General features: G+C 49.2%; 4 protein-coding genes across 29 annotated transcripts in view; all 4 read left to right on the forward strand.

Annotated features, from left to right (window-relative positions):
• Positions 1–2,847, forward strand: part of LOC111846116 (calcium-independent phospholipase A2-gamma-like) — a 17,632-nt gene extending 14,785 nt beyond the window's left edge. For all 4 annotated transcript variants that reach the window (XM_072709934.1, XM_072709933.1, XM_072709935.1 and 1 more), the window contains 2 exons: positions 727–922; positions 2,325–2,847. In XM_072709934.1, the coding sequence (XP_072566035.1) occupies positions 727–922; positions 2,325–2,599 (471 nt within the window). In that variant the 3' untranslated portion in view covers positions 2,600–2,847. The remainder of the gene's footprint in view (positions 1–726; positions 923–2,324) is intronic.
• Positions 2,848–11,759: 8,912 nt separating this feature from the next.
• LOC111846162 (neuronal cell adhesion molecule-like) lies at positions 11,760–77,550 on the forward strand. Of its 20 annotated transcripts, XM_072709914.1 has the most exons (36): positions 11,794–11,893; positions 14,399–14,485; positions 33,463–33,544; positions 34,746–34,869; positions 35,574–35,649; positions 50,600–50,797; positions 52,077–52,094; positions 52,478–52,583; positions 52,789–52,982; positions 53,405–53,527; positions 54,351–54,521; positions 54,824–54,880; positions 56,221–56,332; positions 56,431–56,615; positions 56,735–56,866; positions 56,956–57,099; positions 57,404–57,515; positions 57,730–57,896; positions 58,556–58,703; positions 58,948–59,072; positions 61,528–61,557; positions 62,233–62,334; positions 62,862–63,059; positions 63,147–63,217; positions 63,378–63,603; positions 63,757–63,872; positions 63,979–64,183; positions 64,770–64,892; positions 65,139–65,315; positions 66,920–66,955; positions 69,065–69,103; positions 70,594–70,716; positions 71,356–71,511; positions 72,839–72,970; positions 73,049–73,127; positions 75,495–77,550. In XM_072709914.1, the coding sequence occupies exons 6-36, from the start codon at positions 50,695–50,697 to the stop codon at positions 75,727–75,729; spliced, it is 3,945 nt and encodes a 1,314-aa protein (XP_072566015.1). In that variant the 5' UTR covers positions 11,794–11,893; positions 14,399–14,485; positions 33,463–33,544; positions 34,746–34,869; positions 35,574–35,649; positions 50,600–50,694; the 3' UTR covers positions 75,730–77,550. The 20 variants fall into 20 exon arrangements, with proteins under 20 accessions (XP_072566013.1, XP_072566015.1, XP_072566016.1 ...); XM_072709915.1 differs by lacking the exon at positions 34,746–34,869; XM_072709911.1 differs by lacking the exon at positions 14,399–14,485.
• A 3,051-nt stretch (positions 77,551–80,601) lies between these two features.
• LOC111846173 (contactin-1a-like) lies at positions 80,602–132,099 on the forward strand. 3 transcript variants are annotated; one of them, XM_023816121.2, is made up of 25 exons: positions 80,602–80,743; positions 94,877–95,047; positions 107,093–107,207; positions 107,673–107,711; positions 110,556–110,682; positions 112,351–112,532; positions 113,493–113,588; positions 113,666–113,872; positions 114,299–114,398; positions 114,590–114,771; positions 115,307–115,431; positions 115,685–115,802; positions 116,086–116,236; positions 116,672–116,799; positions 118,183–118,352; positions 119,065–119,188; positions 120,542–120,709; positions 120,801–120,950; positions 123,050–123,120; positions 123,904–124,138; positions 124,930–125,033; positions 125,348–125,537; positions 126,327–126,439; positions 128,326–128,485; positions 129,384–132,099. In XM_023816121.2, exons 3-25 carry the CDS (start codon positions 107,096–107,098, stop codon positions 129,458–129,460), a joined length of 3,129 nt encoding a protein of 1,042 aa, XP_023671889.2. In that variant the 5' UTR covers positions 80,602–80,743; positions 94,877–95,047; positions 107,093–107,095; the 3' UTR covers positions 129,461–132,099. The 3 variants fall into 3 exon arrangements, with proteins under 3 accessions (XP_023671889.2, XP_023671888.2, XP_023671891.2); XM_023816120.2 differs by lacking the exon at positions 94,877–95,047; XM_023816123.2 differs by lacking the exons at positions 80,602–80,743; positions 94,877–95,047 and adding an exon at positions 100,234–100,417.
• A 2,356-nt stretch (positions 132,100–134,455) lies between these two features.
• Positions 134,456–216,159, forward strand: LOC111858650 (PDZ domain-containing RING finger protein 4-like). 2 transcript variants are annotated; one of them, XM_072709931.1, is made up of 10 exons: positions 134,456–134,892; positions 135,388–135,456; positions 150,639–150,713; positions 202,305–202,543; positions 203,894–203,996; positions 209,202–209,300; positions 211,142–211,204; positions 211,744–211,845; positions 212,060–212,173; positions 213,557–216,159. In XM_072709931.1, exons 1-10 carry the CDS (start codon positions 134,731–134,733, stop codon positions 214,955–214,957), a joined length of 2,427 nt encoding a protein of 808 aa, XP_072566032.1. In that variant the 5' UTR covers positions 134,456–134,730; the 3' UTR covers positions 214,958–216,159. The 2 variants fall into 2 exon arrangements, with proteins under 2 accessions (XP_072566032.1, XP_072566033.1); XM_072709932.1 differs by lacking the exons at positions 134,456–134,892; positions 135,388–135,456; positions 150,639–150,713 and adding an exon at positions 182,058–182,433.
• Positions 216,160–248,868: the final 32,709 nt, after the last annotated feature.

Here is a 248,868-nt window from a genome sequence, read left to right on the forward strand (position 1 = left end):
TCCCGTGTCCCAGATTTGGGCACCTGCTGCTCTCTGATTTGTTAAAGCACCTTTGTGTGGAGCATCCAGACCGTGAGTCATTCGATTGTCATCTTCATCATCGTCATCATCATCAGGGCTTTTTCTGGGCCCTCATGACCGTCGATGACTAAACCCATAGTTACAGATGAGTAATCAGACCGGCTTTGTGGGGGTGGTCATCATTGTGAGTGAGAACGTGTGGGGCTTGGGCAGATACAAATGGAGGATGAGCCCCCCCCCCCCAGCGCTGTATGCTTGGCCCCACCCCTCCCTGCCCCGCCCCGCCCCCAGTGCGCCCTCCTAATGAGGCGCGTGCCACTGCCTTTGATCCCGCCCACAGCCGCTGGCCTGGCCTCCCCCCCCCGCATCTGTCTTCATTCCCTTTGGTGTTGATCTTGGTGCCGGCTCACCTCTTGCTAATTGGTAGCTTCAAAGGCGCTACCCCCCCCCCCCCAATTTTGGTGTTTCCTCACATGAAACGCCGAAAGTCCCTTCCTTGTGTGGCCCCCGCCTAGAAGAGCTGTGCCGAGTTCTTCCTGCGAGTGTGTCTGTTTATCCGCCTTCTGACATCAGAGCCACTGACAAACGCCGCTGCTTGCTATGCACTTACTGCAGACTGTACATTTAGAGCACGAGTTACTGTACAGCGCTCCAGGTCGATCCCGTGGCCCCCACCACTCACCCAGCTCCCCCGTCTCCGGGCAGGACGGCGGCCTGCTGATCAACAACCCGACAGCGCTGGCGATCCACGAGTGCAAGTGTCTGTGGCCCAACACGCCGGTGCAGTGCGTGGTCTCGCTGGGGACCGGCCGCTTCGAGAGCGCCAGCCGCAACAGCGCCACCTACACCAGCCTGAAGACCAAGCTCACCAACGTCATCAGCAGTGCCACGGACACGGAGGGTGGGTGACCGCCGGGACAAGTCAGCTGAGCATGTGCCCCACCTCCCCAGGACTGACTATCGTCCTGTGTCGGGGTGTTTAATCCCAGTCAAAAGTTTGTACACACCTACCTATAGAAAGGTTTATTTGTATTTATTTGTCTATTCTCTACAATTTAGAATTATTATAAAGACATCAAAATTCCATGTTATTTTATGTACTGACCAAAAAAAATTAACTTGTAATTTGTTTGGGGGGGAGCAGGTCTGTGGGTTGGGACTCAGAAGATTGCTGGTTTAAAATCCCTGGGTCGGCAGAGTGATCCCACCATTGGGCCCTTGAGCAAGGCCCTTAACCCCATTACAGTTTGGCACAAGCTAACATCCCGAACGCCAGGACATGTGTTTTTCTGGAAAGTTTAGGGCAGATCTACAGACTATTCCATTCGGTACCCATGGCAGAGAGTGATTATTCCATAGCTGAGCTCAGCCCAGCCTGCTGCTTTCCTTGGTCGCCTGTCCCCGTGCCGACATTCCTGTTGCTTCTGTATACGTTGCAGGTTTTTTGTTATGACTTTTGGCCAAAGTCCGCTTTATTTGGGGAGATTAATCATGTTCCAACTCGAATACGGCAGGTCTGTAGGTCCACTCCACATGTATAAACACGCAAGTACCTTGTTACCTGTTGTGATTAATGGCTATTCGCAGGTTAATGTGTCAGATTGCTTCCATACCTGAGACTTAGCCACAGCATACCTGTTAACCTCGGCCACCATTATGCAAACGCCAGCCAACATGCTTTGGGTACACTCGGTGTGGGGTTACCAGGGCGTCTGCAGGCCCTCCTGCGCCCGCCAACATGCTTTGGGTACATTCGGTGCTGGGTTACCAGGGCGTCTGCAGGCGCTCCTGCGCCCGCCAACATGCTTTGGGTACACTCGGTGCGGGGTTACCAGGGCGTCTGCAGGCCCTCCTGCGCCCGCCAGCATGCTTTGGGTACATTCGGTGCTGGGTTACCAGGGCGTCTGCAGGCGCTCCTGCACCCGCCAACATGCTTTGGGTACATTCGGTGCGGGGTTACCAGGGCGTCTGCAGGCCCTCCTGCGCCCGCCAACATGCTTTGGGTACATTCGGTGCTGGGTTACCAGGGCGTCTGCAGGCCCTCCTGCGTATTTGCCTGCCTGATGTTGGGGGGGCCGAGGTTTGAAGGTCACCCTGGTCCTGCAGTTTCCGCATGTGTAAGTATATTCAAAGCAACATCAAAACACTTGTCTCACGTTCATCAGGATAAACACCCGTGAGCAGGCAGTCTGATAGGAGTCTGGTAAACATTGGTGGGCCATGTGGGGCAGCCAGGCCTGCATTGTCAGGCTCTCCTTAATCGCATCCTTGACCCTTGTCGCTTGTCTGCCCTCCCCCCTCAGAGGTACACACCATGCTGGATGCCCTCCTGCCTCCCGACACTTACTTCCGCTTCAACCCATTCATGACTGAGGACGTGCCGCTAGACGAGAGCCGCCAGGAGAAGCTGGACTGGCTGCAGAACGAGGGCCTGCGCTACCTGGAACGCAACGAGGACAAGCTGAGGAAGGCGGCCAGCATCCTGACGCAGGAGAAGAGCGCCATCCAGAGGCTGGCCGAGTGGGTGAAGCTGAAGGGGGACATGTATGATGGGCTGCCCTTCTTCTCTAAGCTGTAGGCAGGCAGCGGGGACCCGCCGGGGCCGGAGGGTGGTCCTTGGGGGGCCGGGTGGGTCCCTATGTGGCTTTGGCCCCCAGCTTGGATGATGGGCTCTAGTTCGCTGCATTCGGGGCCATGCTTCCAGAAGTTTGAAGGCTCTGGATACTTTGAGGACCACTTGAATGGCACTTAGTATAGAACCCACGGCACTTTGTCGTTTTTTACGGTCTGATATTTCCATATAAACTACTTGCTATTTATTTGAAATCGGTCTTTGATTATTCATCTGAAACACCTCCTCAGCTGCTCTTCTTCCTCATCCTTCTGTTCACCACTGGCACCCTACCCCTGCCGTGTCACCACTGGCACCCTACCCCTGCCGTGTCACCACTGGCACTGGCACCCTACCCCTGCCATTTCACTACTGGCACTGGCACCCTACCCTTGGCATTTCACCACTGGCACCCTACCCCTGCCGTGTCACCACTGGCACTGGCACCCTACCCCTGCCGTGTCACCACTGGCACTGGCACCCTACCCCTGCCGTTTCACCACTGGCACTGGCACCCTACCCCTGCCATTTCACCACTGGCACCCTACCCCTGCCGTGTCACCACTGGCACCCTACCCCTGCCGTGTCACCACTGGCACTGGCACCCTACCCCTGCCGTGTCACCACTGGCACTGGCACCCTACCCCTGCCGTGTCACCACTGGCACTGGCACCCTACCCCTGCCGTGTCACCACTGGCACTGGCACCCTACCCCCTGCCGTTTCACCACTGGCACTGGCACCCTACCCCTGCCGTGTCACCACTGGCACTCGCACCCTACCCCCTGCCATTTCACCACTGGTACCCTACCCCTGCCATTTGACCAGGTCATGGAGCTGAAGGAACAAGGAAGCGTAGGAAGCACTGAATTCAGTTCCATTGGCACAGGACTGGGGACTGTCATCATTTTGGGATTAAAGCTATTCACCACATATGCAGTTAGTTTATCTTCAAAACATGACACTAAAAAAATCACGGAGTAGATGGAGGAATCTTGGTATGATCGAATAGATGAAGGCTCTTGTTTTTGTTAAATCTGGGTGGGTGGGTGGGTGGGGGGGGGTTACTTGGGCTCCTTCCAGTCACAGCCTTTAATTTGGGACTGAAGCCACCAAGCATTTCATGCTGTATGAATGCACCTTAATTTCATACCATGTGTGAAGGCTGCTGTACAGCTGCTTCTGTCCTATTGTTTGGTTTTGAATGGGCTAGAAAATCACTTCATTACATCAGATGTTCAGAGCAGTGATGGTATCTCCATTAACCTCACTCAGGATTTGGTGCTTGGAGTCTACCTAAGCCTGCCCACTGTCACAGAAATGTTCAGTGCTGGTTACCCATGTAAGTGTGCAGTGTGTTCATTAAAAATGGACTAACAACCCTGGGCCCCTGTGTTCAGTGTTCTCCTGTGTTCAAGTGTTCTCCTGTGTTCAGTGTTCAGAGCGGTCTTTGCTGTCTTGGTCCAGACGCCTGGGGAGCCTGGATCGTGATCCTGGGGAATGTTCAAACGATCCGTTTCAGAAGTATGTGGCCACTTCATTCTGCACATCTAAGCGTACCACATCCCATAATTTTCGGCCATGTGGTGCGAACCCATTGGCCAAATTACAGCACCTCAGAACAGTTCTGTAATCTGGGAAATATGAATGGGATAGGCGCTTCCTTCTGGACAAGGCCGCAGCGCGACTCCTCTCACAGACCCTGCGCGTGAAGGTGAGGGATGTCGGCAAAGTTCTCCAGAAGACTCTAGCAGTGAAAGGGGGCAGAGAGCCACCCAATGAGCAGAGCAAAAGCTTCGGTCTCCATGGTAACAGCAGGATCATGAAGAAGTCTTAAAACATCAAGTCTGCCAAATGCCATAAATGTAAATGTTGCGGGTTCTAGTTCCTAGTGTATCTTGCATCTTTACGAGTGTCCTGTCGCTGTCCTCTAACTTTATTTCTCGTGCTTTTTGATGTTGAGACGGGAAGCAGGCCAGGAAAAAATGGGAACATGCAAATTCCATGAAAAATGGAGTGCTGAAGAACAGGGCACGAATGCGGCGAGTGCAGCCTCTGGGAAGTGCATTAAAAATCAGTTTAAAAAAAATGGGGAAACCGCACTAAAGTCGAGTCCTGCTTGCCACTGGGTGCTGGATTAGAAAAATGTTGGATTCTTTCACCTTTTTTGTAACAAAAAAAAAATTAAAAATGAAATCCTGCTTTGGGCTCAGTTCTTTAAAAAGTTTTAACTGATTTGTGTGAAATTTCCACCTCCAGAAAGGTCTGTTTATTCTGAATATCTTTCTCAAATATCTCGCTAGAAAAAAAGCCCTGTTTCCATTTTTTTATTTTAAGCTGGAGGTGGTACAGCCTGCAGATCTCTTCGCATCAGCATTCCTATTGGGTCTCTCTTATACAGTATTTATAAATGTTTAAATAAACTTTTTGAAGTCTCCATGTGACTCCTTTCCCATTCAGATGACTGTACTTCCTCGGTTTTATAATGCATGAAACCGGTAATTCTGTGAAAAACTTGCTTGGGCTTTCATCAAGGAAGTGTGGCTTTGTGGAACCACTGCACAGGGCCAAACAGCCGATCTCTCTCTCTCTCTCTCTCTCTCTGTCTCACACACACACACGTACAGACACGTACACATTAACACCGAAAAGGGTATTGTTTCTTTTGTGGTCTTAAGGTATTCAAAAGCTTTGAATGTGATTCAAAAACATGGTGGTATTATTCAGGGGCCCTTAGACAAGGCTGTGTGTCTTTCGTGCTGGAAAGTGTGATCACCCTGTCGGTAAGTGTGATGGGGGTGTCGAGCCGCTGTGGGGGCACTCACTGTGAGCCTGCCTGGCTGCTTGAGCGCTGGCTCAGGGCAGGCCGAATGAGCCGCGGTGTTCGGTGATAAGGCCATATAACGTAACCCCCGCCTGGGCCAGCTGCTCTCGCTAGTGTTTCTAATCAGGATCCATTTCGTTAGCCTCACGACTGATAAAAAATTTATATTATTTATAAAGAAGGAGCATGTCCATGATTCTAATGGAGAAAAAACACACCTGAATGCTTTGGCAACTGCACGATGTAATTTACTGTACTGTTCAAGGGAAGGGGCCTTTACGACCGTTCTTGGCTAATGAGATAGAGTATAAAAATCCAGTGTTCTGAGTACAGTGTCCTTATGAGCTATGAATTCACCAGTGCCGTATGACTGGCTCAATAACTGGCATTTGCACCTGTGATCAGAAGGTCTCCAGTTCAAATCCTGTGCTTGACAATGTAGCCACATCTCTGCAGCCCTTGAGCAAGACCCGGAACCCCTTGAGAAATGTGGAGGGGTGCTGGATGGATGGACAGCTGACCCTGCACTCAGACCCCAAGCTTCACTCTCACCTCTATATGTGTGTCTGCATTAAAAAAGGAGAGGGTGATGGGATATGTGACAAGCACAGTCCAATGTAGCCCCTTATGTGTGCAGCACCCAGCAGATCCTGATAGAAGCTGGCTTTGCTGAAGCAGACGCCAGTCTGGTCCCTGTTGGACACATGAAAAATGAAGACGTGAGCCTCGTGTGGGCCTGGGTCCCTCTAATGTGCCCTCCGGCGAGAGTCGACCTCGCTTTGGTCGTCAACTGCGAGCCACTGGCGCCGAGGAAACCGGCCCTTAATTGTCCATTTGCACTGCTGTCTACTTTACATTATGTGTTTAAACAGACGGCTGTTTACTCTGCAAGCTCAGGTTAAGTATCTCACTCTCCGAGGGAACATCTCAGTCCATAAATGACCTTCTAGCCGGGAAGCTCCTTCCTGGATGGGCCTTTGTTCCATAGGTGCCTCAGAGGGACGCCCTCCTGGTGGTGAGCCAGATCCACTTAACCTGATTACTCAGCGGATCCCCTGAGACGGGCTCTGCACTTATCACTGGCTGCTGTGCTTTGTTGGCTGTGGGTTCAAGCCCCACGTTTTGGTCGCCCTCCTCTGCCCTTCAGGCTGCTCGCACATAAACAGCTCGCCTCACCTCCAGGATTCTTTATCTGATCTTCTTCCCCTTCATTACATACGTATTGGTTTTCAGGAAGAGTGCAGCATAAAAATTGCCAAAGCATCCCTATGATTCCTGCTCCCTGAACGCTCTGCATTCATTTAGCACTGATTGCCGAGTAACTAAGAAGAAAGTAGCTGGTAGCAAATCGTCTTTGATTACATGAAGTGTTGCTTTGTTTCCTTGGCTCTGCTGTGCGCCGCTCTGCCGGGTGCGCGTGTGCCACTGTGCCATGTGCCGGGTGCGCGTGTGCTGCTCTGCATTGTGCCAGGTGCGCATGCGCCGCTCTTCAGCGTGCTGGGTGCGCGTGTGCTGCATTTCAGCGTGCTGGGTGCGAGTGTGCTGCTCTTCACTGTGCTGTGTGGGAGTGTGCTGCTCTGCAGTGTGCCGGGTGCGCGTGTGCTGCTCTGCAGTGTGCCAGGTGCGCATGCGCCGCTCTTCAGCGTGCTGGGTGCGCGTGTGCTGCATTTCAGCGTGCTGGGTGCGAGTGTGCTGCTCTTCACTGTGCTGTGTGGGAGTGTGCTGCTCTGCAGTGTGCCGGGTGCGCGTGTGCTGCTCTGCAGTGTGCCAGGTGCGCATGCGCCGCTCTTCAGCGTGCTGGGTGCGCGTGTGCTGCATTTCAGCGTGCTGGGTGCGAGTGTGCTGCTCTTCACTGTGCTGTGTGGGAGTGTGCTGCTCTTCACTGTGCTGTGTGGGAGTGTGCTGCTCTGCAGTGTGCTGGGTGTGCATGTGCTTGGCGCGCGTGTGCTGCATTTCAGTGTGCTGGGTGCGAGTGTGCCGCTCTGCAGTGTGCCGGGTGTGTGTCTACTGCTCTGCTGTGTGCCGCTCTGCAGTGTGCCGGGTGTGCGTGTGCCGCTCTGCAGTGTGCCGGGTGTGTGTCTACTGCTCTGCTGTGTGCCGCTCTGCAGTGTGCCGGGTGCGAGTGTGCCGCTCTGCAGTGTGCCGGGTGTGTGTCTACTGCTCTGCTGTGTGCCGCTCTGCAGTGTGCCGGGTGTGCGTGTGCCGCTCTGCAGTGTGCCGGGTGTGTGTCTACTGCTCTGCTGTGTGCCGCTCTGCAGTGTGCCGGGTGTGCGTGTGCCGCTCTGCAGTGTGCTGGGTGTGTGTCTACTGCTCTGCTGTGTGCCGCTCTGCCATGTGCCAGGTCCAAGTGCACTCAGGGTATGATTGTGAACAGGCATGAATGCGCTGTTGGGAAGTTCGGGAAATTTCCCAGTGGGCCCCCCTCCACCAAAACATCAAATTGGGGCCTGCAGTCAGCAAATTCCCGGGCTGCTTCTTGCTGCCAGTACGTCCCTGATGGTCAATGTATGTGGCCTGTAAAGAACTGCCATGTGGAAAAGGGTCTCCCTCTGCTTCACAACCCAGATGCTGCTGGATAAGCAGTGATGAAGGATGGATGGATGGATGGATGGATGTTGTCTCTGTTTACTTTCTCCATCCATCCATCCATTGTAGAGTGTGCTGTTTTAAGACTTAAACTGGAGTTTATTCTCCTTTATATTTTATGGCTAAGTCAGCAAATTATGACACCGTGCTAAATTTTAGGACCCATTTTTGTTTTGAATGTTTCCTGGTTTTTTTTGCCAATGTATCACTGGTTCAGGGGAAGCAGCTACTCCTGATTAAAACTGAACCAGTGTGTGATGAGTTTATGCTGCCTGCTGTCACTGATTGTGTTTGTACAGGCTTTCCGGCCAATCAGAATCAGCCTCTTCATTTCATCTCTTTATTAAGGAACCAACAGATTGGTTTGTACCGTGGTCACCGTTCTCTGCCTTTGTGTTCAGTTCTGGCACGAAGGGACTTTATAAGAATAATCACTACTCTTTCAGTGGGGTTCTTCATGTCTGTCGCACTGTGTGCATCCAGACGCTGATGTATGATTTGCTAACAAAGGTGTTCAGAATGCCGTGTGTGTAGGACCAGTATGTCCATCTTCTGAACACTTTACACACTGAACATATTGATATCGCTGCTTCATCATCTATAACAGGGTCAGAGGTTCCTGCAGCGCGTTTCAAAACTTTTTTTGTTCATTATTAATTAAGACACGTTTATTTAGTGAGTTATGGTTCTGCGTTTGGGTCTGATCTGAGGCTTGGCTTCACAGCCCCCCCCCCCCCCCCTCACCTCTGCCTCTCAGCCAGTGAGCGCACAACCTATGGGGTGAGTAAAGGGTGAGCAAAGTTACCCTGAAAAAGGGGAAATGTATCAGTCCATTATTAAACTGTGAGAAGCAAAGCATATAAGTGAAATCTGAGACAGATCATGAATACGTGTGTGACTGCAGGAGTACCGGGGGCGGCGGGAGTTTCTGAATCTCTTTATTTCTGCGACCTTTGAATGCGGTTTTCTGGGGAATCATGCAGTTACCGATGCTGCCGTTATATTAATCTGATAGTCACACAAAGCCCTTGTACAAAGATTTGGTTATTTTTCTAAATTACGCCATTGCGTGATGAGACAAGCAGGAGGATTATTGCCTCTAAATGTAGTCTGAAGAAAAAAATGTTCTAATAACAAAAATGCTGAGATTAGTTTCTGGTTTCTTTTTTATGTCTAGGGAGTGTTTTTTGTTTCATTACATTTCTTCTCATTACATGAGGAGTACCTTCATGTATATGTCCTCCAAGTACGAGTCCTCCAAGTACGAGTCCTCCAAGTACGAGTCCTCCACGTACGAGTCCTCCACGTACGAGTCCTCCAAGTACGAGTCCTTCACGTACGAGTCCTTCACGTACGAGTCCTCCAAGTACGAGTCCTTCACGTACGAGTCCTTCACGTACGAGTCCTCTCAGTACGAGTCCTCCACGTACGAGTCCTTCACGTACGAGTCCTCCATGTACGATTCCTCCACGTTTGAGTCTTACAATGAGAGCCGTTTCAGTGGCTTAATTCAAACAGTAAAATAAACATCTGGCAAGGCTTAGGACACCATACTGTGCAGAGATGACTCGATTTATCACGTATTCCTGTCACTCCAGGCAAAATGATGCCTGTCGCATCACACAGACCCAAGATTTATCTGACCAAACATTTATCATAACCCACTGTCAGCTTGCACTGCTGTTTGACGATAAACAGGTAGGACTGTCCTCCTGTTCAAAGCACTAATTTCATGCTGATACTCATGGCTGCGATGAACCTGCACATGAAATGGGATGCTTTTCCGAAATGCCTGGCAAATCCCCTTTGCAACGGCACAGCACATAGAAAAATATACAGCACCACACAATGAAATGAGCCAGTCCCAAAATGATCATTCCTTTCAGGAGACTCCTTATAGAAAATTCACAGATTTGCCCCCCAGCCCCCAAACCCCACCCCACCTCCCATGATACCCGGGTAGACTGCTGCTACTTTAATACTGAATAGTATTTATCTAGCCTCAGGAGGTTCCGGTCAGAAGCCACCCAGTGATGGAGACCAGATGAGACTGGTAACTAGACATTCTGGGATTGACGCTCCAGCTGTACCCCGCCCCCCCCACCCCCTAGCTGGGAGACATGCATTTTCTGGGCTTCTTAAGCCTTGTGAAGCTTTTCTTGCTGCAGTTGTCTAGTTTCTTTTGGAGCAGTGATGATAGAATGTGGGTTATAATCCACCTTTACTGAACAACTCTGAACATTAGCATGTATGAAGACCCCTACGAGGAATTATTTAAATACACATCTTATGTCTATATCCGCTCAGTGGCCTCTTTGTTGGGTACACCTAGCTAGTCTCCACAACCACTTTTTAAGGGTAGACAATACACATTCCACTGTGTTTTCCACTGCCACCCAGAATCGAGCAGTACTCAACCTGTACTGCGAACTGGGTGTTTTTCACTGTGATGTGTGCAAGCCGGACCCGTATGCATGCCTAAACCAGGCTGGTTATGTAAGCATCATCTGATTGGTAAAAATGCATGGAGATAGCTGTGATCTGCATCGATATGCATGGATTATCTGAAGAAAAAAAGCCATATTCTATATATTATTCATTATTAGTAGTATCGTACATTACAGTGAATTTATGCATTCCTAAAAACTCAGAACTTTATTTCCAACTTCCTACTGAAAAAAGTATTATAGAACAGCTGAACAGAATTGACTCTCTTTTCGCGGTACGGCTTGGGTACGAGTCGGGTCCTGTCATGCCAGTGGAAAGGCGCCATTAGAGAAGCCTTCCTGTAGACCACTGGTGTCCTATTCCTGTTAACCTTAAAGAGTCTGTTTAACGAGTTTCATTAACAAGATGTTTCCAGGCACAGAAATGGAATTGACTTGATGTTTTTTTTTGTTCATCATACCATTAATAAACTCCAGGCATTGTAGTGTGTGAAAATGCCAGAAAGAGGGCTGTTTCTGGCATGCCTGCACTTCCACTTACCGGACCAAACATCACATTGTGTTCATAAACCCTTGTATGGGATGTTTTAGCTGTACAAACATCTAGATGAAGAGCATATTGAGCCCTTGCCCTGATCTATTAGCTGTATTTTTACACTTGCAGCCACGAGCTGCTTGGAGGAGCAGGCTGTGTGCATCAGCAAGCAACTGTACCTACCTAACTGGGCACTAAGTGTATCTCTTTGTGTAATTGGTTGTGTGGGATGCCCTTAATTAGCGTTTAAAAAAAATTGGAATCTCCAGTTTCCACAGACCGTCTCTGCAGGACGGCTGGCTGACCACACAGCCTCACTGGGGGAGCCTCAGTCAGCCTCACTGGGGGAGCCTCGTCCCGCAGAGTCGGCGCTGAAATTAATCTCTCCGCGCAAATGACGGGTATATCAATACACGGGCCTACTAATGTGGGAAATGTTGTAAGCTCGAGACACAAGCTGGCCATCTGTCTGGTATTTTAAAAAAAAACCCGTTTCCACCAGAACGACTTTTAAAAAAATGTTAATCTGTTAATAACCCAATTATAGCTCTACATAGACGCGTTATACTTGTAAGTCACTCTTTTAAATAGCTCTGTAATCAGTGTCGTAAGAACACTGTATATTCACGTATATACACACTAATAGTGTGTATGTATGTGTGTATGTATGTGTGAGAGAGAAGGCGGGCGAGTGAGCGCGCACAGTTCCCCCCCCTCCTTTCGGCGCGCCAGCGGTGACGCGCGCACGCACGCACGCGGAGCCGGTCGGGGGCGGCGCGAGGCTGCGGGATCGCGAGGCGCAGTTATAGTGACAGTCACACTGCACCTGCTGCGCCGTTCACAGAATCGTCGCCGCCGTCCTGCTGAGGGGTAAGTCCTGCGCCTCTTTTTTCGGTAACACCCCCAAAACTGTTTTTACCCTCCGCCTCTGGGATGCTGTGGCTGTGCTCGGCGTCCCGCTTTCCCGTGTAAATGACATTTTTGCGCAGTGGGCTGTGGAGGCAGTGGCCGGCGGTGCTGTAGCGTCCCGAGCAGGTGTAAACACGCCGTGTGTGTAAGGATGCCCGCTGATGTATTTATTCTCGCCGTTTATTGCTATTTTACTCAAGCATCACTGATACGTGTGAAAACAGCGCTTTACACTAAATGCCTGGTTTAATATAAAGCAGAGGGGGGACGTGTATAGCTGGTATCGGTAATAAAACGCGGTTTGGAGAAGCCGCAAAGTGAGAAAACTGAGGGTTTAATTCTATAATTGACGACTGAAGAGCATCTGATTAACAGGCATTCTATTTTTATGCAATGGGGGAGCACAGCGAGCGCCCCTTTAGATGTGCCACTCTGCAGAAATCCGCTTCATTTGGTAAAATTATCATTTTATTCTATTTTTAAAATATTTTTACTCTTTTGCGGATCCCCCTGTTCGGGTCGCCTGCATGCCTCTCTAACAGTGTGCGGCATGAACCATCGGCAGTCGCAAAGCTAATCGCACTCGACCGCAGGCTGTATTTACTATTCAGCATCGTTCCCCTTTTTTTCCGGAATAATTCTTATTTGCACCGTTGATGGCACTGTTGATGTAGATTTGTATATAATGTATACAGATCGTAGCTGAAATATAAGTAAGATGTAAATCAAGTTCAAAGCTCAATTGATGTATAATGGATAGCTGGACGGTCTCCAAACGATTACAGCATGGAATGAAATATTCAGAGGAAAAACATGACTGCCCCGTGCCCCCCGCCCCCAGACCCCTAACATAACTCATTAGCAGCGTCCCCCCCCCCCCCTCCAGGCGCAGTCATGACCCCTGGTACACTTTGGCGCTGGGTCACGGGGCCACATTGCGGTTGGCTGGTTGTTTTTCAGTGCACTATCACCTGGACGCCGGACGGCTCCTGGTACCCGCTGTTATCCAGCCGTTAAAGTAGAAGTGCTGTGACAGGAGCAACATCATGCTCTCTCTCCCTGCAGAAAGATGATATGGTTTGGGGTCATTTCCCATTTTGGCTGACAACCTTTGCTGGGCTCTTGACGTGCTGCATGTCGACACACTGGGCAGCACGCTAAGAGACTCCTGGCCACGGGGCCACCCGTGATCCCACTTGACTGTGAGCGACATGCGTAACGGATGAGGGGGGTGAGGCATGCAAACAGTTGCCGGTGACCCCGTTTTTCTCTTGGTAACTGACTTTGACCATAAGAAATACAAGGATGTGTTAGAAAAGCCATAATGCCAGACATTCAGTGGTACAGTGTGATGTTTTTTAGATAATAGAGTCACTGAAAGCAGCTCATGGGAATCAACTGGCTTGTGGGAGGGGAAGAGCTCTGGAAGTTTGAATTGAATGCCACTTATTTGGAGTGTGGGAGGAAAGAATCTTTACTATTCCAGTTAAGAAGGGGGCCACTGCTTTTATTTGTCTGTGTTTCCTACTATCTCCCAGCTCTGTCGCAGGGTCTGCTCTGGTGACGGTTTTGTTGCTGTCATGTCTTTGAGAATTTATGTAATGTGTCAGAGATGAAAAACTGCATTCTGAGGGCAAAGGAAGCAGGCCTGTCATTTGCTATAGGTCACATGTCCATGCTGATGATGATAATAGACTGGATAGAATGGGTAGGTGGGGCTGGACTAGTTATTTAACCATCAAGCTACATATTGTATTCAATCTAAATAAATCAAACAGCCGAAAGTCCATAAAAGAGCAGCTATGACTGATGGAAACATCTTAGTTACTGTGTAACAGTTCTGAGAGGGAACGTCAGGTCAGAGGTTTGTTGAAAGTTTGCTTTAAGCCTGTGTTGATGAGCATTGCACATGCTGGAGTTTGGTAAATATGAGAGTATCATTCTCACTGTTATTAAGCGCGCTTAGGTTTCAGTAAATGGGTGAGTGTCACAGATGGCGGAGTTACGTAAAACTTGCAGATTCATGTCCATGGGAATAAGATAATATATCTGGATCTGAAACTTTGGTTTCCAGCTATATAAGTACTTTTATGGTGTTACATTTTGGAAGGATGAAGAAATGAAGTTCCTTATGGGATTTACTGTACTTTTAAGTTGTTGCATACTTTTTGGGGTTATGTGCTGAAGTTTAATTTCAAGCTTAGTATCACTGGTTTTAAGGGGAATCCTTAAATGCCCTGTAATTATCATTATATGAAATTGACTGACAATAGAGAGGGGAACTGCTGACTTGAATGAGAATTGCTAAGAGGAACACAGCTCATATTTGGGCAGATGTGGCACAGTGTTCAGACTGTGGAAATGAAATCAGACTGGTCATGCACAAATCCCCTTTTAGAACTGTGCCTGAGGTCCTGTCTCTCGTCTGCTTGACCTTGATGTCTTATAAAGTTGGGCTGCTTTCAGGTCACGTGTTTCCCCTGTGAGAAGACCATCCTACCAGGTGCTGGATACAGAAGATACTGTTGGCTTTGGTGCACACGCTGGCCCACGGTATGGATTCTGGTAGTTAAGTTCTTGATTTCAGTTTGACTCTGTGCCCAAATATAGAAATATAAAATATAATCTGTTCAATGCAATTTTTGTCCCTGTATATCTTTGAATAGACACTGATTTTCCAGCAGGATCGCAAGCTTTCATTGTTCAGAAGGCTTCCGAGTTTATCAGTAACTGCCAGTTCTGTGGCATCTCTGGAGGTTATAACGCACAGGAAGCCCTTCAGCGATGCTGAATGTGTTAAAGAGTCTTTTATCAAAGTAGCGGAACACTTGTTGCCTGATAAAAAAAAAAAACTATTTAAGAAAATTAGGGACATACCATCTTTATTCCAAAGTTTGGAAATACTGAAAGTGATTTACTATTTGTTTACACATAAAAAATGCCTAGAATAAATATCTGTTTCCAGTAAAATTCTGACCACTGGACCACCATGTTCAGTGGTTTTCTGTTTTATTTTTTTAAGTCTGAAAGCGGCTCTTCGTAATTGGTTTGCCAACCCCTGACCTAAGGGTTAGAGACACTCTTTGTTTTCAGAACAGCTTCAGTCCTGAACTGTCTCGAATGATACTGGACCATTCTTCAAGAATAAAAATGAAGGATGAAGGAGCTTTCCATTCTGCACACCAGAACATCTCATAAGGGTTCAGTGATGTTTAGTTCTAGTGATTGTGGAGGTCAGGGAAGGTATTTGACTTCCTCTTGGTGTTTATGAACCCACCCCTGAGTTTGTTTAGCGGTGTGGGGGGGTATTAATATTGCCGCATGTGGTAACTTCGTGATGGAGCAGCCTGCACCACAGGGAACACTTGGTCCTGTAAAATGGCCCCATAGTCCATGTCCATTATGCCACCATGCGCAGTGATCTGTGGATCTAATGACTCCCACGAGACAGCGGCTTGTACCAACAGACAATAAGGGCCGAAGGCATCCTTTGGCTCTCTGTAAACGTAAACTCATCTGAACGTAGGAGAAAGGCTGAAAGATGACCCATCGGGCTATAGTCGTTTTTTCCATTGCTTAGGGATCCTGTGCATTGGCTGTGGATGCGAGTGGTTTCTGAATAGCAGCCCTGCCGTAAATCCCAGGTCTGTGAAGTTGCGGATGGTTTCTGTTCACATTGAGTCACAGGGCTGCTAATTCAGTTCTCCGGTCAATTCAGAGGCCAAACTTTTGTGGTGTTGACTTACGAACTCTGTTCTTCTTCGCTGATGAGATTCATCCCTGTTTGCAATATCCTGTCATTTTTTTATTGTTTTTAAGACTCTTCCCCTTGACACACTGAATAATTTAGCAGTTTTCATTCCTGATCCGGCTATCAATTATCTGGCCTCATGTTATTTTGAAAGCTCACACATCCAAATACTGACTGCTAAAACTGTTATATAGCTAACTAATGCTGCTTAATGGCTCACAGCCTGATATGGCTTGCTTTTGCGGCTGTGTTTGTAAGTCTGATTTGTTGTTTCCATTATATTGTCCACCCATTGTTTATGTACCCTGTCTTGGTTACTTCCAGAGCTGTCAAAGGAAAAAGACATCAGGATGAAGCAAACTGAAATGCATCCCTCAGGGTCTGCATTCTTAGTTAATTTCCAGAAAGTTTGCTTTTGCCTCATTAGCACACATGGTAACGGACACATATGATGACATCATGTACCTCAGTGGAGTGTTGAAAGGGGAGTGGGCAAAAGCAGAGCCGTTCTGCCTCCCCCCCTGCTGAGCTGTTGTTCTTCCTTCTTCTTGTGAAGTGGTGGGGGGTTTGTGGAGTGTGGAGGGGGCGGGGACCGTCGTTGGCAGGGGGCAGTGCGTGGCTCGTTCCCATGGCATTGCCCTCCGCACAACCTCTGGAGTGACAGATGTGCAGGGTGCCACACAGGTTGGGCTGGGGAGTCCTGTGGGGGACATCACCCAGTTGGAGTCCTTCCAGGAGCAAGACAGCAACAATGAGGAAGGGCGACTGGACGCCTCCCTTCAGGAGGATCTCTGGGATGCTTTCCGGCATCACGCTTAAGTGGAAAATGGGTACAGTTACCTGTGTCTGATTTCAGATCAGATCCAGACCTGTTCTGACTGGAGATTAGAAATACCCGGAAACAGCCAATCAGACATTAGTGGTCTACTTTTACTGGTACTTTACAAGGCACAGTTCAGTGCGCCATTCCTACGGGGCTACAGTGTTGTGCTGCTGCAATTTATTTGGTTTATTTTTACATCTGCAAGCAACATTCTTTTAGTAAACAGTGCCGGACGTCAGATTTCGTTAGAGCTTTTGGCTTCCCAGTACAGTGCCGGACGTCAGGTTTCGTTAGTGCTTTTGGCTCCCCAGTACAGTGTCGGACGTCAGGTTTCGTTAGAGCTTTTGGCTCCCCAGTACAGTGCCAGACGTCAGGTTTCATTAGAGCTTTTGGCTCCCCAGTACAGTGCCGGACATCAGGTTTCATTAGAGCTTTTGGCTCCCCAGTACAGTGCCGGACGTCAGGTTTTGTTAGAGCTTTTGGCTCCCCAGTACAGTGCTGGATGTCAGGTTTCGTTAGAGCTTTTGGCTTCCTAGTACTGTGCCAGACGTCAGGTTTCATTAGACCTTTTGGCTCCCCAGTACAGTGCCGGGCCACATCGATTCTCTGTGGACAGCGGAGCCATAGAAGTGCTTGTCTGTGGTATCGGTTGATAATTATGTATGGGGGTGTTTCTCTGTAGTTTTTTAATTTAGAGAATCTCTGTTATGCCTCTCTGGGCTCATTAGCAGCGAGATCACCCAGAGCATTTTGTTTACAGAGGAACACTGTCAAGGACAAAGTTGTAGGAAGGCAGGGGTCAGAGGTAATGCAGAGGTGATGTCACTCCTCTGAGCATGAACGCTATAGACAGATTTTTACCTGATTTCAAAGGCCTGACATATGAGGTTGCCAAGGTGAACTTGGACCGCTCCCTTTATGTGAATCACTCTGTTGGCTGCAATGCTGCTTCATTTATTGAGGTCAGTCTAATGCCGGGGTTCTTAACCTGGGGTTAGACTTTTTAAAATTTTCATATTGCTATTCTGAGAAGGGGTCCATAGACTGTACGAGACAGCCCAAGGGATTCATGACACAAAAACAGTTACAAACTCCTGCAAACTCCTCCATTGCTCCATATTTGCACACTGGAATGATAAGCTCTTGTCTTCTGAAGATGTGCTTGAGCTTAATTTTGCTATTCATTTACGTCAGACATCACAGGAAATGGTGATATTTATTTTTCTTTGTGAGCTAAAAATAAAAATCAGTGGAGTAAGTCCCATTACTGAAGCAGTTATTTTCAGCTTATTATTCATATATGCTGTGTAAAAATCCGTATGCTCTTTGTTTTTTGCTGTGTGCTGTTCAGGAAATGGGCACAAGGTTGCCGAGGATATGAGGAATTCAGCTCCTGGAAAATATCTCTGATACCTATTGTTTTAAATGATTGACATGATTGGTTCATTTTAATGACTCTGAACATGTGAGCTCTAGATCTTCAGCTGACTGGCTGCAGTAGAAGAAAGATTTGTGCTTCATTGATTTCATGCTTCTAATGGGCTTTTGACCTCAATTTCCTCTAATCATTTTTAAGCCAAAGATTAGGCTGGTGTACATTATGCCTTTTAATGTCATGCTGTATGAGAACAGTGTAGCTGACAAATATGTGTTATATGATCTCTGAAGGCAACAAATAGCATCGTAGCCCCTCCCCTTTATTGTAACCCCTCCCCTTTCATATGGCCACTCCCATCTTTTGTAGCCCCTCCCCTTTCTTGTAGCCACTCCCCTTTCTTGCAGCCCACCCCCACCCCCTTCCCTTAGGGCCCCCTCTTTCTTTCAGCTTTTTTCTCTTAGCACTGGTGGTGTGGTGGCTACATCTCAGACCAAGTCCAGCTGTTGTTACCCTGAACCAAATACCTAGCCTGTTCTGACTTTATATACTGTACATATAAAGGGCGCAGTATATCATTTTGAGTCAGTGCTTTGTCCTGTAACTGAGGCTCTCTTTGTGAGGCATTTCCCCCCCCCTGGGCATTAAAGTGAACCCGCGCTAATGGGCACATCTGCAGGGTTGGCCCAGTTCAGGCCTCCCTGACCCCCTCCTGTACGCGGTGCCCCCCTTTGAAACAGAGTCATTTCAGCGAAGGCTCGTTTCTGAAAGGGGGCGAGGAAACCCGTGGCACATCTGAGTGTAACCGTCCCAGCTCCGTGTGGCGGTGGGTGAGTCGTGCCGTGCCAGGGAGTGGACTTAAGCGTCTTCTGACACAAAGGCGCGGGCAGAGGAGCGTGTTACAGGCAGGCCTTTGCGGCCAGCGGGCGGCTGCGGGCACCGTCTGATACACATTACAATGGAAGACCTCCCTGCCCTCGCAACAGCCGAATGAAAGCAGCAGCTCAGTCATCACCATAAAACTGCGACGGCTGTAATTCACCGGCCTGCGCGGCCCAGCTCCCCCGCCACATTCCTCTGGACAGAATCTGACGTGCAGGATGGCGATTAACGGAAACAGAAGGCGATTCCGCTCCGTCTGGCGGGTGTGTGATTCAGCGATCGCCTAGAGAATGACTCCTCTGTGATACCGGGATAGCAGAGCAGACTCGGAAAGAGGATTACACACGCATCGCTTTGCTCCCTTGTTCGGATCGTCACTTTGCAGACCTCCCTGTGGGCAGAAACAGCGAGGTATTCCAGACAAGATTTTGCTGAGGACATGGAAAAAAAAATAAAAATTCGGGACAGCTTCAGATCTGAGCTGAGGCAGGCGGCAAAACGGCACACGTGCGTTGTATAATGCACATTTTTTATTTAATTTCCCGTTTTGCTGTTTTAATAGAGAACCTCCCCACCAAGCCTCCCCACCATGTCTCCCCACCATACCTCCCCACCATATCTCCCCACCAAGCCTCCCTGGGTGAGACTGTGTGTCCTTCCTGCAGGATATGCAGAGACAGAGGGCGACTTCTTAGCAGACATATTTCTCTGTTTGAAATGATGGGCCTTTATTATGACTATTCATTTTCTAGAACCTTTCTTGAGTAGCTTATCTGGCTGTGAATGAGTGGGGCTAAATAGATTCTCCATGGTCCCCAGAAATAAAAAAGCCAATTAAATCTCAGCTGACTGAGGCCAAGCCAGCAGGATCTCCCCCTCAGCCTCCCAGTGCCCCCTTTCTGAGGCCATGCGATAAACACATACCTTTAATCTCCCAGCGCGGTGCCGAAAGATAAGCAGCGAATTATGACCCTTCTGCACTGACTTCTGTGCCATGTGTGAGAACCGTCTTTGGAATTAAAAGCAGGTTCTGGTGGTTTGTGAGCCTTGTGGTACTGTGAGCTTAAAAGACTACCTTAGAATTATATATTTGACAGTTCCGATAAGTTCTGGGACTGATTTGGTGCATCATTGTGGAAGCTGGGACTGCCCTAAGGGCCGCAGCGCCTGCCCTCTGACTGCCCTAAGGGCCGCAGCGCCTGCCCTCTGACTGCCCTAAGGGCCGCAGCGCCTACCCTCAAAATTGCCGTAAGGGACGCAGGGTCTGCCCTCTGACTGCCGTAAGGGCCGCAGCGCCTGCCCTCTGACTGACGTAAGGGCCGCAGCACCTGCCCTCTGACTGCCCTAAGGGGCGCAGCGCCTGCCCTCTGACTGCCCTAAGGGCCGCAGCGCCTGCCCTCTGACTGCCGTAAGGGCCGCAGTGCCTGCCCTCTGACTGCCCTAAGGGGCGCAGCGCCTGCCCTCTGACTGCCCTAAGGGGCGCAGCGCCTGCCCTCTGACTGCCGTAAGGGCCGCAGCGTCTGCCCTCTGACTGCCCTAAGGGCCGCAGTATGTGCCCATCAGACATCTACCTTTCTGTGTCTTTGCCCATTGCCACTTGGCTCAGCTCTCACTGCACGGTCTCTCCTAATGCAGTGTAAGTGACAGTCTAAACCATGACTGATACGGCTTCCTTAGCTCTGTTTAATGGGCAGTGCAGCGCTAGGTTTCACTGGGGGGGGATGGGTGAAATCCACGGGTGGAGGGGTTTATGTTTCATCTGAGAGAGGCCTGCTTTCAGCTGATGTGCATGGTATGGCTCGTCCTTTGATGAGGAGACAATGTATCTATGGGAAGTCAATCTCCCCCCCCCCCCCCACAAAAGTCCGCTTGCTGCATCCGGATCAGTACTTAGAAGGGAGTAGATTCTGTCATATCAGCATCAGAAAGCTGTGTAGGACGCAGGACATTGTGTTATTATTATTACAGATATCCGATACAGGTCATATTAATGTACAGAATAGAATGAGCAGTGGATAATTTTACATTTTTAAGGTCAAAATGAGTGATATTTGAGAAAAAGTGGTAATCTGGACACAAACGTTATTTTCCGAATAGACTGTAGCTATTCTAGGTGATGTTACCAGTGAACTTCACAATCTATTCAATACATTTAGTTTTGAGCTGGCATCTCTTTTCTTATGAATCCTTTTGTGTGTGATCCTTTGTCCCTAAAGTATGTCCCTTATTTTTACTCTAGGGCCTTGTTTGGTCGTCTGAGAGTAACTGAATTGCAAATTACTGCACACGGTGCACGCTGATATAGCGACTCAGTGGTGCAAGGGCAGCTAGGAATGCAGAATATATCGGTCAACATATCAGTTGACGTTTGTTAAAAATAAAGACAAGGCCATCGGCCGATGTGTCAGTGTTGCTCAATATTGCCTGCTGATGTTTAGACTTTAGTCAGTATTCAAAGTTAGTTCTAGCAGAGCTAAAGACATACCTACTAAAATAATGGAGATGGTTGCGTAGGACGATCAGCCGTTTACCGTAGTTGCGGAAGAGGGATTTCGCCAGTTCATCCAGCACTTAGAGCCTCGCTACAGTCTCCCAAGTCAGCGGTGCTTCACTGATGATCACTACCAGCATTAAATGGTGTGGTCGCTCCACACATCTATTGGATTTAAGGAGTAACATGAATTACATCAGTTTCACTACAGATTTGCGGAGCTCAGAGGTTAGCCGGTTACTGGTACTGGTAATATTACACAAAAAGGTTTTGGTGATTGGTACTTGGTCAAAATCTCCACATTTGTATACCACTAACAGCAGTTCCTCTCCAGCCTGTATAAATATTTTAATCAGCTGTTAATCCAAGGAGCTTTTCCTTTAGAATTTGGGCAAAACCTTACTGTCTCCCTAAAGCTGAATACATTGATAAAATGAAGCAGAACCTCTGGATAAAAGTGTCTAACCAGCAGTTGAATGAAATATACCAAAATACACAATAAGCAGCAAAAAAAATAATTTTTGTCAGCTTGGTCATGTCTGACATGAGTTTCACATCTGTTTTAGAGGGAGTCAGATTTAAAGAAGCTTTCTGTTGGTGTCTTAATCTCCCTTGAAGCGTATCGTTGCAGGCAGTGATGTTCCAATATCGAGGATTAGAACTGGGGTCAATGCGGGCATTTTTTAACTGATCGGTATCAGCTACCACAGCCTGATCCAAAGCCTGATTTAATTCCCACCTCCTCCCAGTTTACGTCAGCTGTGCAGATTGTAGGTCCCGTCACACGCTGCAGTAAGTCTGAGGCATGTGGCTTAAAACACAAACTATCGAGGTACAGTATCAGCCGTGTGGAAACTTTTTAAACTCAAAGTAGCCCAAGAGCTTCCTGCAATGTCTGCAGAGCCGTTCCTCCGTGAGGAGGTAGCAACAGAGTGCCGTTTAATGCAATGAATCCAAAGGGACATTTGCAGAAACATCCTAAGGAGGAAAACTGCAAGGCTTACTCAGATGGAGAATGCAGCCACAGACTGTATGTGTATGTACTGTATATTTAAATGTTTAAATTGGGACTCAGAATCGGCAGATATAAATATTGTTTGGACTGGATCGGATTGGAGTACCAAAAAAGTGGGTCATCATTGAGTGCAAGGATGAGAAAGCTGCAGGTTTCATGCTTATGGGCAGCAAAGCCAGGTCTGTTGTCTGGGTTCCAGACTTCAGCATACCCATAATTCCCCTTTGTGTTCTCTTATCCTTCTTGTCCTTGTAGTGTCATTGCAAATCGTTTTTTCATCAATAACGTGGCAATTAAACATTTCTGTCTCGTTCTGGTGCTGAGCACCTTTCCGTTCAGGGATTAGCACATTTTGAAAAGAATTGGGAAACCTGGCATCCGCTGCCAAACCGTACGATAATCTCACGGGCAAACTGAGCAAAGAACGGGCATGCTCTGTGGATCCGCGTTGTTCGTCTGTGTCACCAAACAGGACACGGTGTTTCGCCACACAGATCCTCGCTGTATTTCCACGGACAGTGAGCAGGAAGTAAAAAGCTTAACCAGATTGCATTTCTGTGGAAGCTGAACAAGCCATCAGATTTTATTAATTCCAGGATTTCATTCTTTGATCACACACCATCCCCCCATGATTACTGGGGAAGCGATCTGGTGTGGGCAGTCACTGTGCAGAGTTCGAGATTTCCATGGAAAGTGGGCTTGGCACAGGCACCCGGCACATGTCCAGTGCAGACGCTGAGCTGATGAGTACTGAGGAGGGATTAGGGCCGTTCATCGGGGCTGCTTTGCTATGAGGCGGCACACGGACCTTCTCTGAGGGCCGCGGAGTGACCTTAAAAAGCTTGGGCGCAGGCCTCCCCCTCGACCATGACTGACGGACCGCGGCTGTTCCCGTCAAGCATGGCAGGGTTTTCGAGTGTGACTCTCTCCATCACCCAGGCCTCCGTGTGCCAACATTGCCTCTACTCGGCACCAATGGGATTCGCTCAGACCCGATGGCTTTATAACTCACTGCATTGTCATGCTAACCGGGGGGCCAGGGACACTCAAAGCGGGCCTTTTAAAACCCGTGCCCATATAAATGGATTTCTGGTCTAGTGGAAGCCATTCCCCTACTGTATCAACCCAGATACAGGTGCCAGATTCGTATTTGTATTATTATGTCCTGTTTTTATTGTTGTCCCAAACGGTGTCAGGTAGAGGGACACTGGAAATCCCATTTAGGGCATTAATGAGTTTTTTTGACTTTGGATCATTTATGGAGTAAACGCCTTCAGAGATGCTGCATGTGAACCTAGTCAGAGTGACAGCAAGATGGGCGGCGGCCAGACTGAGGCGGTGCGTTTGTCGGCCGTGGCTGTTTTCATCCACGCTTTCATATGGAGTGAGAGGCCACTCAGTGATGGATGGAGCATAGAGCCCCCCGCTATGAACGGGGGCCTTGTGTGCGGCTCCCCCAGCTGAGCTGCCTGTGTGATCCCATGGCCATCCGTCCACCGCCTGCTTGCACCCTCCTCTACCCCTTCCTTTTGTGCCGTTTATGATCCCGACCAGGCTTCGCCCAGCATGGCCCTATGGCGGACAGGATCTCGGGCACGTCGCGGCTCTCTCATCCACCCAAGGCCACCCGCCCTCGGGGTCGAGGTTAGGGGTATCCCTGACGCAATGCATTCTTTCCATGCTATAAAACAAACGCTTTATAGTCTGACACAATGGCCACCAAGTCATCATTAAAAAACGGGCCCTGTTCTGGGTGGGTGTAGGTAAGGGGCCTGTAAATGCTCAGGCCGTATTGAGTCTATGGCCTGAGCCACTTATTTACTCAGTCATTGTTGGCCGTTGTGCCGTTGGCCCCGTTTCCTTTGATCCTCGGTACCCCGTGGAGAGTACAGTGGGTTCTGATTGTTAGGCTACTCTGTCTTTGGGAAACTTCTTATGAACCAACTGCTTGCTTGAGGAACTCGGGTTCAATCAAGCTTCCCAGCAGAAAGGTTTTTACAGCCTTCTCAGAATTGTGTTGAAGGAGGCAGTGGTTCTGGATGACAGCTCAGGCCGTCTTCATTAAGAAGGCCTGCAGGAAATAGCGTCACGGTGATCACATCCGTCTTATGTGGTACTTGCAGCCTAAATCATGTCAGTTTTCACAGGTAAAGGGGTCAGTTAGAGACAAATCAGATGGAATATGTCTGGGGAAGGACCTGAAGGTTATAAAGGTCAGCCAATGCTGGAGACCCACGATATATCGGTTTACATCGGCATCGTCTGACATTTGATAAAAATCAAGACATCGGCATCGGTCTGATGTATCAATCTTGGTCAAGTTTGCCGGCCATTATTTAGGCTTTAGTCAGCGTTTAGAGTTAGACTACAGTCATATCTACTAATAACGGAGACGGTTACATAGGACAATCATTTTCTGTTCTGATTCTGTTGTTACTAAGCTGTATGTTAGCAGAATTAATAAGAAAAGCTGTGAAGGATGTTGCGGGGTGACGTGGGGTAAACAGGAACAGAAGCTTCTGCGGCACTGCAGCTCCGGACCCTGCTCTCCACAGCGGAGACCTTTCATCCATAGTAGGACCTGCGTTTCTTTTGTTAAAAGGCTTCTTCTCTCATGGCCTGTCCGTCAAAAGGATTTGCTTTTGGTGTTGATCCCCTTAACCAAGAGAAGCCTTCATCTCTTGGCTTAGTTCTCCAAGACTGGACACCAGGCTGTTCCTGAGACCCGTTCGTCAGCCAGCTCACCACCCAAGAAGAGTGTGTGATGTGCAGCAGCCTGCCAGGTGGTGCTGTCCTGCCGGCAGCCCCACACATGGGACACATCTCCGACAGCTGTGTTTGGCCGTCTGAATCCCATAGTCTGTCGACCAATCAGAAGTCCTGGAATTGGCAGATTCCAGCTCACTTCCATGAGAAATAACTAATGAAAAGATGTGATTCTTACAAGAATGTTGTACATTGTGAAGGAACTGGATGATCATTTTTCCCAAAACCTAATAAGGATGGTGATTTTTTTTCCCCATTTAATTTTTCTTAGTTGATTTGTTAATCTTGCTGTTTAAAACACAAGGATGTCCAAAAATCATTTGGTACTGAGGCAGGCAATGGGAAAGCAGCATTGATTTTTTATTTTTTTTTCATAAAATGAATGCCAGGGAAAATAAACCAAACAAACAAGAAGATGACAGTGATCCAGTTCACTGTTGATGGAAAATAACTGCTGTCTCAGTGCTTGTCCTATTTATTGGATTTTTTATTATGTAGGCTAATTTATATCTGCTGGTCACGTCCTATGCCCTGTGATGGGCTGGCCCGTCCGCGACCCAGTAGGATAAGCGGGTTGGACAATGGATGGATGGATGGTCACGTCCTATTCATTTACGTCCTATGCAGTGGGTCAGCCGTACTGAGCCCTGGACACCGTGTCGTGTGGGTCCTCTGTGGACCGTCAGATATGTCGATATGTCCATAACACGCTTCACGTCAATCCCCCCGGCTGAAGTTTGTTAATGGACTTGTGGTGCTCTTGGCGTGAAGCTGATGGTTGTTTGCTCAATATCTGTGCACTTTTAATGAGTACAGACATGATAAAATCCACGTCTGTGTCACGGTGATGCCAGAGGCTGTGTCCCATCTACATGGCACAGTACAAATGCCAAAACACAGCCGACTTGCGGGGCACGCATCTGATTCAGGAACCGGAGTAAGACTGGCACAAGTTCGTACTGCTCTGGATCGGACTTCATTGAGAGCTGATATACGTGGACCCAGCCGCTCTTTTTGTAGTCAGCCTGAATGGTCCTTGTTAGAATTTTACCACACGTGGCGTGACGTCAGCTATAAAAATGTTACTGATGTCTGAGGGAATCAGTCACAAGGGAATCTCTCAGAAATATCGATTACCACCTGAGGCTGTAATCCCAGCATGCAGAGCAACAGAAATGTTACATTGTCCCAGTAGACCAGTGCATGAGTAGGACCTTTTGGGAGGTGTGATGACAGAGCACTGTTGTATTCTGGGTAATTTACCACCCTGCCTGGCACCCAGGCCATGGCACAGACAAGGTCGCACCTACATGGGTTTGGCATCTGAGCCGCCCATGGCCCCCCCGAGCCATTTTGTCTGCCCTTTTTGTAACCAGTTGCCCTGAAGAGACCCCATTGTGCCAGTCTTGGGTCTGAAAGACGCCATTTGTCTGGCGAGAATCATGTCCCTCTGTGATGTCGTTGCTCTCTCTCTGGCCATGTCCCTCTGTGATGTCGTCATGGGTCTCTCTCTGGCCATGTCCCTCTGTGATGTCGTTGCTCTCTCTCTGGCCATGTCCCTCTGTGATGTCGTCATGGGTCTCTCTCTGGCCATGTCCCTCTGTGATGTCGTGGCTTTCTCTCTGGCCATGTCCCTCTGTGATGTCATGGCTCTCTCTCTGGCCATGTCCCTCTGTGATGTCGTGGCTCTCTCTCTGGCCATGTCCCTCTGTGATGCCGTGGCTCTCTCTCTGGCCATGTCCCTCTGTGATGTCATGGCTCTCTCTCTGGCCATGTCCCTCTGTGATGTCGTTGCTCTCTCTCTGGCCATGTCCCTCTATGATGTCGTGGCTCTCTCTCTGGCCATGTCCCTCTGTGATGTCGTTGCTCTCTCTCTGGCCATGTCCCTCTGTGATGTCGTTGCTCTCTCTCTGGCCATGTCCCTCTGTGATGTCGTGGCTCTCTCTCTGGCCATGTCCCTCTGTGATGTCGTTGCTCTCTCTCTGGCCATGTCCCTCTGTGATGTCGTGGCTCTCTCTCTGGCCATGTCCCTCTGTGATGTCGTGGCTCTCTCTCTGGCCATGTCCCTCTGTGATGTCGTGGCTCTCTCTCTGGCCATGTCCCTCTGTGATGTCGTTGCTCTCTCTCTGGCCATGTCCCTCTGTGATGTCGTTGCTCTCTCTCTGGCCATGTCCCTCTGTGATGTCGTGGCTCTCTCTCTGGCCATGTCCCTCTGTGATGTCGTTGCTCTCTCTCTGGCCATGTCCCTCTGTGATGTCGTGGCTCTCTCTCTGGCCATGTCCCTCTGTGATGTCGTGGCTCTCTCTCTGGCCATGTCCCTCTGTGATGTCGTGGCTTTCTTTCTGGCCATGTCCCTCTGTGATGTCATGGCTCTCTCTCTGGCCATGTCCCTCTGTGATGTCGTGGCTCTCTCTCTGGCCATGTCCCTCTGTGATGTCGTTGCTCTCTCTCTGGCCATGTCCCTCTGTGATGTCATGGCTCTCTCTCTGGCCATGTCCCTCTGTGATGTCATGGCTCTCTCTCTGGCCCGTCACCTGCAGCGTGGAGGCTTGGTTCACCGGCTGGTCCTCACGCTAACACTGCTGCATCATTTCTCATCCTGTTTCCTTGGAGCCTCATGGCTAACCCCCCTCCCCAGCTGGCAGGGTCACAGGCTGTCATAGGCATATCTCACGCCTCCCCTGCCCGAAGCTCCATGCAGTGAGGACCCCTGCAGGCTTTCAGCTTCTGCTGCCACTAGGGGAGCCATTTTACCAGTTGCTGAAAGTGGCCAGCGGGTCTTCACCTGTCCTGCTGTCCTTAATGAAAATAAATGCCCACAGATCTTAGTACTTCTGTAAAGGAATCAGCTTCATAATCCCCAAGTATTTGGTGTTTCTGGGTGAAAGCAATGCTGCAGAATTTGGGAGTGTATACAGTGTTATGTGTGTATACAGTTTGTGTGTGTGTGTGTGTGTGTGTGAGTGAGAGAGAGTGTGTTTGCATGGCAGCATTTCAGTTTGACAGGTGGACACCCCCAGAAACCCCCCACCCCCCATGTGGTTAATGTCATTATCACCCTGACTGTTCCTCTGTCACCCACCCAGCAGCATTGCTAAACCTCAGCCAGCCCCCGGCCCGCCCCCGCCGTGCCCCGGCCCGGCCCACCAGCCCTCAGGTGAGACAGGGCTCCACACTGACTTTGTGTGACGGTGAGCTGATCTCCGCGGTAGCACGAGTGTCAGCGTGTGCCGGAGCTGCGCCGTGTGCGCCTGGGCGTGAACGATCGCCTTAAGCATGAGAGAGGAGGGAGGCTGGCGCTCAGCTGAGCATGCTTTGCGGCGGGGGGGGTGCATCTGCCAACATGGCGGCCGATGGAGGATCTTCAGCAGGATCCCAGAGCGACACGCAGGGCTTTTAGGTCGCAGATTATAGACGTGGTTTCGGTAAAAGCCCTTTTGTTCATGGACTTATTCTAGGCCAGATCCATTTTGTTTGTAGGCTTTTTTTGGCTAAAGCCCTTTTTATTGTCTGCTCTCTTTAGTTCAGACTCCTTTTGATTAGAGGGTTAGGGTTTGAGCCTGTGTGGGGGATGAGATTCAGTCTCCAGGAACCCACTGGATGTGTGAAGTCATCTGCACTGCGGGATCAAAAGGTTTTTGACATCAGTGTCCGAGTTCCCATAATGATGGGGAGGCCTGGCAGTGTGTGCTGTGTATCAGTGTGTTATAGAGGTCCCGGGTATCAGTGCGTCATAGAGGTACCGCTTATCAGTGCGTCATAGAGGTCCCGGGTATCAGTGCGTCATAGAGGTCCCGGGTATCAGTGCATCATAGAGGTACCGGGTACCAGTGCATTATAGAGGTACCAGCTACCAGTGTGTTATAGAGGTCCCGGGTATTAGTGTGTCATAGAGGTCCCGGGTATCAGTGTGTCATAGAGGTACCGGGTACCAGTGCATTATAGAGGTACCGGGTATCAGTGCGTTATAGAGGTCCCAGGTATCAGTGCGTCATAGAGGTACCGGGTACCAGTGCATTATAGAGGTACCGGGTATCAGTGCGTTATAGAGGTCCCAGGTATCAGTGCGTCATAGAGGTACCGGGTACCAGTGCATTATAGAGGTACCGGGTATCAGTGCATAATAAAGGTACCGGGTACCGGTGCATTATAGAGGTACCAGGTATCAGTGCGTTATAAAGGTACCAGGTACCAGTGCATTATAGAGGTACCAGGTATCAGTGCGTCATAGAGGTACCGGGTACCAGTGCATTATAGAGGTACCGGGTATCAGTGCGTTATAAAGGTACCGGGTACCGGTGCATTATAGAGGTACCAGGTATCAGTGCGTTATAAAGGTACCGGGTACCAGTGCATTATAGAGGTACCAGGTATCAGTGCGTCATAGAGGTACCGGGTACCAGTGCATTATAGAGGTACCCGGTATCAGTGCATTATAAAGGTACCAGGTACCAGTGCATTATAGAGGTACATGTTCTCCATGTTTGCGGTTTTGCATATGCTTATTCTATGTGTACATGGCTTTTCATGTTTGCATACACCTAGGTTTTGAACATGCCCATTCTGCGCTTAAGCAGTTTTGTACATCTGCTTTTTGTTTGTATGCGGTTTTCTGTGTATGCAGTTTCCTGGTCGTGTTATTGGGGAAAGCGTCCCGATGCAGATCACAGAGTCCGACAAATAGGCTTTTAAGAGACCTGCACAGACTGCCCCCGTTCAAACAGATGGCCGTTCTTAGTGAAGCCATTCAGTCTGGACACTTTTCCTGACTCCTCCTGAGAGCTGAACCAGTGACCTCTTGGCCACAAGTCCAGGCCTTTCAGTGGCGCCCCCCACTGACGCTCCCCTGGCGTCTTCCTTTATTCCAGGGTAATGATGCGTGCAGTAAAGTGCCAGGTTCTGTTCTCTGTTTGTCTAACTTTCCCTTTTCCGAGTTTTTCTCAGGAAAGTGAGTGTTGTTTCTGTTTTGGGAAAAGTGTCATCACAGTATTATTTCTGGCTGTTCTAGAAACAAAAGTCATAGATCTGCATGTTTTACTATAATGCCGTAAAGGTACTGCACAGAGAATTTTTTAATGGCATAGATCCATATCTATCACTGTAATGTCACAGACATTATTTAACTTAATGACATATTTAATGACACTGATCCAGATGTATCTTCATAATGCCAATGAAACACACCAGTCACTCACATTACCAAGTTTGCTGGCCAGGGGCAAGCTTTCAGGTACACAATAGCCGTCTCAGTTCGTTAGCATCCACGCGGCTTGGTCCGATCGCGGCGCGCTCTTCGGCCGCGGCGTGGAATGTGCCGGCCTCTCTCACGGCATTTCAATGGCTGCCCCTGCTTCTGTGAAGGCCCCTTGGAGCACATCCAGGCCTGAATGATGAATCGTGTCTAGTTTACTTTATTCTTAAAGGGACACAAAGCTGCTGTGGACGCTGCCTGGCTTTAACTGCTGTAAGACATGTTGTCAGTAAATCTTTCTGATTAAAAGGTGCCATGTCCCTTTGTGGTGGATCTCTGTAGGTCTGCCAGGGCAAGTTAACACCCCGAATGTGGAAATAAAACCTCTCAGAGCCATGGAAACCAGCCGAACCCATGTGAAGCAGGCTGTTTGGGGGGGGGGGGGGGGGGGATGGGCACACACTTGAAACATAACCCCACCCCCCAGGGAAAAAATACTGTTTCAGATTATTGACTGGAATAAATAAATACTGATGGAGCAGTATTTCCATTGATTTTCATGTTCTTCTTTTGAATGTGTTTTGAATGTGCTGAATAATGCTGAATATCCTGCAAAACAAGTGCAAGATACAGCATAGAGTCAAGGCAGTGCGTTTCTGTGTACGCTGGGAATTTATGTGTGACACGCAAGAGCAAGTGAGGAACGCCCTCAGACTCCCGTACGTGTCGGGTTTGAGCCGGGAGGCTTCATGGTCACACTGTGTGAAATGTTCCAGAAGGAAACGTTCCTGCAAGAGCCAGTGCTGCTTCTGGGGGAGGCTCAGAGGCCCTCAAGGCCTGAAGCGTCATCCCTGCGTGTGACCATTTGCTGCATGAAACGATTCATTTTTGTCCTTTGGTTTGTGAGTGAAATCTGCGTCAGTCTTGGAATGAGCCATCGGACACCAAACAGTAGTAAATGCATGAATGAATGCATGAATGAATGCATGAATGAATGCATGAATGAATGCCTTAATTGTCATTGCATGAGGTGCAATGGAATAGGGGAACTACTCTTGTTGGTAGAGCAGGGCTGCCAGCGTGGGGGGGGTTATCTCACTCTCCAGATGACACTGATTACAAGCATCCGCAGTACCCCAATCATGATTAGAGACAAAGACGCCCGTTAACATTCACTAACGAAGCGTTTTGTAACTTCCCCCTCACGCCGCTCACCCTTTCCTCTGACCTCAGCCCCAATAAACCTTAAGGAAGCCGACTTCCCATTCAGCAGCACAGCCAATGGCGTCGCATCCCCATTGATCCCGTGTGTGGGGAGCCGCCAGGAGGCCTCTGCTGGCTCGTCCTGTTCCTTTCCCAAGCTCTTAAAGCACCATTCCCACAGAATAGGGACGCTGATTCCAGGCTGAACGCCATTGAAATACCGGCCTCTCCATTGTAGTCCCCCATAATGAGCAGTGAGGGGGTGCTCCGTTGGTTGTGAGGAAAGCCCAGCGTGAGTTTGAAGGCCCGGCCGAACGTCAGGAAGCTTCTGGAAGCTCCTCCAACCTACCCATCGCTGTAGAGGTGCAGCGTGCGGAAATAACGTAGTTTGTCAGGCACACTGCGTTGAAAATGAGCGCGCACATTTGGTCATACTCTACATCGCAGAGAACAATAGCCTGTATCTGTTTATCATTTAGCTTACTCCGGAGGAATGGCCAATGGGAGGCAATTAAAGTCATTTGAGGTGATCGGGACACTCCAGAGTACTAGCCTGTCCTTTGGAGACTGTTTGAGGGATGGAGGGCGGACAGTAAGTGGAGCCCAGCCCCTTTGGACTGCAATGAAAGGTGATACCGTGATGACACCGTAAACAGACCGTCACGTCATTCACGAAGAGGACCGGTGATGTGATCGTCGTCTCGGCCTGCCAAGGGGACTTCCTCCCCGAAACAACCCATCCCCCCACTGCTTTATGGTCAGTTAGTAACAGGCGTGGAATCTTCCACAGGAATATCATCTGGAACACTGCCTGCAGGGTGGTGCTTTTCGACCTCGAGACATTGTCTTCCCCGTGGGACAATGGCAGCAGAGGATTTGTTACTTGGCTGCTCTTTTGTGGGGAGCCAGTATAAGGGATGGAATTGGGGGGCTTTGAAAGGCTCAGAGGCCGCTATTGTCACCGGCCACGGTCGCGGCTAACGGACCTCGGGGGGGTCGGGGGGGCTTCAGATGTGCCGGCGATGCCCCTGAGGAGTGTGGAGCAGGAACTCTCCGCACGGGAGATTCTGTGGGGTCGGGTTGCACTGAGCACCTGCTCGATGCAGGGGAATGTTTCCTGATGCTGGATGGGGACGGACAGATGGGTAGGTGTGGGGGCCCTGCTTGCACATGCTTATGGAGGGCTTCTTCATTTCCCATTGCTGGGGGTTTCTTATTTCTAAAATGCAGATGTTGTTATGTCTTGGTGCCCCCCAGTCAGTTTTCTCCCGGTGCCCCCCAATCAGTTTTCTCCCAGTGCCCTCCAGTCAGTTTTCTCCCAGTGCCCCCCAGTCAGTTTCCTCCCAGTGCCCTCCAGTCAGTTTTCTCCCAATGCCCTACTGGTCAGTTTTCTCCCAGTGCCCCCCGGTCAGTTTCCTCCCAGTGCCCTGCTGGTCAGTTTTCTCCCAGTGCCCCCAGTCAGTTTTCTCCCAGTGCCCCCCAGTCAGTTTTCTCCCAGTGCCCTGCTGGTTGGTTTTCTCCTCATGCTCCCCAGTTGATGTTTCCTGTGCCAAAGCTTGGTTCAGCAGAATGTTTTGCCGAGCCGCTGTGTGTGTCGAGTGCGTCGCCTTTATTTCCCATTCTCCTCCATAACTGTGTACTTAAGGCATTATCTCTTTTTATTTAGCAATTCAAACAAAATTAGCTAGATAATGTTTGTAGAAATCTAAGTGTAAATGTTTGTAATTTTTTTTTACCTTTTTTTACGTCCTTGTGGGACTGGCCAGTGTGAGCGACTCCAGAAAATGTTTAACCCCTATTGTATGGTGACAAAGGGTTGCTTTCATCCTGCTGTGAGGGTACGATTGGCTGTTAGCTGCCTGGGAGTGCTCGTGTGAGTGCTCGTGTGAGTGCGCGTGTGAGTGTGTGGCTCTAAGTCTTTGCACACTCCGACACACACAGAGACGCTGTGTGTTCACTTGCCTTCGCCGTCACGCCACGCCGTGCTGATCCGACAGCCTGACCCGTGCGCCTTCACTCTTTCTGCTGGACAGATGCTCTGGAGCCCTTGGTGTCACTGGTCTGAAGAGCACTTTTTGATCATTTGTCAGCATCGAGGCTGTTTTGAGGTCACAGGTAAGCCGCCCCCTCTCCTGGTGCTTGTGGCCCTGAGCAGCATCTCGCTCATTTAACACACGCTTTCTGTGTTCGCAAAAGATTGCACTCGTCCTTGTTTCTGTCATTCGTAAAATGATTGAGGTAGAGCGGTCTTCCTCCCTGTGATTATTCCTGGTCTTCCTCCCTGTGATTATTCCTGGTCTTCCTCCCTGTGATTATTCCTGGTCTTCCTCCCTGTGATTACTCCTGGTCTGGCCTGCTCTCATCTCATACCTGTCATGCCTTTAGGCTCATCTGACTCTAGGGGGCGTAAAGAAGGCGAGACAAACCGTGTGATTCGTCACATTCATCGTGAAAGTGCATCTCAGCTTTCCCCAAGTGAGGTTTTGTTATTAAACGGCCATATTCTGCTTTTCGCAACGCTGCAATGCAGTGTAAACGCGCAGTGGAGACAGCCAGCCAGCGCGTGGTGTTATCTTTCTGCCGATGCTTTCCGTGCAGCAGTCTGCCGTGTAGTAAATGTATCCGTCACACACGGCTGCTGACAGCATGCAGTGTCACGCTATCTGATGCAGCATTTTCCGCAACCTGACTTCCCTTTGAGATGCCCCCCCTATGAGATACTGCGGGTGTCTACTGGGATTAACTCTAAGTTGTACCCGATCCCGAATTCCCATCCTAATTGTTCAGTGTCAGCCACGACACTTTATCGCCGTAGCAACGGGGAAGGGGCAGAGGGGAGCTCTGCGAGGTGGGGCGGCGCCTCACAGCTGTGTGCTGTCTGGTGCCGGTGTCCGTTACTGATGGCTTCATGTAGTGTGAAGAAGCGGCTTTAATGGAGACCTTGCCCAGAACACTACAGTCCTGTAGCAGAAGCTGCTGCCTGGAAATGCCTGTTCTTCATTTTTGTCACTGACACCTCATATTATCTGCTTTCTCTTTCAAAAGATCCATCATGTTTCAAATGATTTATTGTGTTTTCATTGTTTCCTATTTCCTAGTCTAAGCAATAATCATTCAGTGGTATCTCAGCTCTGTTGCATCAAGACAAATCGATTTTGGAGAACACTATATCTTTTTCCAAAAATGTTTGAATGAATCCACTCTTATATGTTTATATTCTGCTGACTTTAGATTTAATTATAATAATAATAATCGATACTTTATTGATCCCCATGGGGAAATTGTGTTTATGCCTCCCCCAACTCGCTCTTTGTAGAGTAAGCTGTCCACGAAGGGCAGCCACCTGTTGGGGCACCCAGGGAGCTGAGGGTTAAAGGCTTTGCTGAAGGAGCCCCAGACGTGCCGAAGCTGGGTTCGAACTGGCAACCTTCTGATTATAGGTACCCAGGCTTAATCAACTGAGATTTAAGGTATAGAGGGAATCATATACGGGGTGGCACGGTAGTGTGTTCTCTCACACCTCTCACACCACTGGGACCAGGGATTGAGTCTCCACCATGGCTCCATGAGTGTGGAGTTTGCATGTTCTCCCTCGGTTGTTGTCTGGATTCCTCCAAAAACATGCTGAGGTTAATTGGAGTCACCAAATTGCCCGTAGGTGTGAGTGTGCTCTGTGATGGGTTGGTGCCCCACCCTGGGTTGTTTCCTCCCTTGCACCTGTAGCCTCTGGGATGGGCTCTGGACCCCCCACAACCCTGAATAGGAAAGCAATTACAGAAAATGGATGGATGGATATCATGTACCATCCCATGGAGAGTAAGGAGGTGTGTGTCACATTTATCTTTTTGACAAATTGCTGTGAGCATGAATGTAGGTAGATAACCGACAGATAGTGTTTTGGGTCAGTTGTGAGATACCTCATGGACCTTAAAGCCTCTGTACGTCTGCATCATGACTGCCGTGAATGTGTGACCATGTCCTTCAGGATTTCTGCCTGCTCACGGTACCATGCAGCCAAACAGGATTAAAACAAAAACCTTTTTCGATCCATTCCTAGTGCCTCTGTGAAAGTCTATCGCATGGCACAAACAGCAGTTAATATGGGGATATCCAATGTTTTTAATAATACCTTCCTACATTTCAGGTTTGGAGGTGAATTCAGGAGGTGCGTTTCTGCTGAACGCTTCTGAAGGACAGGAGAACGTAGAGGAACTGCTCAGGTAACACTGCGCTGACTACAGTGTTCTGTGTCTCTCAGCCATATTACCTCATAATCTGGAGGCTGCCTGTCCTTGAATAGTAGTGTGCGTGGTTGTGGACGGGGAAGATTTTTTCCATTTCATTTGCTGACAGTATTTCCAAAGGGATTATAAATGGAGCCTGCTGTTCTAAGCATTTCCCTACAGTCTGCTAGATATCGCTCGAGTTAACTGTGTAGGCAAACAGAAAAGTGCACCACAGGCAAACGGGTTTGTTCTCAGAAGAGGAGTCGTTTTCCTTCGGATGCGTCGCTCCGCCTCTGATCCCTGGTGTCGATCGGCTGCCACCGCCCTTCTCGTTATGAGGCTGGGCTGTGTGACTGACAGGTGGCTTTGCCCTTCGTGTCGGTCCCCCCAGCGAACGCCGCGTGGCTCTGCCAGTGGCACAGAGCACACATGGCCCGGTCAGAGCGAGAATTGCAGGAAATCTTTTTCTGGCTGCTTGTAGTCTTAATAAATTCAGCGCTGACAGTCGGTAAATTAAAAACGCGTCGCCTTTGGGGAAAAGCCTTGTGTCTGATACTCGAACCAGGAGGTGAGGTGCCCCAGAGCACTGGGCTTCCTGGAGCGCTTCTCAGCTCATGTGGTGGCTTTTCTATTTGAATGAGCCCAAAGGCGTTCTGGAAAGCCCCGTCCCTCTGGTGTCTCTGTGGGGGGCTGAGGGACGAGGACAGTCAGTAAGACTCTATCTTTATGTGTTCCCTGTAAAACGTGTATTTCTGTCGTCCATTTTTAGCCTCTGAAATGAGCTTCCGCTATTTTCCAGATCAGCTGGTAGCAGACAACTTGAGTTAGAAGCTACAGTATCAGTGCAGCTCATGCATCTCAACGCGTTGAGAGAAGGGGAAGTTCAGGGCTTAGACATCGTTAGTGTGAAACATCCTCAGGCGGACATTCTGTCCTGAGAGCTATGAATGCTAAGCTGTCCGTTTCCTCCTTTGGATCCCACACTTTCTGCTGTGTCCTGTAATATTTGTGGTGCGTTTTTCCTTGCTGGGTTGTGTTGCTTTACTTTGTGAGGGCGAAGCAGGAGGAGTGGCAGGCCTGTGGAAGATTATCGGCTTATGAAGCCTGCTGTTTGCGCCATCCTGATTCATGGTAACTGATCACTCCAAAGGTGTCATGAATACAGAGCTAACTTCAGTGGAATCCTTCATGCCACATATAAATAAAACCAAGCCCTTGTGCTGTTCTTCATTACAACCAGGCACATCATATTTTGGCACAAAACTGGCACAAGTGATCTCTAAGGAAATGAAGGAGCTGGATTGCCTCTGAATGACTTGTAAATGCGAATAATAGTTCGATTGAACGGGCTCCTACACATCACAAAGCGTGTTTTCAAGCGTGGAGCATGATAAGATGTGCTGCATGATTTCCCATGACCCCAGGAAGAGTCCATATGGCATCACTTTCATGTTTCTTGTCAACCTAATGAATCTGTCAATGATGAGAACATGCAAAACACGACTGAGAAATCAGACATATCTAAATACAGAAGAGCGATACTGCTACTTACCCTGAAAAGGCTCTTAGAGAAAACAGGACATGCATTATATTCTTAGAACCACTCACTGACATTTCGGGTTTTCACTTTTAACATTTTTGGAGAGTTGAGTAAGTACGATTTTGTGGAATCCTGGGGAGCACTGACCAAATGAGGGTTTGAGTTTTGAAGGCAGTTTATTTGTTAAACATACCTAAGTGGGCATTCAATGCAAAATTTTCAGTTTACTTGTCTTGATTTTCGATCGAATTGAAAACAAGCAAGCCGACATGCAAATCCTCTGCAGCAGTCTGATTTGTCTGGAACAGCTGATATTTGACTCAGACGTTCCTTGACAGAGGCAAGGCGCCTGTGTGACTCCCTTCAAGGCTCTTATTTTGAAATGAATGAAACTCCACAGTTTTGTAGCATTAGGCCAGAGCAGGGGGGGGGCACCTTCACCTAGGGACATGTTTGAGACATATGAGGAGAGGGTGAAGTAGCTCCTTGGGATCCCGGACGTAGTATCCCATGAAGGGTTTGCTGGGTAGGGTTCGCATCCCTGCCAGTAACCCCCCCAGTGGCCATCGCTCCCTCTCCGGTCCGAACATGCCGACAGGCTGGGTCTGCATGGCGCCAGAGGCTTTTTCTGGGTCATGGAGTCTGGCTCCTCCACGGTGGAGCTGGGCCTGGCTGGTGAGCAGATGGCTGAGGCCTAAGAAGCAGGCCAGCTCGTATCAGCCGTTAACCACCCGCAGGACGGGGGGAGCGGCCTCGCTTCCAGCCTGAGGGCCTCCGCCCCCCTGTCTCCAGGATTCCTCCTGCTCAGGATTCCGCACCACTGAGAAACTGCCCTTAAACACGACTGAATCTGCTTGTTTTTCACTTTCCTACAAAGATTCCCCTTCACTCATGTGACCGCAGTGACTAACGATTACATTTGTGCAAACGTAATATGCAGTCAAGTAGGTAAGAATGGAGATGCAGCTCAAAACATGTTTTCATGCTACATGTATGCTTTCTGACCTTCACGGCCATGTGGTGCAGGCCGGAACCAACCCGCTACTATGGAGCAGCAGGGGGGCCCTGTCCTCTGTCTGTAAAGTGATGATCATCCCCACCTGGAGGTGGCTTGGTAAAATCCCGTGTCTCCATACCACAGTCTCTCAGTCTTGAGCCACTGAACCCTCCGTTTCTAGCTGTGGCTCAGTGGTCCTTGTTGGTAGAAGTATTTGCCAGTCCTGGTGTTTGGAAGCCTTCCAGCTTTGGTTTTTGTCATTTTCCTACATAATAACCCCTTGCAATACCTCAGTCCTAAATCCAGCAAGACCTTGAGCATGAGCTCTAATGAAGGATTGGTTTTGGACTTGTGCACCAACTCCAAAATTCAAATAGAAGTTAGTTTTGCGTGTGACTTTGAATACTTGTTTTGCCTCTTGCTCCTTCAGCCTAATTTTGCATGTCAAACCCGAGCTGTTGCTGGTTCCGGATGAGAACATAGGTGAGAACACAGGTGAGGACATGCCAGAGGATGCCCGTCTGCTAAGCAAATTCAGTTCCAGACCATTCAGGCATTTTCTTCAAGACTCTAGATCCTTTATGTGCCTTTTATACATCAGTACACAGGAATTCATACTTGCAGCAATCAGTCAGTAATATGTAACATGTACAGTAAGAGGATCAGACAGGACAAAACAAGAAAAAGGCACCTGCAAAGCATCAAAATGAATGAATGAAACATTAATATCTCACTTTTCAAGACACTCAAAGCACCTAACAGAACCAATGGGGAGCCACTTCAACCCCCACCACTGTGTAGCCCCCACCTGGATGATGCGACAGCAGCCATTCTGCACCAGTACACTCGCCACACAGTAGCTAAGGTGGTGAAGGGGCAGGAGAGAATTCACCAGTTAGAAATAAGGGATGATTAGGAGGCCAGATTTCATAGGGTCAAAGTGGGCAATTTTAGCCAGGACATCGGGGTACCACTGCTACTCTTTTGAAAGATGCCCAGGGATCTTTTATGACCTCAGAGAGTCAGGACCTCGTTTATGCGTCTCATCCGAAGGACGGCACCATTTTTACAGGTCAGTGTCCCTGCACTGGGATCCACACTGACCACAGGATGGGCTTCCCTGTCGGCCACAGTGTCCCCATCACTGCACTGGGATTCACACTGACCACAGGATGGGCTTCCCTGTCGGCCACAGTGTCCCCATCACTGCACTGGCATTCACTCTGACCACAGGATGGGTTTCCCTGTCGGCCACAGTGTCCCCATCACTGCACTGGGATTCACTCTGACCACAGGATGGGCTTCCCTGTCGGCCACAGTGTCCCCATCACTGCACTGGGATTCACTCTGACCACAGGATGGGTTTCCCTGTCGGCCACAGTGTCCCCATCACTGCACTGGGATTCACTCTGACCACAGGATGGGTTTCCCTGTGGGCCACAGTGTCCCCATCACTGCACTGGGATTCACTCTGACCACAGGATGGGTTTCCCTGTCGGCCACAGTGTCCCCATCACTGCACTGGGATTCACTCTGACCACAGGATGGGTTTCCCTGTCGGCCACAGTGTCCACATCACTGCACTGGGATTCACTCTGACCAAAGGATGGGTTTCCCTGTCGGCCACAGTGTCCCCATCACTGCACTGGGATTCACACTGACCACAGGATGGGTTTCCCTGTTGGCCACAGTGTCCCCATCACTGCACTGGGATCCACACTGATCACAGGATGGGCTTCCCTGTCGGCCACAGTGTCCCCATCACTGCACTGGGATTCACACTGACCACAGGATGGGCTTCCCTGTTGGCCACAGTGTCCAGGAGAAAGTATAAATATATGAAATAAGTATAAGATTAATAAATAAAGCAAAGTACAGGACCGGAAGCACCAGCACCTGTGCTCGAGTCCCGACCTTGACTCCGGCTCATGGGCTGCCTGTCCATGTCCTGTTTTTCTTGAAGGATTTTACGGCTCGAGTCCCCACCTTGAACATAAAACCCCTGCTGGTCTTCGTCAGTCGACTTTCCCTGAATGTGTCTGGTTTCACGTCATCAGCGCTGACCGAAATCTGTTCAGCTAGTGGACCCCCCCTCCCCCCCTCCCCGAGCAGCCCTGATCTCTCCTCACGTCGGCCACATTGTCTGGGAGCTGAAATGGGCTTGCTGGTGCTTTTGAGAGGCACTGAGGGGGAAGCGATTTGTATTCACCTGCCGTGGGTGAATAGGAGTGTCAGGAGAAGCTAATTGCATTCATCTTGTAGTCCCACACATATTGTTTTAAACATTGTGTTCTTAGTGCAAATGTTCCTTTTGGACCAGTTTATGTTGTTTTGCATCATTTCACATCTACTTCAGATGCCCTGTTTGTTTAGCCACTGTTATTTTTATCTGTCTCCGCTTTGGTGTGATAATCTAATCCCACACTTTTTGTTTTGTAACCTTGTAAGTTCACACAGAAAATCTTTACAGGACTTTGTCAATGGCTGACAAAAGGCCGCATTTCTGCTTCACCTTCTGCAGCAGGTGTGACCCCCCCCCCCCCCAAACACCCCAGGTTTGCTCCGCCTCCTTTGTGTCGCTGACATGAAGAAGCTGAAACAGGGATGGCCCCCATCTGCCCCACCCCGGTCTTTTATTTGGTCTTCTTTTTCTCTGATCTTTCACAGTATGACTTTCCTTACTTTTGATGTCCTTTTTTGCCCTCACTGTTTTATTACCGCAGGTTTGACCCCCTTGCATTTCTCTGCGGGTTTTAGTCTAACTGTTAACCTTGCATGTGACAAAGGAAGGCGGACGCACTGTCGCTCCTCTCCCCCGCCCCACCCCGCCGCGCCCCGCCCTCTCGCCGTTGTTTGTTTACCTGCCGGCCGCCTGAGTGGGTCTGTTTTTCCGCCCAGTTTCTGTCCTGCTCCGCTGCCAGCAGCCGCCTGCCGTCCTTTGAAAAGCTGGGAATAAGAGTGACGCTCTGCAGCAGCGTGGGGTTTGCTGTCACGCGCGGCGCTGCGCCCTTTTAAATATGTCCCCAGTTATGCCTCAGTGTCCAGTTGGGCGATAAGATACAGGCATTTGTCCTGGGCTTTAGAGGGTTTTTTTTTCCATTTGTGACTATCTGGATGCCTCTCGTGGTACAGGAAGGGTACCTAACACTTCCCAGTACAACTGAAGACAGGCCCATCTGCATTTCATGCTGGGTGAAATGTGAAAGCGGGGGGGCGATGTTTTGCTTGTAGGGGCCGGGAGGGGGCTGTTCATTAGCCTGCATGCTGTTACTGAGCTCTACTTCTGCTGGGAATCTCTGTGCCATGAGCTGTTCATTAGCCTGCATGCTGTTACTGGAGCATCATCCTATCACTGCTAACATCTTTAACAAACAGTTTAGTCAGGTTGTGAGCAAAGAATGAGATCATTACTGTTCTCTTCATTGTGAAATTGTGCCATAATGCAACGTCTATTATGTTGCATAACTGTGTTTATCTATAGACTTCAGGAAGATTATTACCTGTTTTGTGTTTGTTTTTAACTGAGACTGCTGTCTTTTTAACTGAGACTGCTGTCTTTAACTGAGACTGCTGGATTCTCATTTCCCTGCAGATATAAGACCGTAAAATAAACTTCTCCTTTGAGGTGGAAATGGGACCGCTGCGCCCCCAAATCCTGCGACTTTTTTTCTGCTGATCTCACAGGCTTTGTGGATGTTTAAGGGAGCAAAAATGCACCTCCGCTCCCTGTCCCTGGCAGGTGACAGATGGACTGGATGGCGTTAAGTGAAATGGATTTTGTGATTTGCGTCTCCGTGAATAATGAGTGATCTTGGCGTGAGTTCTCTTTTTTTTTTTAAATCCCTGTATAAACAGACCTGTTCTCTGGCCAGTGCTTCTGTGTCGCTGCTCATGCAACTTACTATATTACTGTAGAAAGTAATAGTGCAAATTTAGTGGAAATTTCCATAGAGAGCAGGCCTTCCTTTGTGACGGTATTTTGTTATTCTGCATAAGTGTGTCTTTTTCTGCCTTTGTGTTTGGGGATACATTACATTTATTTACTTAGCAGATGAATGAATCTGAAGTGACGTACGTTTGAGAAAGCAGGTTTGGCCAGTAGAACAATTGTGGTTAAGGGCCTTGCTCAGGGGCCAAATGGTGACATCACTCTGCCAACCCTGAGATTTGGACCGGTGCCCTTAGAATCATGGGCAGAGTCATGACCCACTGAAGCATACACTGCCTGCCGGGCCTGGGTCGCTGTGCCGGGTGCCTTTCTGTCTGCTTGTGAGTTTGTGTTCAGGTGATTGACGGCCGTGGAAGCAGGGCCCCTGAGTGTGGTGTTTAGCACGTGCCGGGGGGGCTCTCCTAAGCAGTCCTCCCCCCCGTCACCCGCCCCAGACCCGACACGCCGTGCTCAACCCATACCACCGCGTACGCCCGGCTGAATGTGCGTAAGAGCCCAACTGCAGGAAACTACGAGGCGGGAATCAAAGGGACCCATTGTTCCCGGACACAGCAGATGTAGGACAACTGCACCAACGGCCTTATTGACACCACAGGCAGTCGCCTACTTCGGTCTTGATCATGCTGGGGGGGGGGGTGGCCATGCCCCTTGTCGCTCAGCTCATCCATGATCTCTGTTTAATCATATCTGGATTTTCCTACTTAATTTTCCCCCCCCCACACACACACACAAACAATGTCCAGCGTCTTAGGTGGTTTCTACAGTAATTTAACAGGATAGGTGGTCTGATTAAGCAGTAGTGCCCCCCCATGTTCTGTCTCTGCAGTGCAAACATCAGTGTGCAAGCTGGATGTCTGCAGGCAGCTTGGCCTTAAAGTCCACAATGCAAATGAATTCATCTTGATTATTCCCGTCCGCTTGGAGTCACGGTCCTCGGGCTCACAGGGTGTCTTCCGTTCGAATACTAAAGAGTCTTGCTGTGAAGTCGGCCTGTGGATTTGCATTCTGTTGGTGGGAATCTGGGGGAGAAAAAAAAGGTGTTTTGTTTGCCTGTGAATGCGGGGGGAGGGGGTTTGGGGGCCGGGAACGTGTTCGTGTTCCTGTTTTCCCGGAGAGGGGCGGACCAGCGTTCTGTGGGAAACAAGGCGACCATGTTGAGTGTCTATTAGGGACATGCCAACAGGCAGGGCGGGGGTGACTTACGATTGGAGGGAACGTGTCCTTCTGTTCGTAATGAATACGTCAGTAACTGCAACGCCAGTAATGTAATGAAATACCGGCACTGATGCCACTTGGACATTAAGGATGAATGACATGGTGTCGCTGCTTGTGTTGTAAACAAGCTGAAGAGTCAAAGACCCCATTGAGTGGCAGGTGCTGGACCAAAGCACGTACCCTGCTGGTGGACCAGAGCAGGGACCGGGCCGCCTTGACAGGACTCATCTGAAAACGGAACAGAGAGTCTTTACATGTTTCTTATTATCCCATCAATTCGACTCAGTCCCGCTGCTGGCAGTGCACCACTGAAAGGAAAAAAACGCAGTAAGCGGGTAACAGATATCTCCAAAGAACGAGCCTGATTTACAGGAACGAGGTGCATAGCTGTGCAATTTTGGGAAAGTGCTCTAATTACCCCATTGTAAAAACAGGCCCTTTAGACTGGCAGCTCCATCGCAGCATGTCCAGAGTCGGCCAGGGTGGGTGGGAGGGGGGGTCTTCGGGCCAGCCCTGGCACCTTCCTCTCCCCCAAACATCGAGGGCTGGATCCATTCCCAGCTCAACTCCTTTCGTGAAGGATGTCATGTAGGTGTATGATCTGAGATGCTTCGATCCATCAGCCACCGGTCATTATCTGCCGATATTCATTCATTGATTGGATCTCTCAAAGAGGCCAATCAGGAGCGTTTGCTAAAATTACTGATCTGACAGTTACACATGGCATCCAGTAAGCAATCTGTGTGAAGCAGAAATCACACGTGCTGCAAAACAACATTTATGGTGTTTGAATGATCCTTTCTCTTGTTAGGCTTGTGGTATGATCTAGTTAAGGTTGCTGTATGATCTGTTCTCTCGTTAAGCACGTCGCATGATTCTTTCGTTAAGGTTGCTGTATGATCTGTTCTCTCGTTAAGCACGTCACATGATTCTTTCGTTAAGGTTGCTGAATGATCTGTTCTCTCGTTAAGCACGTCGCATGATTCTTTCGTTAAGGTTGCTGAATGATCTGTTCTCTCGTTAAGCACGTCGCATGATTCTTTCGTTAAGGTTGTTGTATGATATGGTCTCTCGTTAAGCACGTCGCATGATTCTTTCGTTAAGGTTGTTGTATGATATGGTCTCTCGTTAAGCACGTCGCATGATTCTTTCGTTAAGGTTGTTGTATGATATGGTCTCTCGTTAAGCATGTCGCATGATTCTTTCGTTAAGGTTGTTGTATGATATGGTCTCTCGTTAAGCATGTCGCATGATTCTTTCATTAATGTTGTTAAGTGATGTTTTCTCTCCTTAGGTACGTTGTGTGTTTCTTTCTCCCGTTATCGTTGTTGTATGTTCCTTTTGTTAAATATAGGGTATGAAAGCTTCTTTAAGACTGTGGTATCATCATTTCACAAAGACAAGATTAAGGGATGTTTTTTGACGTTATGTACTATATGTAATACCATAACTTGTTTTCACTGGAGGCCAGACTCGTGTCTAATAGTGTTGTTTACCTGTACTGCTCAGTACTGTTACGGTAAATTATGTTTTATAATTATTTGATGGGTCTGAGTTGATGGGCCCCCCCAATTCTAAGCTGCGTTTAGTGTTGTTCTTTTATCGCTAAGATGCGTTTAGTGTTGTGCTTTTATCGTTAAGCTGCATTTAGCGTTGTGTTTTTATCGCTAAACTGCATTTAGTGTTTTGCTTTTATCGTTAAGCTGCATTTAGCGTTGTGCTTTTATCGTTATGCTGCATTTAACGTTGTACTTTTATCACTAATGGCGGAAGAAGCACATGAGCCAGGATATTGACATCAGCAGAGTCCAAGGGCCGCCGTCTGCCGCGTTTGCCATCCCAAAAGCCTCCCTGCCCAGCCAACCCGGCCATCAGCTGCTTGCATGAGTGCACCTGCGTCGAAATGTTCAGTGAGTGCCTGGTGCATGTATAGAAAGCCAATTATCCGGAAGGAGACAATGGGCGATTGTCTGGTCTGCGCTTGTGGAAGTCGGACAGCTCAGTGCATTTACACGGAGCATACTGGCTATGAAATTTTAGTAGCCAACATTCCCACTCATGTGGGCTTGGGGCCCAGCCCATCTTACCGTTATGATGCTGCTGTTGATGTGTCCATGAGCAGTGGTCCTCATCTCACTTCCTAATTTAATGCTAATTCTTTGTCGCTTTTGTGTCACCAAATAAAATAAAAAAAAAAACAGCAATTATTCGTTTCTGAAAATTCATGGCTATGTTTTCCCGACTAGTCTGTCATTGTTCCCTTTTTTTAGAGTGGGAGGAGGCCATGGGCGGGGTAATGTGGTGAATTATTTTTCCATACGCAGTGAAGGATTGTGTTCGACCAGTCGCTCAGAGTGTTTACAGCTCAGTAGTCAAGGTCACTGTGCCGAGGGGACTGCAGTTTTCATATTAATCCTGGCAACGGGGAACAGATGTCACTGTGACGGTTGGCTGCTGAATAGCAGTGAGGTTAATTCTGCAGAGGCATATCGTATCCATCCTGGGTGAAATTACTCTTCATGCCGTCATATGGCGACGGCAATGCGATTTCCAAAGAAGTATTTGATCTGCTTTTATTGGTCTGTAAGGAGAACTAATGGTGCTCACAAAGGTCCAGAGATAAAACTTATGGACAAGAGGCCTCATTCATTTCCCAGAGCCCTGAGACGGAACCAGAACCATACAGACTCTATTGATTAAAAAATACGCAAGAATAATAAATCATCTGGGTGAGATGAGTGTAGGACAGCTACACGCGTTTTAATTAAACTGTTACCAAACCGTATTGCACTAATAAATCAAACTGACTGAACAGCATAACAAAAGACGGGCACATCTTTGGACACCTTGTAGGTCTGTATCATTTATATCAACCTGATAAATCTAGCACTTAAGTTTTTGAAAAGATACCACTCTGGGCTGGACACCATATTAACCAATAAAGCAGCCGAATTCACGTCTTATATTAAACAATGTAGGTTTATGTCACAACAATGCATCAATGATCAAGGCCGTGCTGAGATCCTCCAGAATGGTGACGGAAAACTGAGAGGATCCCATGGCCCTGCCTTAATGTGAACGGGCTGTCTGTGAGGTTTTCAAAGGTATTTCCTCATACCGTAAAATCTGAGAAGCGTGAGTCAGCAACTCTCCAGTGTGTGCCGTGGTTTTTATGCAAAATAATTAGGCCACCGTCACCACAGAGTCTGCCACAGAAAACTGAGCTTATGCAAATGACTCTCTCTGCAGGATCATTACTTAAAATATCTGACGAAAGCACACGATAGAAGGAAGAGTGGCGTAATCTAGTTGTCTTGGATAGTACCCTGCAGTCTTACTGTTATTAAAAAAAAGGGAGACCTTTGTCAGAAAGGCCAGAGTGGGATGACTGCTAAACGTGCTTCACAGGACATCGGTCCTCCTTCCTTTCTCAGAGCCGTAATTCTGCCTGAGAAACGGCCAACACCTCGTGCTTCTCGAATTATTCTGAAAGCAGCTTTCCATTGGTGCTGGATTATATTTCCGTACTTTTTTACAGATCATGTTATTCACTGTGACAAGAAAAAGTTCAAATAATAACCCCGTATTTAAATCTGAGGATTAACAGAAAGTGAAGGTGGATGATATTTTTTCCTGATTCTCAGTTTTCCTTCTCTTACTGTGTGGCTATTCCAGGAATCCTCTCACTCCACCCGAAAGATGGTGGATCACACATATTGTTCCCTTACTGTAATGGAGGTGGACCTAACAGATTGTGGTGACTTCGGTAACAGGCATTTGGTCCTGGTGGTCGACAGCGTCGGGCTCATGTTGTGCCAAGGATTAATGTCATTGGCATTTGCACCTATTGGTTGACAGTGTCTTCGTCCAGATTGCACTGAGGTGAGGCTTGCTGCCTTTGGCATTTGTTACAGGCAGGTTAAAAATATCCCACTCGGCTGGTCAAATTCTGGCATGTCTGGCAAGAACCTAGATTGGCAGTGTGGGCTATTGCTGAACTGGTGATATGCTCCATGGCAGAGCTCAGACCCCAGAGCTGCAAGCTGTACAGGGGGGAGGGTTCCATGGCCTGGGGGAGTCCTTATCGGTCCGGCAGTGTTTGGTAGCCCTGCCTTCACTACGCCTCCAGTGGTCCTGCAGTGTTTGGTAGCTCTACCTTCACTGCACCTTCAGTGGTCTTGCAGTGTTTGGTAGCTCTACCTTCACTGCACCTTCAGTGGTCCTGCAGTGTTTGGTAGCTCTGCCTTCACTGCACCTTCAGTGGTCCTGCAGTGTTTGGTAGCTCTGCCTTCACTGCACCTTCAGTGGTCCTGCAGTGTTTCGGAGCTCTGCCTTCGCTGCACCTTCAGTGGTCCTGCAGTGTTTGGTAGCTCTGCCTTTGCTGCACCTTCAGTGGTCCTGCAGTGTTTGGTAGCTCTACCTTCACTGCACCTTCAGTGGTCCTGCAGTGTTTGGTAGCTCTGCCTTTGCTGCACCTTCAGTGGTCCTGCAGTGTTTGGTAGCTCTACCTTCGCTGCACCTTCAGTGGTCCTGCAGTGTTTGGTAGCTCTGCCTTTGCTGCACCTTCAGTGGTCCTGCAGTGTTTGGTAGCTCTACCTTCGCTGCACCTTCAGTGGTCCTGCAGTGTTTGGTAGCTCTGCCTTTGCTGCACCTTCAGTGGTCCTGCAGTGTTTGGTAGCTCTACCTTCGCTGCACCTTCAGTGGTCCTGCAGTGTTTGGTAGCTCTGCCTTCACTGTGCCTTCAGTGGTCCTGCTGTGTGACAATCAGGTTCATTGTTTCTCTCTGTGGTAGTGGTGCCTCTTTCTCCTATGTTGTCTTTGGTTTACTGTGTGTATGGTTGCTTCAGGCCGATGGCAGGCTGCGGGAATGGGGCTTCTCTTGAGAGCACACCACACACGGCCCCCATTTCCAGGACTTTACATTCCCAGCAGCAAAAATACAAGGACACACGGGGATGGCACCGCTTACTGAGGCTAGCAGACAGGGGCTGCTCCCATTGGCTATCAGACAGGGCTGCCTCCATTGGCTAGCAGACAGGGCTTCCCTCATTGGCTAGCAGGCAGGGCTGCCCCTATTGCCTGTCAGGAGCAGGGGGGCTCGGTGCACTAGCTGGGCTTCATTAACCTCTGTGGGCCGTGCAAAGACTGACACTGGAAGGATACAGTTATTTTTGCAGCAGCTGCTAGCACTAGTGCTGTCAATGAGAGGCATTTATTGTCTGTAAGGACCCTGTGGTTCCTGTCATTGCCGGCATGACCTTATTTCCCCATTAATATGCAGTAGTGTGCAAAAGTCGTAGGCAGTCAGAGAAAAAGATACTTAGTCGATCACCGTGTTGCTGTGAAATTATGACATCTGTTAAAGTGTGTTTGCTAATTCCTCTCCTAAGGTCACCCCAGAATTTGCAGCAATTATCTGGTACACCAGTGTATTTTTTGACTCGACCACTAGCACACCTCGTAGGGCGACTCAATACCTTGCTGAGTTTTTAAAATTAGTTAAGTTATTAACTAGTTAAGTGAGCTGGTGGTGAAATGTAACAGATGCATGGAATGGCTGGGGTTCCCCTGAGAAGAGGTTTAGGAACCTAAAGGTGTCGTCTAGCCGTCCAACTAGGTATCAGTAACCTTTTGGTTGGTTTTAATAGTGTTACTTTTAATTTCCATGTGTTGTAATTAAACTGCTCTTTAGTTCTGATGAAATTTACACTTATTACCCAGAGAAAATGAATGCCTAAGTGTTGCACTGTAATGTAGCCTATTGCATGAATTGAATTTAGTCAGTCTGGTGAAATGTTTCCTCAGATTGTTGCTACTCCCACTGGGTAATTGGCAGCGGCTCATTCCGAGGGCCGGGGGCAGCGAGCCTCACCGTTTCCAAGTGTTTATGGTACCTGAAATGGCTGGAGAAATGGAACGTTCAACCCATGCGACTGGGGCTTCACTGGCAGAGAACTGAACTGCTTTGTGGGTCAGTAAAATGCTTGATCGGCAGGTCAGTCTTGCAGTCAGGGCTGCGATCATTAGGTATGTTTTTAATCAGTCTATCTGCTCTGCCAGCAAGATTGAACAGAAAGAGATGCATGCTTGTGGCAAATAATGCAAGTTCATCTGTATGGGTTTAAGACCTGAGAGTGCTGACTAATTAAAGTGCACCAAAGTCCTCAATCCCACCATCTCTCTGTCGGATGGATGTGTTTGGATGGTGATGTCGCAGCAGCGCTGATGTACTCAGCTATGTGTGAAAACAATTCTGATAAATACAATCGGAGAACCAAACCCAATGCCTGACTCAAAGTGTGTTTAACACGATTGGAAGAGCATTACCTAAGACCCCCAGCCAAATCAAGGTTAAGAGAACACAACTGGGTTCAGGCCACCAGTTCCTTATCTAGAGCTGAGACTTCAGTACTGTAACCAGGGAATGTTTACAGGAATGCGGCTGCTGTCTCGCCCAGGAGTTCCTGGCTTATAGATTAATGAAGTGCTGCTGCACCTAGGACAGAGAGCCCAAGCAGACCGGAAGGATGGGGGGTCTGAAACGGGCCTGGAAATACTGCCTAATTCCCGCTCTTCCTCCTTGGCTTTCAGCCACATGTGGCGGCATCACCGGAAACTTACCGATTCTGAGGAGCTAAAAATTCCCATAACTGATAGTATCAGTCAATAAAATAGTTCTAGTAGAACAGTATTTTGCTGACTTGAAGTTTCTCAAGCTCACATACACAACGGAGATTCACTGCATTGAAAATAATATAGAAGTAGCCTCCTTACAACTTATAACTAAAACGAGTAAATAACATGAACTCTCACAATGCTGAACTCAAACAGGAAGTGGATTTGAAGTATATTGTCTTTTCTGCTGATGCTTGAACCTGTACTGTGTTCTATGCTACGAAATGCCATGTGCAGACTCTGCTCTCGGCACTGAACGTGGATGGGGAAGCAGACCGTGCCACGGGGTATATCCGTCAGTGTGCCCAACCGTGCCCATGTGCACTGGCTCGCTGCCAATACGCCAGCTTAAGGCAGTCAGCCATCATTACAGCTGGGTCATAGGACAGCTCAGTGCCACCCCCTCTGTGCCCAGATCACTGCCACTCAGGCTACCAGAAGCCCTGCCACAGTGAATGTTCCTGCACTTTGAGTCAAGGTCTTTGGGACTGAACCCAAGGCTCCAGTGCCATTGTGGTCATGGGCCTCTCTCTCTTTTTTAATCTCGCCCCCTGCTGGCTGATTATAGTGTCAGACGCCGCTTGAGCGAGGAGCCTTTTTGACTGCGGAGTGAAGCGGGACGTAGCCTTCAGCCTGTGGAAGCTGCCGGATCCCCTCGCCGACATGCCAGCGATGGAGGGGAGCGGGAAACGCGAGCTGTGCAAGGGGGTCCTGTTCGTGCTGCTCTGGGGTCACATGATCACCGCGCTGGAAGTGCCTCTTGACCGTGAGTACAAACTAACATTTTTTACATTGACGCAATTGCTACTCTAGTACTCCGGTTATTGTTGCTACTTTAGACAGCTGTTCATCGGCATTTGCTTGTAAATGACGTTAGTTCAGTTTGGTTATTTTATATTTTGTATGCAAATAGAAAACAAAATATATATAACTGAAGAATTTCTATATATGCCTGTGGCTCTCATGAGCCTGAGTAGAGGCAGTGATGCTGTTTGGTCTTTGGGGGCCTGTCGGGCTCTAGGTGCGTAGAGACTCTGCTGACCGTAATGAAACTTTAGATCATGGGCACTGGGAAGCTCTTCATCAACCCTGTACGATGCCATGTACTGTCATCTCCGCATGCAGCTACAAACAGAACTTCTCCTCCAGTGCATTTCCAGTCCTGAAAATTTCTTGAAGGCATCGCTGATGCCTCAGTGCTGAGCACTGTCGGCCTGTTTCCCAGGTTCTCCTGATGGGTTCTTGGCTTTGAGCGCTGCAAAGTTAGGCCAGATAGGTAGCCACTCTATCAGACGGAGGCAAAGACTGAGGTGATTAGGGGCTGGACAGACACTGTTTAGGGTTTAACGTAGGTTCTGGCTTGTGTGGTTCTTATGGGGTGTTGATTGGGAGTGGCATTTAATACCATCGCCTCCGGTCTCCCTGTGAAGTCAATTTACTCTGGAACATTGTGTGTTCAGTTCTGACAGCATTGTCCAAAAAGTTCTAGATGTTCCTGGAGGACAGGGAGAATGAATGAACTCCCCCACATCACCGCCCAGTACGTAGCCTCTGGCTTTAGCTTCATGGGATCTTCTCAGTGGGAAACCCCAGAGGTCTCATGGGAAATTTAGCTGAGCACTTAAGTTTCAGGGCTGAAGGTTCCTTATCAGGTTTCGGGGGTGGGGGGGAGGTAGGAGTAGATTGGGTCACAGCGACACGTGGGGATCGGCAGGTCACTGACAGGGACGTCCTCTGCCACGCCGCGTCACCATGCCCCCAGATCATCGCTGAATGGGGGTGTTCCCACGAGTTGTACGAGGAGAGGCCTTATTGCTAAATGCTACACCAGTGTCTGCGTGATTCTGCACGTCATTTCGATAATGATCTAGGTAATACGTGTCTGGAAAAACCATTTGTGAAGATCATCGTGTGGTTAGAAGAACTGAAATATCAGCGTCATTTTGTCGGGGTGACCGCAGTCGTGGGGAAAGATTTACTGTGTGTTGGTTCCTTGATACTAATGGCTGCTTTTCTGTTTATCTGCTGATTCTTGGGGAAAAAAGCTAAAATTCTGGGAGAATGTAAGTTTCTGAGGGTCTGTGTTTCTGCCTGCTTGCCACTTTGTTTTCCACTCATTCCCAGAACCTGCATGCACTCTGGGTATTTACTGTATCTGCCTGCTCCATCGCCTGCTCGCTGTCTCATAGCTGCAGCCTCCTCCTACACATCAGGTCATCCTGCTGAACTGTGACTGAAGCTGGCAGGCGGTGACGCCTCATCGTTCACTTGTCCGCCACTGCATGCCCTTCTGTCTGTTTTTGTTTAGTGCCGCCTGTCCGGTTCAGCTATTTTTAAGATATGCATGGTCTCCAAACCTTTGAATGAAATGCAGTGAAATCTTTTAATGAAACTGTTTCAGTGTGTGTGTGAGTGTTTATGTGGCGTGCCTCTTCCTCGAACCCAGTGGCCCAGCCGCCCACCATTACGCACCAGTCTCCGAAGAACTACATCATAGATCCTCGGGAAAACATCGTCCTTCTGTGCGAGGCTAAAGGAAAGCCTCACCCCAGGTGCGTGCGGCTCTGAGCATGCTCACATTCAACACCCACCCCCCTCCAGCTCTCCCGATCAGCCATTGGCCCACGTCTGACTGTACAAAGCACAGTGCATGATGGGATATGTGTATTTAAATGGATGTGGTGATTTGCTAGCCAGGTCTTGTATGAACTAGTAACCAATTTGGCTGGTAACCTGGCACAAACATGGCGTGTGCAGCTTTTCCTGGACCAGGAACGGGACACATTTTGACATCGACGAGGACCCCAAGGTGACGATGAGGCCCCGCTCGGGGACGCTGGTCATCGACATCAGCGGGGAGAAGGCTGAGGCTTACGAGGGCATCTACCAGTGCATGGCCCGCAACATCCACGGGACCGCCATCTCCAACAACATCGTCATCCGCCAGTCCCGTAAGAGCGCCAGGGCCATGGATCTCCCCGATTCACACCTCTAACACACCGCCATTCTCATCTCTCTGCCTTACCAACCTGCTTCTGTCTCCTGTCTGAAAAATTAGATTTCTTTTCAGTCATCCGATCGCTCTACCTAGAAGGTAAAAGTAATACAGGTTCAATCTGCATGATACACCTACATTCCCAACTCTTCCCTCAAACGGCAATATCCCTCTCTGTTACACCTTTGGTAGGTTGTCGACTTTAGCTAGAATAAAACAGCCCCCGTTGCCAAAGTTGCTACCTTGGCCTCTTTCCGTGCCTTCAGGACGGCTTTACCGGCTCACACTCCCTGTTCCTCGCTGTGCCCGGGCTCGTAGCTTTGCTGTTGACGATGTTCCTCGCTCCATATTCCACCGCTTGTCTTATTTGCCCCTCAGGGTCCCCCTTGTGGTCAAAGGAGAACATTGCGCCGATCTTAGTGCAGGAGGGAGTGTCTCTGGTCCTGCGGTGTCAGCCGCCTGCCGGCCTTCCTCCGCCCGTCATCATCTGGATGGACAACAGTAAGCCTCAGCTGGCCTCCTGAGGGCTCTCCCAGGATCATCCCATGCCTCGCTTCCCTTAAGATTAATTAAGATTAAGATGGGCTTCATTGATCCCGGTGGGAAATTCTGGGGCATACAGCAGTGTGATCGAAATGAGCAGACGAGCATGTAGTGCCAAACAGTGCGTGTGCAAAGGCAGTACACAGGCCAGTGCAAACAAGTAAACACACAGTACACAGGCCAGTGCAAACAAGTAAACACACAGTACACAGGCCAGTGCAAACAAGTAAACACACAGTACACAGGCCAGTGCAAACAAGTAAACACACAGTACACAGGCCAGTGCAAACAAGTAAACACACAGTACACAGGCCAGTGCAAACAAGTAAACACACAGTACACAAAAAACAAGCTGTAGAAGAGAATATTCTGATCCTACAGAAGTAAATACAAAAGTAAATTTTAAAGGTAAGAATAAGAAACTGACAGATGTTACATGTGCAAATAAATCAGATAGTACTGGACTTTAACTTTGTTAATTTTATCATTCTTCCTGATTTTACTAGAAAAGTTAAGTGCTTGTATATAAAGTTTTAAGTAAATGACAACGAAGCTGTGGGGGTCGCAGTGTCGCAGCATTGCTATGTAATGATAAATTACAATGCATCTATACTTATACATCTCTGCGTAACATGATGCACAATGAGTTACTGTCAATTCCACACGGCTGTGATTTTCAAAGAACACGAAGGGATGCCGCCGGCATTGGCCAGGTGCCTGTAGTCGCTACTCCCTCCTCCCCAGACCTGCAGCCCTTTCTGTATCCATCCCACCCCTCCAGACTTCCAGAAGCTTCCCCAGGACGGCCGTGTCTCCCAGGCCATGAACGGGGACCTGTACTTCGCCAACGTGCGGAGGCAGGACTCGCGCAACGACTACATCTGCTATGCACGCTTCCCCCACACGCAGACCATACAGCAGAAGCAGCCAGTCACAGTGAAGGTGCTGAACAGTAAGTGTGCTCTGGCCCGACTCCACCCTCCGCTCTGTGCCAAGAAATGAAGGCCTGGTGTCTCATTCTCCAGCAGCAACTCCTCTGTTGCTTTGCCATTAGGGGGATTTACTATATATTCAGTTTCAGTCGTATTTTTCAATTCAGATGTAACTCATTTAATACTTTTTTTTTGCAAGCTTCATGCTGTTTTCTTCATTACAAAGTTTTTTTTGTTGTGCACTGTTTTTCATTTACAGCATCAGTGACAGCACGTTTGTTTGTTGTGTTGCATTTTCTTATCATTTTCTGTTGTGTTGCAGTGGATGCAATCAATGAGACAATGGCACCATTTTTCAATGACACTGATTTTTTTGGTGGTGAGTGCTGGCAACCCCTAGTGTATACCTCCCAGTCTAACAGTGATAGAAATCACCCTCGTAATATTAACACCAAACCCTTTGTCACCTTTAACTGTAGCTGAATTATAAACAATTACAAATTGTAATGAAAATCGTGCAATTGCACTTTTATAGACTTAAATGACTTTTAATGTCATATAATTATTGCACTTCCTCTTTAAAGTCTAGTATCTAAAAATAAAACTTGAGATTTGCACTATATATTTTAAAGCAGATCTTGATTTATTCTCCATTTCTTGTAAAAATGTAACTTTTCCTGACTGATAGTCGGGATATAAAAATCAGCCAGTCGAAAACGATGGCTTCAATTCAGTGCTTCATGTTTATTTCATAAGTGCAGGAAAAAAAATCTTATCTTCTTAACTAACAGTAGATTAACCATCTAACACATAGATTTTTAAATGCTAATGAAACCCACTGATTGCTCATTGTTTCAGTGCCCCCTCACTAATGTGGTGCACTGTGTCATATCTCTGTTTCTGCATGTCCTTTTATGAATATTTATATGTGGAACGAGCACAAAATAAACATAAAAGGACACGTATCCCCAGTGAGTGGTCCTAGTGATTATTCTCTAATCTCCTTTGTAACTGTCAGCATTTTTTAAAATCTCATGCTTCTGTCGTTTGTTGTCTCATGGTTCACTGTAACATAAAGTAAACATGCAGATGGCCTGTAATTGGCCAGAGATTCCTGCGTGTAGACAGGAGGCTGAGGGGCCTCACTGTGGATGGAGCTGGCAGACGGTCCTGCTTTGCGGAAGGATGAGTGTCCCCAGATTCCTCTTGCTGCTGAGTGCGCTGACCACTGCGGTGCCACAGCTCACTGGAGGCCAGACGTGCACAAGCTGACGTTCAGTGTTACAGAGGATCTAGATGGTCCTGCTGTCCTGCTAGTTGTGTGCCCCTGTGAGTTAGGACCCTGTACCTGTGATCAGAAGGTCACTGGTTCAAATCCCAGAGTTGGCAGGGTGATGTCAGCATTGGCTCCTGAGCAAGGCCCCTAATGATGTCACTGTTGGGCCCCTGAGCAAGGCCCTAACCCCCCAATTGCTCCAGAGACTCTCTGACCCTGCTTTGGATAGAATTACGTTTCTTTCCTGGCCAGTGTAATATTTATTTTGAATCCAGGGCACTTCCATGGTGAAACACAATAGAAATGCAACATATTATTTAAGAAATAGTGCCTTTATTTGGCATAATTCTTGGTTCACTGCCTTTTTGCGATGGGTATTCCATAGATCTTCCTGACTGTGGGAAGCCCCCCATGACTGGGACTGTCTCCTGTTGCCGTTTCAGACAGTCCCGCCGGAGAGCGCCCCCCAACCTTCCTCTTACCCCCCGGGGCCACCACCAGCAAGGTGGTGCTGAGAGGAGAAGTTCTGGAGCTGGAGTGTATTGCTGAGGGCCTGTAAGTTGGGTTTGGGTTTGGGCTTTTGCTTTTGTTTCTGTCAGCCTGTATTGTCTGTGGTGTTGATGGCCAAGCCGTCCCTCTCCACGCCCGTAAAGGCCGACGCCCAAGATTTCATGGCACCGAGACAATGGGTCCTTCCACAATAAGAGGACCTCCTTCAAGAACTTCCACAAAACCTTGAAGATTGTGGACATCACGGAGGGCGACGCTGGGGATTACCGCTGCCAGGCCGAGAACTCCCTGGGCTCTCTGGAGCACGTCATCACCGTCACTGTCAAAGGTCTACCATGCTCTGCTGATCACTCTCCTCCATTGTACACCATGTTGCCAGCCACGTTTACACCAAGTTCCTGTGCCATTAAAAATCTATTAATGGATGACCTCTCTATGTGCTCACAGCTGCCCCCTACTGGATCAAAGCCCCCAAGAACCTCATTCTATCCCCCAAAGAGACTGGTGCCCTCACCTGCCAAGCTGGGGGCGATCCCAAGCCTGAGATCACTTGGTTAATGAATGGGATTACCATAGAGAGTGAGTGCACCATGGGACAAATTAACTGCGATTAACTGTGTGTGTAGCGCTCAGAGAGGAGCTGAGGGTGGGATGTGATATCTCGTCAGATACTCACGTGGACCCCAGCAGGAAGCTGGAGGGTGACAGAATCACCTTTACGGACATTCAGGTGGGATCCAGTGCGGTGTACCAGTGCAACGCCTCCAATGAATATGGCTACGTGCTGGCCAACTCACTGGTCAACGTGCTTGGTAAGTTGAAATCAGCTTTATGCAGAGCGATGGCGCCGATGGAGATCCTTAAGCTGAGGAAGCCCCGACTCCTCTGCAGAAAGCCGAATCCTTGGTTGCATTTCAAAATGTGTCCGACTTCATCTAGCCAGTGCTGGTGTTAACTACCATTCAAACCATGCCCCTGTTGGCCACAAACAGTCACTACACTAAATAGTAGTTCATTCCTTATTTATGTTCTGCTAACCAGCTAGCTAGCTATGATCGTGTGGCTCTGCTTCTGACCATGGTCGCCGGAATGACCTTTGTTCGTGTCTCGTTTTAGCCGAGCCGCCGAGGGTGCTCACGCCCTCAAACAAGGTCTACCAGGTCATCGCCGGCACACGTGCACTTCTGGACTGCGCCGTTTTCGGATCCCCGATTCCCGTGATCACATGGCAAGTTTCAGGGATGCGGAGGGGGAGGCTTTGCCCGGGCCGTTCCTGAGGCGCTCGCATTACCAGCGGTCTCCCCGCTCTCCTAATCACCTGCATTGCTCTTCATTTCCGGCAGTCGCTCATTCACACGGCTGCCCGAGAGCATTTCTCTGCTGGCTTTGCCACTTGGGCCTTCTCTGTGTGTAGCTAAGCACCCAGTGGTGTTCCCCGGCAGGTTCAAGGACGGCCATGTTAGCGTCACTGCGGGAGACCAGCACAGTATATATGAGAACGGGACCCTAGAGATACAAGAGGCTCACAGCTCCCACAGCGGCAGGTACACCTGCATCGCTGTCAACATCCTGGGCAGCAGGGAGAACCAGGTGTTCCTGGAGGTCAAAGGTGAGGTTGAAAGTGGACCGAGACGAGCCCTGCACAAGATGTCCAATGTCCAGTGTAAGGCTTCAGTCTTGGTGTATGGGCTGCATTGCACCTTTAAGCCTGTAGGATTGTGTTTGTTTTGTTGATGATTAAAGGTTTCATATGTAGTGTCTAAGGAGTGTTTGCAACCTCCAGCAGGCTTGCTGGCTTCCAGTAACTGAACCAGGCTCTCTCCACAACCAATTCAATGTCTGTAAAATCTAATACATGACAAATTTTATTGATTTAACCCAACCCCTGGCTGTAGACACGTGACTAAGTTTCAGTATAAATGACTTTATATGCAGCGTACAGCTTCAAGGCCTGGTTGGGGCGCTATGGGATGATAGGGCAGTTATCCTTGCAGTCCCTTGTGCTGTATGGGAATACTCTCCTGCTATTGGATAAGAGCACTGTGTGATTCCCACTGCGAGGGCACTGATTTGACAGATGTTTTTACCTTTTCTCATTAGTTACAGCCCCCCCCCATAAGCCCCAGGGGCATTGGGTCCCTCCTAAATTTAGCATGCTCTGAATACTTCATGCCAAGCTCATGTCATCATGCATTAGTAAAAGCCTCTTGCTAATTTCGTTCCAAGCTCTTGCTAAACCTCAGTCATCTTCCTCCTCCTCCTCCTCAGAACCCACCAGAATTTTAAAGCAGCCTGAGCTCAAGGTGGTCCAGAGGAGTCGAGCGGTGGTGTTTGAGTGCAAGGTGACGCACGACCCCACCCTCACGCCCACCACGACATGGCTGAAGGATGATGGGGGTTTGCCGGATGACGAGAGGTGGGGGTTCAGGGTGCACACCGCAAAATGTGAAGTTGTAGCTGTAGTGACCAGGATTAGTGGTTAGAAGATGGATAGATTGATGGATGGATGGATGGATGGATGGATGTTCATTTTGCATTCTGCATTATTGGGTTTGTGATCTATGACCACCATAGCACCTGCAGCAGAAACAATTAACTGGTAATGAAGGTCCTTTTCCTTAGAATATGCCACTGCTGACCCACTGCATCCGCATCTCTAGGTTCATGATCGGTCCTGAGAGCCTGACCATCCAGGACGTGACTGAGGCTGATGTGGGCAGCTACACCTGCATTGTGAACACCACGCTGGACCAGGACTCTGCCGTCACCCGGCTGACCGTCGTCGGTATGACCTCCGAAGCTGCCTGATTTGCAGTGCAATTTGGGAGAACTTCAGTGGGTGGTCTGTGTTTGATACATACAGTGAATTCCGTGGGGAGGACTGTGCAGAAGTCTGACCGTCATTAGCGCTATTTCTCAGCTGTTTGGCCTTGAATTTCTTCTGCACGGCTCAGTTTCTCCTCTGAAATTGTATTGTGCCAGTGGTTAAATAACAAAAAAATCCAGCATTTTTTATTTTATTTATTTTGAAACACGCTCTGGGACCCCCTGAAGATGGGCCTGCAATCCACTTTTGGGTCACATCCCACCAGCTGAGAAACAGTGCCCTAGAATACTTTACGATGTTTACCTTATCAGCCTGTAAAGTCAGTGCCCTATAATACCTTACGATGTTTACCTTATCAGCCTGTAAAGTCAGTGCCCTAGAATACCTTACGATGTTTACCTTATCAGCTTGTAAAGTCAGTGCCCTAGAATACCTTACGATGTTTACCTTATCAGCCTGTAAAGTCAGTGCCCTAGAATACCTTACGATGTTTACCTTATCAGCCTGTAAAGTCAGTGCCCTATAATACCTTACGATGTTTACCTTATCAGCCTGTAAAGTCAGTGCCCTATAATACCTTACGATGTTTACCTTATCAGCCTGTAAAGTCAGTGCCCTATAATACCTTACGATGTTTACCTTATCAGCCTGTAAAGTCAGTGCCCTATAATACCTTACGATGTTTACCTTATCAGCCTGTAAAGTCAGTGCCCTATAATACCTTACGATGTTTACCTTATCAGCCTGTAAAGTCAGTGCCCTATAATACCTTACGATGTTTACCTTATCAGCCTGTAAAGTCAGTGTCCTATAATACCTTACGATGTTTACCTTATCAGCCTGTAAAGTCAGTGTCCTAGAATACCTTACGATGTTTACCTTATCAGCCTGTAAAGTCAGTGTCCTATAATACCTTACGATGTTTACCTTATCAGCCTGTAAAGTCAGTGTCCTAGAATACCTTACGATGTTTACCTTATCAGCCTGTAAAGTCAGTGCCCTAGAATACCTTACGATGTTTACCTTATCAGCCTGTAAAGTCAGTGTCCTATAATACCTTATGATGTTTACCTTATCAGCTTGTAAAGTCAGTGTCCTAGAATACCTTACGATGTTTACCTTATCAGCTTGTAAAGTCAGTGTCCTATAATACCTTATGATGTTTACCTTATCAGCCTGTAAAGTCAGTGTCCTATAATACCTTATGATGTTTACCTTATCAGCTTGTAAAGTCAGTGTCCTAGAATACCTTACGATGTTTACCTTATCAGCCTGTAAAGTCAGTGCCCTATAATACCTTACGATGTTTACCTTATCAGCCTGTAAAGTCAGTGCCCTAGAATACCTTACGATGTTTACCTTATCAGCTTGTAAAGTCAGTGTCCTAGAATACCTTACGATGTTTAACTTATCAGCCTGTAAAGTCAGTGCCCTATAATACCTTATGATGTTTACCTTATCAGCCTGTAAAGTCAGTGCCCTATAATACCTTACGATGTTTACCTTATCAGCCTGTAAAGTCAGTGCCCTAGAATACCTTACGATGTTTACCTTATCAGCCTGTAAAGTCAGTGCCCTATAATACCTTATGATGTTTACCTTATCAGCCTGTAAAGTCAGTGCCCTAGAATACCTTACGATGTTTACCTTATCAGCCTGTAAAGTCAGTGCCCTATAATACCTTACGATGTTTACCTTATCAGTCTGTAAAGTCAGTGCCCTAGAATACCTTATGATGTTTACCTTATCAGCCTGTAAAGTCAGTGTCCTATAATACCTTATGATGTTTACCTTATCAGCCTGTAAAGTGAGTGTCCTCCTCTAGCTCTTTTAACCATCCCAGTCGTGACGGTGCCTAATTCCTTTTTCATGCGTTTGTGACTGGTATCGGAGCGGTGCTGCCCTGCTGGGCCCACCAAAAGCTTATTAGACCTGACAGTGTATTGGCATCTCCTTTGCTGGACACACTATGTGGGCCAGTGTAGAGACCTGTACCTTCTCCTGTCAGCCAGTGTAGAGACCTGTACCTTCTCCTGTCAGCCAGTGTAGAGACCTGTACCTTCTCCTGTCAGCCAGTGTAGAGACCTGTACCTTCTCCTGTCAGCCAGTGTAGAGACCTGTACCTTCTCCTGTCAGCCAGTGTAGAGACCTGTACCTTCTCCTGTCAGCCAGTGTAGAGACCTGTACCTTCTCCTATCAGCCAGTGTAGAGACCTGTACCTTCTCCTATCAGCCAGTGTAGAGACCTGTACCTTCTCCTATCAGCCAGTGTAGAGACCTGCACCTTCTCCTGTCAGCCAGTGTAGAGACCTGTACCTTCTCCTATCAGCCAGTGTAGAGACCTTCTCCTGTCAGCCGGGTTTGTTTCCCGTGTTTCTAATCACTGCCTCCTACCTCCTGCCTCCCCCCACCAGAGGACACCCCGCCCCCGCTTCTCGTCTATGGTAAACTGCCAGCCGAAGATTTCATCAGTCTGATTACTTGTACCCTGCATTGCCCAGGCCCCCCCTTGACTCTGTTTTGTCTGGGGCTGTTTTTGTCGTTGTTTTTTTTTCGTTCGTTTTACGCATGCTTTGGTCTGGCATCTGTGGTGTGTGTGTGTGTGTGACATCACAAGGGGGCGGGGAGGCCGGGCAGGTGGGGCTCTCTGCCATCTCATACTCCATCGTTGTGCGTCACAGTGATGGGTCGAGCGCTGTGTAGGGAAACAGTGGAGGTTAAGCACCGACAGTATGGTTGGGCTGCGTTTTTGCTCACAGCTGGGTGTTTGCGGAGCATGAGGCTCTTTGGGGCCCCCGCATGCTTTGTAGTGCCGTAGGAGTCGTGCAGCAGCTACTCCAAACCGCTCTGCTGTCTTTCTTATTCCACCACACTTATTGATAAAGTTGCTTGGTCGTTCTCAGTTTGCGTCATTTTTCAGTGATTATGTTTGCATGTCCACACAGCCATTCCCCAGTGGGAGCGGGAACTTTAAGGATGCCTCATAAGGTCTAATTTCCTCGGAGCTCACCATGCCCTAATGACAACAACATCTCCACTAGTGGGGAGGCCATCCACCATGCATGAGATGCAGACCCCTCTGGGCTGCTCTGCTTTTCTGACAGTGGGTTCTATTCCAGAGCAACCAGACCCACCCATGGACTTGGAACTGACTGACCAGAGGAAGCGGAGCATCCAGCTCACCTGGATCCCTGGAGATGATCATAACAGCCCTATTAAGAGTATGAGTCTCAGTGTGTCAGTCAGACTTTCCATATGAGTCTCAGTACGTCAGTCAGACTTTCCGTTTGAGTCTCAGTGTGTCAGTCAGACTTTCCGTATGAGTCTCAGTATCAGACAGACTTCCTGTATGAGTCTCAGTGTGTCAGTCAGACTTTCCATATGAGTCTCAGTACGTCAGTCAGACTTTCCGTTTGAGTCTCAGTGTGTCAGTCAGACTTTCCGTATGAGTCTCAGTATCAGACAGACTTCCTGTATGAGTCTCAGTACGTCAGTCAGACTTTCCGTTTGAGTCTCAGTGTGTCAGTCAGACTTTCCGTATGAGTCTCAGTACGTCAGTCAGACTATCCGTATGAGCCTCAGTGTGTCAGTCAGACTTTCTGTCTGAGTCTCGGTGTCAGACAGACTTCCTGTATGAGTCTCAGTGTGTCAGTCAGACTTTCTGTATGAGTCTCAGTGTGTCAGTCTACTCTACCATGACTCTGTTTTCCCCATTGTGAGACCTAACGCTGTAATTTTACTTTTGCAGAGTTTTTTGTTCAGTACGAGGATGCACTTCATCACCCCGGTGTCTGGAAAAATCTGACCGAAGTCCCGGGGAGCAAAACCACAGCCCAGCTGAAGCTCTCCCCTTACGTCCACTACACCTTCAGGGTGCTGGCTGCCAATGCGGTGGGCTTCAGCCTGCCCAGCCTGCCATCGCAGCAGTACAGGACTGACCCTGCAGGCAAGCGGGCGCCAACCATCCGCATGCGAACGTTCTGCGTCGGGATGCCATGCCGTATGAGTCTCATATTCATCTTCCTGTGTCTAGCTCCTGATGAAAACCCTTCAATGGTGGAAGCGGCTGGAGCTGAGCATAATAATCTAGTGATATCATGGACGGTAAGACATGAGCTGGAGATTATGTTGCATTTAAATTCACATGGATAAAACTTCTGGCTTAATTGCCTTCATCTGCATAGCACATTTTATCACCAAATTATCTGCTCTGAATTTATTCATAGTCTGTTCTACATAAACTGCATTTTTTTCTGGACTGCAGCCCTTGACAGGCTTGCAGTCCAATGGGCCGGGTCTCCAGTACAAGGTCAGCTGGATGCAGCAGGACGTCGACAAGGACTGGACGTCGGTGACAGTGGCTAATGTGTCTAAGTTCGTGGTGTCGGGGACGCCCACGTTCGTCCCGTACGAGGTGAAGGTGCAAGCCGTGAACGACTATGGAAGCGCCCCAGAGCCAGAGGTGGTGCTGGGCTACTCCGGAGAGGACTGTGAGTTTGGGGGGGGGGGGGCTGTGGGGGTGGGGGGGGGCATGTTTCTGTCCATTAAACTGGTAAGAGCTCCCATCTTATTGTGTTCCCAAACCACACCAGTAAATGGCGCTAATCGTCGACACTTCCACTCACGTCTGCCTTCTCCCCCAGTGCCCTTGGCGGCTCCTGGCCGGATCCAGGCCGTGGTGCAAAACAGCACGCTGGCCGAAGTCCACTGGGAAGCCGTATCATCGCAGATGGTCCGAGGTCGACTCAAGGGCTATAAGGTACGGCGTGTTCTTGACGCGGGAGGGTCTGCGCTCGGCTCCGCTTGCGCCAACATGGGGCGAGTTGAGCTGTGTCTCACGGGAGGTGATGGCTCCTTCGGGGCAGGTCTACTACTGGAAGGAGAGGAGCCTTCTGGAGCACAACCCGCAGCACGAGGAGCAGCGCATCCTCACCTTCAATGGCAACAGGACGCATGGCAAGCTGCCCGGCCTGCACCCGTTCAGCCTCTACACTTTCAACGTCAGGGTGCTCAACGGCAAGGGCGAGGGTCCTGCCGGCCCCAGCCAGCAGTTCGAGACCCCCGAAGGAGGTAGGCACTCCATCCAAAGGTCCAGGGTTAATAAGCTAATGAGTGAGATTGCTCAGTCAGTCACCGATCACTGATGGCGTGCTGAATCCAGGTTCAAGTCCATGTCAGTTCTGTATTATGGGCACAGTATGTTACTCAGTGGGTTAGGACACTCAGAAGGTCATCAGTTAAAACCTCAGATCTGGCGTTGTGATTTCACCATTGAGCCCCGGAACATGACCCTTAACCCCCAATCGCTCTAAGGATTCTGACTGACCCTGCTTTCTCAGTTGTATGTCTCTTGGGCAGAGGTGGGTAGTTCAGGTCCAGACAGTAAAAGTCCAGACCAAGATTTTGTTTCAACCAGCAAGTTGTGTACGCTGTGACTGTGATTCTTTTTACCCAACTGGTTGGTTGGGATAAAAACATAAATAAAACGTAATGCAAATGAATGATTAAGATATAATTAAGAGAAGATGAAGAGCAACTTGGGAAAGTCTGGTGCCTTGAAGTGACCTCTTTTAATGGAATGTTTCAGTTTATTCTTGGTTGATAAACAATGTAATATGTAATATATAAAATAATGTTAAATGCTATGTGTGAGCAGTCCCTGGGCCTCTGGCGTTCCTGAGGTTCACAAACATCAACCTGGACTCCCTGACTCTGGAGTGGGGTCCCCCTTTGCGGCGGAACGGACGCCTGCTTGACTACACTCTCAAGTACCAGACAAGTGAGTCTTTGGGAACTGAAGAGCTTGCGGCGTTTCCATGCCAACGGTTGCATATTAATATCAGCGTCTATGAGTGTGCTCTTAGGCATCACCACCAAGCGCTATGCACACAGAACTACACAGGGTGCCCAGGGGTATTATGGGTAATACTGCACATAACACAAGTACCATCGGTATTTAGATGAGTCAATTCACAAGTGTCAGAAGAGGCTGGACTATTTGTGAGTCTCTCTCTTCACCCCTCAGTCAACAACACCAGCGAGCTGGGCCAACTGGTGGAGGTCTCCCTCCCAGCCAACGAGACCAACTTCACACTGCCCAACCTGAAATACAGTACACGCTACAAGTTTTACATCAGTGCCAGAACCAAGCAGGGCGCCGGGCCTGCCATCACGGATGAGGCGGTCACTGTCATGGATGAAGGTACAAGTCTGCACTGCACAGCTTCACAGCTGCGATATCGTCAAGGCTGTTCCATGGTGTGCAGTGTGAATTCCAGCCTTGGGTATCCCTGTGCTCCATTTGGGTCTGTTTTTACCACAGATGTTGCTGTGTGTCAGTGTAGCAAGGTCGTTCCACAGCCTCAGTCGGGTCCTTTATTCCCACAACTCACTAGCTCTGTTTCCATTGACCTAGATTTTGCTCATTTTAAACATTTGTACTGAAAAACAGTTAATGGAAGCACTCAAAATTTGAAAAAACCCTCACATAATGCAAAAAGGTTTTTACAATCACTGGAGGTGGTTTTTGTGGCGAGTCAAAGAAGAAGCCATCCACAAAATTGCAATGGAAACAAAATTTGGGAATTAGTAGATATGTAGGACGTGATCATTAGTTCTTCTAGAGCTGCTGACTCTTCTGAAGCCCTCTGCATGTTGAAGTACGAGGCATGGATCTTAATCTCGCTGGGTGATAAATGGCAAGTATAATTCACTTAGCATCCATCAGCGGAAACACACCCCATTCGCAATTTCACTTCGTTGACTTGACTGTAACATGGGGAGCTTCAGAGAACCTCTGGTTCCTGCCTCTTACCGGCACCATAAGCTCATGACTCCAAAGCAGGAAAGAATATTGATCTGTGAAAATAGCAATCGCGTGATCAATATTGCGGTGGCAATCTAAGACTTTCCTTTGCTGAATTTCACGAGGCCAGTCAGCTCTGTCCTGCAGACCCACCAACATGCCCCACGTCCCCGAGGACATGCCATGTATATTTTATGAAGCCTGGCGACTGCAATATGGTCCTTTACCACACATCAGCTTGGTGTTGGAGCTTGTGCATGTTCATGACCTGTGCAACAGTGATGAAGTGACTTAGTGGAGTATGGTGAATTTTAGACCACTACTAAGTTTGTATGGTTTTCAAAAGACACTCAGTGAATGAATTTGATTCAGAAATACACCTATGAACTTGGTCATTATTGCATCCCTTCATTACGGCTCCATGGATTATTAGATTTCTCGAACCTTTTTCCCCAGGCATTATTTAAATTAATTTCCCATGTGGTAGACCTCATTAGCACTTACTGCTGCAGAAAGATCTCAGTGGGAAGGCGTTTGGGTTGAACTGCTCCACTCATTCTTAAATGACTTATTAGCAGTTAATGTGTGTGACATGAGCTCCTCTCTGGGCAGCATTACCTACTGTGCCGACAGCTGCATTATTGAATTATTGTCCTTATTCATATATGTGATATTTCTAACCAACCTCGCTGTTTCTAAATAATTCTTAAATAACAATATCAGGCTTAATAGTACTTATTGTAAAGCTAATATAAATAACGTGAAGTACTTTTTCCGTTTGGAGATTAATTGTATAACATGTTAACCCTGGACATGTTCTCCATTGGCACCCTTTATTGTCTGGACATTAGGTGGCTTTTTGTTGATACGTCTAGTTTCCTTGCGATGCTGTTCACATGGAATTCGCTACCTTATATCCACCCTGTTTTCCCATGATGCTCTGGGGTCCTCCCCCCGATATTGATGCCCTGCCTCTTTTCTCTGTGCTTTTGCCCTTGAAGCCTTCATCCACCAGCCCTCGTTAGATGTAGGCCCAGGTAACGGCCGCATGGAAGCTGACTCACCTGCATGCCTTTTCTGTCTGTGCCTTACGAGCACCGACCCCTGCAGACTGACGGAGATGGGCCTGCATGCCATTTCTGTCTGTGCCTTACGAGCACCGACCCCTGCAGGCTGACGGAGATGGGCCTGCATGCCTTTTCTGTCTGTGCCTTACGAGCACCGACCCCTGCAGGCTGACGGAGATGGGCCTGCATGCCATTTCTGTCTGTGCCTTACGAGCACCGACCCCTGCAGACTGACGGAGATGGGCCTGCATGCCATTTCTGTCTGTGCCTTACGAGCACCGACCCCTGCAGACTGACGGAGATGGGCCTGCATGCCTTTTCTGTCTGTGCCTTACGAGCACCGACCCCTGCAGACTGACGGAGATGGGCCTGCATGCCATTTCTGTCTGTGCCTTACGAGCACCGACCCCTGCAGACTGACGGAGATGGGCCTGCATGCCATTTCTGTCTGTGCCTTACGAGCACCGACCCCTGCAGGCTGACGGAGATGGGCCTGCATGCCTTTTCTGTCTGTGCCTTACGAGCACCGACCCCTGCAGGCTGACGGAGATGGGCCTGCATGCCTTTTCTGTCTGTGCCTTACGAGCACCGACCCCTGCAGGCTGACGGAGATGGGCCTGCATGCCTTTTCTGTCTGTGCCTTACGAGCACCGACCCCTGCAGGCTGACGGAGATGGGCCTGCATGCCATTTCTGTCTGTGCCTTACGAGCACCGACCCCTGCAGGCTGACGGAGATGGGCCTGCATGCCTTTTCTGTCTGTGCCTTACGAGCACCGACCCCTGCAGGCTGACGGAGATGGGCCTGCATGCCATTTCTGTCTGTGCCTTACGAGCACCGACCCCTGCAGGCTGACGGAGATGGGCCTGCATGCCATTTCTGTCTGTGCCTTACGAGCACCGACCCCTGCAGGCTGACGGAGATGGGCCTGCATGCCTTTTCTGTCTGTGCCTTACGAGCACCGACCCCTGCAGGCTGACGGAGATGGGCCTGCATGCCTTTTCTGTCTGTGCCTTACGAGCACCGACCCCTGCAGGCTGACGGAGATGGGCCTGCATGCCTTTTCTGTCTGTGCCTTACGAGCACCGACCCCTGCAGACTGACGGAGATGGGCCTGCATGCCATTTCTGTCTGTGCCTTACGAGCACCGACCCCTGCAGGCTGACGGAGATGGGCCTGCATGCCATTTCTGTCTGTGCCTTACGAGCACCGACCCCTGCAGACTGACGGAGATGGGCCTGCATGCCTTTTCTGTCTGTGCCTTACGAGCACCGACCCCTGCAGGCTGACGGAGATGGGCCTGCATGCCTTTTCTGTCTGTGCCTTACGAGCACCGACCCCTGCAGACTGACGGAGATGGGCCTGCATGCCATTTCTGTCTGTGCCTTACGAGCACCGACCCCTGCAGACTGACGGAGATGGGCCTGCATGCCATTTCTGTCTGTGCCTTACGAGCACCGACCCCTGCAGGCTGACGGAGATGGGCCTGCATGCCTTTTCTGTCTGTGCCTTACGAGCACCGACCCCTGCAGGCTGACGGAGATGGGCCTGCATGCCATTTCTGTCTGTGCCTTACGAGCACCGACCCCTGCAGGCTGACGGAGATGGGCCTGCATGCCATTTCTGTCTGTGCCTTACGAGCACCGACCCCTGCAGGCTGACGGAGATGGGCCTGCATGCCATTTCTGTCTGTGCCTTACGAGCACCGACCCCTGCAGACTGACGGAGATGGGCCTGCATGCCTTTTCTGTCTGTGCCTTACGAGCACCGACCCCTGCAGGCTGACGGAGATGGGCCTGCATGTGGTCTTTCTTTGTCTGGCTGTTCCTTTGGGTTTGACCATGTAGCCAAATGCAGTTTATATTCCACATACTCTGTGGGTCACAATCGTCTCTGGGAGATACGTACCCCAGCAGTGCTGTAATGCAGCCTGTTTATCAGTTATTATATTACACCATGCTCAAGGGTCACCGCATGACTTGGATTACAGTGCATGCTGGGTGCTGTAGAGCCGTCATGTCCCGCCTCGGGGTTTGATGCCTGATGCCTGTCTGCCTTATGTCTCCCTGTGCTCTTCCAGGGAACACAGAGTCCCCCCACGTCACGCCGCTCCATACGGGTATGGGTACAGCCCCTCTTGCATGACGAGGCCGAGCTGAGCATGCGAGTTTATTAACAACAGTGTCAACTGGGGGGCGGGAGGGGGTGGAGTAGCTGGGTAACAGCTGGTCAGGTCTGTTCAGGGGGGTTGTAGCTTGGTAACAGCTCGTCAGGTCTGTTCAGGGGGGGTGTAGCTGGGTAACAGCTGGTCAGGTCTGTTCAGGGGGGGTGTAGCTGGGTAACAGCTCGTCAGGTCTGTTCAGGGGGGGTGTAGCTGGGTAACAGCTCGTCAGGTCTGTTCAGGGGGGGTGTAACTGGGTAACAGCTCGTCAGGTCTGTTCAGGGGGGGGTGTAGCTGGGTAACAGCTCGTCAGGTCTGTTCAGGGGGGGTGTAGCTGGGTAACAGCTCGTCAGGTCTGTTCAGGGGGGGTGTAGCTGGGTAACAGCTCGTCAGGTCTGTTCAGGGGGGGGTGTATCTGGGTAACAGCTCGTCAGGTCTGTTCAGGGGGGGTGTAGCTGGGTAACAGCTCGTCAGGTCTGTTCATGGGGGGGTGTAGCTGGGTAACAGCTCGTCAGGTCTGTTCAGGGGGGTGTAGCTGGGTAACAGCTCGTCAGGTCTGTTCAGGGGGGTGTAGCTGGGTAACAGCTCGTCAGGTCTGTTCAGGGGGGTGTAGCTGGGTAACAGCTCGTCAGGTCTGTTCATGGGGGGGTGTAGCTGGGTAACAGCTCGTCAGGTCTGTTCAGGGGGGTGTAGCTGGGTAACAGCTCGTCAGGTCTGTTCAGGGGGGGTGTAGCTGGGTAACAGCTCGTCAGGTCTGTTCAGGGGGGGTGTAGCTGGGTAGCAGCTCGTCAGGTCTGTTCAGGGGGGGTGTAGCTGGGTAACAGCTCGTCAGGTCTGTTCAGGGGGGGGGGTGTAGCTGGGTAACAGCTCGTCAGGTCTGTTCGGGGGGGGGGTGTAGCTGGGTAACAGCTCGTCAGGTCTGTTCAGGGGGGGTGTAGCTGGGTAACAGCTCGTCAGGTCTGTTCAGGGGGGGTGTAGCTGGGTAACAGCTCGTCAGATCTGTTAAGTGCGGTTTGATCAGGGACATTTTGAGAACTCTTGCCCTGGCAATTCCTGCATACAGTATATGTACCTGACCATCATTTTGATGGAGGGAAGGGGGAGCCCTTGAGTTAGACCTTGCAGATAAACATAATCCTCTCATGAAAACCACCAGATGCTGGTATATTTATAGTAGACAGAAAATCTGTCCTAGAAACTGCTGGTGGATGTAGAGAGTTTCACGGTTAGGGTTTGAGCACATGCTGGTGTATTCCTGTCCTACACTTGTATTTCTGAGATAGGGATGTAGATATAGGGGGCAGGACAGAGCAGTTCAGCGATCTTTCTGCAGTTATCATCCATGTGACAGCTCTGTAACCCCACTCTGTTCATCAGAAGTAATCCTCAGATGGCCGTGGGTCTCCTCTATCTTCTCCTCCTCATCTGTTCTTTTCCTATGCTCTCAGCGCGTCCAGTGGGTCCAGCTTTCAGCAACTTTAGCGCCTCTGTGAGGGAGGATGGGGCTGTTGTCAGCTGGGAGTTCCTGGGAGCAGATAAGAACCTTTATGTCGAATATATGATCGAAAACAGTAAGGCGACATTGTTTGTTACTCATTCTGCATGAGTTTGAGTTTTGGGATTTTTTAGGTAGCTGTTTTTCATTTCCAGTGTTCAGCTACAGTTGGAGAAAGATTGATACAACATGCATACAAATATGTAAAACCTATTAAGTAAATGTGTGTAATTATATCCATGCTCCTCGGCATGTGGACACTACGGCCTTCCTGATACAGCAGACAGGGCAGAGATATTCTGATAGGAGACTCCTCTGCCTGTTTTTTCGCTCTGTAAAGTGTGTTGTGCTGATCTTCCTCTTCTGTCTGAGTGTCAGGAAGCCTGAAGCGGTTTTATTTTCTGCATGAATATTAAGTCATTTTTTTTCAGTTTCTCAAAATCCTTTGGAATAATTTTGAATAATCAATGGACGGCTCAGTTGAGAATGTTCAGATAGAGAGGAAATGTACTTCGGGTAAATTTAACAGCTACACAACTGCAGATCTTTAACTGCAAATCCTTTGTAATGAGGATGCATTCATCGTCTTCATTTTGTCTTGCCTGAAGGGTTTTTAGCAGTAACCATCAGGGCTGTTTTGTGTGCATGACTGATCTGTCTCAAGCTATCACACCGTTTTAGGGACAGACTGACTCTTTCCCGAAAACTCTTTTAGGTAATGAAGACTGGACAAGAGAGGTGGTAAATGGCTCTCAGACACACACTATTAAGGGCTTAAAGCCGGGGACGTCGTTCCGAGTGCGCGTTGTGGCTAAAGACCACTCTGAGCAGGTGGCCGGCAGCACGGGGGAGCTGCGGGTCAGCGTGCCAGGTAAGGGACTGGCCCCCGGTGTCCTCTGTGCCCGGCGTGCCTCTCCAACCGCCAACATGCATGCCGGAATCCATTCCGCATGTCTCGCTGTCCCCGGAATTCCTGCGGGAATGCCAGTGTTTGTTTGGACGGCCACAGGTTGGAATCCCATCCGCAGGCCCAACTCCAAGGCTCCCGAGCTGGGCTCCCCCAGCAGAAGTGTGGCTGTAAGGGGCTGGATGGAAGCGCCCACATGGCGGCGCAATGCATGATGGGCCGGTGGTGGACCCTCGGGCTGAAGGGTCCCCCGGACATGAGCTGGACGGCCCTTTAGCCTCTGTTCATTGTGTGCTCTGGTGTGTTTGTATCCGGTCCCCCGGACATGAGCTGGACGGCCCTTTAGCCTCTGTTCATTGTGTGCTCTGGTGTGTTTGTATCCATGTGTTTTTGTTTGCAGTCGTCCAGCAATCAAGGTCTTATTAAAGTACGTAGTAAAGCAGGCTGCTGCCTGGCGGGAATGCAGACGCCGCCATTGGCTAATTGTGCACGATTAAAAGCAAGATCGCTGACTGATGTCTTTCGTTTGTACTCCAACCATGTTAAACCAGATTTTAGCAAGTAATTATGCACCTATGTTTTCATCCCTTTTCATCCTGAATATTAATTTATTAATTAAGTACAATTTGTTATCAGTTCATCGTGTACAAATCTGTGCAGAGATTATTGTTTTTAACTTTGGTTTGGTTTAACACTTTATGTATTTGAGTCATCCTTTATCGCGAGTTTGGTTTCAGTTTGGGGGGTGGAGGCAGATGAAGGCAGATGGAGGCAGGTGGAAGCAGGTGGAGGCAGGCTCCATCTGGGTGTTTCTCCATATACGTACTTGGCCGTACTTGTGTTCTTTCATACCCTTTTTACGTTATCTTCCATTGCCGAAGACCAGTTACAATGCTAAGAACAGAAGTACGGATGTCGTTCTTTCACTGCCCCAAATATCAATATATCAGTTGTATCCTTGGCAAATGGGAACATGATTCATTGCATCTGAAGTTTGTTCCTGGGAGGCAAGTTAGCATTACCGGTCTTGCCAAGTACAATCTTCGTGTTCTTCGTATTGAGAAACAACCCCCTTCTGAACCCCTTACGTGTGACCTCACCCCCGGCATGTGACTTCACCCGTGCCATGTGACCTCACCCCCTCCGTGTGGCTTCACCCCTGCCATGTGACCTCACCACTTCCATGTGACTTCACCCCTGCCATGTGACCTCACCCCCTCCGTGTGACTTCACCCCTGCCATGTTACCTGACCTGCTCCATGTGACCCTCTGTTCTGGGTGCTGTGATCAGCCATGGCCAGCCGACAAGTAGACATCGCCACGCAGGGCTGGTTCATCGGTCTCATGTGTGCCATCGCTCTCCTCATCCTCGTGCTCCTCATCGTCTGCTTCATCAAGAGGAACAAAGGGGGAAAGTATCCAGGTAGGTGACCCCGCTGTGTGCCCCGCCGTGGGCCCCCCGGTCCTGAGTGGTCCATGACTGACATCGCTATCCCCCCAGTGAAAGAGAAGGAAGACGCGCACGCCGACCCAGAGATTCAGCCAATGAAAGACGACGACGGGACGTTTGGGGAGTACAGGTGAGAGTGTAACCGTGCCTCCCTCCCCCGGTGCTCACGCCCCCCCCCTCCTGCCCCTCTACACTGCGCCTCGGGCCTCTTCCTTCGTTTATGAGGAGTGTCCGTCTCCAACCTGCAGTTGTGCTTGAACTCGACCAGCCAGACTTTTGTTCAAGTGGAACTTTTGCCGACCCTCTCCAGTCGAAAGCACAAGCAGGCGGGATGGGGGGACGGGACGGCCTCGCTCGCCGCGTTCTCTTAACGGACCAGCAGGGGGACCCGCGCCGTCTCCACTTCTGGGAAGATGCTCCTCCCCATGTCTCTGTTTCACTCCTCTGAGAAGCCCAGCGAGCCAAAACTGTCCCTCATGCTGAGCAGCCAGCCTAGATAATGATTAATGCATAGAGCGCACACTCCTGTATACGTGGATGTTCTGATTAGCGGTGCAGAACTGAAAGCACCTGCCAGAATAACCAGCTTCCTGCTTCCGCATAGCTGCCTCTCCTCCTTCTCTTCACCTAAACGCACTTTATTTCTGTTAAACTTGAGAATTTCCTGTTTTTTTTTTTTTTTTTTTTTTTTAGTGTGTCACCTTTTGAAAGCTGTGTGTACAGTTTAGTGATTGTCCCTTTGATATCTTTCAGTATGCTGTGTAGTTGAATGACACCCCAAGCTCCTTCGCTGTGTAGTGCATGGCTAGAGACGTAAACGCGACTTTCTGTGACGGTATCGCTAGCCAGTGTAAGGTCTGTAGGGATCTGCATGTGCGTAACCTGGCATAACCGGCACACATATTACAAATGCAGCAGTCTACGGGTTCACATTGTTTTTGTAATAAACAGGGAATTTAGCCTCAGTCCCTTAAGCAGTGATCTGAGCAGAAGGCACAGTATCTCACTTCATGGTAGCGAATAAGAAACACGTTTTATCTAAGCATCATATTATATTTATATAGTGTTAGTTTGTTCTTGTCTGCTTTGGTCTGAAGTCCATGCTTGGCAGAATATAAGCACACTTGTTTTTATATCTTTTTATTTGTTATTATTTAAATGAGCAAAGTGATTTTATGTATTTAAATCCCCTTGACTGCTTATTTTCCCTCCGTATCGTTATTTATTAATGCTATCGTCTCCCCTGGAAACAGGAATTCCAGCCACTTCCCAGCTGGCTGGCGTAGAGATGTCATATTTTGAAATGGACGTTTGCGTTCACGTGCAGAACTCTGTTCTGGTTCCAGCCGGTGGATCTGTAATGATAATGGACGTTACTGGAAAGGGAGAGTATGTCAGTGGCAGAAGCTGGGTGCTGAGTCTCATGTTGGGCATCAGCTCAGCCTAAACCACACGCCCGTGTCATCGCCCGCTCTTAATGCCAGCCCCAAGTCTCATCCAGCAGGCATAGTCCTCTCAGTCTTCGGCCAGGGCATAGAAATTTCCAGACTGATCGGGCTGAACAAGTCGCGGTCGTCTTACCCTAAGATGAACTCGTAGGTGAAGTCTCATTTGTTGCTGCTGGAGAGCAGGGCCCGTGAAAGGTAAAGAGGAATCTGTCAGGTGGCAAGTATTTCCCCTCCTCCTCGCTGCCCCGCCGTGGTGGTGGGGGGGCTTCACCCCCCAATATCTCTGCTGCTCAGAGAAGCCAGCGTCACCGGGTGAGGGGATCCGCTGGTGCCCATTGTTCATTTACCGCCATCCACCATCAGCATCCTGGATCTGCGGCCAGTGGGCTGTGTCCTCACGCTTCCCTCCATCCGCCTGTTCGATTCGCATCATGGCCTTGGTCCTGTTGTTTTCATCATCACCCGAGTGTGGAGGGAGGAACGTTTCCCGGGAACCCAGCTCCATCCTGAATTCCTGGCTCCCTCCCGCTCTGCGCGTTGCCTTAGAGGGGGGTCTGGGCACACTCGGAGCATGACGGTGGGGTCACCCACGGTCCAACATGATCCATTTAATCACTGGAGAAGTCTGGCAACTCCGATTAAACGAAAACACAGAAGTGAGACAGTGAAAGTAGGTGTGTTTCTCTAAGGAAACTGCCGGAACACGACTTAGACGTCTTGTAAATCACATACAAGACACTTTAATGTAATTATGATGTCGTACAAGTAATGAAAATGGGAACAGTTAGGGAATTTGCTGGTGGCAGAATCTGATCCTGGATCAGTTGCTTCACTGGAAAGACACCCTCTAATTCAAGTTACTGCTACGGAAGCCATGTTGTCTAATGTCTTTATGATGGAAGAACATGCGTACCTGTGTATGTTATGGTTAATTAGCATGTGTTTTTTTGTGTTTGACATTTTTTTCTCCATCACAAAAAGCTAACTAATCCCTTAGGACATGTCACCCTTCCTGTCACCTGTAACCCCTGCATGTTATTTTCTCCTAGTGACACTGAGGACCATAAACCGTTAAAAGGAAGTCTCACCCCTCCCAGTGGGACAATAAGGAAGGAGGACAGTGATGACAGTTTAGTTGACTACGGGGAAGGCGGAGACGGACAGTTCAACGAAGACGGCTCATTTATTGGACAGTATAGCGGGAAGAGGGAGAGGGACGTGGTCGAGTGTGACCGCAGTTCGGAGGTGCCCTCCCCTGTCAATGCCATGAACTCCTTCGTGTAACCCGGACCGTAGGAAGACACACAGGCTGTCCCACTGCACTGTGACCACCCAGCTGCCCCTCCCCCTCCACACACGTCACATGCACACTACCGTCCAATCAGAAACGGGCAGTGTGCTTAGAGCAGGGCTGTGGCCTCCTCGGCCATGGGAAGGGGGGCACGGATGAGCTCTATCGCTGTTTCCTTCTTTGCAAGCTTTTTCTTGTTTCCCAAAATTAAAATTGGCGCTCGGCTTGCATTAAAGCCAGATATGATAAGCTTCTAATATACTGCATGGGTATAATAGTTGTCTAGAGTGCGTTATAACACAGGAATAATGCTGCATATGACCTGGAGGCAGTGAGACGCTTATGACTCCACATTGTCCTTTGGAATTATCGAACATGCCTTCCGAGTTCTTATCGTTTTCTTTGTCAAAGTGTTACCTTGGTATTACATAAAAAAGGCTTTACTGTCTCGGGGACAATGTTGTGAAAAATTACTAAATGTATAGCTTTCGTTGTTATGTCGTTTTTGCAAGACAGGTACTGTTTATATATAATTGGAAAAAAGGATGGACTGCAAATTAAGAATGTGTGTTTTATGAGCTGGACTGAAATACTTTGTGTTCACCCTTTTCACATTTAACCACTTCAGCATTCGTACGCAAACACAGGCCCGCCCGATTCCAGTGGTTCCAGTTAATTTATGTGCTTTTTAAAAAAAATTCCATGTCTGTCATTTCTTTTTTACATCAAGCATTTTATTGTCACAGTTGCACTAATGCAGGGGAGAGCATCGCACTGCATGTCAGTGTTGCGCCGGCTCATGTCCATCCCTCCCCCCTCACATGCACGTGTGTCACCGCGTCTGCAGTGCCCCTGCGCCTGGCGGCGGCTGCTGCTCGAGGGCAGTACCCGCTGCCCTCAGGCAGGGCATCCATGCTTGTCACCTTCACAGGACGAGGGGCGGAGGAACACGGTCAGCAAGGAGCGCCGTTAACGAACGACGATACTGTACATAACGTGCCTCCATCCTAATCATTGCTCTTTGCGTGAAGTTTATTAAAACTTGCAGACTACTTGCTATTTAGGGAGAGGAAATTCAGGTGCCATCTATAACGTAACTCTACGAAAGGCTCCGTTATCGTTTATAAAGTGGTGTTTTTATTTCTTTTTTACTTTCTAGGCTTGTTTCCTCATCTGCCTACAAAAGAGAGTTTAGCAGGCGTAGCCTTGTAACCTGCCCTAAAGAGGGCAGGAGCTTTTGTTAATGTTTAGAATGCTGGGGGTATCGGATTTCCATGATTTTGGGTCTTCATAACTTGCATCAAGTTTTAAGTTCACTATGCTTTTGTGAGTAGGTGTCCTGTGGAATTTGTACATTTCCTAATAGATGGCAGGACTGCAGGCCGGAGCAGGAGGTGAAAATGTGTATAAATGTGTGCAGGGTGGCAGGACTGTCTGGGTGCATTGTAATAAACGTGTCAAATCTTCATTAGAGTTTCATTCGCTGTGAATTTTATTAGTTTGTAAGGCTAGTCATTCTCAGCCTTATTTCCGGGAAAATAAGCACATGACTTTCAGGTCTGACCGCCACAACTGTTTGTCTGAAGACTCATGAACATTCGTGTGATTGCAATGTTAGAAAAAGACCCATCCACCAAGGCTGGAGACACGTGCGGGCGGGATCCCAGGTACGTGCGTGATGTTACGGTCCTGGGAAGGAGGACAGCACGCTGGGCCACTGCGGAACCCTATGTGTTCCAGAAGGATGGATATATTATCGCAAAAGACTTTGTATTTTAATTGAAAATAAATGTTGGTTTCAAGATTTCACTAAATTGTTTGATGCCTTAGTTTTACTTTAAAATCACTTATTTCCTGAAATAAAACAGGACTTTTGTGACCCACCATTTAGGGTCAGTGTTACATCAATAGTTACTTAGCTAAAACTGCACAAGAACCTGGAGAAAACATGACTCAAATGAATTCATCCCAGCAAGTGGCAGGCTTCATCTGTTCCTGTGCTTCATGGTTATTTGTAGGCAAACACACAGTCATCTCTGTAAGGGCTAGAGCCATCCTCCACATGCACGTAACGAAACAGAATGTTCTGGAAAGGTGAAGACCTGTCTCTCGCCTGTGATTATGCTACGTCATCAGCTGAAATGGAGTGCGTACGATGAAACTGATTGGCTGCATTGCACACAAAGACTGAACTTTTTTTGTACAGGTTGTCTATCTAGGCACAGGTACTTGTCTGACTAAAAAACAAGAAATCAGAACATAGCATCTAAAGGCATCATCTTAATTTTAACTGGTCAATATTTTATAGCCCATTTTGTGGCAGAATTACACTAAATTTACTTCAGTTTGTTCTCTTTCACCTCATTTTAATCAAAATGCAAATTGAGATTTTTACAGCAGAGAAATTCTCTTTTGTAAAGAAAATTCTGTGACTTCCATGATTTAACTGCATATAACATGCCAGATGTTTCACCACCTGCAAAAAGGCACTGGGATTACATTTAGAGTAAAACAATGAATTTGCATTATTTTCCATGAGCCATATGACATTGAATAAAGTACACATTGACTTGCAAATGAGACATTTTTGATAAGTGTTTTTGTGAAACATTTCATGCGTAACGGCACCTGCGGAACCTAATAACGTTAAATTCTTACATACTGCTGCCATCTAGTGTTTACAAAAAGAAAAATCTATCGTGCGCATTAGAAAATATCACTGACGGATTATGTGAACTTCATTGTCATTCACATGACTTTTTAAAAAAATGTCGTTTACATTCTTTTTCTGTCAAAATCCATTACGTCGCAACTAATGGAAAATATTTTCACAATCCATCGTGTTGAGACACTCCGTAAACAGAAATCATGCCAGGCGGCATGACGGTGTGATGTGGCGTTTCGGCCGTAGGTCTCGTTTTATAGCTTAATCTGATTAAATTTAATTCTGCGGGCCATTTATGATTCGCATGTATATGTAAATTTAAACTGTTATTAGGGTCTAATGACCCTCGTTAAGGTATTGGAATATAATTCTGTTATTTACCATAGAATGAAACAACATATTACGGTTTAATAAATACTTCTCTTAAATACCAAGTTATGTGCGGCTGATCAGCATTTTAACATAATTCAACAATTCCAGCTCATCATATCTTTTCAACACCCAGCAGGAGTCCGTTTAGCAATAACACTCTGTAATTTAATTAGTGTGCTGCTTCCGCTTGAAATATCCACATGCCCATAAAACCCATTAAATATTCATCCCATATCTCTCCGTACTGGCTTTTCCCTCCAGAGGAACCGAAATTAACCCCTGATTGATCCCAGCTGCTGTATTAGCGCGCTGTGCAGCTGAGCTTCGCTGACGTTTTCCGACCAAAATCCCCCTTCTCCAGCCCTCCCATCGAAAACATGAGTGATCTTCAGGAACATCCAGGAACTTCGGGAACATCCAGGTTTTTCTCGTGAACATATGCGAAAGATCTGTTGTACCGTTTTAAAATAACAGCTGGACACCTTGAATCTGACACCCTGACACAGGAGACATCCAAGATTTTACCATTATTCTGAGCAATGAAAACAAAATCAGCTGTAGGTTATACACGAAAAAGACAAATGACGGAGAGAAAAAGTGTTTCCAGCTGATCTCTGCGGGGGCGCCTCGCACCCAAGCTTTATTTAATGTTAGGGCCTTGTGCCTTTGATCTGGTACGAATACATCTCAACCCGTCTCATTCTCATTACTGCACTGCGGATTATAGCCACCATCCCTAAGGACCGTGAGATGATGCTGTCCCACCCCCAACCTCACCCCTCTGCGCCTATCATCTACCCCACCCCCAGCTCCGGAAAACTGATATTCTTCTTTAATTTTATTTTATTCTATTGCAGAATGCCCTGTCACAGGCCTGTTCCATGGTCTCCTCGTTTGGTTAAACCTTTTCAGATATCTGTTCAGGGCACTCTTTCCATTAACCTGCGGCTGGAGACATTTCTTATACGCTTCGTGTTTCATACTTTGTAGTCTTGGGGTTAACACCCCAGGTACTGATTAAAGTGACAATAATCATCATGAGATCTATATGGAGAAATTAAGTCACACTGAACCCGAATATCCAGCCACTTTCAACAACCCCATCTTTATATATATTAAGATCTGATCACTGATTATTAACACAGTTCATCTCAGTTTTCGCTATTACTAAGTGTCTCGTCGGTTGTCTTCACTGTCCATCAATAATTATTATATTTAGTTATTTTTCGCGTCTCTGGAATGTCTTCTCGGCGTATAAAGAGAATCCGCCACAGACTGACTGATTAGAGAAAAACTGCATAACGCCCCGATCTTCTCCGGACCGCCCTACACGGATCCACCCCAATCGGCGTCCGAATCCCGCGAATAGGACGCTGCTGCGCGCTGGATGTCGTCGCCGTCACCCGGAGCCATGACAGCCCGGGGCGGCACAAAGCGGCCCGTTTATCGGCTTATATTTTCATTCCCCGATGTACTCTGGGCCGTAGCTCGATTTAGTTATAGTTTTAATTTAATAAAATAGCATAAGCACGCCATACGCCCAACATCCTCTCTGCATAGAATAATACGTCTATGTATATAAATAAAATCCTTAAAAATAAAACAAATATATAGGCATAGGGAAAACATACATATAGAGGCCTAAACGATTATGTATGCCATATGCAGAGGTATTATACACATGTATGTACACACACAGCGATTTTAAGGAGACAAGGAGATTTTGATGTATCTCCGCGTCCCCGCATATCAGCGCATCGTGCCCGCTTCCTCAAGTCGAGCGCGCACACGGCCGCGTCCCCGCGTCCAATGGCCGCGGCGTGAGCGCCCCCTAGGGCGTGAAAAGCGAGCCGGTCGCCAATGCGCTGCTACAAGCGGCGCTGATGCTGCTCTGGCTCCCATGTCTGGGGATGTACCAGCGAGCCAGGTGTGCCGAGCGGAAGACTGAGAGGCGCAGCCCGGCTCGGCGGGTAAGCGGGGCTTTTTATTACCTTACTTTATTGTAAAGGCTCGTCTCCCGGCTGAAATGGAGGTTTTTAGCGGCGGGCGGGAGACGCTGGCAGCCCGAGCCGTGTTCCGCGGTACCGCAATGCAGAAGCTGTATTATCTCACCACCCCGGCTTGTCACTTTACTCGTTGTTTGTGCTCTTTAGTCTAAAATCATTTTAAAAGCGACGCCCGGACCTCCAGCCCCGTTTCGCGTTTTTGTCCCGTAAATTCAGAGTCCATCATTTCACGGGTCTCAGCCTCCGGCTCCAAAGGCGTTAATGATTGTTGCTTTTCAGTCGGTCACGCACAAGTGTGATTTAAAACGATCAATACGCTGATATTCTTAATAACTTAAAAATAGACATGTCATTTAATGAAGGGTTTAGGCTTGAATAGCATTTTACTTAACCAATTATCAAGCCGTGCTTTTTTGCGTAGCCTACGTGCAAAGGCTGACATTGCGAGCAGTGCAGAGACAGTAAGACATGAGATGTGACATGAGCCTGAAGTGTCCGAATGTCAGACTCCAAGCGAAATGGGGGGCTGCCTTTAGGCGCCGGCACGGGGGTGTGTCCTGGCCGGGCACCGGGGTGCCAGCTTAGGCAGAGTCATTCACAGGAGCCGAGATGAGCGCTGACTGGCAGGGCTGATCCGAAGGGTGTTGTCCCTGAGCACGGGGGACTCAACGCAACACACACGCGAATAACTGGCGGCGGCGTATGACCTTTCTGTGCAGGATTAGCTTAAGAGGGCTGAAATCATCATTAAATCCTGCAAACAACACTCGCAGTAAAGTGTAATTCTTAAAAATCCTTAAGCATCTTCTACTATATGCCATATGTATATGTGTACATGCCTTAATAAATACATTCGTCATTATGCATCGTCTTATGATGAAATTTTATCACAAATCCTGTGCATATTTCCAGTGCAGCCCTGTTTCTGCTCTGCCCAGAGTTAGTGATTTAAATATGTGAGGGATACCCCTTTGTTTGTAATGTTTGGGAAACTGGAAGCCTGGATAGCACCTGGGGGAGCTTAATCCCCTGCATGTCTGCCTGAGGACCCCTGGGGGGCTCCCGGGGTATCAGAGAATGCGCTCTTTAATCCCATGGGGGCTTTTCTGGGCCCCTTGTCAGCTTCTTGTTTATTTGCCCGTCTGACACGCTCCCTTTTTGCTGGTTGTCCTTGGCCCCTTTTAGGGCTGTGGTATAGGGGGGGGCGGTTGGGGACACGCTTTGTATGGCCCTCCGCTGCACTTTTTTTTACCCTTAACGGCCTTGGCATTGCAGGCCGGCCTCTCTCACCTCCTTTCTGTTTATGTGTGTGGAGAAGCAACCTGACAGCGGCCTGTACTGACGAGACCAGGATCACAGGCCATTCCATCCACTTTCCCATTTGATGGTGGCCTGGGGGGGTAACTCTTTGTTTTCCTCTCTTTCCTCTTAATGGGGGTTTTCCCACTTGAGCCCTCATTGGCTAAGCATTTAATGAGAACGCTGGTGACATTTGCACGCTGACAAGTGGAAGCCAGTTTTCAGAAGGTGACCCACATAATGTTTATTGAGCTGTCACACCATTATCATATGTTACATACACTCAGTGGCCACTTTATTAGGGCCACCTAGGTAGTTCCGGGTAGGACCCACTTTATTAGGTACATCTGGCTTGTACCGGGTAGGACCCGCATTATTAGGTACATCTATCTAGTACTGGGTAGAACTCACTTTATTAGGTACATCTAGCTAGTACCGGGTAGGACCCGCATTATTAGGTACATCTAGCTAGTTCCGGGTAGGACCCACATTATTAGGTACATCTAGCTTATACCAGGTAGGACCCACTTTATTAGGTACATCTAGCTACTTCTGGGTAGGACCCACATTATTAGGTGCATCTAGCTAGTACTGGGTAGGACCCACTTTATTAGGTACATCTAGCTACTTCTGGGTAGGACCCACATTATTAGGTACATCTAGCAGGTACTGGGTAGGACCCGCATTATTAGGTGCATCTAGCTAGTACTGGGTAGGACCCACTTTATTAGGTACATCTAGCTAGTACCGGGTGGGTCTCACATTATTAGGTACATCTAGCTAGTACCAGGTAGGACCCACTATTGCCTCGAGAACTGCTTCAAGCTTAGAGGAGTTGTTTATTCAGAGAAGCCGTTCTGCACACCACTGCTGAACCGAGCTGTAATTTCTTCCTGGTAGCTTTAACGGGCCTGGCCATTCTGCTCTGACATGATTGTAAGGCTCTCGATCATAGCATTTTGTTGGAACTATGCACCAACGTGGACCTCATACTGGCACTATTCCTGAGAGAGACAAGACTACAAAAAGGGGCATTTAAACCCAATAAGGACAGCCAGTTCCTGGGTAAATATAGTGCAGTTTGATTAAAAGGAGCGATTTGAGTACGGTATGTTACAATTGCCTTTGCATGTTTCTGGGAGGGTCATTTTGGACATTGCTGGTTCTATGCATTCTAAGATGGCAAACCTTTTACTTATAAAAATGTAACATTTACTAGATAAATGTTTGATATAATTGACCAGCCTTTGACGTACCATGCTGATAAATAATGATAGTGAGTCACGTTGTGGGTTTAGCAGTTTTAGAAGACTGGCTTTTTGGTTTTTTATATTAAAATGGAGCTGGAAAATCAGTAAGCAACGTATCTGTGGTATGTGGCTCTGTGGGTTAGCATGTTATACTTGTGTGCAGAAGGTTGCTGGTTCCAATCCTGGGGTCAGGAGGGTACTTTTACTGTTGGACCCCTCAGCAAAGACCCTTAACCAAGTACCATCTGACCCTGAGCTCTCAGAAATGCACATCATTTTGGATAAAAGTGCTAAATAAATAAAATGTCAGTGAAAGTCTCTGCAGGCTGGATAGCGTGTGTCAGGGTCATCACCCATCTGTCCCAGTCTTTCATGTCTCCTCCCCATTTGGCCAGCAGATGGCGCTAGCTATCCTGTCCTCCCCCGTTGTCAAAGTATTTAGTGTGTTTTCTCTGCTCCCCAGATGGCCACAGGGCACAATCAGCAGAGCTTGTGGCTACCTGTAAACCCCTCAGCTGTTTGTTCAAATCCCGCCTCCTCTATTTTTGTAGATTTTGTTCCCCAGTGTTTCATTTGTATCAGTTTTATAGTTCCTGTGTTTTGTGATTTGTATTCGGTTTTGGTTTTTTGCTTTGTGCCCGTGGTTGTGTTTTACCTGTCTGTTATTCACCTTAGATTCTGTTTCCTTGTTTGAGTTCATGATTTAGTTTTATTAGTTTCACCTGTTGCCTGTTTTACCAGCCCAGGTTCATTGTTTTCACCTGTCCTGCCTTAACTCAGTTCCCCAGTGGGTCATTGTGTTTCATGTGCTTTTCAGTCAGTGTTTGAGAACGTTAGACGTTCCCGTGTTGGTCAATTTTTGTATTTTATTCCTCGCCTGCCTGCTCCTTGTTACCCGGACTTTTAGTAGTTAGTCTTTGTTTTTCCGTATTTGCTTATTGACCCCTCTTGGTCCATTTTGTTTTGTAGTGCTCCTTATGTTTTCAGTTCTGTTAATAAACCCCCATCTTACTAGAGCCATCAGTGGATCATCCACCTTCCTCCCAGCCGGCACTCTGCCACGCCCCCATGCTAGAACTGCTTGAGGTTATGACAGACTGTCAGTGTACGGTTTTCTGATGTTTCATCTTGTCCAGCGAGAGCTCAGTGGATGTGAGTCACTGCCGTGACAAAGTGGCTCAGGAAGAGAGTGGAACTTGGAGCGGATGATTGACAGCTGTGGCCTTTGCTGGTACCGGGGGCCCGGGGGGGCAGCTGGCACTGGCCCACTTTGGAGGAAGGTGTTGATTGTGTCTCCCGGGTCAGGACTGGGTGCCATTGCGGAAGCTGGGGGTGCAAAGTGACGTCCAAGAGTTCGAGCTTAGGCTCAACTTGGCTTCTGGACAGGCAGAGAGCATCATGGTCTTCAATATTTTGCTCAGGGTTTGAGTACTTACCGTCACGTTCTCAGTGGTAATCAGCACTTATTGAAGCCATAATCAATGGGAAGAACTTCATGAAGTCAGAGCCTTGTGAGGATCCCATCAGCTTGGATGAAGGCTGGATCTCCGTGATCTGGGCTCCCAGGCAGGGAGTCGGATGAAGGCTGGATCTCCGTGATCTGGGCTCCCGGGCAGGGAGTCATCATTTGATTCCTTCTAGAGGATGGGGGGGTGGGATTGACATGAGCGGAAAGAGGCATTTTGAGAAGACTGGCGCAAATCACAAACCCAACATGCTTGGAAACAAAATACATGTGTGTGTGAAGATGCCTGACGCCGTCAGAGATACGGGGCCAGAATAAAACCCACCTCCCCTTCCTGATGGCCACACCCCCTCTATGCCATAATCCCCTCTTCCCCGCATTGATGCTGAGGCGTTCATTGCCGTACACATATTTGCACATGTGAGTTGCATTCTGGGTTTTTTTTGCAGAGCCTCCAGGCCCCTCTCTTATCACAGCTCTGCAGTCAGCACATAAACCCCTCTCACGTTTCATTCATTTACATTCCCTTTGGCTCGCTCGGCTCATACGCGAGGACACCGCAGCCTCTATCGTGACAGCGGTGATTTCCAGCCGAGCAGAGCTGAAGTGAAGCTGTATGTGCCATTCGTACAGATACACAGCAATGTTTTAGTTTCTGCCTATCCCATCATGCTCTCCTTTTGAAGGGGCACACACACACACACACACACACACACAAAGGTGGGAGTGAAGCGGAGCTCAAGGCAATGTGATTATTCTGATCATGGGATTCAACCTGGCAACCTTCCTATCACAGACAAATAGGCCTGACCCACTGAGCCACAAACAAGATAGGGTTCGTACCTTTGTCACCCTGTAGTTCCGTGTCTTTAGCTTGTGTCCCTGGTGTGTAGCAGAGGGCCCCTTGATGCATGTCCGAGAGGTTTTTCAAAGATCACGCAGCTGCTTCTGATTTAATTCTGCCTGATGAATGTGATCTTTCTACACCAACGAGGGTCATCTGACGTATGAGTGCAAATGACACAGGAAGTCCTTCAGTATGTTACTGCTGGTATCAGAGGAGGCACACGGGCACAAGTTTGAATGAACGGGAAGTCGCTGCACGCTTGAATATCGACTCAGACTTCGACGTACACTGACCATCATGGGTTCAGGGCTTACCGCACCAGTGGTTCCCATAAACTATGGCTTATTGGCAGGAAATTTCCCACAATCCTCAGCAGAATGACTCATAGCTTTCTGTTTATCTCTTTTGGTTGGTTTGTCCAGTTTCTGGCAGACAATCGGAGCCTTTATCTCGACCTGCCGGTTATGTGGAAAACTGAGGTACTTTGCCCAGAATGCATTAAATAATTGATCACAATATTACTCTAAGCTTCATATCTGCCAAATGTATCCTGTTTGCACATTACCACATTAGGGCCATTAAGATAATGTATGTATATTAGGCTTAAAGCACTTTTAGAGAACAGGATGGATCTGAGTCTGGTGCTGTGGCAGGCAGACAGGTAGGTGATGGGGTCGACAGGCAGCTTTCCGGCGTGACGATGGAGAAGCCCGTTCTGTGTAGCTGGTCTCCTGGTGCTGCCTGGGCCAGCCTAGAAAATGCGTAAACACCATGGCCCCGGCCCGTCTGAACACAGTTATGATCATGTGTCACCTGAGCGCCAGTAAGGCTGAACGGGATTGACAGTCTGTCTTCTAAACTCACACGCTGCCGGTTTATAATTAATATTGGGCAATGTGATCATTTTAAATTGTATTGATGTCCAACAGAAGCAAATGTGTTTAGTTATTATGAGGATAATAAATCGGGACAATGGGGAAACTGATCCCCATTATCGGGAATTATAATTATTATATAATCTCCATATCCATGGTATGATTACTGATGTTATCCATCCATCCATTCACCCATCCATCTTCTAACTGCTTGTTTTGGTCATGGTTGCAGGATCTATATTATTTTTCTATCAGTAATATAGTGGAAATATGACGTGTTTGTTCACTTTGAGATGGTTTCAATTCTGTCACTAAGATCTCAGTCCTTTAAGATGAGCTGTGGACTTTTCAGCTCTGTGATGGACTGTAATCCCATCCAAGGTGTCCCCTGATTTAGGCCCTGTGATGGACTGTAATCCCATCCAAGGTGTCCCCTGCCTTGGGCCCTGTGATGGACTGTAATCCCATCCAAGGTGTCCCCTGCCTTGGGCCCTGTGATGGACTGTAATCCCATCCAAGGTGTCCCCTGCCCTGTGTCCAGTGATGGACTATAATCCCATCCAAGGTGTCCCCTGCCCTGTGTCCTGTGATGGACTGTAATCCCATCCAAGGTGTCCCCTGCCTTGGGCCCTGTGATGGACTGTAATCCCATCCAAGGTGTCCCCTGCCTTGGGCCCTGTGATGGACTGTAATCCCATCCAAGGTGTCCCCTGCCTTGGGCCCTGTGATGGACTGTAATCCCATCCAAGGTGTCCCCTGCCTTGGGCCCTCTGATGGACTGTAATCCCATCCAAGGTGTCCCCTGCCCTGTGTCCAGTGATGGACTATAATCCCATCCAAGGTGTCCCCTGCCCTGTGTCCTGTGATGGACTGTAATCCCATCCAAGGTGTCCCCTGCCTTGGGCCCTGTGATGGACTGTAATCCCATCCAAGGTGTCCCCTGCCTTGGGCCCTGTGATGGACTGTAATCCCATCCAAGGTGTCCCCTGCCTTGGGCCCTAAAATGGACTGTAATCCCATCCAAGGTGTCCCCTGCCTCGGGCCCTGTGATGGACTGTAATCCCATCCAAGGTGTCCCCGGCCTTGGGCCCTGTGATGGACTGTAATCCCATCCAAGGTGTCCCCTGCCTTGGGCCCTGTGATGGACTGTAATCCCATCCAAGGTGTCCCCTGTCTTGGGCCTTGTACTGCTTAGGCCAGGCCACTGGCCCTCCAGTTGGAAGACAGATTGATGGATGGTTTCTTGTTAGCTTGTCTCCTAATTAACATGAACTATGACGATTAGCCGAATTTGCCTGTCAAGTTTGTGTGGGATGTCAGTAGAGGCTGTACAAATGCTTTCTGCTGCTTGAGTCTGAGCAGTCGACAGAATCTTTGACAGAAATGAGCGCTCCGCTTTCTGCCGCCCAGCTCGTGTTGGGAATAAGCAGGGCTCACTGAGCCAGGATCCTCGCTGCAGTTGGGATTTTCAAAACACTCATCCATGCAAATGTATTCACGTCCCAAACACATCTGCCACGGCTGTCTGCCGTTTTGATTTCTCTCTGTATTTTGCAACTAGATAATTGGTAACCTGTTAATGGAGCAGGCGGCTAGAGTGTCTGCCATCTGCATGTTCCCTGTTGCACGTCCTCCCTCATGTGTCCCCTGTTGCATGTTCTCCCTCGTGTCCCTTTTTGCACATTCTCCCTCTTGTCCCCTGTTGCACGTTCTCCCTCTTGTCCCCTGTTGCACGTTCTCCCTCTTGTCCCCTGTTGCACGTTCTCCCTCTTGTCCCCTGTTGCACGTTCTCCCTCATGTGTTCTCTGTTGCACGTCCTCCCTCATGTATCCTCTGTTGCACGTTCTCCCTCGTGTCCCTTTTTGCACATTATCCCTCTTGTCCCCTGAATATTGCACATTCTCCCTCTTGTCCCCTGAATATTGCACGTTCTCCCTCATGTATTCCCTGTTGCACGTTCTCCCTCATGTATCCTCTGTTGCATGTTCTCCCTCTTGTCCCCTGTTGCACGTTCTCCCTCATGCATCCCCTGTTGCATGTTCTCTCTCGTGTCCCCTTTTGCACGTTCTCCCTCGTGTCCCCTGAATATTGCAGGTTCTCCCTCATGCATCCCCTGTTGCATGTTCTCTCTCTTGTGTCCCCTTTTGCACGTTCTCCCTCGTGTCCCCTGAATATTGCAGGTTCTCCCTCATGTATTCCCTGTTGCATGTTCTCCCTCTTGTGTCCCCTGTTGCACCTTCTCCCTCGCGTCCCCTCTTGCACGTTCTCCCTCGTGTCCCCTGAATATTGCAGGTTCTCCCTCATGTATTCCCTGTTGCATGTTCTCCCTCTTGTGTCCCCTGTTGCACCTTCTCCCTCGTGTCCCCTCTTGCACGTTCTCCCTCCTGTCCCCTGAATATTGCATGTTCTCCCTCATGTATTCCCTGTTGCACATTCTCCCTCGTGTCCCCGTAACGTGTTCTGTCTTGCATGTCCCCGGTCGTTTGTTCTCCCTTGCATGTCCCCAGTTGTGTGTTCTTCCTTCTGTTTTCCCTGTGTGTTTTCTCTTCATTCTGTCCATCTCATGTTCTTCTTTACCTGTGCATCTCAAGGGTGGAAATGCACAAATGGCAGTTTGAATCCACACTTATTGCTGACTTTCAGAGTATGGAGAAGATCAGCAGTATCACAGATTCTTGCAGTAAGTTTTCTTTTAAATCTGCATCTTATTTAAAAGCTTGGAGCACTCAATCTCTCCATCTCTCCATCTTTCCACCTTTCCTTTTGGAAAAGAAGCCAAAGACCCTTTTAGTGGGACCATTAATATCTGATGCCGTATCTGAAGCTAATTCGCTTCTGCCTGGAACGACTCCTGGCTCATTCCTGTCCGGAAAACTGTGTAAATGCTGCAGTGCAGGGGGGCTCCTGGGACCCGGACATGCGCTCAACGAGGCCCCTGTGTGCCTGCTCTCTGTTCAGCTGGCAGTGCACCTCCTAGATTCTCCTCGTCCCTTTTGGATGATGTCATAAGCAGAACGGCTCACACCTCCATGTCTGTGGGCGGGGATCCTCCACGTTCTCCCCGTGTTCATGTGACTTTGTTTAGAGCTGTATGAACATTCTTGTTGTGGTTGGTATTGGTCTCTGCGAGGCGACCTGCCTACAGCATTTCCGTAATAACAAAGCGACGGGCTCATAGTCACCAGCTCAGACCTTCAGGCTGCGGGGGTGGGGGGGGCTTCACTGTTCACTGCTCTGTTTGGAGCTGAGCCTCATATGGTGGGCGGTCGGCCCATGCCATGGCAACGACTCCCACGTTGCCATGGTGACAACCCCAGCACTGCCATCATGCAATCAGCATAGCAGAGGCCCTATAGCTGTAGGGTTTATGTTTCATGGGGCTGCTGGGTAGTTAGTTGAATTAGTGACTTAAGTTAAGAGTGACAGTTAAGTGTTTTAAACTAATAAGGGGAGGTGGGTTTTATTTCTGCTGAAGCTGATTTAACCCAGTGCTGGGGGTGGGTCTGGGTGGTCCCTAGAGCAGATGTTGAGTCACATGACATAGGGCGTCATTATCACAGGGACATAGCCCTTGGTGACCTTTAACCTCTGGTGGCGACACGAGCGATGCAAGGCAGACAGTCTGACTAGAGGTGGATTAATGAGAGACAGGATGCCCCGCATGTGCATTTAACACTTACACTGCCGAATCAATAACTGCTGATCCAGTGGAAATGTAGATCAGCTGAGTGCGTTAAAATGCAGAAAAACCATTAGGCAGGGTGGACACTGGGAAACAGCATAGAATGGTACCCCTTTGGGGAATGGTACCCTTTTGGGGAATGGTACCCCAGTGGGGAATGGTATCCAATTGGGGAATGGGACCCCTTTGGAGAATGGTACCCCAGTGGGGAATGGTATCCAATTGGGGAATGGGACCCCTTTGGAGAATGGTACCCCAGTGGGGAATGACACCCTAGCAGGGAATGGTACCCCTTTGGGGAATGGTACCCCTTTGGGGAATGGCACCCTAGTGGGGAATGGTACCCTAGCGGGGAATGGTACCCCAGTGGGGAATGGTATCCAATTGGGGAATGGGACCCCTTTGGAGAATGGTACCCCAGTGGGGAATGACACCCTAGCAGGGAATGGTACCCCTTTGGGGAATGGCACCCTAGTGGGGAATGGTACCCTAGCGGGTAATGGCACCCCATCACCCTGTTGGTGAATGTCACCCCATCGGGGAATGGTACTCTGTCGGAGAATGGAACTCATAAGTCTACCCTGTAAGCAGCACCTCTCAGTGGATGAGTATATTGAGGAGATTTCAGCCCTTTTATCCCAACAAGTCCCAACGGAACTGATCATTAGATCGAGGGATGGTGGTTCTGTCCCCTGAGATGGGCTAATCACGCTAGCTGGTACTAATGGGACCAATTTACCCAGTTTTTTTTATTAATGGCCATTAAATGGCCGCTTTCATCAGCGCTGGCCAACCTCTTATTAATGTAACTCTCATTCAGAGGCTGTGCTTTTCCCAAGAAAAGCGAGGATGCTTCGCAGGGACCACTGAGCGGGATAAAGGAGGGCCGGCCGCAGCCCAATGGGCATTTAGCTCTTTCACACGGCGCGGGCGGGAATAAAGGCAGCCCCTCTGGGTCCTTGGTGCCGGGGGGGTGTAGAGGCCCATGCGGACGTCCGTCTGAAGGGAGGCATTGAATGGGCTGATTAGCATTCGATACGGCGAGGCAGCCTCAGCGCTCAGGCTCCTGGTTTGTTTTACACTTTCTCTCTCGTTTTTAAAATCCGTGCCTTTCGGCTAAAAGGCTGAACGCGAGCCTCTTTCAGGGCACGGAAAACGGGCGTCCGTTTGAGGGCCCGAGGTGTGGGTCACGCTGGGGAAAAGGCCGGCCGTTTAAACCCTGTCTCAGCAGATCGAGTGGCAGCTGCGGCTCCAAACTTCGACCCGTGTGGATCGATAAAAATAACGATGTGTTAGGTTATGCCGTCACGGGGAGCTGGACCATCACACACGTTTCTGCTCCCACTTTGGTCTTTTTTAAAAAAAAAACTGACAAAACACTGACAGCTGTACCTTCTGAAGCTGACGCATGGATCCTCAGAGCATATTCCAGAAGCTTTAGATCTGATTAGTCTGGATGGAGATGCTGAGGTCCATATCTCTGATCTTTAAGTACATCTGACCCCAGTGGGGGAATCATGGCAGATGGCCCCCATCTCCCCACTGCCTGTAGTTTTACCGGTTATGGAAGTGTCTTGTGTGTATATATTCCTGTCTATGGAAATCGCATCTCCAATTGGGTTCCCTGGTGCACCTTGTGTTTCCGGAATAAATTCAGTCGCATTAAATATCAGCCAACTAACTGGAATACCCCCCCAGGCCTTGCAGTGACACCGAGTCATTGCCCTCAGTGATGCTCCCCCCTCACTCCACTGGCCTATTCTTGGTCCCTAATGCCCCCCCCGATGTCCCTGTGCTGATGTCACTGCTGTTCCGCATTCCTCCCCCCTGCTGCTTCTCCTAAATCAGGCTCCGCCCTCCCACCGTGTGAACCCTGCAGATTTGCCTGCATCGTGACCCCAAAGCTGCTGCCCCCCGTGTGGGTCACACACGCTGCTGTGGATGTCTCAGGTCACAGCAGGTACACTTTGTGGGCTCTGGGGCTCAATGACTGTGATATTTATATCCTGTCTTACAGGAGAGGCTCACATGTTGGGTTTTTTGATACTGAAAGAACCTCCTCCTCTCGCCACTCCTCCCTTTCCTCTATCTGCTCTACCTCCTTCTCACCCACTCCTCTTCTTCTCCCCACTCCTCTTCCTGCTCCTCCTCCTCTCCCTGCTGCCCCTCTGCCTCATGATGCACTAGAGTCTGAAAGTAGAATCTGTTTACCCGTCACTCAGAAACACAGACAGGAACGCCTTGTGTAGTGTTTACTTGTCGGTGATGGGGAGCAGATCGAAGATGCTGTTGAACATAGCATTTGAGATGGCAGCACCTCCTTTTCCATAGAGTTTGAGATGCCTTTTTCTGTGGAGTATAAGATGTGCCCACCCAGGCAGCACCTCCTTTTCCACAGCATTTGAGATGTGTGTGTCAGGCAGCACCTCCTTTTCTGTAGCGTTTGAGGCGCTTCTGCCAGGCAGCACCTCCTTTTCTGTAGCGTTTGAGGCGCTTCTGCCAGGCAGCACCTCCTTTTCTGTAGCATTTGAGGCACATCCACCAGGCAGCACCTCCTTTTCTGCAGCTTTGAGTTTGATTATCGTTATGTAGGAAACATGCTGGGGGAGAGCTTTTCCAAACCCTCTCTGGGTGCCCACAGATCTACCCATACCCCCCCCCTGCACTGATGGGACAGAACTGCCGCTGCCCGAATGGCAGTGCCAGGATTTTTGAGAGTTATTAAGGCAGTAAAAATCTGGCCGGGCTCCAGGTCTGGGCTGGGTTGTTTTTTACAGGACGGCGGGAGCAGTAGGGCGCCAAACAGAAAGAGAGCCAGCCTCTCACCCGGGGCGTCGTCCAGGCGATCCCTGTCCTGGGCGCTTCTTTACAGGAATGATAGTTTGTTACTGTCCTAATGGGAAATAATGAGAAAAGTAGGAAGTGAATTATAAGGGACAATGTTCGTCAGATATAGGTGCAGCATGAACGAGGCCCTTAACCCCGATTCCTCCACTTTTTTGGATAAAAGCAGCTGCTAAATAAATAAAATGTAAGTGTCTGTGTATCTGACCATCGTGCGGCGCTCAGGCACTCATCAGTGTCCGGAATAGCCTGCTTATTATCCCGATGACACCATGACGGGATGCGTAGCGTCAGCAGCAGCCAAGACAGCGGGAGAACCGGACGGCGTCTCGGAAAGCTGCTCACAGACACGCCAGCCAGAGACACCGCACCTCCCCAGAAAGGCCCAGTTCGCCGGTCACCGCACCCACCGCACCCACCGCACCCACCGCACCCCCCCAGAAAGGCCCAGCTTGCTGGTCACTGCACCCCCCAGAAAGGCCCAGCTTGCCGGATACCGCACCCCCCAGAAAGGCCCAGCTCGCCGGTCACCGCACCCACCGCACCCCCCAGAAAGGCCCAGCTCGCCGGACACCGCACCCCCCCAGAAAGGCCCAGCTCGCCGGACACCGCACCCCCCCAGAAAGGCCCAGCTCGCCGGACACCGCACCCCCCCAGAAAGGCCCAGCTCGCCGGACACCGCACCCCCCCCAGAAAGGCCCAGCTCGCCGGACACCGCACCCCCCCAGAAAGGCCCAGCTCGCCGGAACCGGCTTCCGCTTTACAGATAAGGCTTCAGCAGGAAGCGGCAGCCCAAGACACACAGGGGTATCCCGGCCCCAGCTGAAAGCAGATTGGCCCCCAGTGTGCCCCCCACCTCAAAAAGATCTCAAATCACCCTAGCTTGGATGCCTAAGGCTGCTTGAAAGAGTACAGAAGTCTGAAAATATAAATCTGAAGAGCAAAGCCCCAATTTCTGCTAGGTATTATCTGTAAATACTTATTCTGCGCTTCCCTCATGGGAACAGGCAGTGAAAACGTCTGCCAGACTATGTCATTTCTTTCCCAAACTGGGCTCTGGCTTGCGATTTCCTTTGATAATCCAGCCACACTGGCACAGTAACTGTTTTTAAAATACTGAGAACATTGGATTTTCTCTTTGTTTATGTTCTTGACTTTTGCGTGGTAATTTTAACCGAGTCCCTGATTCCAAGCGGAGGTGGTAGGTGCAGTTGTTGCTAATGGCAACGTCTGGTGCCATCGCTGGTATGTTGTCTCCGGTTCAGGATCCACAGGACATCAGGGGCAGGGAGAGGAGGAGGAGGAAGAGCAAGAAGAGGAGGATGAGCAGTGGGGAGAAGAAACAGAGGAGCAGGGAGAGGAGGATGAGGAGCGGGGAAAGGAGGATAATTGAGTAAAGGTGGACAAAGAACAGAGAGGATGAGGAGGAGCAGGGAGATGATGAGAGAAATGAGGAGGGGGGAAGAGGAGGATCGGAGAGAGGAAGAGGGGTAGGGAGAGGAGAAGGAAGAGCAGGGGAGGAGTAGGAGGAGTAGGGAGAGGTGAAGGAGAATGAAGAGTGAGAAGAAGAGGAAGAGAACTAGGGAGAGAAGGAGAAAGAGGAGGAATAGGAGTGGGGAGAAGAGGAGGAAGAACAAGGATTAGAGGAGGAATGCGGAGAGGAGGAGCAGGGTGCAGTGGGCCACTGACCTCGGGTATCCTCTTGATGTCACAATGAACTGTTTCGATGCATTTAATTGGCTGTCCAAAACATGGACTCGAAACACACACCTCACACCTCCTCACGCCTCCTTGCACCTCCTTGCAGTCCGATGTTGTATGGCCTTACCCTCTAGAAAGAAAGGCCGTCTCCTCCTGTTCCAATCTGGCAACAGGGCAGCCACCCACGAGAGGCGGGGCCTGACCATCTGGACCAGGCTGGTGGAAGGCTGGAAGCTGAGCTCCATGCTCTCATCGATCCCGATGACGGTCCCCAAGCGCTCAGCACACGTTTCTCAGGACTGTAGGTGAGGGAGGAGCTTTGGGCATTTTAGAGCACATTACACTCAGCAACAGTGACTCAGTTGGGGGATACATGTCTGTTTTTGGGAAGAAAAACTCCGAATGCAGTAACCCGATGACAAAGGGGGACCTGTACGCTTCAGCATGTGATGGGCTGCGTTGGGTTTGCGTGGCGATCACAGTGTCGTACCACTTCATGCATCCTGCACTGAAGCGGCCATTATACCCATCTCAGGCTCCAGAGGGCTGTTTGCCGGGGTCCCGAAACAGAGCTGCCTGTCAGCGCCGTGAAAGAACGCCCGCCGCCCTGGATCCGTCACGGGCCGCTGGGGTCTCCATGACTCAGACTTGGAGGGAACAGAAGATCCTGGGCAGGGGGGCGGGGGTGTGTGAATGCAAGCGTCTGTCCTGGGCGTCCCACATGCGCTGCTCGTTATGTCACGGGGGGCCATCGGTGGTGCTAAAGGAGGGGTTAAACTGTTTATCTCTGAAGGAAACATTTTTTTTAGCAGATTGACGTTGATGGATGAAATTCACAGTGGCAAGGCTATCTGGATAGAAGGAGACACACACACTTTGCCTGTGTATGCTGTAGTACGCTTCCTGATTGCAGTGCACTAGCCACTGTCAGGTGCCTGTGTATGCTGTAGTACGCTCCCTGATTGCAGTGCACTACCTACTGTCAGGTGCCTGTGTATGCTGTAGTACGCTCCCTGATTGCAGTGCACTAGCCACTGTCAGGTGCCTGTGTATGCTGTAGTACGCTCCTTGATTGCAGTGCACTAGCTACTGTCAGGTGCCTGTGCATGCTGTAGTACGCTCCCTGATTGCAGTGCACTAACCACTGTCAGGTGCCTGTGTATGCTGTAGTACGCTCCCTGATTGCAGTGCACTAGCCACTGTCAGGTGCCTGTGTATGCTGTAGTACGCTCCCTGATTGCAGTGCACTAGCCACTGTCAGGTGCCTGTGTATGCTGTAGTACGCTCCCTGATTGCTGTGCACTAGCCACTGTCAGGTGCCTGTGTATGCTGTAGTACGCTCCCTGATTGCAGTGCACTAGCCACTGTCAGGTGCCTGTGTATGCTGTAGTACGCTCCCTGATTGCTGTGCACTAGCCACTGTCAGGTGCCTGTGTATGCTGTAGTACGCTCCCTGATTGCAGTGCACTAGCCACTGTCAGGTGCCTGTGTATGCTGTAGTACGCTCCCTGATTGCAGTGCACTAGCCACTGTCAGGTGCCTGTGTATGCTGTAGTACGCTCCCTGATTGCAGTGCACTAGCCACTGTCAGGTGCCTGTGTATGCTGTAGTACGCTCCTTGATTGCAGTGCACTAGCTACTGTCAGGTGCCTGTGCATGCTGTAGTACGCTCCCTGATTGCAGTGCACTAACCACTGTCAGGTGCCTGTGTATGCTGTAGTACGCTCCCTGATTGCAGTGCACTAGCCACTGTCAGGTGCCTGTGTATGCTGTAGTACGCTCCCTGATTGCAGTGCACTAGCCACTGTCAGGTGCCTGTGTATGCTGTAGTACGCTCCCTGATTGCTGTGCACTAGCCACTGTCAGGTGCCTGTGTATGCTGTAGTACGCTCCCTGATTGCAGTGCACTAGCCACTGTCAGGTGCCTGTGTATGCTGTAGTACGCTCCCTGATTGCTGTGCACTAGCCACTGTCAGGTGCCTGTGTATGCTGTAGAACGCTCCCTGATTGCAGTGCACTAGCTACTGTCAGGTGCCTGTGTACGCTCCCTGATTGCAGTGCACTAGCCACTGTCAGGTGCCTGTGTATACTGTAGTACGCTTCCTGATTGCAGTGCACTAGCCACTGTCGGGTGCCTGTGTATGCTGTAGTACGCTCCCTGATTGCAGTGCACTAGCCACTGTCGGGTGCCTGTGTATGCTGTAGTACGCTCCCTGATTGCAGTGCACTAGCCATTGTCGGGTGCCTGTGTATGCTGTAGTACGCTCCCTGATTGCTGTGCACTAGCCACTGTCAGGTGCCTGTGTATGCTGTAGTACGCTCCCTGATTGCAGTGCACTAGCCACTGTCAGGTGCCTGTGTATGCTGTAGTACGCTCCCTGATTGCTGTGCACTAGCCACTGTCAGGTGCCTGTGTATGCTGTAGTACGCTCCCTGATTGCAGTGCACTAGCCACTGTCAGGTGCCTGTGTATGCTGTAGTACGCTCCCTGATTGCAGTGCACTAGCCACTGTCAGGTGCCTGTGTATGCTGTAGTACGCTCCCTGATTGCAGTGCACTAGCCACTGTCAGGTGCCTGTGTATGCTGTAGTACGCTCCCTGATTGCAGTGCACTAGCCACTGTCAGGTGCCTGTGTATGCTGTAGTACGCTCCCTGATTGCTGTGCACTAGCCACTGTCAGGTGCCTGTGTATGCTGTAGTACGCTCCCTGATTGCAGTGCACTAGCCACTGTCAGGTGCCTGTGTATGCTGTAGTACGCTCCCTAATTGCAGTGCACTAGCCACTGTCAGGTGCCTGTGTATGCTGTAGTACGCTCCCTGATTGCTGTGCACTAGCCACTGTCAGGTGCCTGTGTATGCTGTAGCACGCTCCCTGATTGCAGTGCACTAGCCACTGTCAGGTGCCTGTGTATGCTGTAGTACGCTCCCTGATTGCTGTGCACTAGCCACTGTCAGGTGCCTGTGTATGCTGTAGTACGCTCCCTGATTGCAGTGCACTAGCCACTGTCAGGGCAGGAACATTAATAGACATGCGATCCGTATCCAGCCAGTGACCTCGTTTACTAATTAACTGTCAGCCCCGTTTTTCCACATGAAAAGGGAGCGTGTCTCAGAATGCCACCAAGGCGGTATGAGCACTCGTCTCCATGCTGTCTGCACCCTGCGCGTGTGTCCATGTGCGCGTATATGTGTGCGTGTGCTGTAAACACACCCACACATATACATCTTGTGCCTGTGGTCCCTCATTCCTTCTTTTATGAGAAACGGAAAACAGTTGCGTGACATTAAACAAGCTCTTTATCAAGCTTAATAATGAGTGTCTCTGTGAAAGCAAGGGCGGAGCCATCGGGACTGGGAGGGAGCTCCTGATTGGTCCTCACCCCTTACGTTACCGTTCCTGCTGCATTCTGCAACTCTCCCCACAGTGTCAATTTCCTCTCCCCGCCTTTGACATTTCTGTTTCTGGAAGATATTTCTATTGCAAAATTAATACTAGATTATTAAAACATAAGCCTGCCAGATACCCAGATTCATTTTTAAAGCATTTCTTTCCTGGTGTAGGTTTTTTAGATATATTTTCATATTCCCTTTATTGTCTGATTTGAGCAAAATCAACCTCCATGTCCCACGATTCACGATTTCTGTGCCATAACATATTTGGATTTGCCTGATATATGGGCTAAGATGGCAGACACTGATATTAGGTGATAGATTCACAGACAGCGTCACTGTGGGATGTACCATCTGTCCAATAGCAAATCCAAAATACAGAGTGCTGTCACCGAGGTCTTCCAGGAGGAGGTGGAGGACGCGTCCCACATTGCAGAAGCTGAACATGTGAGGCTTGCCTGGTTTTTATTCCGTGGTTTCTGCGCGCCATGGTGCTGTGCCAGAATAACGCGATGGAGACCTGTATTTACGGACCTGGGTCATGCAGCAGGGGGTCGCAAATATCAGAAGAGGACGGATGAGATGATGGTGGCGCAGTTTGCAGCTTCATACTTCAGTGTGGAAAGTTCTGGGTCAGGAGGCATGGTGCTGAGATGTTGGCAGTAGGCGACTAGCTCTCTTGTGGGCTGCTTAGGCTCTGCCCAGGAGCGGGGGGGGGGGCATGCTGGGCTCCCCCAGGTAAGCACAAACACACACACACACATCCATCTCAGGACGGCTTTGAGGGATCTGTGTCAGGATTCCATCCCGCCCTGACTGGTTGTATCCGGTCTTAATTACCACTTACATTGTCAATAAAGAGGAAATAGATAGACCGGTGAATCGGAACGTTCCGGAGAGAGCCGGTCCCAGAGGGGCGAGGGCAGCAGATAGGCAAGGCCGGGACACATTTGATCTGTTTGGAATTGCAGTCCGAAAGAGCTGCTCTGTGCCTGAGCAAGGCAGAGTGGGGCGACCGCTGTCCTGCAGGGGGCAGCGATGCAGCCAGAGGCGTTAGCCGAGGGTGTAGAATGGAGCATCTCCACCATTCAGGCCAGTAGGGGAGTCCTTGCGCTTTTACCCCGCTGTAAGGACATAAGGGACAGGTGGACACATGCGGCGCCTATAGGCATGCGCTCGCATCCCAGCTTCCGTCGCATTGCTCGCATATGCTGCTTATCAGCTGAGCAGATGCATCACTTCAGCCAAACTGACATGTTCATGACGAGCCCAAATGCGAGCTTCCAGTTAAGGCATCCAAAGTGATGTCCAGGCTTGAGTGGGACGCAGCCTCCATGAGAAGCTGCCTCCATCTGCAGGACGTGCTAAAAGCCTTCATGAAGCTTTAATCAGAGTCGTACCATCGACAGCAGAACAGCTGCTATGAAATGGCATCTCTTAAATGCCCCCGGGGTTATATTTCTACAGATTTTTTTATATTTAATTTTTCTTTTTATTTTAATTAGAAGTTTTTCTTGGTGGCTGTTATATTAAGTTTTTAATGAAAGCAGAGTAGTGTGGTATTTTTTCTCATGGCTAATTGCAGAGGACGTAGATGAATCAGAGATGTCTGGTCGTGAGACACATTATACTGAGGGTGTTTAGGAGGTTAGATACCTTGCAGCTCATGAAGCCAGGCCCATTATTAAAACGGTTTGGTTTCTGACTACATTAAATCCCATGTATTATTTTTTACTGATTACAGTTACACCCAGAAAATCAAATGACATCAATTGTTTAAACAAAACAGCTACCCGCAAAATAATAAATTCAGACATCATCATCATATTATTTTCCGATGCTCAAAGACAGAATTGGCTAAAATCTATAGTTGGGTGCATCATGAAACCCAAACGGTAATGTGCTGAGGTCACAAAGGGCTTGGCTCGTGCACAGCTAGTGGAGCCTCTCTGCCTGATTGCATTTGATCTTTAGATGCCTCGTCCATCTGTGGGTGGACGCAAGCTTGTCTGAGGGATCTAAAGACCACCTCCGCCCCCACCCCTCTCCAATGGGAGGTGCTGCTTTCAGCTGCAGAGCTTTGCTATTGTTGTCATGCTCTGTGGGGATTTCGCACTTTTTGCTGGAAGGAGCCACCAGCTTCCACTGCACTCATGCCTGATTAACAGCGGCCGCAGGCTTCGGTCTGTGGGCAGTGACCGCCCAAGCTAAAGATGAAGATGTGGATGACTAAGTAGCTTATTCAACTGCACAGAAAATACTTCATGAGTCTCTCTCAGAGGAGGTAAGAGGGAACCGACGTTAGTCTATGATGTTTGTGTTTTCCAGTCAGGTTTCCTCTAATGGAAGTAAATTAATAGGAATATAAGCTGATTTTTTCATTTCAAACTGGAGAAAAAACAGAACCTTTCCTCAGTCCGAATGGAAGAGATGTGCAATAAAACAGGCTTATGTGAAGATCTCATTAAAAGCTGAGATCAGATGAATGCCAGTTAAAGGCAAGCTAATGGGATCATTTGGCTCGATGGCTGGGTGTCGCATGGGCCCAAGTCTGTGGATGTCTCTGTTCCGGGGTTTTCAGGCAGGAGTACCAGTGTAACAGGTGTCTCAGTCCGGAATCTGCAGGAAGCACACAGGACAGTGACAGTGTTTGGGAATATGCTCTCTGAACTGATGAGCATGTTGGCTGGCTCCATAGTCACCAGTTAGTTCATTTATGCTGGCCTAGTTTCATAAGTGTGTGTGGCGAGACACTGAACAGTCCTGGAGACATCTCTGCAGGGTTTGATACTGGTGAGGAACCTCTGTAGGCTGGCAGCTCTGCTGTGCATGTGAGTCTTTGCTCACGGTACCTGGACACAGAACTGAGTCACATCCCACTCTATCATTCAGATTTCCTTTGTAAAGGAACAATGAGCCCACTGGGATGAATTCTATATGCAGTTCCATACAGCTCAGGCCTCCATGAATCTGTTTCTGAAATGGGGGCTGGTCTCCTGTCTTTCAAGAAGAACCACAACATCCAACGATGTGTGCAGAAAAAGCTGGGTGGTGAGCGCGGTTGATGCAGAGGGTGCTGATTCAGAGAGACGGACCTGGCGTCTGATGGGAGCAGGCTGAAGCTAGGAGATAAAAATGAGCAGATTATGTGCAACAATCCGGCAGAGACTGCCGCTTTGTGTACCACTCCGTGTGAGCAATGCTGTTGTCTCCCATTTCCGTTAGCTAAATTAAAATAAATTACTGTTTGCCTCCTATAAAAATCCCGCCATCACTTTACTTCAGGGGCCTGTATAATGTGTGTGGGTGCCGGCATTTCATTGGATAAATAAATAGAGAACTTGACGATATGGGATGGCATGTAATGCTGGGTACATTCCACAAAGTGCACCATTTCTTAATTGAAAATTACTGAAACATACTTCATTCAATGTCCCCTTTAAACTAACAGCTCCTTTAAAATATTATTAGTATAAGTTCAAATCAATACTGCCTTGTTAATAATATGACCTAAACTGTCATGATCTTCCTACATAGATTTGCTACATGTATGTTCTGTATGTTTTATGACTGTGACAATTTCTACGTCTGTAATCTGCTTTTTACTTGTAATCTCACTCATGGAGTTTCTGGTTGCGGTCGAGAAAACGCTGTGCCGCTTCTGACCGGCTTCCACGTTCTTGTTTACTATGTTGATTGTCCAGTTGGGTGTAACTTATGGGTTCTGGCTAACGTGGTGGTCAGTGGAGCTGTCCCTGCATGTGATAACCTACTCCTTACCGCAACTTCATGCTTGGCTCACTCAGTCCCGGCTCGGAGAGGCGACATATACTTTATGTATGGAGCTTGTTTTTGCTCGTCACCTGCAATATATTCACCGCTCCCCACATTGTTTTTATATAAAGTTTACTTCCCCAATCACTATTCCTACAATTTGGACGGTGAGATTCGAGTCTTCTAAAAGCTCATCAAGAAACTGGACTAGGAGCTCATTGAGATGCCTGCAGATCGCTACGTTGGGTGCAGAACTGTCAGTCTTTGACAGGTAAAGCAACATTCTGGAATGACCTGTCTACGGCGAAAAATCCGGACATGCTACTGCTCGTCAAAACTCCAAACCACTATTGACAACTGGACCTGCTTACACCTCCTGTCTATAGCTTTCTGTCTAAGCCCCGCCATACTTTGCCATATATTATATTAATTCATAGACCACTCGCTCCATCCTAATTTCTTCTCTGACTTCACTGAGATGCTTATTCTTGATTGTGGCATGTTTTCTGCAAGTATATTACTTGATGACTTCAGTATTTATATGGAGACTGGTTGCCCATCTGCTCGTGAGCTGGGGTCCATGTTGGATTGTTTCACTTTTGCAGCATGTTGATTTTCCTACCCAAGAAGGGTCATGCACTGGACCTTATTGGTTCCTCTGGTTTGCAAAATGTTCATGCTTTGGTATTTCAGATCATAAACTGATTGAGTTCTGTTTTAATTACTCTCTGCCTCGAACAAGTAAAAAAAACTGTGATTAGTCTATTGATCAGTCATCCTTCTCTGACTCTCTTCATGCTTCTCAACTCCATGATGTTCTTGAGCTGTCATGGCCCATACAGGTACTTTCTCTGTATAACTCCATAACATCACATGTTCTGCACACTTACACAGCTGTTAAATCATCTCTAGTCCCTACTACTCACAACCACCCCCCCCCCCCGCCCCGATTCACACCAGAGCTCTGCACCATGAAGCGGACGGGTACTAGATCACTTCTGCCTAAAATACAAATTAATGTTAATGGAGTTTAAGTAAAACCATCAAATACAGTCCATAACTTGGGCATAGTTTAATATTAGTTTCTCACCTTTCAGTCACTCTCTGACACAAACTGCATTTTTTCAGCTCCGCAACATCTCTCGCCTCTGTTCTTCCCTTAATGTTACTGACACTGAAACACTAATCCATGCCTTCATCACTACCCGTCTTGTCTATTCAATGCTTTGTTCTCTGGCCTCCCGTCTAAACTCATCAGAACTCTTACTTACTTACACATATGCAAAATTCCACCTACATCACTCCTGTTCTTCGTTATTTACATTGGTCACCTGTCACTTATAGAATCAAGTATAAAATTTTACTAATTACCTAAAAAGCTCTCCATTGACTTGCCCCTCAATATCATTGAGCTCCAACCTTCTATCTCTACCCAAATTCAGGCTTTCCTCTCTGGGTGGCAAGGCGTCCCGTGTGACAGCACCTACACTATGAAAAACGTATCAGTCTGTTAACATTTTCAAGCATCAACTGAAAACTCATTTTATGAATGCTTTGATGTATCTACCAGTACGTAGCATTCTTCTTGTCGTTGTTTCGCCGTTGCTGTTGTTGCTGTATGTGCCTTGCTTTATTGTATTATTGTTTGCATTGTAAAGTGTCCTTGAGTGTGAGAAAGGTGCTATATAAGTAAAACATTATTATTATTATTATTATTATTATTATTATTGATCGATAGACATTAGTCTTTCAGTACATGTTTAGAAAATATGTAAATTAGCATAAATTTCCTAATCCACTGCTTGCGGCTAGCCAATCGCAGTTGACCTTTCACCATGAAACTGTTTAATATCTCTGATTTTTCTGTATCCTGATGCCTCTCTCTGGTTCTCTTGAGAAAAAGTAATCTTATATGTTTATGTCCTGCTTTGAATTTAGCGCTAAATATCTTCTATCCACCCTGTGGTGTGTTGGCGACCGCCCAGGGTTGGTTCCAGCCGAGCCCATTGTTCCCAGGATACGCTCCAGGACCCCCGCGACCTCAGTAGGGAATAAGCTTTTTCGGACAATGGATATTTTCTATCAAAGTGTAATAAAGATACTGGCATTGTGGGTGTGAGTGTCTGCAGACCGGTGGCAGTGCTGTGATTCACACCACCAAGGTTGGGGTACGAATCCCCCCTCTGCTCTGGCTGAGTGTGGTTTACAATATAAGAACATAAGAAATTTACAAAGGAGAGGAGGCCATTCGGCCCATCAAGCTCGTTTGGGGAAACGTTAACGTTCTATGTCTGTGCATTTTGTATGTTCTTTTGTGTGTAGTTTGCCTGCTCTCTGTCTGTGCAGTTTGCATGTTCTGTGTGTGCGTTGTCTTTTTCCAGCAGCCCAGAAATATACAGTTAGTTTAACGTGGTGTCTCTAAATTTCCCATAGTGGACTTATGCTCTCTGATGGACTGGTGTCCATGCTTGGGTGTCCTTGCCTTGTGTTCCGGTCTCCTGTGACTCATAACAAGATAAGCTTTTGGAAGATGGATGGATATAATGAACTCCCAGTCTGTAGATATCGTACCACAGAGATATCATCACAGGTGTGTTTTTTCTTCTTGTACGAATGAACCATTAGCATCAAGATGCATCAGTGAATGAACTGTCCTCAGAGAGGAGGTTCTCTTTGAATGTGGCTCGAAGCCCATCGCTGAACCATGCAGGACAGCCGTTATCTGGGAGTGCTGTTCCTCTGCCGTAATTGGACCGGGTCAGAAGATTATCCCGATTCACCGATTAGCGAACTCGCTCAGCCGCTCCATCGGGAAGCGGCTGTCACGACTGACCGAGAGCTAGCCTACGGCAGCACCTTGTTCTGCTCAGAGTAAGCAAGGCATCACGCGCCATTATAAAAGATGGCTGAATGCTTGATGAGTCCAGTCTATTTAAATAGTGACATCTGTTATGCAAATATCAAATATACCTTAGCATTGCTGCAGCAAAGATTTAACAATCTAATTTTTATACAGTATCTGCACCAACTATTCATGTTATCCTGCACGTCGTGGTCTTCCTGATGCAACCCTAGAGATTATTCTAAAGAAATTGGCATGAATGAAAGCAGATCTGCTGAGGATAAGGGGGCTTTTCTGGCTATGGAATGGTGTTAGCGCTGTTAGCGAATGCTATCACATTGTAGCAGAAAAGGTCATTTTCCAGTGACTTGTCAGTTATAGAAATTAGCACATGTACAAAACAAGTTTAGGATTCTGTCCTTTCTTCTTTGAAATTGAGGTCACGTCAGGATAATCTTTTAATGATGTTGCTCCATCCGTAGGGTGAAGTCGTGACTTGACACTGACATTGTAAACACGGCACCGCCCTGCTTTGCTGCTCTGCTCATGCGGCATTGGGTATTTCTTCTTCACGGGGTGCCTTAGAAAAGGGGATTAGACAAAAAGAGGACCGTCACTGGCCTGTAAATCCTATCCTCTCTTCAAAGTGAGATGAGTTTCTTTAGGAAGACTTTCAGGTTGGAACTGGGTTGGGAGTGAGGAGAATAACATAGTGTTCAGTTGTATTCTGTGTGCTGAGCCAGGTTGGGTGTTTGTGGTGAAACCCAGTGAGGCGGCCACTGGCTGATAGATGACCCAGAATGTTCTCTCTCAGCGGGTCTTCTGGATCAAGCAGATCATTGGGTCATTAAACACTGTGCTTAGACCACGAGTGTGAGGACTGACTGTAACATGCCCTCCATATTTTTGCTTTTCCGGAAGCTTCCATGGGGAAGGACAATAATAGAATGCAGTGTTGCTCTCCGGCAGGATCCTGCGTTACACATTCTTGCTTCAGCCGGTTGTGCATCTTGACAGAAGCTTCCGGAAGGTAATGGTGCAACGGAGCATCTTGTGAGGACTGCATGGATCAAAGGATTGTCAACTGTTATCCTTGAGATTGACATCCTCATTTATCGTCCACGGTCATGAAAAGGCTGTGGAAAAATGCGATTGCTCCTTTAGAGACGTTGCTAGGATATTGGCGGCATGGGGCTGAAATAGCTACTCTGTTCCCCTCCGCAGCTGCAGACTGCAGACGGCATCTTCCGGGAGCGCGGGCGCTCGGCGTGACACGTACGCCCTTTGTATCAGCAGCTGGACGGCGGCCTCAATCATTTACTGTTGGTGGTTTATTGACCGTTCTGTCTGCAGACGCCGCACAGCAACGGCACGACCACGGGGGGGCGCCAGACGTAAAACGGCTGTGTCTTTCAGCTGCTTTGTGAAAATCTGCTACGCTGATAATGATGGCTGTGTTTCTGTCTTTAGCCTAAAAACATCTCGCACATTCCGACCGGCTTGCGATGTTCACACCTGAGCCGTCCTGGGCTACGCTGCCCCCACCTGACTGGTATCCCCTGTTGTCGTGTACATGGCTGCCAGGCCGCTTCCTTCCACGTCTGGTAAATGCCGTCAGGGATTGTATTAAACCTAGACGAGGTATAAATTTTGAAAGGCTGCCACAGACAGGGATGTTGTTTGAAGTTGGGCATCCTCACCCCTCCCACATCACCCCCAGCGTGCTCCCCCACCCCCGAGGTCTAACCCCACATCAGGCACACCTCCACGCGCGTTCCTGTTTACGGAAGAGCAGCTGGTTCCTGTCACGGTGTAGCAGTGAGCTCCGGTCCTCCGTATCGCTCTCGGTCCACCTCACCGCCCCGTCATGGCAACCGCCATCTTCGCGATTGCCCCAGTCACGTCAGTCATTCACAACATGCATGAAAGCTGTTTGTGCTGCTTTAGCAGATGGAAAAAACCAGATGCTACCGTCTGTCGCCATCCATTGACATTAACCTGACATGCGTCTGTGTCTCTCATTTTGGAAGGTTTTTGATCATGTAATTCACTGCTGAATTCTGATTGGTCAGGCGGGTCACTCGCATATACTCAGATGTGTGTCTCCATGTCAACCATCGCGGGACACCTTCAGCCTGTGGGGGGACTGGTCAATAACTGTGTGTCCTCCAGAGATAGAAAGAGTGTTCTGGAGGAAATGTGCGTCAAGAACATCTGTGGTAAAGAACGCGCATGGCCCCTTGTGTGTGCTTCATTCAGCTGCTTTTGGCGACCAAGGAATTCTCGAGGGTTGCTGTGGAGAATTTCACCTCACTCCCCGTATGCATCGCTGCTTCCTTGCAGGAGATGGCCCCCCCCTCGCTGATGACACGTGATAAATCTCACGCTGCTCGCAGTGTCTCCGCACCGATGACCATGTGGCCTGCTCTGCTGTTCTTCTTGGCTTCCTTCTCCTCCGGTGAGTGCTGTTTACCGCGGCCCGTGCCGGGAAGTGCGCTAATTGCTAATTGCATCAGGCCCGTCTCTGCACATTGCTACATTCTGTCTTACTGCAAAGGCAATTTTGTTGCTCCCAGGAAATGCACTGTTTATTGGACAGTCGTCTAGCATTGAGAATTTTCCCCTGGACTGATGCAGGTCCATGAGGCAGCTGAACTTTAATAGGTGGGATGGTGTGTAGCTCAGTAGCTCATTTGAACCGGGGGGGGGGGATATGTTTGGGCCGGATGAACGTGTCTAGAGGTGCCAGATGTGCAAGATGTTCCAGATGTGCCCTCGCTGACGATGTTCCAGCCAGGGCCCAGGAGTGATTGTGCAGAAGGTGCTCTGCTGAAAGTCCCCAAGACGGCGTCTGCTAATGTCTAATGAGTGTGTCTATTCAGTAGGCATCTTTTTTAATTGTCACTCTTCTCCTTCCCTACAGCCACGTCCCTCTATGGCGAAGAGCTCAAAGGCTGCGGAGGTAACGGCTGCAGCTGTTTTCATGTCTTCATAATGTTCATCGAGGCACTATTGTGGTGTAGCTGATACTCTCCTGATGAGGCCCGAGGCCACGACTCAGAGACCAGGCGGGGATGACAGTGACAGTGTGGCTGCCGTGTCTGTGTGGATGTGTCCTGTGGACAGGCTGGCCTCCCATCCAGAACGTTCCAAAATGTCCCCTGCCGTAGGTCTCAACATGCCAGGACAGGCAGTTTTGGAGGGGTGTTTAAATATAGCCGGATGTTGAATAATGGAATGAAGCTTCAGTCGCATAAGTACTTTGGAATGTGTTAGTTGTGATGCATCCCATCATGCTTTCCTCAGACACACACACATAGAGATAGGATGTGAAGCCTGGGGCTCTGAGTGCTGAGAACCCGGCTCAAGGCCTCAGCATAAACACAGATACTCTGCTAAGCATGGGATTAGAACCAGCGACCTCCTGACCCCAGGCAGAGGCCTAACCTGCGCAACCACACACTAGCCCCCCTGGGCCATGCTGGTGTCAAAGTAAAGCCGACGGTGTGGATGAAAGCTGTACCAGGATGATGAGTTACTCTTAGGAGCAACAAACGAGGGTTTTAATTATGAAATAAATCACCAGGCGGCTTAAAGGACACTGGAAAACATGCAGGAAAACATTAGCTTACGTTTTGTGTTCATTACCCATGATGCAGCAGGTGCTGACTGCGCTAGGTGCACTTGTTTTTCCCAGGATCTGGTCCAGTTACCTCCCCAGTAGGAGGTCGTAAATATGCAGTGTCGCCTCTTGCCTGCTTGACGGCCTCTGATCCACACACCTGTGACCCCGCTGGGCCGAAGCCGAAGCCCGATTCCTAATCACCGTCATCGTTCCTGAGGCTAATTACCCGCGCTGTTCCCTCGTTAATAATAGATTAGTGTTTGTACTGGAAGGCGTCTGCACATGTGGTCTTTCTGAACGGCAGGCGAGTTACAAGCTACCACGGTGATATTACAGTCAGAGCTGTCAGCGGGGGTCTGTCTGTAATGCTGCGTATGAATTAAATTACCCCAGTAAACAGGTTCATTTTACGTTATATTTCATTATCCCCTGTTGAGGGTAAGTGAGATGCGGGATTATACTGCATATGAATTCCGAGACGCTTCATACTGTTGATTACTTGCCGATTGTGATATTTCATGCCACTATGCCTGGTGTTTAGGTGCTGATATCTCACGCCTCCGTGCTGCATTTCCTGCAATTTTCACCGTATTTGTGCCGTAATGTACCAGATGGTGTTCGGGGTCATGGTGAGGCACAGCCCTTCTGAGTGGGGGGGGGCTTTTCTGGGCTAGCCGACCAGGGATCCGGTTACTGACGTGGTGACTTGGGGTGGGGGAGGGGCTGAGGCGGAGGGGTGGGGGGTTGGGCTCTCGCTGCTTGTCACTTGTTTGTTCTAGAGTCAGTATTTGTCATGGGAAGCAGAAACCTCAGCTAACCCACACACAGCACTGGGGCCTGTCAGACCCCCCATGGACGTTACCATGGTTACCTGAGCTATAACAACGGCATGCAAGCGTATAACGTACTATCAGCCTAATTCATACACTGATCACCCCCCTGCAAGAAATGCCAGGATCTCAAACAGCCACAAGCATGAAAATGTATAAAAAATTAAAAATTCATCCGCTACTAAGGGGGCCGCGTGTTCATGTCTGCAGGGGTCTGTCTGTCTGCTGCTGGGAATCTGCCACGATACGTGAACAGGCAGCGGTGCTGGACGTTTGGCTGTTTTTATGTCGGCGAAGAGCCGCCATGTGTGTCTGTTTACTGAATAACAAACAGCAGCCCTGGAAATGAGGGTGTAATAATGTGGCCGTCAGGCTGCTCAGTCTGTGTGTCTTTAGTGAGGAATCAGCTGCTGGATAATGTGCCGCTATGAATGATGCTGCTAGCGCGTCGCTTAGCAGCCGCGCATCGCTTAGCAGCCGCGCATCAGCAGCCGCGCATCAGCAGCACAGGCTGCTCACGCCGCCCTGCGCCCTTACGGCCCGCAGAAGGGCCCTCCGTCTTCCGGGAGTCCATCACAGTGTGCACTGCAGGGCTGTGTGCGCTGGGGGGGGGGGGGAGGTCCATCACCCACCCGAACGAGAGTCCAGCTTTTTCGGATCCCTAGGATCCTGTGCCCTATGATGTCACCCTTCACAATAACCCCCCCCCCCCAGCTCCTACAGTGTGGGTCTCTTTTTAATCCAGAGATGGTGTGCATTACTGTGTGGCCTTTCCTGGATAAAATGGGCAGCTTCACCCCCCCTTTATGTTTGGTTCTTATAAACTGGGATGGCTGCCCCCGCCTTCTTAAAAAAATGCGCGTCACTTTGAATTAAAGCGCCTATCAAATGAATGTAATGTAATGTAATGTAATGTTTTGTCTGTAACAAACTTTGTCTAAGTAGAAACTCCAAAACAATATTAGCAAACTCTTGAGAGAGGATTTTCTCTTTTATACATTCAGCTTGGAACCCGAAGGTCATTCCCAGGGAGAATGACTCTGAAACCTTTTTGAATGGCTGTTGATGGACATTCATATTTAAGCCCTGGGTGTTGAAGGCGGTTCTCCTCGTGTGATATGTTCCTGTAATGTAATGAGGCGGTGGCTGTGAGTTGGCTCAGGCGCCCCCTGCTGGCTAACCCATGAAGCACATCATTTAGCATTTACAGCTGGGACGCTTTACTCGCTCCCAGGCAGAAGGCTGCTGCTCCCTTAAATCACTCCGCCGCTGTTCTATGGCAGTTCCTTATCAGCTGTCTCGTTTAATTTCCTGACGCTCATATAGACTCTTCCGCTGTTTGCCCCCCCAGACAATAGTAGCAGTTCCGGCCCGGTGTTCGAGGAGCAGCCTGCGGACACCATCTACCCAGAGGAGTCTTCAGAGGGACAGCTCCTGCTGCACTGCCGCGCCCGTGCCAGCCCTCCTGCTGCCTACAAGTAAGCAGGCTCCGGCTCGAACCCGGAGCCCCAACCCCGCCTCCCACGTCTCTTCACGCTGTGAGGCATGTGTGTGTGTGTGTGAGTAAACTGGCATCGTAGCCTGCAGCGCCGTGTGCCACCACTCTGAAAGCAGCTGCAGAGCTGAGTTTGCTGGGGCTTTGTGCTTGGCCCAGTGACCCGAATGGGTCCAAAAGGATAGGCAGCACTGGTGTGGCGTGACCCAGCGGAACGATTATGTAGCTGTGAGGCTTTAAGGGCTGACCAGCCTGCTCTTCCTGAGCTGGCACCCAATACCAGCGCCCAGGGAGGAGCACCCCCCGGTTCCTGCCTCCCGTTCCTGCCCCCAGCTCCTGCTTCTGCTTCCTGTCCCCCGTTCCTGCCCCCAGTTCCTGCCCCCGTTCCTGCCCCTGCTTCCTGCCCCCGGTTTCTGCTTCTGCTTCCTGCCCCCGGTTCCTGCCCCTGCTTCTTGTCTGCGGTTCCGGCCCCTGCTCCTTGTCTGCCGTTCCTGCCCTTTGTTCCAGCCCCTGCCTCCTGCTCCTGCTTCTAGCCCCCAATATCTGCCTCTGGTTCCTGCCTCCAGTTCCAGCCCCTGGTTCCAAGCTTCCTGGATATCAATTTGCTGGAGGCGTGTTGCTCCTTGAAAGCTGGCCCCCATCTCCCCAGTTCATGTTGGGTAACTAAGGGCTCTTTGTAGTGCATCCAGTGAAAGTAAATACAGGCTGGGGGGGGACACTGGCCCAGCTCCACCCTCCACCCCCCCCCCCCCGCACTCAATGTGAGCCCGGCCGTGTTTCAGCCTTTTGTGCTCTGTGGATGCAGTCAAAGTGCAGATTCTGAAAGCAGCTCTTAGAGCAGTGTTTCAGTTCCATTGTAGGCCTTTTAAACATAGAGTTCTTAGGTGGACAGATCAGACAGAGCACAAGGATGTCAAACAGGATGTTGTTAGGGCTCAGTGCTGCAGGAATGTGTTGTGACTGGCACCATTTGCAAAGTCGCCAGTGGGCCACTCAGGTCACATGCTTCATGTGAGCTAACAGTGGAGGTGGTCTGCAAATGGCCCAGTCAAGTCACATGACCTGGATGAGATCACAGCGGCGGTGGTCTGTGAGCTACCCAGTCAGGTCAAATGACCCAGTTCAGGTAACAGCAGGGGAGTTCTGTTACTGATCTGTGATTGGGCCAGGGCGAATCTCAGTACCAAGAACGCAAAGACTGTACTTGTGGTCTTGGCAAGACCGGTCTTGCGAACCTGCCTTCCAAGAATGATCTCGCAAGATCATGAGGACAGAGGTCCAATTAAGGTAACTCCGATTAAGGTAATACAGTTATCCTTCACACTTTCTTCCTCTGCCATCGCAACAGTACGCAATGAATCATGGGATTGTTCTCATTTGGCAAGGATGCCCCGATGCATCCTTGATATTTGGGGGGGAGCAAGACCAACGTGGGGATTTTTACCATCCTCTGATCTTGTGATCTTCTGCACTGGAAGAAGATGTAAGACGGGTACGCGAGAGCATAAGTACAGTCAAGTACACATTTTGAGATTCAGCCCCAGTCAGTTCAAGTGACCCAGATGAGGTCGCATAGGTGGTCTGCAGAGGTGGTCTGCAGAGGTGGTCTGCGAGTGGCTTCTGAGCATCACACATCTGCGTGTGACGTCAGGTGGCTGCTGAATGGCCAGGAGATCAAGCTGCTGGAGGAGCCAGATGAGCACTACAGCCTGGTGGGCGGGAGCCTACAGATCCGGCAGCCGGACCGCAGCCGGCACGCCGGCAATTACAAGTGCATGGCACTGAACGAGTACGGCAGCATCGTCAGCAGGGACGCCGTCGTGAGGTTCGGATGTGAGTACCACGTTCCGGGGGGGGGACCTGTAGGTACCTTATTAGCCCGCTTCTGTCTCTGATCAGTGGTTCTCAACTGGGAGGCTGCGGACCCACTAGGGGGCGTCAGCAAGCACCGAAGGGGGCCGTGTAATTTACTTGAAAAGCATACAAAAACGTACGACATGGCTATCGATTTATTTTCGAGATGACACAATACCCTTTATATAGATATACTCTTGTGCCTTTAAATTAGGCTCTTAAAGATTTTTAATAGAAACCAATATTATTACTTCCTGGTTGTACACGAGAGCTTCGGTCGTGACGTTACACAGAATCCCAGAATTCACAGAGAAAATTAGATCAATCAGTTAGCAGCGTCTCACAGGGAAGCTGACGGGGGGAAAGGCCAGGAATCATTGGTACGAGGTTAATTTTGTTTTAAAACATTATTAAAAGTATCATAATTTGCAGTATTTATTTCATTTTGTTGAAGGCTGATACCTTAAAATGAGGGTCTTTTCAGTTATTAAGTGTAATAGTTGTGAGGCTTCTGGTGTTAAAGCCATTTGCCAAATTGGTTTTAGATTTAGTTTTTTTTACCTTAAACCCTCTCTTCTGAGAGCAATATCATAAACTGAGACTAAAAGAATGTTATTGAAGTGAAACCTTGTTTGAGTCGTGTTCAAAAGAAATTACATTGTTTGGCAGTATAATGAAAATAAAATGTTCATATTAATAAACATTAGAAATTGTTGTCTTTATTGCAGAATGCATACAGGAAAATATCAAAACCTGAGTAGGGGGGCCCAAACATGTCTTCCTGGACACAGGGGGGGCCTTAGTTAAAAAATAGGTCGAGAACCACCAACCTGGGTTTCCACCCAGGATACACCGCAGGGTTTTGGGTGTATTTAGCCCCCGTTATGGGTTCTGTGCCTTTCGGAGGGTGACCTGCTGTCTCTTCTGGGCTCCTGACAGACTTGGATCCTTTCTCCACTGAGGAGCGGGAGGCTGTGTTTGTCAAGGAGGGCCAGGGGGCGGTGCTGCTGTGTGCTCCACCCCCACATCATCCAGGTGCTTCAACGTCGCGCTTCCTCATCTCCACAGGAAGCAGGATCTCCCCGGTTCACCCATGTATTTCTCTTCCTCAGCTGAGCTGTCATTCCGCTGGATGCTCAACGAGTTTCCGATCTTCATCCCCTTGGACAAGAGACGTTTCGTCTCCCAGACCACGGGAAACCTCTACATCTCCAAAGTGGACTCGACCGACTCGGGAAACTACTCCTGCTTTGTGTCCAGCCCGTCCATCTCCAAAAGTGTCTTCAGCAAGTTCATCCCACTGGTGCCAATAACAGAGCGTACGTGTCCTTCGTGGGCGGCCTCTGGGCTGCACCATCACCACCACCAAGGTCGCTGGCATTCACAGATGGTACCACATCTCATGACCTTTGTTCCTGAAGTTTATATGTAACAGGCAGAACAAAACAGCCAGGAAATGGTAATAATATGTATTGACGTCACCACTCTGGCCTTCTGGGTGACATTCATGTGGAACATGCAAAAAACTTGGGCTGACGTGAACGTTTTAGATGAGGCTTGTTTGGTTCAGTATGGTGCACCTACACTGACCTGAAGGAGTAATGAAGCATGATTGTGAGATGTACACACAGGAGAAGCTTTTAATCAATAAGCCTCAAATCTAATTCACGGCTTGGTGTTTTCAGGCTACAGTGATGTCATTTCCTTCTCGATATCTTCAACCAGCCCATGCTCTCTTTTCTCAGGCCCAATCCGGAAGTATCCAGCAGACATTAAGGTTAAATATCCGGACACCTATGCTTTGGTGGGACAAAACGTGACACTGGAATGTTTCGCTCTAGGAAAGTAAGTTGGAGGGGCTGGATCATGCCTGATTGTTTCTGGTCACTGTATGGGTTCCCTCAGTGGGTGACTGGGAACATGCCAGCGTGTTTGCAGTCTCGCTAATCCGTATTTGAGATGATGCTTGATAAGCTCCTCCTCCCAGGGGCGGATGCAGCCTTTCCCGCTCACTGGCCACTGGCCACTGTGTTCAGTCCCATCCCAGAGGTCCGCTGGAGGAAGGAGGACGCGGAGATGCCCCCCCGCCTGCAGACCAGCATGGCGGGCGCCTTGCTGCACATCCCCAGTGTGCAGCTGAGTGACGAGGGCACCTACGACTGCGAGGCTCTCAACTCCAAAGGCAAAGACCGCCACAGGACCAGGCTGTACGTGGATGGTACGAGCACAGCCCCGCCGACGACCAGCAGGGGGCAGTGGTGAGGTACTGGGGAAGCTTCACGCTCCACCTACAGCCTTGACTGGCCCGGAACTGCCTGGAAAGACAACGTCCTTGCATACACCCGCAAAGCGTGACTCCTTAGCCTTCTAAGGATGAGGCCTCCCCAGCTGAACCGGAATTTTAGGGACAGACCTACCTGGCGTGAAATGCTGAGCCGTGTACGTCCCTAGGGGCTGGAGCTCACTTTGGATCGAAGTATCTGCTTATCAGCTGTCTAAACTACTAATTCTAAAACATGGTCTATAGTCAAAGTTTGAAACGTTCCATAAATACATTGAATTCCTATGAACATCAGGGTCATGTGACCAGGACAAGCAGCTAAGAGATGGATGGATGGATGAATAAATGGATGGATGGATGGATGGGTGAGGGACCTGTACAGCTCACGGTAGCTGTAGAGGTGCCCTGTGTATCTGGTATTCTTCTCCCCGGGGTTGGAGATTGATGGTGGTTCCTTCTGCTCTTTGGCCAGCTCACCCCGTGTGGGTGGAGCACATCGTCACCATGGAGAAGGACATCGGCAGTGAACTGACCATGTCGTGCGTGGCCACCGGCAAGCCCAAGCCTCACATCCGCTGGCTGAAGAATGGCGAGCCGGTAAGGAGCCGTATCCCCGTGAGGCTGCCCTTCCCAGTCTGCCCTTCCCAGTCTGCCCTTCCCAGTCTGCTGCCATGGAAACAGACCCAGACAAGTGCTTTCTGAAGAACCCCTGGACCGTTACTCGGTTTTCTGTGGTCCTCTGCCTCTCCAGCTAATGGGCCAAGGGCCACCCAGCAGTCTGACTGGAATAACTGGGGGATAAAGGGAGACGCTGTTGTCCCTTTGATATATTGCGGGTGTGGCTTTGCAGCACGGCAGAGGGGAGCTGAAGTTCGACAGGTTGGCGCTGAGTGACTCCGCAATGTACCAGTGCATCGCAGAGAACAAGCACGGAGTCATCTACGCCAACGCCCAGCTGTATGTCATGGGTGAGTCACCCCTGGAGACCCCGGGGGCCACAGACGGGGCCCTAAAGGGGGGAATAGTTAGGATGACAGGGGCCCTAAAAAATTAGGAACTTAATTGGATTGGTCTGGGTTGGGGGCCCAGTTTGATATGCTGTTATGGGGCCTAAAATCTCTAGTGGTGCCCCATGTGACAGTTCAGGGAGGGGCTCTTGGGCGTGTCAGATTGTAGGCTCTGAACATTTCCCTGTGGTTAACAGCCAGTGTCCTTGTTAAAAACATGCAAGCTCTTGTTCCTTCCCGCAAGCTTGCTCTCCCTCGTTCGAGAAGAACCCCGTGAAGAAGGAGATCCTGGGCGCCAAGAATGGGCGGGTGGTGATAGAGTGTAAACCGCAGGCCGCCCCCCGAGCTCGACTGTCCTGGACCAAAGGCACCGAGCTGCTCTCCAACACGTCCAGGTGTGTCTGCTGGCCCATGCTGGCCTCCTAACCCCTGTGAGATAATGGACCAGTGCTTCTTAAAGGGCGTCTCTCCCAGCAGGAGCTGCATGCAGGTCTCGCTGGGTTTTAGTCCGCGTTATTCGTCATCATAATGGGGGATTTAAACCCCATTAATGTTGCATTTTGGCCTTCAGTTCAGCATACGCTTCCTCCGAGTGCAGAGTGAGGCTTTTTTGGACAGGGCCACCCTCCTGCCAGCGTGATGAATGATACCCCTCGTAATTCTGATGTCATACGCCAGGGAGTCTCTGTTTCCCGCTTCCTTTCCTTGTCATTTTTGATATTCCATGGTCACCCGTGACCTGCAGCCACTGCGTTTATGGGCCACCCCAGTCCTGCCCTAGACGGGCCACCTGCTGTGATGGCACTGATCTTTCCCTCCTTTTTGGGCAGAATCCGCATCTGGGAGGATGGCAGCCTAGAGATCCTCAACGTGTCCAAGGTGGACGAGGGGAAGTACAGCTGCTTCGCTGAAAACAACAGGGGCAAAGCCAACAGCACCGGGTCCCTGTCCATCACAGGTGGGCTTCGGACACGCCCCTCTGTCAGGCGGCCAATCAGGTGGCCTTCGTATTTACATAAAGAGCAGGGCTTAGGAAATAAGGAAATTAAATGTCAAAGTCTCAGACTGACCATTAGTATCAAACAGGCCAAATTAGATGTATGTAACATTTTACAAACCATCAAATGGGTAGATGTCTGTGTGGTTAGATACTTGGTGGGTAGATGTTTGGTGACTGAATGTTTGGTGGGTAGATGTTTATGTGACTATATGTTTGGTGGGTAGATGTTTATGTGAGTATATGTTTCGTGGGTAGATGTTTATGTGAGTATATGATGGGTGGGTAGATGTTTATGTGAGTATATGTTTGGTGGGTAGATGTTTATGTCAGTATATGTTTGGTGGGTAGATGTTTATGTGAGTATATGATGGGTGGGTAGATGTTTATGTCAGTATATGTTTGGTGGGTAGATGTTTATGTGAGTATATGATGGGTGGGTAGATGTTTATGTGAGTATATGATGGGTGGGTAGATGTTTATGTGAGTAGATGTTTGGTGGGTAGATGTTTATGTGAGTGGATGTTTGGTGGGTAGATGTTTATGTGAGTATGTTTGGTGGGAAGGTCTCTGCCACATCCTGTTTCACTGAAGCCTTCTGGCCCTGCTGTACTGCTGTCCAGTAAATATGCTTCATCTCTCCTGCCCCCTGCTGGTCAGTTTGATGAAGTAACTAGATTAATTTGTCGTGACCCTTTTATTGCCCAAGAAATACGTAGACCATATAATAATAATAACAATGACAACAACAATAATAATTCAGATAAACATGATAAGCAGATGGCAGCGCAGTGGTGCAGTGCTGCCTCACAGCAAGAAGGTTCTGGGTTGGGTCCTCGGGTAGGGTGTAGGACCTTTCCGTGTGGAGTTCACACGCTATCCCCTTGTTCGCGTTGGTGTCTGCAGGGGGCTCCGGTTTCCTCCCACAGTCCAAAAGTGTGCACGGTAGGTTCATTTGTGAAGTTGGACCTGTGAGTGTGTGTGCCCTGTTGTGTTTTGGCTCCCGTCCAGGGTTGGTTCCTGTCTGTGCCCGTTGTTCCCGGGATAGGCTCTGGTCCCCCTCACAACCCCAGTTAGGATTAAGTGATAAGCAGTTGGAGAATGACTGGACAGATGATGTGAAAAAGTCCTTGGTACTAGTCTGGCTTTATTACAACGGTTCATCGTGCCTAAGATATGAACTTTTAAAATTTAATACATTTAAAAAATTAATTTTTTAATCATTGCTCAGTCCACAGCCCATCTAGGTATATTTGGAAATGGAGTGACCCTCTAGTGACTGAGACCAGCTGATTCTCATGACCGCTGTGACCTTTGACCCTGAGGGCGGGCTGTGTCTTCCAGAGGCCACCAAGATCACGCTGGCCCCGTCCAACGCCGACGTGCAGGTGGGGGAGGACGCACGCATGCAGTGCGGAGCGTCACATGACTCCAGCCTGGACATCACATTCACCTGGGCGCTGGACGGCCACGTCATCGACTTCGACAGGGAGGCCGAGCATTACCAGCGCACGGTGCGGAGTCATGGCTAGTGTGTCATGCATTAATATTAATGTGTTATTCAGTGTTTCATTTCTGTTCTGTTTCTGTAATTCAGTGTGGCTTTACTTTAAAATATGGAATGCAGTTCAGGTTGAATGTACTGTACTTACCTAGATCTGTACTTACATGTAAAATGTACCTTTATTTGTGTAACTTATATGTCACACTTGCTGAACCTACTCAGGACGAATGGGCCTTCTCTGTTAGCATGTGTTATGTCCGGCGTGCATTTCTGTCACCTTTCAGTTATGGCACTCTGGGTCGGCACTCGCTTTGGGGCGGCAGATCTCTGTGACCTGCTTGCCTTTGATGGGCTAAAACAAGCCCTCTGTTTGTTAGAGAACAGGCAGCAGGGCCACTGCAATGGTCACATTCCTGACCATTACCGTCCCCTTAAAGGTCGCGGCCGCGTGGCCCACCAACCAGGAAGTCACATGATCTTTTGAGGCTTCTGAATGTCAGTTTACCACCAACGGCCGCCCACACAGCTCACAGCTATAGCATTTCTGACTGACGGCAGATAGGGTTTGTGTCTCCGGTAGCCACACTGGGGTCTCTCGCTTGTTCTGACTAAATCTCTGCCCAGAAATGGCGGCATATAAAAATAATGGGATGTGTACTGAACGTAAGCAATGGCGATGGGGTGATGGCAACTGACACAGGTGCCTGATGCCTGTCTAGCAGAGCCGGGAATCCAGCAGCGAGCTGCACATCCGGAATACGCGGCTGAAACACGCCGGCCGCTACATCTGCACCGCCCAGACCATCGTGGATAACATCAGTGCCTCAGCCGACCTCTTTGTCAGGGGTGAGTCCCTCCTGCTCTCATCCACATGCGGAAACTGCCAATTGGAGAAGGCAGCAGCTTCATTACTGAGCGACTCGTGTTCTGATTGGTCAGGGCTGTCAGTTCTCACGCATCGGGTGTGACACTCACGCTTTCAGACTCTCACGCTCACCCCAGAAATCTGGCAAATCTATATTATTCCAATATAAACCTAAAATTAGCTGCCTCAAAAGCATTGGGGTAGTTTGCAAACCCTACAGACTATCTACAATTTGATAAAACTGCTACATACATGTAAATAAGTGTGCAGACTTGTCTCGAATTGAAAAACTCACTCCAATCAGCTGACCAAAGTTGGCAACCCTGCTGACTGGTTATTCTGCTTCTGCTGTCGTCATGGCAGGGGTTGTTATGGAAACAGTCTCATCAGTAATCACATCACTGTTGAGCCGAGGAATAAGGCACTTAATTCCAGAACCTGCTGTGGGGCACCAAAAAAAAATAAAAGAAAGTTTCATTCTCACCTGTCAGCAGAGCAAGATGGGATCTGTGAAAACCAAAGAAATCCTGAATGGTTGTATTTGTACTGGTATAAATGGTAAATCAGGCAATATTACCATTACCAGCATGAAGCTCTGTCATTAGCATGTATCGTTTTTTTTTAGCACCTAGCTCTGTCGTTAGCATGTAGCTCTGCGCTTTTGTCAGTTTCAAAGATAGATTCGATAGAGGCTGTCCAGCAGAAATACACTGAGGCTGAATCTCAGCCTGTCTCTGAGGGTCTGTGGACCTTGGAAAAGAGAAATAATCAGGCAGGGTGACGTATGATTGGTTGCTGAGTGCCCTTTGACCTTTACACAGCTAGATCCTCACTGTGGTTGGCTAAAAATTGACTACATCTGATGTATACTGGACATAGTGGTACATGATTGGCTGCTGGGTGCCCATTGACCGTTACTCAACTGACACCTCACTGTGGCTGTTGTCAGCACAGAGTCTAGAGCAATACTGGAGGAAAAGATGTTTTTCATCAAGCAGCTTATACACGCAATTCACTGCAAACACGCTTTATCAATTAAACCTCCACTGGCGTGAGCTGTAGGATAATAAGGATTAGTAGAATTAACCCCTGGTCTCGTAATTATGAACATGAGCCACGGATTTGTGCTTTTTGAGGATTATGTTTCATTCTGCATTTCATATCTGTTTCTGTGGCTCAGAAAATGGGGTCGCAGGTGCAGGAATGCAGAAGGATCCAGTGAAGAGAAGCTGACTTTGAGATGTGCACATGTGTTTTGTACGGAGTACAGAGTGTTCGCCTGTACGTGTGAAGGAAGGTTGACCGCAGCTGGCTCACTCTCTCCCCCTGCACAGGTCCCCCCGGTCCGCCACTGGGCATCCATGTGGAGGATATCAAAGAGAAGTCCGTTAAGCTCCTCTGGAGTCGAGGCCCGGACAACCACAGCCCCATCTCCAAGTACACCATCCAGGCCAGAGAGGCCTCCTCTGCGAACCCCGACGAGTGGAAGGACGTCAGCACCTGTGAGTCCCGCCGCAAAGTTTCTGCTGCACCAAGCAGCTTTCACAGCACCAGTGGAAGATTTAGCCACGAAAGTGGTCGTCCTTGTTACAGGGCCGCCAAACGTGGAGGGCAACGAGGAGACCGTCACCGTGGTGGACTTGATTCCCTGGACGGAGTACGAGTTCCGCGTGATAGCCACCAACACCCTGGGTACCGGAGACCCCAGCAGCCCGTCCCCCAGAATCACGACGCTGGAAGCAAGTGGGTCCCCGTCCTTGTAGCTCCTCAGGACGGCCACTGCTGACTTAATGACACAAAAATCTTTCTGACAGATTCTGTATAACCTTCTACACCCTTCTAGTGCATCACTGATGTATGTTTCAGTGAGGGAGAATGTTTTATATTCTAAAGGCGGGTGTCATTTGTGGTAGAAATTTGTGACACTCAGTCGGTGCTTCAGATTATGATGTCGCTTTACTACTGAATTCAGGGAGCAGCCCGTTCACTGCCACATCCATGGTTCTACCCAAAGAACTTTAAGTTAACATCCCCCCCCAGAACCGGACCGAACTGGCTGGGGTGAGGCACATACACTTTCTGCAGACTGCATCTTGTCTAAACGAAGCACATGCGCTTTGTACAGCCTTTACTTCATAAGCCTGGCCAGCCTCATGCAGCCCCCACTCTTTCTTGGTTTCCTGCTCCGTCTCCAAACTTACATTTCTGTTCTCTGGCCAGCATTTCTGCTCCTATCTAATGAGCAAGTTCAAGTACATATTGCTACACTAAGCTTACATTCTTGGATGTTAGCTGCCTAACACACAGGCACTCGCATCAGTATTTAAAAGCTGATTACAAAAATATCCCTCTAGTCAGTTTTTCTCTCACATTCTTCTCCATCTCTGATGGACACCCATCATCCGCCAAGATGGTCTGAAATGTGAGAGCTCTGCGCTGAGCCACCTGCCGCTTAACAGCTGCCCTTTCAGTTGACCGATTGTGCTTCATGTGAAGTTCCTCACACGTTCAGACACGTCTCAAAATTGCATTTGCATTTGTCAAGAAATGCCATGGCTCATTCTGGGTATTAACATGCAGTTCCACAAACTTTGGCAGCAGTATGTATCAGTAATACAACAGGCACCACTGCACTGATAGGACAAATGTAGTTATGAAGTCATAGCTGTAGCATAAAAAATGTTCACCCATCCTCTGAAACCACTTATCCTATTCAGGGTCACAGGGGGTCTGGAGCCTATAGGTGCAAGGCAGGGAACAACCCAGGATGGTGCACCAGTGCATGACAGAGCACACTCACACACCATTCACTCACACACCATGCACTCACACACCATGCACTCACACGCCATTCACTCACACGCCATTCACTCACACGCCATTCACTCACACGCCATTCACTCATGCACTCACACGCCATGCACTCACACGCCATTCACTCACACGCCATGCACTCACACGCCATTCACTCACACGCCATTCACTCACACGCCATTCACTCATGCACTCACACGCCATTCACTCACACGCCATTCACTCACACGCCATGCACTCACACGCCATGCACTCACACGCCATGCACTCACACACCATGCACTCACAAAACATGCACTCACACACCATTCATTCATACATGCACACCTATGGGCAATTTGGTAACTGGGAGGGTGTATGGGTATCAGGTCACGTGTCAGGGTCAGCTCCTGCTGTCCCAGTCTGTGTCCTTTTCCCCGTTCTCCTAGTCTGTAGTGTTTCCCCTGCTCCCCGTTGGCCGCATGGCTCAGTGAGCAGAGTGTGCAGCAGTTATTCCCTCTGTTGTGTGTTCCAATCCTCTGTTTTTTTATTTTGTTCCCTGGTGTTTCTTTTGTATGAGTTTTCTAGTTCCTTTGTCTTGTGATTTGTGTTCGGTTTTGGTTCCTTGCTTTGAGCCTTAGTTGTGTTTTATCGGTTTTTGTTATTCCCAGTGTTAGATTCTGTTTTTCCTATTTCTCGGTTAGTTCTCAGTTTTCCCGTTTAGTTCCCTGAAGTTAATTAGTTTCACCTGTGTCCTGTTTTCCCAGCCTTGTTGATTGATCTCACCTGCCCCTTGTTAGTCTTGTTACCCCTCTGTATTTAATTCCCTGCCTCTGTTCAAATCCCTAGTGGTTCGTTGAGTTTTTTTTTTTTTTTTTTGGATGTCAGTGAAGTTATGTTGTTTGCTATATGTCATCTTTTGGTGTAACGGTATCGGGTCATATCCCGTATCTCGTACCTAGATGACCCACTGTAGCCACAGCCTGACCTTTGCTGGTGGGATCAAAAGGGTCCAAAAGGTGAAACAAAGTATCCTGTTGACTTTTCAGTTCCTGTGGTGGCTCCATCGGACATCGGAGGGGGTGGCAACATCAGCAGAGAGCTGGTGATCACCTGGACGGTATGTGTGGCTTGTCACATCTCCACGTAACCTTCCAGGACAGCTCTTTTCTATCCGATTTATTCAGAGGAATGACGCAGGAGCACACCATCCGCCCCATAATGTGATGCTACATTCACCTCATGTTGATTAATTTACCAGATGCTTTTATGTAAAGCAACAAACAGCTGAGAAAGCAGGTCAGACAGTCCCTGGAGCAATTGGGGGTCAAGGGCCTTCTCTGGGAGCCAACAGTGACATCACAAGGTCGACTCTGGGATTTGACCCAGCAACCTTCCGATCAGAGGCACAGCATCCTAACCTGGGTGAAACTTTTACTGCTCACCTATAGTACACTATTGGGTCAGATGAAGAGCCTTCAGCAGAAACAAATACGTGCAGTGGTAGTGAACATCTGGTAGGAGTTTGTTAGCATTCTGGGCACTTGCCAAAAATGGGGGGGGGGGGAATGTTTTTTTTTTTTCTTCTGAAACTGCCAGCTTCGATAGCGAGTCCATAGGGGTGCTGTTGAGGTGCTGTGCTGTGGGATGCATGTTGGCCTTTGATCAGGGTACTGTTTTGATCCAGGGTCAAACCGGGAGATTAATGCTGGCCTTCTTCCTCAGAGGCTCGGAAAGGATGAGCTCTCGATGTCTCTGTAATGAAGTGCTGCTTCACCCCCATTCTTCCAGCCTGTCAGGCTCTCTGTCTCTGTAGTGAAGTGCTGCTTCACCCCTGTGCTTTCAGCCTGTCAGGCTTTCGATGCCTATGTAATGAAGTGCTGCTTCATCTCCGTGCTTCCAGCCTGTCAAGCGTGAGTACTACTATGGGCCGAACTTTGGCTACATCATCGCTTTCAAGCCGCACTATGACTCAGAGTGGAGGAAGGTGACTCTGGCTGACCCTGAGGCCAGACAATACATCCACAAAGACCCCGCCCTGCCTGCCAACACAGAGTTCCAGGTCAAGGTCAAAGCTTTCAACAACAAGGGTGAAGGCCCTTATAGCCTGACAGCCATCATATACTCGCCACAAGATGGTAAGGGTCAAAGGGCAGTGAGGGTCATGGGTCAGACATAGGAGCCAGTATTGTAGCTGCCCACAAAGACGCTGCACACAGTTGCTCATGAACTTTACTCAAGTGCAATAACTGTGTATATCAGTGTTTAATGAGAGCTCAGAAACCAAAAACAGAAGCAGAGCCAGCAGTGAGTAATTATGAGCCTCACTCTGTTAATCAGCTCTAAACGAGGCATAATTAGCATGTGGCAGGGTGTCTGTATGGAGTCAGTACCACACACAAAATGGAGGCTGTTCATCTGTACTGGGATGGAAGAGGGCTGGACTGGGAATGAGCGGGGATGACTGAGAAGCTCACATGTGTAACTGGCAGACCCTGCTGTCCCTAAAGAACCATGACATCATGCTGTAACTGGACCGTACACCCAGAATAACAGCGTACCCATTACGGCTCAGTGGACAAAAGCAAGCCTCCGAGCTTCTGTTTTGTACCAGTATGTTATCCTGTATTTATTTTAATCGAACTTAATCAGCGGTGGTATAAGACACTGCTGTGATCTCATACAGTCATGAGATATTTAGTCATGGAGGTGAAGCATGATTTCTCAGAGACCCTTCAGGCTATGAAATTATAATCAAAAACCCAAGATAAGACAAACCTGAAAGATATGATTCAGATCAGTGATGTCTCATCTGAAGAGTTTGCATCTCAGCAATGTCCTACTGAAGACCTTTCCCTATAAATGGTAGACAGGACTCCCCCTGGTGGTATGTTAAGGTGTTTGCGTCATACTCTCTCTGCATCCGCAGTCCCTCTGGAGCGTCCTGCAAACGTGGTCGCCAGGACATTATCAGCAACAGAGGCCATTGTAGTGTGGCTGTCCGGGACCCAGCCAGGGATCGAGGGCTACCAGGTGCTTACTTTCCATGATGATGATGATTGATTATTATTATTATTACTACCATAATTATTATCTGTAGTATTGATTAGGTAATGTTTCAACTACAGTTATTTTTTTCAGTCAGTACACACTAACCTCTTTAATGGTACAGCTGAGGTTTGCTTATTCTGACTTGACTGATTCTGGCTTTTATATGCCAAAATAAATATGAAATATCAATAAACCAAAATGTCTAAATGTGGAAGTTTCATTGTGCTGGAGTACTGACGCTCGTGTCCGATTGGCTGATGCCATTGGGGGTTCCGCCTCTTCCGTGCCACTTAAAGGTGAAGTATTGGAAGAAACACGACGACAGTGAGACGGCCAACCAGAAGGTGCAGGTGCCCGCCACCGAGAACCAGACCCGTCTGGAAAACTTGCTGCCCAACTCGCACTATGTCATCGAAGTGCAGGCATACAACACAGCCGGATTCGGCCCCCCCAGTAACCGCTACGAGATTCACACCAAGAAAGCACGTGAGTGTGCCTTGCTGTCTGTCAGAGAGAGGCTGTACTGCAGTCCGCCTTGCTGTCTGTCAGAGAGGCTGTACTGCAGTCCGCCTTGCTGTCTGTCAGAGAGGCTGTTTGTACTGCAGTCCGCCTTGCTGTCTGTCAGAGAGGCTGTTTGTACTGCAGTCCGCCTTGCTGTCTGTCAGAGAGGCTGTTTGTACTGCAGTCCACCTTGCTGTCTGTCAGAGAGGCTGTTTGTACTGCAGTCCGCCTTGCTGTCTGTCAGAGAGGCTGTACTGCAGTCCGCCTTGCTGTCTGTCAGAGAGGCTGTACTGCAGTCCGCCTTGCTGTCTGTCAGAGAGGCTGTTTGTACTGCAGTCCGCCTTGCTGTCTGTCAGAGAGGCTGTACTGCAGTTCACCTTGCTGTCTGTCAGAGAGGCTGTTTGTACTGCAGTCCACCTTGCTGTCTGTCAGAGAGGCTGTTTGTACTGCAGTCCGCCTTGCTGTCTGTCAGAGAGGCTGTTTGTACTGCAGTCCGCCTTGCTGTCTGTCAGAGAGGCTGTACTGCAGTCCGCCTTGCTGTCTGTCAGAGAGGCTGTACTGCAGTCCGCCTTGCTGTCTGTCAGAGAGAGGCTGTACTGCAGTCCGCCTTGCTGTCTGTCAGAGAGAGGCTGTACTGCAGTATAATCTCAGTGCCATCTGCGCAGAATCACCGTCCGTGTCTCTGAATGTGACTGAATGTGAGGAACAGGCAGGTCTTTCCTACAGCCCCCCCCCTCACTTCAGCTACCCCCTCTCCCTTCTTCCTGATCACAGCTCCCAGTCGCCCCCCCAGAATAATCAAGAAGAGCTTCAGCCGGAGCGTGGTCAACATCGCGTGGGAGCACGTGGAGCCCCTGGCCAATGAGTCCACCATAAAGGGCTACAAGGTGCTTCGACCTCATGGTCGCTGCTGCTCACTTCCCGTCTGCCGACCTTCCTTCCCGCCTCACTTTCTGTTTATAGTTACACATTGACTTTAGTAAAGGTTCGGTTCACCTCTTGAATCCCTCTTTGAGTTTTCTAGGTTGCTGTCTAATTGGAGGACCAACCTTGTTGTCAAAATAGTTTTATTTCATTTAGTGTTGTCCAATTTGTACAATTGTACCCAGTGACAAGTTAAGCACCCAGAAGAAATGGTCCGATTTGGGTGTAATTTGGTACACGTTCAGACCAGTGACGGGTATGTAAATGATTCAATTTGCAAGGAGCTGGCATGTCTAGTCACCAGACACAGAGGACGCCTTGTAGACACATTAGCTAGCATTACCAGCACTTGACGGAGTTTGATAGGGGTCACATTGTGGGTTAGCGTGAGGCTCGGTGGTCGTATCATGCAATTGCAATTGGGCACTTGAGGGCATCCACACACGTCATGAAGGTTCCGATCACCCAAAACAGACCACAGCAATGGAGGATCGTCGTATTGTGTGCCAAGCATTACAGAACCCCATGGCATCTGCGCCTGCCATCCAGACACAAGTATTGAACTCTCTGTAACACCCCATGTCATCCCACAACGTGTCTCGACAACTGGCATCAGTCGGACTATGGGTTCACCGTCCAATGCTTAGGCTACCGTTAACACCAGCATTTGGAGTGATGCTGTAGTTGGAGGCATGGACTGATGACGAGTGGCATCGTACCATGGTCAGCATTGAATCTCATTTCTGCATTACCACGAATGATCGTCGTGTGTGTGTGTGTATGGCGGCACCGAGGGGAGAGGACCAATCCTGGCAATGTTGTGGAGAGACACACCAGCGTCACTCCAGGCATCACGGTGTGGGGAGCCATAGGGTATGACATCACGGTGTGGGGAGCCATAGGGTATGACATCACGGTGTGGGGAGCCATAGGGTATGACATCACGGTGTGGGGAGCCATAGGGTATGACATCACGGTGTGGGGAGCCATAGGGTATGACATCACGGTGTGGGGAGCCATAGGCTATGACATCATGGTGTGGGGAGCCATAGGGTATGACATCACGGTGTGGGGAGCCATAGGGTATGACATCACGGTGTGGGGAGCCATAGGGTACGACATCACGGTATGGGGAGCCATAGGGTACGACATCACGGTGTGGGGAGCCATAGGCTATGACATCACGGTGTGGGGAGCCATAAGGTACGACTTCAGGTCATCTCTGGTAGTGAATCAGGGACCCTGACGGCACAGCGCCACGTCAGTGACATCCTGCGTCCTCATGTCTTACCCCTCCTGAGACAGCACCCTGGTACAGTCTTTCAACAAGACAACGTCCATATACACACGGTACGTGTCTATGGACTGCCTGCGTCATGTTGAGGTCCTCCCGTGGCCAGCCAGGTCCCACAGTCTTTCCCCAATCAAACGTGTGTGATCAGCTCAGGGGGACCCAGTGCCAATCTACAGGACCTCGAGGGCCAGTTGCAACAGCTGTGTGCCGACCTGCCGCAGGAGAGGATACAGCGGCTGTAGGACTCCCTTCCGCACCGTTTCGCCACATGTGTCCATATGTCACTGAGTGTATATACAGCTTTGGAAAAAATTACTGTCTGAATGAGTAAAACAAAAAATTGTTCTATGGTCTCCTCATTTTTCCTGGGGCTGCAGCCTGCTTTGCCCAGGATAAACTCCAGACTGAGAGCATTTAGAAGACGGATATTTTTGCAGAGTAAATGTTATGAGTCTGCAGCCTTGGGGGCACCGCTGACCTGCACGCCCCCCCCCCCCCCCCCCCCCCCGGCTGAGCCTGCCTTTGTCCCAAGTCTGACTGCTGCTGTCTTTGTAGGTGGTGTACAGACAGGAGGGCGACGTTGATGAGGTGCTCTACACTGCCACCAACGAGCACTCCATCGACCTGCCGCTTCCCAAGAAGGGCTACTCCGTGGTGGAGGTGCGAGCCCTCAGTGAAGGTGGGGATGGAGCCGTCGCACAAGTGCGCATTTCAGGTAACTATGGAAACCGTGTTCAGTGGTCTGCTTGGGTGACTCTATCATTTAAGATAAGCCTCGTAAACACATTCGGGCAAGCTTATGATTAGTTTTACTGAACTTATGTGCAGTAAGAAATGTTATGGAAACAAAGACCAATGGCTGTCCTTTGACTCTGAGTTACCATTCAGTGTCTGTAAGTTATACCCATACCTGACTAAAGCCCCTCGCTGGGACCACGGACCCCCCCGCCCCGCCCTGTTTTGGAGGAAGCTTGGGCTCTTCTATAGTCGACCCCAGTGATATATGCAGAGTCCATCACAGATGGGTCAGGTTTAGGCAGGGGCATCAGAAGCATTTTGAAGGTGGCGGGGAAACACTGGCGGGGGGTCTGAGGACCCTCCCCCAGAATTTTTTTTTAAATGAATTAGGTGCCGTATGTGTATTCTCATATCGATCAAGTGGAATGGATTCTTTCGTGAAGCAATAGAAACAGCGCTGGGTGAACTAATATTTTATGTTGAATGTGGGGGGGTCCAAACGAATAATTATGAAATGTGAGGGGGGCACATTAATGGCGGCGACGCCCATGGGTTCGGGTGTGTGTTCAGCGTGACGTGCTGAGGGTGTGTGTTCAGCGTGACGTGCTGAGGGTGTGTGTTCAGCGTGATGTGCTGAGGGTGTGTGTTCAGCGTGACGTGCTGAGGGTGTGTGTTCAGCGTGACGTGCTGATAGCCTGCACCTACACATCCCGAGTCTTGGGAAGCACACGGGATGTGTCACGTTCGGCACCGCATCCCGGGTTCGATTACCAGTCAGGGAATGCCATGTGCACGGGGGCTGGGACTTGATCCTGGACTATGCTGTATCAGTCCCGTCTCTTAACGTGGTCTTTTCCTCTCAAACCCCTCCACAGGTGGCGCGATGCTTTCGGCACAGCCCCTCGGTCTGGCCGCCCTGCTCGCCGTCGCCCTCTGCTGCCTGGGATTGTGAATGTAGCGCCATCCACTGGCCTGAACTCTGGTGGAGAGGACTCTGTGAGGTCACCTCCAGCATGGACTTGGACTGCCCCCAGTACCTGGTTTCAACATATGGCCAAATGCAATACAGGAAAAACAAGCATAAAAGACATATAGGAGGAACTGGGAAGAACGGAGAAATGCAGAAAAACTCTTATTTAGAAATTATAAAGTTATCTTTGTTCAAGGAGCACAGGAAATGTTTTAACTCGCTCAGTATGCCTTACTTATAAACTCCTACTGGTCTTTCATTGTTGCATGAATTGCTCTAAAGGGTGTTTCACCATGACCACTCAGTAGACCACAGCCAAGGAGGCGGCGCGTACAGCAGACAGACGCCATCTCCACGGCTGGGGAGCCCCCCCTCGCCAGGGGCCTTGCTAGAGATCTCGGACCCCATGAAAGCATATCATATTGGGCCCCCCAGCCCAGACAAATCCAGTTATTTTCCTAATTTTTTTGGCCCCTGTCAGTCAGGGGCCCTTGGAGTCATCCTAATCCCCCCACCCCAGTACCCCTGTTCCTCCGGCCTGAAGTAAATAATTCATGCCACGGATGAATTCATGAATGATTTAACATGGTACATTCAACCGTCAGGTGGAGTACAGTGCAGTTAGGGTCTGTTTTTGTGGTTTGCACACTTGGTATGTGGCTTTTTCACCCATCATCACGGGATAAACTTTACTGGGATACGGTCAGAAGCAGAGAGGTTTTAATAATCCTTGTGTTGTGTTTGTGAGCGATTCCGGACGTTTTTATAGGCAGTCAGTGTAAGTACTTTGATAGCTGATCCCATCGGTTAATAACTCTGAAACGGTAACATGCTCCTTGACTTTTGAATGTGTCTCTTTTCAAACCAAATCACGATTTAACAAATCGCCCCAAATTTAAAATAAAAAGCACCATTATCATCCATAGCAACATGTAACATTTGACGGAAAAAAAGTTTAATTGTTGCCAACGGAAAGTGTTTTATATTTGTAGATAGCAAGCATTTAAAATATCGAGATCATGCCGCTGTTTAGTGTCTGTGTTTTTGGCAGAATAAGCACCTCAGTTGGGGGAACTCCGCAGAGCAGGCCATCCGCGCGCGCGTCTCTGTGCCGGCCTCCTGTTTGCCCAGCGTGACCGTCTGCGGTGTCCCCGACTCACACATCTCCACCAGCTTTGCTTGTCTGTTTGTTTTCTAAAATATTCGAAACCTAGATCATGGTTTTTATTGTCGTGAAAAAATTATTCAAGAGAAACAGAATAAAGAGAAACAGAATAAAGAAACCTGTAATTACCCGAGAAATCAGGCTGGTTTGGGGTAGTATAGTGTTCTCTAGTATTATTATTATTATTATTATTATTATTATTATTATTATTATTATTATTGCTGCACTGGTGGTTACTAAGGATTTTTAATGTGAGGGACTCCCGTGACTAGAATAAATAATATGTCCTCTTGTTTACGATAATTTATGTCTATAAGTTTAATAAGACATCGCCTGAGCTGCTTATCCAGTGGGACAAAGACACTGTGTCTTTCGCTGTGAAATATTCCCGAAATCCACTAAGGTGCATGAAGGGATCCAAACCTAAGGGACCTGCCGCGTTCAAATGGATCAGCGGCACTTCCTGCTGGCGTTTCTGTGCGTCTGCACGGGAAACACTGTCAGTCAAACCCCCCCCCCCCCCCCAATCAGATATGCAGCTCACACCGTTTCATCTGAATAATTAACTGACAGAAGTCTTACACCAATGGCACATAAGTCACTGTGACTGGCTGAAAGCAGACTCTTAAGTGTCCAGGTTTTATAATGAATTAATTCTTATGGCTAAAACACTGGTGATATGCTGACATGGTGTAAATTGTCTTGATTTTGGTCTTTGTAGCCCGGTTTGCATTGGTGACCAACCAGGCAGCCAAACCTGCCTTTAGAGCCTGCAAACCGGAATGCGGGTCTGGTTCTGACAGACCTGGACCTTCTCCAGGCTGAATCACCCATGCGGCCGGCCGCTCGCTGTGCCCTCACCGTAAAACCACCACCTTAGGCCAATGCCTGTGAAACTCATTGTATTGCATAATCCTATTGAAAGTTAAATAAATTTCTCTCTAACACAAAATGTCATTATGATTCAGCAGTAGAATATTAGACTTTTTTTATTTTAAGAAATTATTTTTGTGTTTTTACGAAAGGTTTTAAATGCATAAGCACTGAGATTTTCTCTGATATTTACAGTTTATTAGAGGTTTGTTATGGAAAAGTAATTCAGGTCACTTATGTAAAGAGCCTAAGTCGTAATTATATCAAATTTGCTTATTAAAGTAAATTATGTGAGCTCCGGGGTTTGGCCACGCACTGGTTTGTTTCCCAGTCCCTTCGGAGGGGCCACCCTGACGGCCCCCTGCCCCCTTTTCTTGGGTCCCTGAAGTTATGTGGTTTCACACATCATTTTATTTGCAGTATTTGAATTTTCCAGCGTAAATGGAAACGCTGTTCGCCGCATCTGAAGGGCCCTTTTGCATCAAAATTACTGACTGTAACTTAGCATCATAAGTACCCTAATAAAGCTAAACATTATACGTTTGAAGCAGATCTGTAAGATTAAAATAACTGCTGGTTACAAGGGAGCCTACAGCCCACGTTTGTTTCACGTGCCGTCGACACGGGCCGGGGCACCTGCGAGGTGCCGTCGACACGGGCCGGGCCGAGCCGGACCTCTGTCCCACTGGAGCCAGTCAGTCTGTCACCTTCTGCACATGTTGTCACCTTCTGCACAGGGTACAGATGTGCATATCTAGGCACACAGCTGGCCAAGAAGCCACCATTACCCTGCTGTAGGTCAGGGCTGTCCAACCCTGCCTCTGTACATTTATCACTCAGCAAAGGTACAGCCCTAATTTAACACACCTGACAGGTCGTATTCAGTAGCATCTCAATGTTAGAGCCAGTTTAGCTTCAGCACACACTGTATGGACAAAAGTACTGGGACACCTGGCCATTACATCTACATGACCTTTTATGACGTCCCATTCTAACTCCATAGGCATCAGTATGGAGCTGGTCCCCCCTTTGCAGCTATAACAGCCACCACTCTTCTGGGGAGGCTCTCCACAAGATTTTGGAGGGTGTCTGTGGGAATTTTTTTCTATTCATCCAGAAGAGCATTTGTGACATCAGTCACTGATGTTGGACATGAAGGCCTGGCTTGTAATCTTCGTTCTAGTTCACCCCAAAGGACTTTGATGAGGTTTAGGTCTGGGCTCTGTGTGGGCCAGTCAAGTTCTTCCACACCAAACTCACCCAATCATGTATTTATGGGCTTTCCTTTGTGCACTGGGGCACAGTCATGCTGGAACAGAAAGGCGCCTTCTCCGAACTGTTCCCACAAAGTCGGAAGCATAGACTTGTCCAAAACATCTCGGTACGTTGAGGCATTAAGAGTTTCCTTCCCTGGAACTCAGGACCCCAGCCCAACCCCTGAAAAACAACCCCCTACCATTATCCCTCCTTCAGCAAACTTTACAGTTGGCACAGTGCAGTCAGGTAGATAACATTCTCCTGGCATCTGCCAAACCCAGACTCATCTATCAGACTGCCAGACAGAGAAGCATGATTCGTCACTCCATAGAACACATTTCCACTGCACCAGAGTCCAGTGGTGCAGTGGAAGTCCAATGCTTGGTGATGTGAAGCTTGCGTACAGCTGCTCACCATGGAAGCCCACTCTATGAAGGTCCTGGTGCACAGTTTTTATGTTGGTTAACGCCAGATGAAGTTTGGAACTATGCAGTTATTCAGTTAAGAGAGCACTGCAGGTGACTTTTACACACTATGCGGCTCAGCACTGGTGACCCTGCTCAATTACTTTACATGGTCTGCCACTTTGTGTCTGAGTTTCTGTTGTTCCTAAAGACTTTCACTTTGCAATAATACCATTTACAGTTGGCTCTGGAATATCTAGCAGGTAGGAAATTTCACAAACTAACCTATTGCAAACGTGGCATCTTGTGACAGTACCACGATTGAATTCAGAATAACCCATTCTTTCACAAATGTCTCAAACTGTCTCAAAATACCAATTACTTATTATCTTAAACTATTGTAGGCTATTAGGAGATAAGCATTACATGAAATGGAATTTCATATCACTTCCTTATGGTTTGCTGTCTGTTCATTGGGGTTATTTCATACCACTCACGGTAAAAAATCAAGCATATTCCGTAGAAAGGCTGCAAACGAAGCCTCACGGTCACATTGCGGCACCCTAACACGGTGTTTTGGATAATCCGTATTAATGTAATATAAACCATGTGGTCTAACATTTGCCAGCCTGCATTGTCTATTAGGTAACAGCGCGCATAGAACGCGTTTAAAGGGATTATTTTTAAAGCTGTATTTCCATGCCAATTATTTCCATGTGCGAGGTGAAGCACTGAGGTATAATACAATTCCCTGATATTATATTATTATTATTACACATTTTACTATTATACATTTATAGGGTTTACTGATTTTTTTCCTCCTGTGAAGCGGGATACTGAAAGCTGTATCTAGAAATGAACAAACCATTAATTGCAGGAATGTATCACTGATTTAGTTAAAATCAGCTTTAAAACATGTGCCAGTACTACGCTTTTACCAGTGGGTGGCAGCATAATTGGTGTGAACGAAGCAGGAGCCTGTTTACGGGCTGCTCCTGCTGATTTAAGCTTTTCTATCTAACAGGCTTTAGACGTGTCGTATGACTTTTTTTGTAAAGGTGAAGCTAGTTCACGCTCTCGCGCTCTTCCAAGGTGTCCAGCCTTGGGAATGGGCAGCGGTGTTCAGGCATATTCTAGGGTAATTACGGTAACGTTGGTCGTCGCTATGGGATGCGGTGTGGACCCGACTCTTATTCTAGGGTAATTACGGTAACGTCGGCCAATGACGTACTTCAAAAGTTTCAAGAAGTTTAAATCGATATAAGTGGGTCACTTAATACTGATGTGTTTTAGTCTCAAAAGCAGTTTTCTGTAACTACATAACATGGTACATATTTGACATCAGGTGTATCGAGATCCCGGGTGGATTCAGTGCTGCGCTGGGCTCCCCATCATTTGGGTGGTGCACCGTAATACCGCCGCTCCCTATTTCCAAGCTCGGGGAGGGGGGGGGTCTATTGGCAAGGGTCGCCGAGCTGTGCGGAGATGCTGATGGACCGTACGCGGCACACACCGTTACGTAGCTCGTGAATGTGGAGGACACTGCCTGGTACATGGCGCAGCCGGACCAGGCTGGGCTGCTCAACGGGGACCATCGCTGCCGGACAGCAGCGCAGATCAGCCAGGCAGGGCTGCCTGAGAAGCTGGACCCCCGGTGCCAGCAGAAGTTAGACCGGTGCATGGTCCTGTTCGGCCGCATCGCGGGACATTGCGAGGTACTGTAAGCTGGAGACGAAATGTCAAAGGCATTCATTTTATTTTTATTGATTAATGCAAATCTCGTTTTGTTGAATCGTTTAATAATGTTTTAGATGTTAATAAAAAAAATCTAATTTCTAGACCAGCGGTGGCCAGTCTTATCCGCAAAAGGCCGGTGTGTATGCAGGTTTTTGGGATAACCTGTTCAAACCCAGGTGTAAGGACTCTTCAGCCAATCAGTCCTCTAATTAGTAATCTAATTAGGGAGCTGCAGCGAAAACCGGCATACACAGCCACCCTTTGCGGATAAGATTGGCCACCCCTCTTCTAGTCGATGTTTTTTCCAGCGATTTCCCTAGGTCATGCCTGTCTCCCAATCCCCAAACCGGGGGGGGGGTGTCGTCGATTTTATTTCCACTGGTATAAGTTGCCTTTACAATGTGTTCTGGATATTTTTGGATACTTTGTCTGTATTTTTATGCTCACGTCACTCCTCACAATGTTGTTTTCAGCAAGACGTCCTTGAAAATGAGTCAGCTGACCAGGAAGACGGGCTCCGGGTTTTGGGCTGGATCCAGGAGGTAAGACGTACATGTAACTCACAGCAAGACAGACAGCCACCCCAGCAATCACAGATAGCATAGCACAGGGGTGTCAAACTCCAGTCCTTTGTGAGACTGATTCACCTCAAGAGCTGTGTGGTAATTAGCACAAGGAGGTGTAAGGAGTTGATTCAGGTGTGTTAAATGAGGGGAAACCCCAAAATATGTAGGGCTCCGGCCCTGCAGGTCTGGAGTTTGACTCCCTTGGCATAGCAAATATCATAGCAGATACCAAGCAGATATCATAGCAGGTACCACAGCAGGTAATATAGCAGGTACCAAAGCAGGTAGCATACCAGATATCATAGCAGGTAGCATATCAGATAGTATAGCAGGTAGCACATCAGATATAGCAGATACTACAGCAGGTAGCACAGTAGATATCATAGCAGGTAGCACAGCAAATATAGCCAGATCTATATCATAGTAGGTTGGCACAGCAAATATAGCAGATATCATAGGAGGTAGCACAGCAGATATTATAGCAGGTAGCACAGCATGTACCATACAGCTAGCATTATAGTCAAACAACTGAATTTGTAGCAGAGATTTCCTAGCTCAATCCTGAAAGGAGTTCTGCTGCTGTAACCTTGTAGCGCCCGCTGTCTTCAGCAGACAGCCAGCTAGTATGCCTGGTGAAGAGTAATGAGGGTGAATGTCACAGGTCATAAATCCAGCCTTTATCACCTTGGTCTGAAGTCACTGCTTCACTATGTCATAGACACTGTGCTTCACCATTTGCTGTTTAGTCAGTCTGTTTGCGGGTTTATTCCTGTGCTCTGAAGTCTGCAAGCTGTCGCTGATGTGGCGTACAGGGAGCCTCGGGGTCCTCAGACACTGTTTGTTCACGAAGGTGTGATGTTTGACATTGTCATTACTTATGTTTCACTGGACTTTTGATTTCAGGATAAATGTACAAATAAATCTCACCATGAGGGCACAGCATCGTCATCTGGGTGTGGGCTGAGCTGGGGCTATTTTTTCGTGTGTGGGCGTGTAACGTCATTGGTCCTGCAGTCGCTGGATGTTTGAAGTCTTAAATGGCACGTTTGCTGAAGGCCGTGCTGATGTCAGAAGCAGAGTGCGTGTGATGGTCTGTTTCTCCTGTGGCAAATTAGCAGATTACACAGAGGTGACTCACTCTGCTCTGGTGCTGGCTACAGTCTCGATTCAGCTTTGGATTTGCAGCCCTTTGGACCCAACAGAGGGACTTTGGAGTTATTCACAGCATTCTGAGCAGCAGCTAAAGTGACTGCGGCCATCCTGACCAGTGGAGAGTGAGTCCAGCTCCTCGTATGAGCTGTGGGAGTGGGAGCTACAACCTGGTGAGAAGCCTGGGGTGATGTGTGCCTCTGTGGCTATGATCAGAAGGTTTAACCAGATCGTCAGGCTGGCAGAGTGGTGCCGCTGTCGGGTCCTTGAGCAAAGCCCTGTTCACATGGGGGGGTTTCACAGGAAGGGGAGGCACTCGGTGGTACAACATGGAGGATCATGCGGAGCCCCTGGGAGCCGTTATTGGAAACCTCAATTGGAAATTTCCAAAGCTCACTCATTCTGCTGGATACATTTTTGGGAATTTCTGGGCACTTAATGAGTTCTTCATCAGATTACTTGAGGACTGAGCGAGTTTTGTTCAGTTTTGTCGAGTTTTGTTAAGTGCCCCAAGCCTCCGGACACTGAGCATGGCGATGACAGGGACATCATACCCCTGCCTTGTGCCCTGTGATGCCCGGGATCCCCCGATCCAGGAAATTTATCCACATTTACCTTAGTAGCTTGTGTTTCACAGCCATTTCCTTTCACCGTGTGCAGATTTACTTGTTTTATTAACAGGTTACCAGCCTCATAACAGTATATCCGTCTCTGGGTTAGTGGCACCTTTGCGAACTCCTGCCGTCCAGCTCCAGAACATGGGAGCGGCGATAGTGGGTGACGTCATTCGTGCTGTGGCTTCCAGAGGAGCCTGCGGGGTTCTGGGAGCCTGGAGGAGGCCTGTTATGAAATGTCATGAGAGCCACGGAGGCCTGCGGTCCCACGTGGGGCCTTTGATGACTTTAATATGCTCCGCTGGGCTTCCGGAAATGTCATCCTGTCCGCATGCTGCTCCGTCACGCCCCCCCCCCCCCCCCCCCCCATCCCATTTCTTACCTTTCTGGGTTTGGGGCCTGGGAGGCTGGCTGTTCTGGAAGCTTGGCATGGGTCCACATTCACACGGTCCCAGCGTTTTTCTGGCTGATCCTTGTCTTTGTGGGTGTTAGTAAATTTATGTAATTTTAAAGGCAAATTTATGGGTTTCTGATGCTCAGATATCGAAGTTAAAACTATGCAGTGCCAAGGACAATACTTGTGGAGTAAGTCCCCAATGTGGAATTATTAAAGATTTTTCTGTTTTCATTTTCTGCAGGGCCACACAGGGTTCAGCCCTGTGTGTGTGTGTGTGTGTGTGTGTGTGTGTGTGTGTGTGTGTGTGTGTGTGTGTGTGTGTGTGTGTGTGTGTGTGTGTGTGTGTGTGTGTGTGTGTGTGTGTGTGTGTGTGTGTGTGTGTCAGCACTGAGGGCCCGGGGCCAAGAGAAGGCTCTGTAGGTGCAAACATGCGTAGACCCAAGGTACACTGTTCAGGTTACAGATGTTCTTTATCATACCAGTACTTAGTCCCTGAAACCTGATTGGCTCTCTCAGCTGTCAGTCTGACACAGGCCAGTTCTGATGCCAGAACAATCTACAGCGATATGGACCAAAAAGCATATCTCGAAATTTTTAGGCAGACTTTCAATACACAATATCTATATTTCAGTATTTTCTTTGAAGTGGGCTAAATACTTAATTTTAAGTCAAAGCCACGTGAGATGTCACCTTCCCAGTTTGAAAATGTACAAAAACAAAATTTCAAAATAAAGACAAAATTAGGTATAAATTATGCCTGTTTCAGTGCATGAGTCCGGTAAAGTAACCATGATATGGAAGCATCTCTCCACTATCTACCAGCAGCATTTTTTAAATCAGATTTTGTCATTGTTCTTAAAATAGAAGGTGAATGTAAACAAAAAAATCTAAATCTAAACCTAAACCATACACTATATGGACAATAGTATTTGTACACACCTCTTAATCACTGAATTCAGGTGTTTCATTCAGACCCATCGCCACAGCAGAGCGGAGTCTCTGTGTGCTGAGCTGCGTAGTGCGTAAAAGTCACCATGGTTCTGTTACCTGAATAACTGCAGAGTTCCAAAGCTCTTCTGGCATTTATCTCATGTGCACCGGGAGCTTCATGGAGTGGGCTTCCATGGTGAGCAGCTGCACTCAAGCTTCACAGCACCAAGCATCGGACTTAGTGGTGTAAAGCACACTGCCGCTGGACTCTGGAGCAGTGGAAACGTGTTCTGTGGAGTGACAAATCACGCTTCTCTGTCTAAAGGATGAGTCTGGGTTTGACAGGTGCCAGGAGAATGTTACCTGCCTGACTGCACTGTGAAATGTTATGCACTGTAAAGTTTGCTGAAGGAGGGATAATGGTAGGGGGTTGTTTTTCGGGGTTGGGCTGGTTCCAAGGAAAGGAACTTTTAATGCCTCAACATACAAAGATGTTTTGGACAAGTCTATGCTTCCAGCTTTGTGGGAACAGTTTGGAGAAGGCGCCTTTCTGTTCCAGCGTGACTGTGCCCCAGTGCACAAAGCAAGGTCCATAAAGACATGAATGGGTGAGTTTGGTGTGGAAGAATTTGACTGGCCCACACAGAGCCCAGACCTCAACCTCATCAAAGTCCTTTGGGATGAACTAAATGGAGATTGCGAGCCAGGCCTTCACACCCATTAGCAGTGACTGGCCTCACCGATGTCCTTATTTTGCTGCCTATGGATTTAGAATGGGGTGTCATAAAATGACCTGTGGCTGCGAAGGCCAGGTGTCCCAGTACTTTTGTCCATATTGTGTATTTGGCAAATGGCTCTAACATCAGAAGGCTGACAGGCATTAAAAGTGCATTTAAATCAAAAGATCCGCACTTTAAGTTATTACATTTTAACAAAATAAAACAAATATTGCAAATTATGGTACTTTTAACAATGTTTTAAAGCTAAATGATCCTCGTACCAATGATTCCTGGCCTTTCCCCCCGTCAGCTTCCCTGTGAGACGCTGCTAACTGATTGGTCTAATTTTCTCTGTGAATTCTGGGATTCTGTGTAACGTCACGACCGAAGCTCTCGTGTTGTTCACAACCAGGATGGAATGAATATTATTGGTTTCTATTAAATGTCTTTAAGAGCCTTAATTTAATGGCACACAAGTATATCGATACAAAGGGTTTTGTGTCATCCTATATCTTGTTTTGAAAATGTATCGATATACCATAATAATCCAGTGTAGCGGCCAGCCCTAGGCGATGGTAAAAGTTGTTGATGGGGTGGTGAAGCGCTGGATAAGCAGACAATCTGTAGCCAGGCTCATTGGAGAGGGCGGCAGATTGGCTCTCTGTTTGAGGATGAATGCCGTTATTTAAAAATGAAATTGAAATAAGATAAAAGACAGACTTCTTAGTGGGTGGTGTTGGGGAGAGGAGGGTACAATGACTCATTTTGGGGGCATGACCCATGAATGCCCCCCCCCAATAAGGCCGACCCTGCCTGGGGCGAATGGACTGAGGTGGGCGAGACCGTCACGCTCTGTCAGCCACATGATTGGTTTAAGCCCAAATCCTTGATTATTTATTGGGGTCCCTATTGAGCGTAGCCCCGCCCACTTGCAGTCTGCAGCCACAATTCACCTGCTGCTATCTTTAGCCGCTGATGCTAATGGCAGGCTTTAATGTACTTAAAGCTGGGCAGGGTCCTGGAACAGGGTGGATGGGCTTCATTAGGGCCCGGTTTCTCTGCCCCCCCCCCCCCCCAGTTCCTCAGCTGGTCTCCATGGCTCTGGAAGGGTACCCACAATCCCCTACTCCATGCCCTATAGTGATATTACCCAACTTCACACTTTTCTGTGAATGTGCACATCACAGACATACTGTGGCAGGTACCAAGTTAATAATGTAATTTAATAGTATATAATGTTATATATGATATAATTTAATATAATTTTAGATGAAAGCTCCTTTCTTGAGGCCCTCATTTAAATTCAAAGTCAGACTCCAGGCTAAAAATGCCTTTTTTTGTAATTTTGTATCACATTCTTTTATCAGACCCATTTTTACACATCTCATGTTGACAGCGGCTAAAAGCCTGATACCTAGAACCTTCTGTGAGGTTATAATACACCGTGCTCTTCACAAATGCATAGCACAGACCCCAGGATTGCTGACAGGCTGATTTCTGCTCTCTCTGTGGTTTGGTGGTTGAAATACTGACGCACTGACTTAGGTAACGCTAATTTTGGAGTTTCTGGTGCACAGATGTAGCAGTTTCATTCCTAGGTGAAAAAACAGAGCAGCTGGCCCACAGACTTAACGGCTGCGATTAGCTTCAAAAAGCGCCTGTCTTCTGCTGGAGGAAATGGAACCTCAGTCTGGGTCATTTCAAAGGAGACGGGACCTCAGTCTGGGTCATTTCAAAGGAGACGGGACCTCAGTCTGGAGCATTTCAGAGGAGACGGGACCTCAGTCTGGATCATTTCAGAGGAGACGGGACCTCAGTCTGGATCATTTCAGAGGACACGGGACCTCAGTCTGGATCATTTCAGAGGAGATGGGACCTCAGTCTGGATCATTTCAGAGCAGATGGGACCTCAGTCTGGATCATTTCAGAGGAGACGGGACCTCAGTCTGGATCATTTCAGAGGAGATGGGATCTCAGTCTGGATCATTTCAGAGGAGACGGGACCTCAGTCTGGATCATTTCAGAGGAGATGGGACCTCAGTCTGGATCATTTCAGAGGAGATGGGACCTCTGTCTGGTCCTTCCTGGTCTGACTGAAGCTACCGTCTCCCATTCTGAACTGCGCCCTTTTGGCCCAGACCTCCCCGCTGTGTCACATCAGAGTGCGTTGCTGTAGGAGAGCCCCTGCTGGGACTGAACCAGCACATTTAGCCTACAAGGCCATGTCTTTAACTGTCACGCCACCTGCTGTTGAAGTATTGGAAGACGAGGAAAAAGTAGAAAATGACACAGTGACATGCTCTGTGTGTCCTGTGATGGACTGACATCCTGGGTGTCCCCCTGTCCTCTGTCCCCTGTCCCCTTTGCTGCCTGAGGCCCCATGGCTGGTGTCTGCCTTTTCTGCCATTTCTGACAATTTGTGAAATGGCGTGTGTACTGAGAGATTTCTCTTTTTTTAAGTAATTAATGTAATCCCTGCGGTATTACACGAAGGTCAATGTGTTTCCTGTTCCCTTTGTTATTTAATCCTTTGTTTGAACAGTGTAATATTTTTGCATTACCACCAGGTGGCGCCCTTAGCACACCATAGAAGGACAATTGCCGTACAGTGTGCTATGGGATGGCACTTTCTGCTGCACGCTTATGGGAAATGACATGCCGGTTTAAGGATGCGACTTGCGATGAGAAAGTGCAGACTTTGGGACAGCACTAACATGCATGATGGTGGGGTGGGCGAGATGAAATGCATTCTGCATTAGGGTCACCGGCATCCTGGCCCAGTCTGTGTGACCTGGACTGGAAGGGGCTTCGTGCATTTCGAGAATCCAGTCCAATTAGTTCTCTCATTGTTGGACTTCAAGAGCCATTAAGAGGTGGCCTGAATGAGACCACAGCCCCATTTCTCTCAAGGAGGAAGCCAGTTTCATCATGGGGGGGCAAGGGGGTATGAGATTAGCCTCCCAATGAGAATGAGAGCCTCAGGTGCCTCTGGGTGACCCTGGTCAGCCGTGACCTGCAATTAGTGAGTGTTCGTCATTTTCAATTACCGGCCTTGTGCCAGCAGGCAGCAGGTTAGTCTGCACCTCTGGATTGGATTCACATTATCCGAATCTGCGAGTCGGCACGCTTCACCTCATCCGTCTCCATTAGACTGAACACCCATGCTGGTTTGATAACGGTGTTCCCTCACCTAACTGACTAAATATTCCCACCTGCAAACGGATAACGATTCCCCTGGTCAGAACGAATGGCGCCTGACAAACTCACGCCCGTTTGCATCGATCTGTGAGGTTTTTCGTTAATTAAGGCCGAGTCGGCTTTACGTTCATCCTTCGCGCAGACAGTTCTGTCCAAAGCTCTTGCGGGGTAACGGCATATGCAGGATGTCAGCGCGTCATGGTGAAATATGTAAATAACGGCGATGCAAACGAGATGCAGATGGTCGCTAATTTGCCTGTCAGCTTGACTTTTGTTTAGCATCCAGTGAAATTATTTCCCTGCCGTTCTGAAAAGGTCAGCTCTGCACTTCAACCTCACATTAGCTGCGGATATGCATTCAGTAGGATGAGGCCGCTGGCCACTTGAATCTCCTGAAAGGTGCCCAGGCAGCATCACTGCCGAGTCAGCTAGCAGCGACCCGGCCGAACACAGGCCACTTTTCACCTCTGGACCCATTCGGTGGATGGCTAGTGCTCCACAGCGCCTCCACTCCCTTCATCTGCGGACTGCTGCGAAGACCCACAGCATCCCAGTTCACGATTTCGGAATGTCATGCCCTTCCCTGGCAGTTAGCCTCAAAAAAAAAAAGTCATTAAATATCCTGCTTCAGATCTTTTCGGAATCCCAGACACATTAGGCTGCTGGTCGTCTGTTCCAGCATGAAACTGGAACTAGATCTTGTATCTTCTGGCACCTTCTATATTCCTCAGCACTTGTTGTTGTTTCAGCCGCAGATGAGAATGACTGGACTGTGTCTTCTTGTGGTAATGCTAATTAATGTGAGCGATAATTTGATCGTAATCCTGTTTCCCGTCTCTGTGAATGACTCTTGAGAGTAGCTGGGCACTAAGACGGGAGTCTGGAGCCAGACCACGGTGTAATAATGCACAGAGCTGCACTTCAGGCTGCAGTATTTGCTCTTGGGTAATTAATTGGCATTTCTGCTAAAGATGTCCAAGCCGTCCACCCTTAAACTGTGCTCCCCTCAGAAATCATGAGTGGCCGAAGGATAAAAGGATAAAAATCCCTGCAGACGTCTACGGATGCATAAAGAAACTCACTTATATTAAAGGGCATTTGATTTTCTTTAAGGATCTCTTATTCAGAAAATAAATCAGACGTTTTTTTTTTCTTTTAAACCATCGAGTTCAGTTATTTAGATTTAAGCTGCGGGTTACATACTACTGCCAATCACAACCTAACACCATTAGATGTGAAATCTGTTTGTATACATTAAACAGAGCTTACAGCATAAAACACAAAAGGGGAGCCCTGCCATACTGATCCTGTGAAACGACAGCATTAGCGTTTGGTGAAGCCTGGAGGTGGTCTTTGCCAAAACAAAAGTTACCGTATGAATAATTCAGGACATTAGTATCGGACTCTAATGGCAGTAATAAAGAACCCCCCCCCCCAAATGGTAATGTTTGTTAGTGGTGTGCCCATGGCAGACAGCCCCCAGCACATCTTCTCATGTTCCTGTCTGGACTCTGAGACCCCCCCCCCCCCCGCCCAGCTACTTGAGTCTCCTGGGCCCCTGCTCACAGAGTGTGTTCCCTGATAACGAGCGCAAATGTTTCCCTGTTAGCGAGCGCTTATGTTTCCCTGATAATGAGCGCTAAAGTTTCCCTGATAGCGAGCGCTAAAGTTTCCCTGATAGCCAGCGCTCAAGTTTCCCTGATAGCGAGCGCTAAAGTTTCCCTGATAGCGAGCGCTAAAGTTTCCCTGATAGCGAGCGCTAAAGTTTTCCTGATAGCGAGTGCTAAAGTTTCCCTGATAGCGAGTGCTAAAGTTACCCTGATAATGAGCGCTAAAGTTTCCCTGATAATGAGCGCTAAAGTTTCCCTGATAGCGAGTGCTAAAGTTTCCCTGATAGCGAGTGCTAAAGTTTCCCTGATAATGAGCGCTAAAGTTTCCCTGATAGCGAGTGCTAAAGTTTCCCTGATAGCGAGTGCTAACGTTTTCCTGATAGCAAGCGCTAAAGTTTCCGTGATAGTGACCTGTATCACTGATAGCGAGTGCTAAAGTTTCCCTGATAGCGAGTGCTAAAGTTTCCCTGATAGGGAGTGCTAAAGTTTCCCTGATAGCAAGCGCTAAAGTTTCCCTGATAGCGAGTGCTAACGTTTTCCTGATAGCAAGCGCTAAAGTTTCGTGATAGTGACCTGTATCACTGATAGCGAGTGCTAATGTTTCCCTGATCGCGAGTGCTAAGGCTTCCCTGATCGCGAGTGCTAAGGCTTCCCTGATCGCGAGTGCTAAGGCTTCCCTGATCGCGAGTGCTAAGGCTTCCCTGATCGCGAGTGCTAAGGCTTCCCTGATAGCATTTTATATTGTGGTTCTTACTCAGGAACTTTCCAGAAGAACTGCTGTATACCCACTGAAAATGCTCCTAGATGTCTGCATACCCCGTTAAAATATGCAATGATACATTGTGAACCCACTAGGAAAGCTCAAGATTTCTGTATCACTTAAAAATGTGTAAGGAATCAAGGATACCTATGTTTTGTGACAGAAATTTCACAAGCTAATGTTTTTCACAAACACTGGATTGGGAGACAGCAAGCACAGCTGCTGAATATGAAAGAAAAAAGAATGTTCATATCACCCAATCAGACAGCCCTCCCTCACCCCTCCCCATTCAACTGGAGCACCAATGAGCACATTTCAGAAACTAGAGCCCATACACCAGTGCTTGAAGTGGGAAAAAATAAGTGCAGGAACTCTAATTTTCCGACATTTGACATTTGTGCAGTGAAAAAAAAATCAAGTCTTTAGGATGTGTTGGTTCAAAAACTATTTTAATTTAATCATTCTTCCAAGCAATAACCTATAGGCATAGGCTACTTTTTTCTAATTCACAAATGGAATACTGAAAAACCATTAAAACAACATGTAGTCTTTTATCCGTCTTGTGATATTGTCTATTCTCGGGCCACTGTCGCTGCGTCGGATCAGTTTCAGTAAGTACCGGAACGCAGAAAAAAGTGGCGGAACCCAAAAGACGAAAATATAGAAGTTTCGGAACTGCGTTCCGGCCCACTTCAAGCACTGCCATACACTTGCGAATGCAGCTGTGATTGGGATTTTAAAATAGAAATGACAGGATTGTGGGGTGTCGTGTCGCGCTGGGGTGTGCGTGCGAGTGGGGGGACGGGGAACCATCACAGTATCTCCGCTACTGCAAACTGGACTACACCACTGCAGCCACCCTCCATTTCCTACACCCACTGGTCCTATGCAGGGTTAAATTAATGCAGGGTCCGGAACCTATCCCAGAAGCTATGGCAACAAGGCAGGGAACGTTGCTGGACGGGGCGTCAACCCATCACAGCACCTGTAAAAAGTCTCCCTGCTTTGATTTTTTTAAAGATCACCTTTAATCTCGAAGGTGCTGACTTGAGCGCTGCTGAATTTGACCAAGATTTTGAAGTTTGCCTTCAGTTTATGTTTGCTGTTTAATCTGCAAGGCCTTGTTTGCTGCTCCCAGTGTGAACACGTCACATGTGTGGCTATTTACTCAGATGGTCCAAAATGACATGGCGGCACTTTTTCCGGGAGGAGTTCTGAGTAAGCACCTTCTCTAGGGTCCAGCAGACGGACCCTCTAGGGACCACCTCACCGCCTGCTTCAGTTTAGTTTAAAGCTTGCAGTGAAACGGTGAGCACCAGCAGATCCTCTACTCCATCATCTGGAAGGTTTTAGTTTCCATCTTTCCTGTTTAATGCACCGTTCTGTATAAATGATGTCATGATGGATCGCCACACACTTGTGTCACGTGCCTTGGGCCGATTGTGTTGTGAAAATATATAAAAATAAATACAATGGATAGAATTGAAGAGAACAATGATGTTATGAAGACTGTTACAGAAGAGCTGCGTTCTGAGATCTCGCTGGCAGCGGATGCTGCGCTGTGGGATCTGTTCACACCTTTTGGGTTCACGTTTGCCTCTGTCGATGTGCCATCTTCTCTGAAACCATGAAAATCCATCGGTTCATTTTTAACATGCTATAAATCATTATAAAGGTGTTACTCCTGCCTGCATGAAAATTAATTTTCTGACAGTAAGTGCAGTCAGCAAACTTCAGCCATTAAAAGGTGCTTAGATATAATTTTTTATTGATGGTCCTTATGATCCTCTTTCACGCATCTGAATTTTATTCCCAATGTCTGGAAAGTCAGATTGGAGCTACAGGCTAGCAATCAGTTAAACACCACAGAGTCCATGGAGCTGAAGAAAATTAGCATTTTCCTGTGGTTGTGTGTACTGGGGGGCAGCATAGCAGGGGGGAATATGGCTTAGTTTAGACTGGACTCGCATACCTGTGTGTGTGTGTGTGTGTGCGCGCGCCCGGGATGTGACCTCTGTAATGATGTATGACCCCCCTCCAGGAACACCATCATTCAGCGTGACTCACCAGAAACAAACAATCTAACTCTCCCTAGTGTATAAATCAATAGACAATAATCCGTGAGCATGCCGATTACATCTATTACCACGACCGTCCGCAGTTAAGCTTTTTATTTTATTATATTATCTATAATTATAGGTTTTTAACAACATGGCCCAGGAAAATGAAGACAGGCTTTTTTATTTAAAATACTAAGGATATTTTGGTGTGTCTCTGACTGACAGCGGCTGGCTCAAAGGAGTATTTGTTAGCTGTCTTCATTTCCATTAAAAAGCCTCCCATTTACAAAGGAAGCAGAGATGTTTGATCTCCACTTGGATCGGACGTGACATCTGTCCATCTTTAGCAGAAATTACCTTGTTTCCTTACTGATTAGCTACGTCGCACTGTGTTGTCATATAAATCAAGCACATTTCTTTGGTTATGATTTCATTCATCAAAAACAGTTTTATCTGTTGTCAAAGAGAACGCCTGTAAATGAGCCAAGCTTGGTTTTTTGTGATGTGGAAAGGTGTGTCCCATAGACAGGTGGCTGATCTCAGCGACGTCTCTGCAGCGTCGACACGGGACACCGCTGGTGGGATCCCGCCGGCCGGACTGGGGGAAGCAGGCTGGTGACACACAGCCGACCGCTACGGGTCTCAAACCGAGGCAGACAAACGTGCTCGTTAGAGAGAGGCTGCTGTCAAGGGGGTCAGTCAGTCCGGTTTTTGGGGGAATCACGCGCATCTCTGATCTGGACTTTTGAATTCATGATCCTTCACATGACACTGGTGTGTTGACGTGTCCCCAAATATACCTCAGGACCAGGAGGCTACGGCTTGTCACATACACATCCCCCCCCCCGGCTCCCTGGGTTTGCACCCCCCCCCCCAGCTCCCCGGCTTTGTACCCCCCCCCAGCTCCCCGGCTTTCTGCCCCCCCGGCTCCCCGGGTTTACACCCCCCCCCCCTCCCCCCCCCCGGGCTCCCCGGCTTAGCACCCCCCCCGGCTCCATCAGCATGTCTCCTGCTCAGTCTATCTCTGAGTTTTCTGGGATGCTCCCGGCGGATGTGTGACTCTGTGGGTCAGGGTTCTGTGATCGGAAGGTCATGAGTCTAACCTCCTCTCCTTCCTCTGGGAGACCCAGAATGCTCTCTGTGCTGGATGTGATTGTGGATTGACTTAATCCCACCTAGAAATCCGTCTCACTCCCAGTAAACGTGTGCTGCTGTGTGGACCGTCTCGTTAGCATATCTTCAATAAAATGTGTCATTAAATTCCACTAACTGGTTTTATGTCTGATTTTTTATTATTATGATTATTTGCAAAAGCATCTGCAGAGGGAGGGCTTCCCATGGGATGTTGCTGATGCCAGCCTAATGGGGATGGCCTTCCCTTTAATGAGCAGCACTCATTGGACGGGAGGATGGCCTTCCCTTTAATGACCGGCACTCACTGGACGTGAAAACCCGCCCAAAACGCTGTGCTGGCTGGGGGTCACATCTCCAGCTCTGTGCCGCGACCTCATCAGACGGAAAGGCCCGGAAAAATCCACCGAGCGTTAAAGGGAGCCCAGCTCAGCCTCATCCTGTTTGAAGTCCCCCAACCCCGGCTGCCTGATCACGGCAGGGGGGTCAAATTAGGGGGCCCTTTGGAGATGGCAGGGGGCCTGGGGCCAACGCCAGGGGGTGGCGCTGGGATTGTGTAGGAACACGGTTGCATTGTCCACGTGCCCCCCCCCCTTTGCCTGCACCAGACGCTGCCACATGCCGACGACAGTGCCAGTGACCCCCTCGCTGCTTAAAGGCCGCTGCGTTTAGCTTAATTGGGGCGGAACTTTGAGCATGTCTGTTGTAGCCCCGCCCCTTTGTCAGGAAACCCCCCGGCTGCAGGAATAAGGGACTCTGGATGAATTGGGCAGATGCTCCGTGTGTTATTGGGTTGCATTCCCAGAGAGATATGATTGTGTTGTGCGGTGGCTTGTTAAGATGCGGTCTGAGATAAGGCTTTGGGCTCCACATTTATCTGGCCTCGTGCTTCTGTCGGCTCTCAGGTTCTCTGATCGAATCCGTCCTTTTCATCGTCTCGCATGATTGATTGTGGCGGGGGGGCCATTGTCATGTTTCAGGAGGCGTGTCAAGCCCGTGTACAACCCAGTCGCTGAGGAAAACGCTGTGACGGCATTGGCTCTGCTAACATCAGCTGCTCAGGCTCCGTGGGATTTCCCAGGGTCATCCAAGCATGTGCATCTGCGCCTGTGACCGGAAGGTCACTGGTTTGAATCCCGTGTTCAGGAGAATAGTCAGATCTCCCTTAAGCCCTTTAGCCAGGCGCTTAACTGGCATGATAAATGCTCCCGGGGCACTGGCTGGACGGCTGGCCTTGTCCTCAGACCCCAAGATCAGCTCTAATCTCTATTTATGTGGGTCTCAAAGGAGAGCATGATGGGATATTCGAAAACGAACACATTCCAATGTAGCTGCCCTTGTACAAATGGCTAATAAAACTTCATTTTATTCATGTCAGATTTATAGACTGGCTCTTGAATCGACGCATCAGCGGTCAGATCTGGGGCCATTATGGCAAACAGCTCAGAGATTCTGCTATATTTAATCCTAGCTTGTTAACATAATTGACAAGTTAGACACTAGGGTTGGAGATGGCTAATGACATTATATGTTCTTCCTTGGGGAAATAACTTTTGCAAACTGCAGATGGCGCCGGCCTGCCCATATGTTTGTTCAGTGTCCCTGGCTGATTTGACATGGATACTGTATCAGGACATTATTCAATTTAGGGGATATCTGAGAAGTGCGGGCCGTCCTATTCGCAGCAGCTGCTGTGGCGTTTGGTTAGGGAGAGGAAACTGGAGGAGCGTGCAGTTTGTCGAAGCTGATTAATATATAAAAATATAAGAAGTACGTCCTACATTTCATAAACATGTAGATTTAAAGCTTGGCAAATGTCAGCGTGAGGCTGATGTCTCGGTCTTCGAGGGTCCATCCTGTTCACAAACTGCATAAAAAATCATTTTCAGGTGAGTTTGATGCTGCGTGTTTATGTAGCTTTTGAGGGCTAAACCACGGACACGGGGGTGGAAGGAGCTCCAGGAAATTCCCCCGTGCTGCCCCAGCATGCACAGAGCTTGGCAGGAAGAGCCCCTCAGTAATACAACGTGCACCGTCTGGCAGGGTGGCTCAACCCCGTCCCCCCGTCGGCTTGTCTTCATTCCTCCACCTTCCTCATCACATCTTCAGTTTCATTAGATGGTTAGATCCACCCGTAGGCTGTGAGATCATTCCCCTCACTTACCCAGGCCTATCAAAGCCAACCCAGTCATTCTGGTACATTCTGGTACTTTCTGAGCAGAAATCTCTTTTTTTGGCTCTCATCTTGTTTCTTGTGTGCGTTCTTCTATGATTATTCCTGCTGAGATTCTTTTAGATGAATGCAGCTGGCCTTCTTAGTTTTATAATCGTGCGTGCAGTCTTACACCAGGTATTACGGTAACGGGCTGTGATGGATGGGGGTGGAGATTTGGGTGAAAAAAATGCTTTCAAAGTGCTGATACGGTCTTATGCAGATGACGGTGCTCCAGGCTGCACTACAGCTTTCAACACAACGGGCCGAAGTTATGGTCTCTGAGTATAAACAGCAGCTGAATAAGGGATATGCACACTGGGAACTTTGCCGGCTTTAACTTAATGTCTTATTGGTTGCTGTGGTTTTCTCTTACAGGAGCTGTGTCGCTTGGAAGAGCGTCTTCAGTCCATGGAGCTGATGGGAGAAGGTCCATCAACAGAGGAATCGGAGGTAGGTCAGCAGGAGGCTGACATCTGGCCCACCTGCACCGGCTCGCCTTGGAGACTTTGTCTTCATTGGGTTGTGTTTACCTCCACTCAAACCAAGCAGCTGTGTGGGGCCCCCTGTTGGCCACAGACAGTCACTGCACTAAATATTAAATTAGGTCCATGTGTGATCTGGAAGCCGATCGCTTCCTCTTCCTTTATTGTTCAGACTGGGGGCTCATTACGACCATCGAAGCGCAGAATCAAAGCCGGCGTACCAAAGCTGCTCCTGGCATCTGCTGATAATGAGAGAGAAAGGAGCTGATTTATTTACACTGCCTCGGCCCGGCGGTCCGATCTGATACGGGGGGAGGCTGAGCCGCGCACGCGCAGGCCCCCTTCCCGCTCGCCACCCCGCGCCGCGCTCCTGTAATTAAGCAGCACCGCTGACAGATATATTGCAAATTGCTTCGAGATTAATTTCCGTTCTGCGAGGGGGTGAGCGGCCGGTCCTGTCGGGCGGCCGTTCCCAGTATGACTCGCGGTCACATGGCACTCGGAGATTGTGGCTGTGAGGACAGAGTGCCGTGAAAAAGGAGGAGCTTCAGCCGTAGGTAATTGAAGGTAATCAGAGGCAGAGTCTCTAATAAGCGGCCATATGCAGGCAGAGTCGGCTTTTTCATCCCCATAGAACAGAAGCTTTCAGGGAGGGTGTGTGACAGCCCCTCATTATGGGTCATGGGGGTGAGAAGGACATCAGGCTCCCCTGCAGCTAGGGGGTGCCGCTGGGTTTCAGGCCTTAAGGTGTCCCTCTGATGGGGTGTTTTGTAACTGCTGGTTGGCGGGGCCTCCATGTGAACCAGTACATGTTTGCTTGAGGGAATCTGTTTTCTAAAGAATAATCAGAGCAACATAATTTACAGCTCAAACGTCATAATAAACCAAGTACAGTGTGTCTGTCTGGTCTGTACTGTACATGTGCGCTTTGTCTTATAGCATCAAAGCTGTCGTGTGCCTTAATGTCATCAGTGCTGTGATGTTAGTGATGTCACTGTGTAATGCGTCGATGTCAGCCTGCCCTCAGGGTAAAATGCACAGGGTGTCTGCTTGCGGCTGATTGGATGCTGAGGTCACATGCTTTCTCCAGCTCATCATGTGTGGTATGGAGGGGCGCCCAGGTGCTGGGAACAGATACGGACTGCCTACAGTGAGAGGACCTTTCGCAAGAAGAGAAAACACATTGATTCTGAGAAAAGCCCAGTAAGCGTCGAGCAGAAGAGCTGCTTATCGCCACGATCGACGGGGAACAATGCGGCTCCGGCATCGGGCAGCGTGACCCGACCCGGGCCCTTATCGGCCCTGGGCTGGCGGCGCCCGCCAATCACGGGGCCTGGCCGCGTGATGAATGACCTCGGCCTCGGCTTCTGTGGAGATAACGGGCCCGCTGGCTGCGTCTCGCTCGCCGTGTCCCGCTGGCCGCGTGTCGCTAGAGTTCCGGCCGGGAGCCAGATTGAGTATTGATCTCATGGCTCCTCGGAAGGCGGGAATCTCTCCAGGTCCCGGGGGGGGGGGGGGGGGGGGGGGGGCTTGGCGGCATCACAAAGCACGTCGCCTGAGCGAACTGCTGCCGTCCTTCCCAGCTTAAAAACCTCCTCAGATGTCAGGGGAGTCATTCCCCGATTAACCTCGTTCAGGACTTCCGGACTGTCATGGCACCTGTGTGCTGAGCCTTGGGAGCCTCGGTATGATAGTACGTTTAGGGAGCAAACAGGAAATGGCAGAGAGCAGGAACAGGAACAGAAACAGGAACGCGATAATGATCTGTAAATAATCAATGTGGGCAACAGCTTAGGAGACAGTTTGATATTGGGGGGGTAGGGGCAAAACGTAATCATTTAAATGCAAAAGTATATTTATTGTTGGGGGGGCATGAAGCCAAATTAAACATTTGGGGGGTAGACTTCCCTCCTCCCCCAATGGATCCTACGCCCCGGCACGTGTAAAGTCTGTCATTAAATCTGAATTAGTGGTATTGGAGATGAATGCACCTTTATGTCGAATGAACTGGTAGAAGCGATATGTTCATGTGTGTTCAGGAACTACAGTGACGTGAGCAGGGAATTCAGTCGTGTGGTTTTCTGGCTCTGGGCATAAATCAGAGGCATCTAGTCCTCAGAAGGTGTTAAAATTGGGTAAATCTGGTCATGTAACAGATTCCACCGCATATTAATTTCTTTAATAAGCTGACATGCGACAGAAAGCAGCTTACAGTACCTCCTTCTGCAGTGATGACTTGAGATTATCGCTTATCTGTCAACCTCATTTTGGAGAAATTTTATCTCCTTCCCCTCATAGCACCACTTGAGATCTATGACATATAAGAGACATTTTGAGACAATCGGTGGTAGATTTGGGCTGCCTGGGACCTTTCGGCTGAGCTCCAGCTCTCAGTCTGATGGCTTCACCTTTGCCTCCCGACTGTTTTTGTGTAAAGAGGAGTCCATACTCCACTCTGTGCCATTTAGCTCCATAGCAGGCATGGCCAAGGAAACTAACCAGTCAAAGCACAAGAAGAACTGAAATATTTAGCGAAACACAGGAGCCTTTCAGTTTTAAAGTAGTTTGTAAAACCTGAAGCAGCTCAAAGTGTCGCTACTGACATGGATTGGCTGGTCAGGCGACCTTTGACCCTTCCCAGCCCAATGAGCATCAGTTGCTAGTCTGAGATCATCGCTGATGTTTCTCCGGCTTGGTCTGGTGTTTCCTCAGCCCCGGAATATTCCACATTGCCAGACTTCAGAGAGCCCTCCATTTATAAAGCGGGTCACACTTCCTGACAATCAGCTAATGAAGTGCATTTGATTAGCAGAGCCTGGACGCTAATTAACCTCGTTTTCCCTATGGTAGCGGTAATCTCTGTACGCCCCTGAATCACATATGCCGCTTGACCTTTGAACTCGCCGTAGTCGCTGAGTGTTTGCGTAATCGTTATGAGTGCATCACGCTCGTGGCTGTGTCTCTCACCTGTTGTTGATGTTTATCTCGGTCCCAGGCAGACTGCTGTAGCCCGGCGAGTCAGGCAGTTCACAGACTGCCTACATTTGGATCATATTTATGGTGAAAGTAGATCTGAATGAGTACTTCTAATTGGGTTTAGACTGTATCCGGTGTTTCTGATGTACTGTCAATATGTCAGGCCTAATTCTTAAAGGAATTAATATTTCTCAGTCGGAGACAGTCATTACGTGGAATTGTGAGACATGTAATTATGTTTTTTCCTGGGATGTGTGGATATTTATAGCCGCGTACATGGTGGCGGATTCTGCCTCCCTCGGGGGGGGGGAGTTTATTGACTTCAGATGCATGCGGTCTGTGTCAGATAGTAACACTCCAGGGTCCCCAGCACTGACCCAAGACAAAGTTGACATTTTGACATTATATTTTCTGGGCTGAATTGATTGTGCTCTCTGTTGGTGGGGGTGTGCTACGCGTCCCAGAATGCCTCACTCTGGGAGGTCTTTACAGTACATGGCTTTTGTAGTCAGAACCTAATTATGACTTAACATCACTAACCCTAAGCTGCAGCAAGCATGGCAAATCTCATCAGCTTGTATGCACATGTTATGGCTGCTCTTTTCAATTAGATTTCATTATAAAAGGGCCGGCTGATCCCCTCCCCCCCCCCCACAGCGAATCTGTTAATGAATTTTTCGGCGTCTGAAGCCTTGCACAGCTGCTCCGACCTGCTTTCACACTCTCAGATAAATAAACAGCGCGCTTCTTCTGCTAATGTGTGAAGAGATTCGGGCCCATTTAGGGGAAATGGAGCCGTATCCAGCCTGTGCGGATTAATGGCTTTCGGCTCCTGCTGTAATGCGGAAGCCGGCAGCAGAGACGAGGGCTTTTGTCTTTGGCTGGGCCAGGACATCCACGCCTAGTGCAGAGTCACATGCCATGCCCTCCCTTTCACTGCTGGGGGGGGGGGGGGTAGTTAGGCAGTGATGGATGGTGTTTTCATTTGGGGGGGAGTGGTGGTGAGGGACTCCCCTGCTTTTGTTCCTGCACATTACCCAAATTAGGCCTCCCAAATCACCCTAACCCCCCAGCCGGCTGCTCTGGGCCGGTTGGCTGCCCCCCGCTAATAACTCTGATTTGAGGGGCGCTGTGTCGCCAGTGAGGGGGGGGCTTAGGACAGTGCTAGTGAAAGGGGACCGGCGGAGTCCGCGGCCGGAGCAGGACAGTGACGCGGTGACGTGTCATGCGGTATGCTCCCTGGCTGAGCAGTGTCAAGCGCAGATGACACAGCTGTCACACTGCACCATGCTCCTGCCTTGATTAATGTTCCGGTGTGAGTCATACTTTTGAGTCACCATCTTGGTTTTTTACGACTGACTTATAGCGAACTGTTTGAGTCAGTAGGTCAGAGTATCCGCTGCTCCCAGGTTTAGTGGCGTCACCTTGGGGACAGGATGGGACAGAATGCATACACTGTAAAGATATCTGCGGAGATACAGCCTCCTTCTTGGCTCTGTTATTCCCAGCCTGAAGTACGTTTTGACTTTATTTCCAAAACAGCTGCAGTGGCTTCCACTGCGATTTCTGTAAGGTGAACTGGAGCGTCATGCTCATACTGAAAAGCGGGGAATTCTCACTGTGGCCACAGTGGACGCTTGGCAGTCTCAGTTCGGGGTCTCCATAGTGACAGCAGAGCGGCCATGTGGGACCTGTGTAACGGCGTGCTGAGTTACTGGGTGTGATGGTTCAGTCTGAATGTCTGCTGGGAGCTGCTCTGTTAAAGATTAGCCCGTGTTTTTATTCTGTACGAGCCGTTTCATGTCGTCATGCTTGAAGCACACGTGTGTGACATTGTGGGGAGTGGAGAGGGGGGGGGGGCATTGATCCCTGGTCACAGATGTCAGCCAGATCTGCACGGCTTTGTCGCTCCATCACCAGGGACTCGGAGCAGGTGTTAAGGTGACCCCATGCTGCAGGGTGACCTCTCGCTGCCCCAGTGACCCTGCCTGCCCTCGGCTTGGCCCCCTCAGCACCGCCGTTCTCCTGGGATGGCTGCGGGGTCGAGCTGGAGTCTCTTCTGCGGGATCCGTACGGGATGCAGGCATACGTTAATCCTGACCTTTTCGAAACACTGATCCTGTCTGTCATTTGACTGGTGATTTGCTCCATTCCCATGAATGGTGTAAGTGCATCACCCTGGGACCAAAAATGAACTTAACCGTCATGCCACCCGCTGCCTGGTTATTTAATTACTGCCGAGGATGTGAAGGAGGTCTCCATACCTGGTACCTCGGCGTCTGGTCTCCTGCTGGAAGCTTGATGTCCGCACTTTGATTTCTTGTCTGTTCTTTCTGCAGAAACCATTTACCAGCCATACTCTTCAATCTGTGTCGAGAGAGTAATGTTCCGTGTTCCTGGTTCTGGCATTGCGGGAGGTTTTTGTTTTGCTGTTCTTATTCTGAGAGGCCTTTCTGACAGCAGAAACCCACCATAACATATCATGAGCTTCTGGTGCCTTTTAGCGTCACGTTTGGGTCTCTGTGTAACGAGCCGGTCGAGGAGACACCAGCCATTACCCAGTGTCTGGGCTAATGGGAACTGGAAAGTCAGCGGAATGGCTAGGGTTCCGGTTATGGTTCCGGTTATGGTTCCACCATGGGCAGGATGTCAGTCCTTTTTCCTTCCTGGGTGTTAAAAGTCAGATAAGTGACTGTTCATCCAGTCGATCACAGGAAACTCCAGGAACCCACAGCAGGGTGCAGCTTGTCACATGACATAGCATGACCACAGTCACCTGAAACGCTGGGGTCACCTGGCGTCAGACCTGTGTGTCTGTGGACCATGGGATGAGGTCAACGTAAGCGGAGCTGGGGCTGAACGTGGTGCCACACCTGAGCTTGGAGAACTGGATCTATCCAGGTCCAGCAGAGTACCAAAGCAGTGACTAAAGCTCACAAGGACAGAAACATCTGTGGGGTTTCTCCAGTTTGCATGTGAACGGCCTTCTTGGTACAGCCGGCCTGTGGACAGCCTTTTGGGTACAGCCGGCATGTGAGCGGCCTTCTGGGTACAGCCAGCCTGTGGACGGCCTTCTGGGTACAGCCGGCATGTGGACGGCCTTCTGGGTACAGCCGGCATGTGGACGGCCTTCTGGGTACAGCCGGCATGTGGACGGCCTTCTGGGTACAGCCGGCCTGTGGATGGCCTTCTGGGTACAGGCGGCCTTCTGGGTACAGCCGGCCTGTGGACGGCCTTCTGGGTACAGCCGGCATGTGAGCGGCCTTCTGGGTACAGCCGGCATGTGGACGGCCTTCTGGGTACAGCCGGCCTGTGGACGGCCTTCTGGGTACAGCCGGCATGTGAGCGGCCTTCTGGGTACAGCAGGCATGTGAGCGGCCTTCTGGGTACAGCCGGCCTGTGGACGGCCTTCTGGGTACAGCCGGCATGTGGACGGCCTTCTGGGTACAGCCGGCATCTGGACGACCTTCTGGGTACAGGCGGCATGTGAGCGGCCTTCTGGGTACAGGCGGCCTTCTGGGTACAGCCGGCATCTGGACGACCTTCTGGGTACAGCCGGCATGTGAGCGGCCTTCTGGGTACAGGCGGCCTTCTGGGTACAGGCGGCATGTGAGCGGCCTTCTGGGTACAGGCGGCCTTCTGGGTACAGGCGGCATGTGAGCGGCCTTCTGGGTACAGCCGGCATGTGAGCGGCCTTCTGGGTACAGCCGGCATGTGGACGGCCTTCTGGGTACAGCCGGCATCTGGACGACCTTCTGGGTACAGGCGGCATGTGAGCGGCCTTCTGGGTACAGGCGGCCTTCTGGGTACAGCCGGCATCTGGACGACCTTCTGGGTACAGCCGGCATGTGAGCGGCCTTCTGGGTACAGGCGGCCTTCTGGGTACAGGCGGCATGTGAGCGGCCTTCTGGGTACAGGCGGCCTTCTGGGTACAGGCGGCATGTGAGCGGCCTTCTGGGTACAGCCGGCATGTGAGCGGCCTTCTGGGTACAGCCGGCATGTGGACGGCCTTCTGGGTACAGCCGGCCTGTGGACGGCCTTCTGGGTACAGCCGGCATGTGAGCGGCCTTCTGGGTACAGCCGGCATGTGGACGGCCTTCTGGGTACAGCCGGCATGTGGACGGCCTTCTGGGTACAGCCGGCATGTGAGCGGCCTTCTGGGTACAGCCGGCATGTGGACGGCCTTCTGGGTACAGCCGGCATGTGAGCGGCCTTCTGGGTACAGCCAGCCTGTGAAGTAGTCTGGTGGGGGAAAGTGTCCCAGATCACCGGACCCAATCATCATCTGCTTTGGCCAAACAGAAGGTAAGAACACATCCATCTTCTTGGAAAGATATTGATTCCAATAAGGGACCTGTTTGGCCTACAATGTGGCGGCCGGAGACCATGCCGAGATAACGGACCTGCCAAGCAAAGCGACACGACCTCGGTGGGGAGGGGGTCCAGTCCCACAGAGGCGTAATTGAATTTTATTTAATCGCTGAGATCTCCGCGTAGGGTGTTCATTCAGCCCTTTTTGCTGGAGGCCCTGTTTGCTTTCCAGGTCCGGCAGTGATGACAGGCGTTAAAGAATTAATAACAGCTTTTCTTCTTACAGCCAGCTGTGCAGTTGTTTGTTTTTTTCATTAAAATGTGACACTTAATCAGCAGGAATGTGAAATTATGCCTAGCTGCGAAATTAAGGGTATCGATCACGTACTTTTGGGTAATTGTAGAAACCTCATATAGGCCGGTATCTGCAGAAGTGTGTTTATATTACATTTCCATTATCATACATAATCCGCATCTGTTTATTAGATTTTTATTGATGCCTGTGACGTGTTTATTGTTATTAAATGTGAAGTGATACTCTTGTTTGTGTAACACTGAGGAGATTTTCTTGTTGGTTTGATTTTATTATGTGTTCCTGAAAGCTGGTGGCTTCATTACTAGAAGAAGCATTTAGAAATCTCAAGGTGACTCTCAGCCAGCGATATGTTTGGTTGTTAAGTAAGTCCAGGGGCCACGGGAATTTGGTAAGTCTGACCTCAGCTGACAGGCATGTAGAGCCATGTGCGAAAAAGTAACCTGTCTCTCTCATTTTTGCCCTATTATACGTAACAGCATGTACAGTGTATATATAATATCTCATCAAGGCTTTGTGTCCAGGTGCATAAATGGACTGTTTCCTGTGGGACGTGATACAGATCAGTTGTGGGGAGTCTCCAACCAATCAGGCCAGTTGTGGAATGAAGATAAATCACCGGCTAACTCCTGATATCAGTGGCGCCCCAGTCCCGGCCTTTCGCAGAGCTAATTGGCAGCACAGCCAGGGCATAAATAATGTCGGTTGGCCGCTGCGGACCTGACAGCTTCTCCGGTGACAAATTGGGCTGAGATATACTGGTGTGCCGCTTTATTTACCGAAGCACTATGGGAGATTAACCCCTCCTTCATTCCTCAGAGATGTAGGGCTCCACCTTGTCTTCTCTGTCCATTTTCTGGGAGCCTCGATTTTCGTTTCTGGGACTTTCGTGACCATTTTCTCAGCACTCCATCCATAAGCACCCAGCTGGGCAGGTGGCTCTCTTGACGCATTGTCAGCCTGGGGTTTTGACCCAGTATAACACGCACTTATAGGTCAGGCAGAATAAACCCCCCACTCCGATAATGGAACAATGACCACAACACTTAGAGTCACCCCTGTCCGGTGCTGCATATCTCGGGCTGGGCAGCAGGTGGTGCAGTGGTTATAAATCTGGGTCCCCTTGAGATGGGTAATTAGCCTGAATCGCTTCAGTTGACAGCCATCTGTATAAACGAGGAAGGCTGTAAAAGGGTTATCTCTGCAGACCTTCTCCTCTGTTAGGCACACCATCGCGAAACGTGATAATGAAGGTGTTTGCTGTTGGCCTTGTTTACCCGTTACCGGTGTGCTGGGGGCTGTGGTCAGAGGTCCCATGGCCAGTGAGTTGGGGGCGTTCATTTCTGTTACCTGGCTACCAGTGACCTTTGACCTGGGTGAAGGATGAGATTGGCTGATTGTCCTGCACGACTCTGTGAAGAATGGCTCTAAGGGAATCCTGTTCCATTCCTAGTGTTTTTGCTGTAAGGGTGCATTTCCTGTGAACATGCTGCAGGTCTCAGCTGACTGGTGTTTGTGAAGCACATCGTATCCGGGTTTCATGAAGCTAAATGGGATAAGCTAAGCTAACTCTCTTAGCAAGCCAGTGCTATTATTTAGCCGATGCTTTTATCAAGAGCGATGTCCAACTGAGAAAGCAGAATCAGCCGGTCCCTGGAGCATTTGGGGGCTAAGGGCCACGCTCAGGGGCCCAATGGTGACATCACTCTGCCGACCCTGGGATCTGAACAGGAGATCACCGACACCGTGCCCAAACCCACCCAGCCACAGCCAGCCTCTCTGTGGCAGGAGACGTCTCTCTGTTTATGGCAGGCGGGGTTTGGCCACTGGCTTGACTGTGCCGGTGTTAGCAGTGATGGCAGAATGGGCCGTATTCCCTGCCAGATAAAGGACACTAAGAGGGACAACTGCCGGGCCTGGGAACAAAACCCAGAACCCATTCCACCGGACGTCCATTTCAGCTCCAACTGACACATGAAGTATTTTGGCCGTGTGTTGGAGCTCTGACAGTGCAGGTCCAGCATTCCCGCAGACGCGTCCTGTCTCAGGGCGACCGGCCATCTCCCTGATCAGGGCCTCCATAAATGGGCTCCCTGAAGTAGTAGCTTGGTCCTGCCAGAAAAAGCTGCCTCCTGTCTCTCGGCAGGCGTCTTACCGCTGGCTAAAGCCCCGCCCAGGAAACGCAGCAGTGCTCTAACCCGCTCTTTGTTGCGGCTGTTGTTTTATGGTACAGAGAACAAAATGAAACACATAATGATGCATTGGGGGGCGGCTGCCAAACAAAGAGGCCACTTCCTCGTTTGAAGCCACACAAACGCCTGTCTGCAGCTGGTCGTGATTGGCGGGTGTCCCCCTGAATCTGAAGGGGTTAACCCTCTGGAGTCGATGGCATCGTCGGCGATGCCGAGTATCTTTCTCGTGTATTTCAGTTCATAACTCGCTGAAATCTTATTATAGAGGAAATGGCACAAAAACAGCCAGTCCAATCACAGCCGAACGCATGGGGCGATTCGCCGTGTGTTACCTTCGCTGACTCCATCTGGGGGGGTCAGATTGGAATTATTCACTGTCTTTTATGAAGATGGATCATCTGTCAGCAGCAAAAGGGGCGCGTTTGTACTGTGGTCCGTGGGAGTCTTTCCATTCCTGGAGAAAATGGCATTTAATGCATTTTGCAGAATCTCAGAGGCCAGCAGCTGCAGGGATCGTCTGCGTAAATTAGCCCCTATAGTGCTGCCCTGCCATGGATCATAAACTGTGCATCAATAAGGGGCGGGACGCGGCTTTTAAGGGCAGATATACCTGAGGCTCCTCTCTGCCTTGGCCAATGGGATCCGCGGGGCGGGTGGGGAGCAGCTGCTTTCATTTAAAACTTTATTTTGGTGCCCTTCCATCTCCGGCTTGTGTCCCAGCGCAGTAATTTACTCCCTGGCTTATTACTGTCAATAGGCCGGGCGGTAATTGGTTGTTTCACACCCGGGGTTTGAGGATGCAAAGGGGAGAGGACAGGGGTGGGGCCTGTTGAGGCGGGCCGCCCTGCTCATCCATCAATTATGATCAGGCAGTGTGAGGGCCACCCCACCTATGAGCAGCAGGCCCACACTATGCCAAGCCCCATCCTCACCTTGGGATAATGTCCCCCGCCTCCCCCGGGACATGGGCAAAGTTCTGCCAGAGGTAGAAGTTGAAACTCCTCCTGACAGGGGATTCTGCCAGACGTTCCCAGCAGACCCTCACTATACGCTTGGGCCTGCCAGGCCTGACCGGCTTCCTCCCCCACCAGCGGAGCCAACCCACCACCAGGTGGTGATCGGTTGACAGCTCCGCCCTTCTCCTCTCCCTAGTGTCCAATACATGTGGCCGCAAGTCCGATGACACGACCACAAAGTCGATCAATGAACTGTGGCCTAGGGTGTCCTGGTGCCAAGTGCACATATGGACACCCTTATGCTTGAACATGGTGTTCATTATGGACAATCTGTGACGAGCACAGAAGTACAATAACAAAACACCACTTGGGTTCAGATCAGGGGGGGCATTCCTCCCAATCGCCCCTCCAGGTCTCACTGTCATTGCCTACGTGAGCATTGAAGTCCCCCAGCAGAACAAGAGAGTCCCCAGGAGGAGTGCTCTCCAACACCCCTTCCAAGGACTCCAAAAAGGGTGGGTATTCTGAACTGCCGCTTGGCGCATAGGCGCAAACAGCAGTCAGGACCCATCCCCCCACCCGAAGACGAAGGGAGGCTACCCTCTCATCCACTGCGGTAAACCCCAATGTACAGGCGCCCACCCAGGGGGCAATAAGTATGCCCACCCCTGCTCGGCACCTCTCCCTGCAAGCAACTCCAGAGTGGAAGAGGGTCCAACGCCCCTCAAGGAGAAGGTTCCAGAACCCAAGCCATGCGTCGAGGTGAGCCTGACTATATCTAGTCGGAACCTCACAACCTTGTGCACCAGCTCAGGCTCCTTCCCCGCCAGAGAGGTGACATTAAATGTCCCTTGATCTAGCTTCTGCAGCTGAGGATCAGACCGCCAAGGTCCCCGCCTTCGGCCACTGCCCAACTCGCACTGCACCCGACCCCTTTGTCCCCTCCTACAGGTGGTGAGCCCATTGGTGGTGGGACCCACTTGCCTTCTTCGGGCTGTGCCCGACCAGGCCCCATGGATGCAGGCCTGGCCACCAGGCACTCGCCATCAAGCCCCACCCCCAGGCCTGGATCCAGGGAGGGGGCCCGGTGACCCGCGTCTGGGCAAGGGTAAACATGAATCTATGTTGTTAGTCATCATAAGGGGTCTAATGAGCAGCCCTTCGCCTGGTTCCTCACCCAGTGCCTGTTTGCCTTGGGTGAACCTACCAGGGGCAAAAAGCCCCGGGCAGCTTCGCTCCTGGGATCATTGGAACATGCAAACCCCTCCACCACGATAAGGTGTCGGCTCCAGGAGAGGCTGATCATAATATTTGCCAGGAAATATGAAGCTCTTATTACTTAAAAATGCATAGTAACTGCTCACTGATCCATGCATTTACTATATGAACCTGGACACTCCATAAGCTACAATGCTCAGGCAATATATTTCAGAATAATGGCTATTATTTGATGACCTTCCCTGGACTCACACACTTTCCTTACATGCTCTTAGTACACTGATCCCCACCATACATACGTTTGGTCTAATTTAAGAGATTCTGCCTTAATCACAACCATTTACGTCTCCTGCACTCCAGAGTGCACTCGATCTGTTTGACGGGGTTACCCCACGGCGCCATCCGGTGCCATGGAGGTCCAATGTAATAAACACTCTGACTCACAGCAGTGTCCCGTTATCTGTAATTCCTCTCCCGGGGGGAGGACAAGTTCAGCATTTGTGGTCATTACCTCTCACCCTGTGGGCTTCCATTAACTCATTTTCTGCGGAGTGTGGGGGTTGGGGTGGGGTTTAATACCGCATATGTCCTGCCTTTTAACGTCGGTGGACCAGGAGGCCAGCGCCCTCACACTGGGAACATAAATGGCTGTTAAGTCAGTGATGTGATTTCTATGTTCTGTGTTAAGCGTGTTTGCAGGACCTCTGGGATTAGGGGGGGGTGAGTGTTAATGGGTGGGGGCACTGCTTATTTGGTAGCCCTTGGCTGAGAAATGTCCTCTAACCTTTCCTTGACCCCCCCCCCCCCCAGCACAAATAGACAAAAGTTTTGGCCAGAGAGTCACTGCAGTCTGTCTGTTCGGCTTTGGGTGCCTGATGATGCAGACTGACTCTGTCATCCTTCCTGGGCTTTGCCGGTGGTACCACACGGGTCGGCAGAAGACGTGCATCCCCCCCCCCAACCCCCCAACTCAATTTCCACACAAACTACGGACTGGACAAGTGGATCAGACAGCGTCCAGGGGCAGGCGGCCCTGAGCACCATCACCCTAAGCACTCTGCACCTCCTGGGTCTGTGCTGGACAGGAAGTAACAAAAGAAAATAAACCTGCGAGTCTCCAGAAAGGAAGAGACGTCCAGCCAGCTTTATTAGGTTATGGTTAGAGCCGATTTGGAGTGCGACAGTGACATAAAATCAAAGAGATGCTTGTTTACTGTTCACATGGTGTACATCATGATTTACTGTGTGGTCATTTCTGTTAGCACATCTGTGAGAATCGCCGTGTCATGCCACCAAGAAACGCTAACGGAATTAGCATGCGCTTGTGTAAATTTGCACTATGAATCCATTCCGTTCAGTTGTACTATAATGCTTTCTCAAGCTAGCATTTGGAAATTTTCACGTTTCGAGTTATCGGCAACGCACCGTACATCGCGATGTGTGATACTACTACTATATATAGTGAATAATACGGAGAATATTACCTTTTCTTTCCTTCAGATAATCCACACATATCAGTACAGAACACTGGCATTACTCAGATGGTGGCGATTCAAGCAGTTTGGTCACGCTGGAACGACATGGGGACGCTTGGGTACGGCTCAGATAATTTACAAAGGAAAACCGCCAGTTTGCGATACTGCTCAGGTACAGCTTGGTTCTTGGTGACAGTGGAAAAAGTACCAAAAGATCATCACTGACCCAATGGGGTTCTGAGTCACGGCCTGCCAGCTTCAGGGACCTCAGCCATCTTTGGATTTCGACTTTTACAAGTTCCTAAGAGCTGACGTACTATACTCAGACAATTCCCTGCCCTACAGGCCAGTATCTGGTCCTCATCACCTTCTTTTCAGAGTCGTGTGATGATCTGTAGGCTGTTTTCTGTTGCCATGACAACTAATGGACAGGAAGTGGCTGCCGGTAGTCAAATTGGCTGACACCCAGGGGGAAATTGCCACGGGCGTTCTGTCACAGGTGGCCGGATTGTCTGAATCTGGGCCTTAATGAAATGGCTTAACAGTAATGGCACAGTTTGCTGTGTTTACAAACAGCGGATTGTGAAGCCAGCAGTAACAGCACTAAAGAAACCCTTGCTGGTCATGAATGGGAATGCAGGGAAGTTCAGCGTGAGAAAACGAGCTTTCATTTGGGGATTCTTCCCTGACATTCTTGTTTCTAATGGCTGAACAAGAGAGTTGGTTAAGGAAATCAGATCCAACCGCAATGGCAGGACCCTGAAGTGAACACTTTAACAATTACACTGAGGTAAGTCTACAGTTTCAAGTTTAATGTCTGAAAGTCAGTTGCCCTGCCTTTGCCCATTATGAAATTAAATGAAGTGCAAATGGTAAGCAAAGCATCATTTACTTAAGTATGAGAACAGGAACATCAAAAAGTACAAGCTTTCACATATCCCATCATGCTCTGCTTTTAAAGACACACACACACAAAGAGGTGAGTGGCAAGCCTAGGGTCGGCCATTTATTCAGGGATATAAGGGTCTGGCTCAAGGGCCCGTTAGCAGGACAGTGGAACTTGGAGCTGATCTCTGTCAGTGTCTGGTCAGCTGCGTAATTATAAAGTGCGTAAAAGATAACGTTACAATCACATCTGTCAAGTACCTAGTCGATTCCAATGTAAACTACTGGCAGGCTACTAGTTACCAGTGTATGACTTTAAGTATAGTCTTTGTTTTGTAGGTCACTTCACGACATCCGAATGTGTCTCTCCATCCTGCACTGAACTTACACCCAAAAACTGGGTGAGATCATGCGTGTCATAGCATTTAACACACGTGTCATAGTGTGTAGCACACATGTCATAGCATGTACCATGCGTGTCAGGAGGACTGAAGCAGCGACAAAATAATTAAGAGTGGAATTAAGTGCAGGAATTAAACAGTGTTGTTTGTGCTAAATGAAATGGAAAGACAAATTGTCTCCTTGGCTGTCTGAACACTTTGTCAATGCATAATAATAAACGAGGGAAATAATATTAATCGCGTATTAATTGCTGGTTATTTTTCTCCAGATGTCAAGCTTTAGGAGAATTTGTATGGATGAGATTTTTCTTATTAAAATGAGAGTGTGAATTAGGCGTTCGCAGAGTTTGTCTGAACGTCATACAAAATATGAGCATTAGAGAGGATCTCCTCAACTGCCCTGAGACCCGGAACGCCTGGGGGGGGGGGGTTCCCCGGGCCCCTTGCTGCCTTTTGGCTGATTTGTGAATATTGTTACCAATCAACAGCACACCACCAGGGGCAAAGTGTCCTTCAAAGCCTCGCCACCTTCTGTTCCTCTTTTGGTGGATTAGTGAGGTAGAGCGCCGCCCTGCTGCCAGCTTTCAGTAGCGGGGCTGGATGTATTGGGATTGAAGCTCGACACCCAGAAGAGAGCTGTGATGGACGTCAACTCTGCTAAAGGATACTTACCGGGATCCAATTTCGAACGGCGACTGCATGGCGTATGGGCCGCAGGGTCATGACCTCCACGGGCTGAAAGTGACACGGGGGGGTTTGCTCCTCGCCAGAGCTGGCGTTACTATCAACGTGTTTGGCAGCTTGGCCGACATTTGCGGCAAGGGGGGTACCAGCTCAGGGCCATTGCGGATCACAAGTGAAGATTCCTGAATCTCAGGTAACGCCTCGCCATGGGACTCATCCAGCCTGTGACGTGAATGAATCTCTACCCAGTAGTAGCCTGTTGTTCCCATTTTTGATTTATGTGTTTTTTACTAAAAGGTGTCTTGAATGGAATGGGGGTTAAATCCGACTTAGATGAGGGTTTGTGGAATGCATCACTTACATCGGTGGAGAACGGCCTGTATATACTCTTTTAAACATCTACTTTATGATTGATCCACTTGGGAAATGACAGTTATTCTGCATGGCAAATAAAACCACACGTGAGGGAGGTGTGTTTTCGGGAAGCTGGGCTCCCGCTCTTGACACAGCCACATGACGGCCTCTCTGAACCTCTGTAAACGGCGACGTTGTCATGACAACTCGGGCTAGGGTACCCCTTTTGGGAAAATACTTGCAAGACCTAACGCTCTGTATCTGACATTCAGTAATCGTGTCTTCACAATAAGAAGATCAATGTGAACCCCCTGGGGTGGTTTGTTGTGCCAGCAGATGTAGTGGAATCCAGGCCTGCATGTGGAGCAGCGTGTTACAGTGACATAGAGGTTTTCAGGGGCACATTCACATTGCACTTCCTTTATTTAGCAGATGTTTCATCCATGGATGAGAAACAGGGTTCGGCAGTCCCCGGAACAGTTGGGGTTTTGAGTCGTTCCTCAAATGTCCAACAGAGCTGAACCAGCGGCCTTCTGATCATAGGCACCACACCTTGTCCCACAAGATGGTCAACTGGCGAATTTGCGTGACACAAATGATCGGGATGTGAACGAGTCCTGGTTTCGGAAGACTCCGCTGTGATGGAGCACACTGGCTTTGTGGGGAAGGTTCGAGTCCTCCTGTAAAAGCTCGATCAGATCTTTTCCTCAGTTTGACTTTACTCATTTGTATATACATTAAACTATTAGTGCTCCTGATTAACTGCCGTTCAGTGACCTGTCTGTTTGGGTTCATACGTTTGTTTGTTGATATCCCTAAAGATCCCCATTTGCTGAAAGTGTTAGTGGCTTTACTGCCCGAGATTTCTAGAAGGTTCTTTTTGCTTCCGTAACACCATGAATAGGTGCATGTGTCCTGGGCCCCCATTAGCATATAAAGGGAGGGGTTGCTTCGACCCCTCTTATCCCTCATTTTGTGACCTGGGTCAGCCACTTTGGGGGTCACGATTTCCTGTTGGTTATAACCCACAATTGTCTGGATTGTTTAAGGCTCGAGGTGCTCTGCTGGTCTCCTGTTGGTTCTTGTTTGAGTGCATCAGTACCCGTGTCATGGCTGCATCTACAGCCCCATCACAACCGGGCAAGACAGTGTTTACTTCAGGTAATGCATTCAGGAAATTAACTGCCCTCCTCAGTGGCAGTTCTGGCACCGGTCCATTGGGCTGCTGTCCATGAAGAGTCAAAAGCTTTGTTTTTTGTTTTCTTATCGGGAAGGCAGAAAATAAGATTTGTGGCCCTTGGGTTTGACGGTGATTGCATGCTAATCTCTGCCCCGATCCAGGGTCTGTTGCATGCCGTGCTGGGAGCCAGTGTGTCCTTTGCACTTATTATGGGTTTCTACTATAAGGTGGAGGAGACCCCAGGTCGAATATCAGTGCTGGGTGGCAGTGATGACTGTACAACTGTACAGGCTCAGCCCGTAATAGGGTGGCGACGACTAGGATGGGGGGGCGTTTCGCTTGGGTTGGTGAGTCACACCCCATGTGGCTCTTTGTTTCTATAGCGGATTAGCGGTACGTCTCTGTCACCATGCTGCTGTTTGTTTATATAGCGGATTAGCGGTGTCTCCACACCCTTACGGCGGATGCCCTCAGGCTCACAGAAGAAAGTATTAACTTTGTTTACCGGTGTGAGGTGTCAGGCTTTGAGGATAAAGGTAATACTTGGGGTAACAAGGTCTAATTCTACTTTGTGGTGTCTCTGAAGAGCCGGTACTTTCTAAGCATGTTGTTCTACAGGACAGGGCAACTTTGGCTGGGCTCTCGAAGGCGGCATCCCAAAGATGATGTGAGTACTGGGCACTGCGGACTACCTTGATCATGTGACCTGCAGCTGTGCTTCAGACTGACCTGTGAGCCCTGAAACCCACAAACAGTGAACGTCCTGAAGGCGTACCTACTGCTCTGATTGTCTGGTGTTCTCTTCACGTCTCTCTATAGTCAAAGTTTTAATTCGATAGTGTTTATGCAGGTCCGTCCAACCTACACGACCTCTGAATCTGGATGGATGGATTCTTTATTAATCCCAAAGGAAACTGCAGGTTTACAGTAACACAACTCACACATTTTGACAGTAAAACAGGCATTTAGACATCAGTAGACAGTAACAATACATAATAAACAGCAATACTCATGAGGGTACATTTAATGTGTCTCTGTTAAATACTTTTCCAACAAATCAGAACATTTAATGAGAGATGGTGGATTGTAAGGAGGTATACACTCACCTAAAGGATTGTTCAATTTCTCATTAATGCAATTATCTAATCAACCAATCACATGGCAGTTGCTTCAATGCAACTGCCATGTGATTGGTTGATTAGATAATTGCATTAATGAGAAATTGAACAGGTGTTTCTAATAATCCTTTAGGTGAGTGTATACCTCCTTACAATCCACCATCTCTCATTAAATGTTCTGATTAGGGGTGTGTTCCTGGTCAAGACAATCTCCTGAACTCCAAACTGAATGTCAGAATGGGAAAGAAAGGTGATTTAAGCAATTTTGAGCGTGGCATGGTTATTGGTGCCAGACGGGCCGGTCTGAGTATTTCACAATCTGCTCAGTTACTGGGATTTTCACGCACAACCATTTCTAGGGTTTACAAAGAATGGTGTGCAAAGGGAATAACATCCAGTTTGTGGCAGTCCTGTGGGCGAAAATGCCTTGTTGATGCTAGAGGTTAGAGGAGAATGGGCCGACTGATTCAAGCTGATAGAAGAGCAACTTTGACTGAAATAACCACTGGTTACAACCGAGGTATGCAGCAAAGCATTTGTGAAGCCACAACACGCACAACCTTGAGGCGGATGGGCTACAACACAGAAGACCCCACCGGGTACCACTCATCTCCACTACAAATAGGAAAAAGAGGCTACAATTGGCACGAGCTCACCAAAATTGGACAGTTGAAGACTGGAAAAATGTTGCCTGGTCTGATGAGTCTCGATTTCTGTTGAGACATTCAAATGGTAGAGTCAGAATTTGGCGTAAACAGAATGAGAACATGGATCCATCATGCCTTGTTACCACTGTGCAGGCTGGTGGTGGTGGTGTAATGGTGTGGGGGATGTTTTCTTGGCACACTTTAGGCCCCTTAGTGCCAATTGGGCATCGTTTAAATGCCACAGCCTACCTGAGCATTGTTTCTGACCATGTCCATCCCTTTATGACCACCATGTACCCATCCTCTGATGGCTACTTCCAGCAGGATAATGCACTATGTCACAAACCTCGAATCATTTCAAATTGGTTTCTTGAACATGACAATGAGTTCACTGTACTAAAATGCCCCCACAGTCACCAGATCTCAACCCAATAGAGCATCTTTGGGATGTGGTGGAACGGGAGCTTCGTGCCCTGGATTTGCATCCCACAAATCTCCATCAACTGCAAGATGCTATCCTATCAATATGGGCCAACATTTCTAAAGAATGCTTTCAGCACCTTGTTGAATCAATGCCACGTAGAATTAAGGCAGTTCTGAAGGCGAAAGGGGGTCAAACACCGTATTAGTATGGTGTTCCTAATAATCCTTTAGGTGAGTGTACAGTATGTGGAGGAAACATGAAGAGCCTTTGATGCTGATGACACCACACTCATAGCAGAAGATCTGAAGACATTTCTAAGGAAAGTCAAAGAACAAAGTGAAGTAATTGAACTATGTGTAGAAAACAAAGGTTATGACTGCTGGATGAGCAGCCAGCTTTGGTGTTGGTGGAGGCATAGAGGTTGCGGACGGCTTTTGCCTTCTGGGAACCATCAACAGCAACAAAGGATCCAACGGTCAGACACATCAGAGTCTGGTGCTTGGCAGAGCTGCAGTGAAGGAGCTGGAAACAGTCTGCAAAAGTAGAGAAGAGAGGCAGGAATAGTTGAGAATGCAGCCCCCCCTCTGGCTCTGTGTGGGTGAGAGAGCTGGGCAGGGAGCAACAGGACAGTAAGAGGCTTTGAACTTCGGTGCAGGCAATGACCATTAAGAATAACCATGAAGTTTGGGGAGAAGACACAAGTGGATTCTTGGCAAAGTCAGTCCTGTACCTGAAGCACAAATGAGCGGATTGAAGGCAGCTTTTTATGAGAAGACTCAGTACTTTAAGAAAATGGCTCCAAGAGAGGGCAGCCATCATCGTAAGAATGGGTATGCTGCTCTCTGGGACCCAGATAGACCTTTCTAGAAGGAGGTTGACTGTATGTTCACCAGCAGTTGCCACTGATTTCACAGCATCAGATAATAATAATAATAATAATAATAATAATGATGATGATGATGATGATGACAAGAGATTCTGTTCTTGTGATGTTGGGACATCACAGCTGGGACAAACCAAGGACTGACTCATGGGGGCGGCGGCTCTCATGGCACCCCCAGGGCAGACTGTCATAGACCTGCTTCCCCCGATTCCCTGAATGAGGGTGGCGTTCCCTGGACGTGTGGCCTGAGAGGGGCGTACAGGACGGGGAGATGAGCCAGACCCCTGTGGAATCACCGTCATCACACTCGCACCAGAGGCCACTTAGATTATTTGCTTATTTTAAGAAGTTTTAAGAATAATAGTTCAGAAAAATACCTCATAGATCAAATAGAAAGGTAAATTATTGTGAGAATATATACTAAAATATAGAATAAAAAAAAAAAATTGAGCTTTCTATAACATTATCTTCAAGTATAATATGAATGTTTAAACTGCGAAGGCTGCCCTGCGGTGGGTTGGCACTCTGTCCAGGGTTGTGCCCTGCGGTGGGTTGGCACCCTGTTCAGGGTTGTGCCCTGCGGTGGGTTGGCACCCTGTCCAGGGTTGTGCCCTGCGGTGGGTTGGCACCCTGTTCAGGGTTGTGCCCTGCGGTGGGTTGGCCCCCTGACCTGTTATTTCCTGCCTTGTGCTGGTGGCTTCCTGCATGGGGTAAGAAAGTACAGAAAATGGCTGGATGGATGGAAATTTAAAAGATACGCTTGAAGTCAATTTTAAAAGCGTTTTTTTGCTTAAACTGACCTGGGGGCGTCTCTCTCACAGGAGGGGTGAGGAACGTTCGCCTAACAAACATAGACCCAGGAAAAGTGGAGGCGGATGCAGAGGCGGCTGCTCTTCATGCAGGCCCCTGCGGGGGGCGCTGATGATGACATTTTCCGAGTGGAGCAGGGGTCTGGGTGCCGGAGCCCTATGCAGCAGGCCCTGGGTGGGGGTCTTTGTCCTGGGTGGGGGTCTTTCTTAAATAAATATCCCGGAAGCAGAGCGCTGAGTAAATCCGTAACCGAACACCCCTTGACGTCGCTTGCAAATGCGCTGGGGCACCTGTCGTGTGAAAAAGGCCGTTTCAAGCGTGGGGGGGGGGGGGGGGGGCTCGGCCTAGCAGCCCCACACAATGGGAGCCCTGTTATCGGGATGGAGAAGAGGCCCCTCCAGCTGGAACCAGGGAACTGAGACGGCAAACACCTTGACAGCCCCCCCGCCCACCAAACGAGATCCATGGGGCATGACAAATCTACCCAGAAGCCCGACCTCGGCCCTTTCAGCCATCGCCATGGACGGGCACTAGATTAGGGGTCCTTAATATGCAGCTCAAAGCCTGTCTGCTACCAGGCAGATAAAAGTCAGACGTTCCGTGTGGGAAGTCAGGACAAAGGCAAGTGAGACTAAAACTGCTGTCCCGGGGTACAAGGTCATGCACGGCGCCTCCCACAGGCCGTACTCTGTCGTGCAGGGTGCCCCTGTCAGGCCCACGTGTGTCACAGCAGCTGCTGGCCTCTCGTCCCACTGTGAGTCGCAGATGTTGGTGGGGGCCAGTCGTCACGGAGACAGCTAGCTCTGAACGCCCATGCCTGCCAGCCCCCTCAGGGGACTTTAACAATTGTACCCACCCCCCCCAGGGTAACTGGATCACATGACAGGCTCACAGTTACCCATCTTAGGTAATTAAAACATGTGACATGCTCCGAGGTGTTTGGATGGGTGGGGTGGGGTGGGGTGGCCTGTCGGTCCGTCTGGGCTGGCTTCTGCCTGCAAGGCAAATTCTGAAATCCGTTTTATTTTTTCCGAAAGCTTCCACACACGGCATGACGGAAACTTTATTGGAGAGAAGCAGATGGGAATGTGGGCAGTTTCAGCGACAGGATGGCAGAACTAACTAGAACGCCTTTATTGTCAGTGCAACGTGCATTATGGCAAAGTTTGCTGTGTACTTCCAGGGATTGAAGCTTTGACACACAGCTAACAATTCATAAAATTAAATATAAAATGCTAAAAATAAAATAGACTAATGAATGGACAGTAATGCTTTACATTAACTGCACCTTCATAATGCATTCATAGAACATTCATAAGTGACGTGTAAGTATACCTAAACATCAAGTGTTCCGGTGGAGCAGTAGTGAGGGCCGAGACTGACTGTTTGTGGGCATCTGTCACAAAGTCCTCAATCCACATGCTGGTTGGCTGAGGTCCAGGTTCAGCAGGTTGGCATCCAGCCGCCGGGGTACAGTGTATTAAATGCCAAGCTGTGGTCTATGAAAAGCATTCCTACATAGGTGTCCCTCTGCTCAAGGTGGGGGGGCAGCAGTGAGGGCGTCCTCTGTGGATCCGTTTGCTCTGTAGTCATACTGGTGCCGCTCCATGTTGGCTGTCAGAGTGGATTCATGTCCTTAAGACCTTTCAAAACATCCTTAATAATGGGTGTGAGTACAACTGGTCTGTAGTCACTTAGATTACTGATAGCTGTCCGCTTTGGTATGATTGTGGTAGTTTTCACACAGGAGGGGACAGTCAATAGGGACAGAGAAAGGGTGCGGATGATAGAGTGCCATCCCTGAGTACCCCCCCCCCCCCCCCCAGGCATCCCATCAGGCCCAGCCACCTTCCCAGCATCCACTGAGCACACGTCTAACGTCACACATTTGTAGTAGGTTGTTGGCAGTCGTTAGGGTCGCTGCTTCTGTCTCTGTCCTTGGCCATTCAAAGTGGATGAAAAAGGAGCTGAGATTCTCTGCCAAGGAGGCACAACGATGTGTAGATGGTACCTTTTTAACGAACATTTGTTTGTGCCAAAACAAATGTGGGCTCCATGAATGCTCGTTTGCGTTAAAACAAATGTGGGCTACATGAATTATCGTTTGTGCCAAAACAAGTGTGGGCTCCATGAATGTTCATTTGTGTCAAAGCGAGTGTGCCTTCCACTAACACTCATTTGCGTTAAAACGAGCATGCACTACTCAAAAGCTCATTAGCATTAAAACGAGCGTGCACTCCTTGAAAGCTGATTTGTGTTAAAGTGAGCGTGTGCTCCACAAAAGCTTGTTTGCATTTAAATAAATGTGCACTGCACTTCATGAATGCTCGTTTGTGTGTGCTCCATGAAAGCTTGTTTGAAAGTGTGCGCTCCATGAACACTTGTTTGCATTAAAGCGAGTGTGCGCTCCATGAACGCTTGTTTGCGTTAAAGCGAGTGTGCGCTCCTTGAACGCTTGTTTGCGTTAAAGCGAGTGTGCGCTCCATACACGCTTGTTTGCATTAAAGCAAGTGTGCGCTCCATGAATGCTTGTTTCCGTTAAAGCGAGTGTGCGCTCCACACACGCTTGTTTCCGTTAAAGCGAGTGTGCGCTCCATGAACGCTTGTTTGCGTTAAAGCGAGTGTGCGCTCCATGAACGCTTGTTTGCGTTAAAGCGAGTGTGCGCTCCATGAACGCTTGTTTGCGTTAAAGCGAGTGTGCGCTCCATGAACGCTTGTTTGCATTAAAGCCAGTGTTAGCTACATGAATGCTTGTTTACGTTAAAGCAAGTGTGCGCTCCATGAACGCTTGTTTGCGTTAAAGCTAGTGTGCGCTCCATGAACGCTTGTTTGCATTAAAGCCAGTGTTAGCTACATGAATGCTTGTTTACGTTAAAGCAAGTGTGCGCTCTATGATCGCTTGTTTCCGTTAAAGCTAGTGTGCGCTCCATACATGCTTGTTTGCGTTAAAGCGAGTGTGCATTCCATGAAAGCTTGTTTACATTAAAGCGAGTGTTCCCTTCATGAATGCTTGTTTGCGTTAAAGCGAGTGTGCGCTCCATACACACTTGTTTGCGTTAAAGCGAGTGTGCGCTCCATACACGCTTGTTTGTGTTAAAGCGAGTGTGCGCTCCATACACGCTTGTTTGTGTTAAAGCAAGTTTGGATACCACAAAAGCTTGTCTGTGTCACAGTGAATGGGGGCTCCCACAAAGCTTGTTTACACCTTTGAAGCACAGTTAACCAACTGCAATACGAACGTTAACCAGATCCCCAAAGCCTAACGAGCTTGAGAGGATCAGAGCCGCTGCTTCCATTTCATACCTTAAAATAAAGCGGGGGGGGGGGCTCATTACCCTCCCCTCACTGTAAATCAAATTCCCGGCTCCTGCACGAGGGGTCGGATGTTTCTAGCACTCCTCTAAGTGAAAGGCCGCAGCATCTCAGTGACACGTGTTGATGTCACCCGTCTATGTCACCAACGAGAGGGTACTGTAGTGTTCATGATTGATGATGAAAAGAGATGTGGGTATTTCTGGCTAGTTTTGCCTCATTCATTTAGTATCTAATCCACAGGCCTGTATGGATGCTGCTCTGCGCCCTAACATCATTAAGGCCTTAATTTCCAGCTTTGTCTGACCTCCTTCCCTGGAATGACGGATGGGGGGCGTAACAGCAGGTGTTCGCTCTAATACACCCCCACCTCCCTTGCTGCCAGGCGAGGGTGAAAGACTTAAAATGGCAGCGGTGCTTTATTTCCTAATGGGGGGGGGGGCAGGATGATTCTAATGGACCTTGAAAATTTGGAGCATAATTGGATTATGCTGGGTTCGTCCAAAATCTAGCGGCACCCAAGCCTAGATGACCTTAGGAAATAGAATCAGTGCACCATGTTAATAATGCTAAGAGAAAAACATCTTCCTAGAACTAAACTCTAAGCAAATTGCTCTGGTCTAATTATAGTTAGGGTTAGAGGAACTTCATCAGTATCAGAGATGTCTTCAGAGCCACACTCTCGTGTATGACTGGTCTTGTGGTTTCCCAGTTGTTTTCCTGGGTTCATGCTTTTGATGAGCTGGAGTTTCACAGCTGGTGCCCTGGGCTGCTGCCGTCTTGACTTTTTGTCCAGCTGAACGGTCAGATGTGCGTCACCAGACGTCAAACATGAGGAGCTTAAATAACTGACAAGCCGCACTCTTTCTTATCTAACGCTGTTTTTGTTTGTCAGGGCTGCAAGGTGTCATTTCTACAGTCAGGACACGAGGATGCCCACCTTATCCGCAGTGGGCTTCCACAATGCCGCTTCTAGAGTCCTTGGGTCCAGGAAGGTGCTTTTGCACTCCGTTCACTAGGAAACAACACAGAATAACCATGTGCATAACCGTATATGAGGACTGGAATAAAACAGGTCATGGCTGTTACCACAAGCGTCACCCAGTGCTCCCAGTGCACAATGTCCTTTCTCAGAAAGAGAAGAAGAACTGGTGAAAATCAAGAAAAGCCCACGGTGATGCCCATTATCTCCGTATAGTTCATGATAGTTTGCTAAGATTAGATGCTTCATTCTTTGGCTGATGAGTCTCTGTGAAAAGAAAGGAGTATTTATCAGTTTGACACTGAATTACAGAAATATTATGGCACAACACACAACTGGCTAAGACAAATTCTCTATATCTGGAAGCCTGCAAGAAACTGAAAACTGACACATTATTGCTAAATGTGACTGACATGTTAATGTATTCACTGAGAAATCCGGGTGAAAGGAGGCTAATTTTAGATGAAAGTCTTTGGCTGCTCTGTCACCCTGCAACACAGGACTCAGTCATCAGGCAGAAGACACTGGCTCTCTGTGCGGACCAGGGCTCAGCAGATCCACACACAGCATGGTGGCTCCTGGCCACATGGGGGACTGTCCCCAAGGGTCCCCGAGAGCCCGTTTCTCGAGGCTCTATGCAGACCAGGCCTCAGCAGGGGCCTCACACAGAATGTTCCCGCAGTTAATGCACTCGTCTCCAGACACTATCTGGAAGCTGAAGCCGTGTGATCTCCATGCCATCTCAGACGGGCGCATGTTTGTTGTCAAGGATACGTGCAGCTTTGAACGCAGAGATAAAAGTCCAGATCAGCCGTCTGGATTCATGGCAGCACCCTGCGTGCATGTGTGGTCTGGAGTCCCTCCCCAGCTCAGGTGGCTCTGCTCGGTCTCTGGGCTCCCATGGAAGATGGATGCGACCTGGTTTTTAATTTAGTTCATTCCCTGCTCACGTTCTCATTTCTGTTCATTTGATTCAGTGCTTTTATTAAAAGTCACGACTGCAGACCTGAGGATTTAAATCCCTTTTCCATCCGCTGTGTTTGTCTGATTTCTTATTTTCTTACTGTAATGAGCCAGAATTTCAGTTTGTAATGGGCTGCCTGGCCAGTGCTGGTACTCTGTGTTTGGTTACTGCTCTGTGTTAATACTGCGTGTAAGGTTAGTACTCTGCACCAGGTTAATACTGCGTGTAAGGTTAGTACTCTGCATCTGGTTAATATTGTGTGTAAGGTTAGTACTCTGCATCTGGTTAATATTGTGTGTAAGGTTAGTACTCTGCATCTGGTTAATATTGTGTGTAAGGTTAGTACTCTGCATCTGGTTAATATTGTGTGTAAGGTTAGCACTCTGCACCAGGTTAATACTGCGTGTAAGGTTAGTACTCTGCATCTGGTTAATATTGTGTGTAAGATTAGTACTCTGCATCTGGTTAATATTGTGTGTAAGGTTAGTACTCTGCATCTGGTTAATATTGTGTGTAAGGTTAGCACTCTGCACCAGGTTAATACTGCGTGTAAGGTTAGTATTCTGCATCTTGTTAATCTTGTGTATAAGGTTAGTACTCTGCATCTGGTTAATATTGTGTGTAAGGTTAGTACTCTGCGGCAGGTTAATACTGCGTGTAAGGTTAGTATTCTGCATCTTGTTAATCTTGTGTATAAGGTTAGTACTCTGCATCTGGTTAATATTGTGTGTAAGGTTAGTACTCTGCGGCAGGTTAATTCTGTGTGTACGGTTAGTACTCTGCGCCAGGTTAATACTGCGTGTAAGGTTAGTACTCTGTATCTGGTTAATACTGTGTGTAAGGTTAGTACTCTGCGCCAGGTTAATACTGTGTGTAAGGTTAGTACTCTGCACCAGGTTAATACTGCGTGTAAGGTTAGTACTCTGCATCTGGTTAATACTGTGTGTAAGGTTAGCACTCTGCGCCAGGTTAATACTGTGTGTAAGGTTAGTACTCTGCACCAGGTTAATACTGCGTGTAAGGTTAGTATTCTGCATCTTGTTAATCTTGTGTATAAGGTTAGTACTCTGCATCTGGTTAATATTGTGTGTAAGGTTAGTACTCTGCGGCAGGTTAATTCTGTGTGTACGGTTAGTACTCTGCGCCAGGTTAATACTGCGTGTAAGGTTAGTACTCTGCATCTGGTTAATATTGTGTGTAAGGTTAGTACTCTGCATCTGGTTAATATTGTGTGTAAGATTAGTACTCTGCATCTGGTTAATATTGTGTGTAAGGTTAGTACTCTGCATCTGGTTAATATTGTGTGTAAGATTAGTACTCTGCATCTGGTTAATATTGTGTGTAAGGTTAGTACTCTGCATCTGGTTAATATTGTGTGTAAGATTAGCACTCTGCACCAGGTTAATACTGCGTGTAAGGTTAGTATTCTGCATCTTGTTAATCTTGTATATAAGGTTAGTACTCTGCATCTGGTTAATATTGTGTGTAAGGTTAGTACTCTGCACCAGGTTAATACTGCGTGTAAGGTTAGTACTCTGCATCTGGTTAATATTGTGTGTAAGGTTAGTACTCTGCGGCAGGTTAATTCTGTGTGTACGGTTAGTACTCTGCGCCAGGTTAATACTGCGTGTAAGGTTAGTACTCTGCATCTGGTTAATACTGTGTGTAAGGTTAGTACTCTGCGCCAGGTTAATACTGTGTGTAAGGTTAGTACTCTGCTCCAGGTTAATACTGTGTGTAAGGTTAGTACTCTGCGCCAGGTTAATACTGTGTGTAAGGTTAGTACTCTGCGCCAGGTTAATACTGTGTGTAAGGTTAGTACTCTGCATCTGGTTAATATTGTGTGTAAGGTTAGTACTCTGCGGCAGGTTAATTCTGTGTGTACGGTTAGTACTCTGTGCCAGGTTAATACTGCGTGTAAGGTTAGTACTCTGCATCTGGTTAATACTGTGTGTAAGGTTAGTACTCTGCGCCAGGTTAATACTGTGTGTAAGGTTAGTACTCTGCACCAGGTTAATACTGCGTGTAAGGTTAGTACTCTGCGCCAGGTTAATACTGTGTGTAAGGTTAGTACTCTGCACCAGGTTAATACTGTGTGTAAGGTTAGTACTCTGCATCTGGTTAATACTGTGTGTAAGGTTAGTACTCTGCGCCAGGTTAATACTGTGTGTAAGGTTAGTACTCTGCACCAGGTTAATACTGCGTGTAAGGTTAGTATTCTGCATCTTGTTAATCTTGTGTATAAGGTTAGTACTCTGCATCTGGTTAATATTGTGTGTAAGGTTAGTACTCTGCGGCAGGTTAATTCTGTGTGTACGGTTAGTACTCTGCGCCAGGTTAATACTGCGTGTAAGGTTAGTACTCTGCATCTGGTTAATACTGTGTGTAAGGTTAGTACTCTGCGCCAGGTTAATACTGTGTGTAAGGTTAGTACTCTGCGCCAGGTTAATACTGTGTGTAAGGTTAGTACTCTGCGCCAGGTTAATACTGTGTGTAAGGTTAGTACTCTGCACCAGGTTAATACTGCGTGTAAGGTTAGTACTCTGCATCTGGTTAATACTCTGTGTAAGGTTAGTACTCTGCGCCAGGTTAATACTGTGTGTAAGGTTAGTACTCTGCGCCAGGTTAATACTGCGAAGGATCCAGCCCAGAGTTGCCAGGTCCGCGGTTTTCCCGCCCACTTGGGCTATTTTGAAAGTACAGTTGCTGGTAAATATTAGGAGGTCGCGGGTTGCCGGTTCTTGGGCTGCTGTCATAATGTCCCGCGGCAGTGGACTGTAAGGGAAACAGAAATTAATTATCATGAATACAAGTGGCTCCTACTGCTGAGTAATAGTGAATCACTGTAGCCACCGAAAGTCAGAGACAGACGCAGACGGAATGCAGGGCTGCCAACTCTCACGCGTCTGGCGTAACGCTCACACATTCAGACTCTCACGTTTACCTAAGAAGTCTTACGGCAAATCTATACTGCCTGGGCAAAAAAAAAGTCTCCATTTGAATTTTTTGTTGGGCCGCCTTTAGCTTTGATTATGGCGCATATTTGTCATGGCATTGTTTCCACAAGCTTATGCAACATCTCATGCTTTATTTTCATCCAGATTTGCATTCATTTCTCACCGAGATCCTGTATTGACAAGTGAGTTGAACCACTCCATAAAGCTTCCTTCAGCACATCCCAGAGACCTTCAATGAGGTTAAGGTCACAATTCTGTGGTGACCAAGTCACGCGTGAAAATGATTCCTCATGCTTCCTGAACCACTCTTTGAGAATTTGAACCCATTGAATCTTGGCATTCTTGTCCTGGAATATGCCCATGCCAACAGGGAAAATCCATTAATGATGGGTGGAGGTGTAACCTGGCCATTCAGTAGATTCAGGTACTCAGCTGACTTTACTTTATTGATACATAACGTTGCTGAGCTGTAATAATGATCCAGTCATTGGCTTTTAAGTATTTGCTGATATAAATTTAAATGGTGACCTTTTTTTATGGCCAGGCAGTGTATATTATCCCATTCTAACCCTAAAATTAGCTGTATCAGAAGCATTGACGTAGTTTACAAGCCCTGCAGACTACACGGAAGTACATGGTAATAAAACTGTAACATACATGTGAATGTGTGCGCTGACTTGTCTGGAACTGAAACTCTCACTCCAGCCGACTGACCAAAGTTGGCACCCCTGGAAGGCCGTCCATCTGTATGACATCATTGTGTTTAACGGTGGTTTTAACATGTTGAACATTTGAATGTGATCAGTAGTGGAATAATGTTACATTGTTGTTACTTTTTATTCTGTGGAAAACAAAAGTTTGACCTGCTGGCCAGATTTAATAATTATAATACATGTTGCAGTTTGTCCCAAGAAAGGTTATTCAGGGCAACTGGACTTATTTAGTTCTTTGAAAACTTTTCACCTTTCAATCCAGAGGGCTTTCTCAATTCTGAGTTGCAGTTTGAATAAATAAACTATAAATAAAAGACAGTGTCCCGTTTTGATCGCGATCAAGCCCGCTGATAACTACCCAGACTGCAGTTGATTCTGGACCAGATCCGCCTGAGAATCAGTGGATCCACTTTACAATCTGATACGTTTTGCGGCTCTGCAATTCACATCTCAGGTCCTCAGTGAGCTGAGTATTTACAGCCCAATCACGTCTAAAACCCTGCCCACTCTGACCAACCCCCCCAAACAACCAATCACGTCTAAAACCCCGCCCACTCTGACAACCCCCCCCCCCCCAAACAACCAATCACGTCTAAAACCCTGCCCACTTCGACAAACCCCCCCCCCTCCCCCAAAAAAAAAAACAAACTTGATCACAGCTGTGCACTTGGTCCTGTTCATTTTAAATACACCTACCTCATTTTGTAATATATCAGACAGATCGTCTACTACATTAATTGAAGGTAACATAGGTCGCGATATTAAGTTCTCTGCGTTTTTGGTCATCTTTAATTGTGACATCTCAGTGACTAGATGTCAGTACTGTGAAGGACCGTTGCTGGGGTCCCGGCATGAGATTTTTAATTCCAGACAGGGGCGATTCCTCCTGGTTCTGCTTCCCATTCCTTTACTGCTTCTCTTACTCTCCCCACTTTGCCATGCTTTATAATTGACGGTTTCTCACTGTCTTAACAACCTCCTTCTACGAGATTCACGAGACTAATGAGAATATCCGCGGATTCCAGTAGAACGCTTCCCCCCAATGATTTCTGTCAAGAAATCCGCCCAATATATGCTAAAGCAACCCAGAATTTCACTACCCGCCCAAGTCAATTTTTACCCGCCAAAGGAAATCAAAAGAAGCCCAACTTGACAGGCAGGTGTAGATTGAACATCAGTCAACATGTAAGAGCCGCTGCTGATATGGGTGCGTGTAGCCAACCGCTGAATTTAATGTTACATCCCAGGGTTTGTGATGGGGGTCATTATTTTAGAAAGACGTGACCATTCAATTTGTGTTTACATCACAGGCAGGTGTTATGAAACCAGTCTGTGTCCGTCTGCGGCGTAAGGGAAGCGTGTCCAGTGGAAGAAGCAGAGGACCATCTGCAGATAGATAGCAGGTTGTGTGTGTGTGCGTGTGTGTGTGTGTGCGTGCGTGTGTGTGTGCGTGTGCACATGTGAGCAAGCATCGAGCTGTGCTAGCGGGACCGGCGACACAAAGGAGTGAGCGTCTCCTTAATGAGGCAGCTTCAAGCCCCTCCCCACTCAGCCTTCCCCCTTCATGAATAACCAGCAACCTCCCCGCCCCCTCATTATTATTTATTAGTTGGATCCACACAGTCATGTGCGCTGGAGGGAGTGTGAGAGCAGAGGCTCGGTGTGCACGGAGAGCAGAGGCAGCCGGCGAAGCTGCACGCAGACACACACGCAGACACACACGCAGCCACACAGACGCTGAGAGGGAAGGCACGGCGCATGTGCTCCCATGCATGGCCTGCGAGGGACTGACCGATGAGAGCCGGTGACCGGCAGCCCGTCCGCCGCAGCGCCGCCGTGGGCGACCGCCGCCCCGCTCACCAGGATGGGCTGTAACCTGTGCAGCTTGCAGAAGAGGGAAGAACACTACAAACTGCTGTATGAGATCGCCCAGGTACGGCAAGCGATGGGACCATGGGGGACGGGATGATGGGGGACGGGACCCTGGGGGATGGGATGATGGGGGCAGGATGATGGGGGACAGGACGGGGGCAGGTCGGGGACGGGACCATGGGGGACAGGGTGGTGGTCTCTGTAGTTACCTGGTCATCAGGTGGTGCATCCAGCACATGGCGGCACAGAGTCAGGGCTGTGGTCCGGCTCTGAGGAGGGATCCCTCTGGCAGTCTGTCATCTGTCACCCCTGTCAGCCGGGGAGAGGAGTGTCACGTCCGTTACCTGAGCAGCTGCCATACTGGAGTGCTTTTCCCAGAGTGCTTCTCAGACTTTAGCCCTTTTATTTACGTGGGGGAGCTCTTTGCTGTCTCATCAGTGATCAGTTTCGTGACACTCGTAACGGCAGCCTGCGGTGACCGGTTTCGTGAAAGCGTGGGGAAAGACGCGTGCATACAGGGTGTTTAGGTCACTCAGCGTGGTGGCGGTCCCTCTATGTCACACTGATGTCACTTTGGCTCAGAGTTGGTGCCTCACATGCAGGTTTTTTTTTTTGTATTGTAAAATGTTTAATTGATCAGAAGAGATTTGCGTCTGGGTCGTTCCACACGTTTGTTTGATTTTGGAAGCCGGATGCTCATACTTGCAGTCCACATGTTCTGTGTTTGGACCGTGCTGCGTCCGTGAGTGCAGGTCCTGACCGTGCTGCGTCCGTGAGTGCAGGTCCTGACCGTGCTGCGTCCGTGTGTGCAGGTCCTGACCGTGCTGCGTCCGTGTGTGCAGGTCCTGACCGTGCTGCGTCCGTGTGTGCAGGTCCTGACCGTGCTGCGTCCGTGAGTGCAGGTCCTGACCGTGCTGCGTCCGTGTGTGCAGGTCCTGACCGTGCTGCGTCCGTGAGTGCAGGTCCTGACCGTGCTGCGTCCGTGTGTGCAGGTCCTGACCGTGCTGCGTCCGTGTGTGCAGGTCCTGACCGTGCTGCGTCCGTGAGTGCAGGTCCTGACCGTGCTGCGTCCGTGTGTGCAGGTCCTGACCGTGCTGCGTCCGTGAGTGCAGGTCCTGACCGTGCTGCGTCCGTGTGTGCAGGTCCTGACCGTGCTGCGTCCGCGTGTGCAGGTCCTGACCGTGCTGCGTCCGTGTGTGCAGGTCCTGACCGTGCTGTGTCTGTGTGTGCAGGTCCTACCTGTGTGTTCCTGAGCCGTAAGTGGTCTGCAGCCCTGTAGGTAGCTCTTACCACATGCCGCTCAATATTTGCTAATTACAGAAAGCCCCCCCCCCCCCCCCAAAAAACTTCGTTAATGAACATTTTCATGGTAATGTGATCACAGCCTCATTAGGCATTTATATGATGATTCCGTGCATTAATTAGATGTAAAATGCCAGTTTTATCAGCAGAGTCAGGAAGAGGGAGATTAGCATTGTTAATTGATGCCAGTGGGAGATGACTTTTTTTTAATTGGCAAAATAAAACTGGTTAACTTCACTGGACTTATAAACTGGGAATGCTGGGGCTACACCGAAGGTCCTTTTGGCCTGAAGGTATTTGGGCCTCCTGCCCTTCGGCTCCTAGTGAGATGCCCGGGAAGCTCATGCAGTTCTCTTCCTTGCCACAAGGAGGCGCTGCAGTACAGTGGCTTCCATTGGCACTGCACTGCCTCCCTTACCAGCGCTGCCTTTCACACACATTCTCTACTCCAGTGAGAGTGCCCAGTCGGAGCATTTGGTACCCCCCGGGGGGCGGGATGAGGCAGAGAGTGTCAGCCACCCCCCGACTCGCTGAGCACTTGTTGGAGTGGACGGGCTCAGCAGGGTGGGAGCCTATCTGGCTGCATTTCTCTTTCTCCATTTTCTGTACAGCGCTGCCTCCCTCCTTTCTTCATGCAAATCCTCAGAATAGAAACCAGGCCTTTTGGATGAGGCGTGTAATGGAGAGGCCCAGCCGAGGACACGAAGGAACATCGATGGTGAAACAAACCTGCCCCCCACCCGTGGCCCCATAGATACTTATTGTTTACGCTCAACTCCTGTCAGCCCACCGTCTCTCATTTATTCCCGACTCATAGATGATTTCCGGAATTTTCTTTACCCTGTATTTACAAGCAGAATCGCCCTCGTTTTCCTGATGCTGCTTATCCTATCAGGGATCCTCCCCCCTGCAGGCTTGTCCTGGACCCGGGACAGTTAGTGGTGACCCAAAGGAGATGCTAAAGTAGGGTGGGGGGTGTTATTCTGTGAGGATGTGTCCCGCTGTTCTGACAAAACGTCCTACTTTATCAAAACATCCTACCGTAGTGCTAATCGATAGCCCTAACCCTAACTCTTACCCTAACCCTAACCCCCCCAAAAACCCCTAAAACTCTTACCTTAACCCTAACCCTAACCCCTAAAACCTAACCCTAATCCCAAGATGGTGGAACTGCACATGTGTAGAAAGGCTCGATAGCACGTCTCGATAGGTAGAATGTTTTGTCAGAACACCGCCCATACGCTTACTAGCCATGCAGGTCAAACAGCACGATGCATTCAGAAAGGCTTTGTGTTTTCCTGGTACTGCAGAGATACCAGACAGCTCCTTTAGAGAATAACGTTTTGACCATGTACATTGCTGGTTCTCATACATTGACTTATTTTGTCCGTGGATGGTGCTGTTTCTCAGAAACACTGATTCATTTTGACCATGTACGTTTCTTTTTTGGGAGTACTGATTCATTTTGACCATTCACAGAGCTGTTTCTTAGGAGCACTGACTCATTTTGACCATGACAGTGCTGTTTCTCAGGAGCACTGACTTATTTTGACCGTGTACAGTGCTGTTTCTCAGGAGCACTGACTCATTTTGACCATGACAGTGCTTTCTCAGGAGCACTGACTCATTTTGACCGTGTACAATGCTGCTTCTCAGGAGCACTGACTCATTTTGACCATGTACAGTACTGTTTCTCAGGAGCAGAAACAGGAGCACTGACTCATTTTAACCGAGACAGTGCTTTCTCGGGAGCACTGACTCATTTTGACCATGACAGTGCTTTCTCAGGAGCACTGACTCATTTTGACCATGTACAGTGCTGATTCTCAGGAGCACTGACTTATTTTGACCGCGTACAGTGCTGTTTCTCAGGAGCACTGACTCATTTTGACCATGTACAGTGCTGATTCTCAGGAGCACTGACTTATTTTGACCGCGTACAGTGCTGTTTTTCAGGAGCACTGACTCATTTTGACCATGTACAGTGCTGTTTCTCAGGAGCACTTACTTATTTTGACTGCTTACAGTGCTGTTTCTCAGGAGCACTGACTCATTTTGACCATGTACAGTGCTGTTTCTCAGGAGCACTGACTCATTTTGACCGTGTACAATGCTGTTTCTCAGGAGCACTGACTCATTTTGACCGTGTACAGTGCTGATTCTCAGGAGCACTGACTCATTTTGACCATGTACAGTGCTGTTTCTCAGGAGCACTGACTTATTTTGACCACGTACAGTGCTGTTTCTCAGGAGCACTGACTTATTTTGACCGCGTACAGTGCTGTTTCTCAGGAGCACTGACTCATTTTGACCATGACAGTGCTTTCTCAGGAGCACTGACTCATTTTGACCGTGTACAATGCTGTTTCTCAGGAGCACTGACTCATTTTGACCGTGTACAATGCTGTTTCTCAGGAGCACTGACTCATTTTGACCATGTACAGTGCTGTTTCTCAGGAGCACTGACTCATTTTGACCGCGTACAGTGCTGTTTCTCAGGAGCACTGACTCATTTTGACCGTGACAGTGCTTTTTCGGGAGCACTGACTCATTTTGACAGTGCTGTTTCTGACTCATATTTGTGCCAGATTTAGCCTTTATGGAGACACCACACACCTCACTTCCTAATTCCGTATCTGAGATCAGACGCTGTCCTCCCCATCAGGAGCCTGACAGCATGTGGACCTTCATGCTCTGAATATTGGCACCTTTGTGTTTTCAACCTGGTTAAGTAGCGGGTAGATTGTTTTGGTTGTGGTCCTGGTCATTCGGTTAAGCTGGTCTTAAAATGCCCCCTCTGCTTACTTAACATAGATTCTGGGTAGTTGACTGTGGGGCTTTCAGAATCAGGATCAGAATCACAGTCAGAATCAGGGTCAGAATCACAATCAGGATCAGGATCACAGTCAGAATCATGGTTAGGATCACAGTTAGGCATAGTCTTTATCGGCACGACACCGAGGCTAGTGGAAATTTTTGCTGGTACAGCTGGCTACCATCAGAGACACCATGATAATGGACATCTAACAATTAGGCATAATATGGATGACGAATAAAGAGACAAGATGCACAAGAGACAGGCGTAAATGCGAGGTGTGTGGTAGATACATCAGCCATCCGGATTGTGCTAGAGCAGCTGTGCTTTGGGGTGTTACAGCAGATGACATCGTTTTCAGCAAGGAGCAAAAATTCATATGGCAGTTCATAGGGCCTCTTTGTGTATCTGCTAAAAATGACGAAGTGTTAAAGTCTTGAATCTCACTGCAAGGCTTTGCCATCGTACACAGAATCCACTACTAGCATGTCCCTCCAGGCATCCTTAGATTTCACACTGAAGCTCTTCGGTCTGAAGGGTCAGCTCAATGTGAAAGTGAGTTCAGGTGAGGTGGGGAGATCCGTTTCATTCCCAGGGGGTCCATTTCTGCTGGTGCTGTGGTACTGCCATATGGAATCTGATGCCCGGGGTCTGTGTTCGCATCGCAGTGGGCGGAAAGTCAGCCTGGTGCCTCAGCACCCCCCTCTGGTCCATGTGGGGCAGTGCACGTTGTTCAGGAAAGTCTGGAGAAAACCAACATGGCGCATGGCTTCAAAAAGGGTGGATTAGATGGTGTGTGTGTGGGGCGGGGTTAGAGGTCTGTGGGTGTTGTGTGTGGGGTGTGTGTGTATGTGTGAGTGTGGGGTATGTGTGTTTGTAGGGTGTATGAGTGTGGGGGGAGGGGGTCTGTGGGTGTGGGGAGTGTGTGTGAGGTTGCTCCACAGCCTCACCCCCCTTCGGTTCCCTCCGTTTCCCCCCCGATGTGACCGTCCATCTTCTCGTCCCACCACCTCTTCATGAATGATGTTCCCCCACCATAAGAGCTGATAGGATGGCGCTGCGAGGGCTGATTGATGCCGCATCCCGCCGGAAGATCACGCTGAGACAAGCCCCACCTTCCGCGGCCCTTTCTGACAGGATATTTACACGCTGTGTCCCGTTCCTATACAGGCACCCTCCTCAAATCACTCAGTCCCCCTGGCTTTAATAAAACACGACGCCTGTCGACACGGCGCCCTTCCATCGCGTCTCGTGATGCTGACAGGCGATGGTGGTGAATGGGAGTGGGTTGCGGGGGAGGGGGGTATGATTTTCACCTTCATGCCGTGACGGCTGCGGAAAGTCACGACCCCCAGGATCGGCCGTGAAATGCTCTCTGGTCCTCAGCGTGTACAATTTACACACTCTGAGTGTGCATGGTTTAATGCGGAGGAGAGGAGAGGAGAGGAGAGGAGAGGAGAGGAGTGGGCGTCTTCCTGAGGACACTGACATATAAAACAGCCCCACCCACCCTCTTTGTCTGTCTCTGAAGCCGACACCCGCCTGTCTGGGGGAGCGGGGGGGGGGGGGGGAGCTAAGAGTGTTTATTGAGAGATACCACACTAGCTGAATTTTATCAGCCAGCCCACTATATCTCTCTCAGCGCCAGATCTGAGTATAACAGCGAGTTGATGAATTGACCTTTCCATTTTTTCCCCCTGCATTTCATCCCAATAAGTGCAGAATTGACCTTCCCTGCTCTGTATCAGATCGCCTGCTCTCTTTAAGTCAGGTTTTACTCAAACAGGGTGCTGCTACCCTTTAGAAATGCTTGGGCAAAAGAAACAGTGCCTTTCTGTGGTGGGGTTAGATTTTAACCACCCCCCCCCCCCCCTGCATTTTACACTGTCAAGCAGCCAGTTAAATAGAAGTTAAGTAAAAGAGCCAAAGGGTGGCTTGGCCAATCAGCTGACTCCACCCGGGGGGTCAGAGGTCAGAGCAGTGCAGCAAAGTGGCAGCTGTTAAGTGTTGTTTGCCGGGTGCTGCCTGACTAGCCGTCCTGCCAGAGGAGTCGACGAGTCTCGGTGAGTCACAGAACACAGAACCGGCTGGTTTTAAAGGAACCTTCATTTCAAACACGAGGTGGACGCGAGGTCGCAGCAAAAAGAATGTGACACGCGTTTCAGGATAAAGGGGATGTTGGTGAGGTGGGCCTGCTGCCCAAAGGGTTTTGGTGGGCTAATGAGAGCGCGGCAGCAGGCCTGCCGGGTGTCAGCCTCCTGCTCTCGGCTTCCAGCTTTGTACAGCGAGTGAAACAAAGTGACAAAGTCGCATGAAAACACACGTGAGCCGACTGGCCATGGCTGGCAGAACGGGGCTGATTAGCCGTGTTTAAGAAGGCGCAGGGAGCCCTCATTAATTCACTGTTATTTTTATAGGGGGGCGGGGGGCGGGCCTCTCCCGCTCCAATTAAAATTGACAGGTGGGTGCAGAGACAGTGCAGGGGTCTGTGGGCGCAACATCTCAGCTGAGACAAGCCCTCAGCCTGGAGTGTGACCTTTGACTTCCTCATCAACTGTTGCATATGTGAGCATGTCGGATCTCTTCTTTCAGAGTCATTGGAGTGGAAACGTCTTCGCTGGGGTTTGGGAACTTTAGCGGGGAGGCAGACAGGCACAGAGCGGACCCCGTCGTCCCGCCGATCTAAATGGGACCAGCCCTATCCCACAAGGACTCTGGGGAACGCCAGTTCCGCTGAAAGACACGTCCACTTGGAGCTGAGAGAAGCATCATCTTCAGGCATTGATCACAAAGACATCTCAGTGCAGTTCAGTGAAGCCAAACCATTTTAATTAGGAGATGTTCATGCCATAACCTGTAGGCACTAACTGGGTTCATTACTCCCAGCTTTTCTGCCAGGAGGAAATTCTGGCGGGTATAAAAATAGTGTCTATGTTGGCGGTTAAAAGTCCAGGTGGGACAGGCAGCGGGAGGATGAGAAAAAGATGTCAAAGATGAATCTTCCTGTCCTCTGTGACGATCAAATATAGGACAACATCGAAATGTCAGGAGATGGATCTCCCTGTCCTCTGTGATGTCTGGCTACAGGAAGAAAACAACAAGATGTCAAAGATGAATCTTCCTGTCCTCTGTGACGATCAGCTACAGGACAACATCGAAATGTCAGAGAAGGATCTTCCTGTCCTCTGTGATGTCCGGCTACAGGAAGAAAACGACAAAATGTCAAAGATGGATCTTTCTCTCCTCCTTGACATCCGGCTACAGGAAGACTCTGTCTGAGACAGATTTTCCCACTTCTGGCTACAGGCGGAATCACAGCTTAGCTGGACTTGCCGTCTGCAGATCTCCTGTTAGTATTCGGCGGTGACATTTGAACGTGAAAAGCCCGGTGTCACAATGGGGGGGCTGTTTGCTCCCCTGACAGCTGAGGATTTGAAAGGATTTGAAGGGCCTCCTGCTGTAAAGGCAACCCCCCCCCACCGCCACCCCAATGTCACCCATCACTGCCTGCTGTGACAGGGGTCAGTAAGTGGTGCGGTGAGGGTCCAGAGCAGAGGATGCTGGAAAGAGGGCAGGACTGGAATGGGTGGGGGGTGTAAAATGAGCGCCGCTCCACAGGTCACAGGGCCCTCTCTAGGCCCACTCAGATAAGACAGGGTGACGGGTAAGATAGGACACCTAATGAATAACCAACAGAAACAGCCGGCGCGGCGTCACGGCGATGCTCGAGGTCTCTCTCCATGGCGGAGGCTAGACATGAGAGCAGTGATTAGCCGTCATTAACCGAGCCGCAAATGCCGCAGCCGTTTCCGGGGTCGTGGGAGCGGCGTGCCGGCCCGAGGGTGACACGCTGACACGGTCACCAGTCCCGGTGTAACGAGCCGCTATCAGAGCGGCTCACACGGACGCCCTTATACTCGCAGCAGTCAACCCCCCCCGGGCGCCATGGCAACGGCTGCTGGCCCAGATGCGATGTGAATATAATTTATTCCTATTACTAAATGCACCAAACAAGGGACACGTATGGTGTTATACTAATTGAATGATGGCACTCTCGCGAACGGTTTATATGCATTTCTGTTATCAAGGCATTTAGCGGTTTTAATACCCTTTCAGTGTTGAATATGCAATAATGGACTGTATTCACCAGCCTCCTCTGTTACTGATTATCTGCTGATCATCTGCTGGTCAGTGGCTTCCTCCTGACTTAGCTTGGATGGCCCCTCAGTACCCCATGGTGGGTTGTGTGGGGCAAGCATCCATGGTTCACGCTGACCACACCCTCGAGGAGCTGAGCAGACCAGCGACCATCTGGAGGTCTCTCAGAGGAGAATTGTGCTGAAGCGCTTCCACTCAGGCAGTTTATGAGCGATTCTTTTCTGTTGACGGTTACAGAAGGCGAAGGTCCGGCCTCTGACTCCTCAGAGATACCCGCACGGTATTATTATACAACGGATACCTGCAATTTCCAGACCATGAGAGGGACAGGGGGAGTGTGCACCCCTTGAAGACAGAGATTAATCACACCTGGAAGGCTGATGTGGTGGGAATGTGTCTCGAGGCTCCGACTCAGATCCAGATGTGTAACGGGCACCTCCGTGGTCCATGTGAGGAGTCAGGAGGTGGTGCATGCTGCTCCTCAGACAGTAGCAGGAGGGGATTTTCATGATTAATGATCGAGCCTCTTTGTGCCCCGGTGCCGTGGAGGCCGGGGAGCGACAGACCAGGTGGACAGGTGTGATCCTCCCCAGCACAGAGGCAGCAGAGCGAGGTGTGGTGCCACTCGCCAATCCAGGCCCCTCGCTGTGGCCCATTATGGTGTGAGGAGCCGTATCCTGAAGGTGCGGGGGGGTGGGCCAGCAAGGCGGCAGAGACACGGCCCGGACCACGGTGCTGGTTTCCGTTCCTGCCGCACGCAGAGGAGCCGGACTGCCCGAGTTTAGCGACAAGCGCTAATCCTATTACAGCCCCACTAAGGCTGATTAGCCGCTCGCACCTTCATGGAATTACTCATTAGGGGGGAGCGAGTGTGAGCAGCCGGGGTGGCTGTTAGCGCAGTATTTATGGGGTTAAAATGCAGCGGAGAGCCTCGTTTTCCACCAGCTGGCTCTATAAACTCGCACCGCAGCCGCGGCGCTAACCACCTGGCCCCTTGCGCTGCGTGCTTTACCGTGCTTTTTATCTGCCAAAGAGGTGGTTTTATGAGGATACGCTGGTGATGTTTTTACATTTCGCATGTGGTGTTCGGGTAACAGGCTGCTCCGGGCGGCTGGTTTATTCTGTGAGGTTTACTGGGGTCACGCCGCCATTTAACACCCCTTGTTTTCCTCTGGCTCCTCCCACTGTAGGCGACGTTGCTGTGGTTTCTGGCGGCCAGGGAAGGTCTGCAACGTTATCTAATGCTCATGCCGGGCCCCGAAGCTTCACTCCTCTTCTAATTATAACGCACGGGGCGTGTGTGGAACAGATGCCCTTGTCCCCCCTCCCCTCCCCCCACCCTCCTGATCGCCAAGCCCAGTTCTGCTGTTTCAGTGGCTCCAGATGGAGCAGCTGAGCAGTGACTCTGCGTACACGTGCCGACTGTCCCTTACTCCCCTCCAGAGAAGTGTGAGACCAGGGGGATCTTCAGGGCCTCATGTCCTGCCCGCGTGTTCGGAGGACATGGAGGACACGTCCGAAGCATCAGGACCGTGGGGTCCCTGTTATTGATGATGGACCCGTTCAGCCTTGGCAGAAACACTCAGCAGTCAAGCATCTGCCCCTGGCCTGCGTGGAACGTCAGAGAGCCAAATGATTCGCTCCAGCATCAGTCATCTCCCTCTCGTGGGGTGCAGGGGGGTGCGGACGCCTTTCCCGTGTGCCCGCTCTTTTTCCAGGGCTAACCTCTCCCTCAGTGGGCCTTGGGCACCCATCGGGCCCCAGTGGGCCGACCTCCCGTTAAGTGTGAGGCAGAAGTGAACGCTGCTGTAACCATTGAGCGGGGACACTGTTGAAAACAAGCCACCCGAAGGCCAGGCTGTAAATGGGCGACATACGGACCCTGGCATGAGGGACCCTCCATTATTAGAGGGGGAGGGGAAGCCAGTTTGGGCACATGCCTTGCTGGCAGGTTTCAGGACACGAGGAGCAGGGCTGTCATCTCTGCAAGTCGTCTTCGTCCCCCCTCCCCCCCGCATGCGGCTGCGTATCACCATAACCAGGTTTTCATTACGCTTTATCATCTCCCCCATAAATCACACAGACTGTTTACATGGGTGTTGGTGCGTAAAACGTGGCTCTCGCATGATTATGCTTGTTTATGTGTTTTTGCGTTCCTGTCACTAAAGGGTGCTGATACACCTGGCCTGGAACTAACTGTGCAGGTAGTGGTGTGGATAGTCAAGTGATTAGGACCCCCCATTTGTCAAAAGTCAACTGATGGCCAATCAGGTGATTTGGACCCACCCTTTTTCAAAAGTCAACTCTTGGCCAGTCACGTTATTAGGAACCGCCCTCTGTCAAAAGTTAACTGTTGGCCAATCAGGTGATTAGGAACCACCCTCTGTCAAAAGTCAACTGCTGACCAATCAGGTGATTAGGACCCACCCTTTGTCAAAAGTCAACTCATGGCCAATCATATTATTAGGAACCGCCCTCTGTCAAAAGTCAACTGTTGGCCAATCAGGTGATTAGGACCCGCCTTTTGTCAAAAGTCAACTGCTGGCCAATCAGGTGATTAGGACCCACCCTTTGTCAAAAGTCAACTCATGGCCAATCATGTTATTAGGAACCGCCCTCTGTCAAAAGTCAACTGTTGGCCAATCAGGTGATTAGGACCCGCCTTTTGTCAAAAGTCAACTGTTGGCCAATCAGGTTATTAGGACCCGCCTTTTGTCAAAAGTCAACTGATGGCCAATCAGGTTATTAGGACCCGCCCTTTTTCAAAAGTCAACTCATGGCCAATCACGTTATTAGGAACCACCCTCTGTCAAAAGTCAACTGTTGGCCAATCAGGTGATTAGGAACCACCCTCTGTCAAAAGTCAACTGTTGGCCAATCAGGTGATTAGGACCCGCCCTTTGTCAAAAGTCAACTGTTGGCCAAACAGGTTATTAGGAACCACCCTCTGTCAAAAGTCAACTGTTGGCCAATCAGGTGATTAGGACCCGCCCTTTGTCAAAAGTCAACTGTTGGCCAATCATGTTATTAGGACCTGCCCTTTGTGAAATGTTAATTGATGGCAAATCAGCTTTTCCACTTCAGATTGTCTGTATTATTACATTATTGTATTTCTCTTATGAAATGCGTCCCGGGTCTGGCTGACCAAGGAGGAGGCTGTGTGGCTGCTGCCGGGGTGGACGTGAGCCGTAGATGAAACCTTGAGACTCTTGCAGCATCCTGGAGTCAGTGGTGCATAACCGAAATGCAGTGGCGTTGCCGGCGATTTATCAGTGGGAGGCCACGTCAGGGAGGGGCAGCTATGGTGGCAGCAGAGAGTGTTCCGCAGCTTCTGGGGGCTCATTAATAAAGTGTGGCGCTCGTCAAACATGGGTCCCTCTCGGCCAGCCCACAGCGAGCCCATTGGTGATGGAGGTGATCATGGCTTCCCGTGATTAATGCTGTTGTTTCGCAGGGTGTGACTGATTATTGCTGGACTCAAAATGTAGATACACATGTGATGTTCGATTCTGCTGTTGCGTTATGGGTATTAGTACAGGTACAAGGAGATGAATAATCTCTATAGAACTTAATGATCTTACAAATAAGTGAAAATGCAGTGGTTACCTTAAAACAATAAGTATCAGCTCACTGTGACTGGGAATCACACGTGGTTGAGTTTGTGAGAATTATTTATGTTCCGTGCTTCTTGTGCCTGTGAGAGATGGAGAAGCCCCACCCATGCCGAAACAGGGAGGCTTTCTGTGCATCTCTCCTGCTCCATGCTTGTGTGTCTCCACACTGTTTAACTCTATTTCCTGATGTGTCATCAGAAACAACCCAGATCATCAGAGGATGTCTGATGGGAAGAGCAGGGCTTCCTGGAGGGGCAGACTCTTCGGCGTGGCGAGGGTGGGGTCACGGGGGGTGGGATCCTCGTTTGCAGAGTGTGACAGAGAGCTTCTTCAGTCAGGCTGCTGGATGGAAACACACCTGCCTGGGTTGGACTGGCCCAGCTGCCGGGTCGGGGGGAGGGGGGGGGGATGCAGCTGAACACCAAGAGTAACATGGCACTGGAAAGTGGGGCTCGAGCAGGATTTTCCCCACTCCCCCGTTGGTCTGCGCTCACGGTGCGTTAACACTCCGGTCCCGGGCTCGCTCACGGTGCGTTAACACTCCGGTCCCGGGCTCGCTCACGGTGCGTTAACACTCCGGTCCCGGGCTCGCTCACGGTGCGTTAATACTCCGGGCCCGGGCTCGCTCACGGTGCGTTAACACTCCGGGCCCGGGCTCGCTCACGGTGCGTTAACACTCCGGTCCCGGGCTCGCTCACGGTGCGTTAACACTCCGGGCCCGGGCTCGCTCACGGTGCGTTAACACTCCGGGCCCGGGCTCGCTCACGGTGCGTTAACACTCCGGTCCCGGGCTCGCTCATGGTGCGTTAACACTCTGGGCCCGGGTTCGCTCATGGTGTTAGTACACCATTGAGCATCCTACTCAGTAGCTGATGCATTTATTAACAAGTTTAAACGCTACGAAGATTTGAACTTTGAAGCCAAACGATCGAGTACTAGACAGGGAGGCAACATTTTATTGCCCCCTGTCCCCTGCTGGTCCCGCAAGTGCTTCCCTCACCCCCCAGTGGCACAGCTGACCCCCGTTCCTTTGCGCTCTTGGTCCCTTTATATTTGCTGGCATTTCGGACGCATCATGTGACTCCTTTCACGGCGACGTCTTCTATGAGAGTGTGTTGCATGCAAGAAGGCCGCGATCGTGACAGCAAAATGTTTTTCCTGTGGGCGTGGTCTTTTCTGTGCTCCAGACACGTGGTTGACCTGCCTGTCTGCTGCTGTGAGTTTCTTGTTTTTCTGTTGACTCTGGACCATCATGTAGGCAGGAAGACAGGAAATTTGCCACTGGGGGGTAGTTTGAGTGTCTCAGCACGGGTCTTTGATGGAAGCTTATGGCCCCCCATCTCTCACAAAACTCCGAATTACAGCCTGAAAGGTGGATCAATGGTCCAGCTCTGACCCACTGGCCCCTTTGGCTGTATTGTGTCTGCCACCCCCTCCCAGACCCTGGTCAGGTGACCCTAACAGCCAAATCACTGTCGGACAGTGTGGTCTCACATCACGCTGGTGATGACCTTCTGCTGGAGCCTTATGCGAATGTGTGTGTGTCTGCCAGTGTGTGTCTGAGATAGGGTGCTTTATGCAAATTGTGTTTATCCTGGGCAAATTAGCCTTAATGCAACGCATGGCACGACATCGGATGCGCAGACACCTGCATTGAGGACGGGACCCACTGCCCCGCCTGCCCTCCCTCCGCGGAGACGGTGCCACTGTGACATGTCGGCTGCCATCTGCTACTTGTCCACCACCCAGAAGCACAATTAGCCCCCTCGCACACCGGGCTCCGCTCCGGCAAGGCGGCTGGGGCCCTGGGGCCCTGGGGCCGCGCTATGCCCCTTACGAGCAGAATATATGGAGCTGCGCTCTCTGGCTTTTATTGTTATGTTTCTTGTTTCCTTGTCGACCACGGCAACTCGGGGAATCACAGGACGGTTGCTGAAAATGTCATTCGGGCCGCTGCCAAAACTACGGCGCTCCAAGGCCCGGCGGGCACGGCTCTGGAGGAACTTAGCAGACTCAGGAACTTTCCTACCTGCTCGTTAATGTTGTTATTGTACTCGAGACTAATTAGAACGCATGCTGAATAGCGGAGGATGGAGTAGCGCTCGCTCTCACTCTCTTTCTTTCTCTCTCTCTCGCTCTCTCTCTCTCTCTTTCTCTCTCTCTCGCTCTCTCTCTCTCTCTCTCTCGCGCGCTCTCGCTCTCTCTCGTGGTGCCTGTTGTCTTCAGTATGCCAGCAGAAAGCCATGCGTGACATGATCTGACACCTTAAGCACCGCTGTCCCCCTCCAGCTCGGCATGCGCTGATCTGTCCGCTGATGCTGCTCGGAGGGCGGGGAGTGGGGGGGGGGGGGGGGGTGCTAAGGGCAGGAACCGGTTGGCTGCTTGGCTCTCCACTCAACATGCTGGGCAGGTCACACTATCCCGGATCCGACGGAGATGCCTGCGTCTCCCTCTCGGTGAACGGAAACGGTCATGATCTGTCTGCAAGCTTCATCCCGTCCTCTGGGCCGAAAGTGCATCCAGTCGGAGACAATAAGGAACCAGAATCAGAGTCAGAATCAGAATTCACTTTCGGGTCAGGTGCACCCAGCACGGACCTGGAATTTGTTTGGGTAGTAATGGTGCCCCGCATTCACAGACAACACTGAACGTAAATTAAGAAAAAGAAATAAAATGAAATAGAATAGAATAAAATACATTAAAGTATGGAAAAGATTAAAGTACTGATTAGAACTAGGTTGCCAATAGTATTATGCATTAATATAGAGTACAGATATGTACGCATAGCAGTCCAAGAATGTGCAGATAATGTGTCAGCAGAGGTCCGGAGCAGTTCAGGCACCGGGGAATGAACTCAAGGCTGTCTGATCAGCAGCACTGCAGCTGTTTAAGTGGCGTGTTCATTTGGTCTTCCTTGCCCAGAAATCTTTGCCAGAAGGTAGACTATAAACAGGATATCCTGCTGTGCTCCACATTTAATTATGGATGTTTCTCTTGTGGAAAAAGTGAGGAAGCCTTCGGACGAAAGCCTCTGCTGAGTAAAGTAAATGTGAACGCGCGGCTTTAAAGTAGCTGTCGCTATTATTAACTTCCCATGGAAAATCTGCTCTGAAAATGAGCGTTTTGCATATTCCTAGAGCGCCATAACATCGGTGTCATGTGACTGTGTTCACGCCCTTGATGGAGCCCTGACTGCTGTTTCTTCCCTTTAAGCCTTTTAACTGATGTTTTAAAAGCCACCATGTGTTAAACTGGACTGCAGTTAAAAAAGTGAAATACACTCACTCTTAGCGTGCGCACATAATTCACAGCACATGCCCTGACTTGCGAAATTGGCCATATTTGTCATGCGACATTATTCAGAAGGGTGACAGGTAATAGCCTCAGGGCAAATGGAGAGCGAGTTTGATGTGCTGTAGGGTTAACAGCGGCCTGATCGCGGGGGCTGTCGGGCGATGTCAGATTTCCCAGGTGGCCTGGTGTTTTTAATGGTCACTGGGGCCGTCATAAAGGCACAATCGTCCCTTTCACCGCCTGCCGGTGATTGATGTACTCATAACGTCTTTACTGTACCAAACTGTTGGTCATATTTTAGACCTGACGCTTATTATTAAAATAAGGCATTTAAGATCATGATGGAGGCACCACTCTGACATGGGGGGGGGGGGGGGGGCATCACCATCACATGCACAGAGGGTGAGATTACCCCATCTCTCACCTCAGCGTATTTGTGGGGGGTGTGCAGCAGATTGATTTGGCATACAGCTGGGTCTTTCAGATCCTGGTGACAGACAGAGGCAGAAAGGGTGGATTACCCAGAATTCCTCATGGGTGAACTCCTGTAGGACGTACTGTGCTCTTACTGCCTGGCAACTGGGTGACTGGGATGGTAACTGGGATGATAACTGGCATGGTAATTGGACAGGAAACTGGGATGATAATTGCAATAATAAAGATGCAATAAGGGATAACTGCTTGCTCAGTAATAAAACATTAAGTCTAACCACCGTATTCCCAGCCATACAGTCATTTTTTAAATCACTTACATTTGTTTACATATAGTCAGCAGATTCTGCTTGCATTTTGACATGTCAGGCAGCAGCTGAGTGGGAATGCTTCTTATTGGCTGCTGGGACCACAAGCGACCTGGTTTTACTCTCGTTCAGGGATCGATTACGGCTTAATTGGCCCTGTTCTGTCACAACCTTGCTACTCTGGTACAAGGACGGCCCAGCAAATGACAAACAAACTCGTCATTAGGGAGCTCGGCATCTGTGGCCCGTAAAGCGGCATGTGCGGTCGATCGGAAGCCGTAAACACGCTAATGGCGGCGAGGAGTGCATTTTCATCCACCCTGCAAGCACCCGCCATAAATTGCACTAAGGGGTTTAAGTGCGCTGTAAAAACACACATCTCCTGTCCATGGTGATGGAAATGGGGATGCACCTGGGCACTTCCAGCATCTCTCAGTGTCGGAGACAGTGCTGAAGAGACCTGTGAGTCATTGGGCCGTCAGTAGGACCTATGGATGTTTCCCAGACGTGCCAAGCCGCCCTCATAACCATAAAATCTTTCCCAGGCCCAGGGGGCGCTGTGTGGCTCTGTGCCTGTGATCAGAAGGTCACCAATTCGAATCCTGTACTCAGCAGAGTGGCCATATCTCCGTTGGGCCCTTGAGCAAGGCCCCAGACTTCTGCTCCTGGGGTGCTGGATAAATGGCCTGCGCTCACACTGCTCAGACCCTAAGTTTCACTGTTTATGTATCAAAAGAGAGTTAGATGACATATGTGAGAACTAAAGAATCCCGATCTACACGTACATGTGGAAACGACAAATGAAGCCATTGATACTGGAGCAGTGAGGTGTTTGGGTACTCTGACACTGGCCGACCTCATCCAGCCAGGATGTGAAGAAGGGGCTGTAGGGAACGTCCACTGATGGACTCGAGTTTTGCATGAGTAGAGAACAGGACCCTGGTGGACCCTGACTGGGTTTGACAGTCAATTTATGTCAAACCAATTAATGTTTCACGAGAAGCTGGTTATCTCATACCAGGACCTCACCATCCTTTGGCTTTGTGGGGAATTCAGACTCCCTGTACATGACTGTAGAGTAAAGCCCACCTCTTTGCTCTCTCCTGCAGTTGAAGGTTCTGTTTGTGAGCTGAGCAGTCACCACTGTTGACCAGCGTCATGTGTGTTGACTGTCTCCAACATCACATCATGGCCGCTGATCCACCCTTTTCGAATCACCTGCCCTAATTATGTTCACCGGTGTTCCTCCGTATCTTAACTCCACTTCTCAGCAGAGTACTCGATGCCCTTTATCCCACCCTCCTTCCGCCTCCTGCTTGGTGCCATCCGGCCCTGAAGTGAACGATCTTCAGCTGGGCCCAGACAGTTGGCCTCTAGCAGCGTCTGGAGGACAGATCCCAAGCCGCCTTGGTCCCGACGTGCTCGTCTGCGTCGGCTCCTGTTCCTGCAGCAGAATCACCGTCACGGTCAAACACCACTAGCAGTATCATCCACCTTCAACTACTTTTCATATTTTTATGTCCTGAAGACCCTGTTTTCCACTGATAACTGGCCTTCCACTGCTTTCAGGCCTTTTGAATATCATTGAATTCCCTTTGGACTAAATGGTGCCACCATTGTCTTACTTCTCCAGGACTCTGAGTTTCACAATGGCATCCCATCCAGGTTGTCCCGTGCCTTGTGCCCTTTGCTGCTTGGGATCCCCCTCAGTGATCCTGTTTAGGATAAGTTGATAAATCATGACTGGATGGGAAGATACTCTATGCTTATGAAATTGTGTGATATAAAATGAGACTTCAGTGATTTCCACAAGAGGATGCAGTGGTTCTCGAGCCTGAGAAAGAGTCTGAGGAGCAGCTTCTGAAGGCGGCTTTGCAGATGCAGCTCAGGCTGTCCTACTCATGGCCTGTCTTCCAGTGATGCACAACTTTACCCACGCAGTCAGCGACTGCAATAGAATGTGCGAGCCTATTATTCAGTAGGTGGGGGTTGATTAATTAATATTGTACATCAGGCACTCATTAGCCCTTTGGAAACCCCTCCCCGTCTGCATAATGAGGTCCCTCTGGTAGTGTCAGACCATTTGCCCGTATTAAGAAATGAGAAGCTGATAAGGGTCAGATGTAGCCTTGGGGAACACTGGGAATTTGATTTTTCCCAGACTTGTCATAAGCAATAGGCGGATTCATCAGTCTTCTTTCCCACTCTGAGTCCTCGTCTCCCAGTTTCGGCTTCGGGGATGATTTTGGAAAACCCAGCATGTGACACTCTGCGGGGCAATTAGCATGCATGGTCTGCCGCCGTCTTTGATGGGAGCCAAGTAAACGGATCAGGCCTAGTGAGTCATTTTCTTTTTGCTTCTGCCATTAGGGGACAGCGAGGGTGCTGGAGCAGCAGCCCACCCTTTGCTCGTGTCATGTGACTGCGTTTGTGGCTTCGATGCTGGAGGAACTTTGGTCGAGGCTGCATATGATCCTGCTGCTGAAAGTCATGTTTTCATGTCGATAGTGGCATTCCCGTCAGCTTGGACGGCGTCTTACATCGCATAACAGCGACATCCTGTCAAGTGAGGCCTGGATGAATGGTTTCCTGTCAAGGGCACCTGACATCGTCATGTAGAAATTTCAGGCTTGTGTAGAGTTTTGATGTCCACAGTCAGAACTACAGGATAATCCTGAGGAAGCAGCTGCTCGCTGTTAGCCTGGAGCCACTTTTCTTCTGCTTCATCTGTTATTCTGACAGCTACTTCTACACCAATGAGACCTCACCAAATTACCCTTTTACAATAGACTTTGACTGTGTGGGGTCCTCGAAAATTGCCTAAGAAATGATCTTTTAAGGTTTGACCACCACATCTGCCATTTCTATAATGCTATATTTTTGTAAAATGTTGTTTTCACGACGCGCAGCTCAGGTAAGGTGTCTTCCTGATGTCTTCCCATGGCCTGGCTTGTTACTGGCACAGCATGTGAGGTTCCCTCTCTCAGGCTACCTTTACCGTGGTAAAAATAGACGTGCCAGATGCAGTGTTTTGGCACACACCACTGCCCGTCCATGCATCGCGGTGATGCCGTCAGTGCTGATGTCACAATTCCTCAGGGGTCCTGGAAGTTTCTCCTCACATAAGGCATCTTAAGTGTGGCCCACATGCTGACCTCAGCTGGAATCCACCTCAGTCCCCAGCCAAGACTGCCTACGGTTTCTGCGATTCCTGCCTTCCATTTTTGAAAGGAAAGTAAAACCCCGAACAGGCCCGTGTTCTCTGTCCCTGTCTTCCTTGGTGTCTGAACTGGAATTTAAAAATACTCCTTCATTTATGATGGTGGTCTGTACCCACATGAGGGTGATGTGTGCTGTTTCATTAGTTGGCAGAAAGTGTACAAGGTGGATTGTGATGTTAAGATGTCATGCTCTGGGTTTTTGCCGTTGTGGTGGAGCCCAGAGCATTAGATAGTGAGGAGGATGAAAGGCGTGGTGTCGGTAGCAAGATGTGCCTCTTGTGAGGGTCCTGTGTCCATCTTTCAGAGGGGCAGCTTCGCCGCCACCATTAGAGGCTCTAATTGGGTGTCAGCATCCTAAGACAGGAGGGCAGATGTGTCCCGCTGTGCCGGGGGGGGGGGGGGGGGTGTCCCACTCGGCAGTCAGGCACCGGCTCATTGTCCTGCAACACCACAGAGCCGGTAATGACGCGACTCGGGACCCCAGGGGACACAGAGGAGAAGCCTGGGCTTCACATACCCCCCCCCCCTCAATACAGCAAGCTATGAAGGACCTGCTGCACCCTTAATGGTCTTCAAATGCTGTGCCAGTGGACTTATGAAGCTGCAGGTGTCTGGTGAATCAATACAGGGAACGTGGCCCTTTGTGATGCTCGTCATTGAGGGACAAGCTTCTAACTTTGGTGCAAAGTTAGTTTATAGGCACTTCTGCTGGGAGGGTGGGCTGCAGTGCTTGGTGACGAGGGCCCTCATTGGCTGGTCTCACAAGCTCCTCCTCCTCCCCTCCACAGGTGAATGGCAAGGACCTCTCCAAGGCCAGCCATGAGGAGGCACTGGAAGCCTTCCGCAGCGCCAAGGACCCCATCGTGGTGCAGGTGCTGCGGAGGAGTCCTGTCGCCAGGGGCAACAGCCATCTGGTGGATGTGTGCACACAGACCGACATCACATTCGAGCACATCGTGGCCTTATCCAAGATGCGGCCCGCCACGCCCCCGGTCCCGGACACCTGCCCCTTTGTCCTCTCTGACAGGTATGCATTTCCTGCTCTTCAGTCTCACTTCCTCCACGTAACACAGTGCCAGTGTGGCTGTGTAAGGATCTGCACACCATTCATTTAATGAGAAAGTAACATGAAAATATTTAGCATACAGTTTATACTTTGTTATGACAGTAATGGGCCCCACCAGCGAATGGGAATTTAGTGGATTGTTTAAGTACATAATTAAACAAAATTATACAACATCTTATGGATAATTAGCTGATTTAAATGTGTCTGTCGCCTCAATTTTTGTGTCACTCATAGCCTTGTCTTTGAATTAGTTAAGCAGTTAGAGCGAGTGATTAGCTTTAACCCTGTCTCTCAGTAATAAAGGATCAGGGTGGTATGTGTGTGCCGCCCTGGCGTGCTTCCCTTTCTGCTCTCTGCTGTCCAGCATCATTTTTCTTTCTGCTCATTAGCGACGCCCCTTCAGAACTTGCAGCGATTTACATCAGCATGTTAGCACTTCAGCATGTTAGCACATCAGCATGTTAGCACTTTAGCATGTTAGCACTTCAGCATGTTAGCACATCAGCATGTTAGCACATCAGCATGTTAGCACTTTAGCATGTTAGCACTTCAGCATGTTAGCACATCAGCATGTTAGCACTTTAGCATGTTAGCACATCAGCATGTTAGCACTTCAGCATCTTAGCACTTTAGCATAGCTCAGAGGCGAGATTACGGGGTGACTGGTGTGCGGGGCCCACTACTCGGTGCGTGTGCAGGCGTCTCACACTCTCACTCTCGTTGATCTGCCCTGCCCCGCCCCTGAGCAGGTGCAGACCTACAGAGGGCCTGTTTTATGGCCCTTGCCACAGAGTCCTCATTTTTGTCTTCAATTGTAGCAGAGGGTCATAAACATTAACGTCGGTTTGTGTTATCCTCTTTAGTGCACTTGCCACACCGGGTTTATCAGCCAAATGCACTTTCGCGGGAAGCTGGACTGTTATCGGGAATTAAACATCACGCTGTAAGAGTTACGGCTGCAAAGACTTGTTTATCACATCACTGCCTGGCATTTATGTGTCGCCTTGCTATCGGGGCTTTAGCTGAAATGTTGACCGGCGCTTGAGTCTTTGGGAGAAACGTCGCCCCTTGATTGAGAGAGGAGAGATTAAGTCGCAAGAGGTTTTCGTCTCTTCATGTTCAGTTACTGGCGTGTCTCTCTGACAGCTCGTGAGCACATTGTGTCACTGGTGTTTTTTGACGCCTTTTTTGTTCATTATGGTCTGATGCTGAGACTCAGAGACAAAAGAAGCCGCGTTCGGTTGCGGCGAGCGTGACACAGCTGCTCCTCCCTGTCTGAGCTCCTCCCCCTCCCCCCTGTTGCCTTGACAGCTGTCACTCACTGCAGACGATGGAGCGGGAATATTACGAGAGCCCCGAGTTCCTCTCCAGCCTCCCTGCAGATGGCATCAGGACAGACGCCTTCGAGTATGAGGTAAGCCCCCCCAGGGCCCCTCCCGCCTCACCAATAACATCACCTGCCCCCGGCGGGGCCTGTCCTAAGAGGATAAGATGGATCCCAGATGAGAATGCTCATCTCCACTCCTAGCAGGGTGGTTCCTGGATGCTGCTATAGTTTCTGGCCAGCTTCCATCCATCCATCCATACATACATCCATCCATCTTTCCATACCTGCTTCTCCTATACAGGGTTGTTGGGGGTTGAGAAACTATCCAGATTCTGTTTTGAAGTGGCAAAGCAGCACCTGTGTTTAAGGTGAAGAGGTCACCAGTGACCAGGTCTGGAAAGCCGGTCGCATTGGCAACCTCGCCATCACGTGTCGCGTTCCCGGCCGAGTGCGAGCTCATTAGACGACGGAGAAGGCGGGTCGCCTCCCCCCTCACGCAGTCACCTGACCAGCCTGTCCTGCGGACGAGGGGACGGAGGGCCCCGTTACCCAGGCGACGGGACAGATGGTGCTTTGGGGACCAGCAGATGCTCCTACCAGAGGCCATGACATCACACAGCGATTGACGGCAGACTGTCACTTGCGGCGGCTGGGTCGTGCCCATGGGGGGGGATTTGGTGGTTACCTCCCCCCGCCTTAATTACACTGGCGAGGGCGGGGCAGACCTTCAGACAGACCAGTGGAGAGGATTTACATCTCCCCAGTGTTTTCACTGGCTGGGACTCATTGCTCAAATGCTGTGATACATCCCCCCCCTTCCTCAGAAACGCTGCCATTCCCCAACATCCTGCCTCAGTCCGCTGACAGATCCCATTATTGCTCACACTTCCACACTTGCTGATGAGCCGTGTGGTGGGGCGGCTCCTGGCCTGCCGTGGGAGACAGTGGGACGGGGCTGCAGTGGGAGACAGCGGGACGGGGCTGCAGTGGGAGACAGTGGGACGGGGCTGCAGTGCGCTGGCTGAGTGCGCTGGGGGACTCGGCATCAGCACGTTTATACTGCTGCACTGGTTCTGTGCATTTCTGAGCCGAATTTCACACCTCGGGGGGCAGCGGGGGGGCAGCTCCACTCATTTGCAGCTAAGACAGACAGGTGTGTTTCCGTAGCGGTGACCCCCCCTGGTTGGGTCAGAACTCAGAGCAGACCGTGTCAGCTAAGCTTAGATTCATTCAGGGGATGTTGGGTGATCCTCTTGGGGGGGGGGGGGTCTCGGTACAGGAAGCAGGTAGAGCAGAGCTTAGAATCCAGAATCTTCTGGACTCACCCCATGTTCTCCAGATCATCAGAGATGCCGATCGCAGTCTCGCTATGGATTCTGGCAGTCGTCATTCTGGATCGGGCCTCGTTGTGTCTGGGTCTCCGCTCGGACAAAGGGAAGAATCCCAGGGGGTGGGCGACGTGCTGAAGGTACAGTGGACCGGCCCTGGTGCGCGCCGATGGTGTGGTGCGTGCGAGCGCTTTATTACCTCATCACCTGTCCCCTGTGCACGGCACGCCCTCCAAACGCCTCACTATAAATGAAAATCTGCCAGATTTATTATGTTCGCCGCATGACGTTTCCCAGCGCACCTGTGACCCGTCCCTTGGCGTTCCGAATGTCAAACACTGATCCTTCTTTAATAATTTAACATTTTGTAAGCAGGCCAGCATCAGCAGTGACGGGTTCGGTTGATCTGCATTCTGTTGGATAGTAATTCCGATAGTCTTTGAAGTCCCAGGAAAAAGAGTCAGTCGTACGCTGGGCTTAGTGGGATGAGCGCATCAGGGGGGAGACTGACAGGCTTATTGCGCTTCAGAGCAGAGATAGGTGCCATTAGCGTCATGGGGGGCTTGCCCGGTGGGGCTTTGACGGACGTCTTTCTGCGATGGTGGCAGGGGGCCCCTCCAGGGCACGATCGACGGGGCCCTGGAATGAGGCATGTTTGTTCCCCCTTTTCTGTGTTAACCGTTTTATTTACAGTCCTGCTGACACACGGGCCGCCCCAGCTGGCAGGGCCAAAACGGGTTTCTCAGTCTGCCCCCCTCCGCCCCCCTCGCCTGGATGAGGCTCCCCCATCAGCTCCCTTCATCACCTCCCCCCTCCGCCCCCCTCGCCTGGATGAGGCTCCCCCATCAGCTCCCTTCATCACCTCCCCCCCTCCGCCCCCCTCGCCTGGATGACTGTCCCCCATCAGCTCCCTTCATCACCTCCCCCCTCCGCCCCCCTCGCCTGGATGACTCTCCCCCATCAGCTCCCTTCATCACCTCCCCCCCTCGCCTGGATGACTCTCCCCCATCAGCTCCCTTCTTCACCTCCCCCCTCCGCCCCCCTCGCCTGGATGAGGCTCCCCCATCAGCTCCCTTCATCACCTCCCCCCTCCGCCCCCCTCGCCTTGATGAGGCTCCCCCATCAGCTCCCTTCATCACCTCCCCCCCTCCGCCCCCCTCGCCTGGATGAGGCTCCCCCATCAGCTCCCTTCATCACCTCCCCCCCTCCGCCCCCCTCGCCTGGATGAGGCTCCCCCATCAGCTCCCTTCATCACCTCCCCCCCTCCGCCCCCCTCGCCTGGATGAGGCTCCCCCCTCAGCTCCCTTCATCACCTCCCCCCTCCGACCCCCTCTCCTGGATGACTCTCCCCCATCAGCTCCCTTCATCACCTCCCCCCCTCCCCCCCTCGCCTGGATGACTCTCCCCCATCAGCTCCCTTCATCACCTCCCCCCCTCCGCCCCCCTCGCCTGGATGAGGCTCCCCCATCAGCTCCCTTCATCACCTCCCCCCCTCCGCCCCCCTCGCCTGGATGAGGCTCCCCCATCAGCTCCCTTCATCACCTCCCCCCTCGCCTTGATGAGGCTCCCCCATCAGCTCCCTTCATCACCTCCCCCCTCCGCCCCCCTCGCCTTGATGAGGCTCCCCCATCAGCTCCCTTCATCACCTCCCCCCTCCGCCCCCCTCGTCTTGATGAGGCTCCCCCATCAGCTCCCTTCATCACCTCCCCCCTCCGCCCCCCTCGCCTGGATGAGGCTCCCCCATCAGCTCCCTTCATCACCTCCCCCCTCCGCCCCTCTCGCCTTGATGAGGCTCCCCCATCAGCTCCCTTCATCACCTCCCCCCTCCGCCCCCCTCGCCTGGATGAGGCTCTCCCATCAGCTCCCTTCATCACCTCCCCCCCTCCGCCCCCCTCGCCTGGATGAGGCTCCCCCATCAGCTCCCTTCATCACCTCCCCCACTCCGCCCCCCTCGCCTTGATGAGGCTCCCCCATCAGCTCCCTTCATCACCTCCCCCCTCCGCCCCCCTCGCCTTGATGAGGCTCCCCCATCAGCTCCCTTCATCACCTCCCCCCTCCGCCCCCCTCGCCTTGATGAGGCTCCCCCATCAGCTCCCTTCATCACCTCCCCCTTCCGCCCCCCTCGCCTTGATGAGGCTCCCCCATCAGCTCCCTTCATCACCTCCCCCCTCCGCCCCCCTCGCCTTGATGAGGCTCCCCCATCAGCTCCCTTCATCACCTCCCTCCCTCCGCCCCCCTCGCCTGGATGAGGCTCCCCCATCAGCTCCCTTCATCACCTCTCCCCCTCCGCCCCCCTCGCCTGGATGAGGCTCCCCCATCAGCTCCCTTCATCACCTCCCCCCTCCGCCCCCCTCGCCTTGATGAGGCTCCCCCATCAGCTCCCTTCATCACCTCCCCCCTCCGCCCCCCTCGCCTGGATGAGGCTCCCCCATCAGCTCCCTTCATCACCTCCCCCCCTCCGCCCCCCTCGCCTGGATGAGGCTCCCCCATCAGCTCCCTTCATCACCTCCCCCACTCCGCCCCCCTCGCCTTGATGAGGCTCCCCCATCAGCTCCCTTCATCACCTCCCCCCTCCGCCCCCCTCGCCTTGATGAGGCTCCCCCATCAGCTCCCTTCATCACCTCCCCCCTCCGCCCCCCTCGCCTTGATGAGGCTCCCCCATCAGCTCCCTTCATCACCTCCCCCTTCCGCCCCCCTCGCCTTGATGAGGCTCCCCCATCAGCTCCCTTCATCACCTCCCCCCTCCGCCCCCCTCGCCTTGATGAGGCTCCCCCATCAGCTCCCTTCATCACCTCCCTCCCTCCGCCCCCCTCGCCTGGATGAGGCTCCCCCATCAGCTCCCTTCATCACCTCCCCCCCTCCGCCCCCCTCGCCTGGATGAGGCTCCCCCATCAGCTCCCTTCATCACCTCCCCCCTCCGCCCCCCTCGCCTTGATGAGGCTCCCCCATCAGCTCCCTTCATCACCTCCCCCCTCCGCCCCCCTCGCCTTGATGAGGCTCCCCCATCAGCTCCCTTCATCACCTCCCTCCCTCCGCCCCCCTCGCCTGGATGAGGCTCCCCCATCAGCTCCCTTCATCACCTCCCCCCCTCCGCCCCCCTCGCCTGGATGAGGCTCTCCCATCAGCTCCTTTCATCACCTCCCCCCTGCCCTGCCTTTCCGTCTCTTGCATTCCTCTGTCCGTCATACTCATTTTGAATCATTATTAATTGTTTTTACAACAATGGCCAACACCACTGAAAGCAGCAGGATGGGCTTCCTCCCCCCTATGGGGCGAAGATGCTGCTGGTCTGCGTGAGTCGAGGGGGCGTTTGGGACGGGGCGGGGCAACCAGCAGGGGCGCTCCTGAGCTCCTAAAGGGAGAGGAATTAAGAAGACATGCTTGACGGGGGAGGGGGGTGATTAATGACCTGAATCTCAACTGGGGGGCTGTGCTGCCATTCCCATTTCATGTGGAATTGGTACGTCTAGGCGGAATGCCGCATGACGTCCTTCTGGAGAGTGCCTGGCACGGGAGCGAGGATTTCTGGAACCTTCCGGGCTGCTTGATAAGACCTCTGGGGGGAATCTGGTCCATCAAGGAGCCGCTGATGAATATTTAATTCACGCTGAAACTTTTCGTTAGTGGAAGTGCAGAATAAATGAGTGTTGATTAACATAAATAGAAGGGTGTTTAGAAAATAGACATTAACATTCAGGCCGTGCTGAATCAAACTCAGTTTTCCAGTGCTTCTCAAAATGTGTTTCAGCTGGTCAGTCAAATGGTTCCAAAGCAGTGACCAATCCTGTTCAGTGCTTTGTAACATGTGACCCCAAATCCTCTGGGCTGGAGCCTGTCAGTGACCAAGCCCATCCAGTGCTTTGTAACATGTGACCCAATGTGTTCTGGGAGGGATTCTGTCAGTGACCAATCCTGTCCAGTGCTTTGTAACATGTGACCCCATGTCTTCTGGGTTGGTCCACAGGAGGTGGAGCTTCGCCGACTCAACAGTCAGGAGAAGCTCGGCCTGACCTTGTGCTACAGGACAGACGATGAGGACGACGTCGGCATCTATGTCAGCGAGGTGAGCATCAACCTTCTCAGAAGGTCGGACACCCCCCCATCCCCGGCAAGAGTGCCCATCACTGATTGGACAATCGATCATGGGCCCTGAACATCCCATTTAAAAGCCACACCGGGACCTCAGAGGACGTGAATAACCGTTCCTGATTATTTCAAGTCAAGCAGTTTGTGTCACTGTTGCCAGAGAAAGGTGGGAGACTGACAGTAAAACCTGGTGTTAACCTGGTTTGGATCTTAACCCTCCATCTGCAGTTTTACAGCCCGAACCTTAACCATAAGTAGTCAAACCAAATAAGGTGGTGCCAACAACATCAAAATAAGAGGTTTTTATCACAGTGTGGGGACATTTGGTCCCCACAATGTAATGTATATCTGACCCACATGCACGCACACACACACACACACACTCTGACGCACGCACATGTCCCTCCTCAAGCAGACCCCTTATGCTTCACTCATAGTTTTTAATTATGTCTGACTGACACCCCAGGGCCACCCGCTGGGCGTAAAATATCACACTGCAGACACAGCGTCCGATTTGGGCCAGAGACGCCCGCAGCTTTACTTCTGAAGCCCGAGGCTGGCACCATCCTGCAGAGAGCGCCACCTTCTGCTGGCGGCATGAGGACGTGCCACCTGACAGTACCACCGACAGCGCCGCTGTGGCGTGAACAGGGCTGTCACGGGACCCCCCGTCCCCCCAAACAGATATTTTTAGAAAAAATGCATATTTTTTTATCATAAACGCATGTATGGGTTTGACGTCTGCTGCTGGCAGATACCATATTTTCCTGCCTCCCCATCCCCCCAAGCAAGTGGTACGCCCTGAGCAGTAAGTCAGAGGAAGCGTGATTCCTACGAAATTAGACGGAGAGTTATTGAATCTGGTGGTTGAACAATATGCAGGCAAATGTGGCTCCCAGGATGGGCCGTTGATTGGTGAGTCTTCTCAGTTTAATCAACTGTGGCGTTTAATCCATCTGCACGGACTCGTCTGTGTTGCACACCCCAACATGCTCACATAATGAAGGGCGATGCTGTTTTTCAATAAAGGAGAGTTATTTACAAATCGGAAAGGCGGTACGTGAACCGAACGCCAAGGCGGACCCAGAGCCCATAGCAGAGATTCCTCTTCCTTCAGCTGTGACTGATCAGGCTCTGATGCTGTTCATCAGATGAATTCTCACTCGAGTTCAACATTAGCAGCTCATGTGCCCAGATCTGGTCTTCTACTGGTTACTCTGGTCAGTGACATAGAACCTGTGTGTTTGGTCGTCTGTGACAACCAACGAGTTAGATCTGCCTTACTGCATCCCTGAGACATCACCAGTAAGCCTGCTGTGACATGCCTGTTTGTGAGGTGCGTATGGTCTGGGCATGATGGGAAATGTTGCTTCCTGCTGTAACTTCAAGGGTTTTAGCACGTGCCAGTTAATTTAAAGATTGTTCTGTGCGTGAGGAGAGGCCGACAATGAACTGGTTATCACTGGTTTACTGGCTGCCCGTTTAAATGAGAGAGCAGGCTGAGTATTTGCTGGATTGCCTGTAATTCTCTCTCTTCCTCGTTCCAAAAATCCCTTCATCCTGGTGAATCTGTGGGCCACAGCTGCTCTTTGACCAAAACATGAAGGGATCATGGGTGGTTAAGGGTGTGACGCGTGGCTCGGCCGGTGCTATACCTGTGATCAGAAGGTTGCTGGTTCAAATCCCAGCATCAGCGGAGTGGGGTCACCGTTGGCCCCCTGAGCAAGCTGTCACTTTGGATAAAGGTTCCTGCTAAATATATAGATATAAATGTGTATGAGTGGGACCTTGTCATAATCTCTGCCCCCCTCCAAACAGGTGGGGCCCAACAGCATCGCGGCCCGGGATGGCCGCATCAGGGAGGGGGACCGAATTTTACAGGTGGGTGCCATCTTTAAGAATGAATGTCTGTGTCTGAGATGGTCTCCTAGCTACAGGACATGCATTTTAATGGCCACATCTGCATGTTCTCATAATGCTGCTCCACTGTGGCTCTGCCAGGAAGGGGGGGGGCTCTGTGTTACTGAGTGAGTGCCCCCCCCCCCCGGGCCACTCACAAGTGTCCCATTTCCTAATATGTCAGCGTTTTCTGAGAGAGGGCCCCCCAGGGCTGAGCGGAGCCCTCCGCTGCGCAGGGGGGTGTTCAGGAATGCATTGGGGAGATCAGACGCTGTGAAGTCTGGGGGCCGCCTTCCACTGTGGGCTTCTCGGGTACCGATGCGCTGGTGCTGTTACCCCCGTTGACAGTCTTGTCACTCCCGGGGGGTGATGACAAGCTTACCGCCAGGGGACAGGCCACTGTGCCGCCACATGCTGCCCTCTGTTAACCCTGTAGACGGCCCCCCGTCACTGAGGGAGGAGGGTGCCCTGTCTCTGTCATGTGACCTTTGACCATCGCGGTGTTCTTCTGTCCCACGCAGGTCAACGGACGGGACGTGCGGGACAGACAGGAGGCCGTGGCCCTGCTGTCCAGCGAGGACATGCACAACATCCTGCTGCTGGTGGCCCGGCCCGAGATACAGGTGAGCACAGCACCCCCTGCAGGCCGTCTGCCACTCACATTTACGTTTAGTATGTTTCTGTCACAACGCACTAAATGCTGATTTATAGTCTTTTTTTAAATTACAGTTAGACCTTGATTCCTGTGTTGTGAAAGTGACCCCCTAGTTTAGGCAGGGGAAGCGCCCCCCCCCCCCTCCCCGGCTGAAATCCTCCTGCACTGTTTGCGGCCCACAGCTGGAGGATGCCTGGCTGGACGAGGAACACAGCCAGCTGCTGGAGGAACTGAAGATGGAGATGTTGGAGGAACAGCAGCAAGAGGAGGAGGAGGAGGAGGAGGGCGCCCAGCGGGTGAGAGGGGGTGCGGACTGGCGGGCCACAGGGCGCCTTGTAGATTGCCTGGCGCGGGGACTGCGCTCCCAAAGGGAGACAGTATGTCCGGTTCCATGTGGAAACCCCGCCTCCCCTGGCACCGCGTCCTGTCACTGGTCAGGCCATTCAGTAGGCAGCCAATCAGCACTCAACGCTCCCATCACCTTACGTCCCCCAAATTAAAGCTGTGCAGTAATGATACACCCGGCGCTGCATTGAGTAACTCACCAGCCCGTTTCCGAGAATCGCAGCTCAATTAGATGGCTTAGTGGGATTGTAATGACGGTTAGTGTTGCCGCCGCTGGGCCAGTGTGACCTCATCATTGATGGCAGGCTAGCTGAGATCGTCGGAGCTGTTTCAGGAAGGAGCCCCAATTTACTCCATGGTTATGGCCGCTAATGAAGCATGTCCCTGTCACATAAAGGTTATAGTTGGTTATACTCAAATTACAAAACGACGGCTAGTGGAACCACAATAGTGAGTCGGTGTCCTCTGGCTGATTCTGGCTCACCAGCTTTTTCATAATTATGCCTCTTTTTAGAACTATTTAATTCCTCCTGTAACTGTTCTAAATGCGTATGGGTGGGGGGGGAGGGGGGGGTACTGCCCTAGTTATTTTCTGACAGAAGTCAAGTGTGACACTAGCTTCCCTCCAAAATCATGCCTTTGCAGTTCCTTACACACCACGCCACCTCGTGTCCCGATAAGGTAATGAACGTAAGGCAAGACGATGACATCACATGGGCAGCTGAAAGGCATCTCTGGTCTAAACGATTCACTTATTTCCGCTAACAACCATTCGGATCTTGTCCTAGGGCTCCCCCGGTGGCCAGGGGTGGCCGCTGCAGACGGAAAGCTTAGCGACATTCGCGTCCATAGTCTGAGTCTAATGGGCTTCCTGGCGGATAGTCATGTGACTCAGTGTGATACTGTCAGCTCATAAAGATCCCCGTGGTCCATCTCATCTCAGCAAGGTCTGGCACGGAGTCGGGACACGTGTGTGCTGTATAAGGAGATAACGGCCTATCATTCTGTGCATGTCTAATTATCTTAATTAAATTTCTGTATTTTTCGAGCGAATTAGCATACTGTAAATACCCAGATTTCAAACAAAGGCTGAGAGACATGGGAGGGAATACAGTGCATTGTCTTGCTAATTAGGGTGCCACCCGCTTGAAAGTTTAATTAGAAACTTAGGGTTAATTAACGTGTGATTATCTTCCGTATGCCGGACTTTGACGGGAATATCAGGCCAGTGGTCATGAGAGGGAGCTGCAATGCATGCTGGGTCAGAGGAGCAACGTGTTTGCAGGTTACCTCCCGAGGACAGCCTGTGGACTGAAATGCGTTTTTAATCGCAGGCCAAGCAGCCCGAAGATGACGGGCCGGCGGACGCAGCTTCCTGCTCAGCTGGAGCCCGGGACTCAGAGGGGGGAGCCGGGGGGCGCCGCGACCTGCCAGCACTGAGCCACGCCCATAGGCTCTCGCGATGTCTGCAGGAGGCGGTGAGGGAGGCCCAGGCCCTGGATGCTTTGGCCGACACACAGAGCACCGAGAGCCAGGCCTCAGAGGAGCTCCTGGAAAGCCTGCCGCCCCGGGGAGAAGAGGAGCAGGAGGACGAGGAGGAGGACGAATGTGACCACTACCAGCAGCTCCTGGAGCTCAAGTGCCAGATCCGCAACAGTGGCGAGTACGACCTGTACTACAGCAGACGCAGTACCATCGGGTGCACTCTGGGGGAGCCAGCGGGCATGGAGCGGGAGCTGCGTCTCCTCAACGAGGAGCTCAAGAGCATCGAACTGGAGTGCCAGAATATCATGCAGGCCCATCAGCTACGCAAGGCCCGGGACCAGGGTCGTCTGGAACGCAGCCTCAAGCTAGGGAACATCAAGGAGCACCTGGAGAAGTCGGACAAGGACAGCTCGAGCGCATACAACACGGCAGAGAGCTGCCGGAGCACGCCGCTGGCAATGGACCGATCGCCAGAACATTCCCTGCAGAGGAGAGTCAGCCTCACCAACCAGAAGAACGCGCTGGCCTCAAATCACAGGCTGCAGGCGGCCCTCCTGGCCAGGGCACGCGGTCTGAAACAGGGTGGGGCGCCCCCTGCTGACGAGGAGTTCCAAGGACAGGAGAAGCCGCGCTGGAACCAGACGGCCTGCCTGTCGCCGTACCATGGCTCCCAGTACCGGCACGCCAACATGCCAGCGCACGCCAGGCGGTACCAGAGCTACATGCAGCTGGTCCAGCAGCGCTCGGCCGTGGAGTACGCGCAGAGCCAGCTCAGCCTGGTGGGCGTGGAGCCCAAGATGGAGTGGAAGGTGAAGGTGCGCGGTGACGGCACTCGGTACATCACCAAGCGACCGGCGCGGGACCGCATCCTGCGCGAGCGGGCGCTGAAGATCCGCGAGGAGCGCAGCGGCATGACCACGGACGACGACGCTGCCAGCGAGCTCAAGATGGGCCGCTACTGGAGCAAGGAGGAGCGCAAGCAGCAGCTGGCCCGGGCACGGGAGCAGCGGCGGCGCCGGGAGTTCATGCAGCGCAGCCGGCTGGAGTGCCTGCGGGAGGCGCCGCAGAGTGCCGGCGAGGGACGCAAGGATGTCAGCATCATCGAGCTCAGCCACAGGAAGATGATGAAGAAGCGCAACAAGAAGATCCTGGACAACTGGATGACCATCCAGGAGCTGATGACACATGGGGCCAAGGCCCCGGATGGAGCGAAGGTGCATAACGCCTTCCTGTCCGTCACCACTGTGTGAGATGCACTCTGACGCCCCCTGGTGTTATTTACCTGCCTCGTTCAATGTGGCATTTTTATGAGAGAAGGGTATTTTTCGTGAATGATTTTTCTAAATGGGGTTTTTCATCCGTCTTTTTGGGGACTCATGCAGTTTTTCATTCCATTGTGTCTTTTTGCCTCAGAAACGCGGTGCTTTTATAAAGACCTGGTTACTGTTTATTTCGAACGCTGTTTTCCCTGTAATGGAAGCATGTCTGAGGTGGATCTCATTGGACTCGGCCAGAGAGCTCGTCCCGCTTGTGCCGGCACTTTCCCGCCTGGTGGTTCCCTGCCCCCGATTCGCTACCTCTTTTCCTGGGAACGATTTGAGACGCTCCAGCTCTGATGTCAAGGTTTCTCATACGACTCATTGTGTTGGATATTTACATACAGTTTTTAACGGTCACCAGTCACACGTTTGCATAAACCCCAGTGTGATTTCAAAAGGAAAGTTTTTGACACTCTCAAAGCTGTAATGTAAATGAATGGGATATACTAACTTACCAGCATACCAGTAAATTCATTAATAAGGCATTTTGCAATTTTATAAAGCCTGTTGGTGGTCTACAAGTCAGCTGGGAAAGTATGACTTGGTATGAACGTCACTTCTCAGAGATAGTGGAAAATCTTTTTTTTTGATACAGGAGAATCTGGAGTAGATGTAGGCAGTGTTTATCTTGGGAGCTGTTGGAGTGTGCCCCCTCCACAAGAAATGAATAATTTTGTGAATAAATGAATCATTTATGCAGCAAATTCATGCAGTAAAAATGTATCTCAGTACTTCTCATGCCTGTCACAATACCGTCGACAAAGAGGATCCCACAGCCGCCTACATCTTCTCTGAAGATTTCTGTTATGTTCCTAAGATATCTAGATTTTTTCTAGATCTACCGGATATGGAAGTTACCTTTGTGTACAGTATGTATTGTAAATTATTCATTCTTTTGTAATAAGCCTTAAGGGAATTTCATCATGTCACTGTTTTTTATGACAAATGCCAAAATAATCTAACAGCCTTTATTTCAATATGACAGCAAAATCCTGAAGGAGTCCCATCACAGAGAACGAAGCATTTTCCTTTTTTGATATTACACTGTAAACAGATTTAGTCGTCATTTATAGTACTGCATCCAGTAGTGGGTAGCTTGTAGCCAGTGTGTGGTCATTGTGAAAATGGGGTAAATGAGTGATAATTAAATTATTGTTTACCTAAATTAAAGTGTTTTATTGTTTCTTTTGCTTCCTTGCACATTGTTAGCCCACACGGCCTGGAGACGCAGCAGATAATCACAGCCTTCCGAGCAGAATCTTACAGTTTGTCTCGTTAAGTGGAGCAGTTCAACCGCGGAATAATTCAGCAGCTTTCTGTAATTAGTGTAATTATGAAATCAGTAGAGACAAAGAAAGGGGGTCTGAGCACTTCCATAGAAGCAATAAAAAGATGTTTCCCGCCAAAACACAGCCCCTGGAAGATGCTCCTCTCTGCCATTTTCTCCCCTTTCTGCAGTTACAGGTGCGCGTGAGTGTTTGTTCGGTTTCTACCTTGTTAGCAGGCCGCTTTGCCTGTAAATCAGCTCCTCCAATTCTCACCGGAAGCCGCCTGCCTTTTTCATTTTATTTTGTTAAATGAGTCTTAATCGTAGATAAGCAGAAGGGCAGTTTAATTAGAAGAAGACCACGCTTGAGTGGTTCTGCCTCGTTAAACTGTATCTCCCGTTAAATCCTCCCAACCGGCTATGTTCTTGTCCGGAACCGCGTAAGGCGCTGTTCCCAACTGCACCTATGCACTTGGGTTTCGGGTCGTGTAAGTGGCTCTATTACATATATATATATATATATATATATACACACACACACACACACAGACACACACACATCTAAAAATGTGAAGGTACCAGACTTTGTAAAATGTGTGTTAGACAGCGACACAAAGATGCCATGTAACTGTTGCTGTGTTTGGTTCTCTTCTGTGGCAACAGCGGCATGCTTCATGGTGACACAGATTTCGTGTGACATATGTAGTTAATGTGTGACAATAAAGTCTTTCGGAGCCACATGAATCATAAGAAATGTCCAACCAAAACCGAGGCACTGGTGGACTTCACTGAAGCTCTTTGTGGTTCCTCACGAGGTTCTCTTATGTTAACAAGCGGTGAAAAAATCCATTTTTTTGACCAGCAGTAGGGGAACAGACGAGTCCAGCCTGTTTTACTCCTGCTCACACCAGGACCAAACGAGCCTGTTTTACTCCTGCTCACACCAGCACCAAACCAGCCTGTTTTACTCCTGCTCACACCAGCACCAAACCAGCCTGTTTTACTCCTGCTCACACCAGCACCCACCTACGGCACCAAACCTGTCCTCCTGCCAATTGAAATGTTTGTAAATTTCAATTGTTCCCACAAAGAGCCCATTAAAAATGTCATCTAAATGCCCCTAAGCATTATGGGTAGTTTTAATGGGCAACGTGGGCTAATTAAGTTCAACTTGAGGCCGGTGAAAGACGGAGCCGTGGGCCAATTAAATCCCAGTAAATGGCAGCGCTGGTATTTGTCACTTCTGTCAAATGCCAGTCCTGACAGAAATGTCAAGCTGATAGCACCCCCGTCTCCCCCAGCCCCGTCTGAGGGACCAGCCGATTCCTCCATTATCACTGTCCAGTGATAACCTTTCGGAATCCTCAAACGGTGGAAAACAAGACCATTCCCTTCATTACCTTGGGGAGGGGCCTTCGATTTATGGATTTATTCAGTTTCTGCTCCCTTGAATCATGGAAGGAGCTGTCCATCCTGTGCCCCCCAGCCACCTGGGGGTGTTGGCTGGACCCGGGGTGTGCAGTAACAGCGGTGATGCAGAACGCATAAACGGCTTCTGCTCACCCTCACGCTGGTGCTGTGATCCTGGGGGTAGGAAACGTGAAACGTGTAGCGCCTTTCATTGTAGCCTTATCCATTGCATTACCTGCTAATCTTTGGGGGATAGAATAATATCCATAGTTCATTTAGCTACCCAACATCCGAATCTACATACTAAAAACTAGATTTCCCATAAAAATAAACTCTCGTGCCTCTTGGGCTGAGCTGGCCTGTTCACCCTCGATACACATGTACAGATTTCATCATAATCAAATCACTCGCCGTTGCGACAAAATCCAGTCAAGTACTTGCTTGTTAAAAGACCTTCAATCTCAAAGACACATGAATTTCCTTTCATTACACGAAACCCTTCCTCTAGTCGGAGGCATGTATATTTTACTTTATGCTCGCATTTCGGTTTATAGTAATATTATGTCGTGATCAAAGTGGACAGACACCTGTGTAGCTGTACATATTTCATAGTCATTAGCGCTCATACAATTCCACGAGTCCTTAGAGTAGCGTGTGGTACACAGACCAGCTCAGACTGAGACTAATTCATACAAATGAATTTTCTTTAGATCACTGCATCAAAACTTGATGAAAAAGGTTTTTTAATGTTATTGTTTGATCTGCTCCAAAAAGAAAAACAACATATCATTAAATGTGGTTACAGTGATGGACTGTTTTATTGGGCTGTTGTGTTCGCGTTTTCTCTGATTGGCGGTAAACCTCGGGTGTCTCAGCTCTCTCTATAACCGAGGATCCACAGTGCAGCCCGGCTCTGAGCGGACCGGCTCGCCGGCAGGAACGCCACCGACGACCGGGCGGGGGTGATTTCCGCGTCTGTCCCGTGGGGGTCCCTCACAGACAGAGAGGCATTTTAAAGCTGAGGCTGTCGGCACGGCGATAAGAGGGGAGGGGTAACAGCTGCTCTGCGCTTCGGCTTAATTGCGCTTTGATTATCCCCGATTCAGACTCGCCGGGAGAGGAGCGCTTCAGCGCCGGGATAATGTCCTCCAGCCTAGAAGTAGTTTCCAAAACACAGTCCTGTTTGTGTAATTACGCTTTTGGCAAAGTTAGAGCGTAAAATGTGCCATAAGTGTGTTCTGAGTTTACCTAACAAGGGCTGTCAAATTTGATCAGCTGGCTGGAGTGAGACAAGTCTGCGAAGGCATTTAGGCCTACATGCATGTAAGAGTCTTATTACCTTGTAAATGTCTGTAGGGTTTGCGAACTACCCCAATGCTTTTGACGTAGCTAATTTTCGGTTTATAATGGAATAATACAGATTTGCTGTAAGATTGTGTGTGCCGGTTGCCCCCCACCCCCAACGCTGAGCTCTGTTTTGAAATATGAAGACGCGTATGTAAATATTTCCCCGCCTCTAAAACCAAATTACATTATGCAGCCAGCATCATACTGAAATGTGTGTGAGCAAATGATCGCTGTTCCATTGCAGGATTTCTGAAATGCTCAATACGAAAAATAATTCCACTACAGTAGGATTTCAATTTTTATCAAATATTATTATTATTATTATTATTAGAATTGTATATGGAGCACATTTCAGCTGTATTGCGTTTTCCCTGGGTCTATCTGCCATGTTATAATAATGTTATAATAGCAGGGTTTGTGATTTGTTGGAAGACTGCAGTGGTGGACCTTGATTGACCAGATTCAGGGCAGCTGTGGGTCGTTGGTTCCTCTCCTTTGACTGGTCACCATTAAATTAACCACCAAGGTCATGACTCATTGCTTTATAAAATGGCATTTGCTGATTCAGTCTGTTTCCTCAGTTCATTTTTTGAGGCATGCCAGCTTTCGGTGCTTATATCCGTGTTTTTTTGTATTTGTGCATTAGTTTCACTTTAAGATCAGGCCATTCTTTCACAGATCAGGGGCTGTTTGGGTGTTTTCATTTAAATCTACTGCTAGCAAAGCTTAAGAAACACTATTTATTTGAACTTTTATTTATTTATTTATATTTATTTTATGTATTGTTTTGGACCCACTTCCTGGAAGTAGACATTTTCACAGACAGCCTGTAGGTTTGTGTGAGGTCATCTGAGGGTCAGTGTTCCTGCTGCACGGTCAGCCACGATGGTCTGTGTGGGGCTGTTTACCAGTAACCGTTTAATGGACTATGGACCTTTGCTGGGTTAAGTCTGAGGAGATCCCTGCTCTTGAACCCTTGAATTCACCAGTTAAAAAGCTCCAGCAGAACTATCCAGCTGTATTAATGGGTAGAGTAGTGCCTTTGCCCGAATGCCTTTGGCAGACTTCTGAAGTAAAAACATCCCGCAGCATCATTGTATTGGGAGTGATGTGCAGCTCTGGGTGCTAGGGTACTATGTCTGGGAAGGTTGCGATTTCTAATCCCAGGCCCTGAGCAAAGCCCCTTCAGAGATATTGGGTTCAGGGGTTTAATAAAAACATCTCAAAGCCCCCCCCCCCCCCCCCCCCCCAATATCATCTCACCTTCCTGTTGGCTTCTGCGTCTCTCATTATGTTCTATGTCGCCCGCGATGTTCAGGTCCTGAGTGGGGGACAGTGGGTGCTGCTTAGCTGGGGTGGGGGCGATAAAGCAGTAAGGCCCCCAGTATTGCACTGAGGTCAGTGTGCCGCACACGATGGGTGTGATCCCCGTGCCTCGCGGTGTTCTGGATCATTCCGGCTTGGCCGCCTCCTTGCTCAGCGACCTTGAGCATTTCGCGACGTTCCTAGTGGTTCCTGCTCCTCTGGCCTTTGCGGGCCGCTGCGGACACTTTCGGGGTAATGGCTTACGAAAGTAGTGTTAAGTGGCTCCATTAGCTGTGAAAATATCATGGTTGATATTAGCCTGCCAAAGGATTAGGTTTTAGTTCGATGTCAGGAGGATAAAGGGAACATCAGACGCCCATATAGCGGCGTGTGAAATGGATATGGCGGTTATTAGGGGGGTTGGCTTGCACTCAATTGAATGTCTGTGTGGTTCATGCACACAGATGATGTCCCTTTTTTGTCTGATGTTTGGCTTTTGTTTTGCCTCAACTTCCTAAAGTAAGGAGGCCACAAAACAGCCCCCCCCCCCCCCCCCAACAGAAACCTGCCCTGAAAGTTTCGCTGCCCTGTTCCTCGACGTTGTTCAGCGCTCATGTGCTAAGGTTGCTTGACAGGGGGAGGGGTTAGTCCCCCCCCCGACCGTGCCTTGAGGTGTCTGTGGGCACGAGAGAGCGATGGGCCGTCCTCCTGATCACGTGATCAACTGCTTTATTTATATGCAAAGTGGATGTTGGATTTTTCAATTGCCACCATCTGGTAAGATCTCAGCGCTGCAGAAATTGCTGGTTATATAGATGACATTGCTAACATCGTGCAGTAAAACATCACCTAGCATCATAATAACCATCATCAGTCTGGCAGATGTTGGTACCACACGTAGGTGCCTTCACTCAGAGGCAGGGAAGGGGGAACAGGAGCCCTCTTCGTGTAGCAATACTCGCTTGTCTGCTGAAGATACAGGCCAGTTCCAGCTGGAAATGTTGCGCATAATGTCGGCGTTATTAAACGGCCTTTTGTGAGACTCACTCCCACTGTAATACTCTGGAGTTGCTTGTCTGCAGTGAATAGGATTACTGTCACTGTACTGGGCAGTATGATTGATGACACTGGTATCATAAGGTCCAGTGATGATCTCTGTCATATCGTGGGTGTGGTGAATGTTATCTTATCTGGGGTGTGCTGGCTGAGATCTGCTTCTTGGCTGTAGGGGATGATTGTTTTAAAGAAAGCTTTGTTACATTTGGATTCCACACTAATGTGTTGCGTCGCCTCGCTGTTGTCCTGCAGGGTGACCTCACAGCCAGTGAGCTTGCAGTTGTCACTGGTCCCGGTTGGGAATCTCACGGTTTTGTTATCCGTGTTGTTTTCTCTTGCTTTGGATGTTACCCAGGGACACTGGTGTCTGATAAATGCTGATTTGCACGTGCTGTGATTTAGAAATAAGTAACAGAATCTGACATGAGCCACGATAAGAGAGTAGCAGCACTGAAACTGCTGAATATTTCTCTTTTACCCATAATCCACGTGAAGAATCCACTTGGAGCCAGGTGTCCCCGGCGTCGTGGTGTCCCCGAGGTGGCTGGTGGACATGCTTCTGTTTCAAACCGCTCTGAGAAGCGCCTACAAATGACAGGCTGAAAGATATGGGGCTTTTCATAATGTGCGAAAGGCTGACACTGGGCATAAGGTCTTCCCTTCGGAAAATATCCAACAGCCGTCCCGTCCCCCTCCAATAGACTCCTAATTATATGTGTAAATTAGTGAGGGCAGCAAATGGTCAGGGGTGCGGGAGCTGAAAAGCTGCTGGTTAGCTGGGGTTCAGCGCCCTCCAAAGTGCCTCATTACTCGGCGTAGTGTCATGACCCCCACAAGGCACCGCGCTGTGATAGACTCTGCAAACATGACGTGTTCTGCAAATCTCAGCACTCAACTTCTTAATGCAATGATTATTTTTAAAAAACATCATTCCGATGAAAGTCCACTGTTATTGGATGGAGACATGCATTGAAGCCTTAATATGAACTGCTTTGGGATGTTTTATTATAAAATCCTTGTCTTAATTGGAATCCTGCTCGCCCTCATTTTGATTGGCTGATATCTTGACATCTGCTCGGAAATGAGTTGCTTGCAGTTGATGCAACTTTATATAAAACTGCTCCTGACATCTGAATAACATGCTTCTAAAGGTCCCGTTTTCATGGTATTTTTTTCAGGGTTCTACCCTAAAAATATCCCCGTACAGCCAGTCTTTGATCAGAAATGCGATACCGGCAGTCACGGTGACTGTGACTGACTGCTGTAATGATGCTTTTTCTTATTTTTAAAGGCACAGCACTGTTTGAACAAGGCTGTATTAATGCGTAATGCAACCCTCCCAACATGTGTGGCAGTATTTAAATTTGCTCTCAATTCCCCAGAGGGAATCCCCACACGGGAGTGGAGAGCTGGTGCCCTAGTTTTTAAAAAAATCCCTCTTTCATCGTTAGTTATGGCGACATAAACGCAGGAATGTGAGCGACAGCCTGCCACGTTCTCGCTGAAAATGCCCTTCCTGTTTGTACCCTTACCAGTCAGGAAGGGTCTTTATATTCTCTTTACATTTTTTCAGTTGTATCATGAGGGTGTCGTTAAACCAGAGCTATAAAGCAAGTTTAACAGATTATTACAATGAATCTGATCAGTTTAAAAAAATCTTCACTAAAGTGGAATAATTAAATTGGATTACATGATCATGGGCATTTTTTTAATTTATTGAACATTTCTGTTTTTTTTATGTAGTACGTCAACGTGTTACATGGGAGACATTCCTCCTGTTTCATATCTGGACCCTCCCCTCTCTGAGTGGTCTGAGGAAGCACCTCTGTGTCCCACCTTGTGGAAAACCTCCATATCCTGGCTCTAGACACAGCCCTCCCCCATCTGAACCTCTCTGTCCCCACCTTGCTACCCCAGCAGATGCAGGACAGTCTGTACACCAGGCGCCCTGTACGCCACAGACCACGGCTCATAGGCGCCCTGTATGCCACAGACCACGGCTCATAGGCGCCCTGTACGCCACAGACCACGGCTCATAGGCGCCCTGTACGCCACAGACCACGGCTCATAGGCGCCCTGTACGCCACAGACCACGGCTCATAGACGCCCTGTACGCCACAGACCACGGCTCATAGGCGCCCTGTACGCCACAGACCACGGCTCATAGGCGCCCTGTACGCCACAGACCACGGCTCATAGGCGCCCTGTACGTCACAGACCACGGCTCATAGACGCCCTGTACGCCACAGACCACGGCTCATAGGCGCCCTGTACGCCACAGACCACGGCTCATAGGCGCCCTGTACGCCACAGACCACGGCTCATAGACGCCCTGTATGCCACAGACCACGGCTCATAGATGCCCTGTACGCCACAGACCACGGCTCATAGACGCCCTCTACGCCACAGACCACGGCTCATAGGCGCCCTGTACGAAAAATATACAACGAAAAATATGTTGTAAAAATGGGGAGATTTGGCTGTAATGGGGTGACTGGCGTGGGCTAATGATCTGGGTAATGATCCACTGCGTCTGGTAAGACAAGGCTCCGGGCCTGGGCCACGGAACCCATCAGGGAAGAGCTTCCTGTTTGAATGCACGATCAGACCCGATAATCTCTCATTAACCCTGTGACAGTGTGCCGGTTAATGACTGGTAATCCCCAGAGATAGGGGCCGATATATTCGGAGGAGGGGGGATATGGGGCAGCCCGTGGAAACGCACTGCAGCCGGGCGCGTAGGAGATGGGGGGCTCGTCACATGACCGGCTCGGTGGGGCCCTCCGTCAGCATTTCCCTCTTTTGCCGAGGAGCTCTTTCTCACAGAACGTAGCGCCCCCTGCCTGCAACCTAAGTAGTATGTCACCCAAAAGCATAGGCGCTAACAACATTAGCAACTTACCATACAACTGAGTGAGGAAACGTATCCCGGGACTCCTAAGTGACCCTTTCCCAGCACAGGTAAAGGTCCCCGATTTAATAGGTGTCACCCAAGGTAGTGCTGGACCAATTAAATGTTCTTCCGGTCTCTTTGCAAACCCACTGCGGTCTCCTGTGACAGATGAAGGAGCACAAGGCCGTGCTGTACCAGAGGCCATTCTAACTGCACACATTCATTAGAAACTGGCAGAACTGAGACGTTTTGATATGTAAATGATCCCTCTGACCTGCCTTCAACCTGTCTTTAGTTCTCTTCACAGGCTTCTGATAGTCATATGTCTGTGCTGGAGTTTGGAGAACTCGTTATCTCATCAAGCTTGTTAGCTTGCCTTCAGCTGAGCAAGAGAGAGATTCAGAATCTTGCTCCTCCCCTTTGAAGCCCTGCACTGCCTCACACCCCTACCCGCGTGATCTTCTGACCCCTTCCTTGCCACCTCGCTCTCTCCAGTCATCTATCTGTAATCTGCTCCTTGTCCCCCACATCAGGCTTCTCACTGTGTGGCAGCTCATTCACTGCCATCGCCCCCCCCCACTATGGAATTCTCTTACTCGCTCCCTCCATGATTGTTCTTTACTTTCCGCTTTTAAATCTGACTTACAGACGTTCCTGTATAAGGAACATTTCTCTTCCTCAACTGCTGAGATGTTTTTTTCCTCCTTGTAAAGCAACCTTGGGTTTGTGAAAGATGATATATAAATGTCATTTTTATTATTATTAATAATAATAAAGGTTGCAGACACTGGACACTGGATATGTAATAAATCTTCTTTGACTATCTCATTAAAGCACTTATCTCAGGGTATCTCATCAAGGAAGAAGCTGATTGTAAAAATGGGGATATAGAGATACAGCCCAACAAATGTGAATGTGTGCTACAGTAATTCAGTGTCTGTCTATATCCGATGTGTGAGAGTTTAACCCTGAGTAGCTGCATTGTGTTTCAGCCCTTAGCGTGCTGGCAGGATGATGCAGACCTCATCGTGTGAGAATAACCATAATGTTCTCCGTCCCGGCACCGCTAACGGACACCAGAGCCACACCAGTGCGCCACTGCACTCGTGCCGCTCAACAAACAAACACGTCGTCACGCTCGGGATACTTAGCAGCCAACAGCTTCTCACGCTGGCCCCGAGTATTTTGCCGATGTTTATGACGAATCCCCCCCCCCATGACAAAATGATGCCGTCGATAACACATGATATTGCTGTGACCAACGACAGGACATGTCATTCTGTGACATGAGCGAGGCTCCGTCGTTTCTGCTTCCATCTCCGGACTTCGTTTTAGTTGAAGGTACCTTCTATCACTGTAAATGGTGTGAGTGTCTCCGGTAGGAGAGTTAAGTATAAACCGAACTGAATATCAGTGCATGTTATATGACAAACGATCCGCTTGATGTTGTCTGAAGCTCGTCTTCGATATAACTATGTTAATCCATCACCCTTAATGTCGAGACAGCGAATAGCAAACATTATGAAGAGTCTCATTACACGCTCAGGGAATCACACAGGGGGTTAAATTGGACTGCTTTCAAAGGTGGGCTCAGCCATTGTCAGACTAAGGGGACGGGAAAGCCCGGGTACGAGATTGGGGGAGACTTAATCAACAGACATGTTGCTAAGTTACAAAAACCTGCAAATTTCAGTCACCAAGCTTATGTGGTACTATAATCCATCCATGTTAATTTAAGGTGTCGTATAGAAATGTAACTCAATTAACTCAGACAATGTTTACTGACTATCTTGACTTTACACAATGTCTGCTAGCCCATTAGGGATGTGGTGGAATAGTTAGTTGTCAATAATGTTGCACATAATTCAGTTAATTTAGTTCATTTCTGTGCGGTTTTTATGCTCCCTCATTAATTCAGGCCGTTGCCCTCGCATCCAATTCCAAAATAAAAAAAAACACAAAAAAAAACAGGCAGTCGTGAAGAATCGGTGTGAGAAACGGGAAATGAAACCCATCCTTCTGTTGTGTAAAGAATGGGAAATAAAACAATAGAACACATTGTAGGGGGAGCCGGTCTATTCTGGGACGCGGCTCAGAAACGCAGCGCTTTATTAGAGCAGCGCGGCTGTCAGGCAGAGCGTAGACTCGTCTATTAACATGGAAATCAGCGTTTGCTTAAATCCAAACTGAGTCAATACCAGTTTATAGAGGAGCAGTTCGCTGTTAAGTGGCCTTGACAGGTTACATTTGACTATGTAAATGGTTATTTGCTGTCTTAGTGCTAAAGGCATGGAACAGAGGAATCAGAGACCCACAGCACAGTAACAAATGCGAAAGGCTGTCCCCTCAAGCAGAAACAGAAAGCAGACATCAGGGACACGCGCGGCCCGGGTCCCTCTCACTTGGGCCGGGTCCCTCTCACTTGGGCCGGGTCCCTCTCACTTGGGCCCGGGTCCCTCTCACGCGAGGCCCGGGTCCCCCTCACGCGCGGCCCGGGTCCCCCTCACGCGCGGCCCGGGTCCGCCTCACGCGAGGCCCGGGTCCCCCTCACGCGCGGCCCGGGTCCCTCTCACGGGAACGCCCTGGACGGGACGCCACTCCATTGCAGGGAACACACTGACACACAAACACTGACACACAGGCACATTGTCAGACACTATAGGTGCAGACTCCACACACAAATAGCAAATTGTAAAAATGTGTCAGTTGGCTTTGTGAATCAGTACCACCTGCCTTGTGAGGAACACTGGGAATCCCTAAGATAGCAGCAGAGTGAGGGCCTTCCAGGTCACGGAGGCTGAGCGAAAACCGTCTTTGGCTCTCTTGTGATGTAACACGTCCTCCCCTTGTGTGAATCGTTGCATCAGGTCTGGTACCGTCCCAAACCTTTGTTGGGACATTTTTAAATGCTTAAAGGAAAATCAAGTGACAGTGTTTAATCTTGCCACAGCTATGATACTGATAAAGTCTGACGAGTTGCCGTTAGGATTCTAATAACGAGCTTTTATATTCAGAGTTTAGCTGTGCACTCCGGAAATCCAGAGCTTTCGTGTGAAGCCTTTAATTCATAATAAAATTACATGACCAATGGAGCTGGAATTCAATAATGTGAAGATCAAAAATTTTGTATGAACAACAAAAAAACTAATTTTAAATGAGAAAAGGACTGAGATATTAAGAGCTGATAGAATGAGGTGAAGCTGGGATGTAACAATTGGAAATGGGGAATGCTTAATGGGGAAATGGGGAATGCTTAAAGAGCCTTCTCTGACACGCAGATACCATCAGCCGGCTTTCTGTGGAAGAGCCTCAGAGTCTCTGCCAGAGCATGCAGATGAGCCGCTCCCGTCCGCTTACCGGGAAATCCGCTTGACCAAAAGGCAAATTGGTTCCACCTCTCATCTTGATGGCTGATAAAGAGCCAGCCCCCATCCCCCTGAGACTGTGTAGGAACCTTCCAGAAGTGCTGGGCATCCAGCCTGCTCATATCCAGTGGAGATGGTGACAGTCGCCCGGGGCCCGTCTGAGCTGATCCCCGGAACTTGTGACATTTGCCAGTTTAAGGCTCCTAATCGTGTCCAGTCTTGCCCCGTGTTTTTCAGTCTGTTCCTCTCATCACAGGCAGGAACAAGGCATCATCTCCATCTGCACGACGGCCTTCCTGGAATTGGAATGAGCAATGTCACACGTCTCAGAGGTGTTTCCACTGCTGGCTTCAGATCTTCTACTGCCCTGCTGAACAGCACATTACTGCACACTTCCAGTGAAGTGCTTCACTGCCAGCTACCTTCCTGTCCAGCCAGGTTTCTCTCGACTGACCGACCGGCCTGTTGTTAAGGCTGCTGTCCCTCAGCAGGGCTTTCCGGTCACAGAGGGGTCCAGCTGTTGAACCTCTGTGCCTGCTTCCATGCCTGCTGCTGGTCCAAACTGCTGCACTCTCTGCGTCAAAGTGTTCAGCTTCAAGACCTAAAATGAACCTGAATGACAGAATATCCAGGATAAAATCACAACTGGGGAGGCTCCTTCAGCCTTTACCGACACCCTCCAGTCTCAAATTAGCTGCCTTTGTCCTAGATACTTGTCTTGTAGTGCTGGACTCAGGTGAGATTCGAGGCCTGTCTCCCAGGAGCCACAGAAACCAAACGCGCTCACAGTACTCCAGCCAGGTTTGCACCGAGCACTCCTTTCTGCATGCAGAGTCAGAGGTTGGCCAGTGGGGGGCAGTGTACTTCTGATTCAACACTAAAGATGCCTTGCAAGGAATTAGAGGGAGCTGCCAGGACATTGAGGGGTAGTTATCTTGGCAGCAGTGGACTGAAGGACACAGGCCAGTGCTGAGCGATTCTTCAATAGCTTCGTAAGAAATATTCACCATTTAAAAGGGGAAACATAAACATCAGTTCAAAACTGTGAGCTGTGTAAGCAGCTTGGGGTAAAGATTAAAAAATAAATCAGAGAAGAATCCATTTAGATGCAAGTAAAATAGAAAGATTACTGCTTCAGACTGCATGTTAATTTGTTAGCTGGAGATAACGCCGATAAAACCAGTCAATACACAATACACGAGATTTTATCGATGCCAATAAACAGATCAAAACATTTAGTGAGGCCCTGTGATCTTAGTTCGGCACTGTTTAATATTGTGTTTGGGAAGAGTGTACGAGAGCGTGTGTTTCTGCAAGCGTGAGGGAGAAATACTTTTCTAATATCCCAGGTCTCTCTGGTTTCTTTTCCTTTGCCAGCTATATTTGAAATGAATTCAAGCTGACGCGTATGTAAGCCTGCCGCCTGCATAACAAGATGATGAAACAGCGTGTCACTGACTTTAAAAAATCAATCAATAAGAGATTTATTGTTGGCAAGAATGTGTGAGTCACATTCTGAATGAAGGTGAAAACCCCTTTATAACATGGACACGATCTCCGTGAGAGCCAGGGTAGCAGAGATGCAATCCACAAGCCACGACTTTATTAAAAATCCAGGTGTATCGAACGTCATTAACAGACCAGCAATTGTTATCTATAGACTCACAAGGCACCCGCACTTCCTGTCACATGCACACGGCTCATGCATTATGTATCTTCCTCATACATGTGCACTGCATAGTGACTTGTGTTTTCAAGCAGTTTGCATAATTACAATCTATGGTCCTGTTCGGAGGCACCACAGATGTTCTCCTGCTGGAAATAAGCAAACAGCTAAGCTTCATAGAGCTATTGTGTTTTGTACTGTAACAAGTGTTATTAAAGTGGTATAATTGTGAGATCAAGTTGAAATATTTTATTTAAAAGAGTTTTCGGGCATAAATGGGCAGTAAGTGGCTTAGTAAGTTTTTGTGCCTGGGATCAGAAGACTGCTGATTTGAGTCCTGGCCTCAGCGCACATAGGAGTTTTAGCTACACAAAAACATAGAGGAGGTGGGTCCAACCAACTACAGGAGGCGGGACCGAGACATCTGATTGGTTGCTCCCATCTCCTATAGCTGCTTTAACCCACCTCCACTAGAGTCTTATTGTTTATCTCTTCAATCATTTTTCCTTAATGCCCTAAGAGCATTTTTATTTAAGTAAAACTCCTATGAGCAGAAGAGTCTCCTCATCAGATCAGTCACATGTCCTCGGACCCTAGAGAGGGGCCCGTAACCCCCAGTTCCATGGGGGCCCCTAGAGCGGGGCCCGTAACCCCCAGCTCCATGGGGGTCCTAGAGTGGGGCCCGTAACCCCCAGCTCCAGGGGGGCCCTAGAGCAGGGCCCGTAACCCCCAGCTCCATGGGGGCCTAACCCTAACCCTACCCAGCCCTAACCTTACCCATAAGTACCAAAGAAAATATAAGCATTTCAGTTTTTTGATTGCAGTCTCAGATTTTTGTAGAATTGAATTTCCCCTTTTGAAAACCAAAAAAAATCCCCACAACGTTAAAATAACAAGTTTTATCACATTGTGGGGACAGATAGACACAGTCAGAGAGACAGACACACAGACAGACAAATAGATAGATAATCTTAATATTAAGGATAAAATATATAATGGAAGTCCAGCTTGATATTGTGTCTGTTACGGTCCACTCGGTGGTTTTCTTTAACCTCCGTTAAATGAGCCGTAAGCTTGTGTGGCTCCTTCAGTCGTAAAAGTCGCTTCACTGGTCCATTTCTTCTGAACAGGCCTGCTATGTTTGGCCTTGATTCCACACAGTTTTTCATTGGGTCGATCGCCCCTAAACCGGGATCTGTGGTCTGGTTTTTATTGCTCGGAGCAGGCAGCAAACTGAGAGACATATAAAGGTTGAAGAATTCATACAGGTTGATTTGTTTTTCAGTCAACGATAATACATCAAATAAATATTATTCATTCCTACTTGTTACATTTCAGTTCAGTCATCCTTATATCCCCTGCGCGGGCAGATATGGAACAGAATGTCCATAAAGGGATGCAGGGTGTAATGTAACTGATATGTGGCATTACAACATGTATGTGGTTAGATATACAGTATCTGGTGCAGAATGGACCTCGGCATTGTGAACTGTGATGTTTAGGGTAGGATCCAGATCCTTCACCATCACCCTGACCAGGATGGATATATAGTATGTCAATACAAACCAACAAAAACAATCTCTACACAGTCCACAAACATGATACTCTTATGTTCTTGTTACACCCTTTTCCTTCATATCCCTGTGAAAGCTGAGAGGAGAGAATATTGTATTATTTCTGTCTGGATTTGATCTTGAGGTTGCCAGCAGCTAAATAAAAAAATATTGCGAAAAATGGGAAATCTATTAATTCCACAGATTATGCCCTTTGTCTGAGAGACAGCTGTCTCCATATCTATAAGCATAATCTGTCACGCAGGCATCTGACATCCCAGTTTACTCCTCAGAGGACGGAGGGCTGATGTGTATCGTTAGGAGGGCCACCCAGTTCTTGATAACATTCTGGGAAGACATCCACAGGACAGTATAAACACGTAATCTAAATGCAAATGCTAAATTAGTAATCAGCTCTGTCTAATCACTGTCCCTGGGACCTGGGAAATGTGGGCCATTACGGTCCAAGATGTTGTCGGACTACCGGAATTGAGATGTGACGAGCTGTAATCAAATATATAAAATCTTTAGTCTTTATCTTTATTAGTAGCTTGTGTCAGGTCGTCAGTCTGTTGTGGATGTCCCCCCCCCCCCCCCGTGAGGTGTCACACTATGTTACATTTACTCTGTCAGCCTAAAGTCCGCCCTCCAGTGGCCTTTGTGGCCTTTACTGTTGTCCTTGGCCCTTGGATTTCTTTAACGTGAGGACATTAGGGGCCAACCTTACCTTTTGCAAATGATATGTTTTGAATCAGTGAGTGAAGTGGGTCCCTCTGAGACCTGGGGGAGTACAGGAAGTGGGTATGTCCCTCTGAGACCTGGGGAAGTACAGGAAGTGGGTATGTAAATGTAAGGTTATTGCTATTATCATATTTAAATGTAAGGTTAATTTAGTATGTAAAGGTAAAGCTATTATAGTATGGAAATGCAAGGCTATTACAGTATGTAAAGGTATGGTTAATACAGTATGTAATTGTAAGGTTATTATAGTATTTAAACTTAGGGTTCATTTAGTATGTAATGGTAAGGCTACTACAGTATGCAAAGGTAACAGAGCTGCAGTATATAAACACCAAAGCCTCCGCTTCTTCTTATTGGGGGATTAAAGTGCCAGTGATATTTTTAAATCCAAGGCTCTGGCAAGGTGGTGGTCCTGAGGATTTCAGCCCCCGAAGCCTCCTGTGAGCCTAGAGAGAGGCGGCAGACGATGCGCGCAGCCATAGGGCCGCTGAGTCTGGCTGGAGGCCATCACTGCAGCTGAGCAAACGGAAAACGCGGCCGTAGTGTGAAAACGTCGGGGTGAAAGAGTGGACAGGCCCATCTCCAGCCCACTTTCGCAGGCCCAGAAGCCTGGCAGGACCATAATGCATTGTGCTGCTCTGCTCTAGAGGAAGGCCAATCTTCCTCCATAAAGTGCAGCGCTGGCCTGCCCTCTCCACTTGAGATTTCTTGCATCCCGGATGTGGGGGGTAATCTCTAATCCCTTGTGAGGTGGCTGAGGCACGTGGCCTGCCTTTCCTCGGAACATGGCTTTGTCAGTCCTCAGTGCCGATGTCACCGTTAGCCAGTACAGTTACACAGTTTAATAATCCCTGACAGTCCCTGACGTTTTGCCCCAAGACGGATTGCAAAAAATACAGATTTTGGTGAGTTAACATCATGGTAACTTGGATCAAGGCTCACACAGGGTCTATTCTCCAGTTACTGCTCTGTGCTGAGTCAGGATGAAGCGAAACCTTCCGGAACATCTTGGCATAGTTTGGGTCTCCTTGGGAATTAGGGGTACGATCTACCAGGCCTGCATGCTGAGAAGAAACGGGCGTAGATTATATCTGAAACTGGAGCGATATTTCGGCTAAAGGAGATATGGAAGCGCTCTGGGCCATTTGGCAGGAACTGAGTCTGAACTGAAAGTTCTGATGGCATCGCATAATGCGATTTCTGAGCCAATGTGCTCCGTTAATCAATCGTGTGAAGATGTGAGTGTCTGGTAGACTGCTATTCTGTGTGTGTGATTTAACTCCCCAAAATTACTATGGTTATATACTGAGTTTTATGCAGATTCACATGGTGGTTTCCAGTTTTCTGGAAAGCATATAGGACCTTCAATAACTAAGATAATAGTGCCATAGGAGCAATTAGAGTCCAAAGAGGTATCTAATTGCCTGTTAATTGTAATTAACAATTTCAGTGCCTAGCCATTTGCTTTTTCACATGAGCTCCAGCATTTCACCTCCTGTGGCCTCTTGTTTGTCAATTTGCTCTCTTTGCCCTCCAGGGAACAGCAGGCGTACGAAGGCTGGGGCAAATGATTTTCCCGGTCATGAGTTTATTGTCTTTCTTCTCATGCGATGGCCGAGGAGACGCGGCTGCTGACGATGGTCCCACTGGAACAGGCATCAGTCACTGCGCTACCTTCACTGCATGTTACCCATCAGTGAGGAGGGAAAGCAGAGTGAGCCTCTGTGATCTTTACTCCCTCGTTATCTCCAGCCTAATTAAATGTTCTGGGTTTTTTCTCACGTCCTTATTTCCCCTTGCCCGTGCTGCAGTGTTTCGCGGGTCGTTTGCATATCCATGTTTTAGTTTTTGATCATTGAATATCTTTGTTCACACATTTCATGTGGTTTTTCCATGATACAATAAAGTATCATCTGGATAAACAGAGGTGAGAGTGGGATGGAGTATACTGTAGAAATGAATGTCACTTTTCTGTGATTTCGGTGAGCACGTGTCAGATCGCGAGTTCACCACAGACACACTCATGTTTGTTGCTCTGTTAAATTTATGTGTTATCTTGTGAATACCTGAATTCTGTTATTTTATACTATTAGATTTTTAATTGAATGCCCTAGGTGAGATAAAGCGAGTCTGATTCTGATCTGAAACCCTCGGAGTTGATGTTGAATTTGTACCAAAAAAAAACGACATCTTTTTTTTCTGATCATAAATTATAAATGCGACTTGTTATAAGACTCTGCTTTGGTGCCAGAAAGTCATATAGTGGATGTGAATAAATGACCGTTCATGAGCTCGGCAGGAAAATGACCCAGAGTGAGGGGGACAGACCGCGATTCCCAAGCACCCCCGAAACACATTATACTAAAAATGAATAATCATACTCACCAGAGATGAAAAGGGGAAATTATTCTGCTTTCTTAAGGCAAACGGAAATGATTGTAAAGTTCTTTGTAGTAAACCATCGAGGCTTACTGTAGTAGATATGCTAATTAACGGGAAGCGGCAGGTAGCGAATTGCGCTCGGGGAGGCTTGCCAGCGCGAGACCCCCATGGGGAGGCGCTAACGGAGAATCCTCCCAGCCTCCCTTGCGGAAGAGTTGCATCCCGCAAAAATTCCACACTTCCTACGGAGTGAATTATTGAGATCTCAGGCTCAGTCCTTCCAAGAAGATGATTGGACTTTTTTACCATATTTTTTCTTCGCACATTTTACACAAGTTCAGTTTGGCTGTGAAACCGTCCCTGCGATCGGCTCCCCAGACAGAGAGAGTCTCACTCTAATTTAACGAGAAACTGGTCACACCAGAGAGGATCGTCTCCTGCATTTTTACTGAAAACGGCATAAACATACATGTTAAAATCTGCACGTTTTAACTGAATCTCTTGTGTAGAATGTTGTGGGATTTCCCCTGAAGTTTAACTTCTCTCTGTGCTTCTGTGTGACTAATGTGCTACATATTTATATGCAAAAAAAAGCTTTTAATGGCCGAATATCTCCTGTTTAAAACCTCTTTAGAGATCTGAGTCAAAGAGAGGAACTGCCAGAAATCTCTGCAAAGATGAAAGGGATCAGACAAAAGCCACTGTAAGTGTTCCGTGCTCCCAGAAGCAGTGCTGAGGATCTGCCTTTCCTGGAGGACACCCTTATTTCCCAGGATATCCTGCAGCATCTCTCTCTGTCTCTTCTTATCTTTAAAACACTGCTTTTGGTTTGTGAAGGGGGAGCAAAGTTTCTACTTTCACCAGAATCGTCTGAAGAGAGAGGGAGCGTGTAAACGGCAGCAAGCGCGGCAAGCTCACAGGCCCCCGTTCTTCTGAAGAATTGACCTACTTCTTTCGTGTATATTTTCTTGTTTCTTCATTCCCAAACTCTGAGGTAGAAGCGCTTGAGGATGATGTAAAAAAGCCCGGAGTTCTGCTTCCCAGCTGCGTCACCCACTGTAACTCCTCCACAGCAGCCCGTAACCAGCGAAGACGTCTCTCCGGAACATTCTTCTCCCAGCCGCTCTTACACGGTTGCAGGTGTCTACACGACGGCATCATGCATCCAGTGGCGGCATTTCCCACCACACACATTTGTATGGGGCTCCCCAGGTTTGGGGGCCCCCTATTGGCCACAACCAGCCACTACACTAAATGTTAAATAAACACATTCATTATGTAGGAGATGCTGAAGCAGCAGGTTCTGCTAACCAACTATCTACGCTTATGCTGTAGCCTGTCCTAGGAATCACAGGGCAGTCAGGCTGGCCAGTCCGTCACAAAGCACACACTCATTACAGGCAGTTTAGAGGCACCAGTTAGCAAGTCTGCATGCCTTTGAGATGCTGGAGTGAACTCACTCAACATGGAGTGAACATACAACCTCAACACACCAGGTGAACAGCGACAATATGTAAGGAGAGACAGCTGGTGTTACATGAAGGTTGAAGGTGGCTCAGTCTTCAGAACATTCAGGATCCACATCCATCTGCTTCAGTAACCCCCAGATGTCCTTCCTCTGGGTTATTTATGGTAAAGAACAAATCCTATGTGTCCTACCAGTGAACCGCGACCATCAGCCGTTAACACTGACATGTATTGACCAAGGGACCAGTGTTCTAGGTTGGGTGAAGGTCAGTCGGTGGGGTGTAGAGCCTCCCTAAGCTCATATGCTTGAATCTTCCAAACTTGGTAAATATTGTCCTTCTGCATGCACTGAACAGACTAATTGTGCTCCGACCCAGCAGAGTGAAATGCTTTGCAGTCTGGAGGTCCTCAAAGACAGCGATGCCGCACTCTCCAGCGTCATGAATAGGCAATGAGCTGCGATTCCCGCTCGCCTACCGGCGTCCTCTCCCCGGCCGGGACCCTCGGCGGGACCCTCCCTCCTACCTGCTGCTGTGCCGGTGCCCATTGAATTGTCACTTAGCTGTCACCCGTTGATCTCCAGAGAATATCTGGAACACGAGGGGCTTCTCTGCACCCCGATGTTGCCTTTGATGCGATGAAGGGAACAAATAATTTAGGTGGAGAAAATTCCAGAATTAAAAACGAAAAACAATGCTGGTGTACGACGGCATTCATCTGGGAAAATCTTTAAGTGAAACTCCAGCGACTGATTGTGGCTGAATGTGTAGCATTAATGTCTGAGCTGAATAAACAGATTCACTGCAAGCAGGATGGGGACAATTTGAGCTGGAAACCGTTAGCGATTCCTCCACAGACCACCGCAGAGTGGGAGGACAGACCACGCCATCACTCGGATATCGATCCAGTGACGTGACCTTACAGTGCAGTCTGTCTCCACTGGAGGGATATCTGATGTCAAGTTCCAGAGCATGTGCTTCAGGATAGTTTAAAATGAAAAGGATTTTTGAGCGTTTGACGTGTCCTCGTGTGTTTCAGAGGTAAGATGCTCCCCAAAGACCAAACAGTTTGAAAAAGGAAAATTCTGTGGAGAAATCATTAAATGTTATGCACACTGTAATATTAATGTATTTTCCATAATGACTGTTTTTCTTCATTGTCCTTTTTCTCCATATATATGTATATGTAGTCATGTGTGCATTTTTTTAAATCATGAGAAGATTTCAAAGAACCAGTTACACTGCACTGAAGAAAATATTGAGCCTTAATGGAAAACTTTAAATAGCAAGAGAACAGACTCATTCTAGAAGTAACCACAGGTGGGTGGAGTGTGGAGCTTGGAGGGGGGTGGGGAATGACGACAAAGTCAGCCACACCCAACTGGGATATGGACCAATGTCTTGCGAGCACTGCAGAACTGGCTGGCTCTTTAAGACCCAAAAAGGAAGCTGCTCTTAATGGATTTTCCTGCAGTCAAATACATCCCTCAATGTGCTGAAACCACAGAACACAAGTCAATGGTCACTAAACCCCACGTTTAATAAACACACTTATGCTGCCCTGAACAGAGGCCTTGAGCGGTGCACCTAACAGCTGTCTGCTTTCTCTGCAACAAACACGTATGTTTTATTAACATGCTAAAATGGGACGTCTCGATAACGGGAGCCACGTAAATGTCAAACGTCATTTTCCCTTCTGTCTAATTTCCATCCATCCATCTCCAGCGGTGCCTGTCTAGTAAAGGGTCACGGTGAGCCTGGGGCCTTGCTGTGGGATGTGCTGCGTTTAATCCACACAAATTGAAAAGGGAGGTACGTCAGAGCTGGGTCCATGAGCCTGTGTTCTGGACGTAACAGATTTAGCTCATTCTGTCTGTCCTGTCCCCGCAGCACTGCAGCCATGGCAAACAGGCGCATTTAGAGGAGGACAGCGTTGGTCTGGTAGGCGACAAGGCAATAGTTTGCATCATTTGAGACGGAAGCCGTTAAAGTGGCAGTGCGACGACGACGCACGGAGATACCATCAAATATGGCCTTCTTGCTTCTGATTCATGCATAATTAAAAGGAGACAAAGGAGAAAGTGATTAGCAACAAGGAGCATGATGGAGGATTCCATGAGCCGCGAGAATGAAGAGGAATGATGAATATTTAACAGACAACAAATAAATATACTTGCAATTGGCAGCTCTGTGGCCAGCAGGGAATGAGAGGTCTGGCATTAAATACGCGGAGCTGTTTATCGTACGTCGGCTGGGTGGCAGGACATGTTCAAGGCTGATCGCTGAGGAGAAACACAACAGGGCTGAAGAAAGGGGAAATGTGTCTCAGTGTTGTGCTTTCTGATAGAATTTTGACTTTCAGGATCTCCTGTCCTACACATCTGAGAAGATGTTCCTCACCAACAAATGATTAGGGGTGGCATGTTTGAAGGTTCTTAAATGGCTCTGCTGGAAGAGGCTGCTGGGATTGGGGGGGGGGGGGGCAGAAAGTAAGAAAATACTTTGCTTCTTTGCTTGCCATTTAATGACAGTTATGGTCGCCAAACTCCTCTAAACATGCTGGTCCCACAGCACATCTGACCAGTACTGGATTAAATGGCACAAGAGTTCAGAGTCCTTTTCATTGTTCATCACTATACTCTGTAGGGACTTATAATTTACCAAAAATGGTGTCTATTCATATTTTGACAGAAATCCACCCCAAGCTCACCGGCAACATCACTATCACTAAACAATATCACAACCACATGTATGCCATCCCATAATTTATACTACATGTGTGTTACTTCAGTCACAATTCATCATATAGACCTTAACCACCCAGACAGGTTTGCTACATTTGATTAAAAGCTTAAAAATGTAACACAAACTTAGGTATTAATTCCTCAGCAAAGTTTAACCACTGTTAATACATTTAAAAACATGCATTTTGCTTTTAGGCTCAATTGAAGACAGCCAGGCTGAAGGTGCCTCTGCGATGCCTTTAACTCTTTCATTTCAACTGATATCAAGGACTGCAGAGCTGGACTGAAGCACAAGCTGAGTAACCAGGATCTCTGCAGCAGCACATTCTATAAAGGTGTCAAGATTTAATATGATCTGGAGGCTACGTGCTTAAACCAGGCTGCGTTACTCGTGAATCCAGGGTTGTCTTGGTGCGGATCTGAGGATCTTTACCATGTCATGTGCAGGGCCAGGTCTGCTGCCCACTCAAAAGGTCACGTCAGGGACTCTGTCCCCCAGGACAATGCAGTGTAGTGACTGTTTGTGGACAACAGGGGGCTCCCAAACCCCAGAGGCCTCGCTCAAATGCATGGTTTGAATGGTGGCAGACACTTCTGCTGGACATTTCTGTGAGCTTCACCCCATTGGGACACTGAACCAAGCTGGTGGTTCTGCATACCCACTCTTCCTCTCAACGCCAGCAGGTCCTGTCCTGCAGGGCAAGATGAGCAGTCACTTGGGATAAAAGAGGCAGCTTGTTGGGGGAGGTATGTGGCTCAGTGGGTCACTATGCTGTGCCTGTGATCAGAAGGTCATCAGTTCACATCCCAAGCTTGGCAGACTAGTTTCATTGGGCTCCTTAGCAAGGCTTTCAACCCCAGGGGCTTTGGGGTCTGTCAGACCCCATCGCTTTGGATAAATCCATCTGCTAAATATGAACATGTATAAATGTAAAAGTTAGGGACAGTAACCTGTTTGTCTCCTTCAGGACCATCCATGAGGTCCAGAACAGCATCTCAGCCTTAACCAGGCAGATCCTAATAAACTAATAATATTTAAAGCAAACACAGTATTCGATTAAATTCTCTCTTGTTAAGGCTCCAACAAATGTTAATATCTCCCAGATTCTTCATTGAGAATTAATCATTTCTATTAAAACCTCGATCTGTCTTCGTTAGAGTGTAATGATTCATCGATCCCCCTTGACCACAAGTTTGCCTGATTGTTATGAGTTTTGCAAGCCTCAATTACTAGACGTAATTATGCAGTGCATAATAAATCAGGGACTATTTATTTCTGTCAACCACTAGGCCAATGGTGTGACAAGGAGACATGCACAGCCTGGTGATCGCGGGGAATATCTCTTTCTGTCAATCATTTCATAGTCAAGACAGTAACGTAATGCTACTGGATTTTCGTCGCTCAAGGAGACAGGAATCTACAGATTCCAGCTACCACGTTTTCATATAGGCTACTTGTGTCATTAATTTGTCAGTAAATTTTGCACCAAATTATAGCTGCTAATAATGGAGCCCAATGCAAATATTTACATATCAACAGCGAAATGCATATGCAAATTGGAATAAAATGTGAATTCTGAGGGACATATTTTCATTCAACTCTAGATTGTTACCTTCCTCATCACTATAAACAGGCAGATTAATTTCCATTGATATATAATAATCCTTTTGTGTAAAATAGGAGGTCTCAATGACTATTGGATTAAAAACTCATCCGTAAAAACTCGGAGCTCCCCAGCCGCTGGCCTTCGCGCGTCGCTGGGACGCCAGCGCGTCTAGCAGCCTGCCACTGAAGATGGATGCTTCTCAATCGTTATTTTAACGGCGCCTCATTCTTTCGCTCCGGTGTGAATGAATATTTCATAACATCTCAAGTAATAAAGATACAGAGTAGATATTTCGCCATTAATCTCCATAAAAATTGAAAATACCGTGTATATTCCTTTCGCTTATTTTTTAAAGAAGTAAAATAGATAGTGGAGTAATGGTGAATTTTTAAATGGCATTATAAGGTGCTAAGCGTGGTTGCATCTCTTCCTGCCCAGCTCCAAGCCCTGCCGCCTGGCTCAGCGCATAATAACGTAAATTACTGTGTGGCCACTGTCACCGACTTATTAAACTGCAGTCACGCAAAGAAACTCCGCTGCTTCGGCGTATCTCTAATGCTTATTGGTTTTTCCGGACAAAGTTACCCGCAGTCACACGGTTTACAGAGATCCTGCCGTTAATGGACGTGATGGAGGTAGGCAATCAAAGACATGAACAGACTATGTAAGACGTGTAGACTGTAGAGGTTAGAGGTGGGGCGGCTTATAGCGTAATGGAGGTCCTGCTGTTGTGGCTTTGAAGGAGGTGGATAATCTGAATGGGTTTAGCGAAATGTCCAGGTAAAAGTCACTTAGGATAAAATCAAAAGATACGGTACGCATGAAAAGGGAAAAGGAGGTGCTTCTAGACGGTTTTTTTGTAAAACTGTTTGGTCGTGATTTATATGGTTTGGTCGTGAAGTTCTGCATCGCAGATTTACCTCGGCGATACGTTTCAGCGCCATTCAGCCACCGCCATTTCAATGTCTGAGGGCACCTGGTTATTGGGTTATTGGGATTCATTAATGCAAACCAGAATTCGGTGTCACTCAAAAACACGATTCCGTACCGTCATTTGGGGTTTCGGTGTTTGAAAAACCATAAGCCATTTTCAGTTACCAGTCTGGTATCTGCATTATTATGAAATGCAAAATGAGCTGCGACAGCTTCCAAACGGCGCACTGAGTGTGAATGCAGGAGCGTCACTGAAGCTGCTTCTCCGCGGGGGGGGCACATCTGACAGCTTTTAAATATGACACCATAATAAAGGGCACCTGCCAGTGGCATCGTGACTGAGTTAAATAATACACACCGAGGTAAACATGCTATCAATGTTCTTTTAATTCCAACAAATCACATGAGAATATGGTTTTGTTTCTATACCCTAATTCATGCATACAAGTGCACACACGACCAAAACCTATTAATATCATCAGCATATAGTGGAATGCTAAGTGTTTAGTTTGTGTTGAAAGTGTGAAATATAGATACGTTTAATCTCGTCTGGGCTACATCCTAGCCGAAAATTTCCATATAACACATTAGTTTTCATTACCATCTGCTCTCTGACTCTTTGTGTACGTCGGGCTCAGCGGAAGCATCAGAAATCTATTAATTCGTCGTGCTGTTTTTTGTGTTTCTGTCTCTAGCACATTAGCTATAGTCTGACGGACCTGGGGCTATAAGCGATGGTTTAATCCCTTACAGAGCCCTTTATACCTGAAAACAGACACATTCTTTGTTATTTTCTATTATTTGTCTCGCCGTACGCAGCCCAAGCTCAGGGAACCAAAAACAGCGAACAGGTGTTCGTCCTCTCTCCCCCTCCATCACTCCACCTCTCCTTGCCTGTCTTTCCCTCTCACTTCAAAAGACCTTATTCCTCAGCCTTTCGCTTTCGAGGGGGGGAGGGGGCACTTTTTGAAGATGTGTTGGAGAGAGAACAATATATCTCACCTACATTACCTGTCACCACAAGGGATCTGGCACCACTGTAGATCAAAGTTCCGCTTTTCTGAAGGGTTCTTGTCTAAAGAACTCTTACCATCTTCCATCTTCAGTGGGACCCCTCCGTAAACTATAAACGTATCCATACACATGTACGGTATATATGTGCTACATGAGCGTGTTCTACACTCGTTTGGACTTCCAAAGCTGTCTCCCTCCTCGTGGTAAATCCTGCACGGCACGTGCGAGGCTGTACCCTCACTAGGTGGCCCCAGGCTCCATCCAGATGTGTTTCTCCAGGATCGCCTCACTCTTCATAATTAATGCCTTTTACAAATGTTGATTTGGGAGCTGAAGGCCAAGCCACAGTCAAAGCTTTGCCTGCTGGGGGCCAAACGCGTGTTGTTGTTATCAGGGGCGTCAGAAGCATTTTGAATGTGGGGGGGACACACTGGCGGGGGGTTTGGGGACCCCCCCCCCCCCCAGAATTTTTTTCATGAATTAGATGCCATTTCCTGCATTCTGGTGTATTTTTAACAGGTTGTTAAACACCTAATTTAACCTGCAAAAGTCACTTAATTCAATGACTATTTTAGAGACTCACCAATAAGTACTCATTCAGCAAGTCCATATTCATCAGCCAGGGCATATAACAAAAGAATAAGGTTTTAGCAAAAGTTGGACATCGTGAGATGGCCATGGGACTGACGTTACCTCCTCCAGCATCGAGCAGGCTGCACCTTTACTGTCTATGGGCTGCACTGACGATTCACTGCACTAACGTGTAGTGAGCTGTTGTAGGTAACCCGGAAAACCCGGAGTGGTCTTTCAGTGGTATGTGTATTCTCATATCCATCAAGTGGAATGGATTCTTTCGCGAAGCAATAGAAACAGCGCTGGGTGAACTAATATTTTATGTTAAATGTGTGTGTGTGTGTGGGGGGGGGGGGTCCAAACGAATAATTATGAAATGTGAGGGGGACACGTCCCCCTCAGACTTAATGACGGCGACGCCCATGGTTGCTATGATGCCAAACGCATGTTGTTGTTATGATGCTGAGGCGCTTTCTGATGTTTCATTGAAAATGTGACCTTCTATCATAGTCAACATGCGAGGGAAATGATCTTAAGCATCCTAGAACAATACTAGGAACCCACATGAAGTGTCCGTGCCGAGGTGCATATAAAGGAATATAATGAAAGTCACACTTGGAAGTCGCATGAGAAGGTCTCTCTCATGGTACAGTGACGGATCTGACTCTGTCACCCGGGGGCTGGGAATTTACACCCCGGATAAAGTTCCGATACCTACATGAATGTCACTCTTCATCCCTAGTGGCATCAGTTTATTCATTTCTGCATCTTCACTCTGGTTAATCGATATTTCACAATGGGGGGGTTCTCCCCTTGCTGCAGTAATTTCAATTACTGGCTTGTGAAGCTTGCCTAACAGCTAACAGAGATTCAACAGCTTAATCCTGCGAGTCGGGGAGGTCAGAGATGACAGAGAATTTCAGCTCTGTATCCTCAAAGCAGCTGCTTTGCTTTGTGTTCAGGATTCCCAGAGAACGGAGCCACATATAAAGACGAGATATAGCATAAGAGGATAAAGGGAGAGGTCAACACTAATAAGATTATAGCACTAATATGGACCGACTGAATGGCTGCTGATTACTTGTATAATAACAGTGGAAGTTCATATGGAATATAATGTGGAAAATAATAATTATATTATTGTGTCACTAAACTCAGCAAACAGATTGTTTAAAAAGAATGATGCAGAGATCAAATTCGTTAAACTTACCATCTTCCATCTTCAGTGGGACCCCTCCGTAAACTATAAACGTATCCATACACATGTACGGTATATATGTGCTACACTCGTTTTGACTTCCAAAGCTCTTACGAGGTTTGCCCAGCACAGGACATAAGATTTAAACTTGAAACAAAAGATGGAGTTACTGACAGCCGTTGATGCTGATTGGTCACCGTCCGTGCCTCCCCGGTCTGAAGCACTCGGCTGATTGGTCACCGTCCGTGCCTCCCCGGTCTGAAGCACTCGGCTGATTGGTCACTGTCCGTGCCTCCCCGGTCTGAAGCACTCGGGTCTCAGTAGGTAGCGGCTGGGGGCCGGACCCAGGTGCTGCTGGTAATTAGCTAATTGAAAAGCTCGTGGGGGAGGGGGCTGGGAACGGCAGGAGGCGCGGCTGACAGCGCCACGGGGGGGCGCAGGCTGCTTCCTCATTCCCTCCAAGCGCTCCATCCCTTCACGCCTGATGGATACATTTCTCAACAAGCTGAAATTCAGGGCCCGAAATGAAGGCGTGTTACAGAACTAGTGGGGCGTGAGGAAGACTTGCGGGGGGGCAGTCAAAATCCTGTCGGGATGAAGGTGCAACGGCATCAGAGTCTTTGTATTTGGATGTCATCGCTTCTTACGGCCTTCTTACGACCTCGCTCTGCAGAGGTCACCTCATCTCCGCCGCTTTCTCCTGCTTCATTTCACAGCCCCAGCTCTGCTTTCTGCTTCCCAAGTGTTGTTTAAAGTTACGGCGGCTGCTGACAGTTCCTCAGTGCTCACAATTTAGCAACAGAAGTGGCAGTTTGTGTAATTAGGAGCCCAATAGAGACCACCTCGGATATATGAATCAAATTTGTTTGTAGGAGGTGCAAACTGACAACGAGTAATGAAGCAGAGTTTATTCTATAAATCGGCACTGGGAAGCTGGTGAGGTTTCATTAGATTTATAATATGTTCAAATATTCTTCATGTGAAGTTACGCTTTTATTTTAAGAGAATTTTCTAGAGTTTAAGGAAACGTTCAGCTACTTCATTTCAAATCTAAGTGAAGGTCTGTAACAAGTTGAAGAACTTTAAATTGAAATGCATTAACATTTTTAAAAATGGAATCGACTGCTTTACTTGATTTAAATGATTTTGATTAGTTTAATTCGATTTCACTCCCTCCTCAAACGTCAGTTTTCAGCCCCTGAATCTGACTGCATTACTTACTAAACACTGGCTCATCCTGTGAGCTGGTGCCTTATGCGGGGAAGATGGGCGTGTCAGGAATAAAAATGCTACAGGCTCATAAATGGTTTTTCCCTCTTAATGGAGCTGATTTATAGCGTGTTTCTGCCGCCGCGGCCGTGATTGACGTACGATCCTGTGTATTCACTGCTGCAGGCCGAGTAAACAGCTCCACTTCGGGGTAGCTCGGGCAGAGAGCACGGCACAGATTTCAGACGCCCCATGTTTCCATGTCACCCCTTTCGGATGTTATAAACATCTACTCAAGCAGCCATGTGCAGCGACAACAGCGTCTGCACTCCCCCGGTCAGCCCCCATCACACGACGGGTTAATCGCGGCCTTAGAACAGGGCTTTCCTTTCTTGTGTTTGGGTTTTTTTCCTGTGTCAGACTGCGGAAAACGCCGGGCCAAATCACCCAGACGGTGATCGCCGCCAGCCATCATCCAACAAGCTGCCTTATGCCAAACCGGCCCTGGGCACCATGACAGGAAAGGACAGGCAGCCTTCGAGGCGTTGTGATTGGCTGGGGAGACTCCTAGGCTGGGGGTGGGGTGGTGGTTTGGCTGGCGTGGGGGTATATATAATTTATTTATTTGTTTATATATTTATAGTTTTGTGTTTGTGAATTTATGTGGTGTGTGTCTGTACTAAACCAAGACTAAGGGGGTGCCATTAGCTTTTAGAGAGTGATAATTTAATACCTGCACCTTCTTCCCATTTCCACACGCGGAAAATAACAGACCTTGGCAACCTGATTTGCTGTTAATTTAGTGCAGTCAGCGCTCTTCTGACAAATTTATGACAAAGAGGGTGAGTAAATAAACGCAGGGTGTTAGTTTGCAATCCAGGTGTCTAAATAACCTCTGTCTTCTGTTAAAAAAAAAAAACTGCCTTTTAGTGGCCGGCCCAGTCTATTTCATGCCGAAACTCCCAGTTCGCACCAGTCCAAACTGTGAAATTTACACGCACGGCAGACGAAGGGATTACGCTTGTTCTTAGCACCAGTCTGTGGTTGTTTTGGAGCAGCTCGTATTAAAAGCTTCCCGATGTAACTTTCTGCTGTGTACCGCAGCCCAAACAGTCCCCCAGATATGAAGCTTATTCCCCCAGGCTCCGTCTGCGACTCGCCGCACAGATTCTCTTTGTCGCAGCACCCAAGCGCGCTATTTGGCTAGAGAGGCGCACGGAGGCTGCTCCCAGCGAGATCATACCTGCTGCGTGTTCGGATCCGGCCCTGGGCTTCCCTCAAGGTAACGGGACGCTGTCCTCCTCACATTCCCGTTTACGCCCTGGACCTCATCCATCATTTTCAGATGTGACTTTCTCCGAAAAACAATTAAAGGTGCTCCGCACAGGTCAAGCAGAACTGATAGTCATTGTGACAACCTTTTGTGTACGATTGTGCAAGCGAGTTTAATTAGGCCTAATTAGTGACTTTTGGGTGCAAGGACACCACGACATCTATGGGTCTGCATGTTACTGACGCAGCACAGAAATGCAACCTTTCTTCCTTTTTTGATGGCAGCATATGGAGGAAAACAAAATCAACACATTGTCCTTTACTCCTTGTCACAGATATCAGTGAGAGTACCTTCCTAAGTGGTGAATAAGCTCATTTGGCAGGTCCCGCTGTGTTTAAAGAAGGTTCTGGTTATCGCCCATTGTGTCTGTACATCCCACTACCCGCCATCTGTTTAATGAATTTAGATTTCATATAGCGGGCTTCAGCGTCCTGTGAGAGACAGCAGCATGACACGATCTGACACCAGACTGTTCCACCTGAACGGAAAATATATGAACGCGTCTCTCTCTCTCTCTCTCTCTCTCTTCCCCTTTTATGAAACGTGACGACCGAATGGGCTGAAGAAAAGTCGCGTTTTCAAAACCGGGTCTAGGAACAATTAACAGCCTGAACCAATTTACGGGGGTCTGAGCGATCCTGGCAGGACACGCACACAAACTGCGTCTCACGTTGCTTTTTGCAGTAAGCGCCCAGACAGGTTTGTAACGCAACAGTGAACCTCAAAGCATTTATCGGTCCCTTCTGGCTGGAGTCTTTGGGAAGCAACAGCACCATCTAGTGGTGAAAGTCAGCAGCGGGCGGGAAGCCCGATAGGACGGAGAAGCTCCGGAAAATCCCATCGAAGGAGAATAATCAGCGACCCCGTAGCCCCAATAGGATGCCACTTCTGCTTTTATTGCGTCTTTGGAATGTATTAAAGAAGTGAACAGCGTCTGTAGCTTCAAAGTTTCTCGTGTCGTTCCATCCGTGCAAAGGGCACTTTGAAGTGAAGATAGTAATATTATATATAAAAGCTATAAGGCTTTATGAGGCTTGTGGAATAGGGGGGGGGGGGGGATGCTGTGATGAGGACCTGACTCACTCAGCCCTGAGAAAAGGACAAAGGCTTCGCTGCTTCATTTCAGCCTGATTTCAGCGCGCATTCAGAGCAGCAGAGACAGGTTCATGGAGCAACGTGATTAAAGTCTCACAGTATAGCTGATGGGCTTAGAGTGGGGGGGGAGCGGGTTCTCAATGAAATGTGAGATTGTGAAAATAAATCGGGACGTGCCCCCGTAGGAGCGGACAGCGCCCGGCCTGGTGTGAATAGGGTGCATCGAGAGGGGCAGCGTCTGTGCCGGCGGTGGAGGAGCTGGGGGCAGGTGGCACGCCTGGGGGGGCACTCTGCTGCCCCCTTCATCCCCAAAGCCACCAGCTGCCTCCTGCCCCCCCGCACCCCACACAAGCTTAATGCGCCAGCTCATCCAGGACACTCCATCCTCTACCCTGTGTCCGGCAGCGACCCCCCCACTTCGCCCGGCCAAGAACCCACTGTCAGATCAGTCCTGTATGTGTCCTTGATCGTAAAAGAAAAAACCGTATAAGTTATTTATTAGCATTATTAAAACTGCTTTGTGGAAATGCAATTAAGACGTGGCTCCGTATTGGATTTCAGGCCCCGCCTGCCCCAGCAGCACTTCAATGAGCCATCGATTCACGCCCGCATTGTTCTGCCTCCGGACCACGGGCCTGTCCTGGGACGCACCTTCATAACTTTGAAAAAAAGGTCAATTCTAATGATTGATGGCAGCTCTCAAATTGGCTAATGGACAGCGTAATACTTGTAGCTTTTGGCAGATGAATCAGGCTGACGAAGGCTGCAACCTCCCACCCCGTATGAAGCTGGGTTTCATTTCTCCATATGTGTCAAGTGCTGCAATGAAGCGACAACAGAGAGGAGACCATCTGACGTGCGCGGCCTCCAGGGGGAGCGTTTAGGGACCGTCTGACGTGCGCGGCCTCCAGGGGGAGCGTTTAGGGACCGTCTGACGTGCGCGGCCTCCAGGGGGAGCGTTTAGGGACCGTCTGACGTGCGCGGCCTCCAGGGGGAGCGTTTAGGGACCGTCTGACGTGCGCGGCCTCCAGGTGGAGCGTTTAGGGACCGTCTGACGTGCGCGGCCTCCAGGTGGAGCGTTTAGGGACCGTCTGACGTGCGCGGCCTCCAGGTGGAGCGTTTAGGGACCGTCTGACGTGCGCGGCCTCCAGGTGGAGCGTTTAGGGACCGTCTGACGTGCGCTGCCTCCAGGTGGAGCGTTTAGGGACCGTCTGACGTGCGCGGCCTCCAGGTGGAGCGTTTAGTGACCGTCTGACGTGCGGGGCCTCCAGGTGGAGCGTTTAGGGTATGTCTGACGTGCGGCGCCTCCACGTGGAGTGTTTAGGGACCGTCTGACGTGCGGCGCCTCCAGGGGGAGCGTTTAGAGACCGTCTTACGTGCGGGGCCTCCAGGTGGAGCGTTTAGTGACCGTCTGACGTGCGGGGCCTCCAGGTGGAGCGTTTAGGGTCCGTCTGACGTGCGGCGCCTCCAGGGGCAGCGTTTAGGGACCGTCTGACGTGCGGGGCCTCCAGGTGGAGCGTTTAGGGTCCGTCTGACGTGCGGCGCCTCCAGGTGGAGCGTTTAGGGACCGTCTGACGTGCGGCGCCTCCAGGGGGAGCGTTTAGGGACCGTCTGACGTGCGGGGCCTCCAGGTGGAGCGTTTAGTGACCGTCTGACGTGCGGGGCCTCCAGGTGGAGCGTTTAGG

The sequence above is a fragment of the Paramormyrops kingsleyae genome, chromosome 3, assembly GCF_048594095.1.
Source record: "Paramormyrops kingsleyae isolate MSU_618 chromosome 3, PKINGS_0.4, whole genome shotgun sequence".
In the NCBI taxonomy this organism is placed as follows: domain Eukaryota; kingdom Metazoa; phylum Chordata; class Actinopteri; order Osteoglossiformes; family Mormyridae; genus Paramormyrops; species Paramormyrops kingsleyae.

Coding starts and splice junctions, on each gene's coding strand:
- LOC111846162 (XM_072709912.1), top strand. CDS start 50,695: ATGCCAGCGATGGAGGGGAGCGGGAAACGCGAGCTGTGCAAGGGGGTC. Junction 59,073..61,527: donor CACCCGGCTGACCGTCGTCG/GTATGACCTCCG, acceptor TCCCCCCACCAG/AGGACACCCCGCCCCCGCTT. Junction 64,893..65,138: donor CACTCTCAAGTACCAGACAA/GTGAGTCTTTGG, acceptor TTCACCCCTCAG/TCAACAACACCAGCGAGCTG.
- LOC111846173 (XM_023816120.2), top strand. CDS start 80,657: ATGCTGCTCTGGCTCCCATGTCTGGGGATGTACCAGCGAGCCAGGTGT. Junction 107,712..110,555: donor AGAGCTCAAAGGCTGCGGAG/GTAACGGCTGCA, acceptor TTGCCCCCCCAG/ACAATAGTAGCAGTTCCGGC. Junction 114,772..115,306: donor GACCAGGCTGTACGTGGATG/GTACGAGCACAG, acceptor CTCTTTGGCCAG/CTCACCCCGTGTGGGTGGAG.
- LOC111858650 (XM_072709931.1), top strand. CDS start 134,731: ATGGCGCAGCCGGACCAGGCTGGGCTGCTCAACGGGGACCATCGCTGC. Junction 134,893..135,387: donor GCATCGCGGGACATTGCGAG/GTACTGTAAGCT, acceptor TGTTGTTTTCAG/CAAGACGTCCTTGAAAATGA. Junction 203,997..209,201: donor CAGACGCCTTCGAGTATGAG/GTAAGCCCCCCC, acceptor GTTGGTCCACAG/GAGGTGGAGCTTCGCCGACT.